At 47.7% G+C, this 288,358-nt stretch overlaps 2 protein-coding genes across 14 annotated transcripts; one reads left to right on the top strand and one right to left on the bottom strand.

The window, feature by feature from the left end:
- The first annotated feature begins 16,139 nt into the window (after positions 1-16,139).
- Positions 16,140-59,761, top strand: fam168b (family with sequence similarity 168 member B). 3 transcript variants are annotated; one of them, XM_038817168.1, is made up of 7 exons: positions 16,140-16,258; positions 36,593-36,677; positions 37,572-37,652; positions 40,667-40,809; positions 47,818-47,995; positions 51,108-51,236; positions 54,437-59,761. In XM_038817168.1, the coding sequence occupies exons 2-6, from the start codon at positions 36,608-36,610 to the stop codon at positions 51,215-51,217; spliced, it is 582 nt and encodes a 193-aa protein (XP_038673096.1). In that variant the 5' UTR covers positions 16,140-16,258; positions 36,593-36,607; the 3' UTR covers positions 51,218-51,236; positions 54,437-59,761. The 3 variants fall into 3 exon arrangements, with proteins under 3 accessions (XP_038673096.1, XP_038673094.1, XP_038673093.1); XM_038817166.1 differs by having other exon boundaries at positions 37,569-37,652; XM_038817165.1 differs by lacking the exons at positions 16,140-16,258; positions 51,108-51,236 and adding an exon at positions 16,978-16,996 and having other exon boundaries at positions 37,569-37,652.
- Positions 59,762-107,323: 47,562 nt separating this feature from the next.
- Positions 107,324-287,881, bottom strand: LOC119976388 (rho guanine nucleotide exchange factor 9-like). 11 transcript variants are annotated; one of them, XM_038816897.1, is made up of 16 exons: positions 283,793-283,869; positions 283,537-283,620; positions 281,592-281,684; positions 274,824-274,937; positions 264,720-264,818; positions 263,238-263,330; positions 253,862-254,072; positions 253,596-253,816; positions 198,799-198,987; positions 186,571-186,750; positions 178,281-178,513; positions 168,804-168,933; positions 163,426-163,557; positions 155,274-155,520; positions 141,350-141,451; positions 107,324-107,575 (listed from the first exon to the last, which is right to left on the bottom strand). In XM_038816897.1, exons 1-16 carry the CDS (start codon positions 283,826-283,828, stop codon positions 107,361-107,363), a joined length of 2,379 nt encoding a protein of 792 aa, XP_038672825.1. In that variant the 5' UTR covers positions 283,829-283,869; the 3' UTR covers positions 107,324-107,360. The 11 variants fall into 11 exon arrangements, 9 of the variants coding, with proteins under 9 accessions (XP_038672825.1, XP_038672824.1, XP_038672826.1 ...); XM_038816896.1 differs by having other exon boundaries at positions 253,596-253,900; positions 253,943-254,072; XR_005462922.1 differs by adding an exon at positions 107,792-108,014 and having other exon boundaries at positions 107,470-107,575; positions 141,380-141,451; positions 155,416-155,520; positions 253,596-254,072; positions 283,793-283,870.
- Positions 287,882-288,358: the final 477 nt, after the last annotated feature.

Genomic DNA, 288,358 nt, shown 5'->3' with positions numbered 1-288,358 from the left:
TGGGAGGAAACCCGAGCACCCGGAGGAAACCCACGCACACATGGGGAGGATGCGCAGACTCCGCACAGACAGTGACCCAAGCCGGAATCGAACCTGGGACCCTGGAGCTGTGAAGCAATTGTGCTATCCACAATGCTACCATGCTGCCCTTACCGAGATGCCCTGGCATTAATGACACCAATGCCCTCCTAACCCTGGCATCCCTTAGTGCACACAATGTAAGCCACAAAAATCCCAAATCATTGTTTAACTGCTTTAGTGCTCTTTAACAAGCCTGTAATTGATTAATTGAAATCCAAGCCGGGTGGCACGGTAGCGCAGTGGTTAGCAGACGATAGCGGCCCCGGGTCATTCTGTGTGGAGTTTGCACATTCTCCCCATGTCTGCATGGGTCTCACCCAAAGTTGGGCAGGGTAGGTGGATTGGCCACACAAAATTGCCCCTTAATTGGAAAACAAAATTAAAATCCAAGCCTACCTCTTGTCAGCATGATGATAGAGATGGTCATGTGTGTCATGCGGCATGTGTGTCTTGAGGTGAGCAAACAGGAACTGGCTGATCAGAAAGGGGATAGAGAAATGAGTCAATGATATGACTGCAGCACAGCTCTGGCTAGTGCAGGCTGGAATTAGCCAGAAAAAGTTGAATATAGCAGAAAATACTCCAGTGAAGAAGAGTGTCCAGTTCAAGTCTAATATCTACAACTCTTCGCACCCTACACCCTGTAAGGACTGCACCCCTTTCTCTCAGCTCCTTCGCCTCACTTGCATTTGTTCCGATGATTTCACTTTCCAAAGTGGTGCTTCGAAAATGTGTTCCTTCTTTCTCAACCGTGATTTCCCACCTGCAGTTGTTGACAGGGCCCTCAGGCTGCACCGGGGTACGAGACAGGGATGTCCACTCTCCCCACTGTTGTTTGCCTTGGCTATAGAGCAACTGGCGATGGCGTTGTGAGCATCTAAGGACTTGCAGGAGATAGTACGGAGGAGTGCGTGTGTGGAGCATCGGGATCCTAGAGGAATTCGGCCAGTTTTTGGGCTATAAATTGAATATGGGTAAGAGTGAGGTCTTTCCAATTCAAACAAGGGGACAGGAGGAGATTGGGAGAGATGCCATTCAAGGTGGGAGGGAGGTTTTGATGCTTGGACATTCAGGGAGCAGCTGCAAAGGCTGAATGTGGGCCAGTTGGTGGAGCAGATGAAGGGGGACTTTAGAAGGTGGGATATGGTCTCACTGTCACTGGTGGGGAGGGTGCAGACGGTAAAAATGACAGTTTTCCCGATGTTTTTGTTTGTATTTCAGTGACTGCCATCTTTTCCCCCAGGGTTTGATAATTATAAAACATCAAATAAAGTTGTTTCAATATTTTGGAGCGATTTGCTGACAGCATTAATTCTTTGAAGTAAACGGTTCCATAAAACAGTAAAAACTGCAATATTGTACTTTTCATACTTTTCTGCTAATGATTTTGCTTCAGCTTTCACATGTGCTTTCTCAGATTTTGATGTGGCTACGTCTGATAAGCATTCCTTTATATCACCAAAGTTCAGTCTCAAAGCCAAAACAGCATCTGCACCAGCAGACCACCTGATGTCACAAATTCTTTTGACCATCAAATGTTTTCCATGTGCCTGCTCCAAGCTTGATTGCAGCATCTTCCAATGATGCTTGGAAACCGAAAAAAAAAGGCACACGGATTTTGAACAAAGTCAGAAAAATGTACGCCTATCTCACACGATTCAGCTGCTGTGTTGCAGATTAAATTCAAAGAGTGACTGGAACATGGGATGCACAATGCACAGGGGCTTGCATTATTCAGTCTTGTAGACCTGAATATTTCCCTGCCAAATATCCAGCATAACTGAATCTCTGCCACAACTATTTTTTATTTCCAAACTGTTGAGTTCTAGGAGCGACCACACAGGAACTGTAAGGAACGAAAGATTTATTAACAACAAAGCAAAAACTGTCCCAGAAAGACTACCCGCGTCCAGCCCACACTCGGGCAAAGGTTTTGATATCCTGATTTGCTCTCCCGCTGATGAGGGAGCTCTGCATTCTCAGCGGGAAGCTCATATTCCACGAGGCTCAAGATAGCATAATCAGCCTTCTCCGTGGATCTCGTGTAGGTTACAACACTCCTCACCGCCAAAGTCTTAAAATGCATTTACCAATAGAGGCAGCGGCGGGGGAACCCCACACCTCTTTGCCTTTGGTTGCCACTTGGGCGTCATCGGGACAGCGCCAAGTGGTGTAGAGCGGTCAGGTGATGACATTTCCTCTTCGACCATTGTGGTGGTACTGCCATTGGCGGCTGGTCATCAGGAGACTCGTCACTGGCGATATCCAGCAGTGGCAGCGCCACTCGGAGTCCGAATCCTCAGCATCCGAAATCAAGACCCCCTTGGGATGGTGTTAATGGCGATGGCAGCGTTGAGATGTCCAGGGCTCTGCCGGGCCCTCCAAAAGGGCATCGCACAATGTGGAGCTCCTACTGCAGAGATGATCAAGGTGTCTATTAGATTCACAAACACAGTACGGTACCAGCCCAGTCTGCTAATGATAGTGCCCGGAATCCACTTGTCCTCGTCACCGTAATTGCACACATGGACTCTGTCAGCCAGCAAGAACCGTCTAGACGGGGCACACTCGGCAGGGCAATGTCCCAGCTGGTCCTGTCTGTGTTGTATCCTCCCACAAATATCGGGCAATGCTACGCTGAGGTGAGTCCAAAGCTGATTACCCATAAGACGTTCTGCCAACACCACACCGGTAGTTGCATGTGGTGTGGCAGCAGAAAAGGAAGTGCTCCAACCCTGTGTTGAGGGGCACTATGGCCTAATTGCTTAATCCACGCTTGAATGTCTGTACCGACTGCTCAACCAAACATTGGACACTGGGTGCTTCAATTGTGTATGCCACTGATCCTCATGAAATTGCCTAACTCCACACTAGCAAATGGCATCCCATTGTCAGGGGTCGGTCCCTCTGGAATGCCGTGAATACTAAACAGGAGCCAAAGCTTCTCGGCCGTTGCTCGCAAAGTTGTTTGTCGATTCCTGTGGATCTCCAACCACTTTGAGTGGCCATTGATAAGAAAGAGGATCATGGACCCCTGAAAAGAACCAGCAAAATCGGCATACCTACGGGCGACCCGGCTACTCCCAGGGGTGAAGTGGTGCTGCACGCAGGAGTTTCTGATGCTCCTGGCGTACTCCCATTGCTGGGTGAGCCTCTCAATCTCCAAGTCCAAACCTGACTACCACACTTAACTGCAGGCGAGTATCTTCATCTTTGACATGCCAAAGGTCCATTGTGGAGGTCCGCTAAGGTACTTGCCCTTCCTGTGGAATTGCCACCCGTGTCCCCCAAAGGAGTCTACTGTCTCCCACTGTGAACTCGGCGATCTTTGTTATAAATGCCTTAAGTTCCCTGGGAAGGGCACGATGCTGAGCTCCATACAGGACAATATGACGAACCCTGGATAACATGGGGGTCAGTCTGGGTCCACGCACGTATCCGGGCTGCCATAAGCGGAAATGTGTTCATGAAATGTATCGTCGGCCCTTTGTTGGTGTCGGGAGCCTCGTTGGGAATGAGGCCTTCTCAAAGTGTCTGCGTGCGCTGTCTGCATCCCCGGGTAGTGTTCCAGCATGTGTTCATACTCCACAAGGATGATGGCCCACCATTGAATTCTGGCCGTAGTGATGGGAACGGCCCTGTCTTCCTTGAACAACCCCAGCAACGGCTTGTGATTGGTCAATGCTGTGAATCTAGGCTCCTAGACGTACTGGTGGAAGATTTTGCTGGCGAAGGCCACAGCCAGACCTTCCTTCTCTATTTAGCCATTGTTGCACTCAGCTGTGGCAAGTATCCTTGAGGCAAAAGCGATTGGGCGCTCCACACCGTCGTTCTCTGATCGGACAATACTGCAGCGATGCCATATGGTGAGGCATCACAGGTCACCAAAAGCAGCTTTGCGGAGTTGAAATACGTCAGCAGCTGAGAAGAAGGGAGTTGGCATTTCACTTCAGTGAACGCCGCCTCTTGCAGCTGTTCCCATTACTGTACATGCTCGAAAATGGCGTGGTTGACGATGCGCGGAAAGGTAATCTGGTGCACTCAAACAGCCCACTGATGCGTGTTCACCGTTATATATATATATATTTATTTTAAAAAAAATTTAGAGTACGCAATTATTTTTTTTTCCAATTAAGGGGCAATTTAGCGTGGCCAATCCACCTATCCTGCACATCTTTTTGGGTTATGGGGGTGAAACCCACGCAGACAGGGGAAGAATGTGCAAACTCCTCACGGACAGTGACCCAGAGCCGGGATTCGAACCCGGGTCCTCAGCGCCGTAGGCAGCAATGCTAACCACAGTGCCACCGTGCTGCCCCTACTGTTATATATTTACGAGACTTCGGGTCCAACATCAACTGAAGGTATGCATGGCTCATGTTGAGTATGGTGAACCGGTCAACTTGGCATACAGCTCCTTGATCCACAGAATGAGATATCTTCGAGGCCCTCACTTTATAGTCACCACAGAGGTGGACAGTGCCATCGGGGTTCATTATGGGGATGACGGTGCTGCCCAATCCGCAAATTGCGCTGGTCGGATGTTCACCAAACCGAGCCAATCGAGCTCTGCTTCCCCTTTAGACAGCAGTGCGTAAGGGACTGGGCGAGCACGAAAATATATTGATTGTGCCGCAGGGTCCACGTGGATATCTTTGCCAAGGCCCGCAGATTGTCCCCAGTCCGGTCCTAAAAGGTTTGGGGATCTTTGCCAATATTGTGTTGAGGCCAACCGAACCCATCTGGAACATCTGTTGCCAGTCTATGCAGAGGAATTGTAACCAGTCACAGTTGTGCAAACTGGAGCCATCACCTCTCACCACGACCAGGGCTAGGCAAGCGGGCTGTTGCCTGTAGATCACCGGGACCATGGCGGTTCAAGCAATAGCCAGCACCTCCCCAGTGTATGTGGCCAACCAAGCCTCAGTGTCCCTCAATAACGTACGGCACCCCTGTCTAGAGTTTCTCAAAAGTGCACCTAACAACAACCGAAATGGCGGAAGCAGTGTCCAACTCCATCAGTAATGGGTGATCATTAACATAATCTTAGAACATAGAACATTACAGCGCAGTACAGGCCCTTCGGCCCACAATGTTGCGCCGTCCTGTGAAACCCCTCTAAAGTCCCTCTACACTATTCCCTTATCGTCCATATGCCTATCCAATGACCATTTGAATGCGTTTAGTGTTGGCGAGTCCAATACTGTTGCAGGCAGGGCATTCCACGCCCTTACTACTCTCTGAGTAAAGAACCTACCTCTGACATCTGTCCTATATCTATCTCCCCTCAATTTAAAGCTATGTCCCCTCGTGCTGGACATCACCATCCGAGGAAAAAGGCTCCCACTGTCCACCCTATCTAATCCTCTGATCATCTTGTATGCCTCAATTAAGTCACCTCTTAACCTTCTTCTCTCTAACGAAAACAGCCTCAAGTCCTTCAGCCTTTCCTCATATGATCTTCCCTCCATACCAGGCAACATTCTTGTAAATCTCCTCTGTACCCTTTCCAATGCTTCCACATCCTTCCTATAATGTGGCAACCAGAACTGCACACAATACTCCAAATGCGGCCGCACCAGAGTTTTGTACAACTGCAACATGACCTCATGGCTCCGAAACTCAATTCCTCTACCAATAAAAGCTAACACACCGTACGCCTTCTTAACAACCCTCTCAACCTGGGTGGCAACTTTCAGGGATCTATGGACATGGACACCGAGATCTCTCTGCTCGTCCACACTACCAAGAATCTTACCATTAGCCCAGTACTCTGCCTTTCTGTTATTCCTTCCAAAATGAATCACCTCACACTTTTCTGCATTAAACTCCATTTGCCACCTGTCAGCCCAGCTCTGCAGCTTATCTATGTCCCTCTGTAACTTGTAACATCCTTCTGCACTGTCCACAACTCCACCGACTTTAGTGTCATCTGCAAATTTACTCACCCATCCTTCTACGCCCTCCTCCAGGTCATTTATAAAAATGACAAACAGCAACGGCCCAAAACAGATCCTTGTGGCACACCACTAGTAACTGGACACCAGTCAGAGCATTTCCCATCAACCACCACTCTTTGTCTTCTATCAGCTAGCCAATTTCTGATCCAAACTGCTAAATCACCCTGAATCCCAAGCCTCTGTATTTTCTGCAATAGCCTACCGTGGGGAACCTTATCAAACACTTTACTGAAATCCATATACACCATATCAACTGCTTTACCCTCATTCACCCGTTTAGTCACCTTCTCGAAGAACTCAATGAGGTTTGTGAGGCACGACCTACCCTTCACAAAACCATGTTGACTATCTCTAATCAAATTATTCCTTTCCAGATGATTATACATCCTATCCCTTATAAACCTTTCCAAGACTTTTCCCACAACAGAAGTAAGGCTCACTGGGCTATAGTTACCGGGGTTATCTCTACTCCCCTTCTTGTACAAGGGGACAACATTTGCTATCCTCCAGTCCTCTGGCACTATTCCTGTAGACAAAGATGACTTAAAAATCAAAGCCAAAGGCTCAGCAATCTCCTCCCTAGCTTCCCAGAGAATCCTAGGATAGATCCCATCCGGCCCAGGGGACTTATCTATTTTCACACTTTCCAGAATCGCTAACACCTCCTCCTTATGAACCTCAAGCCCTTCTAGTCTAGTAGCCTGTATCTCAGTATTCTCCTCGACAACTTTGTCTTTTTCCTGTGTGAATACTGACGAAAAATACTCATTTAGCACCTCTCCTATCTCCTCGGACTCTACGCACAACTTCCCACTACTGTCCTTGACTGGCCCTACTCTTACCTTAGTCATTCTTTTATTCCTGACATACCTATAGAAAGCTTTAGGGTTATCCTTGATCCTACCTGCCAAAGACTTCTCATGTCCTCGCTTGGCTCTTCTTAGCTCTCTCTTTAGAGCCTTCCTAGCTAACTTGTAACTCTCAAGCGACCCAACTGAACCATCACGTCTCATCTTCACATAAGCCTCCTTCTTCCTCTTGACAAGTGATTCAACTGCTTTAGTAACCCATGGTTCCCTCACTCGACCACTTCCTCCCTGCCTAACAGGTACATACTTATCAAGGACACGCAGTAGCTGTTCCTTGAACATGCTCCACATTTCCATTGTGTCCATCCCCTGCAGTTTTACTCTCCAGGCGATGCATCCTAAGTCTTGCCTCATCGCATCATAATTGCCTTTCCCCCAGCAAAAACTCTTGCCCTGCGGTTTATACCTATCCCTTTCCATCGCTAAAGTAAACGTAATCGAATTGTGGTCACTATCACCAAAATGCTCACCTACCTCCAAATCTAACACCTGTCCTGGTTCATTACCCAGTACCAAATTCAATATGGCCTCGCCTCTTGTTGGCCTATCTACATACTGCATCAGGAAACGCTCCTGCACACATTGGACAAAAACGGATCCATCTAAAGTACTCGAACTATAGTGTTGCCAGTCAATATTTGGAAAGTTAAAGTCCCCCATAACAACTACCCTGTTATTTTCGCTCCTATCCAGAATCATCTTTGCAATCCTTTCCTCTACATCTCTGGAACTTTTCGGAGGCCTATAGGGGGGGGGGTGTTTGCTAGAGCTGTTGGGGAGGGTTTAAACTAATGTGGCAGGGGGATGGGAACCAATGCTGGAAGTTGGAAGGTAGTAAAACAGGGACAGAAACAAAAGGAAGTAAGGGGAAAAGTGCAAGGCAGAGAAGACATAGTCAGAAATCCATAAGGGCGACAGTACAAGGTACAGTGACTGAGGGGAGCACAGTGAATAGGCCCAGTAATAACAAAAGGAATAAAACTGGAGATGTTAAGATTCAAAACAGAGGTAAAAAAACCAACATAAGTGTACTTTACCTGAATGCTCGTAGTATTCGGAATAAAGTAAATGAGTTGGTGGCACAAATCATCGTAAATGACTATGATTTAGTGGCCATTACTGAAACATGGTTAAAGGATGGTCACGACTCGGAGTTAAATATCCGAGGGTATCAAACTATTCGGAAGGACAGAGTGGATGGTAAGGGAGGTGGTGTTGCTCTGTTATTTAAGGATGACATCCGGGCAATAGTAAGGGATGACATCGGTGCTATGGAGGATAAGGTTGAATCCATTTGGGTGGAAATCAGGAATAGTAAGGCGAAAAAGTCACTGATAGGAGTAGTCTATCGGCCACCAAATAGTAACGATATGGTGGGGCAGGCAATAAACAAAGAAATAACTGATGCATGTAGAAATGGTACAGCAGTTATCATTGGGGATTTCAATCTACATGTCAATTGGTTTAACCAGGTCGGTCAAGGCAACCGTGAGGAGGAGTTTATAGAATGTATCCGCGATAGTTTCCTAGGACAGTATGTAATGGAACCTACGAGGGAACAAGCGGTCCTAGATCTTGTCCTGTGTAATGAGACAGGATTGATTCATGATCTCATAGTTAGGGATCCTCTCGGAAGGAGCGATCACAATATGGTGGAATTTAAAATACAGATGGAGGGTGAGAAAGTAAAATCAAATACTAGTGTTTTGTGTTTAAACAAAGGAGATTACAAGGGGATGAGAGAAGAACTAGCTAAGGTAGACTGGGAGCTAAGACTTTATGGTGGAACAGTTGAGGAACAGTGGAGAACCTTCCAAGCGATTTTTCACAGTGCTCAGCAAAGGTTTATACCAACAAAAAGGAAGGACGGAAGAAAGAGGGAAAATCGACCGTGGATATCTAAGGAAATAAGGGAGAGTATCAAATTGAAGGAAAAAGCATATAAAGTGGCAAAGAGTGCTGGGAGATTAGAGGACTGGGAAATCTTTAGGGGGCAACAGAAAGCTACTAAAAAAGCTATAAAGAAGAGTAAGATAGAGTATGAGAGTAAACTTGCTCAGAATATAAAAACAGATAGTAAAAGTTTTTACAAATATATAAGACAAAAAAGAGTGGCTAAGGTAAATATTGGTCCTTTAGAGGATGAGAAGGGAGTTTTAATAATGGGAAATGAGGAAATGGCTGAGGAACTGAACAGGTTTTTTGGGTCGGTCTTCACAGTGGAAGACACAAATAACATGCCAGCGACTGATAGAAATGAGGCTATGACAGGTGAGGACCTTGAGAGGATTGTTATCACTAAGGAGGGAGTGATGGGCAAGCTAATGGGGCTAAAGGTAGACAAGTCTCCTGGCCCTGATGGAATGCATCCCAGAGTGCTAAAAGAGATGGCTAGAGAAATTGCAGATGCACTAGTGATAATTTACCGAAATTCACTAGACTCTGGGGTGGTCCCGGTGGATTGGAAATTAGCAAACGTGACGCCACTGTTTAAAAAAGGAGGTAGGCAGAAAGCAGGAAATTATAGGCCAGTGAGTTTAACTTCGGTAATAGGGAAGATGCTGGAATCTATCATCAAGGAAGAAATTGCGAGGCATCTGGATAGAAATTGTCCCATTGGGCAGACGCAGCATGGGTTCGTTAAAGGCAGGTCGTGCCTAACAAATTTAGTGGAATTTTTTGAGGACATTACCAGTGCAGTAGATAACGGGGAGCCGATGGATGTGGTATATCTGGATTTCCAGAAAGCCTTTGACAAGGTGCCACACAAAAGGTTGCTGCATAAGATAAAGATGCATGGCATTAAGGGTAAAGTAGTAGCATGGATAGAGGATTGGTTAATTAATAGAAAGCAAAGAGTTGGGATAAATGGGTGTTTCTCTGGTTGGCAATTTGGAGTTGGGGACCAAGGGCAATGTGTCCAAGTTTGCAGATGACACGAAGATGAGTGGTAAAGCGAAAAGTGCACAGGATACTGGAAGTCTGCAGAGGGATTTGGATAGGTTAAGTGAATGGGCTAGGATCTGGCAAATGGAATACAATGTTGACAAATGTGAGGTTATCCATTTTGGTAGGAATAACAGCAAACGGGATTATTATTTAAACGATAAAATATTAAAGCATGCCGCTGTTCAGAGAGACTTGGGTGTGCTAGTGCATGAGTCACAGAAGGTTGGTTTACAAGTGCAACAGGTGATTAAGAAGGCAAATGGAATTTTGTCCTTCATTGCTAGAGGGATGGAGTTTAAGATGGAGTTTAAGACTAGGGAGTTTATGTTGCAATTGTATAAGGTGTTAGTGCGGCCACACCTGGAGTATTGTGTTCAGTTTTGGTCTCCTTACTTGAGAAAGGACGTACTGGCACTGGAGGGTGTGCAGAGGAGATTCACTAGGTTAATCCCAGAGCTGAAGGGGTTGGATTATGAGGAGAGGTTGAGTAGACTGGGACTGTACTCGTTGGAATTTAGAAGGATGAGGGGGGATCTTATAGAAACATTTAAAATTATGAAGGGAATAGATAGGATAGATGCGGGCAAGTTGTTTCCACTGGCGGGTGACAGCAGAACTAGGGGGCATAGCCTCAAAATAAGGGGAAGTAGATTTAGGACTGAGTTTAGGAGGAACTTCTTCACCCAAAGGGTTGTGAATCTATGGAATTCCTTGCCCAGTGAAGCAGTTGAGGCTCCTTCATTACATGTTTTTAAGGTAAAGATAGATAGTTTTTTGAAGAATAAAGGGATTAAGGGTTATGGTGTTCGGGCCGGAAAGTGGAGCTGAGTCCACAAAAGATCAGCCATGATCTAATTGAATGGCGGAGCAGGCTCGAGGGGCCAGATGGCCTACTCCTGCTCCTAGTTCTTATGTTCTTATAGAAAAGCCCTAACAGGGTGACCTCTCCTTTCCTGTTTCTTAACTCAGCCCATACTGCCTCAGTATTCGAGTCCTCATCAAATGTCCTCTCAGCCACCGTAATACTGTCCTTGACTAACAATGCCACCCCTCCCCCTCTCTTACCACTTTCCCTGAACTTACTGAAATATCTAAACCCCGGCACCTGCAACAACCATTCCTTGGCCTGCTCTATCCATGTCTCCGAAATGGCCACAACATCGAAGTCCCAGGTACTAACCCATGCCGCAAGCTCACCCACCTTATTCCGGATGCTCCTGGCATTGAAGTAGACGCACTTTAGGCCACCTTCCTTCCTGCCGGTACACTCCTGCAACTTTGAAACCTTACTCATGGCCTCACTACTCTCAGCTTCTTGTGTACTGGAGCTACAATTCAGGTTCCCAATCCCCTGCTGAACTAGTTTAAACCCTCCCGAAGAGCATTAGCAAACCTCCCCCCGAGGATATTAGTACCCCTCTGGTCCAGGTGTAGACCATCCCGTTTGTAGAGGTCCCACCTACTCCAGAATGAGCCCCAATTGTCCAGGAATCTGAAACCCTCCATCCTGCACCATCCCTGCAGCCACGTGTTCAACTGCTCTCTCTCCCTATTCCTCGACTCGCTAGCACGTGGCACGGGTAACAACCCAGAGATAATAACTCTGTTTGATCTAGCTCTAAGTTTCCACCCTAGCTCCCTGAATTCCTGCCTTACATCCCTATCCCTTTTCCTACCTATGTCGTTGGTACCTATGTGGACCACGACTTGGGGCTGCTCCCCCTCCCCCTTAAGGATCCAGAAAACACGATCTGATACATTGCGGACCCTGGCACCTGGGAGGCAACACACCAACCGCATGGAGGGCAGCATGGTGTTGCAGTGGGTTAGCCCTGCTGCCTCACGGCGCCGAGGTCCCAGGTTTGATCCCGGCTCTGGGTCACTCTCCGTGTGGAGTTTGCACATTCTCTACATGTTTGTGTGGGTTTCGCCCCCCACAACCCAAAGATGTGCAGGTTAGGTGGATTGGCCACGACAAAGTACCCCTTAATTGGAAAAAAATGAATTGGGTACTCTAAATTTATAATTTAAAAAATTACCTTAATGGGGCCGACTTTGAGTGCGGAAATGCAGTTCAGTTGCAGATAATCATCTGCAGGCTCTTCCAAAGATGGTGAGGGATCGGGGCGGGCGGCCAGGCCTAGCGGGACAAGGGAGGACAGACCATCCCGCAGACGCCGCTCTCTGCAACCTCACATTCCACAGTCACCGGAGTCGTCCTCGGCTGGATCGGGGGAGGGGTCCCGGTGATGAGTTGTCTCCGGAAAACAGCAGGTCAAAGTCATTCGTCAAATTACTAAAACCTTTGGTGGATGTTGTTGTTGAGGATGAATGTGCAGTTAGACCACTGATCAATACTCCAAATTTTTAAAGTAAAGTTCCAAACTCTTTTTGCCTCGCTTCATCCTCTTGCCTGACCTTCAATTTTCTGCCTTTTTGACTGCCAGATTCGTAGTGTCCCTTCATATTGACTGATGTCTTGATTTCGACTTCTTTGCCCTCCTCAGCCTTGCCTTGGGGGGGTCGAGTTGCCCCTCCAGCTACTCTCCTTGAAACTCTAAGCTCGTATGTGCGCTCGTGGCTGCCTGCCTGGCTATCTGGTCTGGCCTTTGCTCTCGCCCGCACCAGTCCGGTTGCCGCCCAGCCCTTTCACTTTCCACCCTGGCCTCTGGTCAAGTCGTCCTGCTGCTCCCTGAAAACTACAATGCTGCCGTCTGCCTGGCCCTCGCCCCTCCAGACTGCTCACCTCTCAGTCGGATGTCCGGGTCTTGATGACTGAATGTCCTCCTGGCTACCTGCTTGGTTTCTGTTGCTTGCTGGCTTATCTGGCCTGCCCTCTGTTCTCTTTGGTTGGATGCCCACCTGCCTTCTTCAGCCCTGGCCTGGAGGTCGACAGTAGCCATGAGGCTACCCTCGACAGCCATTGGTCAGCGCTTCCTCTTTGCGTCGCTGAAGACTTCACAGGTTCGCACCACAATGTAAGGTCGGTGACCTTACTTTTGCCTCAGGCTGCTGGGTTGAATGTCAGAAACCTTGCTGCTGCTTCACTCAAATGAATGTTCAGGAACTTCACACCGGACAATCAGGAGATCTGTTTGAACTGCTCTAATTCTCCACCACCTGTCAACGTCTGGCACACTGTTTTCCCCACTCTAAAGAGGTGAGCAGGAATCAGAACCTGATTTAATCTGTATTGCCTGCTGATAGGCTCATGAGCCTATCAGTAAATTTTGAGTGGCAGGAAAACATGAAATGGGTGTTAAGAAAGCATATTGAATTATTAATACAAGCATAAGCGTAGAAAAGAAAGGAGAATACACTGGACCTGATTAGGCATCAGGTCAGTATGGTGTTCAGTTCTGGGCACCATATTTTAGGAAGTATGTCAAGAGGGTGCAGAGATTTACTGGAATGGTACCAGTGACTTCAGTTATGTGGAGAGACTGGAGGAGCTGGGGTTGTTCTCCTTAATGTAGTTGAAGGATAAGTGGTGACTTGAATGAGGTGTTTAAAATCATGAATGGTCTTGAGTAAGTGAAGAAGGAGAAGCAGATTACAGAGGACAAAGATTTACAATCAAAAGAACCAATGGCAAAATGAGTAAACTTTGATTTACATGTGAATTGTTGTGCTCTGGATCACATTAGCTGAAAGAGTGGTGGAGGCAGATTAATGGTGACATTCATTCAAGAATGGATATTTTTAGACACAAATCTTAATGTTGATGGAGAAAGAGCAGGGGAGTTGGATTAATTGGACAGCTGTACCAAAAGTCTGGCACAGAAATTATGGTCCAAATGGCCCATTTCTGCACTTTACCATTCTATAATCTTGGTGCAGGCTTTTTTTTCCTGAAGGCTCTGAAACATCCGATGTTAAATCTACTTTTTGCAATTCATCAAGAACACTTCTATTCATTATAAAAATTATATAAGTGAAAACCATTCGGGAACAGGATACTCATTGGCTATGTGCATTCATGCTGAGGAACACATAATTGTGACAGGTTTCGAGAATGTAGACAAAGAAAAACTATTCCCATTAGCTGATGATACAATGACTAGGGAACATATATATATCATAGAATCCCTAAAGTACAGAAGAGTCCATTCAGCCCATCGAGTCTACATTGACCCTCTGAAAGAACATCCCACCCAGGCCCAAACCCCACACCATCTCCACAATTCCACTGAAGGCTAGTTTAGCATGGTCAATCCAACTAACCTGCACATCTTTGAACTGTGGGAGGAAACCAGACCACCCGGAGGAAACCCACGCAGACGCAGGGAAAACATGTAAACTCAACACAGACAGTCACCCAAGGCTGTAATTAAACTCGGGTCCCTGGTGCTGAGAGGCAGCAGTGCTAAAGAGTTGCAGGGGGACTATGAGGAAAACCCTTTTTACACAGCGAGCGGTAATGACCTGGAACATGCTGTCCGTGAGACAATAACTTACCAGCTCTCGATAGACATAGTTCAGAAGCTGTCGGTGGTAGTAATGTTACAGAAAGCCAGTGAATGGAGCGAGTAGTTCCCAAAGGACCGCAAGAGAGAAAGATAAGCTATCTTCAATTGCACAAACGGGACACATTTGCAGCAATGATACATTTAGAGGGAAAAAAAGCTTTACTTGGTCTTAATGCAAGAGGTTTCAAACAGGGATATTAAAAGCTGGTAAAACTAATGAGAATTTTCTTTTTGATCTTTCTCTATCTCTGTGCTTTCAATGAAATGAAATGATTGAACTCCCGCTGATGTCCATTACACTCAGACTATACCTGCTGCTCATGCATAATCCTCCAATGAAATTCAAACACCAGCAAGCCACGCACAGTGGTTAGCACTGCTGCTTCACAGCGCCAGGGTCCCGGGTTGGGCCACTGTCTGTGCATGTTCTCCCCGTGTCTGCATGGGTTTTCTCCGGGCGCTCTGGTTTCCTCCCACAAGTCCCGAAAGACGTGCTTGTTAGGTGAATTGGACATTCTGAATTCTTCCTCTGTGTACCTGAGCTGGAATGTGACGACTCAGGAATTTTCACAGTAACTTCATTGCAGTGTTAGTGTAAGCCTAGTTGCGACAATAATAAAGAATATTATTATTAAATCCCATTGCAGCCACCAAGCTCTCAGCCAATCAGAATCCTCTTGTTTTTTTTCAGTTTGAATTTGATTGGGCAGCACTGTGCTGGAGGTGTCACCTTGTGGCAATGCTACATAATAATGGGAGCTGTAGTTTCTTTCCCTTCTTGATGGTTGCTGATGACGAATTATGGGGTTGAATTGTTAAAAATATTGTTTTCAAATATCCAGGATTGATGCCATTCTGGGAGGGTTGGAAATCATCGGAGACGATCTATGATTTCAAAAGGAATTCGGATGTGGACATGATGGAAACAAACTTGCAAGGTTGCAGGGATTCCATAGTAACTTCATTGCCATGTTAATGTAAGCCTATCTGTGGCAATAAAGATTATTATTATCAAGCGGAATAATGGGATTGGAAGGATTACACCATGGAAAGATAGCACATACTCAAAGAGCCAAATCTCCTTGAGTGCCATAAATAATTTAATAACTCCGCAAATTATCAGACTGCCCATTGAGCCTAAGTTCTACAATGGGCTACCACCCTCAAGTTCCCCTCCAAACCACACAAAGCCATCCCAACTTGGAATGTATCCTTCATTATCGCTGAGTCAAAATGCTGGAACTCCCTTCCTAACAACAGCACTCTGGGTGTTGCTGCACCACATGGACTGCAGACAGTTCAGGAAGACAGCTATCACCTAAAAGGCAATTAACAATTGGCAATAAATGCTGGCATCGTCAGCAACACCCGCAGCTCGTGGCCGAATAAGCAAAAAAAACATAACCTGAAAATATTTAGCATCTTCCGCTGAATACTCCCGCACGGAACCTACGGGGTAGGAATGACTGTCTTCCCAGTTGCCCTTGAGGAGTACAAGCTCCCCCGCTGGGAGCCGGGGATCTCTAACTGCATAAAAGATCGGCCAGTAAGGCACCCACCAGAGAGGAAGCCAGTAGGGCTCTACTGGGCTGTGTATATATCATGTTGTAAATAAAACCTATTTACTTCACTCAGTGTGGACTCCTCGTGTCTTTATTTAATCCACACACCCTCCCCATTTTGGATCCATCAGATCCAGGTTCAGCCATGAGGAGGCCCAGACAGAGTTGTTGTTATTTGTTGTTATTATCCCTGCTGACCTCACCCTCCTGACGTCACCACGCCACTTGCGTGGCGATGCTGCAGTGGGACCGGACGTGAGGTGCGGCCTGCCGGCCGGAAGTGGCAGTGCGGGGTTCTGGCAGTTGCTGCGCAGCGTCGCTGATGTGAGGCAGAACGGAGGGTGCATCGCTGGAATCGCTCAGTCAGGGTGGGTGCTGTCCCCCAAAATCCCGCACCTCTCCCCGCCCCCGAATAAACCCGTCACCTCCCATCCCCACTCCATCCCCGATGGCCATTGTTGGGCTCGGGCTTTATTATTGCTATCATCATTTGACGCCGAGGCCTGGCGAGCCCGCGCCCTCACCCCTTTCCCCTCCCTAGGAAGAAGCCGCTCGGGCTCTCCGCATCGCTGCACTCCCATCCCCGGGGAAGTGGCGCTTGCTCGCTCCCCCCTCGTCCCCCTCGCTCCTTGTTTTGGGAGTGGGTGGTTGTGTCGGCCCCGGTGGGGTGTTTCCTTGCAATGTCCGCGGTGCCGCTCGGTCTCTGCAGACATTGACAATTGGCTGACTCCTACTTGTCACCCGCAGACCCAGAGCAGCATCGGCCTCGCAAACTGAGGCCCGGCTGACGGGTGAACGAGGATCGATGAATATTGGAAGGGGCATTTGCCAAGGGTTTACAGCTTGAATATTGGCCCCTGCGTTTTGTGTGCGCTTGGCTTTGTTATTGTCAACACTTCCATATGCCCAGTGAATTTGAGATCTTGAGCCTCGCATCCGAGGTTTTAATTACACCGTTGGCTATTTTGATCCCCTCCCATTTTTATTTCGAAGGAACACCGCTCCTTATTACAACGAGGGAAACACAATTTAATGTCGCCCGGGGGATTCGGAAGCCCAGGCGCAAATTTGGAATGAGAACAGAAAGTGCTGGAAGCACTCAGCAGGTTTGGTTTGGCAGCATTGTGTGGATAGGGAAATAAGAGTTAGCGTTTCAGGCCAATAGTCTTTCATCCGGATATTCAGAAGTGTTTCACTTTCTATTAGGAGGCTTTCTTGAGTTTTGTAAACCATTTATTTTCACTGTGATGCATTCTTGCGTCAGGTAAAGATATGGATTTACTGTTTTATAGCAACGATACTCTTGTTTAGTAATTGTGTGACTGACCGTTTGTACCTGCCACTGATACGTTTGTGAGGTGAAAAAGGTGTGAACAACAGTGAAATAAATAAATGCAGAATGTGCTCCACCTGAAAACTCTTCACAAAATTGAAGGTACCCCAACATAATTTAAAAATGAAGTTCTCAATTTAGTGACTCCTTGACAAAGAGTCATCCAGACTAAAGGTGAGTTCCTGTTTCTCTCCACAGATGCTTTTTGACTTCCCATGTCGGTGCAACATCGTGGGCCGAAGGGCCTGTACTGCGCTGTATCGTTCTATGTTCTCTGCTGTCAGACCTACTGAGATTATCCAGTATTTTCTGTTTTTGTTTCAGTTTCCAGCAATGATTTGCTTTTATTCTCAATTTAGTGTTGCCCTGAATCCTCTTTATATACAGGGGCTGCAACCCTATTCGGTTTGATCCTGGCTGATCTGTACCTCCACTCCCATTTACCAATTAGCTCCATATTCATTGTTTTTTTTCTTTTCTTTTCATGTACTATATGATCTGTTTGAGCTGCTTGCAGAAAAATACCTTTCACTGTACCTCAGTACACGTGACAATAAACCAATCCAAATCTTTAGCCAACACAAATCTCTTGATCTCAGTCTTGGACTTAGCCAATCATCCACAGTCTGAAGACTTTGAGAATGTAGCTTGAACCCAATAGTTTCATATTGTGTTGCTAATTTGTTCTTAATTTATCCCTCATTTCTGCTGCAACTGGAGACAGAATTGAAACCATCAATATTTTGCTTTAATCTTCTATGATTCTTGTTTGCTATCTTCAAACAAGTTCTAAGTTTTTCTATGGTTCAAGTAGACATAATGCCACACATCTATGTGCATCACCAAAATCTCAGTGGCAATGCATATAATTCATGGTCAATTTTAAATTTAAGTGCTCCCTCATCATCATAGTTCGCAAGCTTATGTGGTCAGAAAATAGGAACTCATGTTTGTGTGTCTGTGATTTGACTGCCAAACCATATTTCTGATGTAATTTGGAAGGCAAAGTGAGGGGGTAGTTGTCTTTGTGATATGATTTTGTTCCGTGTGCTGTCATGTGAGAGCACCTTTAAGAAATGAGTGTTTATATATGGGCGTGTATATAAATATCTGTAGTGAGAGTACCTTTAAGAAATGGGTGTTTACTACTGCAGTGATGTCAGGGAGTGGGTGGAGCTGGGCTGTTTGTCAGCTTTTTACATTCATTTTAGGCTGTTTGCTGCAGGGTGTGCTTTACATTTGTTTTCAGTGTTGGAGCTGAAGCCAAACAGAGCAGGTGTACTGTTGACCTCTGCCATGAAAAGACTATCTCTTGATCATTTGGTGAATTCAGTATTATAAATGTTCTCAGTAGTCAATGTAAACCTAATGTGTTTCTTTTGTCTTCTGGATGTTGTTTGGGAAGTTATTAAGGATTACTTAGTGTTGTATTCTTTGGGGGTTGTATTTGAATTGATGGTTAAGATGTTGACTGTTTTAAAAAGGTTAGCTTGAGTTCATAGAATAAACATTGTTTTGTTTTAAAAAATACTTTTCCATTTCTGTTTACCACACCTGTAGAGTATGCTGGGTGCTCCCCATACCACAATCTATTAAAAGTTGTGGATCAGGTGAACTCCATGATATACTTTGGGGTTCTCTGAACCTTGGCCCATAACAAATTGGGGGCTCGTCCAGGATAAAAGTCTATCTATTGGATTGGCTTACTGAACTTAAAACCAGTGGGGGGTGAGCATATTGTCGTTGTTTTTCAGGTGTGGTATTCTAGTTTAAGTAGGGAGTGTGTTGTGGACAATGGCCCTTTCAGAGGCTCTGAAGTTCTTGGGGGTGGAGACGGTCACACACTTGCGTACAGAGACTATAATCAGACTGTTAGATTTGGCAAAAACATTACAGTTAACATTACCTGACAAAATGCGAAAATATGAGGTAATTATGGTGGTGGCTAAGCATTTAAAGTTGCCTGAGATACAGTTTGACTCATTGGAAGTGGCAAAATTTAAGTTATAAATTAAACACATGGAACATGAGAAAGAATTAAAGCAGCTTGAATACGAGAGGGAGGGAAAAGCGAGAGGGAGGGAAAAGCGAGAGGGAGGGAAAAGCGAGAGGGAGGGGGAGGGAAGGAAAAGAGAGCGAGGGAGAGAGAGGGAGGGAAAAGAGATAGAGAGAGAGAGGGAGGGAAAAGAGATAGAGAGAGAGCGAGAGGGAGGGAAAGAGAGAGGGAAAAGAGAAAGAGAGAGAGAGGGAGGGAAGAAAGGAGACAAGAAAGAATAGCCCTAGCAGAACAAAAAGAAAGAGAAAGGGAGATACAGATCAGGGAAAAGATAGAGAGAGTGTTTGAACTTCAAAAAATGGCCATGAAACATGACAGTCAGTTAAAATTGGCAGACGTAAAGGGAAACATACAGTTGGATGATAGTGATGAGGGCAGTGAGAAAGAGCATCAAAGTTGAAGGTTGGTGGGAATCTATTTAAATATGTCCAAGCATTGCCAAGGTTTGACGAGAAGGAGGTGGAAGCCTTTTTCATTTCATTTGAGAAGGTGGCTAAACAAATGAAATGGCCACAGGACATGTGGATATTGCTGATTCAAACAAAGCTGGTAGGTAGAGCTAGTCAAGTGTTTGCATCACTACTGGAGGAGGTTTCTGGGATGTATGAGGAGGTGAAAAAAGCCATCTTAGGTGCATATGAACCAGTGCCTGAAGCTGACAGACAAAAGTTTAGAAATTTAAAGAAAGAATTTGGTCAAACATAGATGGAGTTTGAAAGGCTCAAACAAAGTAATTTTGATAGGTGGATAAGGGCTTTGAAAATAGACCAAACCTATGAAGCTCTCAGAGAAATTATACTGTTGGAGGAGTTTAAAAATTCAATTCCTGATGTAGCACACTGGGCTAAATTGCTGGCTTTGAAAGCAGATCAAGGCACGCCAGCAGCACGGTTCGATTCCCGTAACAGCCTCCCCGGACAGGCGCCGGAATGTGGTGACTAGGGGCTTTTCACAGAACTTCATTGAAGCCTACTCGTGACAATAAGCGATTTTCATTCATTTCATTTTCATGTGGAAGAACAGAGTGTTAAAACTGCGAGAATGGCAGCTGATTATGAATTATTTCATAAATCAAAGCTTGGTTTCCGACATCAGTTTCAGCCTGTGAGGGATAGAAACTGGGGACATGAGAAATACTCAAGTGGCAGAGGCAAAGGTGATCTGATGGGAGATAATAAGGGAGTGTACCTCAGATTAAAAACAAAATCCAGGAGGGTGGAAAAGAAATGAAAAGTTTCAAATGTTTTCACTAATAAACTAGGTTGAAGAAAAGCACTGGGAAGGCTGATGTGGTAAAACAGGATAAGACAGTAGGGTTTGTTAAAGTGGTAAAGGAAAGCCCAAGTGAAGCGAAGGAGGTGCAAAAGATTATACAGCCTGATCAAGAGGTGATTGATAAGAAGGTGCGGGATCTCTTTAAAGATTTTACCTATGTGGGTAAAGTTTACTCATGTGTATCAGGATATTTAGCAGAAATGTGATAAAATGTTTTTTTTTTAAGAATTGTGTTATTGCCTTGTACCTGATGTAATTTCATCAATCATAACCTGTCAATTATGTGGAAGGCTACAGTTAAACTAGTATTGACCTTTGGGGAATTATATTTTGTACTGCATTACTGTTAAGTGTGACCATAGGCTTCACATCATAGTTGAAATGTGTTTGTTATGCAAGTGGCTGGCACTGAAACTGGAAAAAACATGGATAATGCTGGTAGTCCAATCAGGTATTTTTTTCTATCACGGGAAATTTCATTGCTCATGAAGGCTGCTGAGAAATGCCCAACGAATAGCTTGAGGTTGTGTGCATTGAGTTCTGATTCTTCTCAACAGCAATATTAATAATATGTAGCTTTATTTGCCTGCTTTTATTGTTTCTGAAGAAGCTGAAGACCATGAATTGGTGAAGTACCTGACTACATACCATCCCGTACCAGCCTCCCCGGACAGGCGCCGGAATGTGGCGACTAGGGGCTTTTCACAGTAACTTCATTGAAGCCTACTCGTGACAATAAGCGATTTTTATTTTTTTTATTTTTTATTTTTTACATGCGTTATCGACCCACTGTAAGATGCAAAATTGCAATACTACACCCATGTCCCATTTGTATGTACTCCGTTGCAGCTCATACAGTAAAAAGCCATGCCCTTGAGTTTGCACAGTTTTAGATAGTGACTTAACCTACCCAATAGCTGAGATTCAAATTTTAATATGATTGTACATGGCTGAGTGTCCCAGTGCCATAAAAGGTGGCTGGCATTGATGCTGTATTTACATTGCAGTTAGAGGGGTATCTACTATTTTTGGAGTTGTCGGCAAATTGCCTCCCCTGTCCATCCCATTGAGTATTGATGCTGCTTAAAGTGCCAGTGTAACTTTGATCTATCATGCACTTTGCATTTGATTAATTACAGCATGGCGCTGGTATTGCCTTATCGTACCAATGACTTTGTATTAACAAAGATCTTAGTGGTTTCCTTTTTCACATTAAAAAATATACTGAAAGGTGTTGCAGCGTAATGAAACAAGGAGTAACATGGGTTGTGCATGAATGATTGCAGCCCAGATTTGTTAAAGTGGCCAAATTCTCAAAATCACAAGCTGCAGCAATTAATTCTTTTGTTTTCCGCTGGTATACCATCCCATAAATCTACAAAACAATTCTCTTACTAGAAAATACCAGTCATTGCTGAGCATGCATTTGGTCTGTTCTGCACAATGTAATTGTCAGGAGTAAAGCAAAAATGCATGTCTTGCTGAGGGAGAGGAGTGAAACCTTTATTATTACAGTTGGCAGAAATGTGTATGTAATTTCCATTTGTAGTATCTGGTGTGAAGTGGACAGTTATATCAGGAATGCTGTTTTCTTTCAAATGCAGTTGACCGGCTTGAATTCACTGTTGATCATTCTTATTCGTCTTCATAAAAGGTGGAAGTTACTTAATTGTGTTCTTTTGTCATTGTACCTGTCAGTCATGTGGAAGGGTTTCAGTTGTTACTTCCTGCTGTAGTGGTGGATATGTGGCACCAGTTCCCAACATTTGAAGTGTGCTGGATTATGGTGTGTTTAAGAGTTGATCATTTAATGTACAAGCATGAAATACCAAAGTTTATGATTGTTATAATTCTAGCTTTCTGGACATTTCCCAACCATGGTCTTTCTGTTGTAGCCATCTGGGATGGCCACTTACAAAGGGAAACATGGCCACTTGCAAAGAATCACGGGAAATATGACCAATGCAGGATCCGGACGAACTCTGAGCTTAAGTGTATATTTGCCACTAGATAACCAGACACTATCGAAACACCCAGCCGATTTGCATTCTAATGGCCCATTTCCCAGAATAAAAGACTTGTACTCGGGTATCAGATACAGATCCAGACACATCGGCGCTACTCCCTTAACCAGTAAGCCCGAACAGCCAAGGTCAATGACCGCTCAGGAAACACCCAGCCATCGAGGCACCCGCCACTTTATTGGCTAAAAGCGAAGGCAGTAATCGAAGCCTGCCGAATTATTGGGTCCAAAGCTAAGGACCGCCCCCGAAGGATAAAAAGAGACACTGACATTTGTTCGGTCTCGTTTGGCCCCGGTGTACCGGCACTCTCTTGGCCCGGTCTACGCCTGGTACCAATTGCAGCACCACAACCTGAAGCAAGTTCAAGACCAACAATCGCTACCAGACAGATGAGCCCAGCAGAAACAAAGTCACTTCTCCAGACCCAGCCACGCAAGATCCGAACAAAGTCCTTGTTCCTATGAATAAAGTCGGGTGCCTGAAGTTAAGTACAGGTTGTTGTATTGTTAGGTGTAATTTAGCTTGTGGTGTTTTATGTTGCATGTCCAAGTAATTCTTGTGTGTAAATAAACTATCATTGAACTTGAACTAACTAACTGGTTGTTGGGTCTTTGGTTAAACCTTGTGGTGGTATCATCTGATACCTGGCTACTCTGAAAGAAATATCATCATTAATAACTGTCATATCAGTAACCAGTTAAAAAGAGCAACATTATTGGCATCTCCGAGCCGAATTGGCAACGTTATTGGCGACGTCTGACGGGACTCGACCTAAAAGTGATTTTGTCACTCCGAGAAAACACACAAAACTTTGCATTAGAAACCCAATTGAGAAAAGTGAAAGAAGCCACAAGTGTAAGGCCCATTTCGATCAAAACTCCAAGATTCGGAAGTATGTATTACTTGCATGCGTACTAACAGGGATATAAGGTAAACTCGTTAGATTGTGTTGCGCAAAACTATCGGGAGTATTGTGAAACTGAAAATAGCCTAGGCCATACCTGCTGTTCGAATCGCCGCCTTATTCCTCCTGTCCCAAATTAACAGTAGGAAAAGAGATAATGGAAGCAATGGCAGCAAAGGCAATGGAACGCCTAATGAACCTGCAGGAACTCGAGGTCGCAGCAACCAGTAGAGCAGAGCAGTGCCTCATATGGGAAGAGGAATTGAGAAAGTATTTGAAGGGGAAAGGATGGCCCCTCTGGTCTGAGTTCTGTTTGAATGAAGAGTCAGGTCCAGGTAGTATAGGACAAACCAGGTGGGATAACCTAATCGAGATGCATAAAAAGAATGTAGGAAAAGTTTGTAAGCCGATGGCAATCGTGTCTTCTCTGGCACAATTGCGAGCCACAGAGGTCGTGAGGACGCTCCGCAGACTGCTTGTAGAGAAAGAGGAGAAGAGTGAGGGGAATGTTAGAAAGTTAATGAGCAACTCTGAGAGCAGCTAGAGTCAAGGAAATGGCTGATGTCAAACGGGCACTCCAATCTTGTTTAGTTCACCGTAGCAGCTTTCAGACCCAGTACGATAAGGCCTACCAAGATACACAACACGCAATTTTGGTACGAGAAGAGACAGAACAACAGGTAGAACAGTTAACAATGCGCAGATTTGAAGGCAAAATTACGAGCACTCCATAGTTCCACAACGGAACAAAGGCAGAGTTCAGTAGATCGCGCCAAATGTAGGCAACAAATAGCCAGGTTACAGTCACTGCTCACAGTGCACAACGGATTCAGAGACACCTTTGGACCAAATTTAGATCAGGAAAATGGCCCCGATTGGCAGGAACTCAATGAAACTGCCCATAGATATGTGGAAGACACTGACAAAGAGTAATCGGACTCGAAACGTTATCTCTTTTCTCTCCCTACAGATGCTGCCAAACGTGCTGAGATTTTCCAGCATTTTCTCTTTCGTCGTAGAAGACACTGAGAATCGGAATAGAGTCCCCCAGGCCCCAAAAAAGAAAGCACCCGCACCACCGACTGCACAGGCAACACACACCCCCAAGAATCCAGTTACCACACAGTGCACGTCACTGGATCGCGAGGAGCCCGATTTCGTTTACACCACCCCACTAACCATCATACAACTGAGATGCGTGTGACAAAATAGAACCATTCCAACCCAGAGCAGACCCGCATAATTTCAATGAGCAAGTAAGACAGCAAACGGTTATGTACGGTCGAAATGAAAGGGAGGAAGTTAAGCTTATAGTCATGAGCCTTGACCCATCCGTTAGCTCAGCATTATCAGATCCACAGAATGTAGGAGGAGGAAGCCTCCAGGAGATGAAGGCAGCTATTTTAGACGCGATTGGTTACAACAGAGGAGACCCCGTAGAAGGTCTAAACCGATGTAGATAAAAGAAGGGAGAGCATCCGACTGCATACGCAGGATGCCTTTGGATACACTTTAAAGCGGTCTTTGGGGATTTAGTCCGCGCACGCTTAGATGATGACAACACACCCAAATGGGCCCGCACTTTCGTCTCCCACGCCACAGAGCAGGTCAAAAAGCCTGTGTGAATTATGACCCCGCAGACGGCACACATAATGAAGTGTGGGTTTTGAAGCAACTCTTCAGAGCTTGGGAACAATCCCTACACAGACAGGCAGATCAGGAAGAGATAGAGGCAAATATGCACCCAGTTAGAACTAACCAGGGACCCGCATGGATAAACAAGGGTAGAGGAGAAGTCCAATATCCCAAGGAACCATATCCAAAGGAGCAATACACCAGAGAGCCTGCTCTACCTTGTATTCCCCGGGGGTCATGTTACAACTGTGGGCAGTCAGGACACTTCGCCTGAGATTGCAGGACACCCCCACCACCAGCTAGACTAGCCCCCAGATATGAAAGAACACCACACAAAGCAGCTTCAGATCCTAGCTGCTCCATGCAAACTGTGAGCGCTTAGCCACCACTTCTCATGGCAGGGACACCTCAGCAATGCCACTTCATTTTTGTTTCTCTCCTCCTTCCTCTCTTCTTCAGTCACTACACCGACTCCATATGCTAGTTACAACCCAGCCCAAATGTGATTGCGGCTAACAAATATATTAGACTGGCCGCCCCGAAATTCGGCTGGTTAAGATAAGCCTCAACCTCCCATGGTTGTGATTTAAGAAAGACTGGTTGGAGAAATTGTCTACCCACTCCAAGGATCGACCACAAGCTGCGAGAGTCTCTGTACTTTAAAAATTTGCATTTCTTGTCTCCAAAATGGTATTTTAAAAAAAAATGAGGGAGCCACACATGGTGATGATCAGAATGGGTAATTGAAGTAAAGAGAGAAAGACTAATAAAACAAGATATTAACCGAAGATAATAACAGATACTATGCTTGCACCCTCAGGAATATACGAAGAACAAAAAGACACGATGAAGACAGAACTGATGACCACCATTATGATCATTGCTGGATCCCTACAGTTGCGCGCATTGACAGCCTTTGTACCCCATACCACACCGACCCCGAACAGAACCACACAACATGATACCCTTAGCCCAGACACCACACCACACATAGAGATACACACTGATACTCCCACGTGGTGAGAAAAGATTGAAAAATGGCAGTCCCTCCTATACAGTAGAAGCCCTCTTGGTAATAGCAATACTCTGCAGTATCGTTCAGACACTTAGACTCCGCAAATAGCAAAGGGGAGCCTTCTGCTCCCCGATATATACATTCCGCGCCCCTTTTCTTGGAATTCAACAGACCCCACAAACATTTTGAACCTTTTTTTGATGAATAAAGTTTGCGTTTTCTGTAAATGTAATGAGGTAAGTAGAAATGCGATGCTGCTGTTGTTTAAATTTTTTGTATTGTAATATAAGTTACGTTTTGTTATTTGACAGCAGCATGAGTGTAGTTTAGGTAATGACAGTTAGATGTTTCCCTTGTGTAAAGAAGTTAAATGTATGATTAAATGTTTATAGTGGCCCCTTAGTGTTTATGAATGTGTGATGCATCAAAGACTTGGGTAAATGCTCCAAAAACATAGGACAGAGTAGTGTAGAACCTGTCCTTAACCAAGGGTAACCGGCACACCGAAGACGAATGAAGGACCAATAGTGCGATCCACCACGCTTCGCGTTTGGGATCAAAAGGACGGGATGTAGCCATCCGGGATGGCCACTTACAAAGGGAAACATAGCCACTTTCAAAGAATCATGGGAAATATGACCAATGCAGGATCCAGACAAACTCAGAGCTGAAGTGTATATTTGCCACTAGATAACCAGACACTATCGAAACACCCAGCCGATTTGCATTCTAATGGCCCATTACCCCAGAACAAAAGACTTGTACTTGGGTATCAAATACAGATCCAGACTCGTCAGCGCCACTCCCTCCACCCAGGAAGCCCAAACAGCCAAGGTCAATGACCGCTCAGGACACGCCCAGCCATCGAGGCACCTGCCACTTTATTGGCTAAAAGCGAAGGCAGTCATCGAAGCCTGTCGAATTATTGGGTCCAAAGCTAAGGACCACCCAAAAGAGCACGAAACCACTGAAGGATACAAATAGACAGTCATGTGTTCGGTCTCTTTTGGCCCCGGCGCACCGGCACTCTCTTGGCCCGGCCTACACCTGATACCGATTGCAGCACCACGACCAGGAGCAAGTTCAAGACCAACAATCGCTACCAGACGGATGAGCACAGCAGAAACAAAGTCACTTCTCCAGACCCAGCCACGCAAGATCTGAACAAAGGCCTTGTTCCTCTGCATAAAGCCGGGTGCCTGAAGTTAAGTACAGGTTGTTGTAGTGTTAGGTGTAATTTAGCTTGCAGTATTTTATGTTGCATGTCCAAGTAATTCTTGTGTGTAAATAAACTATCATTGAACTTGAACTAACTAACTGGTTGTTCGGTCTTTTATCGATATCTGGTTAAACCTTGCGGTGATATCATCTGATACTTGGCTACTCTGAAAGCAATATCATCATTAATAACTGTCATATCAGTATCCAGTTAAAAAGAGGAACATTATTGGCGTCTCCGAGCTGAATTGGCAACATTATATAATCATAATAATAGCTTGTCAAAAGTAGGCTTCAATGAAGTTACTGTGAAAAGCCCCTAGTCGCCACATTCCAGCACCTGTTCGGGGAGGCCGGTATGGGAATTGAAACTGCGCTGCTGGCATTGTTATGCATGACAAGTCAGCTGTTTAGCCCACTGTGCTAAACCAGCCCCTGTAGTATGTACTATCTGGGTTTGTGTGCAAATGGGTCACTGTGAAAACTAATAGCCATATGAAGATTAAACTATATGAATTTTCTTGGATCCCTTTTATGGGCATGGGGCCTTAAGTGAACCAGTTTAACTGGGTCACCACAGACACAGTTGTACTACGCAAGTGGTGCTGTTTTAATTCGGAGATGTTAAAAGCCTATTAAATTCAAAAATTATAGGTTTTCTTGCCTTCCTGTGTTAAACTGCTTTTGAGTGGGAGTTCTGGCGCTGAATTTCCAATTAATGATTTTTTTAAAAATTCAAATCAAAATCAACAGACGGAAACAACTTGCGATGCAAAGAGTGAAAGGATGACCAAACAAATCAGTATTTTAATTGCAAAAATCTTTCTGAAGACACTTTACCTAGTTAGCTGCTATTGTTAATACAGTTTAATTGCAAGAATAATGCATTAAGTTGGCTTCAGGCCAGATAGGTTCGGACAGTGATTGTGCTCCTTGCCTCCCAGCACTGCCAAACCACAAAAGCCTTCTGACCTCTGTTGTTTTAGTGCTGCCAAGTTCTACAGCTTCCCTATTTTTGCCATGTGGTCTGTGACCTCATTTATTTTCTCTACATCGGTTCTGCAAAACCAAGAACCTTTCTTGAAATCCTGCCAAATCCTAGAACCTTCTCTCGAATAGCATTAACCCAAGCGGCACCAATCTTCCCTCCCAGTATTTAAAATTTCCATTTCTCTGGACTGTAATGTACATAGCAATAAGGTAAGGAATGAAACAATTCAAGGCACAGATTCAGCTCAAAGGACTAACACCACTGAGACCTGGGTACAAGCTGAGCCTGGCCCATGATAAATAGATCAGTTTCTAAGTGTTTTGATAATATACAGAATATTGAATTGGGAAAGACAATACCAGAGTAACAGTTTTGATTACGGATATTATTATCGCGTTAGGCAGTGAAGGATATCAGAACTGGCTATATATCCCCTCAAGGTAGAATTGAGTTTGGTGGGACAGACCTGCTCGTAATGATAGAACAGCAGGATGTATGTTTGTGGAGATCAGAGAAGCTTGTTACTAAAGCAGTGGTTTCAATGGGAATTTAAATTTTCACAGTCTAGATTTTAGTGAGTCGGAATAATCAACAGTCTGATGATGGGGGAACTGCGAAATCTCACACTAACCATGACATGATTGAATTTGACAGAAGATATAAGGGTGAGTCACTAATTAAGGAGTTTTCCATTTAAGCCCTTCTAGCCTGTTCCACCGTTCGGAAATGATGCCTGATTTGTGACTGAACTCCATATACCCAGTGTTGCCCATTATTCTTGATACCTTTGGTTAATGTAAATCCAGATTTACAATTTGTAATTGATCTAGCATCAGTTGTAGTTTACAAAAGAGACCTCTCAACTTCTGTCACTAATAATACATTAAAATGTTTCTGAATTTCATTGCTAAAAGTCCTGGCTCTAACTTTTAAGTAATGCCTCATAATCTTAGACTCCTAACCAATGTCAATTCACTTCTAATTTGTCTAATCTCTCTTTGTAATTTGGTCCTTGTAATTGTTATTTTGTTTATATTGAATTTGGTGATCTTTGATTCAATAATAGTTTATTTGGCTTTTCTGGCATGCTGACCATCTTCTTGACTGTTAATATTGTGCAAAATGATAACTCTGCATGTCCCCCACTTCCTTGTTTTCACTGATAACATCACCATTGTCAGTTTTCAAAGGGTCCACATTGCTGCTGACCTGTTCTTAATAAAAATTGTTGTTTTTTGACAACCCTTGCAAATTCCTTTTATTCACCTTTTGAAGCTCTTACATTTGTTTTCCATCCTTTTCTATTCTGTCTTTCCCATTATCCAGTGTCTGCACAGCGCTTTGCATTTTTGTAGACTTTCTCTTTTAGTACTATGTTGTTTCTTACTTTTTAGTAAGTAAAGCTCTTGCCTTTGTGGTAGGGGGTCGATGCATCAGACCAGACATGGATAATGCATGGCATGGCAATGTTTGAAGGAATTTTGTTAGAGGCTGAGAAGCTGATAAATAAAGAGCTTCTGGCTTATTCCCCCCACCCGAGGGGAGAAAAATAATAGGGGAGAATTATCTGTGTAGAAAAATGCATTGTGATTGCATTTACTTGGATAAACTGGGCTACGATAGTACAGTGGTTAACACTTTTGTATCACAGCACCAGTTTCCCAGGTTTGATTCTTGCTTGGGTCACTGTCTGTGCGGAGTTTGCACATTCTCCCGTGCCTGCGTGGGTTTCCTTTGGGTGCTCCAGTTTCCTCCACTAGTCCCAAAAGATGTGCTTGTTAGGTGAATTGGACATTCTGAATTCTCCCTGTGTACCCGAACAGGCGCGGAGTGTGGCGACTACGGGCTTTTCACAGTAACTGTATTGCAGTGTTAATGTAAGCCTACTTGTGCCAATAATAAAGATTATTATTATATTAGATTCATAATTTGGTATTCCTTGCACCGCTATATACAAACAGTGGTATTTAAAATGTACTCCAAATTGCCAAATTCACTGTAGCTTGCATTAAATTTCTATATTTAATTATATTCAATTGCAATTAACCCTAGGACATGCCTGTAAACTCAGTTAAATCAATGAAGTCTTCTTTGATCATGTGCTGCAATGATCGTTCCAAAATTGCTTCTGATTTATTTCTCCAAAATGATTGGAAATGGCACTTGTAAATCTTCTGACCAATCATTCTGATCAGACAGTTGATTGCCCAACAGCACAGTTTTGAGTAATGGTTGAGTGGCACACAGTAAATAGAACATACAGTGCAGAAGGAGGCCATTCAGCCCATCGAGTCTGCACCGACCCACTTAAGCCCTCGCTTCCACCCAACCTCTTTAACCCAATAGCCACTCCTAACCTTTTTTTTTGTTCACTAAGGGCAATTTAGCATGGCCAATCCACCTAACCAGCACGTCGTTGGACTGTGGGAGGAAACCGGAGCACCCGGAGGAAACCCACGCAGACACGGAGAGAACGTGCAGACTCCGCACAGACAGTGACTCCCATGCCGGGAATCGAACCTGGGACCCTGGCACTGTGAAGCCACTGTGTTAGCCACATGTGCTACCTACTGTGCTGCCCAACTGCTACCGTGCTGCCCAACAGCAGTACAGCAATGGGAATAAATGTCACATATTTTAAAAATCGTAATGTATATCATGGGTTAGATTTTAATTTTTGTGGAATATTGACAGATAGTTCATGAAGTTTTCCGTAGAATTTTTTGAGTAGACTTCTTTTCTGGAGAACAAATAAGATGCACAGCGAATTTGGAGAGACAAGTAATGGTAAACTGTTGAATGTCAAAGGAAGTGATTGGACACCAGGGGCGGAATTCTCCGAACCCCCCGCAGGGTTGGGGAATCGCCCGGGGCCAGCGTAAATCCCGTCCCCGCCGTGGCCGGAATTCTCCGCCACCCGGGAATCATCGGGAGCACGAATTGCGCCCCGCCGATCGGTGTGCCCCCCGCGGCAATTCTCCGGCCCGCAATAGGCCGAAGTCACGCCGCTGTCAGGCCTCCCCCGCCGACGTGGTTTAAACCACCTCTGTGCCGGCGGGATTGGCGGCGCGGGCGGGGCCGAGGCGATTGAACCCCGGGGGGGTGCCCCCACGGTGGCCTGGCCCGCGATCGGGCCAGTGCCGTGTGGGTACTCTTTTTCTTCCGCCACGGCCTCCACCATGGCGGAGGCGGAGGAGACCCCCTCCACCGTGCATGCTCAGGTGGTGACATCAGCGGCCGCTGACACTCCGGCACATGCTCGGACTCGCGCCGACCGGTGAAGGCCTTTCGGCCAGCCCCGACGCCGATCGGCGTAGCGCCAAAGGCCGTTGGCGCCAGTTTTGGCGCCAGTCGGGGGAGCCGGAGCCACTCGGGCGCGGGCCTAGCCCCTAAAGATGCGGAAAATTCTTGACCTTTGGGGAGGCCTGACGCCGAAGTGGTTGGCGCCATTCAGCTACGCCGGGACCCCTCGCCCCGCCGTGTAGGGGAGAATTTTGCCCCTTATTGGGAATGTTTATTGGATGGCACTTGTGATATGCAAATGTTACTTGCCGCTTAGTGGCCCAAGCTTGGCTGTCCAATCTTGCTGCGTGTAGGCATGGTCTGTTACAGCATCTGGAGTTGCCAATGGATCTCAACGCTCCCACTTCTGCATTATAATGGAAAGAAAGTCATGATGAACAGCTAAATGCGGTTGGATCTTGGATATTACCCTAATGGACTCCTTTGATATCTCGGGGCTCCGATGACTGACTGTTCTCCAACAATCACAACTACCTTTCTTTTCACTAGCTATAACCAGTGAAGCGTTTAGCCCCAATTCCAATGATTTAAAATTTACTCTGGCTCCTTTGTATCACTCTGTCAAATGCTACCTTGATGTCAAGGATAGTCTCTCACTTTACATCTGGAATTCAAGCCCTTTTTTCTTCTTTTGACCAAAACAGTTGTCTTCTGACTGTTCGGCAGTTGCTCTGTGTACACTCTGTTCACAAATGGCGATGTATTTTCAATCATTGCTATGTGTGGTGCAGTACAAAAACATACCGACCAGGAAGGACTTGGGTGATGTCTAATTTTTGCAAAACAGTTGACCTTGGTCATGATAACAGTGCAAGAGCTTAATTAACCTCTGTCTGGGCTAGCAGGGGGAATAATCAGTCGGGGTCAGTATTCCTGATAATCCAGTAATGCTGGAAGAAACACATCTGTGTGATTGTTAGATGACAATCAGAACCTTTGGTTCTGTCAAAGTTGTACTGACATGAATGGTTTGTGAGGAAAATATTAGACAGCTGGAGATCACAGTTCCTGGGAGAAATCACACATATAAACTGGTGCCGTTAGTGCAAATTTTGTGACCACTCCTACCTCCCCTTTCTTGTTTTCCCCACCCAACTAGCTACTCTTTAAAACAATGAGAGAAAATAAACAATTAAGCAGTCTAAAGATGTGCAGGTTAGGTGAATTGGTGATGCTGAATTGCCCCTTAGTGTTCAAAGATGTGCAGGTTAAGGGGACGTTACACCAATCGGGCGCGGGAGTGAGCCTTGGTAGGGTTCTCTTTCAGAGGGTCAGTGCAGACTTGATGGGCCGAATGGTCGGCTGCACCGAAGGAATTCTAAGGTTCTATTCTATTATTTTAATTTCAACCAAATCATGTTTGCTCCAAATTGCAAGTGATTAGCTGGTATTAACCTGTAGTTTTAAATGCTACTCAAAAAGCAATGGCGCCTACTGTTCCATCCCCCGACCGCACTTTGGAAAATCAGACCATAAGACGGTGCTCCTTCTCCCGGCATACAAGCAGAAACTCAAGGGAGAGAATCCAGCTAAGAGGGTCATGCAGTGCTGGTCCGAGGAAACAGAAGAGCTTAGAGACAGTGGATTGGTCCATATTTAAGAACTCAGCGGCCAACTTAAGTGAGTATGCCACCATCGTCACAGGCTTCATCAGCAAACGTGTAGACGACTACGTGCCAAAGAAAGCAGTACGCATGTTCCCCAACCGGAAGCCCTGGCTCAATCACGAGATTGACTCCCTACTGAAGGACAATTCTGAGGCCTAAACAACATAACAGGCTATAAAGCGAAGCTGACAGTATCTCCAGCAGCAGCGCACCCCTCCCCAATTAACCCAATGCGTTATGTGCTCGGTATGAGCCGGAAACCAACGATCCGCGTGTTGAGTGCCCCAGCAGCCCATACCACACCATCATAGCTTCCGAAGTCGGATCAGCCTTCCTGAAAGTGAACCCTGAGAAGACGACAGGTCCGGATGGGGTTCCTGGACGTGCACTCAGAACCTGTGCGGACTAGCTGGCAGAGGTGTTCGCGGACATCTTTAACTTGTCCCTACACCACTCCGAGGTCCCCACCTGCTTCAAGAAGACCACCATCATACCGGTGCCAAAGAACAACCAGGCAACGTGCTTCAATGACTACTGTCCGGTGGCCCTGACTTCAGTCCTAATGAAGTGCTTTGAGAGGTTAATCATGAAGCGCATCACTCCGTACTCCCAGAACACCTTGATCCACTGTAATTTGCATTCCGCCACAACCGGTCCACAGCAGATGCCATCTCCCTGGCCCTACACTCATCCCTAGAGCATCTTGTCAACAAGGACTCCTACATCAGACTCTTATTTATTGACTACAGCTCCGCCTTTAACACCATAATCCCAGCTAAGCTCATATCTAAGCTTCAAAACCTAGGACTTGGCTCCTTACTCTGCAACTGGATCCTCAACGTTCTGACTCACAGACCACTATCAGTAAGAATAAACAACACGTCCACAATAGCCCTCAATACCAGGGCCCTGCAAAGCTGCGTACTTAGCATCCTACTCTACTCCCTGTACACACACGACTGCGAGGCAAAATTTGGTTCCAACTCTACAAATTTGCTGACAATACGACCATAGTGGGCCGGATCTCTAATAACGACAAGTCAGAATACAGGAGGGAGATAGAATAGAGTGGTGCAGTGACAACAATCTATCTCTCAATGCCAGCAAAACTAAAGAGCTGGTCAATGACTTCAGGCAGCAAAATACTGTACACACCCCTGTCAGCATCAACGGGGCCAAGGTGGAGATGGTTAGCAGCTTCAAATTCCATGGGGTACACGTCTCCAAAAGTCTGTCCTGGTCCACCCACGTCGACGCTGTCACCAAGAAAGTGCCTATACTTCCTCAGGGAACAAAGGAAATTCGGCATGTCCACATTAAGTCGTACCAACTTTTACAGATGTATCCTATCTAGCTACATCACAGCCTGGTATGGCAACTGCTCGGCCCAAGATCGCAAGAAACTTCAGAGTCGTGAATACAGCCCACACAAACCTGCCTCCCATCCATTGACTCCATCTACACCTCCCGCTGCCTGGGGAAAGTGAGCAGCATAATCAAAGACCCCCGCCACCCGGCTTACTCACTCTTCCAACTTCCATCGAGCAGGAGATACAAAAGTCTGAGAACACGCGCGAACCGATTGGAAAACAGCTTCTTCCCCGCTGTTACCAGACTCTTCAACCACCTTCTTATGGACCTGATTCGCTTCACCCGATGTCGGTGTTTATGTAGTTACATTGTATACCTTGTGTTGCCCTATTATGTATTTTATTATATTATGTACATTATGATCTGTTGAGCTGCTCGCAGAAAAATACTTTTCATTGTACCTTGGTACACGTGACAATAAACCAATCCAAATGTAAAATTAACTAAGAGATACACAGAATAGAGACTTCAATTGTACTCCAGCAGAATTTTGCTGTCCTAGTAAAGAAAATGTTGTAAAATCCAATTATTTATAATGGGAAAATAATTTATTTGCTGGTCAAGGTTATCTCAAGAAAATTTGGCATGCAGTCTGTTTCATTTTTAATGCCTCTTCCTCCAAGACTACTGTTGACAGTGTAGTTTTTGATTGGATGTAATCAGTCCAGACTTGACTAAACGTCAAAACAAAAATATCAAAAACCTGTTTTTTGCCAAGTGTTGTTACAGTCCTGTTGTGATTATCCACCTTCTGATTAAAAGGATAAAGCATAATTTCCATTGCAACTTGCAAATCTGAGTTTGTTAAATCTGGCGTTGTTTTCTCTCTATTCCTCAGCCGATCACTCTCCTTGAGGATAGCACAGTTAAATGAACTTTTAGATTTTTGAATTTACCGGCCCATGCAGTAATACACAAGGATGTAGAAATTTTAAATGAGTTGAACCTCAATCTATAATTTTGCTCACTACAATATTGAAATTTGACTTCAATTTTACTTGATTTGGCTGAAAGCATGTGGTAGCTATTGGTGCAAGTTGGAAGTGATTTGTTAACTATTGGCAGAATTATATGCTTTATGGAATCTGTCTTTTGTTAACACGTTTTGTTAACAAGTTTTATGTATAACTTTAACCCCCTTAGTTTATTGAATTAAAATATTTTGGTTAAGTTGCTGACTTAATTGTTGTCACATTAGTTCTTGAATTGATGGGTGATTTTTATAGTTGATGTCCTTGCTGCTGCTGACCCTCACCATTTATTCAGGCTATGAACTGACATTGATGCAAGTTGGCTTGCCTGCACCAATGGCTGAAAAGTCCCAGAGCGGATCTGTGAACCTGTGGCCTTCGGGCCCAGAAGCAGAAGAGCTATCTGTCCCACTCACGGAAAATTGTCAGAAATCCAAAAAGAAAGCATGGCAGCAAGTAACATTTTGGCATACAGCAGCAAAAGTAGCATCCTTGTTTAACAACAAAGGTATATGAACACTTCACAGATCCTTAGTGTTTGAGGAATCTCAGTTTCCAAACATGATTCGAAACTGCTTTAAGTCTGGCATTCTGCTTAATTTGAAGACTAACCCATCATCATTTTATTTGTTACTTGAAAGTTTTTTAAAAAGTTGGTCAGTGTATTCTAATGAGCCAGTCATTGTTTGCTCTAGATAAGTGGTTCGAACAATTGCCTCTTCGTTATGCCAGTTTCAACTAGTACAGTGGAATTTACTATCAACCATTTGGTTTTACCACTATTGCTCATTGAAAATTGTTTCAAATTGTCTGATGCTTTGCTTATAGCGAAACAACTCGCAGGAAACAGTATCAGGAGCACGGGAATTTTTTTTCCCAAATAGGCCTTGTTTTGACCAGAAGTTTGTTGCGGTATTTTAAAACATGGCTATTTGACTAAGTGGAATTTTACAGCAGGAACAGAAAGGTGCTGAATATGTATTTGTTTTTCTTACGCAGCTTCTGAGAAACACCATGAACCCAGTATACAGTTCAGCTGCCTCAGGGGTTCCATACGCAAATCCAAAAGGAATTGGATACCCAGGTAAATTGGCAAATTAATGTTTGAAATATGACTTGTTAAGAAGAAATATGGTTGATTATTGTTGGGACATCAGGGAGACTAACGGAGAAGATTAGGTGAAGTACTGAGTGCTCATGGCTTTATCTCAGGGAATACATTGGGCAAATTAGAGATACCTGACTGCAGGAACACCAAATTCATGTGCCCTAGATAATGTGTGGCTACTGACATTTCAGGGACTATATTTGAAACAGGCTATTACTGAGTAACGTTTCATTGTTGTGACATTAATCTTTTCATAATCATGTTCATCGCTGATATTCAAGTTACTTTTAGTTCAATGATTTCGCCAACCTCACTTCACTTTTTTTTAAAGAAAAAATTTTATTGAAGCATTTGTAATTTTCACAGTTTAACACATTGACATTCCTTAAACGACCGCGCTGGCCGACACACGCAAAACACCTAATTACCTGTATATGAAGTTCCCTGTCCTTATCTAACATTGCCATGCCTCCTGTTCTCCCCCCCCCCCCCCCCCCCCTCCTCCTCCCCCCCCCCTCCCCTCCCCCCTCCTCCTCACTTCACTCTTGTCCACTCTGTCATCAGCACTTGGCATTTAAAGAAATATGTTTGAAAACCAGGATATTAATTGATGATCATTGAAATGTTTATAAAGAGGAATTGATATTAATTTCTGAAGCTTTGTTACTTCTATCAGTAGGCAGTGATTCTGAAACTAAACTGTTGGGTTATAGTAACTGGGATAGTCTAGGTTAATAGTGAACAGTATTTAAATTTTAGTTTTGTGGGCAATCAATTTCTGTGTAATGTACTTGTGCATAGCTGTTGCCTCTGTAATCAATCTAATTCTTTTGGCTAATTTTAAATTTGATCTCTTTTCAAACAAAGCAGGTTTTCCAATGGGTTATGCAGCGGCTGCTCCTGCCTTTTCTCCAACTATGTATGCTGGTACAAACCCAGCCTTCCCTACAGGTATCAGTCTTGTTAATAATTACATTACACATAAGTGGTCACGCACTGCAGAAATACCTGTTTAACATTACAGCACTAACTGATTTACAAGATAGGCAATCATTTCCTTGATGTCTTAGTGTGGACTGGATTGGAGCAGAGTAATTTGAAGTATTCTGCCGCTATGTAGATTTAATCTTTAAAGGTAAAAAGTAATGAGTAAATGGTCATGTTTCTCCAAATCATTAAAGGCCACATTGTTTGCGAATTTAATTTGTACCAGTTTAGTTGAGGGATATCAGAGCTCCATTTGTTCTGCTTTAGAACATAGAACAGTACAGCACAGAACAGGCCCTTCGGCCCTCGATGTTGACATGCAGTTTACCCCCAAATGCAGGAAACTTCTACCTCATGAGTGAGATTAAAACCTTGCATCCAAAACATTCCAAATTATTTGAAGTGCATTAACTGTTGCAGGTTAAGGCATCAACTGTTTAACATAACCATATGCCATAAATAGCAATATGTGATCATGGCCAATAATTTTGATTTTTGAAAATTATGGTTGGGCCAGTAATGTTAACCAGTGGTAGAACCCTCTGTTCCTCTTCAAATGGCTGTGCTGCTTCTTTCCTACTTTGCCAAAATGTAAGTCTTGATTATGTGCTGAAAATGAATCCACAAGTCACTGAATCAGACGCAGAGAGCAACCAGTGAGCCACATTCACACTCTTCAAAGTTTTTAATTTCTTACATCCTTATGACTTATCAGATCATTGGTAACTGCAACCATTGCTCTGTAGAAACTGGGTTGAAAGTGCTCCCAGTCAGCTTGACAGACGTTTTCAGGAAATGCAGATACCTGCGATCAGGGCAATATTAACATAACTTAAATATTGAGGGTAAAACAACTGTGGTTTTATGGAGTTAAAATGTAAGATTCACTAGAGACATTAGATATTTCTTCATCTCAGTATTCATTTGGATGGATGAAATGAGAGGTGCCAACTTTTGAGTGCAAGTCAATAACATATGGCCATGTATCAGTCTGCAGACCTACAACTATGTTGTTTGCTTCAGAAGAGGTAAATTAGCGGATCACAGTATCTCCACAGAAGAGGGAATGATGCAGACATTGTGGTTGAAGAGTAGTGTGAAATATCAGATAATTGAACATAGTGAAAAAATAAATATTTAGGTCTTCAGTGTCTTTAGAAGTGAATATATCACTGGCCTGGTTGAATTATATCCCGAAATTCTAAGAGATGCAAAGCCTCTGAGTATAATTTCCCAATTCTTTTAGGCTACATGCATGATGATGGAGGACTGTTAACCTTGTGACATTGTTTAAAAAGAGAGGAAGGGATTGATCAAGTAATTACAGGCTGGTCAGCCTAACCTCGGTGATGGGAGAATTATTGGGGAAATAAATTGAGGAACACCTATAAAACATTTAGAAAGACGAGCATTAATTAAGATGGTCGTGTGTTTGTCTAACTTGGTTGAATTTCTTTTAGATGGCTGGCAAGGAAGGTCAATGAGAGGGAGCGTGTTTGTCCGGATGCCTGGATTTTAGCAAGAATTTTAATAATCTTTATTAGCGTCACAAGTAGGCTTGCATTAAAACTGCAATTAAGTTACTTTGAAAATCCCCTGCTCGCCATACTCCGGCGCCTGCTCAGGTACACTGAGGGAGCAGAATGTCTAATTCACCTAACAAGCACGTCTTTCAGGACTTGTGGGAGGAAACCGGAGCACCTGACGGAAACCCACACAGACATTAGGAGAACGTGCAAAGTCTGCACAGATTGTGACCCAAGGTGGGAATCAAACCCGGGTCTTTGGGGCTGTGAAGCAGCAGTGCCAACCAGTGGACTATCGTACTCCCCAGAGTCTCAGATGGCAGCTTGATCAGAAAAGTAAGAATCTCGTAATTCCCTTGAACAACTGATGGTTGGATCCAAAATGAGCTCAGTTAACGAAAACAATCAATTTTGGTTGGTTGGTGTTGTGATTAGAAGGTTCTTTCTTGTAGGGTTATGCAGGGATCAGTACTGCTTGCTTTTTGTGGTTTCTAGCAGTGTTTTAGACTTGAATGTAGGCAGCATGATTCAGAAAATGTCAGCAGATATGAAAATTGGTTGATAGTGAGAAAGAATGTTGTAGAATGTGGGAAGATATCAATGGATGGGTTAGATTGACAGAAAATTGGCAAATGGAAGTCATTCTGGAGAATTGAGAGTTTGGGAAACCCCAATAAATTATAATGTCCTGAGAAGTGTGGAGAAGTGGAGTGAGTGCCTGTCCACAAGGTAACAAAGCAAGTAGATAAGGTGATTAAGATGGCACACTTGCCTTTGTTTGCTGAGGCTTTGTGCACAAGAATAGACTCGTTGTGCTAGAACTACATAAAACACTAGATCAGTACCAGAGCACCACTTACCATTCTGGTCTTGACATTACAGAAAGGATGTGATTGATTGCACTGGAGAGTGTACAGAGGAGATTTATAAGGATGTTGCGAGAAATTGAGAAATTTGGCAGTGGGATAAAATTGGATAAGCTGGACAGGTTTTCTTTTGGAACAGAGGAGGTTGAGGTGATATTTAACAAAATTAGATGAGCCTAAAGTAGATAGGAAGGACCTATTTCTTTCAGAGGCGAGGTCAATAGCTAAACTTAAAGTAATTGGCAGAAAGATTGAGCAGAATTGAGATTCCTTTTTCACAGAGGTGGTGGGTATTTGGAGCACACTGGCTGAATGGGAAGTAGAACCAGATTCTCTCATTGTATTAAAAAAAATGTAAAGGTGTACATCAATTGCTGTAACCTACAGTGCTATGGACCAAGGGCTGGAAAATTTAATTAGGCTTGATAGCTCTAGTTAGCTGCAAAGTTACAATGGACCAGATGGCACTTTTGTGCTGTAAATGTTTCATGTTTCTATCTTCACTACATGCTTTGCTTCTTAAGAGTGACTTGTGAACCTCTGGTTGGTAATTATTTTAACATTATTGGATTATGTTTTGTTTCAGGTTATACACCAGGAACACAGTATAAAGTCTCATGTTCTCCAACCAGTGGAGCGGTGCCACCTTACTCCTCCTCTCCCAACCCATACCAGACAGCTGTGTACCCGGTTCGAAGTGCCTATCCACAACAGAACCCTTATGCACAGGTCAGCAGTAAGGCATTTGCTTAACAAATCTATTTGAATTGACAGAACTTTCAAAGTCAACTAATTAGGCTTTGCTATTCAACAAAGCATGACTAAGATCTCTGCTAAAGAATGGAACAGTTATTTTGCTGTCACACTCCAAATAGAAATTGGTTTGTGAAGGCCATCTATCACTGTAATACAAATATTTTTGACCTGTAGTTTGTTAGGAAATGCATACTGGCTTAAATATATAACTGTTTTCAACTGTACAGATTTCCAATGGGTTATTGCTATTCCTGAACACTTCATTTGTACATTTAGTGCCAGTGCATTACTGAAGTTTGCATTAGGTGCTTCTTAAATATCAATATGGGGCTGGTTTAGCACAGGGCTAAAGAGCTGGCTTTTAAAGCAGACCAAGGCAGGCCAGCAGCACGGTTCAATTCCCGTACCAGCCTCCCTAAACAGGTGCCGGAATGTGGCGACTAGGGGCTTTTCACAGTAACTTCATTTGAAGCCTACTTGTGACAATAAGCAATTTTCATATCATTTTCATTTCACGTTTTGAGGGGAATAAATAACCATTCATCAGCCAAGTTTATTACTAAAGACTGACAGAATGGTTGCCTGTAATGGTGTTATTGCATTATTCACTAGGTCTTGAGTTCCCATCAAACATTTGCTAATCAGGAAAGTAGCTGATTAACCAGTATATTATTTTAAAATGCTTCAAGGTAGACCCGAGAATGGACCACATGATGTATAATATAGAATGTATTTAGTTTGTAAATAACCATATGCAGATTAATATGAGGTGGCTGGGATGTATAGATGTGAGCAGTTTCAGACTTTCTATTTATTAAGATTCTTAACCTCTGGAAACAGGAATTCAGAAATATCCTAATGTTTTGTTAAAATAGAAAAGTAGCTGACGTGTGTTCCAACAAATAATTTAAGCTGAGACTTTGGGCATTTCTATTTTGGGTTGAACGGAGTTTTCTGAATCTTGGAGTAGCTTCAATCCACTAGCATTGAACACTCGGTAAATATTTTTTTTTTGCATAAGCTTGGGTGGGAAAAATACCAGGCATTGTCTGCAGCTCAACAACGTTGCTGTACAAGGTCAAAATTGACATTGTTGGCTGTGTAGTCATTGTACTTGGGAATTAGTACTGTTTCTGTCCTGGTTCTTAAATTGTCTAATGCTGAACTGATGCTTTAAGAGTTGGCAAAAATATTCTGGATGTGCTTCCACAATTAACTACCTCTCAGTGGTATAGACAAAGGCATAGCATATTCATAACTTACACATGGACTGGGCTCATAGGAAGATTTTTGGAACTGTCTTTTATTTCTTTAAAGTGGCACTGAAGAACTGTTAAAATGACTGCTAATGGATCCGGTGACCGTTGTTTGTTCAACACACACTATCAAACTTCTGGAAAGTTCAAGTTGAATAACCATGAATTGAATGGACATACCAAGACAAATAAGAATAATCTTTATTGTCACAAGTAGGCTTACATTAACACTGCAGTGAAGTCACTGTGAAAAACCCCTATTCACCACATTCTGATGCCTGTTCGGGTATTCAGAGGGAGAACTCAGAATGTCCAAATTACCTAACCAGCACTGCTTTCGGGACTTGTGGGAGGAAACCGGAGCACCCAGAGGAAACCCACACAGGCACAGGGAGAACGTGCAGACTCCGCATAGACACTGACCCAAGCTGGGAATCGAACGTGGGACCCTGATGCTGTGAAGCAACAGTGCTAACCGCTGTCCTACTGTGCCGCCCATTATGTGGGTAACTTGACATTGTTCGATTTTTAAAAATATAAATTTAGCGTACCAAATTATTTTTTTCCAATTAAGGGGCAATTTAGCGTGGCTAATCCACCTAACCTGCACATCTTTGGGTTGTGGGAGTGAAACCCACGCAGGCAAGGGGAGAACGTGCAAACTCCACACGGACAGTGACCGAGGGCCGGGATTCGAACCCGGGTCCTCAGCAACATTGTTCGAATCTTGCTCAAAACACAGAATCTAGGAGTCTATTGACACCGTCTCCAGATAAAAGCATATTACTGCGGATGCTGGAATCTGAAACAAAAAAAACTGCAAATGCTGGAAAATCTCAACACGTCTGACTGCACCTGTGGAGAGCAAACAGAGCAAACGCTCTGTGTCAGCGTGAATTTCGGTCAGAGCTCTTGACGAGTCATTCTGATTTGAAATGTTACCTCTATTCTGCCTCCACAGCTGCTGACAGACCTGCTGAGATATTCCAGCATTTTATGTTTTTGACTCTGTCTCCAGGTTTGTTCAGAAAAAGAAAGGTGGCGAAAGCATCAGTTAAGTGTGAAAGACCACCATCCAACTCTTATTGTATATCAGCTTTGACAAAGCGTCATCTGGACTCTAAACGTTAAGTTTTTTTCTCTCCCTACAGATGTTGCCAGACCTGCTGGGAATTTCCAGCCTTTTCTCTTTTGGTTTCTATTGTATATCAATGGACTTTGAGCTTTAAGCCATTCTGGGTAGGCAATGGTTATTAATTGATCCCATAATTGGATCCTGATACTTAGATCCCTTATCCCAACACCTAGAAGAGAGCTAGGCAGACTGCAGACAAACAGCAACACGATGACAACTGCAGAAAAAGTCTTTGCAATCTTTGCCTTTTAAGAGCAATCATCAGCCAGTTTGCGAATCAGACTCAGACTTGCTGCCAGGGCACAGGGTGGAGAGGTTGCTCTCCAACCTATCAGGATTCGCCTTTGGGTGATCAACAAGACGAAGGCTACAACCTCTGCCTCTGCACCCGTTTCCAACCCTGGCTGGTCCGACACCCCAAATATGGCCTCCCGGGGGCCCGGGTCCAGTTTCACGTGCACCACTTTAGAAATTACCCAAAAATTCTCCTTCCAGTAACCCTCTATCTTTGGACAGGACCAAAACACATGAATGTGATTAGCGGGGCCCCCACCTGCAATGTTCACACACATCTTATACTCCTTCAAAGAATCGGCTCATCCTCGCCCTCTTGAGGTGTACTCTGTATACCACATTCAGCTGTATCAGCCCAACCTCGCACACGAGGTGGAGGCATTCACTCTCTGAAGCACCTCACACCAGAACCCCTCCTCCATATCCTCTCCTAACTCTTCCTCCCACTTTGCTTTGATCCCTTCCAGTGGTGCCTTCTCCTCTTCCAAAATAGCTCCGTAAACTGCTGACACTATCCCCTTCTCCAATCCCCCTGTCGTCAGCACCTGCACCAGCAATGTGGAGGCCGGCTCCACCAGGAAGCTCTATCTGCTTTCTGGCAAAATCGTGAACCTGCATGTATCTAAACATTTGAAATGAAATGAAAATCGCTTATTGTCACGAGTAGGCTTCAATGAAGTTACTGTGAAAAGCCCCTAGTCACCACATTCCGGCGCCTGTTCGGGGAGGCTGACCTGCCTTGGTCTGCTTTAAAAGCCAGCGATTTAGCCCAGTATGCTAAACCAGCCCTTGTAAACATTTCCCCCTGCTCCAGCCCATACTTCGCTTCCAGCTCCTTCAATCCTGCAAACCGACCCCTAAGAAACAAATCTCTTAGTGTCTTAATCCCCTTCCCCTCCCATTTCCGAAAATTTCCATCCCACATCCCTGGCTCAAATCTGTGGTTCCCCCGAATCGGCATTTCCTTTCACCCTGCCCCTAACCCGAAGTGTTGGCGAAACTGACTCCAAATTCTCAATGAAGGTATTATTGCCGGGACTCCTGAGAACCAACCTCATAGTATTTGACAAGAAACTGAGAACCAACCTCATAGTATTTGACAAGAAACTTCACAACCTGCTGTGACCCATTTGCTTTATAATACCCTCACTTCAACTTTAAATCATTTGATCCATTCAAGATACCATAGTCTGCAACGTGGGAGATCAGTTTTAAATAAGAGACTGAATTAACTGTAGTCTATAAAAGTGCACTATTTATCTGTATCTATTCTTTGTGTATGTGTTTGCAAGCTTGAGACTGAGCGTTTGATGTGTTAGACCATAAGACATAGGAGAAGAATTAGGGCACTCGGCCCATCGAATGCTCCGCCATTCAATCATGGCTGATATTTTTCTCATCCCCATTCTCCTGCCTTTTCCCCACAACCCCTGATCCCCTTATTAATCAAAAACCTATCTATCTATGTCTTAAAGACACTCAGCTATTTGGCCTCCACAGCCTTGTGCGGCAAAGAGTTCCACAGATTCACCACCCTCTGGCTGAAGAAATTGCTCATCTCTGCTTTAAAGGATCGTCCCTTTAGTCTGAGATTGTGTCCTCTGCTTCTAGTTTTTCCTTCAAGTGAAAACATCCTCTCCACGTCCACTCTATCCAGGCCACGCGGTATCCTGTAAGTTTCAATAAGATCCCTCCCTCATCCTTGTTAACTCTAATGAGTACAGACAGAGTCCTCAACCGTTACTCATACGACAAGCTCTTCATTCCAGGGATCATTCTTGTGAACCTCCACCGGACCCTTTCCAAGGTCAGCACATCCTTCCTTAGCTACGGGGCCCCAAACTGCTCTCAATACTCCAAATAGGGTCTGACCAGAGCCTTATATAGCTTCAGAAGTACATCCCTGGTCTTGTATTCTAGCCCGCTCGACATGAATGCTAACATTGCATTTGCCTTCCGAACTGTCAACTGAACCTTAAGAGAATCGTGAAATAGGACTCCTATGTCCCTTTGTGCTTCTGATTTCCTAAGCATCTTTCCATTTAGAAAATAATCCATGCCTCCATTTCTCCTTCCAAAGTGCATAACCTCACACTTTTCCACATTGTATTCCAATATGCCACTTCTTTGCCCACTCTCCTACCCTTTCCAAGTCCTTCTGCAGCCCGCCTGCTTCCTCAATACTACCTGCCCCTCTACAGATCTTTGTAGCATCTGCAAACTTAGCAACAGTGCCTTCAGTTCCTTCGTCCAGATCATTAATGTATATTGTGAAAAGTTATGGTCCCAGCACCAACCTTTGAGGTACACCACTAGTCACTGGCTGCCATCCTGAAAAAGACCCTTTTATTTCCACACACCGCCTTCTACCAGTCAGCCAGTCCTCTATCCATGCCAGGATCATACCCGTAACACCATGAGCTCTTAACTACCTTGTCAAAGGCCTTCTGGAAATCTAAATATAACACGTCCACTGGTTCTCCTTTGTCTAACTTCCTTATTACTTCCTCAAAGAACTCCCAACAGATTTGTCAGACATGACCTCCCCTTGCCGACGCTGTGCTGACTCAGCCCTATTTTATCATGCACTTCCAAGTACTCCGCGATCTCATCTTTAATAATGGACTCTAAAATGTTATCAATGACCGATGTCAGTCTAACCGGCGTATAATTTCCCATCCCTGCCTCACTCCCTTCTTAAACAGGGGTGTTACATTAGCCACTTTCCAATCCTCTGGGACCCTTCGTGCCTCCAGTGATTCCTGAAAGATCATCACCAATGCCTCTACAATCTCCTGAGCTATCTCTTTTAGAACCCTGGGGCGTAGTCTATCCAGTCCAGGTGATTTATCCCCCTTCAGACCTTTCAGTTTCCCCAGAACCTTCTCCTTAGTAACGGTCACTGCACTCACCTCTGCACCCTGGTTCTCCTGGAGCACTGGCATCCCACTGGTGTCTTCCACTGTGAAGACTGATGCAAAGTAACTATTCAGTTTCTCTGCCATTTCTTTGTTTCCTATTAGTACTTCTCCAGCCACATTTCCCAGTGGTCCAATGTCTATTTTTGCCTCTCTTATCTTTTATATATTGAAAAAAACTTGTGCTATCTTCCTTTTCTATTACCATGTAGCTTTCAGTCATACTTCATCTCCCCCCCCCCATTGCTTTTTTAGTTGTCCTCTGCTCGTTTTTAAAGGCCTCCTAATCCTCGGTCTTCCCACTAATCCTCACCACTTTGTATGCTCTTTCTTTAGCTTTTATGCTGTCCTTAACTTCCCTCGTCAGCCATGGATGCCTTGACTTCCCCTGAGCATGTGTTAATTTGTGGGAATAAATAACCTTTTATTTTAAACTCGAGGAAGCTTGCTGTTGGAGTTGGAATACATACTGCAAGGGTAGGCAAAAGCACGCCTCTTTCTGTGCAAGACACACTAAATTGGGATAATAGAGCAAATTCTGCTCGTGACACCTGCCGTGATCAGGAATTCATGCTGCTGTTCATGGACCTAAAAGGATAGTGAACATAAAATGGCAAGAAATCAAGTTAAATAACTCATAGTAAATGACTTTACTTGGAACCAAGTGCAGTTACCCTCCTGACCTAGAGGATTATATCAATCCCTCGATCTGAAAAGTACTGAAGAATGCCGAATCTTGAAACCATTAGGCGAATTAAGCCATTTAAATCCTGAAATCCAATTTTGCAAAGACAGGTCAAATTTAGAATGTATGATTAATAAAGCAGGATTTAAAATTGTACCTACTGTATTTACCATTGCAAATGGTTCTGATAAGAAAGGAACATATTGGGAAATATCTGTTCTCACTTCCTTCCTGCTGCTGAAGAAGAATTGGTCCACATACCTGCAGATTAAGACTCAAAAGCATCTCAAAGAATTTGTAAAATTAAAAATGTTTGCTGAGAAATAAGATAAACAAGAGCAGCATTATTGAAACAAAATAAAATATCCAGGTACAGTTCATTTTGTACTTCCCAGCTTTTGTAGTTTACCAGAATTGGTTAATTCTCCCTTCTTCTCAAACTGTTCAAATCGAATGCGAGGAAGTGTATGAGGAATTTACTTACAAATTAGAGGCACCTCTTAATACAAACATTCCTACTTTCAAAAACACCCATGTGTTCCAGTGTATAGGTTTTTTTAGCTATTTCTTTTTTAAGTGGCAAGATATTTGAAAGAGAATTGTGTAGTTTTGGATGCAATTTAAAGTTTTTAAATATATCATGAATTCCACCAGTTGTGCTAATTTGTTTACTTTTTTTCCTCCTTTTAACAGCAAGGCACTTACTACACACAGCCACTATATGCAGCACCACCTCATGTAATTCATCACACCACAGTTGTTCAGCCGAATGGAATGCCCGCTGCCATGTACCCACAACCAATTCCATCACCCAGAGCAAATGGTGTTGCCATGGGAATGGTAGCTGGGACCACTATGGCAATGTCTGCAGGTGAGTATCCGCATAAGCCAGACTCGTATACCGCGGCCTTCAATTCTCTCGATGCCAGTGTTTTGGATTTGGCAGTCAACTGTGTGTTATGTACAATGTGCTACATATGGAACAACCTGGAAATGTAAGTGTGAAAAGGTTGAATAAGATCCAAGCATAAAAAAATTGTTGGATATCTCAAGTTATCCAACAATAGGCATGTTTTCTTAAAAAAAAGGCAGTAGCTTGATGTTCCAGTTGTGGAATGTTAACTCTTGGCAGAAGACTTCAGCAAAACTTTTGATAAGGTGCCGCATGGAACACTGATGACGAAGGTAAGAGCCCATGGGATCCAAGGACATATGGCAAATTGGATCGAGAATTAGCTGAGTGGCAGGAAGCAGAGGGTGATGGTTGAGGAATATTTTTCTGGCTGGAAGCCTGCTGTCCAGTGGGTTCTTGCAGAAGTGTTCAGTGTTGGAGCCCTTGTTGTTTATGGTTTATATAAATGATTTAGACATGTGTAGGAGGGTTGATCAGTAAATTTGCAGATTAAACAAAAATTGGTGGGGTGGTAAACAGTGAGGATAACCTTAGATTACAGGAGAATATAAATGGGCTGATCAGTGGCAAATGAAATTCAATTCCGATAAGCATGAACTGATGCACTTGGGTAGGACAAACAAGGCAAGGGAATACAGGATAAACGACTGTACCCTGGGAAGCACCAAGGATCAGAGAGACCTTGATGTGCATGGACACTGGACCCTTAAGGTAGCAGAATAGGTGGGACAGTGGTTAAGAAGAAATATTGCATACTTTCCTTTTATTAGCTGAGTCATAGAGTTTAAGAGCAGGGAGGTTACCCTGGAACATTGGTTAGGTCACAGCTAGTGTATTGTGCGCAGTTCTGGAATCCACATTATAGGAGGGATGTGACAGCACTGGAAAGGGTGCAAAGATGATTTGCCAGGATATTGCCTGGGCTGGAGAGTTTTAGCTGTGTAGATAGGCTGTGGTTTTCCTTGGAGCAGGGGAGACTGAGGGGAGACATGATTGCAATGTATAAAATTGAGGGGCATAGATAGAATAGACATGAAGAAACATTTCCCCATTGATGGAGTGATTTAAGTAAAGGGGCATGAGGATTAGAGAGGATGTGAAGAAAAGCTTTTTCACCCAGAGGATGGTGGGAGCCTGGAACTCCCTGCCTGAATGGGTAGTGGAGGCAGTGACCTTCATAACATTTAATAAGTAAATGTGCACTTGCAATGACAAAGCATACAAGGCTATGAACCAAGTGCTGGAAAGTGAGATTAGAATAGTTAGGTGATTGTTTTTGACTGGTGCAGACACGATGGGCTGTAGGACCTTTTCTGTGCGACTAAAGATTGAATTTCTACTTTAACATTGCCAGCACTGTTTACAGCTTTTACAATTGTATGAAGATCAGTTATAAATTCATAGCATTCTTGAGTGCAAATTACACACTCCTCTTTCCCACAACTCTCTGTTAAGGTCCTCCAGTCATAATTTCAGCTCCAGCCACACTACTGAAATGCCTCTGGGCAAAGTCACAAATGAGGTTCTATGTGACTGATCTCAGTAAACTATCCCCCCTCATCCTTCTTGAATTGGCTGTGACCATATCATTTTCCTCCAGTGCTGCTGCTCTGTTGTGCAACTGGTTGCAACTGGTGAATCACATGCAATGGTTTCTGATCCAGCTCATGTACTGTAACCCCTAGAGTCCCAAGAATCTTTCCTTAACCTTTTCCTGTTTCTCATCGATATGTTGTCCATATCATCTGTAAATACAAATGCAGTTTCCACTTGTGTACTGAATGTTAACATGTACTAGATGCTGTGGTATGAAGAGGCAAGCGTTCAGCTCCTTTTTCACCAACACACCTTTAATGGTTCAAACTCACTCTGCACAGAACTCTACAGATCATCACAAGCTCGAGTCCACCTGAAGCCCCTTTACATATCAGTGTCAATCATTGAACACTTAACATAAATGAGACAATCATTGAACACTTAACATAAATGAGACAACTAATTGCAATGTCTCTTAACCCATTACTTAACTCTGAAGCATTCGGCTCAACCTCATTACCACCCATCTTGACCCCTCCACTGATATCCTCTGACATGACCACATTGCTGTACCATCAACAAAATGGCTCACTTCCGTTTAATTAACCTTGCCTTAGTTTACTCATTTCACCTCATCTGTTGAAATTGTCATCCATGTTCATGATAGCTCCAGATTTGACTGTTCGAATGCTTTCTTAGCCAGCTTCCGCTCTACGTAGATCTGAGCTAATCCATTTCTCTGCTGCTCATACTTTGTATCACTCCATCCTATTCACTCATCACCACCTACATTGATTCATCATTTGGAAAGGCCTCCGTTTTTTTTTCAAATGCCTCCATGGCCTTTCTCCTCTGTCTCTAAGCTCCTCCAGCCCTACAATTCTCTGAGGCCTTGTGCTGCTTCACTTCTGGAATTTTGGATTCCAGCATCGTTGTATTGTTTGTGGCAGTGCTTCCAATTGCTTTACCCACAAACTTTGGAATTCCCTCCCTGATCCTCTCACCCTGCCTGATCCAGCAAAGTGGTTAGTACTGCTGCCTCACAGTGCCAGGTTGACCCGCTGTTGTAATTGGAATCCATCATAAATATGTATGAACTGCTTAAGTTTTGCTTCTGGCCCTGTAAGGAGTGTTTATAATCTGGTAGGTTAGACTTGCTTCCATGTCCAAACTTATTTCTGGAAGCTGAATCAGCGTGATTTCCTGTCTGTTTGAAAAATTGTGGTCAAAGACAGAGAATTTGGGCCTTCAGCTTCAGCTCTTGATCACATTGAAAAGCAGGATTTGACTTGAATCTATTTTACCCACACTCAACAGTGTCAATATATCTATGTTATAAGTTTATGGAGGGAAGAAAAATGTAGAAATAAGTATTCATTTTGTCTTATAATTATTTTCTTCAATTTATCCATCCCTTCAGTTTTTCTGAAGGTATAATTTTTTTGTAACTCATGCCTTTCGAGCACTTATGGTGCTTGAATTGAATCTGGCATTGAGATTAAATTTCATTAAAAATATATATATTTTCTTGCAGGCACTTTGTTGACTCACTCTCCAACTCCAGTAGCTTCGCATCCTGTTTCCTTGCCTGCTTATAGAACTCCAGGAACGCCTACCTACAACTATGTACCTTCGCAGTGGTGATCAACTAGTCACTGGAAATGCAAGTCTGCCTATCTTAATTGTAAAATAGTTAACTTTTAGAATTTGAGTAACAACAACAACTGATGAGAAATCTAATATTTATGGTTATACTAGATATCAGATTTGGATTTAAGTTCAGCTAAAATTTGACTTCAAGACCAGCTCGTCTAGTCAGATTTGTACTAGGTTGCTAAACACATTATTCCTGGAATTTTACACTTCCAGAATTGCCATTGTACCTGGATGTTGAATTAACAGATTCAATTCAGTTGTTGCTATGGCTCTTTTAATCTCACTCCAATAAAATGGGAATGAACACTGGTCTCTCCATTGTCCCTGCACCTGAATTGATGCCAAGTGTGGTTGCACACAGAGAATCTCAACCAAGTATAGTCATCAAGTAAAATGGGATAGAGGGTAGGGGATAAGTGGAAAGGACATCCTCGTAACATTCAGTCTTCCATTTTTAAGTCTTGCATTCTGAGAACTGGAAATTGCTGAAAGCACATGCCATAGTACTGGTACATCTATGGCTGTCAGCACAGCATAACTATGACATGGATTTTCCAAAACATTGGGGAATGAGTGATTCATGTTGCTGAGAATTGTGCCTGTTACACCAATATTTTTTGCGTCCTGTTTCCCCCATGGATCTAGTGAGAGTGCGAAGAAAATTTCCCTAACTCCACCTTAAAATCATTGGTGATGCCCAATTTGCTGGATGAACACACTTTTGGCCACAGCTGCCACTTCAACAGCAGCCTTCGGGTTCAGTTCACCGAGCAGATGCACATTTTATTGTTCCAAGACCGCTTGCTCTTGAACATAGTTGGCTTTTTATCAAGTTTTGCTGATTTATTAAGCCAACACAAAAGAATTGACTTTTGCACATGCTGTCTGAAATGCATTCATCAAAATGAAATTTAATTTTTAATAGCTCTGGCATTTATGTCCATTCACTGATCCTTAGTGTTCCTTCATATTGTCAATCACTAATTTAGAATAATATATTCAGAGTTAAGATGACAAGAGAACATACGGCTGCTCTGTAGTTAAACGCAGCGATATCTGAGAAATGAACTATTAAATAATTACTCCCTTCAGAGACTGCATTCAGTTTTTAATATAATTTGCCTGCAAATCGCAGGACATGAGTTTTGAAATGAATGTCTCTACCAACATCTGGAACAATTACAGTTTAGAAACCTTAAGTTACCTCAGGTACGTGCAGCTGCATATGCTGCCCATGTTACACCCAGAAATTGCACTTACACAGCTTCAGAAAACAACATAAATGACCCATCAAATTTGCAGTAACTTCATACGACGGGGCCCACCAGTCAAACATTAATTTATAAATCAGAATAAAAATTGGACAAGTACTGCACTGCTGCTCACGAGGTCAAAATCTTAATTGATGGTGAACAGTCTCAATTTCTCACTTCTGGATTGCCACTATCCTCACTGTAGCATATTCTGATGAGGTCAGCGGCAAATCCTGCCGCAAATTTACAACTATAGAATTGGGGTCTCAACACTGCAACAGCATTCAGGGCCTATTTAGCATGCTTCTGTCTTTTATAATGTTTGGATTTTACATTATTTAAACGGTAGATTTTAAAGCATTAGAGTTTCTCTCAGGCATAATATGAAGATCTGGGAGGTATAAAACTGAAGCAGCACTACCACTGGTACAAGCTTACAATTCCAGGAAGACAAGTTTACATTAGCACTTGCCAGTATAAATGTGGAAATCAAATTTATACTGGGAGAAATTTTATACCAAAGGGTGGCAAGTATGTGACAACATATAGGCGGCACACGTATGGTTAGCACTGCCTACTCCACCAGGGGTTTGATTCCAGCTTTGGGTGACTGTGGAGTTTACACATCCACGTGTCAGATCCGGTTTCCTCCCACAATCCAAAGATGTGCAGGTTAGGTGGGCTTACGGGGATAGGATGGGGGAGTGGCGCCAGGTGGGGTGCTCTTTTGGAGAGTTGGTGCAGACATGGCGGGCCGAATGGCCTCGTACACCAGGAATTCTGTGGATTCTTCTGTGGGTAAAGGAAGGGCTTGTGAGACAAGAAATATGCACGCATACAATTTTATTAGAGCTCTCACACGGTACCTCTTTCTCCCCAAGACCCGGGCTTCATTGTTTAGAGGCATTAGCTGAAGTGAATGCAATCTTCAGAGCAATTCTGTTGTTCAACAGAGTAGGCGAAGAGCAGTTTCCAAACGTTACTTAAGCACTACCCCTCTTCAATATGATATTTGCACAATGCATAGGAAAACCTTTAGTTTATCTCAGTAAATTATGCAATGGTACCACCCACTATGATAGCCAATTCAGCATAGACCTGAATTCTGCTGATCTGTAAAGAACAAAGAAAAGTACAGCACAGGAACAGGCCCTTCGGCCCTCCAAGCCTGTGCCGACCATGCTGCCCATCTAAACTTAAAATCTTCTACACTTCCTGGGTCCGTATCCCTCTATTTCCATCCTATTCATGGATTTGTCAAGATACCCCTTAAATGTCACTATCGTCCCTGCTTCCACCACCTCCTCCGGCAGCGAGTTCTAGGCACCCACTACCCTCTGTGTAAAAAAAAAAAAACCTGCCTCTCACATCTCCTCTCAGTTATAGCTCAGTTGCTTGTTGCTCAGTTAAACTATTTGACTGTACACCAATTTTAGTAGTCTAAGTTTTAAATGGGAGAGATCAATCGCTATAGAAAAAAATGTCAATGAGAGACAAAGATTTATGTATGCAGCAAATATATTTTGCAGTTGGTAACTTGCCTTGTATTTGCTGACAACTCTCGCTTCACTGGCTGACACTTCCAACACTTAAGATACTGGTAATGATTACTGAGCGGCTTAGATAACTATTGAATCCCTATGGTTTAGTATTATGAGCTGCTTTGTGAGAAGCTCTACAGTGAGAAGTTCAAATTACAACTTATATTGATGCTTTTAATCTTGCAGCATATGTGAGAATAATGTGAAAAGATATGGTCTTGTATAGAATTTTTACATGCTGGGAATTAACTGTATGTGACATAAATCAAGCGTTGAAAAATTTTCAATAAGAACTTAAATTTTCATGTTATACGTTATACTTGCTGAAGGGCGGCTTCTTTGGTTGCTTCACTTTTGCCTTTTGCACGGGAAGAAAATTATGAACTAAGTAATTAAAACACTCTTTTTCACAGGTTGAAAGGTGGGAGATATGCAATCAAACAAGTCTTAACACTTGGTGCTGATTCCCACATGCCTCCAACCAGGAATCTTCCTTCCAGTACATCAATGCTCTCAACACTTGCCAAACACTACCAAAAAAAATCTCAAGATTATCATGGCTGCATATCTTGCATCTTGGAACTCAGCAGTACTCAAGTCTTATGGCAAAACCTGTTTTGTGGATTGTCTTGCAATTTTATAGATTACACAAAAGGGAGTATAAGCATATTTGGATTCATATCTAGTTCAATGCATGTTACAAAATGCTTGCTCAAATCTACCTGCAGTGACTAATGCAAACCATCATATGCAAAATCCAAAGGAACTGAGGTTCAAAAAATATTTTGCAACTTAATTTCAATAATACGGAATCTTATTGTATGTAATGTTTTAAAAAAGAGTTGTGCAAGTGAATTTCTATAACTCACCAGAAAAAAAAAACTGTCGGACTTGATGTTTTTTATCGGGAACAGTTACCTTTCTTTAGCCAGATTATTCATTTACATTCTTGGGTAGCAGATGCATTTACAGTACAGCGCCTGGAGGTGGTGTTCAGGTAGGCATGAAATCAAGCCTGCAGGCATTGACTTGACAGTCCTTTTTTTCCATTTTAAAATGCATTAGAGTCAGTGTAATAGAGAAAAGGCAGCAGTATAAATTAAAGTGAGATGAATGGAGGAAATGTGGGGCATTTTTTAAATGAATTTGGAACAGCCGGTAGTCGTGGGAAAATAGAGGTATTTTTATATTCTTTGATTTAATATTGCAGTAACATGTTATGAATGCCTCTGACTTAAAATCATGACATTTGATGATTTGTAGGCTTTTAGTTTGGAAACCATTATATATACACATTTTTCCCATATCTCAGAATTTTCCATGGGTTTTTGTGGTGTCCAAATCACTGATTATCATTTTGGATCATAGTATAAAATATAATTTTTTTTTTTCTCAAATTGATGTATTCTTCACAGAATAAGCCTCATTGGATGTGTGATTGGATGCTGTCCAGTAGTGGACATATGTAATATAGGTGACATTGTTTTTAAAATCCACATATAATTTTCATCGTTGTCTCATTTGATTTGTTCCAGGTTGTGTATTACATAGGATGACTTCATTGGTCAAGCAAGATTGAATAACATTTTTGAAGGCATTTATGATTAATGCTTCTGAATATTCAAACTGTAGTACAAAACCAAAGGAGGTAAATTTCTTAAGATTGATTTAAGGAATCTGTCCATTACATAATCCCATAATTTTCATAGGACTTGCTGGTTCCTATAGCAGTCATGTTTGAGTTGTGCAATGGAATGCTAGTCCGGTAACCTCTGCTAATTAAATGGGAGAAATGGCAGATCTCCTTTATTCAGCATATGTTAGAAGCTTTCTCCCCAATCTCTACTTGCAATTCACTGAGCAATAGCTGTTCTTAGTTCCCAGCTCCTGGGAAATTCCAATCTTGAGCTTGTAGTTGGAAGATGCAAGTGAATAGTGGAGCTTGACTTGTGCTTCAGCTTTTCTTATTTGGGCTAAATTGCCGTATCCAGGTGGCTTGGCTAAACTCCGATTAGGGATTGCAGGGAAACTAATTTGAGAAGCTTGAGTTATGGTATCCAATGTAAAAACCCCAAGTCCTTCTTGCATTCTCTTTTGAATTGTTCATTGTTGTAAAAATAAAACAATAATGCAGATCTAAAAAGCCAAGTGGACAAATTGGCTGTTTTTTGTTCAGCATGGCCAGGTTATTTTGGTTCGCCATTTTTTTAGTTTTTCTTTTCATGATACCCAAACACTGCACAACAATTTCAATGTATAGGATGCTTATTCTTTTGCAACAATAGGAAACATGTTGATTCAAGCGGGTAATACACAGCCTATCTTGAGTTCCAGTCCCATTTAGAGATTGGTAATCACATCTTTCAGTTATTGTGAAGTTAATTGCAGAAATGACCCTAATCTGTGGTAAACTGGCTATGCCTGTAGATTGGGATTGCCTAGCAGTGCAGTTGAGAGCATTCAGCTGTCTTCCTGGCTGTACTTGTGATATGAGTAATGCAGGGAGTATTTTGGATTGCTGCTGGCACCATACATGATGCAAGAGGATCCAAATTCTAAGTTACCTTTTTTCTAGTCTGTTAAATTTTACCTGAATTAGCACCAATTGAAGACAATAGTTGTGGAAACCATTGAACAGCTTAATTTAATGTTCAGGAATTAGTCAGTTTAATGAATTAGAATTGTTTTTGATAGTAGCTAGCAAAGAAATATTCAAGGGGAACCAAGCACACAACTTTTAAAATCTTATCTTTCCTATTCCATTTTTCTATATTGAACTTTTATAATGAATTTGGCATGTATGTTAACTTCATTTTAAAATACTCCCATGACCAATTATTTACCCATTTATGATAGCCAGCAGAAGACTGCTGGGAATAGTGATGGTCAAGACATTTAACGTTAAAAATTGAGCAATCTGATATTTACTCTGTCGTTTACTGAACATAAACTCAATTTTGAAGGTATCAGATTGCAATTAACTGCAACTTGTATGTCTAATGCTGTGGTTTTGCAAAAGCTTTCATAGATAGTGGTGTCCTGCAGGCCTATGGAGAAGTTCCTTTTCAGAATAACTCTTGACTGGTTCTGCTGAGGTTGTCTTTTGCAAACTCTGCGTTAAAATAGCATGAGCAAGGAAGGAGTTCTAAAATTGAACATGCGTGTGTTCATTATCTTCTGATTTCTCTTCAGTTTGAACTGAGTTAGATTGTGAATTAATCACTCATTTTCAAAGAAAATTGTGTCCAATGTTATCATCTGGAGGGGGTTTTCTGACTTGGCATTTACAGGGCGTGGAAAATTTCAGATGCTTCACTGTAATATGGTTTTTCAATCTTTAAACATACACTGTGGCAGACTGCATTGACATTGTAAAAGATTCCCAGAAAAGACAGGTTGCAATTTTAACACAAGTTATAAACATGACTACAAGAGTAAAAGTTTAAAGAAGCGTATTTGTTGATAGTTTCTTTAAAGAGTTACAAGTTGCAAATCAGGGTTTTGAATGAAATGAAAATTGCACCTAAAGCGAATAACCCATGATCAACAGTGTACACTGGACTAATCCTGATTGTTTCAATTTCCCTTTGTTAAAACTTCATCTTTTTACATTCTTCTCCCTGCTTCAGCTCACCTGTTATGCTGTGATGTATGCTGAAATAGTTTCAATACTGGCAGCAGTGAAACTTCAGTGCAGCATGGAAATTTTATTAATCTGTGGTTTTTCAAATATGCAGCCCCTATTCTCATCATTTGGAATCAGTTGTTCTTCTGCAGTACTGTTGCATTACGAACGTTAGTGGGAGATCCAAGGAGTGAAGGCTAAATCAACAGTGTGAAGTTGCTGATATAGCATTTGTAGGCAGCTTGCACAATTCCTTTTCTTTAACGTATGCTTTAAGGAGAAAATAATGGGTACTGAGATATAGAAAAATCAACCATGGAAGCCTGGCATAGGCAATGTTCACTGTTTAAATCTGGGAGTTTCTTCATGTTACACTGTTGTACATGCACTCATTTGAAATACATCAATTTATATTGCGTTTAAAATTTAGTAGCATTTTGTATTTTTAAAAGAGTTGGTAGACCAAATTATGCTTTGTTGCACAAATTATGACAAATCACTCATTTGGTGCTTTCGCCACTTTGTGTTCATACTGATTACTGTTTGCATTTTTCGTGGCTACTTGGGATAATTATAGTTTTGTTTCTTAAAGTGGGTGAAAGAGAATCCAAAATGTCAGTCTCTCAGCATCCAGAAACGTGTGGGTGCCCAGGTTTTAAATTCACAAATGGCGATCCAACTTTCTGCACTTTGCAATGGAGGGGGGGGGGGGGGGGGGGGGGGAGAGAGAGAGAGAGTATATTCAGTCTGGTCTGGTGTTGCATTTTTAAAGGAACATGCAAGCTTGGCATACTAATTCTATTTGTGTTCTCTTCCAAAAGCTCTATTTGGAGAAGGTAATTTGCTGATCTGCAGAGTTACATAGGGGTAAAATGTACTGCAAAATCTGTAGCCTCATGCAATTTTGACAGTTGGTTTGGAAAATTTCCAGGCCGCTTCGGGGGCAACGCATGCCATATGCTCAGGGACTGATTGAGAATGACCACCTTGTGTTGAGCTAAAGATTGTGTATTTCACCATGGTTCATGATTGAAGTGTACTTTCTATTTAACCTAACTCCTGAACAATTCTTGCACTCAAATTGGATGTGTTCCTTCAATGAAATTCAGTGTTCAACAAAAGTAACAAAAGCAGTTGTCAATATCTGTTTTAAATATTGGGTTCAGGCAAAAAAGAGCCGTACAATAAACATGTATCTATGGCGGAAATGACTCTTTCTACATTGTGTATGTTTGCATGTTCTTTTAAAGCAGTTAACAGGGTTGACTAACGTTGCAAACGTTGGATTCCTGCCAAGCAATTAAGTGCTGTTTTTCCAATTCTTTTTATAGGGGTGTAAGGGGTTCTGCCCCCTCTCTCTCTCTCTCTCTCTCTCTCTCTCTCTCTACCTCCCCCCCCTCCCCTTCCTTTACATTGAACATTTATTGGGAAGCAAACAACATTTGAATTGAAGAACCATTAAGGCACCAAACATGAAAGAGCTACCCATCTGTTTTCAGAATCTTCAACTACCTTTCCCAATTTACATTCTCATCAGACCCAGTGTGAGTCCATGTACTCAGTCAGCTGCTCAGCAGTAGTCTAGGTGGATGTGATCTGAGCTGTTTCCCTGTTTAATAAAAAAAAAGGACTTTGAATTGCAGAATCTTACAGGATGAGTAGATTGTGTTTGTTGGTGTGCAGTGTAGTGCTGTATGACAGCTTTTCCGTTCAAAATAAAATGAGCATATGCAACACATAGGCACAGCAGAATCACCCCAGTGAAAGTTAGGTATGTTTTTGTTATAGGCACACTTTTTAAACAATTTGACTTTTGAACACTATGCTTAATAAAAATATAATTTTGGTACTTATTTAGTCTCGGTCAGTGTCGTCTTCCGGAAATCAGTTTTAATGCACCATTTACATTGGACAACATAAACCAGAAATTCTGACAATTCCTTTCTGAGCCAGTTCAATTATGTGTAAATTCATACATCGTTATTTTTTTAAAAGCAATTTGACAAGTAGATGAGCTCAGATTTAAAAAGAAACTTCAAGGCATGTTTATTGTAACAAGAATTGTTATGTATTAATACTTAAGTTTTCAATAAAGATTGACTTGTGTTGCTTATCATGTCTTGTGAACTTATTTATGCTTTTGGTTACAGAACTGATTTACAGTCCATTGGGTGGGTTTCAGAGTTTGAAAACAACATAATTCATTGCCAGTCATGAAATAAAACTGATTAATCCACATTGTAGGTATAGGGGAGGTCTTGTGACGCAGTGGGTTGATCCCTGCCTTTGAGCCAGAAGCTCCGGGTTAGAGTCCCACCACGTATTTGATGGCCAAGGAAGGTGCATTTATAACGTGGTCGAGTGTGAACCGCAAATCATTCCCACATGCCAATTACCAGTGGTAAGAGTGGGAGAGACTCCTGCTCAGGATTGCTTGGTGCAGAGTAGAATGGGAATAGAGGGAGACGGACACCAGAAGTGTGGAAGATTTTAGTTTAGACGGGCAGCGTGGTCGGCACAGGCTTGAAGGGCCTGTTCCTGTGCTGTACTTTTCTTTGTTCTAGTTGCATCCCTCAAGCTATATAAGCATCTGGTAACAGACTAGCAACCTATTCCAGGAAACGGACAAAGGTATGCGCAAGAGCACTGCTAGTTGTAGGAAGAGAATCGCAATGCAGGTATAGAGAAATCAATTTATTGGTCTTACTGATAAGGACAAAGTATGAACAATTACCAGTACACTTGGTATAATATGGTATCCATTGGAATCTGTGCCCAAATCAATCCAGTAAAGTTGTTGGCTTGGAATACCATGTGCATTAATGGAGAACTGAGAAGCCCATTCCATATCTCTATGGTTAAATTTGTCATGCCAATTTGAAACTTTTCCTCCTTAGTTTGCTGCATAATTTAGATGGATATTGTTCCAGATTAACCTTTCCATTACATGACCTCCTGAGTTCAATCTTGCAATAAGACAAGAAGGTAAAGATTTTCCCCCTCCTTCATCTTTGGGTCCTCTGAGAAAAATGAGTGCAGAATCAAGTTGTGGTTCAATTAGGGCACTATGGTAGTGACTAGTGAGCATTATATTTTCTCCTTTGCTGTTTTCAGTTCTGAACATTGGCAAGAGTAATGGTTCTGTTGGGGAGTTCAGGCAAAGTCACAGATGGCTCAGCTGTACAGGGGAGCAGGAGGAAGAATGGGAAAGCAGCAGTAAGAATGCTGTAGCTAGATGAACAGGAGTGTTTCTGGTGCTGAAAAAGTGAATCCAAGATGGTATTTTGTGAGTACGAAAGGAGGCTAAGGAGCTGGGAAGAAGACAGGAAGACATGATTTCAAAAGTCGGAAGTTCTAGATTATCATGTGGTAATGAGTATAGTGATAAGGGGATCGAACAAATGAGTGTTTGGCTTGTGAGATTATATAGGAAGGAGGACTTTAGATTCCTGGAACTTTCAGATTCAGGGAGAGTTGGGTCTGATACAGACAAGGCAGGTTGCACCTCAACTTGGCCGGAACCAATTTCCTCACGGGAGTAGAGGGTTTAAACTAACTTGTCATAGAAATGAGAACCAGGATGTAATATTAGAAAGGAAAACCTAAATGCACAAAGATCTGGGGAGGTAGGTAACACTAGATAAATCAGAGCCAAAGATTTGCAGGCAAATCTGTAATTACTGCCTTTAAAGAGATGGTTCAGGCACCATAAGGTAGAATCCCATGAGGAGAAAATTAGGACAATGAAAGCTGGATGAGGAAAGAGCGAGAAAAAGATGAAGCAGAAAATGCGTTTGTACCACAATGTCAGATTGATGAGAAACAGGCAGAATATGAATTTCAGAAGAGGTGAATAAATTGTAATGAGCAAAGAGCAAATATGACGGTGAGACTGAGATCTAATATAAAGGGAATCCAAAACTCTTCAGTAGATCATAGAATTTACAGTGCAGAAGGTAAGTAGGCATATAAATAGTAAAATGTTAGTGAAAGGAGGGATGGAGTTAGGGTCCAAAAGGGGATCCGAGTACAGAGGTAGAGGGCATGGCTGAAGTACTAAATTAGTGCATCTGACTTTACCCAGGAACAAGATGCTTTAAAAGTCAGAGTGAAAAACGAGATAGCTGAGACACTGCTTGAGCTAAAAAGTGTTCAGAAATTATTAGGAAGGCTGAGTGTACTTATACCAGGATAGAAAGAGATTGAGGGAAGGATGGAGATTGCAGAAACACGCAATAATCTTTCAATACTCCTCTGGTACAGGGGTGGTACTAAATGATTGAGAATTACAAATATTATACACCTGTTCAAAAAATGTATTGAGAAGAAGCCCAGCAACTACATGACAGCTAATTTAACCTTGTGGTGGGAAAGCTTTTCAAAACAATCTGGGATAATGTTTGCAGTCTAGATTCCTGGAACTTTCAGATTCAGGGAGAGTTGGGTCTGATACAGACAAGGCAGGTTGCACCTCAACTTGGCCGGAACCAATTTCCTCACGGGAGTAGAGGGTTTAAACTAACTTGGACAAAATGTGGATTAATTAACGATTTGTTACAGGCAATCATGTTCAACTAGCTTGAGTTTTTTTGTCATGAGCGAACAGGGTTGATGAGAGTAATGCAGATCTGGTTTACAAGGACCTCTAAAAGATGTTTGATCAAGTTTCCACATAACGGGCTTGTCAACAAAGTCCAAGCCCATGGACTAAAGGGGATACTGGTAGCACTTAGGTAAACGAGTGGTGGTGAAGAGTTTTTAATTGGAGAAAGGCATATACTGTAGTGGGGTTGTTCAAGTGTCAGTCAGCAATAGGATCACTGTTTTTCTTGATTGGTATTAATGACCAAGCCTAGGTCAAAGTTTCAAAAATTTGTGGATGACTCAACTTGGATATAGATAAACATCAAGAGAACATAGACCTGCTGTTTGAATGGGTGGTCATGTGGCAGATTAAATTTAAATGCAGAGAAATGAGGTGAGGCAAAATAATGTAAAGCGTACAATTGGAAAAGAGGTGCAGATGGTACCTTGGTTTGTATGTGCACAAATCATTGAATGAGGCAGGTTGAGAAAGTGGTTCTTAAGGCATTTGACTCAGCTTTATAAATAGAGGCATATTATACAAAAGTAAGAATGTGATCATGAATCTTTACAAAACTATGATTGGGTTCAATTGGAGTGTTTTGTCCAATCCAGGGCATTGTTACAATCCCAGATCAGACTCCTAACATTTTCTAGGTACCAGACAGGAACCCTCCTATGTTTTTAAAAATTTGTTTTTGCTCCAGGAGTGATTCCAAAAAAAAGGGATATGGTACAGTAAAATAAACCTTATTATTAACACAGCAGCAAACTATCTTGACATCATAAATATTGCTATATTATAAAATATAAATATAAGTTTATGAGATCTCGGGGGCAGAATTAGCCCATTTGGCTCATCGAGTCTGCTCTGCTATTTGATCGTGGCTGATCTCATCCTGGTCTTATCTCCACGATCCTGCCTGTTCTCCATAACCCTTCAACCCATTACCAATTAAAAATCTGTTTAACTCCTCCTTAAATTTACTCACTTTTCCAACATCCACTGCCCTCTGGAGTAGCACATTCCATAACCTTTTGGGAGACATAGATTAATCTCAACTCTGTTTTAAATTTGCTACCTCTATCCTAAAATGACAATTACTAGCTAAACAATGCTTAACAAAAAAATAAACTCTTTAACTTCAAACTGATATTTCCTTTATTTCCAACAGGTCAAAAACACTTTTAAATAAAGTCAGCAAACATGGGTGTACTTGCCAATCTTTGGATAGAGAGATCTTTTGAGACTGCTTGAAGAGAGAGATCCTGTCAGATTATCCTGTCGGATTAATGCTGAATCTCTGACAGCATCAACAGATGCTGCTGTTCTGCTCACAGCCAAACGAAAACTCAAAAACTGACTCCGCAAATCTACGACACCTTTATCCCACTCAAATCTCGTGACCTAATTCACAATGTCTGTAATTATCTACTCCTATGGTGTCCCCAGAAACCTTAACAAAAACCCATTAGACCTCTCTTTGTAAACATATACAGGTTGGACAGAAGAATGATCTCACTTTTATGACATTTTGATTGTACAATTTGCAGCCACCGAGTCTGGCTGTCTTTCAAACCAGGATGGGTTTTTAAAATCCTGCAGCATTTCCATACATGTCCTAACTCAGGCTTTTAAAAACATTTCTACACCAGGTCTTTATTTCAATTTCTTACATTCACCGATGAAGCAGGATGTAAGGGCATTGATGAGGGTGCCAAAACGATTTGAGTGTGGTTCCCGGATGAGGAGCGTTAGTTGCATGGATAGATTTGAGAAGCTGCGACTGTTCTCAGAAGAAAAGGTCGAAAGGAGATTTGATAGAGGTGCTCAAAATCATGAAGGGTATGTAGCAAGTGAATAGGGAGAATCTTGCCATTGGAGGAGTATCGAAAACTAGAGGGTATGGATTTAAGGTGAATGACAAAAGAATGATAGACAATATGAGGAAAAAACATTTTTTAAGCACTTCCTTTAGGATCTGGAATACATTGCTTGAGAATGGTGGACAATGATTCCATTTTCTCTCAAAAAGGAATTGGATAATAATCTAAAGAAAATGCCAGGCCATGGGGAAAAGGCAGGGGGCGGGACCAGCTAAGTTGCTCTTGCAGAAACTTCACTATGTTCATCTGTGCTGTAACCATTATGAGATTCTATGAATCATATTCATCTATCCCTATTTTCATCTGCTTTGCCTGTCTGCAGTTACCTGAACTTGTTTTGTAAGTTATTTATTGCCTATTCTAGTTCATTTTTTTCCCCATCCTAGTTTTGTATCATCTGCAAATGCAACCACTTGGCAATGACTTTCTAAAATCTAGGTTGCTCATCTGATCTCAAAATGCTTGGGTGTAATTGACCAAAGGTATCCTTGTAATAAAATATTTCCATGTGAGATAAATTAACAAGTGTATTGGGAGAAAATCTCACATTATTTATGGAGCAGTCAGGTGAGGAAAGAAGGGAAACTTCAATTGTTTCAATTTCAATTCAAACAATTTCAATTTTTACACATTTCTAAACTGAATTGGATGTACAGCAGCTTGCCTTGATAGAATGAAAATGGGATGTACTTTTTTCTGTACGTAAGAGGTCTCGCTCTTTTGCTCCTTGATGCAATGTAATGAGTCTATTTCCAGCTTTTACTCCCAACTCCAATAACGTCTGAAGTCGTGAGCTGAAAACTGCCATCTGGAACTGAATATTAACTGGCTATGTTGTGGAAGGATATAATTAATCTCATGGGATTCTTGTGAATGGTGCCAGATGCCTGGTAACACTCATAATTACTGCAGCCTTGAAATATTTTAAAGATGCTATATAAATGCAAGTTATTGCATCTCTAGGTTTAAGTCTTTACTTTAAACGTAGTGTCAGATGATTAACAGTCAGGGATTATTGTTTAATTTCTTGTGCTTTTATTTGCATTTATGTTTTAGCTACCATTCCAGCTCCTGCCTTTCCACTCTCTTGGGCCTTCTTTCCCATCTCCTACCCTTATCACAATTATGTCACATTTTCTTACCTAATCCGTACCCTAAGCCCTTCACTACTTCCTATTCTGTTGCCACTATTCCTGCTTGAATCCCTTTTGGATATGTCCACATCTACTCTCTGTTCCTCTCAGTTTTCTCTAAAGGTCACAGTAAACAAGTAACTACCCCAGCTGTGCCTTGCACATCTCCCAATATGCATACTGAAGACTACTATTGGCAACTTTCTTGACCCACAGCCCAACACTCATTGCCCTTGGACCTCTGTTCGCAGACTGACAGTCACTACCCCACCCCTCCTGACAGAATGATCATTCACCAGAAGGCCCTTGCCAACTACAATCTTAAATATGGATGATTGCGTTGCCAAACTAAGTTTGGCAAACTTGAGTCACAAATGGCAAAATCATGATGCTTTCTAAAGCATCTCCATCTAGCAATACCAATTCCCAAATCACTACTGCACTGGTGTGACCATTTCACCAAATCACTGTCCTTACTGCTCTGTTATAACTTCCTCTTTCCATTATTATCTCTTAACTATTTCTCCTCCTCCTTCATACTATCCCGCAATTTGAAAACTGCTGTTACTAGCTCCCGCATCCCCTCCATGCTCCCTCTCTAAACCAATTATCTCGCATGCCTCTTCAACTTCTGGACTCCACTCGCATATGTTTGAATCCTTTGTCAGGTTTTCTACCCTGCCACAGGATTTAAATATCCTCAATCAATATCACAAATGGCATGCTTTGACAATGCTACATTACTCTCCTCAAACGTGCAAAAAATGATGGGTTGATAAAGATTAACTGGTCCGAAACCCAAGGTGATTCAAGTATTAAGACTAGACACAGCCTCCTTTCTTCTCCATCCCTTTCCTCTATCTATTCTCCTCAACTTCCTTTCCCGCATGACTTTATATTATCAGCATTGCTTTTATTATATTTATATTAAATATAGAATCACTACAGTGCAGAAGGAGGCCATTTGGCCCATCGAATCCACACCAACCCCATAAAGGGCACCCTACCCCAGTGCCCCACCCTATCCGTAATATCCTTGCCCCACCTAATCTGCACATCCCTGGACACTAAGGGACAAATTAGCATTACCAATCCACCTAACCTGCATATTTTTGGATTGTGAGAGGAAACCGGAGCACCCGGTGGAAACCCACACAGATATGGGGAGAACGTGCAAACTCCACACACTCAGTCAAGGCCAGAGTTGAACCCGGGTCTCTGGTGCTGTGAGGCAGCAGTGCTAACCACTCTGCTACCGTGACGCCAATATAAAAAATTTTACTTTTTTTTCTAACTTAATTGTCACCAGAACCTTCAGTATTCAGGGTCTGTGTAGTTTAGAGATAAGAGCTCTGTTTCTTAAATTCAGTGAAAGCATTGCTCCTGTATTTTTACACCTTTAGAGTAGAAAAATATCTCAAGGCGAGGTGTAAGCAGAAAAAAATGGATATTGACCAAGGATGAGATGCTGAGATCATTAAATGCTCAGTCAAAGAAATGGGTTTGGAAAAGGAGGTGGGGAGGCACAGGGTTTGAGGGAGACAATTAAGCGAGTGGCACCTAGGCAGTGAAGGCAATGAGGGGACTGGGAAGAGTGGATAATGCACAAGAGACCAGAGTTGAAGGAACAAAATTTGGATAAGGCTAGAGAGGTTATGGAGATCTGGAAGAGTGAAGGCTATGAACGATTTAACCACACTGATATTTTTATATTTGAGTTACTGGCTGGAACTGCTGTAAGTCAGTTATCACTGGGGTGATGTGTGAGTGGGTTAGATGATAGGAAGATTGCTCCCTCTAATTTCTCTTTGCCTTGCGCAGCCTGCTGGTTGTGCTGTATTGTCCCTTTTTAGATTGCCATGTGGCTGCACATGTCCGCAGCTTAGAGGGGGGACAGATGGGTAGCATGATTTTCCATGAGCTGATGTTCACAGAGGCCGGATGATGGGAAGCTAGCCAGGAGGCTATTGAAGTCATTGAGTTTGAAGGTGGCAAAGTTATGAATGAGTGATTGCGCAGGGGATTTGAGTGTTGATGTCACGGAGAAGGTATCATCAGAAACTCAGTTTAGAGTGTAAAAGGATGGCACGGTTGTGAAGGCTGGTTCGGCCAGAGACAATGATCACAGGCGAGTGGTTTCAATGGGTATGGAAGAAAAGATGATAGTTTCAATCTTCCCAATATTTAAGTGAAGAAATTTGTGGCCATCAGACCCTGGATGTTGCATGAATAGTCTAATAACGTTGAGACAGTAGAGAGGCCAACAGAAGTGTTGGAAATAGAGCTGGGTGTTGCATACATGAAGAAGAAAAGTCCATGTCTAGGGATGATATCACAAAATGACTGCTTGTTGAGGGAAAGGAAAGGGTTGGGGTATGCTGAGGCAACTCTGGGGGTATCCTTGCTCTTGTTATGATTGCTATGGAGAGAGTGCAGCAAAGGTTTACCAGGCGAATTCCTGGGATGGTGGGACTGTCATATGAGGAGAGACTAAGTGGGTTATGATTATATTCATTGTGGAGTTTAGAAGAGTGAGAGGGGATCTCACAGAAATTTACAAAATTCGAACAGGATTAGACTGGGTAGATTCAGAAAGAATGTTCCTGGAGGTAGGGGAATCCAGAACTAGGAGTCATAACCTGAGGATAGGAGTAAACCTTTTAGGATTGAGGTGAGGAGACATTTCTTCACCCATCGAGTGGTGAATCTGTGGAATTCACGACCACAAAAAGTAGTTGAGGTGAAAACATTATGTAATTTCAAGAAGGAATTAGATATAGCTTTTAAGGGATCAAGGGATATTGGGGGAGGTGGGGGGGAAGGAGGAATCAGGGTATTGAACTTGATGATCAGCCATGATCATAATAAATGGTGGAGCAGGCTCGAAAGGCCAAATGGCCTCCTCCTGCTTCTATTTTCTATGTATGCTTTTATGTAATAGGGTAGTCCCAATGAGGTTGACCGTGGAGTTGCGATAGAGGTTGAAGTCGCCTAGTATGACTGAGGAGGAAGTACACCTTGGAGCGAAATTAGTGGACAAGCAGATACCAATGGTTTTACGAGGACTAGAACAATATAAAAGGGGATAAGGATTCAGAGGAATAAACGGAAACTTGTGTTGCTCAAAGGTGAAGTCCACATCACTGCAGCGGTTTGAGTGGGGCAGCTGATCGAAGATTTTACCAGGCTGGTAGATTTTAACAATGTGTTAAGGTGTTGCCACAGATGAACCATGGGCGGGATTCTTCCGTAGCCGGCGGGGCGGGGGGTCCCAGCGGGACAGAGTGGCGTGAACCACTCTGGCGTCGGGCCGCCCCAAAGGTGCGGAATCCTCCGCACCTTCAGGGTCTAGGCCTGCCCCGGAGTGGTTTGCACCCCGGCGGGATAGGGGCTTGGCGCCACACTAACCGGCGGCCAAGGGCCTCCGCCGACCGGCGCGAGTCGGTGCATGCGCGCTAGCGCGTGCTGGTGTCATCCCCGCGCATGCGCGGGAAGGTTTGTCTCCGCATCGGCCATCGTGGAGGACCACAGCGGCCGATGCGGAGCAATAGAGTGCCCCAACAGCACAGGCCCGCCCGTGGATCGGTGGGCCCCGACCGCAGGCCAGGCCACCGTGGGGGCACCTCCGGGGCCAGATGTCCCCGCATCCCCCACAGGAACCCCGGAGCCCGCCAGCGCCGCCAGGTCCTGCAGGTAAGGGACCTACTCTGATTTACGCCGGTGGGACCGGCTGCAGGCGGGAGGGACTTCGGCCCATCGCGGGCCAGAGAGTTTGGGCGGCCCTGACGCCCATTGAGTCACGCCAGACCCTGCCATTCTATGAGGTGGGCGGCGCAACTCACGCCGGGCCGGTTTTTGGGGGCGGGAGAATTGGGAGGACGGCGGGGGCGGGATTGACGCCTTCCCCCGCCGATTCTCCCACCCGGCGGGGGGTCGGAGAATCCCTCCCCATGTTTCAATCAAATCCAAAATACTAATACAACTGTCCACACTTAAGATCAAGAATAGCAAAAGCCTTTTATGTGAGTTCAGAGACATTCTGGAGTTAAACATATCGAAGGACAATTGAGCCAATCCAGGATGACTGACTGGACCTGGATGATCTAGCCATAATAATCAACTCATCAAATGCAGTCAACATCTGAAACAACTCTCCAGAATATCTAATGTTGCTGGGCTGCCATTTCTTCATAGGATCTTTTTTATAAATTTTTAAAATTTAGAGAACCCAATTTTTTGTTTTCCCAATTAAGGGGCAATTTAGCGTGGCCAATTTACCTATCTTACACATCCTTTTGTGTTGTGGGGGTGAGACAGACGCAGACACGGAGAGAATGTTTCACAGGATCTTTAAATTTGCAGCATCATTAGCCTCTGAATACCAACACCTTTCGCAGTTATGAAGAAAAGATCTGTAATTCAACAAATGATAAAGGCAGCAGAAGCTCAGCCACACTGATTCTCTTGTATGTGAAATTCTCTGGGTCTTAGTTTGAATATATTTTGCCACTTGCTGGATGATAGATGGGGGCATGAAAGATGAGAATTGTGTGTTGGTTGTCTAATATGTCTGCTTTGAGCAATGATTGGGCCTCCAATTCAATAGACTTCAACTATGGTCTCTGGGATTACTATCATGCAATTAAACGTACACAATGTAAAATTGTCAATTTATTTTACATAGGTGCAAAAGCAAAATGCAGCCAGCGCTGGTAATCGGAAATAAAACGCATAATAGTCCTGGTTCTGATGAAGAATCATCGATCAGAAACATTAACTGTTTCCCTCCATAAATGCTGCTGACTATTGCAGCATTTTCAGTCCTTATATCTTTCACACAGCTTCAGCTGCGGTATCTCTGCTGTGCTGTGGGTGTCAGCAAAGAGTTGGCTGACTGGTCACATACAGGATAGAGATACTGTGCTGAGATATAAGCAGTCATCTTGAATGCATCATCACATCCACTAGCAAATGATGGCTGCAGAAACACATACTGAGGAAAAATAACCTGCTGAGAGTTTTCTAATTCATGGAGTTGCACCAATCCCCTCACAGCAATCCTCATTCAGTTGGACAAATATTACTAATTGGCATTGTAGCTGTGGAACTGACTGCCAAACTAAACAATGACAACTCCCACTTATAATAATAATCTTTACTAGTGTCACAAGTAGGCTTACATTAACACTGCAATGAAGTTACTGTGAAAATCCCCTAGTCGCCACATTCTGGCGCCTGTTTGGGTACACTGAGGGAGCATTCAGAATGTCAAATTCACCCAACAAGCACAACTTTTGGGACTTGTGGGAGGAAACTGGAGCACCCGGAGGAAACCCATGCAGACACGGAAAAGATGCAGACTCCACACAGACAGTGAGCCAAGCTGGGAATCGAACCCGGGTCCCTGGCACTGTGAAGCAACAGTGCTAACCACTTTGCTACAGAGCTGCCCATCATATAAACTGAAAGCCGCTTTAACCTGGAGCGGAGTTACCTTCCTAATTCCGAACCAAAGGGATGTATTGAGAGGCAGTCTGCTTGAGTTGATGTGCAAGAAGACGACCTGCCTTCTCCCCATGTTCATAGAAGATATCTCTAGAACGTCGTAACTGATGCATGCCTTTATCCTTAAATATCAATTCAAATTGGAGCTATAAATTTTTTCTGTGCATCAGAGAATCTGACGTTGGGGCAAATAAGTATTGGCGGTCAACTTCCAAAATGGAGTCCACCAGCCTTTGTCGTTGTACTCTGCATTTTCATGACGTGAGCTTTATAGGAGATCATTTCCCCCCTTCTTATGGCCTTTAGAGTTTCTCAGTGTCGAAGGAGATACTGACTGATTTGTCTAGCTTAATAAAGACTGCTATGGCAGCAGACAAATGATCACAAAATTTGTCACCAGACATCAGAGTGGTGTCTCGTCTCCAAGGTGGACATTTGGAATGGCCAAAATCAAAACGAAAATCAACAAAATGAGGTGCTTGGTCAGAGCTGACAATTGCCGAGTATTTGGCTGCCACTACTGAAGGGTGGAGTGACTTATAAACAACTAAACAAAACTATTTGGGAATAGGCATGGTGAGCATGTGAAAAAAAAGAAAATACTTTACTGTTTGGATGCAGAAAAAGCCACAGATCTACCCCACCAATCCATTCCATGAACAATGTCAGTACCCCGGACATTCCCGATTGGGGCAGTGATCTTGTTATGTGATGGTACTATTTAGAGTCGAAGACATACTTCAGGTCACTTCCTAGAATCATTCGTTGTAAGTTTAAGTCAGGAAGGAGATTTACCAGTGTGTTTAGAAAATTCGGATCATTCCAGTTGGAAGCATAAATGCTTACTAAAATAACTGGACCGGAGTGTTTTCTAGTGGCCACAGACAATAATAGAGCGACCATTGGGATCGTTCATAATCCGAGAGGGGTTAAATTGTATTTTTTATGGATTAGTATTGCTGTGCCTCAAGCCCCACCGTTAAAGCCTGAATGAAAGACTTGTCTCATCCAATCTTTGTGAAGCCTTAACAGGTCCGTCACCCGCAGATGGGTTTCGTGTAAAAATACGACACCTGAGTTTAAGATGAGCAAAAACCCTTGCCCGCTTCACTCGGCCATTTAGACCTCTAACATTCCAGGTTGCAAGGTGAAGTGGAGATCTTCCACCGTCTCTGACACCAGGGTCAGCCATAACCTCTGAAGAATAGCAGGTAAGGAATCTTGACAAGCCAAGGTGAGGAGATTCATCCAGGATGGAACCAAGCCCTGTCCAATGATCAGACCAACACAGAGTACTGGACAACTAACTTTAACGCCCACTCCCTATCCCTCCCAAAGCCAACAATATCCATTCCTAATAGTACCCAACAATCCGTTATTTCTAAATCTCCCACCAAAACTATATTCTAAGCTCCTATTCGCAAAGTGTTTGTGACTAGGAGCTGCAGCACACCCATTCTTGTAGCTCCCATCTGCTAACCCCATCCTTGGCTGGGAGGCTCTCCACACAACCATATACTTAAAGAATATATACACTTATAAAATACATGATGCAACGATAACACAAAGTGAAGAAAAAATACAACACATGTAAAATCCAACAATAACTTCATATCCTACATTTTATGCACACCAACAATGTAATAACTTCTGAACCTCAAAATACATAGGGCACGATCGAACGGCCATGCCGCACCCGAAAAGCAGTGCACCGCTGCGCAATGTGGGCGATAGAAGCCAGATACGGCACAAGGAAGTGCTGAGGGTTTTGGCCAAGGTTAGTATCATAACTGCTACAGGCTTGGATGGCCTGTGCTGTATTGTTCTTTGAGACCCCACTTCAGGATGCACCCAGCTCGCAGTGCCTCACAAGGTATAACGCAATCATGTGAGACATTGCGATGTATGGATGGGATCATCACTTTTTGGCAAATCTACATGGTAGAGTGAGGCAGCTAGCCTCACTTTAAAATGCAGTTTCCTGAGGCACCCAAGGTGTTGGGATCTATCCCCTTCGCCTCGGAGACCTTGGGCGACTGCCTTTCAGTACTGGTCTTCACCCATGGGGACCAGATGGAACAGCACTCCTGGTGGTCTCCAGGGGATAGGAGGCCTCCAGGTGCATGACCTTGGGACAGAATGGCAATGTGGCAGTGCCACCTGGATGCCAACCTGGCACTGCCAAGGTGCTCAGGTCACACTACCAGTTGACAGGGGCACTCCCAGAGTACAGGTTGGCCCTGCCAAGGTGGCAAGCTTGCATTTTTTACGCGGTGATGTAAGAGCCGGGAGTGCACTGCGCAGGTGTTAGGGGGTGGGGGGCTCACCTGGGGACCCGCTAATAGTGAGTTGAGGCTTTGGGGGGGTTTGTGTCAAGGCTCGTGAGATTGAGATATCATTTTAAAATGGAGTCCCGATCTCCCGCTACACTGAGAAGTTCCGGTGAGCAGAAAACGGGGCTATGTGTGGCCTCGGCTGCACGTTCCCCACTGAGGCCCCCTATCTAACTCGAGTGCTGTTCAATAACATTGAGTTTCTCGGCGCTACGAGCACCAGGAAAGAGGTGGCTAAACCCGCTCGCCATGGGGCTTTGTTCCCATTTAGTTCAATCGTGCCCATTGTAACTCCAGTAGAAAGAATAATTAAACAGAGTTCAAATTGAGTTTCTGAGCAAATTAGTTTGGCTCTACAGGAGAGTCCAGAAAATTATCCTTCTCCCCGATAGAAGGGGCTGGTTTAGCACACTGGGCTAAATCGTTGGCTTTTAAAGCAGACCAAGGCAGGCCAGCAGCACAGTTCAATTCCCCTACCAGCCTCCCGAACAGGCACCGGAATGTGGCGACTAGGGGCTTTTCACAGTAACTTAATTGAAGCCTACTCGTGACAATAAGCGATTTTCATTTCATTTCGATAGGCATAGGAGGCGAGCTGCATAAATCAAACCGAACCAGAGATCCTTTTTATACATAAGGAATTTCACCCCATTGAAGGCTGCTGTCTTCTTCGCCAGGTCAGCACTGAGGTCCTGGTATAACCAAACAAAGTGGCCTTCCATTTCATCTCCCGGTGTGCCCTGGTCCAGCGAAGAACCTGCGCCTTCTTAAAGTAATGAAAGTTGATAATAACCGCACGTTGGGGTTCTCCAGCAGGAGGTCTCGGTCACAATGAGCATTGAGCATGGTCTAGCTCCGGGGGGTAAACATACCTTCACCCACCATTTTGGATAACATGTTGGTAAAATATTCCGCAAGGATGCTTCCCTCCATCTCCTTCGGCAAATCTGCCTTCACAACCTGTTTTCCAAGTCACTCAATTTGGCCCTCAAAGTTTTATTTGTTTCCATCATCGATGGCAGGCTATTTTCAGATTGCTGTGGTCAGATAGGTCTTCTTCCATATTTTTTACAGTAGCCCTATGTGTTTCATTATTTTACTCATGTTTTCCAGTTTCACACATACATGGGTTAAGGCTTCATCCACTGACCTTTTTACCTTCTCTGCTAGATTCTGGTGGGTTTTTTAAATTCAGCTGCCACACTGCGGCTGATGTCGGCTGTCAGTGGCGTGGTTGGCTAAGCGGAAGTGGAGCCCGCCATCACCATTTTGCAGCACTCCGAATCCTGCGATGCTTGCAGATCGAGGAGTAAGTGCGGCCGTTTCTTTTTTATTTGTGTCCTTTCTGAGCATTTTCCGGGGGGGATATGCGTTTGTCGGTCAAACCGTAATTATTTTTAAAAATCTTTAAAAAACGATTTTCAAGAGGAGAGCCTCCCGGCCACATGTGTCACCAGAAATCTGCCAATGCCAATCATTGTTACAGAGCTTTGTGCCAGTGTCGCACTCTAGCACTTCACTACTATTGGAGGAGCAAGAAAAACAAAGGCAGCTACAATGAATCTTACTAATCGGAGAACTGAAGATTGTGCACAGAAACATAGAAACTTACCTGTGACCACTCCGTAGATGTGGTTCAAATATTTTCTTGTTTTTGCTTCAGGTTGCCACTATTTTGCAGTTATTTACTTACTGTAATTTTCCATATATGATACATCCCCAAATACAATACTGATATAGAATTTCATCCAAAGTTATTCTATTGAAATGAAAATCGCTTATTGTCACAAGTAGGCTTCAAATGAAGTTACTGTGAAAAGCCCCTAGTCGCCACACTCCGGCGCCTGTTTGGGAAGGCTGGTACAGGAATTGAACTGTGCTGCTGGCCTGCCTTGGTCTGCTTTCAAAGCCAGCGATTCAGCTACTCATCTAGATCTTTGTTATACTGGAGTCAAATGTGTCATTATTCCTGAGGCCATGACAAGCCAGTTACAAGTGGTGAACGCCAACTGCCGTGGGCTGTGGGGCTTGTTTGTGAGATCGAATCTCCCTGAGGTTTCCTGCACTGCCTATCTTTGTACCTGTGCCATTATACAATATACCAACCAACAGAGCTGGAACGTGAGTTTCAATATTGTCATTCCATAAAAAGTTTTGGATGACATCCTACTCATTATGATGCCAGATGAGTCCTTTGGTGGAAGCCTGGCAATCCTCAAAGGATGGTTATCTCAAAGGAGACCGGTAACCAAGGTGATGACAAAAAACAAAGAACAAAGAAAAGTACAGCACAGGAACAGGCCCTTTGGCCCTCCAAGCCTGTGCCGACCATGCTATCCATCTAACCTAATTCCTTCAACACTTATGGGGTTTGTATCCTTCTATTCCCATCCTATTTGTGTATTTGTCAACACTCCCCTGAAACGTGATAATCGTACCTGCTTCCACTACCTCCTCCGGCAGCGAGTTCCAGGCACCCACTACCCTCTGGAAAACATGTCCCTCGCAGATCTCCTCTAAACTTTGCCTTCAACCTATGTCCCCAATAATTGACTCTTCCACCGTGGGAAAAAGCTTCTGACTATCCAGCTTCTGACTGATCTTGAAAGAAATACTACAGGCTGCACTGTTCAATCATTTTGCAGGCTGCATTTTTGTTTGTACTATAGCCATCCTGTTTCCTTGTGGGATTTCTTCTGCCCTCAGAGAGTCTCCGGCAGAGAGGTTACACTCTGGTGAGGTGCTCTGGATCCCCCCAAAAAACCCGACCTTTTTCTCGGGAAAGACAGTTGATCCCAAACAACAATTACTGAATTCTCCGTGAGGCCCACTTACCGGCTATAAAGATAAAGCGCAACTTGACTTGTCACCTAACATCTAGGTCAATTTTTAGGTAAAAATATGTATTATGTTTGGAAAATTATGATACTACTGCTACCCAGTGTGTGTTCCTTTTTTAAGGTTTTATTTGTGCTGCAACACTTGGGGGAGAGTATCCTGAACATGTGCAACACCAGCATCATTGCCTGGGACCTCACTGCCAGTGACAAACTAGGCAGCTCCATGAATTAGAACAAAGGCACAAGAAAACCCAGTCATATCCTGGATTTCCCCCTTGACCAACAACACTCGCCCCCGCCTCTTCGATCCACCTCTCTTCCTCAGCCCCCCGCAGTCTTTTGCCACTTCCTGCATTTCCCCACGGCCTTTCAATACCCCCTCTCACCCTCCACCCCCGCCCGCTTTCCCTGCACAACCTCGCTGCTGTCCTCACTGCTTCCTTGCACCCCTCCATAAAGCTGAGGATTTATTTAACTGGAAAGATGAAAAGGTATCTGTTTGCAACTTAAATTTTAGGGAGTATTACTACAGCATGTTGTTTCTTTTCGTGAATTGCATAATCCTTTATCTGGGTTGTATATCTCACATTGCATGGCTCAGACATTCATGTGACATCACAGAAGGAGTCTTGGTTACCATTCTGCCTCCATCAATAGTCAATGGCTATAATTTTATTGTTGTGCACAGAATAGGCCAAGCTTTTTTCAATGTGTTCATCAGCAGGACTAGCAAATGGATATTTGATCAAAGACTTTTTTTTTTAACAGCAAAATTGACCCTTGTCAATAATCGAGCTGAAAGGTAAGATGACAAAGCTGTAGCTGTATTCATTGATGGAATGTCAAATCATGAAGTCTTCAAATACTGGGAAAAATCACATTTTCCCCAAAGGAAAATGAGCATGTTTTAAAGGACAATTTGATATTTGAATTGAAGTAGAATGCCCATGAGCACAAATAAAGAATTGCTCAATAGTACAGTCACATGGAAAGAATATGGAAGAGTACAAATATTAATGCTCGTTAAAATGAGTAATTTTAATATATTAAAAAATATGGTGCTATGAAGGGGGAACATTTCCTTTGTGCACAAGGTCTAGCTAAGTTATAAACACACCAATGGAGAACACATTTATAAACTCACTGCACATAGATCACAAAATTGAACTCTGCAGCGTCCACCTTGTGTGTACCATTTGCCTGTCCTAGTGCACCTATGCAGTGCAACCACGTGGCTACACTATGGCTGTTGGAAGACTGTTGATTTTATTGAAGGAGAGTGCAGATGGTCTCTGGCAGCTGACCAAACTTCAGACTGCACTATCTTGCCATTGGCAGCAACGGCCTGTGTTGGCTTGCTCACAGACAACAAAAGAGGGTGTGAGCAGCGTGGTGGTGGTTGGCTCGTGAATGCTGTCATCCTGAAAGAGGACAATGGGTTCTTGCTACACAGAGCCGTTCCCCGGGGCAATGTCTCAGCGATCTTAGTCATCTGCTGGAGCACTGATTGCTGGACTGTTATGAGAGTCTGCATGTGCCTTTGAGCATATCAGGCGTCTACAGCACTGATGGCAGCTGCCTAAGCCTAATGGCAGCAAGCATGGATCACCCAACCTCAGCCTGGGCTTCCACAGTGGCACTGGAATGTTGGGTGATTTCTAAGTGTGCTGCAATGGAATAGGAGCTGTTGGCCAGTAAAAGCTGCATCATAGTTGGGTCTGGAAATGCTGTCACAGAGTTGGCTGTCACCTCGGTGATTGAAAGCTCTGTGAAACTGCGCCATATTACAACCAAACTCCTCCATGCTTCTTGACATTGACAAGAGGCTCTGTGGCAGGTCTTGCTAATACATCAACCATCTCAGTGTAGATGACACAATATTGTTGTCATCCCGAGAGAGGACAGACAGCAGGTTTGTGTTTATTAGAGCCACTGCCACTCTCCTGGGACAATGCCTCAGAGATCCAAACAATGTGTGGGATATTGTGGCCTTCCTGCCATCAGGATCTCCTGGTCCTGTCAACGGTGACTCCCTGTGGTGAGTTGCCCGTAGATGGGACGGGTGAGACATGGAAACGGCGCAGACATGGGCAGGACCGGAAGATCCAACTGGTGGCCAATGATGAGCCGCCTCTGCCAATGGAAAGCACGCCAATAAGGGGGGGGGGGGGCGGAGAAATCCATCCAATGTGTTTAGAGGACAGATCGCTGGACTGCTGTGGACACTGACATCTGCAGCCGTGATGGGAGTACTCCGAGCTGGTATATCAGCAAAATGTGTCCCTCATTACAGCTTCCACTGCTGTACCCACAAATTGGGTAACTTCTCCTAGTGCTGCAATAAAAGCTGAGACATTAGCCTGTAGATGTTTGTTGGGTCTGCCAGTATGCTAAAAAATTGGCCATTAGTTGCACACTAGAAATGATGGACTCCAAGCTCTGCACAGAACCCTGTGCCAAATTGCTACTATTCTCTCAAAGCTCCTTAAACTGTTCCACCATAAAGTCTTAGCTCCCAGTCTACCTTAGCTAGTTCTTCTCTCATCCCCTTGTAATCGCCTTTGTTTAAACACAAAACACTAGTATTTGATTTTACTTTCTCACACTCCATCTGTATTTTAAATTCCACCATATTGTGATCGCTCCTTCCGAGAGGATCCCTAACTATGAGATCATGAATCAATCCTGTCTCATTACACAGGACAAGATCTAGGACCGCTTGTTCCCTCGTAGGTTCCATTACATACTGTTCTAGGAAACTATCGCGGATACATTCTATAAACTCCTCCACACGGTTGCCTTGACCGACCTGGTTAAACCAATCGACATGTAGATTAAAATCCCCCATGATAACTGCTGTACCATTTCTACATGCATCAGTTATTTCTTTGTTTATTGCCTGCCCCACCATCTCGTTACTATTTGGTGGCCGATAGACTACTCCTATCAGTGACTTTTTCGCCTTACTATTCCTGATTTCCACCTAAATGGATTCAACCTTATCCTCCATAGCACCGATGTCATCCCTTACTATTGCCCGGATGTCATCCTTAAATAACAGAGCAACACCACCTCCCTTACCATCCACTCTGTCCTTCCGAATAGTTTGATACCCTCGGATATTTAACTCCCAGTCGTGACCATCCTTTAACCATGTTTCAGTAATGGCCACTAAATCATAGTCATTTACGATGATTTGTGCCACCAACTCATTTACTTTATTCCGAATACTACGAGCATTCAGGTAAAGTACACTTATGTTGGTTTTTTTTACCTCTGTTTTGAATCTTAACATCTCCAGTTTTATTCCTTTTGTTATTACTGGGCCTATTCACTGTGCTCCCCTCAGTCACTGTACCTTGTACTGTCGCCCTTATGTATTTCTGACTATGTCTTCTCTGCCTTGCACTTTTCCCCTTACTTCCTTTTGTTTCTGTCCCTGTTTTACTACCTTCCAACTTCCTGCATTGGTTCCCATCCCCCTGCCACATTAGTTTAAACCCTCCCCAACAGCTCTAGAAAACACCCCCCCTAGGACATCGGTTCCAGTCCTGCCCAAGTGCAGACCGTCCGGTTTGTACTGGTCCCACCTCCCCCAGAAACGGTCCCAATGCCCCAGGAATTTGAATCCAATGCCCCAGGAATTTGAATCCCTCCCTCTTGCACCATCTCTCGAGCCACGCATTCATCCTATCTATCCTGACATTCCTACTCTGACTAGCTCGTGGCACTGGTAGCAATCCTGAGACTACTACCTTTGAGGTCCTACTTTTTAGTTTAACTCCTAACTCCCTGAATTCCGCTTGTAGGACCTCATCCCGTTTTTTACCTATATCGTTGGTGCCTATGTGCACCACGACAGCTGGCTGTTCACCCTCCCCCCCCCCCCCCAGAATGTCCTGCAGCCGCTCCGAGACATCCTTGACCCTTGCACCAGGGAGGCAACATACCATCCTGGAGTCTCGATTGCGTCCACAGAACCGCCTGTCTATTCCCCTTACGATCGAGTCCCCTATCACTATAGCCCTGCCATTTTTCTTCCTGCCCTGCTGTGCAGCAGAGCCAGCCACGGTGCCATGAACCTGGCTGCTGCTGCCTTCCCCTGGTGAGCCATCTCCCTCAACAGTATCCAAAGCGGTATATCTGTTTTGCAGGGAGATGACCGCAGGGGACACCTGCACTGCCTTCCTACTCTTGCTCTTTCTTTTGGTCACCCATTTTCTATCTCCCTCAGTAACCTTCACCTGCGGTGTGACCAACTCGCTAAACGTGCTATCCACGACCTCCTCAGCATCGCGGATGCTCCAAAGTGAGTCCATCCGCAGCTCCAGAGCCGTCAAGCGGTCTAACAAGAGCTGCAACTGAACACACTTCTTGCACGTGAAGGAGCCAGGGACAGTGGACGTGTCCCTGAGCTCCCACATCGCACACGAGGAGCATGACACGGGTCTGGGATCTCCTGCCATGTCTTAAACCCTTGGTAAACTTAAACAACTAGAATTTTAAAAAAAAAATTAAAAAAAATTAGACAATGAAAAGAAAAAGAGAGACTACTTACCAGTCACTTACCAGGGTTAAAGAGCACCTCCTCACACTCTGCACCGAATTACCACACTGCACCAAATTACCAAGTTTCAATCTCCCACTCTGTATGAGTCTCACTCCGGATGAGTCTCCTGGAAAAGTGCTCGCTTCAACGGTGACTCCCTGTGGTGAGTTGCCCGTAGATGGGACGGGTGAGACATGGAAACGGCGCAGACATGGGCGGGACCGGAAGATCCAACTGGTGGCCAATGATGAGCCGCCTCTGCCAATGGAAAGCACGCCAATAGGGGGGGGGGGGGGGGGGGGGCACCTGGAAAGTGCTCGCTTCAACGGTGACTCCCTGTGGTGAGTTGCCAGTGGAGAACCTTCCAAGCGATTTTTCACAGTGCTCAGCAAAGGTTTATACCAACAAAAAGGAAGGACGGAAGAAAGAGGGAAAATCGACCGTGGATATCTAAGGAAATAAGGGAGAGTATCAAATTGAAGGAAAAAGCATATAAAGTGGCAAAGATTGCTGGGAGATTAGAGGACTGGGAAATCTTTAGGGGGCAACAGAAAGCTACTAAAAAAGCTATAAAGAAGAGTAAGATAGAGTATGAGAGTAAACTTGCTCAGAATATAAAAACAGACAGTAAAAGTTTTTACAAATATATAAGACAAAAAAGAGTGGCTAAGGTAAATAATGGTCCTTTAGAGGATGAGAAGGGAGTTTTAATAATGGGAAATGAGGAAATGGCTGAGGAACTGAACAGGTTTTTTGTGTCGGTCTTCACAGTGGAAGACACAAATAACATGCCAGCGACTGATAGAAATGAGGCTATGACAGGTGAGGACCTTGAGAGGATTGTTATCACTAAGGAGGGAGTGATGGGCAAGCTAATGGGGCTAAAGGTAGACAAGTCTCCTGGCCCTGATGGAATGCATCCCAGAGTGCTAAAAGAGATGGCTAGGGAAATTGCAGATGCACTAGTGATAATTTACCGAAATTCACTAGAATCTGGGGTGGTCCCGGTGGATTGGAAATTAGCAAACGTGACGCCACTGTTTTAAAAAGGAGGTAGGCAGAAAGCAGGAAATTATAGGCCAGTGATCTTAACTTCGGTAATAGGGAAGATGCTGGAATCTATCATCAAGGAAGAAATAGCGAGGCATCTGGATAGAAATTGTCCCATTGGGCAGACGCAGCATGGGTTCGTAAAAGGCAGGTCATGCCTAACTAATTTAGTGGAATTTTTTGAGGACATTACCAGTGCAGTAGATAACGGGGAGCCGATGGATGTGGTATATCTGGATTTCCAGAAAGCCTTTGACAAGGTGCCACACAAAAGGTTGCTGCATAAGATAAAGATGCATGGCATTAAGGGTAAAGTAGTAGCATGGATAGAGGATTGGTTAATTAATAGAAAGCAAAGAGTTGGGATAAATGGGTGTTTCTCTAGTTGGCAATCAGTAGCTAGTGGTGTCCCTCAGAGATCCGTGTTGGGCCCACAATTGTTCACAATTTACATAGATGATTTGGAGTTGGGGACCAAGGGCAATGTGTCCAAGTTTGCAGATGACACTAAGATGAGTGGTAAAGCGAAAAGTGCAGAGGATACTGGAAGTCTGCAGAGGGATTTGGATAGGTTAAGTGAATGGGCTCGGGTCTGGCAGATGGAATACAATGTTGACAAATGTGAGGTTATCCATTTTGGTAGGAATAACAGCAAACGGGATTATTATTTAAACAATAAAATATTAAAGCATGCCGCTGTTCAGAGAGACTTGGGTGTGCTAGTGCATGAGTCACAGAAGGTTGGTTTACAAGTGCAACAGGTGATTAAGAAGGCAAATGGAATTTTGTCCTTCATTGCTAGAGGGATGGAGTTTAAGACTAGGGAGGTTATGTTGCAATTGTATAAGGTGTTAGTGCGGCCACACCTGGAGTATTGTGTTCAGTTTTGGTCTCCTTACTTGAGAAAGGACGTACTGGCGCTGGAGGGTGTGCAGAGGAGATTCACTAGGTTAATCCCAGAGCTGAAGGGTTGGATTATGAGGAGAGGTTGAGTAGACTGGGACTGTACTCGTTGGAATTTAGAAGGATGAGGGGGGATCTTATAGAAACATTTAAAATTATGAAGGGAATAGATAGGATAGATGCGGGCAGGTTGTTTCCACTGGCGGGTGACAGCAGAACTAGGGGACATAGCCTCAAAATAAGGGGAAGTAGATTTAGGACTGAGTTTAGGAGGAACTTCTTCACCCAAAGGGTTGTGAATCTATGGAATTCCTTGCCCAGTGAAGCAGTTGAGGCTCCTTCATTACATGTTTTTAAGGTAAAGATAGATAGTTTTTTGAAGAATAAAGGGATTAAGGGTTATGGTGTTCGGGCCGGAAAGTGGAACTGAGTCCACAAAAGATCAGCCATGATCTAATTGAATGGCGGAGCAGGCTCGAGGGGCCAGATGGCCTACTCCTGCTCCTAGTTCTTATGTTCTTATGTTCTAATGTAGGCTTTATGACAGACGGGCCAAGTATTTTATTGTACCAACCTATTGGCCCATGTTGTCATCTCATTCAAGTGCTCATCTGCAGCAAAACCTTTTCTCGCAACTTTGCCCTATAGTGACCTCTGCTTATCCTCTGCCCTGGTCACTCGTGCCCAGTGACTCACCATGTGCGGAAACCATCCTCTAAAATCAGGCACAATTTCAGTTTCAAAGTTGGTGACTCTGAACGTGAAGTCAAGTGATAGTGTTTCTTCTTCATCACTGTCTACCTGCTCTTTCAACACTTCCTGGCCAAGTTTCAGTTTTTGTATAACTGAAAGGTAGAAGGCCCAAGGATAGAGTTGCGGGGAATAGAGCGGCAATAGAAAGAGGTGCCTGTTTCCAACATCTGCAGCTTGTAAATCAGAAGAGGTATCAGTATGAGGTGGAAGTGGGATGTGAGCCAGGAGGATTAGGAATGAAGATACAGTCATCTTTAATGGTTTCAGCCCCATTGCTGCCCACCGTCTCAGCAATAACTACTCAAACAATGGTGCTTATTGTATCCTCCACCTTTGGGTCCTGCAATGGAAGCTGTAATGAAAGGATATAAATTTCTGTCATACAAGCCAGAGTGCTACTCTCATGGCTTCAGATACCAGTGTTCAAAGGACATGCAGTTGTCCCTGTCCCCTCCAGTTAGCTCCTCTTGCCTCCAGTTATGAGCCAACTTGCCCTACAAGAGAGATGGAAGTGTTTCAGTACACCTCCCCACTACACCTCAAAGCATCATCAGGGAACATGCTTTCTTCCCTGTTGCACCATAATTCACTTCCCCCTTCCTGAACTCTCTTCCACAATGAACTCAAGTGCCTGTTTCAGCCATAATGCACCTCCCACTTTTGAGGGCTGTCATTCTGATACCAATCTTGCACCAACTTGGCCACCCTGCTCAACAGCACATCTAGCACTGGCTGCACACAGCAAATTGTACAACATGACAGCAACATTTGGGCCTTTTTGAAGAATCCGTAAATACAGCATTGTTGCTAATTGGAAGACTTTTCAAGATTCTACATGTTTGAAGATCATCACATATGGCACAATAGCAGCACATTGAGTAAGAAAACACGCACCTTTTCCAAGTTGGGACCTTCAAAGGAGTGGTCTGTGACATTGCCCGTTGTTGGGCTGGCAAACAAACCATCCTTTACCCCAGGCCTGGTTGAAGGGCTTGGACCTGGTAACTCACCATGTCCAACCCTAATACAATTTCCAGGGAATGTGCAATGCCAGTATCTGAGTTGCTGCAAGTGACAATTGATGGTGCCTCTTCAGTAGTGCTGTGACTGTTGCTTTCTCTGCTTCTCCTGGGGCACCTGCAGCTGGACAGGCAGCCATTTTGGCATGCCTGAAAGGAGGAAAACAGATAGGAAGGTTGGTGTGATGGAAGTATGTTTGGAGCGGGAAGCAAGAGTTCCACGATCACACCATGTCCAATGTGCCAGATGATAGGATAAGAGTGAAATGGGAGTTCAGAAGCGACAAAATGGTTGCTGGTATGGTAAGCAGGAGATATGAAAATGCTTTAACTTAACTTGGTCATCACCCGTGTGCAGAAATTACACTGCTTGTAACACTGCCGGGTCCTGAGCTAGACTCTAGAATTTGACCTTTCTGTTCACCTGTTCCTCTACCTCCTGAGAATGGTCCTTGAGGGACTCATAGAACATAGAACAGTACAGCACAGAACAGGCCCTTCGGCCCTCAATGTTGTGCCGAGCCATGATCACCCTACTCAAACCCACGTATCCACCCTATACCCGTAACCCAACAACCCCCGCCCCCCCTTAACCTTACTTTTATTAGGACACTACGGGCAATTTAGCATGGCCAATCCACCTAACCCGCACATCTTTGGACTGTGGGAGGAAACCGGAGCACCCGGAGGAAACCCACGCACACAGGGGGAGGACGTGCAGACTCCACACAGACAGTGACCCAGCCGGGAATCGAACCTGGGACCCTGGAGCTGTGAAGCATTTATGCTAACCACCATGCTACCCTGCTGCCCCAACAGCAGGGTACTTGTGTACCCTGTTTCCAACATCTGCAGCTTGTAAATCAGAAGAGGTATCAGTATGAGGTGGAAGTGGGATGTGGGATGGATACTCCTGGCCACTTGTGTGACCATGGCATTCCCCATGAACATATTCTCCATCCTGCAGCATCTACTGTTCACTATTCTTAAGTGATGCAGGCTGGCTTTAAAAGCAGAAGGTTGGCTATACCTTGTGCAATCCGCACAACACATTTCAGCCCCCTGCTGAAGGCAGGGGCAGCCAGCAGTGTGGAAGTCTGTCAGCCTAATGTCACCCTCGGGCAAATGAGCCATCAGCTCTTGATGTATTATTACTGGGCGGCGAATGTGGAGAAGGTGCGGAGCTGGGTCAGAGGGGTTGATTCCCAGTGGGTCAGAATAGAGGAGAGTTTGTGCAGGGAGTTGGGATTGAAAGCACTAGCAACAGCGCCACTCCCGATAGCCCTGGGGAAATCCTCAGGGAGTCCGGTAATAATAGCTTCATTGAGAATTTGGAGGCAGTTTCGCCAACACTTCGGGTTCGGGGCAGTGTCAAGGGAAATGCCAATTCGGGGGAACCACAGATTTGAGCCAGGGTTGTGGCATGGACATTTTTGGAAATGGGAGGAGAAGGGGATTAAGACACTAAAAGATTTGTTTCTTCGGGGTCGCTTTGCAGGATTGAAAGATCTGGAAGCGAAGTATGGGCTGGAGCAGGAGGAAATGTTTAGATACATGCAGGTTCGAGATTTTGCCAGAAAGGAGATACAGAGCTTCCTGGTGGAGCCGGCCTCCACATTGCTGGAGCAGGTGCTGACGACAGGGGGACTGGAGAAGGAGGTAGTGTCAGCGGTTTACGGAGCTATTTTGGAAGAGGAGAAGGCACCACTGGAAGGGATCAAAGCAAAGTGGGAGGAAGAGTTGGGAGAGGATATGGAGGAGGGGTTCTGGTGTGAGGTGCTCCGGAGAGTGAATGCCTCCACCTCGTGTGCGAGGTTGGGGCTGATACAGCTGAAGGTGGTATACAGAGCACACTTCACGACGGCGAGGATGAGCTGATTCTTTGAAGGAGTAGAAGATGTGTGTGAATGTTGCGGCGGGGGCCCTGCTAATCATGTTCATATGTTTTGGTCCTGTCCAAAGCTAGAGGACTACTGGAAGGAGGTTTTTAAGGTAATTTCTAAAGTGGTGCATGTGAAACTGGACCCGGGCCCCCGGGAGGCCATATTCGGGGTGTCGGACCAGCCAGGGTTTGAAACGGGTGCGGAGGCAGATGTTGTAGCCTTCGCCTCATTGATCGCCCGAAGGCGGATCTTGATAGGTTGGAGAGCATCCCCTCCACCCTGTGTCCTGGTCTGGTGGGGGGACCTGTTGGAATTCTTGACTCTTGAGAAGGTTAAGTTTGAACTGAGGGTAAGGATGGAAGGGTTCTACAATTCATGGGCATTATTCATTATGTACTTTCAAGAACTGGATAACAGCGAACATTAGTTGGGGCATGTGGGAGGGTTGGGGGGGAGGGGGGCTGTGTGTGTTAATGGCGACTATGGGCGATCCCTAATTCCTTTTTGTCATTTGTTTGTGTGAACATGCGGGCTAATATTTGGGGTTTGTTGGGAGGATGGAATCGTTGTTATTGATATGGGGATTGACATATTTGTTACTGATTATTGTTTATTGTTGGTGGGTGTAAAGTTGGGAGAAAATGTGAAAAAGGAGATTAAAAAAATATATTTTTTTTAAAATGAGCCGTCAGCTCCAAATGCATCTCCTACCAAGCTCAGCTGGAAGCAAAGTGGGCAGGTCATGGAACATGAGTCCCATCCCAAATAAATTAGGCAGTCCAATCTTAGACCACAATATTATTAAATCAATTAAAAATAGAAGTGCATCAGTTTTTTTAAAGTCCAGATTAATTAAGTTCTGTAATGTAAACCTGAGGTATCTATTTTTTCTTAACATTGATTTGATTTGATTCGACTTCCGGTCGGCGAGCGAAGTGGTCGCAGTGAGAGGGGCTCCCACACGCGGCAGAAAGCAGGGAAGGGACCCCCCGGGCAGGCCGGTCGGCGGAGGAGCATCGGCGGCGGCGGCGACGGGGCTCGGCGGCGGCGGCAGAGGGGCTCGGAGGCGGCGGCGACGGGGCTCGGCGGCGGCGGCAACGGGGCTCGGCGGCGGCGGCAGAGGGGCTCGACGGCGGCGGCAGAGGGGCTCGGAGGCGGCGACAGAGGGACTCGGCGCCGGCGGCAGCGGGTCTTAGCGGCAGGGCTTGACGGCAGCGGCGGCAGCAGAGGGGCTCAGCAGCGGCAGGTCCAACCCCCCCCCCCCCCCCAACGCAGGCCAGGAGCGGTGCGGCAGCGGCAGGCCCTCCCCCCCCCCCCCCCCACCCAACGCAGGCCAGGAGCGGTGCGGCAGCGGCAGGCCCTCCCCCCCCCAAACGCAGGCCAGGAGCGGTGCGGGACCGAAGGGGGGGCCAGGCCGGAGGCAGCGACCAGGAGGTCGCGAAGTGCAGCAGCGGGGACCCCCACCCCCCCCAACCGGCAGCGAACACCCCCCCCAACCGGCAGCGGACACCGGCCCACCCAAACGGCAGCGACCACCACGTGGCAAGAACGAAGGGACTGGGCAAAAGCCTCTCTCTCTCTCTCTCTCTCTCTCCTGGGTGAGTGAGGAGAAAGGAAGGGGGAGAGAAAACCAAAAAAAAAAGACTTATATTTCTGTTTTAAAAAAAAACCCCAAAAGAAAACTGGTAAAGAGAAAGGGGGGAGTATATACTATTTTCTCTCTTTTTACACTCGCTTCCAGCAAAAGTAAGCCCATCGGAGAGGAGTTGCATAAAAGCGGGGAGGAGGAGAGAAAATAATTAAGAAATAAATAAATAAAATAAAGGGGTAAAGGAAAGAAGGGGGGGAAAAATAAATTTTTTAAAAAAATAAATAAAATAAAAATAGGGTGCGGAAAAGGGGGGGAAAGAAAAACAAGGGGAGAAGAAAAGATGAAAGGGAAGGGGGAGAAAAAAATGCCAGAAGGGAGCCAAGAGAAAGGGGGCACCGGAAGTAGACGGGGCAAAGGGCAAGCCAGCTCGGGCGAACGAATCAGCACACGAAGCGGCGGGAAGGATGTATCGCCGCATCAAAAAGAGCTGGACAGACAGGTACCCTCTCCCCTGGGGTTAGAGGGGGGCGTGAATTGGAAGGCAGCCTTTGCCGAGGTGGTGAGGGAGCAGCTGCAGGCAATCAAGGCAGAGTTGAAAGCAGACGCAGAGGCCGCAGTACAGGCAGCAGTGACCAGGGCCATGTCAGGGGTGCAGCAGGCTCTGACCAGATTGGAGGAGAAAGTGGATGCCCAAGGGGAGAAACTGGAAGCCCATGAGGCAACCATTAAAGAGCTGGAGAAAGCAGCGACCGACATGAGCGACCGGGTCACGGCCCTGGAGAGGGAAGTGGCGAGACTGGGTGCAACACAGGAGAGCCTGAAGGGCAGGGTAGACGACCAGGAGAACAGCTCGAGAAGGCAAAATGTTAGGATAGTGGGCCTGCCAGAGGGGATCGAGGGCAGAAATCCCACAACATTCGTGGCTGCGATGCTGGGCTCCTTAGTGGGGGGGGGACACTTTTCCCACCCCACCGGAAATGGACAGAGCTCATCGGTCACTGCGCCCGAAGCCCAAGACAGGGGAACAACCGAGAGCAGTCATAGCCAAACTGCACCGGTACCGGGATAGGGAGACAATCCTGCGCTGGGCCAAGGAAAATAGAGCCTGCAAATGGAACGGGCACGCCATCCGAGTCTACGAGGATCTTGGAGCGGACATAGCTAAGAGACGGGCTGAGTTCAACAGAGCGAAAGCAGCTCTCTACAAGAACAAAGTGCGTTTTGGTATGCTATACCCAGCAAAACTCTGGGTCACATACCAAAACAAGGAACATTTCTTTACAGCCCCTGCTGAGGCGAATAGGTTCGTCGAGGAGCACGGGCTGGAAAAACGCCATGGGAGGTAGGGACGAGGGGCCCATGGCAAGGAGAAACGACATGCCGACGGGGGGGGGGGGAGGGGCGAGGCAAAGCCAGCACCCTCCCCCCCGGCAGGAACACCCAGAACAAAAAACAACCCACTGCCCAAGGGCCCGCTCCAGGTGGGAGGCCAGGCCCCAGCACGAGGGAACGGGAGTATTGGAGAAGGGAGAGGAGAAGCGGGACAGCAACCTCCAAGAGGGGAGCCACTGTGCTAGCAGGAAAGCTAGCGACGGGGGCACGCAACAAAGCAGGGCCGCAGCGCACCCCCAACAGGGGGGAAGGCGCCAGGCAGGGGAGGGGGAGGATCACCCATCAAAGTCGGGAGAGCAAATGGGGACAGGAATAGGGGATAGAGGGGCAAAGGAGGGGTATACAGGGGAGGGGGGAAAAGGGAGAGAGCGGGGGGGGGGGGGGGGGCACTCGGGGTGCGAGAGACCAGGGAGGGGAAATGCAGGGACAAAGGGACAAAAGAGGCCAGAAAAGGAACAGGGCCACAAAGTGCCACAAACAAGGGCTCGAAACAGGGAACCGCTGCAAGCACCCACCCAGTACGGTCTGTGGGCGAAGGGGCCCCCCGGAGTGCAGAGGACTACCCGCGTGGCGGACACACAGTGGACGGCCATGGCGGGTGCCCCCGGGACAAGGGGAAACCCCGGAGCGCAGAGACCCGACCGCATGGGGAGAGCAGTGATAGTGGTCATCCTGGACGGCCCCCTAACAAAGGGAAACCCCAGAGGGCAGGGGCGCGTCCACCGGACAAATACGGTTAATCCCACAGGAGCGAGGGGGCAGAAGCCCCCCACCAGGATAGTCACCTGGAACGTAAGGGGACTTAACGGCCCAGTGAAGAGATCTAGAGTCCTCACCCACCTCAGAAACATGAGGGCCGACATAGTCTTCCTCCAAGAGACGCACCTGAGGGAGCAGGACCAACTGCGGGTAAGAAAGGGCTGGGTGGGACAAACCTATCATTCCTGTTATGGGACAAGGGCCAGGGGGGTGGCGATCCTGATTGGCAAGAGGACAATGTTTAGGGCGACAAAGACGGTTACAGACCCAGGGGGGCGGTATGTCATGGTCAGCGGGGCCCTGGATGGGGCGCCGGTTGTTCTAGTCAACGTGTACGCGCCCAACTGGGACGACACGAGCTTCATCCAAAAGACCATGGCAGAAATCCCGGACATAGCGACGCACCGACTAATCATGGGGGGGGACTTCAACTGTGTACAGGACCCAAAGACGGACAGATCAAACCCCAGAACGGGGAAAACCTCAAACATGGCAAGGGAACTCAGTCACTATATGGAGCAGATGGGAGCAGTAGACCCCTGGAGATTCGCCCACCCGGGGGAGAAAGAATTCTCTTTCTTCTCCCCAGTACACAACGTGTACACCAGAATTGACTTCTTTGTGGTGGGGAAAACGGTGCTTCCAGGGATAGACAAGGTGGAATACTCCGCAATTGTGATATCAGACCACGCTCCACACTACATGGACGTGCGGCTAGAGACGGGAAGGGCCCAGCGCCCCACATGGAGGTTGGACGGTGCCTTACTAGCTGACAAGGCCTTCAGCGAAAGGATAGCGCGGGCCATAGCGGAGTACACGGAGAACAACCAAAACGGGGAGGTCTCACCCTCCACGTTCTGGGAAGCGCTTAAGGCCGTACTAAGAGGGGAAATCATTGCCTACAAAGCGCAAAGAGATAGGGGGGAAAGGGTGGCTGGGCAGAAGCTGGTCGACTCCATACTGGAGGTAGACCGTAAATACTCCGAGGCCCCGACCGTAGAGCTCCTGGCGGAGAGAAAAGAATTACAAAGGAACTTTGACCTGCTCTCCACCAGGAAAGCAGTACACCAACTCCGCCAGGCACGCGGGGCCCTGTACGAACACGGAGACAAAGCCAGCCGCCTGTTGGCACACCAGCTGAGAAAGCAGGCAGCCAGCAGAGAAATTGCACAAATCAGAGGTACCAGAGGCACGTGGGAAACAGAACCAGAGAGGATCAACGCAACCTTCAAGGCCTTCTACCAAGAGCTGTACACCTCAGAGCTCCCAACGGGGAAGGCTGGGATGAACCGGTTTCTTGATGGACTGGACATACCAGTCGTGGGAGAGGGCAGAAAACGGGATCTGGAAGCACCACTAGCACTGGGAGAGATCATGGAGAGCATTAGCTCCATGCAGACGGGGAAGGCGCCGGGACCGGATGGATTCCCGGCGGACTTCTACAAAAAACTCGCGACAGCGCTGGCCCCGCACCTGCGGGAGATGTTCACAGACTCGCTAGCTAGGGGCACACTGCCACCCACGTTAGCACAGGCCTCAATCTCGCTGATACCTAAGAAAGACAAGGACCTAATGGAATGTGGGTCATACAGACCCATATCTCTGCTGAACACAGACGCCAAAATACTGGCCAAAATCCTAGCCAAAAGGCTAGAAGACTGTGTACCTCAGGTGGTCACAGAGGACCAGACGGGCTTCATCAAAGGTAGACAGCTTACCGCGAACATCAGGCGCCTGCTGAACGTGATAATGACCCCCTCCGGGGAGAGAACATAAGAGGTGATCGTCTCCCTGGACGCAGAAAAGGCCTTCGACAGAGTCGAATGGAAATACCTCATAGAGGTACTGGAGCGGTTCGGGCTTGGAACAGGGTTCACCGCTTGGGTAAAGCTCCTATACAACGCTCCCATGGCGAGTGTACGGACCAACAATACCAACTCCCAATACTTCCAGCTGCACAGGGGCACCAGACAAGGATGCCCATTGTCCCCGCTGCTGTTCGCACTAGCAATCGAACCGCTAGCAATCGCGCTCAGGGCAGCAAAAAATTGGAGGGGGATCCGAAGGGGAGGTAGAGAGCACAGAGTCTCACTCTATGCGGATGATCTGCTCCTCTATATCTCGAACCCACAAAGCAGCATGGACGGAATCATCACGCTCCTGAAAGAGTTTGGAGCCTTCTCGGGCTACAAACTCAACATGAGCAAAAGTGAGATCTTCCCAGTACACCCGCAAGGGGGGGGGGGGGGGGGGGGGGGGGGGGGGAGCACTAAAGGGGCTGCCGTTCAAACAAGCCCAACATAAATTCCGCTACCTGGGGATCCAAATAGCCCATGACTGGAAAGGGATCCACAAATGGAACCTCACCAGCCTGACGGAGGAAGTTAAAAAGGACCTGCAAAGATGGAACACACTCCCACTCCCCCTCGCGGGGAGAGTCCAGACGATCAAAATGAACGTACTGCCCAGGTTCCTCTTCCTGTTTAGATCCATTCCGATCTACATCCCCAAGGCCTTTTTCAAAGCGCTGGACAAGCTTATCATGGCGTTCGTATGGGGGGGTAAAAATGCTAGGATCCCAAAGAAGGTCCTACAAAAAACAAAAACCGGGGGGGGGGGGGGGGGGCTAGCCCTCCCGAATCTACAATTCTACCACTGGGCGGCAACAGCCGAGCGAGTAAGGGGATGGATCCAGGAGCCAGAAGCCGAGTGGGTGCGTGCGGAGGAGTCCTCCTGCATGGGAACCTCCCTCCGGGCCCTCGCCAAGGCAGAACTCCCATCCCCACCCAAAAAACACTCCAGCAGCCCAGTGGTGACAGCCACCCTCCAATCCTGGAACCAACTGCGGCAGCAATTTGGCCTGTACAAAATGTCGGACAAGGCTCCCATCTGCAACAACCATAGGTTCAAACCAGCACTGACTGACGCCACCTTCAAAAGGTGGAGACAGGACGGGGGGACACTGACAGTCAGGGACCTATACACGGACGACAGGATCGCAACACTGGACGAACTGGCAGAGAAATTTCAGCTAGCTGGGGGGAACGAGCTACGGTACCTGCAGCTCAAAAACTTCCTACGAAAGGAGACAAGGACGTACCCACAACCGCCACGACAGACACTACTGGAAGACCTACTGGACGCAAGTATCCTAGAGAAAGGGAACTGTAGTGACATGTATGGCCGACTGGTAGATAGGGACGACACCGTACTGGACGCAACAAGAAGGAAATTGGAGGACGACCTGGGGATGGAGATAGGGTGGGGACTCTGGAGCGAAGCACTGCATAGGGTCAACTCCACCTCCACGTGCGCAAGGCTCAGCCTGACGCAACTAAAAGTGGTACATAGAGCCCACTTAACGAGAAACCGTATGAGTAGGTTCTTCCCGGAGGTGGAGGACAGATGTGAGCGGTGCCAAAGAGGCCCGGCCAACCACGCCCACATGTTCTGGTCTTGCCCCAGACTTGTGGAGTACTGGACAGCCTTCTTCGAGGCTATGTCCAAAGTGGTGGGGGTGAGGGTGGAGCCATGCCCGATAGTGGCGGTCTTCGGGGTTTCAGACCAGCCAGATCTATTCCTGGGGAGGAGGGCGGACGTCCTTGCCTTTGCCTCCCTGATCGCCCGCCGTAGAATCCTGTTACGGGCTCGTTATGGGGGTTTGATGGCAAGCCAAGGCCCAAAACCAACTATAAATGAATGCCTATAAACATGTGCCTCGGCCATACTGGGGAATGTAAAATATGTATGCTGGCTAAAGGGGGCGGCCACAATTGTTATGAAGATGCTTACCTGTAAATATTCATGCTAAATTTTTGTGTTTTCTTTTTTTTTTCCTCTCTAATAATTTGTAATCTGTCATATATAAATATGAAAACTCAATAAAAAACATTTATAAAAAAAAACATTGATTTGATTTGATTTATTGTCACGTACAGTGAAAAATATTGTTCTGCATATTGTCTAGACAGTTCGTTCCATACATAAAAAAAACATAGGACATAGTGTTACTGTTAGAATTAAGATTGAAAAGGTTAGTACGGTTATAAGAGATGTAGGAAGAGGATCTGTGGGAGAGAGCTTGCAGAGAGTCGCTACACTCTGGTGTCATCTTGGAACCATCTCCGGGCAGTTATCCAACAGAAAAGATTGCCCGTTTACCCTTTGTTAGAGAGTGTGGTTAGAATATGTCACAGGCTGCCTTATGGGGCGGTTAAGATGAATAGCATGGTTGCAGATGAACCAACGAACATACAAATTAGGAGCAGGATTTGGCACCTCAAGCTTGCTCTGCCATTCAATAGGATCATGGCTGATCTGATTGTAACCTCAACTGCACATTCCTACCTACCCCCGATAACCTTTCATTGCAGTGTTAATGTAAGCCTAATTGTGACACTAATAAAAGATTATTATTAAAAGATTATTATTAAGAATCTATCCAGCACTACCTTAAAAAGATTCAAAGGTTCTTCTTCCACTGCCTCTAGAGGAAGAGAGTTCGAGAGACTCAAGATCTTCTGTGAGAAAGAAATTCTCCTCTGTCTTAAATAAGTAACCTTTTATTTTAAACAGTGACATCTAGTTCTCAATTCTCCCTCAATAGGAAACATCCACTCCACGTCCATCCTGTCAATACCCCTCAGGATCTTAAACATTTTGATCAAGTCGCCTCTCTCACTTCAAAATTTTAGGGGATACAAACCTGACCTCTCCAACCTTTCCTCATAAGGCAACCCGCCTTACAATACCTTCCTGGTATTAATCTAATAAACCTTCTCTGAACTGTTTCTAATACATTTACATATTTTCTTAAGTCAGGAGACCAATACTGTACATGATGGGGCGTGATTCAACTGAAACATTTCTATGTCCAGTTTCGGCCGCTGTTTTTCTTTACCTCAGCGAGGAACTGCCCATCGAGGCCGCACTTACTGATGCGACCATTAATTCACACAAAACAAGGAGTAGAAGTAAACTGTGGCTTTAATCAACTAGAACAGTGCCTGCCTGCAACTTCTCTGCTACTGAGAGCCGCCTACAGGGCTACTGCTCTTTATACCTCCCCTCAAGGGGTGGAGCCAGGGGCGGAGCCCACAAAGGCACCAATATGATACATCACAGGTAATACCTTACAATGGTCCATAGGTGGAGCCCTCATGGGCAACAGCGTGGTACAGTTACCTATATGGTGAATGGTTACTGCAATACGTTCGCCACATTCACCCCCTGTTAAAAAAATTAAGTCCGGCCGGGTGAAGGGTTCACAAGTTCAGCCTGTCAGGTGCCCGGATGGTGTGCCGTGAATGCTGAAGCTCTGGTATCGCAGCTGGCCCGGGTGTCGAACTCGTCCGTGCGGGCATGGGTAGTGAAGTTGCCGGTGCGGGTACAGGCGCGGACTCCGGGAACGTGTCTTCTGGAGCTTCGTTCCTGTGGGTCGATGAAGGGGGAATGGGGGGTGGGAGGGGGATGCGGGTGCCATGTAGGGGCGGGGGCGCAGGTCAGCGTAGGTTGGGCGGGTAAAGTTGGGGTGGCGGTGGTAGTGGAACCTGCGGGCGCTAGGTCCCGGAGGGAAACCGTATCCTGTCCGCCGTCGGGGTGTTCTACGTATGCGTACTGGAGGTTGGTGTGAAGGAGCTGGACCCTCTCAACCAGGGGGTCGGACCTATGGCTCCTGACGTGTTTGCGGAGTAGGACGGGCCCTGATGTCTTCAGCCAGGACGGAAGCGAGGCTTTCCAGGTGGATTTCCTCGGGAAAACAAACAGGCGGTCATGAGGGGTCTCATTTGTGGCCATGCAAAGGAGGGACCTAATAGAGTGGAGCGCGTTGGGGAGGACCTCCTGTCAGTGGGAGACTGGGAGATTCCTAGACCATAGGGCCAGGAGGACGGCCTTCCATACTGTCATGTTCTCCCTCTCCACCTGCCCATTTTCCCGGGGGTTATAACTGGTAGTCCTGCTCGAGGCGATGCCCTTACTGAGCAACTACTGACGCAGTTCGTCGCTCATGAACGAGGAGCCCCGGTCACTGTGAACATACGTTGGGAAACCAAACAGGGTGAAGACACTATGTAGGGCTTTAATGACGTTGGCGGCGGTCATATCGGGGCAGGGGTTTGCAAAGGGAAAGCGGGAGAATTCGTCAATGACGTTGAGGAAATATCTGTTGCGGTTGCTGGAGGGGAGGGGCCCTTTGAAATCGATACTGAGGTGCTCAAAGGGCCAGGATGCCTTTACCAGATGGGCCTTATCCGGACGATAGAAGTGCGGCTTGCACTCTGTGCAAATCGGGCAGTCCCTGGTCATGGCTCTGACCTCCTCAGTGGAGTAGGGCAGGTTGCGGGCCTTGATGTAGTGGAGAAGCCGGGTGACCTCTGGGTAGCAGAGGTCAGCGTGGATAGCCCGGAGTCGGTCATCTTGCGCGCTGGCACACGTGCCTCGGGACAGTGCATCTGGGGGCTCGTTTTGCTTCCCAGGGCGATATACTACATCCTAATTATAGGTGGAGAGTTCGATCCTCCACCTCAAGATCTTATCGTTCTTGATTTTGTCACGCTGCGTATTATCGGACATGAAGGCTACCGATTGTTGGTCGGTGACGAGGGTAGACCTTCGACCAGCGAGGTAGTGCCTCCAGTGCCGCACGGCTTCCACGATGGCTTGGGCTTCTTTTTCGACCAAGGAGTGTCGAATTTCAGAGGCGTTGAGGGTGCGTGAAAAAAATGCTACTGGCCTGCCTGCCTGATAGAGGGTAGCGGCGAGGGTGACCTCTGGCTCATCACTCGTCCACCGCACGCATTGCGGCTTTGGCGATGTCCGCCTTGATGCAGCAGAAGGCCTGGCGTTCCTCGGCCGCCAGTGGGAAGATGGTGGCCTTGATTAGTGGGCGGACTTTGTTCACATAGTTGGGGAACCACTGGGCGTAATAGGAAAAGAAGTCGAGGCATCTTTTCAGGGCCGTGGGGCAGTGGGGAAGGGGGAGTTGCAGGAGGGGACGCATACAGTCAGGGTCGGGTCCTAGAACCCTGTTTTCCACGATGTAGCTGAGGATGGCTAGCCTGGTTGTGCGGAAAACTTGTTGTGAGGTTAAAGGTTTGGGCGGTGTGGTGAATTATAAACCGAGTAATTCACACTGTGTTCCACTATATGTATTGTGTCCTGTATATGAGCCGTTGCGCGGCTCTGCCCGTAGGGGGAGATGAGGAGTTTGTACTGGGTTCCACCCTTGGCTCCGCCCATGGCTCCACCATGGCTCCTCCCACTAACCGCAAGTATAAAGCTCTGCATTCGTGAGCCTGCTGCCAGTTCATCTCGTCGCAGGCAGGCTCTGTTGTAAGATTATTAAAAACACTGTTCACTTCCAATCACGTGTCTTGTGAATTGATGGTCACATCAGGCGGTCTGGAGAAATTTCTGGAGGTTGGCATCGTGGTCCTACTGATCATGGCCGCAGATGGTGACGTTGTCCAAGTACGGAAATGTGGCCAGCAGCCCGTACTGGTCCACCATTTGGTCCATGGTTCTTTGAAAGACCGAGACCCTGTTTGTGATGCCGAAGGGGACCCGGAGGAAGTGGAAGAGGTGGCCGTCTGCCTTAAAGGCTGTGTAGTGGCGGTCCCCTGGGCGGATTGGAAGCTGGTGGTACGCAGACGTCAGATCCACCGTGAAGAACATCCGGTAGTGCGCGATCTGATTAACCATGTCTGTGATCCGGGGGAGGGGGTACGCATCGAGACGCGTGTACCGGTTTATGGTTTGGCTGTAGTCTACAACCATCCGGTTCTTTTCCCGGTCCTGACGACCACAACCTGGGCTCTCCAGGGGCTATTGCTGGCCTCTATGATCCCCTCCCGCAAGAGTCGTTGGACCTCGGACCTGATAAAAGTCCTGTCCTGAATGCTATACCGCCTGCTTCTGGTGGCGACTGGCTTACAGTCAGCGGTGAGATTTGGAAAGAGCGGGGGAGGGTCGACCTTCAGGGTCGTGAGGCTACATACAGTGAGTGGGGGTAGGGGCCCGCCGAACTTCAGAGTTAGGCTCTTGAGGTTACACTGGAAATCCAGTCCCAACAGGAGAGGAGCACAGAGGTCAGGGAGTATATATAGCTCAAAATCGGCATACTCGACACCCTGTGTTGCTAGGGTTGCGGTAGTGCACCCCCGCATCTGCACTGAGTGCGACGCAGAAGCGAGGGAGATGGTTTGGTGCGCCGGGAAGATTGGAAGCGAGCAGCGTCTTACCATGCCTGGGTAAATAAAGCTCTCCGTGCTCCCGAAGTCGAACAGGCAAGGTGTTTCGTGTCCATTTACCAGGACGGTCATCATGGAGCTCCGGAGGTGTTTGGGTTGCGACTGGACCGCGCTGAGTTGCGGGTAGCCGGCGTGGTCGGAGGTGCTGGGGTGGTCCCAAGATGGCTGCCCCCGTCGGTCGCACGTGTCGGGTGGCGAGAAAGATGGCGTCCAAGATGGCGGCCCCCACAAGTCGCACGTGGAAGGCCGTGTGGGCAAGTATGACCAAGATGGCTGCCCCCGTGAGTCGCACGCCTTGTGCGGGCTTGAAGATGGCTGCCCCCACGGACAGCATGATGTGTCCGGGGGCGGAGCCGGCAGGCAAGCTGCTACACTGCGGGATCTGCGGACCTGTGAGTCTGAGGTCGGGCCTGCTATTTTGAGGGTTTGGGCCTGGCCAGGCAAACCTTAGCAAAATGTCCTTTTTTCCCCACAGTCGCTGCAGTTCGCGTTCCGGGCCGGACAGCGCTGCCTGGGGTGCTGATGCTGGCCACAGAAATAGCAGGGTAGCCCCCTGTGTTGGGTGGACAGCCGTGTGGCACAGGCCTGGGGTACTCTCTGGTCGGGAGTCCACGAGGGAGTTGCGTGATCCGACGGGAACACGTTGAGGCTTTGGAACGCTACTTCTCGGGAGGAGGCTAGTTTTACCGTCTCTTCCAGGTCGAGGGCACCTTTCTCGAGCAGGCGCTGTCTCACGTAGTTGGAGCTGACTCCAGCCACATAGGCGTCCCGGACCGTGAGGTCTATATGTTGAGTGGCTGTAACGGCCTGGTAGTTGCAACTTTGCGCAAGGATTTTGAGGTCACGTAGGTACTCCTCCAGCAATTCCCCGGGGCATTGGTGGCGCATAGTGAGGAGATGCCGCGCTTACATCTCGTTCACTAGCCTTACATATAGGCGCTTCAACATTGCGAGCGCGTCTGCGTAGGTGGAAATTTCCTCGATTTGAACAGAGATTCGATGGGAAAGGAGGAGGCTCAGCTTCTGATTGTCGGAGACGGTAGGCGAGGAGGAGGCTGCGAGGTACGCCTCGAAACAGCGGAGGCAGTGCGGAAAAATCACTTTCACCTCCGCGGCTTGCAGGTCGAGTTCCAGTCGGTCAGGTTTGAGGGCCGATTCCATTGTGGCGTTGTAGTTGATTAAATTGATGCGACCATCAATTGACACGAAACAAGGAGTAGAATTAAACTGTGGCTTTAATCGACCAGAACAGTGCCTGCCTGCGACTGCTCTGCTACTGAGAGCCGCCCACTGCGCTACTGCTCTTTATACCTCCCCTCAAGGGTAGGAGCCGGGGGCGGAGCCCACAAAGGCACCAATATGATACATCACAGGTAATACCTTACAATGGTCCATACATGGAGCCTTCATGGGCAACAGCGTGGTACAGTTACATATATGGTGAATGGTTAATGCAACAGGTTCACCACATTTACATCATTTCTGAGCTCACCAGTGCAGGAAGACCACTTGTAGATTGGGGGGGCCATTTTTAAATGCACCCCGATCTTTTGACTGCCCCCTCAGCAGCCTCTTCCCTTCCTGTCATGGTCTGTTTATCATTTCCCATATTAGTACCGTCCTCTTTTGCCTTGTCTTCACTCTTTAGTATGCCACATCTTCCCAAATTTGATACCTTGCTCCCAATATTTAGTTGCCCTTAAAGTTCAAGTTTATTCATTATCTAGAGCAGCAACTACATTTTTGCAGACTGGGTATTTTCTTTAAAAATCATTCTATTCCCAAGCCATATACTCAATTAATTTCTCAAAGACACCAAACAATTAATGCGTCTGTCAATCCCCCTCACTAGACTCTTACCTGCTACCAGGGGCTGGTTTAGCTCACTGGGCTAAATCGCTGGCTTTTAAAGCAGACCAAGCAGGCCAGCAGCACGGTTCGATTCCCGTACCAGCCTCCCCGGACAGGCGCCGGAATGTGGCGACTAGGGGCTTTTCACAGTAACTTCATTGAAGCCAACTCGTGACAATAAGTGATTTCATTTTTTTTATTTCAATGCATTCTTATTTGCTTCCCCTGGTCGGTTAGCTCAGTCGGCTGGACAACTGGCTCGTGATGCAGAGAGATGACAACGGCATGGGTTCAATTCCCGTACTAGCTGAGGTGATCCGTGAAAGCCCTGCATTCTACACCTTGCCCTCGCCTAATGTGTGGAGACCCTCAGGTCGAGTCCGTCAGGTCAAATCACCACCAGTCTGCTCTCTCTCAAATTGGGAGCACAGTAAGAAGTCTTACAACACTAGGTGAAAGTCTAACAGGTTTGTTTCGAATCACTAGCTTTCGGAGCACAGCTCCTTTCTCAGAGGAATGAAGAGGTGGGTTCCAGAAATATATTGAGACAAAGTCAACGATGCCAGACGATACTTTGATTGCGCATCTTTGCAAGTAATTAAGTCTTTACAGATCCAGACCGAGAAACTGGAGAGAGAGATAATCACAGGTTAAAGAGGTGTGAATTGTCTCAAGCTAGGACAGTTGATCGGGTTTCGCACGTCCAGTCCAGATGGTGGGGGGGGGGTGAATGTAATGCGACAGGAATCCAAGGTCCCGGAGGAGGCTGTACTCATGTATGTGAAACTTGGCGATAAGTTTCTGCTCGACGATTCTGCGTTGTCGCGCATCCTGAAGGCCGCCTTGGAGAACACTGACCCGAAGATCAGAGACTGAATGGCCTTGACTGCTGAAGTGTTCCCCGACTTGAAGGGAACATTTCTGCCTGGTGATTGTCGCACGATGTCCGTTCATCCATTGTCGCAGCGTCTGCATGGTCTCGCCAATGGACCACGCTTTGAGACATCCTTTCCTGCAGCATATGGTTTCCTTCAAAACCATAAGATTCTATCCTAGAGAGTGTGACCCCGTCCTGAAACAAAACATCTGGGTAACTCTCTCCCTCCCTGATATGTCGCAGTTTCTGCAGCTCAGCCTCCAGCTCAATGAATCTGAGCCAGAGTTCCTCAAGACGCTTATTCAGATATACTTTATCTGGTTAACAACAGTATCCATGAGCTCCCACATGCTGCAGCCTTGACACATCGCCTGCCCTGCCATACTTATGAGCTTTAATTCATTACTTATTTATTTTAATTATTTATTTTTCTTTAGATATTTATAAATCTTATCACAAACTCCAGTACTATTTTAAACCTCGGAAAATAGACCTTGGCCACTTACCGGATATTCACCAGATACTCACCGACAGCTCACTTTGCCTCCTGCAGAGCAGAAACCAATTCCTGCAGAGTGGAAAAAGTTAGAAAAAGCTAAGGAGTGCCTCCCTCCCCTCCTCATCGAACTCCTGCCTATCACCAAACCTCCACACTTAGTGCTGGTAACACAGAGAATGTCAGAATTTATATGTTCTGAAAAAAGGGACTTAGCTGAGCCCAGGTATAGCAGAGATTAGTTCAAGCCGGTCTTCTCAATCAACTCTTTCAGCCAGTGGATAGCTTCCATCCTGCTACTGAGGCCTCTGGATGAGACACAGAGGTTAAGCAGTGCTTGCAGTTAAATGTTAAACACAAATACAAACAATATTAGATTTTCTGAAAGATATTTAAAATTTCCCTCTGCTCACCAAACTTCCACACTCTGTCCAAGGCTGCACTCAGTGCCCTTAAGGGAGTGCTGAATTAGTACATCGGTAAAGAAATGGAAGAGTGTGTTGATGGGTGAAATGAAATAATGTAGGAGGTGGCTTCGGAGGCACCAAGCTCTGCCACTGCCCAGTTGGACTGAATGGCCTGTTTCTGTGTTGCAAAATTCTAAGTGGTTTCCTCTCTTAAGTAAATCTCCTGAGGGCTTTGAATCTAGCCTTAAGCATATCGTATGTGAGCCATCTGGTTCTGGAACATGCTTCATTCTTCAGAAGGTCAAGCTCAGTGACTTGCATAATGGAAGAACGGCATGTAGCAGCCTGAGAAAAGTAGGAAAGTTAAAATTGTGGGAGACCATAGGTTGAAGGGAAACCATATGAGGTCATGCCAAATCCTTTGGCAGCATTACTGATAATTCTCTCTATTTATGTAGCGTCCTTGCTGTCAGAGCTTTGCTCATCATGGCACACTTCTCGTGCCATGATATCACAATGAGGCAAGTAAGAGAAGCAGGGCCAAGAACTACCTCTGCTGGCATAGAGACTCAAGCTACGTTACTGGCGTTTATTAAGCATCACTCTCTAGGCAGCTGATCTAATCAGTCCTCCAGCTGCCTATTTATATTTCATAGAATTTACATAGAATTTACAGTGCAGAAGGAGGCCATTCGGCCCATCGAGTCTGCACAGGCTCTTGGAATGAGCACCCTACCCAAGCCCATACCTCCACCCTATCCCCATAACCCAGTAACCCCACCTAACACTAATAGCAATTTGGACCCTGAGGGCAATTTAGCCTGGCCAATTCACCTAACCTGCACATCTTTGGACTGTGGGAGGAAACCGGAGCACCCGGAGGAAACCCATGCGCACACGGGGAGAACGTGCAGACTCCACACAGACAATGACCCAAGCCGGGATTCGAACCTGGGACCCTGGAGCTGTGAAGCATTTGTGCTAACCACTATGCTACCATGCTATGGGTTAACTTTGCGGCTGCTTTGTTGAAATAATAATAATCTTTATTGTCACAAGTAGGCAATGAAAATCCCCTAGTCGCTAAATTGTGGCAACTGTTCGGTTACACTGAGGGAGAATTCAGAATGTCCAAATTACCTAACAGCGCATCTTTCGGGGCTTGTGGGAGAAAATCAGAGCACCCGGAGGAAGCTCACGCATACACGGGAAGAACGTGTAGACTCTGCACAGACAATGGCCCAAGCTGGAATCGAACCCGGGACCCTGGCGCTGTGAAGCAATAGTGCTAACCACTGTGCTACTGTGCCGCTGAATGTCACTTGAAGTTGCCAAAGCAGTTTCTGACCTTCAGTTAATGACAGTCTGCAACAGCTGCCTTACCTCACTAAATGGATTGATTTTTCTTGAATAAGCAAAAATAATGCTGTTTTGTTTTGTCCTGAGACCTGCACTTTATTATTAGGTACAGTATCTTACCATTTCCAAGTTATGGGCATTAACTAATTTGAAATGTTCTATTGCCGTCTCCCTGGTAACAGAATGAGGAGAATCACTAAATTTAAGTATGTGCAGTGAATGTTTAGTTGTGGGCATGAAGTTTGTTATGATCCTTGGCAAGATCTCAGGCTGTAGGGTTAGATCTGGTTAGGGATCAATAATGTTTAGTTTAAAGTGGATAAAATTTGAGACTCAAAATGTTTACTAAATGAATAAAACCATGAGATTTCACAAATTTGGAACTTTACCAGTTCAGGAAGAAAAATAATTTACAATATCTATTTATATTCTGAGATCAAGGTTATGTATGAGGTACATGTAAATTAACAGGTCAACTGTTGCCGCAGACACCTCACTACACAATAAATACAAGGTGTGACCAAACCTGATTCCATGGATTTCTCTACAATCCACGCAGATACTAGTCTCATTGAGTCAACCAATCTCACTGAAACGTCAACTTTCTCATGATGGACTCCAATATCCATCAGGGCTTATCTTGTGCCCACTTCACTTAAATTCCTCTCCCTGCAACTATCTTTTTAAGTTGGAATTTTTTCTCCGCTCACTTCTCTTAATTTGACACAAGGTTCCTAATCTGTTCTGTCATTTTCCCTTACTTGGGACTTCCCTTTGGGACCTCTCCCTTTTCCACTCCCTGGTTTGGTACCTACCTCTGTCCCTTGTTCTGTGTCTCCCTCCCTGGGACACTCTCAACAATGGTACGCCATACCAGGTAATAAGAACTGCTCCTTTCACACTGTTCTTCTTTCTTCTTTCTGCATGGGCACACAGGACCAGTCCTTGGCCTGAAGAATGTAAAATGCCCAGACTTAGCATTTGCAGCCAGTTCCTGGCTGGTGCATGTGTGAAAGGCCCAAGGATTGTCGGCAATTCTAAACTCAGCAAGGTTTCATCACAAGGTGGCAGTTATGAATTTGTAAGTTGCCTTGGCACTATCTCAAAGGGCACATATAAAAAGGAACAAACTGGAAGGAACTTTTGATTTTGAAGATAAATCTCTTGCAGGAGGCCAAATCGCTGGCTCCTGCAGCCCATAATAGATATGAGAAGAATGGAAGCTGAACATGCAGAAGTTGTTTATGGAATATATTTAATAATATAATGGTCCTTCCTGTTTATTCCCTTATTTCTCCTCTTTTTTTTTGCCACTATTATTTTTGACCCATGGATGATTAATGGACATGTATCTTTAAGTCAAGTAGCAGAATTCAGAAGTTACAGGAGAGAACAATCTGCTAGTCTCTGCTGGTTGGAACAGGAGTTTCTTATCAGCACCAGAGAGAAAGAGATGGGTGGGACTTGGTTTGATTGATTGGCTGGTGGCCAATGAATTGCCCCAAAAAGCTGTATTCTGCCCGGTGACAGGTGGTATCGGATGTAATCCCAGTGGAATGATTTTCAGAGTCTCAAGGTGTTTCATTTTGTCTCCTGAAAGTACAGGCAAGAAGCCTCTCTCTCTATCTTTCTCTCCTCCGTGTCCTTCCAGAAAGGCTGTATTTAGAACATAAGAACTAGGAGCAGGAATAGGCCATCTGGCCCTTCAGGCCTCCTCCACCATTCAATAAGAGAATGTCTGATCTTTTTGAAGGCTTAACTCCCCTTACCCGCTCACTCACCATAACCCCAAATTCCTTTACTGTTCAAAAGTCTATCCATCTTTGCCTTAAAAACACCCAACAAGGTAGCCTCAACTGATTCACTGGGTAGGGAATTCCACAGATTTACAATTTTTTGGTGAAGAAGTTCCTCCTCAAATCAGTCCTAAATCTGCTCCCCTTATTTTGAGGCTGTGCCCCCTAGTTCGAGTTTCACCTGCCAGTGGAAACAACTTTCCTGTATTCCGGGGGCTGTAGAAAACCCGAATGAATGAATCTAGAGGAAAACCATTGCAGGCTGCAGACAAAGGCAAGAACCTTTTGTCTCTCTCTCTCTCCAGAAAGGCTGTAGGTACTGCATTTCTGAAATCACAGAGGTCTGACTGAATCTACAAGAAGGACTTCAACCTGAGAGTGAGGCTTGAAGAGGAGTAAGGTGCTGGAAACCACCATCTGAAACAAAGATTTTTTTTTTCCTTTTACTTATGGCTTTTTACCCATTTCTTCCCCTGTGTTTTGTCTGACTTATGTGTGTGTAGAGGATGGGGGAGGATGCAAGTTGAAGTGGGGAATTAGGAATTATATAATAGTTAACCAGTTTTATTTGCTACATATTTCATTATAGTTCTTGTTATAAATAAATGTTTACATTTACAAACCTGGTGACTGTAATTATTGGGCGGCCAAGGGCCAAAGACTTTGGGTATTTTTCTGAGAATTATTAATGAATTCACTTATGTTGTGATTCCGAGTCAAGTGGGGTGGGAATCGTGTTGGAATAGTATATGGATGGAAACCTTATGTAGTTTTCCCAATCAAGGCAACGGATAATAGAATTTTTAACATAAAGATAAAATGTAATTACAAATTTATTAAATTGTTCAATTTGTGTAATACTTTTAAAACTTTACAGAAAAAGTATTATCAGAACAGAAAATGCTGAAGAAGTCCCAGCAAATCAAGTTAACAACCAAGAGTAATGTAGGTATTTAACTTAGCACTTGATAATAAGAAGGTTGCGTAGAATGGAAGCATTTTTGAGAGCACCTTGGAAAAAACAGGTAAAGAGATGCAAAGTGATTATTGAAGAGACTTCCCAACAGTAGGGATGCAATAATTTGAAGATCTCCCTCCCCCCTTATGTGTCGAGGTTTAGTAACAGCTCAGAGTTAGAGGAATGGTGGGTGCAGATGTAATAATTGGAATTTGAGAAACAAGGATAGGGATTTTTGAAATGGGCAACTACACAAGGGTATGGGTGAAAATGTGAAAGGTTTTGTGCATGACAATACTTGGCATCAGAGAACGAAAGTTTTACATTTCACCAGGGACTGTTCATTTGATATGTCTGATTACCTTACTGTGCATGTCTAGTGTTTTCTAATGCTGAAGGAGGACTTGGATACCATGGGCGGAGTTGGCCAATTTGCAGTTTGAATAGTGAAGTGTCTGATAAATGTGCCTTGTGCTTGCCCCACTTCGTTCGCTCCACCATTGGCAGCCCAACCGTCAGTCCCCAGACTCAGGAACTCCTTCTGCAAATCTTTCCCCCTTTCTCCTCCTTCAAGACTCTCCTTGTAATTTAGCCCTTCAGCCTAGCGCTTTGGTCTAATGTCTGATGTTCAGTTTGCTTCTTTCATTTTATGATTATGGTTGCTGCTACGTTGGGCTGTGGACAATTTGCTCCCATGAAATAGCTTAACTGTCAGAAATGAGACATTTGAACATAGACAATCAACCAGACTTGATTTTTATTGGTGTTAACAGATGGAGAATTGCATTCATAAGACCTTTAAAGCATGAGCTTAAATTGGAAATGTACCATACTGAATTATCACATGATAATAAATGTTATGAGAGAGATTGTGCTGAATTCATAAATGAGCCCTCAGTTATGAGAAACACTTCAATTTCTTAATAAAGCTGGAATTTCAGGAAGGCACAGGATAGCTGCTCTTGGGCTGCTTTTACACAGTAAAGCAAAATAAGTATACAGGTATCTCTCTGAAGCATTTGTTATGGATGTTTCATTAGAGTACATTTCTTTTTAAAAATTTGTGAAGAAGTTGTGGAACTGAAAGGGACAGATGTCAGCTCATCATAAAACCTCCGTAAAGTGGAAGTCAGAATTATAGAGTAAAAATTGCCTAAAACAATAAATAGACTGTGTGTATCAAGATGGATGCAGTATTCTTACTTTTGGAAGTAATATTAATAAGGGGCCACAAGAAAGGGGATGGACCACAGTTAATATATTTGAGCAGGACAAAGATAAATGGTGCACTGTGCAAAACCTACCAGGAGAGGGTAAAGTGGATGAATGACTCCACCTGATGAACAAGGAATGGAGAGCACATGCATGCAATTCTGGCGTGGTTCAATAACCTTCTACCTTGCATGCATTTGCGTTATTGATAATTCCCATGTATTGTATTAATTTGCCCCTTTTATCTGCATTCAGTCAAGCTCTAGAGGCAGACATTCAATACAAAGTATTATGGTGTAAATTATTTTAAGCAAAGCAAAACTTCCTCATAATTGAAAGCTGCGGTTTGAAATCGCATCTGATTCTGTTTCCAGATCTAACGATGTTGACGAATCTGTGGTGCTTGTACTTGATGAGGAGCTGGAGGAAGTCATCGGGGGCATTGTTGGATTATTGTGTTGATGAGGACATGTTGGAGCTTTTATTGGCAGTCTCTCACATTCGGAAACCATTGGGCATCTGTTGCGCTGTTTGTATATTCCTGTTTATGAATGACACAGGCAAAAAGATTCATCACAGTGGTCAAAAGATACTTCCTCACTATTTTTGTTATCCCATTACCCATTCTAAATATATGGATTGTGAGATAGAAGATCAGGGAGTATGTCAAGCTTCTCACCTTCAATTTCTTCGATACAAATTCTTTTAACCAAGGGTAAAAATAAATGTTCTTCCTGATTTTCCTTCTCATTCCTACCTTATAAGTTTGTAAATCCTAAATGTCTGTTCACCATGGCAAAGACTTCAATTTGCCCGAAAAGCTCCTCAAAATGTTGAAAACGTCAATTAGGTCACTTGCAATTCTCCACTTTTCCAAAAACAATAAGCTCAACTTTATCTTTCATCCAAACCAATTCCTTGTAACTCAGATCACCTTTGTTATTTGCCTCTGAACGCTCTTGATAGCAATGATAACGGCCCTATATACGAAGAACAGAATGACACACAGTGCCCTAAGATGGGGTCTGACCAGTACCTTATATAGCAATAATATGATGCTGTTTCGATTAATAAATTGTGTCACTCACTAAAGTAACCAAGTCTTATTTGTTCTTTTTTAAAAATATTGCAGCCAAACAATGATTTGTTCCTTGTGGAAATAAATATTCTAACACCACAAAAACAATTACATTTAAGTAAACAATATCCCATGTAGTTTTGTTAATTCAAATAATTCCATTGATACAATAATTCAACAATGTAGGTTATTGGTCATGTAGCATGCAAACGTCACATGGAAATTGGCTTTACAGGCAACGTTCATGATATTTGTGATGGGAATGTATATTCTTTGTATGGTGATTATAATTGTGGTTCTGGCTAGATTACGTTTCTTCAACATTGACTTCATTGGTATGATTGGTGACACAATTTGTGATCGGACAATCAGCAGGGATAAAGATCACAATGTAAGTTAGGTTTTTACACAGTGAGGAATGTAACTGACCTGAATTAAATCAGAATGGGTTTGCTTATTTCTCCAATTTGAAGAATGCTTTATTTTATAAAGCCTGGCTTTGAAAATAGAGTGCAGAATGCGATTTTAAAAAATAAATTGAGTACGTTCATAGGATATGGTTATTAACTAAGAACTGCAGATTATGTGCAAATTGTTCTAAGATATGGTTGTTAATAATTTATCACCGGCAGACTTTCTTAGTCTTTCAGATTTCGTCACTCCATGATGAGTGGGTCAACCACCACGACAATACTTAAAATTGGAGGATACTGGCTCAGTAATTCTAATGGATAAATAATCATGTCAATGAATAGTACACATGTGGAAACAAATGTGAAGACAGGGTGCACTTGACTCTTCAAGACCAGCTTGGTAAGTGAGAACTAGTTCTAATTAACTTAGTCTGGTGTAGAATTATAGTTACAAGCTTAGTAATGCTATAGGAATCAGGTAAAAGTTATTTACATTACGTACAATGTATACATATATAATATGTATGATGAATACCTAATATAGGTCAGTGAGTTGTGTTGGAGAAAGAGGAGCATTTGGTCACAGTCCGTCACATATTAGAACAGGAAAAAGATTCTAGAAGACAAGTTTCAGAAAGATGGAAGAATGACATACGTTTTGGCATTACTTACTGGCTACCCTGTTCAAGAAAAATTCCGACCTATGATATCCTAACTCTTCCATCTATGAGAAAGATCAGGGACTGGATTCTCTGCTGGCTGGATACTCCACTTTGGCAGCAGCCCAGGGTTTTTCCGACGGCGTGGACTGCCCCACAAGGGGAAACCTCATTGACTAGCCGGTGTAATGAAGCATCCCAACGGCAGGGTGAAACAGAAATGTGGTACAGCGGGGCGGAGAATCCTGCCTCAGGGGCGGGAATCTCCGTCCCTCGGCGTGCCGCCACCGGCAGCGGGATTCTCCGTCACGCTAGCCGGTCAATTGGATTTCCCATTGTGGGCAGCCATACGCCATCGGGAAATCCCCGGGCGTGGGTGCGCTGCTGATGTAATGGAGACTCCTGACAGCGGAGAATGCAATCCCAGATGTATTAACTTGAGTGGCTTAGTTTAGTCAATGAAGGTTTGTTTGGAAACAAACAGTGAACTCCTTGCTATTAGTCAGAACCACGATCAAAATCAAAGTTTGATTGTTCGAAGTGGGTGGGTCTTTATCTAATTATTACCATCAGCATTTGGATGATGACATGCAAAATATCTTATTTTAATTTATTGAAATTGAACATATAATTGAAAATTAGGAAATGTACTGAAATATTGGCGAGGGTTTTCCCATAGAACATCTGGATGAAATTCCAATAAGCTTATGCCAATATGAATATCAGGTTAAATAATGGTTAAGATTCAAAGAGAGGGTTGGAAGAGTACCAACAAGAAACAGCATAAAACTAGATTTTGTTTGACAAGTAGTTCATATTCCCTTAGGTATTTTAAATAAAGTAAATGGTGGAGCTTTGTGGTCATGTGGTTTATTTGCACTTGCAGGAGTTCAAATAAACTAAAAGTTATAGTAATCATTGATGGAAGACTTGAGTTAGTGACCACGTTGCACCCACGTGCATCCCAGAGAGATATTAACTTGATGTTAACTTAATCGCGCAAGAGTCCCAAATCAGACTCCACACCAGGCGCCGGGCCGATTGCGAGTCACCCAACTTGCACAGCCCAGCATGATTTGGATCTCACCCTCTGAATATTTAAATGAGCTCAATGACACCTTGAGGGGTCACGCAGTCCATTGGAAGCCCTAAGGTGATCGGGGACAGGGAAGGGTGGTACTTGGTTGTACAGCTCAATAATTTTCGTTCTTCTTTTGTACATTTCTCTTTAGGTATGGATTTCCAAAGCATTTGCATATCTCTGTACTGACCATGGTTTAGACAGTATATTATGAGACTGGGACTCAAAGGCAGACAGCAGAAGGTGGTGCTGCAATGTGAGGTGCCAGATTCACTAGCCAAGCTCCACATTGGTTGATTTGGGGGTTGCTATTATTTAAGTGGGGCTTGGAGATGGGAATATTGCTGAAGATAGCTAAGTTTGCGGATGACATAAAATAGAGCAACGGTCAATCGCATTAGCTGTACTCCAGAGATTGGCTAGGCCGATTGGCAGAGGTGGCAAATGGAAATCAACAGATAAGCCTAAAGTGGTGACATTGGAGGGAAGAGGAGTCCGAAATATACTTTAAATAAGATTTTAACCAAAAATCACGGTATTCTCCGATCTGCCAGCCATGTTTTCCGGCATGCCACACCACTGCCGGGAGCAGGATTCTCTATTCCCGCAACCGGCTAATAGGGTTTCCCATTGTGGTCACTCCACGCTGTTGGGAAACCCATGGGCGTGGGTGCGTGATGGCGCATGGGAGGATCCTGGCGATGGAGAATTAGTTTTGAGAGTTTTGTTAGCATGATTATTAAATGCCAGTTCAGTGCTCACGGGCTGTCAGAAAAGCAAATAAAATGTTAAAATTTACAACAAAGGCTGAGATTTATAATTCACAAGGAGCGATCTTGAAATTTTGTACCATCTTGAGGAGAGTTTTTTTGTCTCCATAATATAGAATGGTTTTAGAATTAGTGTGGAGAGTTGAGAGATGAGCAATGAGGTTGGTTGCTGAACTTAGAGAGCTGACTTGTCAGGGAAGATTATCCACTTCAAAAGAGAATGGTTGGGGTGAGGCGGAGTGGGTGGGGGGGGGGGGGGGGGGGGGGGGGGGGGCGGGCAGGGAGGTGCGATTCTTGATATTAAACTTCCATTTTCAGTTGCAACAGGGAATTAGACCCAAGAAAGTACTTTAAAGTATGAGGCACCGTTGAAATTTCACTGTTGAAATTTACAGTTCCATGCACATTTTCCCTTCGGTTGTGTCAAATAAAGACAAATTAAATAGATCAACTGATTTGTGACATGCAATTCTCAGATGTAAATCTCTGTTAAGTTAGGTTTCCACCAGTTTAGTGTTATATCCACCTTTTCCAACAGGTTTTGGATTAGTATCAAAAGTGTCCCATCAGACTGTAGTTAATAAAATTAAAATTATTCACAGTAACTTTATTTAAACATGCATAACAAGTCCTGATCCTCGGTAAATAGTTTGCTCTAACTTGCCTATCAATTGCAAAATGGTGCTCCAGACTGATAAAATGTGCTGTTCACGGGAATGCATTCAAAATGTCACAGAAAAATTTGTAAGAGCACTTTGGAACTATTTACTTTGTTTTGTTTCCTGCCTACTTCCATTTAACTGATTAAGAAATATGGTGATAGGTCTGTGAGTAAGATTGTATGAAGATTGCACTGCGACCTCCAACCAGCTGGTGGTGTCAGACCTTGGTTACGTGGTGGGGCGGACTCATCAGCTGGTAGTAAGGCAAGGCCGGTTGCACATTGGGTAGTTCCAGAGCAACCTAGTCTATATAGTATTCTGTATGTTATCCTTCCATGTGTTAAATAATAAACCATCATTCTAAGTAACTCATCAACAGTTCTGTGAGTATCATTGCTATAGCAAGGTCGCCAACCACAACATGGTACCAGGAGTGTTGAACATTTCAGGAAACAGGAGAAACGTCAAAGGAAAACCGTCCGAAGAATAAAACAGAAAAAAAGATTCTTCAACTGACCTGGTAGCTACGGCCTGTGGCGACTCAGTGCAATAAAAAACGGTGAAGCGTGAGATGGAGAGTTTAAAAGCACCCCACCAGCTTGAAGTATTTGATAACGTAGGTGAAAACTGGCGCATTTTTAAACAGCAATTCAAGCTCTATGTTTCAGCCCTTGGCCTGCAGGCACAGTCTGACGAGAAGAGCATTGTGTAGCTGCTATGGTGGCAAGTCCGCAAGCTATTGAAATTTACAATAGATTTGCCATTTGCTTTCAATAGCGAAGAGGACAGCGAGAGATGATCAAGTGACAGCATACTTCGATCGACATTGCTCACTCAAAAAAGAATAAGACATTTGAGAGATATATTTTCCATTCACGTACCCAGAAACCTGGCGAATATTTTGACACTGACTTGAGGCTGAAGGCCCAGTCCTGCAATATCAGAAATTTAAAACCCTCAATGATCCACGACCAAATAGTATTTGGAATTTCAAATGACAAGTTCCGTGAGAGATTGCAGCGGGAGGAAGATTTGGGATTGGAAAAATCAATTAAGATTTGTCATGTGAGTGAGTTGGCTGCACATTAAATCAGTACACTCAGCTCAAAACATTTTGGCGCCAACATGGAGGAAGACACCAGCGCCATCAGCACTGTGACGTAGGTCAATAAGAAACGTGGTCTAAGTGCGGGTGGCCATTTTAAGTGGCTGACAGTATCCGCCACCCTATGCCATAGTGTGGTAACCGACATGGCCCACGACAATGTCCAGTATATGTAGAAAAGTATGCCCAAGGTGCGACCAAACGAATCACTTTACGAAAAAATGTTTTTTGCGTCCTTCAATGGACTAATTCAGAGCAGTGAATACAGTGGAGGAGATGCTTCTGAAAGAGCTGTTCATTATTGATTTAATTTCAGAAAAGAGCCAGAGCGGTCCAACCGAAATGAGTGAAGGAATCCTTCAGAATGGTCGCGAGCGGCTGTTCGGGCCAGTCAGCAAGTGGCCAGACAGTTACTGTGGCTCGCAACGTGATGTGCCGGTATACTCACTAGATGAGAAGCAAGCGAAAGTCCAGGCAAAAGACGACAAATGCAATGAGGCCCTGGAAGAGCCAAAGGGAATTGCAGGCTTCTGGTTAACAGTTTTCAAGTAGGCGTATACACTCAGTGGTATGATTCAGGAGCATGATGAGCCCATATTAAAGCATCTACAGGCTGAATGTTCAGAGCATACACAGCCAAGGATATTCACTCTGGAGTTTACATTTGAGCCAAATGATTATTTTACGAATGAGGTAATTACGAAAGCATACCAGCTGGAATCGCCGCCTGATAAGCAAGAATTCGAATTCTGCGACAAACCAGAAATCACGGATGCACTGGGTGACCGATTGAATGGAAGAAAAGAGAGAAATTTCACATTGGAAACCATTAAAATGAAGTGGTCGGAGCACTCGCAAAACGGTCACAAAAACAGTACCAAATGATTCATTCTTCAATTTCTTCAGTCCTCCAGAAGCTCAACAGCACGGAATGTTAAATAAATATTACCGGACACCGCGAAATGAAACTACATTGAGGTAGTGCATGTAGAAATAGACAGCAAGATTGCAATAGCTGACACCTCAGACGAAACCAATATAGCTCCGGCCCAACTGAAAACTGAGGACATTATACCAATTCTGGAAAAGCTAGCTCCAGAAGCATAGGGGGAGCCATCGAGGCCCCGCAAAGAAGTTCAGATAATGGACCCCTTGAGACCCGAAGCCATTCCACCGCAGGAGGAATTCAAAGAGCAGATGAAGGCATCCGTTTGCAGCTCTACGGCGCTGAATGTTCCTTGTGATCACCTCGTCATTCCCACCAAACCACCAACGTAGCGCTGCACAGGCTTCCTCGCTGAGTTGACCATCTATGCCGTGAAACAGCTTCACTAGCGTTTCATATTCGTCCAACTCCGGCTCATCATCCAATTGTTGGCTTACTCCTTCATAATGTTCAGGGGATTCGACGGGGTACTTATACTCAGAGTCAGTGTCATCTGCAAATATTTCTCCTGTAAAATACAGCATTGCATACAGAATTGCATGTTCACACAGGGTGACGGATGATACTTATATCATAATCCTTGGCAAGGGTGAACCATGGCTTGCATCCCTGTGCAGAGCCACGTCGACAGTTGATACAGCATCGGAATGCAGTTCCACAGCCCTGAATGATACATATATACAGTCACTTGAGGAGGATGAGTCCCCACCTGGGCTATCGGCAAAACATGAGGTGTGCACAGTGCTCTCGGGTAACGAGAAGTCATCACATGTGCCTCAACACAAGGCAAAGGGGCAGTGCCCAGCGATGTGGATGCCAATCCTACCCAGACACCAGGAAGTGAAGCAATCCAGACACTAGAGGTTGAAGGTACTGACTTGCCTACCACCACACAGTCCCTCGGAGGCATGCCGACACAAGATGTCTTTCCAGACGACCCCAAAACACATTGAATCCGTGGTGCAGTTCAGCAACAAGGTGGGGGCTACCAGAGCCAAAAGGAGCACGAAAAGCCCTGAAAAAACAGCTCGCAAAATAGACCAGAGAAGCGGTCACAAGCTAACCATCAAACCAAACCAGAGGAAAAGAAGCAGAGTGGGGGATACTGTGAGTCCCACCAAGGAGAGTAAGAAGGAAGATGTTGGCAATGTGGCCAACAGGCCAGAGACCACACAGCAGAGTAGGGGCAACAAGGAGCACTCGAGAGCACACAGTAACGCAGCATTCAACAGTATTGGACAAAGAAACGGAAGAAGCTGAAAACATCTTGTAGGATGACCAACAACAAAATCAGAGTTCACAGCACATCGACTAAAAAGGTTTAAAAACAAAAACAAGGCATGAAAACCAGTTTTCCAGAAAGCTGACAAGACTTCAGATGATCCTATTGGAGATGCAAAATGAGCTGTGCACAATAGGGCCAGTATGACTCTGAGGAAGAGCAGACAGGGAGATGTTGCTGAAAACAGTGGGCTGGTGACCTGAAGTGCATATGTTTTAATGCAAGAGGTAACAGGTAAGATAACAGGTAAGGCAGATGAACTTAGAGCTTGGATTCGTACTTGGAACACTGATGTTGTTGCCATTACAGACACCTGGTTGAGGGAAGGACAGGATTGGCAGCTAAACGTTCCAGGATTTAGATGTTTCAGGCGGGATAGAGGGGGATGTAAAAGGGGTGGCGGAGTTGCGCAACTGGTTCGGGAGAATATCATAGCTGTACCGCTATGAGGACACCTCAGCGGGCAGAGAGGCTATATGGGTAGAGATCAGGAAGAAGAAGGGCACAGTCACAATGTTGGGAGTTTACTACAGGCCTCCCAACAGCCAGCGGGAGATAGAGGAACAGATAGGTCGACAGATTTTGGAAAGGAGTAAAAGCAACAGGATTGTTGTGATGGGAGACTGTAACTTCCCCAATATTGACTGAACTCACTTAGTGATTGGGGCAGAGTTTGTAAGGAGCATCCAGGAGGGCTTCTTAAAACAATATGCAGATAGTCCAACAAGGGAAGGGGCTGTATTGGACCTGGTATTAGGGAATGAGCTCGGCCAGATGGTAGAAGTTTCAGTTGGGGAGCATTTCGGGAACAGTGACCATAATTCAGTAAGTTTTTAAAGTGCTCGTGGACAAGGATAAGAGTGGTCCTAGGTTGAATGTGCTAAATTGGGGGAAGGCTAATTATAACAATATTGGGCGGGATCTAAAGAACCTAGATTGGGGGCGGATGTTTGAGGGTAAATCAACATCTAACATGTGGGAGGCTTTCAAATGTCAGTTGAAAGGAATTCAGGACCGGCATGTTCCTGTGAGGAAGAAGGATAAATATGGCAAATTTCGGGAATCTTGGGTAACAAGAGATATTGTAGGCCGCGTCAAAAAGAAAAAGGAGGCATTTGTCAGGGCTCGAAGGCTGGGAACAGACGAAGCCTGTGTGGAATATAAGGAAAGTAGGAAGGAACTTAAGCAAGGAGTCAGGAGGGTTAAAAGGGGTCACAAAATGTCATTGGCAAATAGGGTTAAGGAAGGTCCCAAGGCTTTTTACACGTACATAAAAAGCACGATGGTAGGCAGGGAAAGGGTTGGCCCACTGAAGGACAGGGGAGGGAATCTATGTGTGGAGCCACAGGAAATGAGTGAGGTACTAAATGAATACTTTGCATCAGTATTAACCAAAGAGAAGGAATTGGTGGATGTTGAGTCTGGAGAAGGGTGTGTAGATAGCCTGGGTCACATTGAGATCCAAAAAGACAAGGTGTTGGGCGTCTTGAAAAATATTAAGGTGGATGTCCCCAGGGCCTGATGGGATTTACCCCAGAATACTGAAGGAGGCAAGAGAGGAAATTGTTGAGGCCTTGACAGAAATCTTTGGATCCTCACTGTCTTCAGGTGATGTCCCGGAGAATAGCCAATGTTGTTCCTTTGTTTAAGAAGGGTAACAAGGATAATCTAGGTAACTACAGGCCAGTGAGCCTTATGTCAGTGGTAGGGAAATTACTGGAGAGAATTCTTCGAGACAGGATCTACTCCCATTTGGAAGCAAGTGGACATATTAGCGACAGGCAGCACAGTTTTGTGAAGGGAGGTTGTGTCTCACTACCTTGATAGAGTTTTTCAAGGAGGTCACAAAGATGATTGATGCAGGTAGGGCAATGGATGTTGTCTATATGGACTTCAGTAAGGCCTTTGACACGGTCCCTCATGGCAGACTGGTACAAAAGGTGAAGTCACACGTGATCAGAATTGAGCTGGCAGGATGGATACAGAACTGGCTAGGTCATAGAAGGCAGAGAGTAGCAATGGAAGGGTGCTTTTCTGATTGGACGGCTGTGACAAGTGGTGTTCCTCAGGGGTCAGTGCTGGGACCTTTGCTGTTCGTAGTACATGTAAGGAATTGGAGGAAAATGTAACTGGTCTGATTAGTAAGTTTGTGGACGACATAAAGGTTGATGGAATTGCGGATAGCGATGAGGACTATCAGAGGTACAGCAGGATTTAGATCGTTTGGAGACTTGGGCGGAGAGATGGCAGATGGAGTTTAATCCAGACAAATGTGAGGTAATGCATGTTGGACGATCTAATACAGGTAGGGAATATACAGTGAATGGTAGAACCCCCAAGAGTCAGAAAGATCTAGGTGTGCAGGTCCACAGGTCACTGAAAGGGGCACCACAGGTGGAGAAGGTAGTCAAGAAGGCATGCGGCATGCTTGCCTTCATTGGCCGTGGCATTGAGTATAAAAATCGGCAAGTCATGTTGCAGCTGTGTAGAACCTTAGTTCGGCCACACTTGGGGCGGAATTCTCCGCTCCCGCGATAAATCGGGAAGGCCGTTATGAACTCGGCCGAGTTTCACGACGGCCTCAGAGGCCTCTCCTCGCACCTTATTCACCCCCACCGGAGGGCTAGGAGAGGCGGCGCGCCGAGAATGACGTGACGGCGGCGCCTAAGTGACGTCAGCCGCGCATGCGCGTCTGACGTCACGACGGCTGACGGCTCCAACCCGCGCATGCGCAGTTGCCGTCTTCCCCTCCGCTGCCCCGCAAGACGTGGCGGTTTGATCTTGCGGGGCGGCGGAGGGGAAAGAGTGCGTCGCTTTGAGACGCCGGCCCGAAGATTGGTGGGCACCGATTGCGGGCCAGTCCCCTCCCGAGCACGGTCGTGATGCTCACTTCCCTCTCCGCCCCCCACAAGCTTCAAACGAGCATTTGGCGCCCATGTTCATGACGGCAGCGACCAGGTGTGGTTGCCGTCGTCGTGAACCAGTCGGGAACGGCAGGCCGCTTGGCCCATTCGGGCCGGAGAATCGCCGCTCGCCGTAACAAACGGCGAGCAGCGATTCTTCCGAGCGGGGGGTGGGAGAATCGTGGGGAGGGGGGGTGGGGGGGGGGGGGGGTGTTGTGAGTCACCCGGCCCACCCGCGATTCTCCCACCCGGCATGGGGAGCGGAGAATCGCCCCCTTGGAGTATCGTGTTCAATTCTGGTCGCCACACTACCAGAAAGATGGGGAGGCTTTGGAGAGGGTGCAGAAGAGATTTGCCAGGATGCTGCCTGATATAGAGGGCATTAGCTATGAGGAGAGGTTGAATAAACTTGGTTTGTTCTTACTGGACCGTCGGAGATTGGTAGAGGTCCACAGAATTTTGAGGGACATAGATAGAGTGGATAGTCAAGGACTTTTTCCCAGAGTAGAGGGGTCAATTACTAGGGAGCATAGGTTTGAGGTGTGAGGGGCAAGGTTTAGAGAAGAGGTACGAGGCAATTTTTTTACTCAGAGGGTAGTGGGTGCCTGGAACTCGCTGCTGGAGGAGGTGGTGGAAGCAGGGACAATATTGATGTTTAAGGGTTTCTTGGCAAATACATGAATAGGATGGGAAAAGAGGGATACGGACCCCAGAAGTGTCGAAGATTTTAGTTTAGACGGGCAGCATGGTTGGCGCAGGCTTGGAGGGCCGAAGGGCCTGTTCCTGTGCTGTACTTTTCTTTGTTATTTGTTCTTTGACACTTGTAACAGAATTTCATGTAAATTAAAGCAGTTAAATTGACATATTATGTAAATTGCAACTCAGGTAAACTCTGTAAAGATCCCTACTACATGTGTTGAAAGATAATATAAATAATGATTCTATGTATGACAAAGGATGTCTCTATGTATAAATGTCACATTTCCAAAGGTAGGGGAATGTGGTGATATGTCTGTGAGTAAGATTGTATGCAGATAGCAATGCAAACTCCAACCAGATGGTGCCGCGGACTCATCAGTTGGCAGTAAGGCGTAAACAAGGATATCGGGTAGTTCCAAAGCAACCTCATTTGTATCGCATTCTGCATGTTATTCTTCAACATGTTAAACAGTAAATCACCATTCTCACTTTCGGTGGCGGCAATGTTTGAGTGAGCCGCACATTCGGCGGGCACTCACTCCGGCGGGGCTTTAGGGCTGATTCCCCGCGATAGCGGGACCACGGAGCGGCAAAAAGGCGGCCGCGAAAGGGCTGGAGAGCGGGCTGCAATCGATGGAACCGTGGGAGTCCAGGAAGTAGAGGAAGAGAGAGAGAAAGGGACAGAGGCAAGGAGCAGAGGAAGCTGACCTGGAACTTAAGATGGCGGACACACGGACCTTCCTTGCTCCAGGAGAAGAAAAACAGTTTTGGAGTTGCTGAAGCAGGACAACTTGGACCCACTTCAGATGCTCAAGAGGTAAAAGTTAAGGAGCTGGGAGAAGGAAGGCGGCAGCGAAAGTGCTGAGGAGCGGGCTGCGGCACATGGAACAGCGGGAGTCCAGAAGGCAGAAGAAAAAGGAGAAAAAGGGACAGAGACAAGGACCTGAAGAAACTTACCTGGAACCTAAGATGGCGGACACACGGACCATGTACTGAGCAATCCAGCAGGCGCTGGATAACATGCTCCAGGTAATGAAGTCCAGTTTTGAAGCGCTGAAGCGGGACAGTTTGGACCCAATCCAGAAAGCGGTGGATCAGCTGACCCAGAGGCTGGATGCGCAAGATGTTAAAGTTAAGGAGCTGGGAGAGGCGGTGGAGGAGCAGGTGGATGCGCAGACGGTTGCGGCGCTAGAAGTTGACGGGCTGAAAGAGCGACAGAGAAGACTGCTGGACAGAGTGGAGGAGCTGGAGAATAGAGTCCGCAGGAACAACCTGAGGATGGTCGGCCTCCCGGAGGGGGCTGAGGGAGCTGATGCCGCAGCGTTTGTAGACCTATTGACGCAGCTGATGGGGGCCGAAGCCTTTCCGCGACCACCGGAGCTGGAGGGGGCACACAGAGTGCAGGCGAGGCAGGGGCGGCCGGACGGACCCCCCCCCCGCCCCCCCGATGGTGATTAGGTTCCACAGGTTCGTGGACAAGGAGCTGGTGCTGCGGTGGGCAAAGAGCGCCAGGAGCAGCAAGCGGAACAACAGTGTTCTCCGCATTTACCAGGACCTAAGCCAGGGGGTGGCTTGGCGGCGAGCAGTCTTTAAGAATGTCAAGGAGGTGCTGTTCAAGAAGCACGTGAAGTTTGGTATGCTGTTCCCGGCTCACCTATGGGTCACGCACCAGGGTCAACACCACTACTTCTCCGAGCCTGAAGAAGTGATGGATTTTGCAAGGGATCAGGGGCTGGTCCCGAAAAGAAGCCCCACGGACGCGAACTAGGGCCCGAGGATTACTGTGGGAAGGTACGCCGAATGGGCCTGGACTGCTGTTCAACAGTTTGCTGGGACAAAGGTGCCAAGCGGAACATTTGGGACTCTTTCCTTTGTTCATGGACATTGGTTTGGGGGGTTTTCTTTTTTTTTCTCTTTTTTCTCATGTTTCTTCCTTTTTGGGCGGATTTGTACTTTTTGTGCAGCTCGCGGAGGACACTGGAGCCGGCTTGCTCCAGTGGGTTGGAGAGGGGGATGGGGCGCCGGGCCGGGGAGTGGGGAGGAGGACGGGGAAACAATGGGAATGAGACAGGAAGGCGCTGGAGTGTTGAGTCACCGGGCTAGCAGATTGGCTAGTCAAGGGAGTCAGGTGGGGGGGGGGGAGATCACAGCCAGTGGATGGCAGGGGTGTGGGTATCCGGGGGGGGGGGGGGGGGGGGTGTTGTTCTGCTGACGTGGGAGGGACTTGAAATAGGCACTGGAAAGGAGGTCGAGGGTGGAGGCAGCCAACGGGCGGGTCAAGAATGGCGCGACGCACGGGCCGGGGGCCAGCCCGAGAAAGGCTATGGCTGACCGGCATGGTGGGGGGGGGGGGGGGGGGGGGTTGGGCTGATCACCTGGAATGTCAAGGGACTGAATGGGCCGGTTAAGAGGGTGCGGGTGTTCGCGCACTTGCGGGCTCTGAGGGCGGACGTAATTATGTTGCAGGAGACACATCTGAAAGTGTCTGACCAGACTAGGCTAAGGAAGGGCTGGATTAGCCAGTTCTTCCACTCGGACTTGGACTCGAAGTCCAGGGGGGATGGCAATCATGATCAACAAGTGGGTGCAATTTGAGGCGGAGGCCATAGCCGCAGACAGGGGGGGGGCAGATACCTGATGATACGGGGCAGACTGGAGGGGAGAAGAGTGGTGCTGGTGAATATATATGCCCCGAAGTGGGATGACGTGGACTTCATTAAAAGAGTGCTGGGGAAGATCCCGGACCTGGACACTCGCAGGCTAATAATGTGGGGGGACTTCAACATGGTCCTTGACCCGGCTTTGGATCGGTCGTGTCCCAGAACGGGTAAACTCCCAGCAATGGCAAGGGAGCTGAAAGGGTTTATGGAGCAAATGGGGCAGTGGACCCCTGGAGAGATAGACAGCCGACAGGAAGGGGCTACACGTTTTACTCGCACGTCAATAAAGTATGTTCTAGGATAAATTTCTTCGTACTAAGCAGGGATTGTATAGGGGAGGTAAAGAACACGGAATACTCAGCAATTACTATCTCAGACCATGCACCGCACTGGGTAGACCTGCAGATCTGGGGAGCGAGCTACCAGCACCCGCAATGGAGGCTAGACGTGGGACTGCTGTCGGAGGAGGGGATCTGTGAGAGGCTTCGGAGGTGTATGCAAAATTACTTGCAGGTGAATGACTCGGGGGAGGTCTCAGCAGCGACCCTGTGGGAGGCGCTAAAGGCAGTAGTGCGGGGGGAGCTGATTTCAATTGGGGCCCACAGAGCCAAGGCAGACAGGGCAGAGATGGATAGATTGGTCAGGGAAATGGGTCGGATAGATGAAGAGCACGCGGAGTCCCCGGGGGACGTTTTACTCAGGGAGAGGCAGAGACTACAGGCGGAACTGGGGGCACTATCCATGAGTAGGGCTGTGGAACAGCTTAGGAAGGTGAGGGGCGTGGTGTACGAGCATGGGGAAAAGGCTAGCAGACTGTTAGCGCAGCAACTCAGGAGGAGGGAGGCGGCCAGGGAAATAGGTAGAGTGAGAGATGGGGAGGGGCGCAAAGTGGAGGACCCGGCAGGATTGAATAAGGTATTCCGGGACTTCTATCGCAAGCTGTACACTTCGGAGCCGGTGGAAGAACCGGAGGAGATGAAAAGGTTTCTGGACGGGTTAACCTTCCCAACAGTAGGTTGGGGGCGAGTGGATGAGCTGGGGGCCCCGATTAGAGTGGAGGAGGTATTGGGGGGCCTAAAGGCCATGCAGTCGGGGAAAGCCCCGGGGCCGGATGGATACCCAGTAGAGTTCTATAGGAAGTTCTCTGAGCTGGTGGGGCCCGGTCTTGGCGAGGGTTTTCAATGAGGCAAGGGACAGAGGGACCCTGCTGCCGACAATGTCGCAAGCCACTATATCATTGATATTGAAGCGGGGTAAAGACCCGGAGGCGTGCGGGTCCTACAGGCCAATCTCCCTGATTAATGTTGACGCCAAGCTCCTGGCAAAGGTACTGCCGGTTAGAATGGAGGACTGCGTACCGGAGGTGATTGGGGAGGACCAAACTGGGTTCATGAAAGGTAGGCAGCTGGCGGCCAACCTGAGAAGATTACTTAATGTGATAATGATGCCCCCGGTGGGTAGGGAGATGGAGGTAGTGGTGGCAATGGACGCCGAGAAGGCCTTTGACCGGGTGGAGTGGGACTATCTATGGGAGGTGCTCGGACGGTTTGGGTTCGGGGAGGGATTGGTGGATTGGATCAAATTATTATATCAGGCCCCGAGGGCCAGTGTCAGGACTAACAGAGAAGTGTCGGAGTACTTTAGGTTGTACCGAGGGACCAGACAGGGCTGCCCACTCTCCCTGCTGCTGTTTGCCCTGGCCATAGAGCCGCTGGCGATTGCGCTGAGAGCCGCAGAGGGATGGAAGGGGATGGTGAGGGGCGGGGTAGAACATAGGGTCTCTCTTTACGCAGATGACCTGCTCCTATACATGTCGGACCCAGTGGCCGGGATGGGAAGTATACTGGGAATGCTGAGGAAGTTCGGCCAGTTCTCAGGATACAAATTAAGTACGGCCAAGAGTGAAATGATTGTGGTACAGGCAAGGGGCCAGGAGAACAGATTGAGAGGGCTACCGTTTAGGCTGGTTGAAGAAAATTTCCGGTATTTGGGAATCCAGGTGGCACGAGACTGGGGCAGGCTGCACAAGTTAAATTTGGCCAGGATGGTGGAGCAAATGAAGGGAGAGTTTCGGAGATGGGATGCACTCCCGCTGGCAGGGAGGGTGCAGACTGTAAAGATGACAATCCTCCCTAGATTTCTGTTTGTTTTTCAGTGCCTCCCGATCTTTGTCCCACAGTCCTTCTTCAAAAGAGTTAACAGGATGAACATGAGCTTTGTTTGGGCGGGAAAATCCCCGCGGGTGAAGAAGGCGATGTTGGAGAGGAGCCGCAGCGAGGGAGGGCTGGCTTTGCCGAGTCTGGTCAATTATTACTGGGCGGCCAACATCGCTATGATAAGGAAGTGGATGGTGGGTATGGGGTCTATTTGGGAGCGGGTGGAGGCGACTTCGTGCAGGGGCTCCAGCTTGGCAGCCCTGGTCACGGCTCCTCTACCGCTGCCGCCGGCCAAGTACACCACCAGCCCGGTAGTGGTGGCGACCCTGCGGATATGGAGCCAGTGGAGGAGGCATGTAGGGGAGACGGGGGCGTCGGTTTGGGCGCCAATCTGCGACAACCATCGGTTTGCCCCCGGGAGTATGGTTGGGGGGTTCCGAGTATGGTGGCGGGCGGGGGTGGGAAGGGTGGGCGATAGGTTCCTGGAAGGGAGCTTTGCGAGTTTGAGGAGCTTGGAGGAGAAATTTGGGCTGGTAAGGGGAAATGATTTTAGGTACCTACAGTTGCGGGACTTTGTTCGTAGACATGTCCCATCTTTCCCATGCCTCCCGCCAATGGGGATCCTAGACAGAATTGTCTCTAGGGGGAAAGAAGGGGAGGGTAGAGTCTCGGGTATTTATAAGGTGCTCATGAGGGAGGAAGGGTCCCAGACAGAGGAACTGAAACTTAAATGGGAGGAGGAACTAGGCGGGGAAATGGAGGACAGGCTGTGGACAGAGGCCCTGAGTAGGGTAAATTCGACCGCGACATGTGCTAGGCTCGGGCTGATTCAATTTAAGGTCGTTCACCGACCCATATGACGGTGGCTCGGATGAGCAAATTTTTTGGGATAGAGGATAAATGCGCTAGGTGCGCGGGAGGACCAGCGAACCACGTTCACATGTTTTGGGAATGCCCAAAGCTGAGGGGGTACTGGGAGGGATTTGCGGGGATCATGTCCCGGGTGCTAAAAACAGCCGGTGATGAGGGGTGGCAATTTTTGGGGTTTTGGGAGACCCGGGAGTCCAGGGGGAGAAAGAGGCCGATGTTTTGGCCTTTGCTTCCCTGATAGCCGGGCGACGAATGCTATTGGCGTGGAGGGACTCAAAGCCCCCGAAGACTGAGTTGTGGCTTGCGGACATGTCGAGTTTCCTGGGTATGGAAAAAATTAAGTTTGCCTTGAGGGGATCTGTACAGGGGTTCGCCCGGAGGTGGCAACCATTTATTGACTTCTTTGCGGGAGAGTGAGCGTCAGCAGGGGATGGGGGGGGGGGGGGGGGGGGGGGGGGTAGAGTAGAGTAGAGTTGGAGGGAAAAAATGGCGGGTAGTACCGGTGGGAGAGGAGCGGGCTTGTGCAGTATGTTACGATTGAAGTATTGAATGCACGTGGAGGTTTGCACATTTTTGCCTTTTTTGCTTTCTTTCTGTTGATGTCTGTAACTGTTTACAAAGCCAAAAACTACCTCAATAAAATTGTTTATTAAAAAAAAATTTTAAAAAATCATCATTCTAAGTAATTCATCAACAGTTCTGTGAGTATCATTGCTACGCGACAGAACACAATGGGTGGGATCCTCTGTTGCCCGACGCCGATATCGTAATTGGCGATCGGGTGGAGAATTCCGACGTCGGAATCGGGGCGGCCGCCGGTTTGACGCCAGTTTGCGAGATCCCGCCCCCTCCAAACCGGCATCATCATGACGCACACTGTGCGCAGTCACAATGCATTTGACACCTCATCGGCCACCCACTCGCGATCCTTCGCCCCGATAGGCCGAGTTCCCAATGGCATGACGCACGTGTTCTCACAGAAATTGTGAATCCAGCGTGGTGTACTGTGCCCAGCGCTGCCACACCCGGCCGGGATCCGTGCTGCTGGCCGGGGAGGCTTCTGCGAGGGCTGGGGGGGACTGGTGTGGGGTGGTCAGGGGGTAGGCTATGGGGTCGCAGTTTGCGGGTCGGGTCAGCGTAAGGCCCTGCCATGTTGTACGGCACAACCGCTGCAGGTTGTCAGCCGTGCACATGCACGACCCATTATCCGGCCATTCTCCAATTGTTTTCGGCGAGGGAGGGCACGGGTTTGGTCGGCACCAGTGCTCGCCCCTCACTGGTACTGGAATTGGTGAGAGGTTTCGCACCAATTTTCTTTGTGTAGACCTCCCGTGGATTCTCCGTTCGAGCCAGCACTTAGCCGCAGCTACGGAGAATTCCGCCCATGAGGAAATAATGACAAATGTTATTTTCGGACAAACACAATATTTAAACCATGGATTTTCCAGTGGAAGTTAATATTTACTCCCATATGCAAAGACCGTCTGACACCTGGCTAGTTTTCTGCAAAGAATCTTCGACGAACAATTATCCCGAGATTTCTACAAAGTATCTGGGAAAGTATCTTACTAGAATCCAAATGGTATTACATCTGAATTCATATCCCGATCCGTACCTTGGGTTCTCTCTATACAATATTATTTTAAACACTTCAGGCGGGATTCTCCGTTTAGGAGACTAAGTACTCTTAGTCCAGCACGGTAGCATGGTGGTTAGCATAAATGCTTCACAGCTCCAGGGTCCCAGGTTCGGTTCCCGGTTGGGTCACTGTCTGTGCGGAGTCTGCACGTCCTCCCCCTGTGTGCGTGGGTTTCCTCCGGGTGCTCCGGTTTCCTCCCACAGTCCAAAGATGTGCGGGTTAGGTGGATTGGCCATGCTAAATTGCCCGTAGTGTCCTTAAAAGTAAGGTTAAGGGTGTGGGGGGTTGTTGGGTTACGGGTATAGGGTGGATACGTGGGTTTGAGTAGGGTGATCATTGCTCGGCACAACATCGAGGGCCGAAGGGCCTGTTCTGTGCTGTACTGTTCTATGTTCTATGTACTGATGCCGGGAATGAATGGCGGGTGTTCTACTGTCCCTATGGCTGCGCCGGTCCCGGATCAATTCAGGACATGCTAATGGACACGTACTCACAGTGGAACTAGTGTAATTCCACTCACGCCGCCGTTGGATTAATCGGGGCCAGGATTGGCAGGGGAGAGCATGACAAGCCCAAGCTGCACATATGAACTGCACTCCCCACACACTCTCATTCCAGCCAAGAAGATGGCATCACAAAGAGCTGTCACAGATGCCGAGCTAGAGATACTGCTGGATGTCGTGGAGGAGACAGGGCACCCTGTTCTCTGGGCGAAATTCTCCGACCCCACGCAGGGTCGGAGAATCGCACGGGGCCACCGAAAATCCCGCCCCCGCCGTGGCAGAAAATCTCCGCCAGCCGGGAATTGGCGGGGGCGGGAATCGTGCCATGTCGAGCGGCGAGCCCCCTGCGGCGATTCTCCGGCCCGCGATGGGCCGAAGTCCCGCCGCTGGGAGGCCTCTCCCGTCGCTGCGTTTTGAACCACCTCTGGTGGCGGCGGGATCGGCGGCGCGAACGGGCCCCTGGGGTCCTGGGGGGTGCGCGGGGCGATCGGACCACGGGAGGTGCCCCCACGGTGACCAGGCCCGCGATCGGGGCCCACCAATCGGTGGGTGGGCCAGTGCCATGGGGGCACTCTTTCTCTTCCGCCGCTGCCATGGCCTCCGCCATGGCGGAGGCAGAAGAGAATCCTCCAGCGCGCATGCGCCGGTGGTGACGGCAGCTGCCGCTGACGTCACTACCGGCGCATGCGCGAACCGGCGAAGGCCTTTCGGCCAGCCCCGGCGCCGGGCGGCGGGCCTGAAAGGCCACTGGTGCCGGTTTTCGTGCCAGTCAACGTGGTGCCAACCGCTCCGGCGCGGGCCTAGGCCCCAAAGGTGCAGAGAATTCCGCACTTTTGGGAAGGCCCGAACCGGAGTGGTTGGCGCCACTCCCCTACGCCGGGACCCCCTGCCCTGCCGGGTAGGGGAGAATGCCGCCCTCTGGGTGGGAAGAAGGCCGACATTAGCTGGGGCTGGGCACAGGTGGCAGAGGTTCTGAGCGTGTGGGCCCCACCGTGAGTACTGGGCAGCAGTGCCGCAAAAAGCTGCACAGTCTACTCAGGGCAGCTCAGGTGAGTCACCACATCCGTGCCCCCCATTCCCACACACAGGCTAGCAGCTGTGCACCCCTGTGCTCCCTGCGTCTGATTGTCTAACACAGTGCATTATCTGACCCCCCCCCCCCCCCCCCGGACTGGAGGGGGCATCAACATTGCGCAGCATAGGGAGTTAGACTTGGTCGTTGGCATGGCAGAGCGAGCAGTCACCAAGATGGAGGTCAGCATGGGACAATCAAGTGAGCCTCCGATGTGCTGCAATGTGCCTGTGGTACATGAGTCACCCCTCCCCCCTCCAATCACGCCTACCCGTGATCTCACCATGCATCTTGGATTGTGCCTTGGGTCACCACCAGATGTGACGGGTCTGTCCAGGGCCCCTCACCTCCCTACAACACCCCAGAGCATATATCTGGGGATGACACCAATGTCTCGCCATTGCTGTCACCGGCACCAACAACCATCTCAGAGACCACTCACCTCGGTTGGGCATTTTAGTGAAAAAGGTCCTGGGGCACTATCTGGTGCGCACCACCCATGTGCTGTGGTATATCAGGTGGAGGTCGGAACCCCTGAGGGGGTGGACAGTGGGAGGGCACCCTGACCCCAGGGACTGGCTGCCTTCCAGACAGGTTGAGAGTTCAGGAAATGGCAGTCCCATCAATGCCTGAGGTGCGGCGCAGAGCCAGGGACTACAGGAAGGGGTGTCAGCAACCATTGCATGGCGCTGTGTGATGTGGCCCAATGCCAGATGGATATGGCACAGTCCCAGAGAGAGGTGGCAGGCATTTTTTTTGATAGGCATACTATTCCTTGCTCTTGGAAATCAGCCATCATTATTCTGGTTGCTAAGAAGTTTTGGGCTGCAGAGCTGTTGTAAGTTATTGTCCTGACATCGATAGTGTAAGAGTCCTTCTTGTTTATCTCCTTTATTCCCATTTATTTTATTTTATTATTTTGGTCCGTGGGCCCATAATCAGGATATGCCTTTAAGCGGAAGGCTCAATTTTAAACGGCCTGCTTGCCAGGACACTGTGTTCCCAGGTTTTGTATTTTGGAGAGGAGAAACCAGACTCCTTGGTACTGAGTGGACTTTACGAACCAGGAGAGTCAGTTCAATTGGTTAACTGCCAACCGGTGGACAGTGTTCTGCCTGTAAAACAGTCAGCGATAGGTTCATGCGTGATGCTTTCAAAGAGTACTTGGCAGACGTTTTTAACCTTCTTTCTTCTCGGCTTGAGATGATTTCCTGGCAAGGTACACCGCCTCTCTATTTTCTCTGCAGACTCAGCATCATTTCAGGTTCATAGCAAAGAATATACCAGGCACTTGCTGCTTTCAGAATAATAGAGTAGTTCTTTCACTTCAGAAAGTAGGGGAGAGATGTGGTGATATGCGTACAGGCATATCTATCTATAATTGTACATAGTTGTATCAATGTATATATTTGTATATAACAGTGACCAACAAATGTAGGGACAGCTATAACCTCCCACCAGCAGGTGGAACCAGACCAGATAGATGTATCTCCATATTAGAGGACGGATGGGAGCTAGGCACTTGGAAGCAGGACAGGCAAGACAACAACTATCAGTAACGGAGACGGAATCGTTTGTATATAGTAATGCATGGTTACCACTCAGAATAAATACTTGTAGCAACTACATCTTTGTATTCTATGTGTACCTTCATCATGAAGAAAGTAACAGAACACAACAAGAGAGAGCGAGTTCCTTTCACTTCCATCAATAAAAGTGTTCTGAGTGCATGGGATTCCAGCGGTTCAAGTAAGCAGCTCACCACCACCGTCTCAAGGGCAACTAGGGATGGATAATAAACACTAGCCTCGTCAGCGATGCCCTCATCCCAAAAATGAATTTTTAAAAGTGTGCCACAACATCTTTTAGATCCATTTGTTCCACTTATTGATTACGTAGTTTCCCTATCAAACTCGTGTCAGTCGATGATACTTTTTTGACCTGGTTCATTTGATCCAAAACTGCACAGATAGATGAGGCAATTATGCTGGTGCTGTTTTATCTGTTTCCTCTTTGGCTTTTAATAGCATGTAACCATTCAAGCTTTTTGAAAATTTGAAAAAGCTTGATGCCAATCCTCCTCTACTTTTGATCAGCGATCAAAACTGGACCCATCGGGTATTAGTTCCCAGGATTCACTCAGACCCCATGTCAATGAATACTGGATCTCCTCAGAGTTGTGAACTGTCACCTTTGCTTCTCATCCTCGACATGCATGACTGTCCATCAGAGCATTATTCTGAACCTTTGTTCATATAGAATCATAGAATTTACAGTGCAGAAGGAGGCCATTCGACCCATCGAGTCTGCACCAGCTCCTGGAAAGAGCACCCTACCCAAGATTAACACCTCCACCCTATCCCCATAACCCAGTAACCCCACCCAACACTGAGGGAAATTTTAGACACTAAGGGCAATTTATCACATCCAATCCACCTAACTTGCACATCTTTGGACTGTGGGAGGAAACCAGAGCACCCGGAGGAAACCCACGCACACACGGGGAGGATGTGCAGACTCCGCACAGACTGTGACCCAAGCCGGAATCGAACCTGGGACCCTGGAGCTGTGAAGCGATTGTGCTATCCACAATGCTACCGTGCTGCCCTATGTTTGACCTTGTTCGCTCATTCCTACATTCTTTAAGAACCTATGAGTGTATCCTATTATTTAAGGTGCCTTAGTTGAAACTCACTCAAATATCGAGCAATCAGCTTAACTATGTGTCAGGAATATTGCATTGCTCATTTCATCCCTCTGGGAACATCTATCTTGTTACTGCCCCAGAATTACCTTTGAACTTGTACACATCAAGCTGAAGAATTTGTGCTAACTGGCTATGTCCATAACTTCACCACTTGTGATTCCAATATTTGCAATCAGTAGTTGAATTATCTATTATATATATTCATTTTTCTTCATTCTGTAATGAATTTCCTTAGAATTTTAATTCCAGGTCCTCGCATTGCACTAACAGTCTTTTTGTACTTTGAATTTCTTGTTATACTTATTTTTACTACACTTTGTCAAAGACAATTTCAATACCTAAATCTCTTTGCCATCTCCCTTAATGGTTTCTATCTTTCCTACCTTCACTATCTTCACTATTCTTCCCCCAACTCATCAGTTGCTGCATTCTCATCATTTTAAGATAATTGAATCTAATTGTTTTAGCTTCATTCTCTTCTTTTACATATTATTAAAAGATGAATTCCTACATTTCAGTGACCTACTCTTACGACTATTATTTTCCATTCTCCACTTAGTCACAGTATTTAACTCTATGATCACTGTTCCCCAGCAACAATGACCTCATTGCTGGTCAATATTAGGTTGACGTCAACACCTCCAAAGTGTTTTGACTCTCTTACCATAAAACTACCCAAACACCATGATATATTTGAATAGTTATCTTTTCCAATATTAGCTGGATTTACCTCACTGAAAATTAACAGGTTAATGTCAGTTGTTTAATCGGTGCGCAGGGGCGGGGGAGGAGGTCTAAAAGCATATAATCCCACCAGTAACTTACTTGTTTGTCTCATTGTAATTATCATGGGGAATACACAAAAGATTGATTGATTGATTGATATTTATTGTCACATGTACAGTGAAAAGTATTTTTCTGTGGCCAAGGGAACGTACACAGTATATACATAGTAGACAAAAGAGTAATCAATAGAGTACATTGACAAATGGTACATCAACAAAAAGTGATTGGTTACATTGCGGAACAAGGGCCAAACAAGAGCAGCATAGGGCGTCGTGAATAGTGTTCTTACAGGGAACAGATCAGTCCAAGGGAGAGTCATTGAGGAGTCTAGTAGTTGTGGGGAAGAAAATCTCGCCCCCGCCGTGGCAGAGATTCTCCGCCACCCAGGAAGTGGCGGTGGCGGGAATCTCGCCACTCCGATCGGAGAGGCCCCTGCGGTGATTCTCCGGCCCGGATGGGCCGAAGTCCCGCCGCTGGGAGGCCTCTCCCGCCGCCGAGGTTTGAACCACCTCTGGAACGGCGAGATCAGCGGCGTGAGCGGGCCCTGGGGTCCTGGGGGGGGGGGGCGATTGAACCCCGGGGGGTGCCCCCACGGTGGCCTGGCCCACAATCAGGGCCCCCCGCTCAGACTCCGGGCCAGTGCCCTGGGTGCACTATTTTCCTCCGCGGCCGCCACGGCCTTCGCCATGGCGGAAGCGGAAGAGAACCCCACATCACGCATGCGCCAGCAGTGACGTCAGCGGCCAGCTGCCGCTGACGTCACTGCCGGTGCATGCGCCGACCGGCGAAAGCCTTTCGGCCAGCCCCGCTGCCGGGGGCGCCGGTTTTTTGCGCCAGTCTTCTGGTGCAAACCGCTCCAGCGCGGGGCTGGCCCCCAAAGGTGGGGAGTATTCCCCACCTTTGGGGAGGCCCGACCCCTGAGTGGTTGGCGCTACTCCCCTACGCCGGCACCCTCCGTCACGCCGGGTAGGGGAGAATGCCGCCCCCTATGTCTGGATGTGCGGGTCTTCAGACTTCTGTACATTCTGCTGATGGAAGGGTCTGGAAGAGAGCAAAGCCTGGGTGTGAGGGGTCTCTGCCAATGTTCACTGCCCTCCTGAGGCAGCGGGAGGTGTAGACAGAATCAATGGGAGGATGGCAAGATTGTGTGATGCGTTGGACTGAGTTCACCACACTCTGCAGTCTCTTGCGATCTTGGGCTGAGCAGTTGCCATACCGAGCTGTATTGCAGCTGGATAGGATGCTCTCCATGGCAAAAGAGTCCAAATTGGGAGGAGCACAACTATCTTGGAGGGCTATGAGACTGGAGATTACAGAAAAAGGAAGGAACAAGACAATGAAAGGATTTGAATCCAAGAATGAGAAGTTTAAAGTCAGTGAGCACAGGGCTGAAGGGTGAAAATGACTTGCTGCAAATTAATCCAGCTAAACAGGACTTTAATAATAATGAGGTTAATTTTGTTTTAAAATATTTTGAATGCAGAGTACCCACCATGTTGATGGAAAAGCTACTGGAGGAAAATAAAGAAAACCCACCATGGGCACTCAAGATTTGGATGACTCCAGTTTATGGAGGGTGGAACGTAAGAGAGCAGCCAGGGGTGCAGTGGAGCAATGGAGTTAGAGAGGCGACCAAGGCATGTTGGAAGATTTCATCAACAGGTGAGCAGAGATAAATACATCCTTTTTTTGTTTATTGCTTAATTTGGAAGAGAACTTTCATGGTTTTTCATTGTCTTCCTGTATTATGTGACTCTTCTTCCCATCTCAACATTTCAAGCTGTTTTGTACATCTGTACTATTGTTCTTTGCCCTTCGTAGCTGAAGTATTCTGCAATCAGGGCTAAATCGCTGGCTTTGAAAGCAGACCAAGCAGGCCAGCAGCATGGTTCGATTCCCGCATCAGCCTCCCCGAACAGGCGCAGGAATGTGGCGACTAGGGGCTTTTCACAGTAACTTCATTTGAAGCCTACTCGTGACAATAAGCGATTTTCCTTTCATTTCATTTCATTTCAATCAGCCACCAATTTATCCTGCTTGACAACCTTATCATCTCTTATCTGTTCATTTGGGATCACAGCCCATCTGATTGGTACACGCTTTCCCTCTTTCAGAGGTTTCCGCTTCCTGAAAATTCTAAATAATTCTTCCTACTCTGTGCTCTTAGCTAGATGTTCGGTCTTGCGGTTATAGTACTGGACTGGAAATCCAGAGGTGATAGCAAGTTGTGAAATTCAACTAAAATTGGTAATCTGAAATTCACTCCGCCAAAAAATTATTGGTGTGAGTCAATTTCAATATTGAGATTGACAGATTTTTATTCAATAAATTTATCAATCTTGATTGAATAAAATAGTGAAACAGGTTTGAAATGCTGACTGAAAAAATTAATTCATGGGATGAGGGCATCAGTGGCTCGGCAGCATTTATTGCCCATCCCGAATTTCCCTTGCGAAGATAGTGGTGAGCGGTATTCTTGAACTGCTGCAGTCCATGTGGAGTAGGTACTCCCACTGTGTTGTTAGGAAGGGAGTTCCAGGATTTTGATCCAGTGACAGTGAAGGAACGGTGATACATTTCCAAGTCAGAATGGTGAGTGGCTTGGAGGGGAAATTCGAGCTGTTCCCTTGTTTCTACCGCCTTTGACCTTCTGGTTGGTAGTCCATGGGTTTGCAAGGTGTTGTCTAAGATTTGCTGAGTTTCTGCAGTGCATCTTGAAAATGGTACATGCTGACTTCCGGTTGCAGCTATGACCAGCTAAGTCGCACGTTTGGCTGCTCCTGTTAGGAAGGTGTTTTCGGGCCGATTGGAGGGCCCCTAACGGCGCTGGAACGGCAATTCCCGGTGGGGGAAGGTTCCCAGAGGAGAACCCCGAATAATTTATGGTCGTCACCCGAGGTGGGGCAGGTAAAAAAGTGGCAGCAGCTCCCCGAAAAAAGCGGGGGAAGAAATCCAAAATGGCGGCCGGCGGCGCACCCGAGGACTGGAGGAAATGGGCGGAGGAGCAGCAGGCCGTTCTCCTGCGCTTCTTCACGGAGCTGAAAGTGGAGCTGCTGGAGTCGATGAACGCGACGACCACCAGGCTGATGGGGGCACAGGCGACCCAAGAGGCGTCAATTCGGGAGCTGCAGCAGGAGATGACTGTGAGGGAGGAGGAGGCCACGGTCCTCGTGGGAAAGGTGGAGGTGCACGAGGCACTCCACCTGAGATGGCAAAACCGATTGGAGGAGATGGATACCCGCATGAGGCGGAAAAACCTGAGGATCCTGGGCCTGGCAGAAGGGCTGGAGGGGTCGGACCTCCAGGGGTATGTGGCAGAAATGCTGGGCTCACTGATGGGGGCAGGGGCCGTCCCTTCGCCCCTGGAATTGGAGGAGGCCTACAGAGTAATGGCCAGGAAGCCGAGAGCAAACGAACCCCCGAGGGCGGTGCTGGTTCGGTTCCAGCGATTCAGTGACCGGGAGAGGGTGCTGAGGTGGGCCAAGAGAGAGAGGAGCAGCAAATGGGAGAACTCGACGGTGAGGATCTTTCAGGACTGGAGTGCGGAGGTGGCAAAGCGGCGGGCCCGGTTCAACCGGACGAAGGCGGTGCTGCATGCCAAGAGAATCAGATTCGGGATGCTGCAGCCAGCGCGCTTGTGGGTGACCTATAAGGACCAGCACCACTATTTCGAGTCCCCGGAGGAGGCGTGGGCCTTTGTCCAGGAAGAAAAGCTGGACTCGAACTAGAACCAGGGGATACTTGGCGGTAGTTGCCGCTCTGGTACTTTAAGCTGGACACGTGGCTTTCTTTTGGTTGGATTTTCACTTGGCCGTATCTTTTGGACCCTTTTTGTTCTCTATACCAGTTTTTTCTCTCTTTTTTCTGTTATTTATAATGTTATGTTGGGAGGGCGGGGTGGAGGGGGAGTGCCGGGGGTATGTGTTTCTTGTGGGTTTTTTGGGTGTTTTGTATGTATCGGTGTGAGATTGGGGACTGGGGTGGAACTGAAGGTGGAGGGGCGGGGAGGGGCAGGGCGAAAGCGCGGGCTTTCCTCTGGTTTCCCGCGCACGGGGCAGAGGAGGGTGGGGGGTGGGAGTAAGGGGCGTGGTCAGCAATGGCTCCCTTTCCCGCGCTGGAGCGAGGTCAAGGAGGGGTGGTAAGGGGGGGGACGTCCCCCATGCCGGGAGGAGCCGGAGTGTGGCAGGGGCAGCCGGGTCAGCGTAAACCAGCTGACTTACGGAAGTACTATGGAGGGTGCATCGCGGCTAGGAAGGGTCCTAGCCTGGGGGGGGAGGGGGGTGGGGGGGGGGGGAGGGGGAGGGGGGAAGGGGGGAGCCACCGGGTTGCTGCTGAAAAGGCCAGGGAGGAGAAGTTGGGGACTGGAGAGGGGGGGGGGGGGGGGGGGGGGGGGGGGGCGCCATCGCCATGGGGAGCGGGTCAGAAAGGGAGGGCTGACTCGGGGCGAACAGGTGACAGGATATGGCTAGTCGGCAGGGGAGAGGGGCGGGCTGCCCTTCGACCCAGCTGATCACTTGGAATGTGAGGGGGCTGAATGGGCCGGTCAAGAGAACGAGAGTAATCTCGCATTTGAAGGGACTGAAGGCGGATGTAGCAATGCTACAAGAGACCCATTTGAAGGTGGCGGACCAGGTCCGCCTGAGAAGGGGGTGGGTGGGACAGGTGTTCCACTCAGGACTGGACGTAAAGAACCGAGGGGTGGCGATCCTGGTAGGGAAGAGGGTGTCGTTCGTGGCGGCGGAGGTGGTGGCGGATAAAGAGGGTAGATATGTCATGGTGAAGGGTAGGCTGCAGGGGGAGAAAGTGGTGATGGTTAACGTGTATGCCCCGAACTGGGACGACGCTGGCTTCATGAGGCGCCTACTGGGCCTCATTCCGGACCTGGAGGCAGGGGGCCTGATCATGGGGGGGGACTTCAACACAGTGCTGAACCCCGTGTTGGACAGATCGAGTTCAAGGACGAGTAGGAGGCCGGCAGCGGCAGAAGTGTTAAAGGGGTTTATGGAGCAGATGGGAGGGGTGGACCCCTGGAGGTTTGGGAGGCCGAGGGCGAGGGAGTATTCCTTTTTCTCCCATGTCCACAGAGTCTATTCTAGAATTGACTTTTTTGTATTGAGCAGGGGGCTGATCCCGAAAGTACGGGAAGTGGAGTACTCGGCCATAGCGGTCTCAGACCACGCGCCACACTGGGTAGATTTGGAAATGGGGGAGGTGCGAGACCAGCGTCCGCTGTGGCGCCTGGATGTGGGGTTGCTGGCGGATGAGGAGGTGTATAAGAGGGTCCGGAAGAGCATTGTAAGATATCTGGACATTAATGACACGGGGGAGGTGCAGGTGGGGATGGTATGGGAGGCCCTGAAGGCGGTGATCCGGGGGGAGCTGATCTCCATACGGGCACATAGGGAAAGGAAGGAGAGACAGGAGAGGGAGAGGCTGGTGGGGGAGCTTCTGGACGTGGATAGGAAATATGCGGAGGCACCAGAGGAGGGGCTGCTGGGGGAACGGCGTAGTTTGCAGGCTAAGTTTGACCTGTTGACCACCAGAAAGGCGGAGACACAGTGGAGAAGGGCGCAGGGCGCGATTTATGAGTATGGGGAGAAGGCGAGTAGGATGCTGGCGCATCAGCTCCGAAAGCGGGATGCGGCTAGAGAAATTGGGGGAGTGAGGGAGAGGGGTGGGAACATAGTGCAGAAGGGGCCAGAAGTAAATGGGGTTTTCAGAGACTTTTATAAGGAGCTGTATCGGTCAGAGCCGCCGACGAGGGGAGGGGGGATGGAGGGCTTCCTGAACAAACTGAGGTTCCCCAAGGTCCAAGAGGAGCTGGTAGAGGGACTGGGGGTGCAGATAGGGTTAGAGGAGCTAGTCAAGGGGATTGGGCATATGCAGTCGGGGAAGGCGCCGGGGCCAGACGGGTTCCCGGTGGAATTTTACAAAAAATATGCGGATCTGGTGGGCCCTGTGTTGGTGCGAGCCTTCAACGAGGCATGGGAGGGGGGGGCTCTGCCCCCGACAATGTCGCAGGCACTGATCTCTCTGATCCTGAAGCGGGACAAGGACCCCGTGCAGTGTGGGTCATATAGGCCCATCTCGCTCCTGAATGTGGACGCCAAGCTGCTGGCAAAGATCCTGGCTACCAGGATAGAGGATTGTGTGCCAGGGGTGATACACGAGGACCAGACGGGTTTTGTGAAAGGGCGGCAGCTTAATACGAACGTGCGGAGACTGCTAAACGTCATCATGATGCCGGCAGTGGAGGGGGAGGCGGAGATAGTGGTGGCATTGGACGCGGAGAAAGCATTCGATAGGGTGGAGTGGAAGTACCTGTGGGAGACGCTGGAACGGTTTGGATTTGGGGAGGGATTTATTAAATGGGTGAAGCTGCTCTATTCGGCCCCGACGGCAAGTGTAGTGACGAATGGTAGGAGATCGGAGTATTTTGGGCTCCACCGGGGGACCAGACAGGGGTGCCCCTTGTCCCCCCTGCTCTTCGCACTGGCAATTGAACCGTTGGCGATGGCACTGAGGGGCTCAGGGGGGTGGAGAGGGCTGACAAGGGGCGGGGAGGAGCACCGGGTATCGCTATACGCGGACGACCTGCTGCTATACGTGGCAGACCCAGAAGGGGGAATGCCGGAGGTGATGGAACTGCTAGCAGAATTCGGGGACTTTTCGGGGTACAAGCTAAACTTGGGTAAGAGTGAGGTATTTGTGATACACCCAGGGGACCAGGAAGAGGGAATCGGGAGACTCCCGTTGAAGAGCAGGAAAGAGCTTTAGATATTTAGGGGTGCAGGTGGCAAGGAACTGGGGGACTCTCCACAAGTTGAACTTCTCTAGGCTGGTGGAACAGATGGAGGAGGAATTTAAAAGGTGGGACATGGTGCCGCTGTCGTTGGCGGGCAGAGTGCAGTCCGTTAAAATGACGGTCCTCCCGAGGTTTTTGTTTCTATTTCAGTGCTTGCCCATCTTCCTCCCTAGGGCCTTCTTCAAAAAGGTGACGAGCAGCATCATGAGCTACGTGTGGGCGCACGGCACCCAAGGGTGAGGAGGGTCTTCTTGGAGCGGAGTAGGGAGAGTGGAGGGCTGGCATTACCCAACCTTTCGTTGTATTACTGGGCGGCTAATGTATCAATGGTGCGCAAGTGGATGATGGAAGGGGAGGGGGCAGCTTGGAAACGAATGGAGAGGGCGTCCTGTGGCAACATAAGCCTGGGGGCCCTAGTAACGGCGCCATGGCCGCTCCCTCCCACGAGGTATACCACGAGCCCGGTGGTGGCGGCCACCCTCAAGATCTGGGGGCAGTGGAGGCGACACAGGGGGGAAGTGGGAGGTCTGATGGAGGCACCGTTAAGAGGGAACCATAGATTCATCCCGGGGAACATGGACGGGGGATTCCAGAGCTGGCACAGGGTGGGCATCAGGCAGCTGAAGGATCTGTTTGTAGATGGGAGGTTTGCGAGCCTGAGAGAGCTGGAGGAGAAATTCGGGCTCCCCCCGGGAAACGTGTTTAGACATTTGCAGGTGAAGGCATTTGCTAGACGCCAGGTGGAAGGGTTCCCCTTGCTCCCCAGCAGGGGGGCGAGCGACAGGGTGCTCTCGGGGGTTTGGGTCGGAGGGGGGAGGATATCGGACATATACAAAGTAATGCAGGAGGCTGAGGAGGCATCAGTAGAGGAGCTGAAAGCCAAATGGGAGGGGGAGCTGGGAGAGCAGATAGAGGATGGGACATGGGCCGATGCCCTGGAGAGGGTTAACTCTTCCTCCTCGTGTGCGAGGCTTAGCCTCATTCAATTTAAGGTGCTATACAGAGCCCATATGACGGGGACAAGGATGAGTCGGTTCTTTGGGGGTGAGGACAGATGTGTCAGGTGTTCGGGAAGTCCAGCGAACCATGTCCATATGTTTTGGGCATGTCCGGCACTGGTGGAGTTCTGGAAGGGGGTGGCAAGGACGGTGTCGAGGGTGGTGGGATCCAGGGTCAAACCAGGATGGGGACTAGCGATTTTTGGGGTTGGGGTGGAGCCGGGGGTACAGGAGGCGAGAGAGGCCGGAGTACTGGCCTTTGCGTCCCTAGTTGCGCAAAGAAGGATACTGATACAGTGGAAGGACGCGAGGCCTCCAAGCGTGGAAACTTGGATTAATGACATGGCAAGCTTTATCCAGTTGGAAAGAGTCAAATTCGCCCTGAGAGGGTCGATACAAGGGTTTTTCAGGCGGTGGCAGCCTTTCCTCGACTTTTTGGATCAAAGATAGGGTGCAGAGGTCGTAGCAGCAGCAACCCGGGGGGGGGGGGGGGGGGGGGGGAGGGGGGGTGGCAACAACGGGTGTGGTGGGTTGTAATGCGGGCAAATTTGTTCGCAGTTCATGTTTGATGTTAATTGTTGCTTTGTTTGTTTTTTGGGGGGGAGGGAGGGGGGAGGGACAGCGCGCGCGGGGGGCCGGGCGGGGGGGGGGGATTTGTTAAGTGGGAATATTTTGTAATAGTCTACGGTTAGGTGGGGTAAATATTTTATGTAAAAAAATCTCTTCAATAAAAATTATTTAAAAAAAAAAAGAAAATGGTACATGCTGCTGCCCCAGTGCATCTTTGGTGGAGGGAGTGAATATTTGTGGATGGTGTGCCAATCAAGTGAACTGTTTTATTCTAGATGATGGCAACCTTCTTGGGTGCTACTGGAGCATCATTCACCCAGGCAAATGGAGCGTATTCCACAACACTCTTAACTTGTGCCTTGGAGATAGTGGACAAGCTTTGGGGAGGGAGGAGGTGAGTTACTCGCCATAGGAATCCTAGCCTCTGACTGGCTCTTATAGCCATGGTATTTATCTGGCTAGTCCAGTTCAGTTTCTGGTCAATATTAACCCCCAGGATGTTGGAAGTGGGGGATTCAACAATCGCAATGTCAAGGGGAAATTATTATGTTCTCTCTGGTACTTGCTGTCCTGCCACTTGTCAGCCCAAGTTGAATACTGGATTTGTCTTGTCTTGTAATAATTGTGACACCCTCCCAAGAACTTTGAAATTAGCAAACTATGTAGCCAAAGTTGATGCAATTAATATAATCAAATTTTAAACTCTATAGAATCCATACCATGCAGAAGGAAGCCATATCGCCCATCAAATCTGCACCGACCCTCCAAAAGAGCACTGTGGCTTGGTCCACAGTCACGTCCACCCTGCCCTACCCCCATAACTGAACCTACACATCTTTGGACACTAAGAGGCAATTTAGCATGGCCAATCCACCCAACCAGCACATCTTTGGACTTTGGGAGGAAACTGGAGCATCCGGAGGAAACCCACACAGACACAGGGAGAATATGCAAACTCCAAACAGTCACCCAAGGCTGTAATCGAACCCAGGTCCCTCGCTCTGTGAGGCAGCAGTGTTAAGCACTGTGTCACCCTGACATTTTGAGTCTGACATGGACAACAGCAGGGCATTGGAGTATAACATGTGCCAATTTGGCTCTCCCCATCCCCACCCAAATCTTTTAACCATAGGTCCAACTTAAGCATACGTTTGCCACAATGTCCACATCTACAATTGAAACTTTCTTTTTGAACCAGTCACACTGCAATTACACCCTCTAACCAATGGTGGCATTGTTGTGCTCAGCTTTGCATCTTTCAGCTCACTCTTCTGTATAGCACCTGTAAGCTCCAGCCAATTGCACCTCTCTCTGCTTCCCAAATTACGGTAAGACTTGCTTTTTAACCATAACGAGGTAAAATCAAAGCATTATATAAAAATAAAGAACTGGATGTATGGTTTTAAAATGGTTACCAAATTATACTGCACAACCAAGTCTCTCAACTGACTTCAACTGCAGACCACATTGATCTTGACTTCTCAAGTACAATTCTATGGGAGATGGACTTGATACAATGTAAACGTAGTTATGGTCATACTCCTTTGTTCTAAGCTGTGATTTTTAAAAACTATTCTTGCTCAGTTTCAAAAGAGTATGCGTGACCTATGTGATAATAGGACCTTTAGAAGAACAAACCTGAACATAGGAGTAAATCATTGTTTTGCCTTTTCTACTATTTTCAATAGACTTTAAACATTAAAACTCTGACAATGTAGCATTAAAGGAATAACTCACAATTTTTCGGAAACAACTTCCCTCAAAGCAGAGAAACCATTTCCTTTTGTGCGTGTGCAACAAAATCATGAATCTATTCTTCAAAACATGTTTACAATTTAATTAGACATGACACATGGAGGAAATCTTTCCCACATGGTCCATAATGAAAATTGTAAAATAGAAATGTGGTGGCTGTTTCATTTCTTGAATATTTTCCAGAATGGATGCTTACGATTTATATATTTAATATCAGCAAAATCACCTCTTTTCTTCTTCATTGGCTTTTTTGAAAGTATTTTTGCCTTCTGCTTTTGGGCTTCCGTGATGACAAAACCTTTAAAAGTAGCATAATGCAATATATTAACTTTTGTAGGCCACAGACCGGGTCCGAATCGAGTGGGTGAAAGAAAATCATATTTACTGCAAAGCAATTATATTTACAATATACATCAGTTCCCAGCCGTGTCTGCTCTGTTGGTTGCATACCTGGCAGACTTTATATAGAATTCAATCATGAATGTTGTCGGACTCCCTGCCCCCTTAGCAGGGGAGCTTGTACTTGGCGAGACTCCTGGGATACAGATTACTCCAACCGCGTATGTCTTGTGCAGATTATAACATGAACACAACTCAAAAGAGATGGAACTCGGTTTCAATTATCTTTAGTTTTAATAATTACAAAGAAATCATATTCAAGCTGTACTATTATATCTGAGTATTTAATATTTGAACTTAATGGGGAGAAAGCAGAAAGCCTCATTAATAACAATTTAATGGTCTACTAAACTTGTAACTGGCAAATTTACTGTAATTGCTAGATTGGGTTATTTACCATGACAAGATATATTTTGTTTTATTTTCTTGTGCGTGACAATTTGGAGAAACAAGTAATTAGCAGCGTGCTTATATACATCTTCTAATTGAAGAATAATGATGAATAATTGATGATTGTTAACTTACAGGGTGGAGATGTATTCATCATCACTGAATTCTACTGTTAAACAAGACATATTTTACACGGAACACTCAATATGTAACAAAATTATTAATTTAATAACTGTGTTCCAGAACTACCAAAAGCATTAACACTTTCCCTAAAGTAACATGATATCAAAGAGCTATCAATGATTGGAATATCTTCCTACATTAGATGCCAGGAGATTGAGATCAGCTCTTATGCCACCACCACCACCACCCTATTTCCTGTTCTGACTCTGCTTCACCACTTCATTTCATAGAATTTACAGTGCAGAAGGAGGCCATTTGGCCCATCGAGTCTGCACCAGCTCCTGGAAAGAGCACCCTACCCAAGATTAACACCTCCACCCTATCCCCATAACTCAGTAACCCCACCCAACACTAAAGGCAATTTTGGACACTAAGGGCAATTTCTCATGGCCAATCCACCTAACCTGCACATCTTTGACCCACGTGGCACGCCTAGCATGTTCTCACTGCTTGTTAGATGGCTTCCCCAATTAACAAGATCAGCCTGCGACTTTCACATTTTGTTCTATTTCAATTAGCTGGTGTCACTCCATTTATATGGCAACTTTAACACTCTAGGATTAGGCTGACACCCAGTGTTATGCAAAACAAAGTAGCTGTTCTGGTAGCCACGAAGGACATGAGGGATCATTAGTAGATTTCCCCGTGGGTTTTGTGGAATATGAATTCCCCTATTAAGTGGGCGGTAGCTTGCACAACAGGAAATGTGTTGCGGAAGCTTAAAAGCGACCTTTCTCATTACTTCAATAAAGTGTTTGGTGTTAGAATACTGGCCTGGAGACTTTATTACATTGGTGACGAGGAGTAAAAACAGGTTTTTCCGAGCAACCTTCAGAGTCGAAAATGAACGGCTTCTCCAGTAAGGAAGAAAAGGCTTCTCTTCAGTAAACTCGAACCCTGTGACGTTAGCGGAGTAGACTGAGCCCAATACAAGGAGTGCATGCGTTACTTCTTATGGGCTATTAACATTGTGGGAGATGAGAAGCAGAAAGTGATTCTGCTAACAGCACGTGGAGCCCCATCATTCAACATAAATGGGGCTGGTTTAGGGCTGGTTTAGCTCTGTGGGCTAGATAGCAGGTTTGTGATGCAGAGCAAGGCCAGCAGAGTGGGTTCAATTCCCATACCAGTCTACCGTCCAGGCGCCGGAATGTGGCGACTAGGGCTTTTCAAAGTAACTTCATACTTGTGACAATAAAAGATTATTATTATAGGGGCTGGTTTAGCACGCTGGGCTAAATAGTTGGCTTTTAAAGCAGACCAAGGCAGGCCAGCAGCACAGTTCAATTCCCGTCAGCCTTCCCGAACTGGCGCTGGAATGTGGCGACTAGGGGCTTTTCACAGTAACTTCATTGTAGCCTACTTGTGACAATAAGGGATTTTCATTTCATGACAAAAATCCTGACTGACCCAGGTGCTCCGATTCAAAAACATTTGACTCGCTAGTAGACCTAATGCAAAATCCCTATGACTCGATGCCCTCTATCATCCTCCAGAGATATCACTTTAATATGGCAGGGATATTCCCGGGGAAACCTATCACTGAGGTTTTGACCAGATTGTGAAAACTGGCAGAACATTGTGAATTTGGCAGAAATGACAGAAATGTTACGAAACAGATTGGTGAGTGGAATAAACTGTGATAACCTTAAAAAAGGTTATTGGCAGAACCCAATCTGGATTTTTTTTAAAAACATTGAAATAGCTCTATCACTGGAAAATGCAGGAAAAGGGGCTCAAGAGCTGCATGGGGCATTATTCAGCAATGTCCTCTGTTTGGACAGAGGGGCCTCATGTAAGAGTGGCCATTGCTCAACTGAGTAAGTTACCCATTGCCAAATCGGAGCTCAGCATGCATCCCCCGGCAGTCAAGGGAATATTACGACCGTCCTAAGGGTGCAAGGAAATTTGCTCCATAAAGATTCAGATGCAAGCACTGTAAAAGGGAACAGCCAAGACAAAGCTCTTGGAATAGGCAATATGCGTGCTACTCAGGGAAGATGCCAACGGCAGCACAAGGTCATACCATGTAGGTTTTCCCACTCCCAGAAGCAGAGACAAAGCAACTAACCTGTATCACCATGATGAAGGTCATCCCAATAATGGCGGAACACTTGGTAAATGGTCATCCATTAAAAATGGAGGTGGACACAGGTCCTGCAGTCTCTGTCATTGGGGAGCAGACACTTGATCGTCTCCAAACTCCAACTCAAGTTCAGAAGACATAAGGACCAGGCTAGCCATCTACTTGGGGAAAACTTTGGTGATTAAGGGCACCACAATTACCCCAGTGACCTACATGCAGCAATCAGCCTGGCTTTCACTCATTGTATGGGGACAGGGACCAAGTCTTATAGGGAGAGATTGGCTCCAGCAGATCAGGCTGAACAGGCTAGAGATTTTCAGGGCTGGGTGTGGGGAAAATGTATGAAGCCATCAACAAATATCCAGAAGTCTTCCAGGAGGGCCTTGGAAAAATAAAAGGAACTAAAGCTAAAATTTCTGTTGATTCTGATGCTACGCCTAAATATCTTAAAGCAAGACCCGTTCCATGTTCCCTGTTGGAGAAGTTGGGGACTGAGCTTGAGTGCCTGGAAAACGAGGTATAATACAACCTGTGCAATTTGGAGAGTGAGCAGCACCTGTCGTCCCTTAACTTGGACAAATCGGTCCGCCTCTGTGGAGGTTATGGGCGCAATCATGAGGCCACCCTCGCTACTCATTGGATCTGCGTTGCAGGTGAAAAATCTCGAATCGGGAAACGCGATTCTCGCCAGTGAGATCATATTTCCCGATTTTCTCCGCCCCTCGGCGGCAGTGGCATGAGATTTACACCCACGTAAGATGTCAACCTCATTTGAATAAATTTCACTTCATTTGAATGTCATTAATGCTCCCCCCCCCCCCCCCCCCCCCCACCCCCCAGCAGAGATGCCCCTCGCGTGACCTTCAACACTCACCAACATGATGTTGTGTTGGCTAGGTTTACAATAGGTTGGGTTAGGTGTGAGGCTATCAGAGGGATCCCTTTGGGGGCATAGCGGTAGTTATAGCCCCGGGGAGGTAGAGGGACATGTCCAACCAATGCCCTGGCACTGCCCCCTGGCAGGAATAAACAACTGTTCCGGTTTCCCCATGCGCTCCTTGAATGTTTGCCATGCCGATCCACTGTCATCCCTTTAAGTAATGTTCCCCAATCGATCAAAGCCAACTCACACCTCATATCATCGTAGCTTCCTTTAAAATTCAGGACCTTAGTCTCGGAATCAGCTACTTCACTCTCCATCTTGATGAAAAATTGTATCATATTATGGTCACTCAGCCTCAAGGGGTCTCGAACAACTAGACTGGCAATGATTCCTTTCTCATTACACAGGGGCTGGTTTAGCACAGGGCTAAATCACTGGCTTTGAAAGCAGACCAAGGCAGGCCAGTAGCACGTTTCAATTCCCATACCAGCCTCCCCAAACAGGCACCGGAATGTGGCGACTAGGGGCTTTTCACAGTAATTTCATTTGAAGTCGACTTGTGACAATAAGTGATTTTCATCTTTCATCTTTCAGTACCCAGTCTAGGATGACCTGTTCGCCAGTTGGTTCTTCAATGTATTGGTCCAGAACATCATCCTGTATACACTTCAGAAATTCCTCCTCTACGGTATTGTGGCCAATTGATTTGCCCAATCTATATGCCGTAATCTATGTTCCCGTAACAGCCTCCCCGAACAGGCGCCGGAATGTGGCGACTAGGGGCTTTTCACAGTAACTTCATTTGAAACCCACTTGTGACAATAAGCGATTTTCATTTCATTTCATTTTCATATGCAAATTAAAATTGCCCATAATTTCAGATATTCCCTTATTGTGTGCATCTTTAATTACCACTTTAATGCCATTCCCAATGCACTGCAGTTTGGGAGGTGGGGGGGGGGGGGGGGGGGGGGGGGGGCAATAATGACTCCAACTAACATTTTTTGCCCCTTGGCGTTTCTCAGCTCACATACAGATTTCACATTGTCAGAACTAATATTCTTTCTCACTATTGTGTTAATTTCCTCTTTAAGTAGCAATGCAACACCACCGTCTTTTTGTTTTTGTCTGTCCTTCCTAAATACTGAACATTCAGTTCACATCCCTGGTCACCCTGCAGCCATGTCTCAGTAATCCCGTCTATTTGTGCGATTAGTTCATCTGCTTTAGTGCGAATGCTCTGCGCATTAAGGCACAAAGCCTTTAAGCTTGTCTTTTTAACATTACTCCCGATATTTTTCACTGTGGCACTGCATGAATCTTGTCTTTGCTTTCTCTGCCTATCACTTTTCTGTCTTTTATTCTTGTCCTTGATTCCTGCTCCTCTGACTCTTTGCATAGATTCCCATCCTCCTGCCATTTTAGTTTAAACCCTCCCCAACCACTCCAGCAAACAGTCCCCATCGGGCATCAGTACCGGTCCTGCCCAGGTGTAACCAGTTTGTACTGGTACCAGCTCCCCCAGAACCTGCCCCAATGCCCCAGGAATCTGAAACTCTCCCCCTCACACCAATACTTCAGCTACATATTCATCTGATACATCCTGTTATTTCTACTCTGATTAGCGCATGGCACTGGTAGCAATCCTGAGATCAACACCTTTGAGTGGTTTCCTAACTCCTAACTCAACTTTCTTCCTAACTCCCTATTTTCTGATTTTAGGCCCTCGTCCCTTTTAATGCCCATGTCGTTGGTACTGATATGCTCCCCCTCCAGAATGTCGTGTAACTGTTCCGAGATATCCTTGACCCTAGCACCAAGGAAGCAACATATCATCCTGGAGTCTCATTTGCAGCAACAGAAATGCCTATCTATTCCCTTTAGAATTGGATCCCTATAACTATTGCATTTCTGCACATTTTGCTCCTCCCCTCTGCAGCAGAGCCACCATGTTTCAACAAATTTGGCTGTTGTTGATTTCCCCTGAGAGGTCATTCCTCTCAATGGTACCCAAAGTGGTATATCTGTTTTAGGAAAATGACCAGAGGAGATTCCTGCACTGCCGACCAGCTTTCTTGCTCTGCCTGGTGGTCACTCATTCTTTTCCTGCCTGTGGCGTCGGACTACCTCTCCATCCATGCTATTCACAGGATTCTCCACCTCATGGATGCTCTACAGCCATCGCTGCAGCTCTGAAACCCAGGCTTCCAGGAGCTGTAGCTGGAGACACTTCTTGCACACATGCTGGTTCTGGGAACTGGAAATGTTTGCGGCTTCCCACATGAAGCAAGAGAAGCAAACTGAGGTGGAGGTGGTACTCTCAGACCATAGTGACTACATTGTCTCACTGGAGGCAGAGATGGTGTTGCTAGCTGGAGAGTGTAAAGCATTGAAGACTAAGGTGGACGATCTGGAGAACCGCTCCAGATCGCTCCAGAATCGTTGGGCTACTAAAAGGTCTGGAGGGCATAAACTATGACCTTTATGTCCAAGATATTTGGAAAGTTGGGGAGAGGGGAATTTATTGTCCTCTCACAAATTGGACCAGGTCCATCAGTCACTGAGGTAGAAGCCCAGATCTGAGGAGCCACCAGAGACCATCATCATCAGGTTTGACAGATACCAAGACAAGGAACGGGCTGGGATTGTTATGGGACTTTGTTATTGGGTGATTTCCTTGGCGAAGTTGGGGTTTGTCTATTGTACTGTTAGAGTTGTTTGATGGGTGGGGATTGGGTGTTTATTTTCGTCTGCTGTTATGTGTTAAAATGTGATATCGGCAGGTAGCTGATTGCTGGTATTCTGTTTAGTTGCCTTTGATTTTACCCTGTGTGGGGGTCATCCTGTTAGCTGTAAAGCTAATTAATGGGAATGGAGATGGAGAATATCTACAGTCCTTCCTTTTCACTGGTATATACTTTTGCTGAGCATTGTGAAAAATCGCTTTGAAAGTCTTCCATTGTTCCTCAATTGTTTACCATGAAGTATTTGCTCCCAATCTACCTCACCATCATCCCATTGTAGTCTCCGTTGTTTAAACACAAGACACTGGTATTGGATTTTACCTTCTCACCCTCTATCTGTATTTTAAATTCAGCCATACTGTGATCACTCCGTCCAAGAGGATCGTTAACTATGAGATCATTAATTATTCCTGTATCATTACTCAGGACCAGATCTAGGATAGCTTGCTTCCTTATAGGTTCCATTACATACTGTTCCTCCTCAAGGCTGCCTTGACTGACCTAGTTTGACCAATCAACATGTAGATTAAAATCAACATGATAATTTCTGTACCATTTTTACATGAATCAGTTATTTCTGTGTTTATTACCTGCCCCACCGTGGTGTCATTATTTGGTAGCCTATAGACTATACCTATCAGTGACCCTTTCCTTACTATTTCTAATTTCCGTTTACCTTGTTTCAAATGCTACGAGCATTCAGGTAAAGTGCCCTTATGCTAGTTTTAATACCTTTTTGAATCCTAACACCTCCATTAATAATATCGCCTAAGTTCTTCATCCCTTTAACTTTAGTCACAGTTTTCCATGTACTTGACCCCATCTCTCCACAATCTAACCTGCTGCTTTGCTTCCCATTAACCATTATACTTCCCATAGCTTTACCCTTACCTTCCCCGCCCCACTTGCTAGTTAAAGCCTTTGTAACCACCCTATTTATCCATTCCACTGGAACATTGGTCCCAGACTGGTTCAGGTGTAGACTGTCCCAACAGTACAGACCCCTCCTGTTCCAATACTGCAGCCAATGCCCCGTGAAATGGAGTATGTTGAGTTTAACACATATAAGGCTATCTCACCTTCCTCACCCTGAAGGCAGTCATTAGCAGGGGTGGGGGGGGGGGGGGGGGGGGGGGGATGACCTCTTACAAAGTGCATACAGATACACCTGGAAGGATGGAGAGGCAGGGGCTGGTGGATTCAATTCTCGAGATCGCACAATACCGAAGTTGTTGACGAGCAGAAGGAAATTGCAGATGAAATTTGAGATGTTGTCAACAGGTAAGGCAGTGAACCAACTGCGACGTTCAAGGGGAACCTTTTATGAGTATGGGGATAGGCCAGCTGTCTGTTAGCTCACCAGCAGAGATGCCAGACTGCCTCCTGGGAGATCAGGGACTTGGATGGCGGGTTGGTTTCTGCCCAGAGAAGGTTACTGATATGTTTGAAGCTTTTTACTAAGAGCTGTATAAGTCAGAGCTCCCACAGGAGAGATCATCAATGATGCAGTTTTTAAGAGCAGCACGGTGGCGCAGTGGTAGCACTGCAGTCTCACGGCGTTGAGGTCCCAGGTTCAATCCTGGCTCTGGGTCACTGTCCGTGTGGAGTTTGCATATTCTCCTCGTGTTTGCATGGGTTTCGCCCCCACAACCCAAAGATGTGCAAGGTCGGTGGATTGAACACGCTAAATTGCCCCTTAATTGGAAAAAATGAATTTGGTACTCTAAACTTAAAAAACAAATGATGTAGTTTTTGGATGGGTTGACTTTCCTGGAGGTGGGACAGGAGAGAAGGCAAGAGTTGGAGACATTGATAGGGCCAAAGGATGTCATGAACTGTATTAGGTTAATGTAGACAGGCAAAGCACCAGATGCAAATGGATTCCCTCCATTGAATTTTGCAAACAGTTTGCTGGTCCATTGGTCCCACTTCTGCTGGATATGTTTAATGATTCAGTATCCCGGGAGGTGTTGCCGGCTTCATTGATACAGGCATCAATTTCCTTGATCCCGAAGAAGGACAAGGATCCCACAAAATGTGGGCTATAGCGACCTATTTCATTGTTAAACACTGACGTTAAGGTGTTGGCAACATGTTTGGAGTCCTGCCTAATGAGGGTGATTTCGGAGAAGCAGGCAAGTTTTATTAGGGGTCAGCAGTTGTTGGCCAACATTTGTGAATTGTTAAACGTTGGGCCCGAACGAGAGGGGATTATTTTAATGCACACAGAGAAAGTGTTTAACAGCGTTGAGTGGGGGTACCTCTTAGAAATCCTTGGAGGTTTTGACTTTGGGTCAAAATTTCATGGATTCGGCTTTTGTAAGGGCCCCAACTCCTAGTTTTTGTACTAATGTCCTGAGCTTGACTGAATAGGGGTACAATTCAGAGGTGTCCATTGTCAATGCTTTTGTTTGCCTCAACGATTGAGCCGCTGACCATTGTGTTATCAACCTTCTGGAAGGGGATAGAGGGTGGGCGGAGGTAGCATGGAGTATCCTTAAATGTGGAAGATTTGCCGCTGTATGTCATCGACCCACTCTCCAATATGGCGGAGATAATGAAGCTGTTCAAGGGTTTTGGCTCCCCTCGGGGTACAAGCTGAATCTGGACAAAAGTGAATATTCGGTGAGCCCCCCGGGGAGGGGAGCTGATCTGAGGAGTTTGCTGTTTCGCCCTGCCAGGACTAGCTACCATTATCTGGAAATCCGGGTGGCCCATGATTGGGCCTCGCTCGATAAACTTAACTTTGCTAGCATATGCAGGGGCACCAGCAAGGTAGCCAGGTTCAGGATAAACTTTGCTAATAGTTGACAAGCCCTAGGAACGACCTCAGCTCTTCGCGTTCTCAGATGTCAGGGCTCCCTTGATGACCCGGACATTTTCCTCCACCAGGTGCAATCCGTCCTTATTGAAACAAAATTTCAAATATATGACCTCTTTCATCTGGAAGATGTACTTGCCCATTTTCAGGAGGACACCCATGACAGAAAACCGTCAGAGAACCTCTGATAGGTTTCCCAGATGTTCCTCCTTGGTACCTTCTGAAATAAATACCTTGCCCAGGTAGACGACACCCTGGGAGCCCTTGGAGGATGTTTTCCATCACTCGCTGGAAAAATGCACACACGGATGATACCCTGAATGGAAGCTGTGTATACAAGTACAAACCCCTGTGAGTGTATACGGTTATGTACTTTCTAAATGCCGCTTCTAACTCCAGCTGGAGGTACACATGCCTCATATCCAGCTTTAAGACATGAAGGTGTCAGATTCAGGATAAACTTTGCCTCATAGTTGAGAAGCCCCAGGAATGACCTCAGCTCTGTCGCGTTCTCAGATGTCAGGGCTCCCTTGATGACCCGGACATTTTCCTCCACCATGTGGCATCTTTGTAACCAGTCATGGCCAAGGAGCCTGGGTCCGGGTTCTTGCACCACTACCAGTGGTAGCCGGACCGAGTGCTGTCCGTGTGTAGCCGGGGTCACCGAGGTCCCAAGGATAGTCAATGGTTCTCTGGTGTGTGTTTCCAGCTGGGCCTTGATATCCTTTAAGCCCAGGTTCTGGATCCCCAAATGGAGCTTATGGGACGTTTAACAAAGAGCCATCCAGACTCAAAACGTTAGCTCCCCTCTCTCTCCACAGATACTGTCAGACATGCTGAGATTGTCCAGTATTTTCTTTTTTTTGTGGCTTATGAAACGTTTGTTGTCCAATAATTGAATCAGATATCCCCATATCGATTTCCATGTCCAGGAGGTGAGCGTTACCTTGGAGCTTTATTCTTATTGTGGCTACTTTGGGGGGCGGTGGTGCAGTTTTGCTGCCTGAAGTGGTCTTCCTTGGGTGGGGCAATGTGTAAAGCTCTGGCTTGGGCTCTTGTGTCCCCTGGCCAGGGCGCCGTGTTCTCTGTTGATTCTGGTAGCCTTGACTGCCACGGTTACTGCGACTGGAAGTGCACCACTGTTGTGGATACTCCTCTCTTCACTGTCCTCTGGGGAGATGTCCCTGTGGTGGCCCTTGGCCTGTGGGTCTGACCATGATGCTATTTTGGTGGCGACTGGGTCACATAAGTCCTATACTTGGGAAGCTTCGCTCTTCAGAATGGGGGCTGACCAACATTGTGCACCTCATAGTAAATGGAACCCTAAAGTTCCTGAACCCCCTTTTACACTTTCTTGGAGGAGAGTGACAGTTTTATGGCCCTTTATAGGTCCAAGGCCGGTTCCGCTGACAGTTTTCTTCAGGTCGCCATATTGTTTATGTCACACGCCAAACGATATCTCAGCATCTCAGGGAGGGATGAGCCAAAATCACAATGCTTGGTTAACTTGGAAAGGTGATTCAGAAATTCCATAACCAATTTCCCAGGGCTCGCCTGGCTGTATTGAAACAGTATTTCTGCATTATTACTGACAGTTTAATGTCACAATGATTCGCAACGAGCTCCACGAGTTCGCTTAAGGTTCTCCAGTCCGGGTCCGGCGTTTAGGTGAGGCTCCTGATTACACTGAATGCCGGGGCCCACAGCCTGTCCTGAGTATTACCTTTTTCCATTCACTTCCAACAATACCATTTGCCTGGAAGAAACAACGCATCCATTCGGTATATTGTAGTATTTCATGTCTTCTTCAAAGGCCTCTAGCCTTCTGAAAAGTGGCATTTTCAAAGTCTCGCTTACCTTGTCCATGCCACTGAACATGAAAATCGCTTATTGTCACAAGTAGGCTTGAAATGAAGTTACTGTGAAAAGCCCCTAGTGGCCACATTCTGGCGCCTGTTTGGGGAAGCTGGTATGATGCTCGTTTAACTCGGTTAACTAGGGAGGCTGAGGAATTCTACTGTGGTCAGGACATCCAAGATCGCAGCCATTGTTTTCCTCGTCACCAATATGAAAGCTCAGAAGGCCCAAGAAGGTAAATCTAAAACAAGTTTAATTCATCAACTAGAGTAAAGGGCACAATGCAGCTTACAGCTCCTCGGCCCCAATCGGGACTACTGCTGTCGCTGGTTTCAATCCAGGTCGAATTTTATGAGGTGATTTCTACGAGCCCCAGCTGACGATACTCCACCCACTAGCAGGAGAGATCAATTGGAGTACCCTATGGGTCTCTTGAGGGTTATCACAGATGTGGATGACCCTGGCAAGGTATACCTTGCCCGGTTGCCCATCTCTTTCTTCCCGTGAACTGAATGGGTTTGGTACGTTTCGGCGTGGCCAGTTCGGCGTGGCCGATTCGGCGTGGCCAGTTCGGCGTAGCCGATTCGACGGAGGAATTTTTCGGCGGAGGGACATTTCGGCGTCAAATTAGTTATAGTCGCAAAATGTTATGCTTATGGACCCCAACTGTCAGTTGTGTCAATTTCAGCGGCCGGCTCACTTTGATCCGGAGAGGGAAGCTGCTCTCTCACTGAAGCAATCAGCCGGCCGCTGAAATTGACACTGCCGGCTGCTCTCTCCCTCCAATCAGAAACATTAAAACTTAAAAGTTGGATTGGAGAGAGAGAGCAGCGGGCAGTGTCAATTTCAGCGGCCGCTGATTGCTTCAGTGAGAGAGCAGCTTCCCTCTCCGGCCGCTGAAATTTAGGGGGTTTTAAATTTATTTAAAAATCTATGCTAGCGCTTCCCATTGAGAGTCTACGGGGGTCTGACCTCTCCCCCCGCCCCCAGTAGACTCTCAATGGGAAGCGCTAGCATAGATTTTTAAATAAATTTCCGTCCCTCCGCCGAAAAACTCCTCCGCCGAAACGTCCCATTCCAATCGGCTACGCCGAACTGGCCCCGCCGAATCGGCCACGCCGAACTGGCCACGCCGAAACGTCCCATCCCCGAACTGAATGGCTTGTTAGGCCATTTCAGAGGGCACTTAGGAGTCAAGATTTGGTCATATGTAGGCTAGATCAGGTAAGGACAGCCGATTGCCTTCCCTGAAGGACATTAGTTAACTAGATGGGTTTTTATGGCAATGGCCACATAGTTATAATAATTAGACTATTTTCACCACCTGCTGTGGTGGACCCCTGGATCTCTGGATTACTACTCCAGCAACGATACTACTGTGCCGCTATCTCCTTGCATGTATATTTAGCTTTAACTTCTGATGAGATCAGCCATTTCTGTTTTGAATAAATAAATTTGAACTACAGCCAGGAATCAGAGAGAAGCAATCCCTTCAAAGAACAGTAACTGATGGAAGAGAATTTCGTCCCTCCTTTCTATTGTATTTCAATATATTGTTAAGAACCACCAATTTAACTCATTGACCATAAGGGAGGACTGGTGCCTGAGAAAACCAGCAGACAGAACTACTATAATAATAAAACAAAGAGTCTCCAATTAAAACTTTTCTGATCTTATTGAGCCTCGAAAAGTGAATCATAGAATTTACAGTGCATAAGGAGGCCATTTGGCCCATCGAGTCTGCACTGGCTCTTGGAAAGAGCACCCTACTTAAGCCCATGATTCCACTCTATCCCCGTAACCCAGTAACATCACCTAACCTTTTTGGACACTAAGGGAAATTTATCATGGCCAATCCACCTAACCTGCACATCTTTGGACTGTGGGAGGAAACCGGAGCACCCGGAGAAAACCCACGCAGACACGGTGTCACCGCAATTTTACACCCGCTTTTGCTGTGAGTGCAAATGGCAGCAAGGGTGCAAAATATCACGAGTGACGGAAAATTAGAATCTTGCCAGCAAGAACTAATTTTCCGATTCCCCCCCCGACAGAGACATAATGAGGCCATTTAACTAAATTATAATCTAATTAAAGGGCACACTCTGGCCCTATGTTTCCCCCACATTGGGATTTCATCCCTTACTGATGTGTCCAGGCTGAGGGAACCCATAGGTAAATATTGCCCCCGAGCAGAAAAGGGTATGGTCAGGCAAAACCCTGGCACACCTCCTGGCACTGACCCCTGGGCAGTGGGCAATGTTAAGGGAGCCCTTTGGATGGGTCCATTGTGTGGGTTCCCAATATTCATAGGAGGGGTACCCCGTGTCCGCGTGTGGGTGGTGGTCTCTGTGCACATGTGGGGGTGTGGGGGGGGGCTAGTTCCTGGTTCTCCCAACCGGTATCAAGGCGCCCTTTCAAAACCGCACTTCAAACTCAGGATTCCCGTGTTGCCAGCTTGAGGGCTCTGTCCCGCCAACGTGGCGGCTTTGGACTATCTCCACATTTTTTCTGCACAGACTGGTGCATGCTGTGGAGAGAAAACCGGCTGTGCAGCCAGTGAGCTGCACACCAGTTTTCCTGCCTCAGGCAGTAAGTTGAAACTGGGCTTTCTTCACTTCATCATAAAATGTAACCTTCATAAAACGTCAAAGGGTCTTGGACGCTGCTTGGCCTAAATCAACGAATCAATAGATCTTGGTTTACCTCAACCCAACCTGCAGGTATTATGAAATCAAGTATAAAGCATGTTTTTACCTGAATCCTCATCATTTCTAACTAGTTTTCTTTCATCGTCAAAGGCATGAAGCCACAACAGCTTCTCTGAGGATTTCTTTGCACAGAACAGCTGCACGTCATCATCTACAAGCCTGTTCTGAAATTTGAAAGCATTTTTAACCTTGACATTGAATTCCCAGTCTTTGCCATCGTTTACGTCTATCACGAGCACGTTGTCCATGTCTATTCTGTTCTTGTAGTATAACATGTCACGACGTAGAAGATCCTGTGAATTATGGCACACAACGCAATGGATTATTTACAATATCATCTATCGATCTGTTAAATTGGTCTGGCATCAGGAACCATTATCTAACACCATATTACAGCATCAGGAGGCTGGTTTATACCCTGGGGGTGGGTGGATACCTGAACCTCACTGTAAATTTGATGGGGTGGAGGGGGGCAGCAAGCCCACCTCCGTTTGGCCAACAACCTATTTGGACCCATTCCAAAGATGTGCAGGTTACGTGGATTGGCCATGCTAAATTTCCCCTTAGTTTGCAAAATTGTGCAGATTAGCTGGATTAGCCATGCTAAATTTTTCCTTAATGTCCAACGTTGTGCAGGTTAGGTGGGATTACGGGTATAGGGCAGCGGGAGTGGGCCTAGGTAGGGTGTTCTTTCAGAGAGTCGGTGCAGACTCGATGGGCCAAATGGCCCCCTTCTGCACTGCAGAAATTCTATGGTTCTATAGTTCTAATTTTTCAGGCAGTGGTCCATTAATTACTGTGAAGGAGGCACCCCAACTTCCTTTTTACTTCCCAGTAGCTTGCAGGATTAAACCCACCAGGCTACATGTTGGGTGCAGGTCTTTCCCACCACCTCTTACATCAAGAGTAGCCGTGGGATGAGGCGCTTAATTTGGATTCGTTACCCATTTAAACACCTAAATTGGGCCATGCACTGGCGGTGAATTCAACGTCTTCTATGTCACTGTTAAATTGTGGCAGGAATGGATGTGGTGGCGTTGGGCATGTCGGTGAAGACATGTTTCCCAAATCTACAGGTCACCCACCTGTTTCCTGCCCGGTGTGGCCCTTAAAATTCAGCCCATAGAATCTTACAACACAGGAGTCCATTTGGCCCATTCTACCTCTGCTGGCACTTTGGAAAAGCTAGCCAATTGGCCCCACTTTTCTGATCTTTCCCCACAGCACTGCAAACCTTTGACTTTTTATACATCTCCCTTTTAAAAATTTCTATTGAATCTACTTCTGCCATCCATTCAGGCAGTAAGTTCCAGGTCATCATAACTTGTTGCACATTTGTTTCCTATTTTTCTCCCTCGTTCTCTTTCCAATGATTTTATTTCTGTGTAGGCAGGTTACTAACCCAGCCACCAATGGAAACAATTTCTCCCTATTCCTGCTATGAAAACCCTTTACTGAAATTGCAGCAGTGTAATATTGTACAGTTAATCTTGCATTAAAAATCATTTTTTTTCTCTCCTGTGTCAATTGTGTGTAGATTTTGCAGAAATATTCATATCCATGTTGTTAATCCAATCCCAACACGTGTTGCAAAGTATGAAATTCGGCTCTAATACATTCCTTATTAACAGTTTTATTCACAGAATGCAGCAACTTTCATGTCTGCTTCTCACCAGACGTGTCCCAGAAGTTTCTCTTCAAAATGTTTGATAATGTCAATTAAATAAAAACAATTAACCAATTAAACAAACCAATTCAGACAAGGTGACAACTGTTAAAGGGGAACTATAACAAAAGCCCAGAAGTTCAAAGGAACCTTATCTGACTAAATTAAAATGTTGCTTTGGGGACTAATAAAGTGCTCTAGATGCAGTGGTGCCCATTCATGAGGTAGACCTCAAGCATATCAGCGGACACCACATGCTCCCTCTCCTGGGTGTGAATGCAGCTACAGAAGAGGATCAGGCAGTCAGGCCAGATTACGCCCAGTGTCTTGGTCTCTCTTTATACTCATTTGTTTAAACAAAAATGAAATAGACTAATGAACCAACGACCCAGTTAAAAAAAAGGGGATGGGAGATAGCGGGCATAATGACCTCTTCGACCACCTGCTGGTTCAGTCTCTCTTTATACTCTTTTGATTGAACAAATTAGACTAATTAGCCAATTACCAAATTAAACTAAAGCCCACTAAAAGGCACTGTAACAAAGGAGAGAATTTAAGGTAGCCAAATCAAACTAAATCAAAATATAATTTTATGGGGTGAACAAAAACTCCAGCAGTGCCCACCAGTCATTGAAAGCTTTTTGTGTTTATGTCTGTCTAATTGTCCACAAAACATTATTCTCGGTGATAATTGATATCCAGGTTAACCTGGGAAAAATCAATTCAGCTTAACTTCCACCAGGGTAATAATTTTCCGATAACTTACACTAAAATGGGAATTTTAAACTAGAGATTAGGAAAACTCTCCTGATCCTCTCCATTTTGAAGCAACTTTCTCAAATTTCCTGCTCTTCTCTTTTACATGATTACATTATCTGAATCTATTGGTGACCCTGGAGCAGCAAGCCCTAGCTGTGATTCCTAATGGCCCATCCAATTGGGCAAAAGGGCAAAATTGGGATTCTCACGGGGCATCAAACCCTTTGCGACTTGCGAGTCTCCCAGCCCATTGAACCTGGCAAAGTCCGGTTGACTTCGTGAAATGGGATGAATCTGATCAGAACTCATTAGCATTCATTTCAATCTCATTAGCGAGATTGAAGTGGGATGCTGTGGCCTCCCATGCTTCTTCCACTCACCCAGCTAGAGGTTCCACAGGCGCCAAGCAGTACTGTTCCTTGAAAGTGGGAACCAGGCACTGTGGAGTCTGAGGGAATGAAGGAGATGAGTATCCTCTCTACACTGACCTCCATCTTAGATGCCGAGGAGGGATGGATCCTTCAGGAGAGTTGGGGGGTCGGGGGGCTTGCGCTGGGCTGGAGGAGCCCAGGTCAGAGGTAGTTCCCGTGATGGGCTTGTGTGGCACGTCTTCCCTCTGTATCGTTGAAAACCTTTAAACTCCTTCCCAGCATGTCAATATGAAAGATCTATCAGATGAAGATAAAAGAATGCCCTCTCTGTAGCCTTCAAACCAGATGTCTCTCCTAGCATGTCAGTATCAAAGATTTGTCAGATGAAGGTAAAAGTCTTTCCTTTGATGTGTTGGAAATGTTTGAAGTCCGTTGTTCACATTCAATTTCATTCTCTTTTAATTTTCTCAAATGTCTGGGTGTGCTGAGAAGCCTAAAAGCTTTGAACTGCATTGTTTACATTCAATTTTACTGTTCATTACCTTTTACATGCTTCTTGATTGACAAGTCCAGGATATTTCAAAGAAGAATAGGCTTTGAATGTTTTTATGGCTCTTCAAGGTCCATTGACTTCTACAAACCTCTTGATTGAGAGGCCCTGCCTATTTCAAAGGAGGGTATGCTTTTTTGGTTTGCATAGATCTTCACGGTCCATTAACTCTGAAGTGCTTCCTTTTTTGAGCCGGTGTGTTCTAACTACTTCTTTATTTTGAAGTGCTTCCTCTTTTCAGTATGCGTTCTGTCTGGCCCCATTTTTTTTTAGTCTGCTTTTTTTCTCCTAGTCTCTGAACCTTCCTGGAAAGCAGATATGCTTTCCAATACCACTTTTTATAACAGTGATTTTCTTTTCTTGTCTGCAAAGCCTATTCCAAACCAATAAACTTTATATAACTTCTTTTTTTCTCTATTTCTAAAAACATGTTTCGTAAAATGTCAGATAACCTTTATATGAAATCGATCTTTTGGCAGTGGCATCACTGCAATCACTTATGAAAGAGCCTCTTGTTTTGACAGTTGTTACATCTCCTCCACACGAGCATTTGCCACAGCTCAGGCAAGAAGGCTCAAGAGTCCCTCCATGACGATCTCTTATCAGAGTCTTTAGAAATCTCTGCACTGAGCTAAGATCAATCAGCTTGGTGCTTCTGCCATTGGCTCATGAAATGGGCAGTGGGCAGCGTGAAGCTTGAAGTTTTCCATCAAAAGGGCTGGCTGCATGTCACTCATGGAGACAGGGCTGGACAGTCAACATAATGGCCAGGGAGGTTTTGGGGTTCCTGTAGTAAAAGGTTCTACACTGGTTGCCCTGCTGCATGCAGTGTGGCTACTTGCCATGGATAAGGTGGCATGATGTTTAAACCTGAGCATCTACGGTGCCTCCAGCCTCGCCTCTGAGAGCACCTGTGCCCTTTCACATTCCTGCTAGTTACGTACCTCCTTTCCAAAGCCCCTCTCCATTTATCATTCATCTATCGCAGCTGCCTCAATCTCCAAGTAACAATCAGGGGAAGAACTAGTCAGAGGCAGGGCCTGAGGGATGCGGGCCAGGCATAGTGAGGGATGGCTTTGCTCCTCATACCATCGAACACATGACTGCACCTTTGGATCCAGGAGCCATGAAACCACAGAGGGGCGTCCATTCTCAGCAGCAAATGAGGGACACCATTTCTGATGAGGTGAAAGGAGGGATCAGGCATTGGGAGGTCATGGACAAATATGTGGGTGCAAGTGGCATTGTCCGTGACCATGTAGGCAAGGTGTTATGGGCAGTAAGTGTTCAAGGCTGCATTGGGTGAGGGAATATTGATGGGTTGGTCAGGCTCAGGAGGAGTAGGGGTGTCGGGGTGTGGAGGGTCCAGAGATGAAAGGCCTTGCTTACTGTCTCTCTTCTCCACTTCCTCACAGAATTATGAATTTTTGGATAGAGCCTGTCAAGCTGGCTATAATCCCAGTCACTGCTGTCATGGAGGACAGCCGGCAGCCAGGGGATGGCAGGACAGGAGGAGTAGGGAGGCCCTCATAGCCTCCAGATTTACGCAGTAGGAGGCTTCGGGTCCAGCAGACCAAAACACTCCACCCCCTTTAACCTCAAACCCAGCCTTGCCCGATCCCTTGTTTCCCCTTTCTCACTACCCTGTTTTCCCCTCTTCCCCTAAACCTTGCCACCCGTTCCCTTCAACCTTTCCTCCCTTTCCATGACCAGTATTCCCTCGCTACCACCGACCAGGGGGTCAACTTAACATCATACCAGGGTGACATGCCTGGGTTGGCAGTGTCAGCGGGTCTCTTCTCAAGGCCAGAGAGTGATGATGACTCGCTGTGAGAAAGCTGTGGTGCTCCTCAGATTCTGCTTAAGTTTGTTCCCTGTCACTCACTTCTGAATGAGCCTGGAGGGGCTGTGGATGGTTCAGAGGTCCGATGGCGAGATGTGGGAAAGCAGTGAGAGTGAGAGGTATGTCAGTTTAGAGGTGCAACATTCGTTAATTCTGATTTACAGTGTGTCTCCTTTTCCCCCTAACGAAAGCTATGTGACTGCACCCAAGCCAACAATGTGCCCCTATAATTTCTTAATCTTACATGGCCATGTGCTCCTTCTCAATGTCTCCCAGGATGCACATCAGAAGTGGAGGTGGCCTGCTTCATTCTACACCCTCTGGCCTGCGATGTCCTTGGCGGGGGTTATCCGGAAGGCCTGGTCCTGGATCGACTCGGCCGACCTTTTTGGGTCACAGGTGTCCCCTGTCCTGCCTGTTACCCAGGAGATGTGCCTGTTTCAGGAGGGGAGTCCTAAAGGCTGGAGACTACCCCAGTCTCCATGGTGTAAGGCCTTGGGATGGGGTCCAAGGCTTTAACGTCGTCAGACATGGCTCAGACATCTTGCCCCAGGCTTTACACTGAGGATGCCATCCTTGCAGTGTTGGTCTAGGTCCCACCCAATGCTGGCACCATCTCCTGCAACAGAAGGCTTCAAGGCTCCTCCAGTTGCTGGAATGTCCCTGACACCCCTTCCTGTAATGCCTGGCTCTGTATTTGCATTTTGAGAAGTGTTGGGAGAACCTTTTCCAAAGGCCCGGCATCTGGCTTGGGGACAGCTGTTTCCTGGGATCCAGAACACCTTCGACTGCCCAGTCCCTTGGAAGTTCGTGCCTCCATCTAATGTGCTTCAGCAGCTGTGTGGTGGGCAGCAGAGAGTGACCCAGAACTGTGTCCGCCAACATGTCCCACTGAGATGTGTGTCTCAGCGTTGGTGGATGGTGCTTGTTAAAGCAGTGCCTGAAGTTTGGTGTTTTGTGAGGTTGGTCAGAGGGCAGCGACTCCGGAAGGCCCATCCTCATCTGATGTAGATTCTGGAAGACAAAGGACATGGGTCAGCATTTGGGAATAACAAGATTGTGGGAGATGGGAAACTCACTTGAGGCAGGTCATTTGGATAAAGGTGCAGTGGACTCCCATTTCTTTGGTGCAGGCCAACCCGTTGTCTGCCACTGCTCACTCGGGTTTATGAAAAGAGGTTGGATGGGCCTGGATCAGCAGCGGGAAAAACATGGATTTTTCACTGGTGGCAGCACTTAGATTTTTATCGAGAGAATCGTCTCCTATATTTTCCATTTTCAATTTGACTGACGGTTTTACTGAGGCATTCAGTGTGATCTTACCAGGTTAAACATGTCTTGTCACAATCACTGGGAGCACCGTAGCTCAGGAGCATGTTACATGATTTGAACAGTGGGCTGGATTCTCCGTTTTCGGAACTATGACCCATGCCGTCGTGAAAACTGTGGTCTTTTTCACCAGCAAAACTGGAGACAAAAGGCCACAGATTCCTGTCTTGCAGGGGGCTAGCAGGCAGCTGTCCTGGAGCTCGCAGCTCCCGTACTTCCGGGTCAGAGGCCGCGCATGCGCGCAGTGGTGGCCACCAGCGACTGCGCCGTGCTCCATGGCGGACTCAGCCCGCGGACCAAAATAGTACCCCGCATTGGTCGCTCGCCCGACCTAGACCTTCCACACACATGACCTCACTCAGAGCCCACAGTCCCAAATGAGGTCCCCCCTGCCCTCCGATCGGCCCACCCTCGACTGTGGTGGCCCCGGACTGAGTCCGCAGCCTTCACGTGAGGTTCCTGAATGGCAGGACCAGATTAGAACCAGACCATTGGGAATTAGGCCGGTCAGGGATTGAGAACAGCTGGGCTGGCCTCAGGCAATGGCCTGAGGCGATGGATACTCGGGGAGTACGCCGCTTTTCAGGGGGCAGCGAATAGCGCAAGTGGCACCTGTCTCGATTTTGTGCGGGAAAACGGATTATTTGCCCCGTTGCCGAATGCGATTTCGGAATCGGAGTGTGGAGAATTCAGCCCAGGATTTCCCAACTGAAATTCAAAGCATTGTTCCAGATTTTGTTTTGGAGTAAACTGACCTATGGACTGTGGCGACTACCTGAGTTTGAATCTCACCCCAAAAAGATTGCTGTTCCTCACTTTAGAATAGTCCACTTGAACAGACGCAACTAATTCTCCGAGCCTCTCGGAAATTCAGCACTCCTACCCCAACCACCTCCCCCACCCACATCAATAAATATTCCTGATGTGCTGGTGTGCAATTGGATCCTTCAGTTGGTAGAGCTGGTTGTGAGTTGCGAACTTATTTATGAAATGGGTGTTACAACAGAAAAGGAATCACTCACGTCAGCCACAATCTCATTGAATGGCAGATCAGGCTCGAAGGGCCGAGTGGCCTACTCATAATTTGTATGTATGTATGTTCTGCCTGCGCAGGATATGGTAATTGTCCCATGTAGAAGGACAGCAGTCTTCTTGTCTCAAGTGAGAGGCTTTATTAAATCGATCTTAAATGGCCGCTTACAGACAGCCTGTCTCGTGGCAGAGTCACGTGACTACGGCAAGACGTTAGTACACCTAGCAAGATTGCATTCCCGAAACCCAAACAGTAATGAGGCCAGAGGATTAATTTCCATCATTCCTCGGGCCTCTAGCTTCGAGCATAACCTACCCCCTTATATTTAATGACAACTGAATGGGTGATCAACTAACCTTAATGTTAATCCAGTTCCTTTGCAACCTCTTTTCAACTAATCGCATTGATGTTTAAATTACCTCAATGGGGATCTCTTACAAATATTACCACATACAGCATGGCCCCGTATTCTAATTTCAGTAATAAAAATAATTTGCAAACCAAAAACAAACAGAAAATATTACAGAATTCCTTGCTCCTGGCTGTGCACTTTACTTGTGGCCCCACAAAAGCAAACACACAACCTTGTCAGCATTTTTGTGCTGTGACTGTTTTTATAAGAGAAGCAAAGTTGGCTGTGAATTTACCTTCTTACATAAGATTGCTTGGTGGTCAAAGAGGAAAAGTATCATGTCTTTGCTCTTGCCTTGTGGCTTCATGATCACAATTAATTCACCACTTTGGATTAGTTCTGAGCTACGGTCCATAACATCTTCTCCCTACCAAAAAGAAACCTATGAGGAACAATTTACCATAATGGTTGACATACAACACGTCATTTTGCACTGAGAGGGAGGGACAGAAGCAGCTGAATGTTTCAACCTCATGGATATTATAGAGGGGAAGGTTCATAAACATGGCTTTGAATTATTTGTGTGAATGAGAAGCCCAATGTTGGAGGATTACAGGATCTAAACCCAGGGAGATGTTATGAGAAGACATTGTGAGGCTCCACTGCTGATGCATAATCTTGCCAGTCACAAATATGAGCATTGCATTGCAGCCCCATTTCTCCCTCTTGTGCTTTTAGCTAAAAAGGCTCTGCTCGTGGAGCATCTCATCTTCCTTTCTGTTGTGGAACAATTTACATATAAATAATCATAGAATTTACAGTGCAGAAGGAGGCCATTCGGCCCATCGAGTCTGCATCGGCCCTTGGAAAGATCACCCTAGATAAACCCACACCTCCACCCTATCCCTGAACCCCACCTCAGCTTTTTTGGACACCGGGGGCTATTTAGCATAGCCAATCCACCTAACCGCCACATCTTTGGACTGTGGGAGGAAGCTGGAGCACCCGGAGGAAACCTACGCAGACATGGGGAGAATGTGCAGATTCCGGGAGGACAGTGACCCAAGCCGGGAATCGAACCTGGGAGCCTGGAGCTGTGAAGCAACCGTGCTAGCCACTGTGCTACTGTGCCTGCCTGTAATGCGTGGGATCTTCTGGCTGTTCATGCTGGAGGGTTCTTCCGGTCCTGTCGATGGCGCACCCCTTCCGCAGGTTTCCCAGCATGGGGTGTATTCAGTGAGAAATCTCATTGACTGCGGCGCTAACAGAAGATCCCTCTGCCGGACAATTGCGGGGACACCTCCCAGACCGAGAGACGGGCCGCAGGGAGACCAGAAAATGTCACCTAATATGCTTAACATAAGAAATTTGCTGGCTGGTGGGACAAGACCTACCCAGAGCTGGTGATGGTGGTGTCTGGGATATTATAAGATATAATGCTGTGAGTATGATTATGTCAGACGATTGCTTGCCTAGTCTGTGCAACAGCTCGCTCCCAATTTTGGCAGAAAGCCCCAGAGGTTGGTAAGGAAGACTTTGCAGGGTCGACATGGCTGGTTGTACCTTTGTCATTTCCAGTACCTTGGTTGATGCTTGGTGCCCCATACGAGCATGTAAACATACGAATTATGAGCAGGAGTAGGCCACTCGGCCCGTCAAGCCTGCTCTGCCATTCAGTAAGATCATGGCTGATCTGATTGTCACCTCAACTCCACCACATTCCCCCCTACCCAATAACCTTTCATCCCCTTGACAATCAAGAATCCATTTAGCTCTGCCTTAAAAATATTCAAAGACTCTGCTTCCACCGTCTTTTGAGGAAAAGAGTTTCAGAGACACACAATCCTTTAAGATAAATAATTTCTCCTCACCTCTGTCTTAGATGGGGGATCGCTTATTTTTAAACAATGACCTCTAGTTCTAGATTTTCCCACAAGTGGAAACAACCTTTCCACATCAACCCTGCCAACAACCTTCAGAATTTTATATGTTTCAATCAAGTCGCCTCTTACTCTTCCAAATTCCAGTGGGGACAAGCCTAGTCTGTTCATCCTCTCCCCTTAAGACAACCTACTCATTCCAGGTATTAATCTGGTAAACCTTCGCTGAGCTGCTTGCATCGTACTTGCATTGTTCCTCAACTAAGGAGACCAATACAATACACAGTACTCCAGATTTGGTCTCACCAAGGCCCTGGATAACTAAAGTGTGACCCCTCTACATTTGTATTTAATTCCCCTCACAATAAATTATACATTTTACTAGCTTTCCTAATTACTTGCTGTACCTGCAGACAAACATTTTTGTAATTCTTGCATTAGGGCATCCAGTTCCCTCTAAATCTCAGAGCTCTGCAGTCTCTCACCATTTAGATAATTTGCTTCAACTTTATTCTTTCTGCCAAAAATGGACAATTTCATACTTTCTGTTTACTCCATTTGTCAGATCTTTACCCACTCAGTTAACCTTTATCTCCCTCCTTTTGACGCCTCCTTATGTCTTTTTCACAACTTACTTTTCTACCTATCTTTGTGCCATCAGCAAACTTAGCGCAAATTCAACTTTTAAATTTCCACCTTTTTCTGTTGATGTCCGTTTCAGTGGCGTCATGACTGACCATTGAGAATTTCACCGTCATTACCAGAGCAAAAACATGAGCATTAGTTGGAGGATAAAGAGCCTTGAGAGGGAGGACGGGAGTGATGGTTGAGTAGGATAAAGATGGCTGTGCCTCAGTTGAGGTGTTTATGCAGGATGGAGATAATGGGTGGTATTTACCAGCTGTTAATGCAGGCCAGAAATTCCGGTCCCATGCCACGCACTGGTTTCCCAGCATCGAAGGTTGCTGTCAACAGGAAATCTTGTTGACAGTGATGGGACCGGTAGATCCCGCTGGCGGGCCGCCTCCCCAGCCAAAAACCATGTGGCGGGGTGGTTGGTAAATTCCTCCCATTCTGTTATTTAAGTACAGAAGGGCCAAAAGTGTGGGTAAGAGTTTCAGTGGCAGAGTGAGCAAGATGGCTAATGTTTGATGGAGCTGGGTAGCCTTGGTGCTGTAGGTTTTAAAGCTCAGTTCAGGGTCCAATGGGGCACCAAGATTTTTTCATTCTGAAGAAGTAGCAGTGGCAGGGGTTGGAAAAGGGATTGGACAAAGAGCGGAATTAATGGTGATGGTCGGAAACAAAGCTGTGGTTTGCCTAATGTTAAATTTGAGGGTGCTGTGGCACTCACTGACTTAATTTCGAGAGGACAGCCTCACTGCATGGAGTCAGACACTCGATCAAGAGAGATAGTGGAAGGATAGAACTGGGTGACATTCGACCCCGTATGGATGATGCTACTGAGGGAAAGCAAGTAGATGGGAAAGAAGTGGGAGGTCAATGATGGGAGCTGCAGAAGTGACAGGGTTGGTGCAGACCACACCATTGTTGACATTGTGTCGGCTATGTCCATATGGGTTAGGATTGAAGCCATTTCAGACTTGTCCTATATATTGAGCAATGGAGAAGAGGTGACAGGAAGGGAAGGTAAGTTTCAATGCTTCAAATGCTACAGCAGGGTTGCAGTGGAGAGTGTGGGTTCACGCCCTGCAGTCATAATGGGCAATCACAGACTTTCAGGTTTGAGCAGAGAGGAAGTTTGAAAGAATTGAGGTAAGGAGTTTTGAGGAGATGGGCACAAATCTTGGAGGTGAGAATTTGATTGAGTTTTGATAGGGGTGGGAGGGTTGGATGATATCTGAAGGAGGGAACCCATTTACAAGCAGCATTGTAACCGGGTGGGCTGGTTAAATGATCAGAAATTGCATGTCGAAGAGATTGGGTGGAGGGAAAAGTGTCTCTTGGTGGGAATTAGTGATGCATGATGGAAGAGAAAAAGCAAAGGACTGGGCATCAAAAGAAGAATGGGCGGGGAACTCCAGGGATATTGGAAGTGGAGGGAAAGCCGGATTACAGGTAGGAGTGGAGGGAACTGATTGAACCTTGTCAATAAAAGAGGTCAATGATTTCTGTACACTTGGAATTACAGCCAAGGACCTGAGTAAGCAGACAGAAGTTATTTGAGGAGGAGGTTTGATGTAGAGGAGAGGAGGATCCTAATGTCTTAACTGAAATTTGTGAGCTACAACAATACTTGTTGTGGTCAGCCTAATTTTTTCATCAACGTAAAATCTATCACATTTTGACCTCTTTCCAGTTGCAAAGAAGAGTCATATTGGACTCAAAATTTTAACTCTGTTCTTTCTCCAGCATTTTCATTTTTTATTTCTTCGTATTATTAAAGGCTGATTGAATGATGGATGTGTCTCAATTGCCTTTACATTTACAGTCTATTGATTTGAGGGAATGTTAGTGATTATACCAGCGGCAATGGCAGAGGTGAGAGATGGTGAGTATGCAGTGGGAACATGACATCGAAGACAGAGGTGTGAGGACAAAAAAGTAGCTACATGTGTGACACACGGGGAGCTATAAAAATGAATTGCAAATTTGAAAGTATTTTTTATGAGTATAGGAGGAGTAAAATAATGTGGCTGGTGTATGCTGATTTCAGTGACCAAAATCTTGTGTGAACCACCGAGCTTATTGGCAAGGGACTTTATACAAAGATGGGATTGGTGGCAGAAGGGAAAAGAAATAAGAGGGAAGGGACTAAGTTGAAATCAACAAAAATGAGAAGACAATTGGCAGAGTCAAAATAGAGGAACTCATGGTAACTGAGTTGACATGAGTCTTCACAGGAATATGGAAAGGATTTTAAAAGATTGACCGAACGGATAGTCGGGTTGAGTTGTTTGAAGGTGTGATTTGGTGATAAGGGTTATAATATCACTGTGATGCCTGGAGTCGGGTAAGTGTTGGAAGTTACAGTCAGGTGGGGAGGCTTCAGGGAGGGAGAAAGAATTGATACTATGAGCCAGGTTTTGTTTATTATCAGGCTGTCAATGGATTTGTCAATGGTAAGCTTGTGGGTTGAATAAGTTTTGTTGGCAAGGTAGAAAAAAATGTTCTGGTTGGAAATAAATGGAAGGAAACAGTCAAGCAAGATCAGAGGTGGAGGCTGTGAGAGACATGAGTAGGCTGGGGAGGAGATAGAGATGACTCTGCTCAACAAAATTCTCACTGAGAGTGACAGGTGAGATTGTTTGTGCTGCTGCATTGGGAAGGTCAAGTGTGGCGTGCTGAAGAGAATGATGAAGGATGCCAAGAGAGGCTGTGGGATTATTAGAACATAGAACATAGAACAGGGGAAGAGCTAAATTCTATGGTGGTGATAAAACAGAAGCAAGCCTGGGAGGAATAGTGAGTGTAAAGAGTAATTGAGGGAAGCAAGACAACTTGAGAAAAGGCAGCGATTGATGATGAACAACTGGCAAGTCATTGGATAAAGAAATATAGCAAGATTAGACTTGTATTTGTTATTGATTCAGTCAGGAATAATAAAAAAAGATTTTGAAAAGGCATTGCAGGTTACTTAAGTTTACATTGAAATAGCTTGATATATTAAACTAATTAATGCCATTTCAATTAAAATGAACATAAATGCATCCCGACAGTGTTAGTTATGTATAAATTATAAAAGATAATTGAGAAAATTAATCTTACTCAAATGAGGAGACAGAGGGTAGAGAGAAGGAGGAACAGGGTTTTAATAAATTGTCTCAGTTAATACCTTCCAATTCACAACTGTATTCTGCCACCGAGGGAGTTTATCAAGGTTTTCAATTCGTCTCTTGCGTTCGTTAATCACATTGGCAACATTCTTCATTGCTGTTATGGCAGCTTCCAGGGCTTTGTAATCCCTTAATTGACGAAGAAGTGACAATTAGTACATTAGGTGGAATTATCCCAAAATGTCATCTCCGGCAGGAAGCATGGTAACGATTCTTGCTGGGTGAGTGAGTGCGATCCCGATTGTAATCCACACGCCCTGAGGGGAGTGAGGTTTACATAGACTCGGAGCGGGGAAGGGCCAAAACACACTGGCGCAATTGGTACCTCAGAGAGCAGGGTGCCGTTATAAGAAGGCACCCGCGATGTCAGAGTAAACTGCCAGACCCACCCCACCCCCCAAAGACACCGCAATGCCTTGCAGACAAGTGGACAACTCCCAACCCTTCACCACAGAGCGTTTACCCCCACCGCAAAATAATTGGGTAATTTCCCTCCCCCACACCATGCAGGCATGAGGGTGAAACAACTACCCCTTAGACAAAGGCATCATTGTGTCCCCCCTCCATAAGAGGCATAATTTCCCACCCAGCAAGTCAGAGGCATCTTTGCACCCCCCCCCCCCAGTCAGAGACATCCTTCTCCTCCCCCCCCCCCCCCCCCACACACACACACACACACACACACATGAGAGACACACAACACTATGGAGTCACAAGAGGCTCCGCCCCCTTCAGGATCCCTTTCAGGCCCACCACTTGGCATTGGCAAACAAGACCCTGGCACACTGATAGTTGCAACCTGGCAGTGCAGGGTGCCAGGGCACTGTCCAGCCATATCCCTAACCACCTGGGACTCCAAAGGCCTCTGAGTACCTCAGTGTGGGCATAACATCTATCCAGAGAATTAAATTGTGGCTGTGAGAAGATCCTCATTGAGGAACCCTTGGACTTTAATTTCTGAATTGTACCAGCTTCTTCAGTAGCTGAATACAACTTCCAGTACAAGCACGCTGTTCCAACATAAGAGATCTAAAAAGACTCAGCATGAACGAAAAGCAGCCAGAGAACCAGTTCTTTAAAGGAAGCAATTCAGAAGAAAGAAAACGCCTCTATGAAAAAACTTCAGTTAGAAACAACACCTGCTCAATAGAGAAAGCACTTCAGAGTTAATGGACCATGAAGAGCCATAAAAACAAACAAAGCTAATCCCTCCTTTGAAATAGCCTGGACCTGTCTATCAAGGGGCTAGTAAAAGGTAATGGATTGTAAAATTGAATGTAAGCTATGCACGACAAAGCTTTTAGGCTTCTCAGCATGCCCACAGGCTTAAAAAAGTTAAAGGGGAATAAATTGACTGTGAAAAAAGCAGTTCAAACACATAAATGGGAACATTTTAACCTTCATCTGACAGATCTTTGAAATTGACATGCTGGGAGAGACATCAAAAGTTTTCAAGTCTACAGAGGGAAGACTTGCTATACAACCCCTATCCTGGGAAAGACCCCTGAACTGAGCCCCTCCAGCCCATCCCAAGCTTCCCCCAACCCTCATCTCCCCTGAAGGTAAGTGTAGACAGCGTACTCCCCGCTGTGCTCCTTTCAGTGTCTATGGAGCCTGGTCCCTACTTTTACGGACCAGTATTGATTTGCACCCAGCCAAAACCCAAATGGGGTGTTGGACGAGTACTGAGAAGCCGCTGTATTAAACTTTATTCTCGCTAATGAGATTAAAATTTATGCGAATGAGTTGTGATCAGATTCCCACCCTTTTTGGGTGAGATCCTGATCATGACAGGTGGAGTGGACTGGAAGAATCAGAAAGCAATTTACAGCAGGTGCAAATCCCGTTAGAGAGCTCTCCTGCTATTTTCTCAACCCACCTGGAGGACCATTGCATAGCTCAGAAAAGAATTGAAAGCAAAGGCTGTATTTTAACATAAAGATTAAACTAGAAATTTGATGGTTCACTTACTTTTGGGGGTGCATAAGCCTCCATTATGGCAAGCAGGAGCGTGTTCTCCCACACACCATATAAATAGAGGCCAGCAAATACGTGTCAAGGATCCATGCCTATAACAGGCATTAAGCAATCGGTATAAACAAATGAAAGGTACAATGCCTATTTGTGGATCCCTGTGCAAAACTGCATAATCTTAAATGCAGCTACCATTCAGGTAAAGTAGGTCTATATAATAATAATAATTGCTTATTGTCACAAGTACGCTTCAATGAAGTTACGGTGAAAAGCCCCTAGTTGCCACATTCCAGCGCTTGTTCGGGGAGGCCGGTACAGGAATTGAACCCACGCTGCTGGTCTTGTTCTGCATTACAAGCCAGCTGTTTAGCCCACTGTACTAAACCAGCCCCTCCTTATAGCCTTAATAGATTGCTAGAGGCCTCATAGAAAAGTTAAAATTGTTAAAAAATGAATGTAGAGTTGGGAGGTACTGGAATGCTTTTCCTGACCCCAGACTGAAACCATGCAACCCAGGGGCCTGAAATATCAATTTGTAGGCCAGAAGTTTGAAGTAAAATTGCCCATAATTGCCCTCTTTCTTCTGTCCGTTAAACAACTTGAGCGACAATATAGATTATCTGCTTCTCAAGCATTACACAAAAATGCTCATCCAGTATAGAAAGGTGCTGATTTTCCTTTCCACAGAATTGGACTGAATGGTTACATGTTTACATGATGACGCAGCTACATAAGGGGTCACATGGTGGGAGCGTCAGAGCTGGTTATTCCCAAGGGCATGGGCAAAGCACAATTGTTGAAGTAGCTGCTAAACTCGAGAATAAATTACTCACCGTTATAAATCCTTGTTGTCTGTCGTTTGGAACCCAACACATTTACATGGTGTCAGGATTGGCAGTATGGCACAACGATTCCATTATGCCGATCCACTTGCCTTTGATGAAAATATTGCATATAATTGGGAAAAGTTCAAGAAGGAGTGGGGTAATTACTGCGGTGCTGAATTGTCTGACATCTCAAAACTTAATGGGCCCCAATGCCGTCGAAAAATTTGAGGTTATTTTCCAAGCGGAGGAGGAAAAAGAGGACCCGCTTAATACTAAAAACTATCTGTCTTCCAGTCAAAAAATATAAGCCTCGATAGACATGTGTTCAATTCAACAAATCAAAGAGCAAATGGATCAATACACGGCCACCCTAAATATCTTGGCAAAGAATTGTGCATTTAAAACTCTCATTGGTGAACTATTCAGGGATCAAATACTTTGTAGAATTCACAACAATTTATTCTGAAAGCAGCTATTGCAAGAAAAAGATCTAGGCCGGGATTCACCGCTGCTGTGAACGGCAAGAGAATTGTCGCCCTAATGTTAAAGGCAGCCATTATTAGCTGCATGGCTAAATGAACAATCAGAAAAGAGAAGCAGAGATTTTAGGCAGGAAACAGATGTACTTGCAATAGAGGGCATGCCCTGCTCCAACTGCAGTGGCCAGCACACTCAGAACAGAACAGCTTGTTTTGCATATAGTAAAAGATGCAACAAATGTGGAAAATTGAATCACTTCTCTTAATGCTGAAGAATGCAGCTGCTTTACTCTGCCATCAGCAATAGGGCAGCTCGTTGGTCCTTCAAGGGTAGGAGCATCAGTGAGGTGAATGAACTGGAGCTCAACCAAAGCAGTAAAACTACAGAGCCTCCAACACTCCATTGGAAACTTTTTAACACTGTCAGAGAAAGGGCAGCATGGTGGCGCAGTGGGTTAGCCCTGCTGCCTCACGGCGCCGAGGTCCCAGGTTCGATCCTGCCTCTGGGTCACTGTCCGTGTGGAGTTTGAACATTCTCCCCCTGTTTGCGTGGGTTTCTCCCCCACAACCCAAAGATGTGCAGGCTCGGTGGATTGGCCATGCTAAATTGCCCCTTAATTGGAAAAAATGAATTGGGTACTCTCAATTTATTTTTAAAAAAAACACTGTCAGAGAAAAGGGTGAGATCTTCACCACCCTCAATGTAATTCAGAGTAACTCAAGACTAAAGGTAAAGTTGACACTGGAGCAAAATGTAACAAAGGTGAATGTTATGGGAACTAGACACATACGTAGCACCAAACCCCAGCACTCAGAGGGACTTTGTGGCTTATGGCGGACAAACTATCCACACCAAAGATGTAGCTACTCTCCACTGCAAGCAGGGCAGTTTCAAGTTTCATATAGTTGAGCAGAATGTAAGGCCACTATTCGGTCTTCAGGACACCATTTCACTGGCGCTCATTCAACTTGGTCCAGAAGGGCAAGCTCTACAACACCAGGCACCAGAGATGACATCATACAAAGACCTCTTCAACTGTAACATCATTGATAAGTTACCAGTTGTGTACCACGTGAGACGCGATGATTCGGTGCCACTAAGAGGACAGTACTGGTAGACATGAAGCAGAAGATAGTTCGTGAGCTGCATCAGATGACAGCATGAAGTATCATACCTCCTATAGATGAGACCACAGAATGGGTTTCAACAATGGAGGCCAAAGTAAAGAAAGATGGTGTGGTCAGTATATGTATTGACCCAGCGCACTTGAACAAGGTGCTGCTCAGACCTCATCACTCTATGAAGACAGTGGAACAGTTGATAGCAGATATGCCAAATGCTAAGGTATTCAGCATTCTCGATGCAAAATGCAGGTTCTGGCTGATCCTGTTAGATGAGGAACCCTCAAAACTAGCCACAGTCAAGTCTTCGGTAGGCAGATATAATTTTATTCATATGGCCTATGGGATCTCCACTGGCAGCAAGGCTTTCCAGCTGTGCATGGAGCAACTCTTTGCAGGCCCACCTTGCAAGCTCATTGTTGATTACATCCTGGTTTGGGGTAGTACTATACAAGAACATGATGTACGTCTTTGTCTCGTCCTCGACAGAATCAGGACCCTAAGCTGAAGCTTAACCCTGGGAAAAACAGATTCAAGGTCAACCAGGTTCCTTACATGGGTCATCGACTCACAGCTGATGGTGTAAAGGCCGATCTAGACAATGGTTATATGACAGATGTCCATTCCTGTGGATAAGCAGTGTTTTTTTGCTGTGACAACATAGAACATAGAACATAGAACAGTACAGCACAGAACAGGCCCTTCGGCCCTCAATGTTGTGCCGAGCCATGATCACCCTACTCAAACCCACGTATCCACCCTATCCCTGTAACCCAACAATCCCCCCCTTAACCTTACTTTTATTAGGACACTACGGGCAATTTAGCATGGCCAATCCACCTAACCCGCACATCTTTGGACTGTGGGAGGAAACCGGAGCACCCGGAGGAAACCCACGCACACAGGGGGAGGACGTGCAGACTCCACACAGACAGTGACCCAGCCGGGAATCGAACCTGAGACCCTGGAGCTGTGAAGCATTTATGCTAACCACCATGCTACCCTGCTGCCCTTAAATTATCTTTCTAAGTTCATTCCATATTACTAGACCTCCTTGTCAACCTCTCCAGCTGAATGTCGAACGGTGCTGGCACGAGCACCACACAGAAGGCTTCAACAGACTCAACAGGCACCCACAGCCCCACTGGTGTTACAAATACTTTGATGTTCGAGCACCTGCACCTATATCAGCAGACACCTCTCTGTATGGACTTGGCACAGTCTGCATCTAGAATGGAAGACCAATAGTCTTTGCTGCAAGGGTCCTCATTGACTCAGACACACTATGCACAAATTGAAAAGGAGCACCTCGCTTTAGTCTTCGCCCGTCAGAAATTTCATGACTTCATATATGGTCATCATGCAACTCATAACTATCTGAAAGAAGCCTCTCCACCTGTCTGTATGACTGCAATGCATGATGCTAAAGCTGCAATGTTACAAACTCAGCATCATCGACAGATGTGGTAAGAAGCTGTACTTGGCTGAAACCTTCCACAGAGTCTCCTTACCCACTACAGACCAGGCAGATTGTGAGGAAGACTTAGACATCATAACAATAGAGGTGCTTTCTTTTTGTTGAATTCAAGAACACAAAGATGCCTTACATAGAGAAATCTCATGCAGGCAATTACAAGACGTCATAGAACATAGAACAGTACAGCACAGAACAGGCCCTTCGGCCCTCAATGTTGTGCCGAGCCATGATCACCCTACTCAAACCCACGTATCCACCCTATACCCGTAACCCAACAACCCCCCTTTACCTTACTTTTATTAGGACACTACGGGCAATTTAGCATGGCCAATCCACCTAACCCGCACATCTTTGGACTGTGGGAGGAAACCGGAGCACCCGGAGGAAACCCACGCACACAGGGGGAGGACGTGCAGACTCCACACAGACAGTGGACCCAGCCGGGAATCGAACCTGGGACCCTGGAGCTGTGAAGCATTTATGCTAACCACCATGCTACCTTGCTGCCTCATCATGAGAGGCTAGGCGGGGTCCTCAAGGAATATTCCCCACAACTGCTGCATATTTTTCGCCAACTAAACGAGGGTGCTGTAGATTGATTGGCCACATGCTGAGGTGACAACCGGGTACATAAGAGGTCACATGCCTGGAGCACGGGAGTTGGTTATCTCCGGGGGTGTGGGCAGGGCACAAGTGTTGAGGTGGCTGCTAAACTGGAGAATAAACTACTCTTTGTTGTAAGACCTTGTTGTCTTTGATTCAGGAACCCAACACATTTACAGATTTCAATGACTTACGTGGTAAATCTCATGAAAAGCTCTGGTAGAGATGTTGAGAACGACTTAATTTCTGGATCACAAAGCAGTCACAATCTGACCAATTTGTACTGAAGTTACATTGGCAAAGCAAGACAATTGGCATTGCTAGCAATACAACCCCCAGAATTTGGGCTGATGGAAAAGAAATTGTGCAGTACAGTAAAGATTTTTGCCAATTGTAATATTTCCTGTTCAACGCTTAGGTAAATAACTGCACTGTTTATTTACATACACCCACAATGCAGAGGCTCAGAGCCTCGTGGCTGTAAGTCAGCCTCCAGGATCGAACTGGTACAGAAACCCACACTCGTTAGGGTGATCCTCCACCCTGGTCCTGATTGGTTACCCAAGTCATGTGATCCTCTCAGCAGATCACCCCATAAAGTGGACAAACACCACACCAACGTATAGCCATTTGTTGTTTTGAATCGCTTAGTAATCGGCAAGTAACATTCAAGCCATACAAGTACCAACCAGGCAATGACTATCTCCAGTAAGAGAGAATCAAACAATCTTGACATTCAATAGCATTACCATCACTGAATCCCCCACGATCAACATCCTGGGGGTTACCATTGATCACAAACTGAACTACATTAGCCATATAAATACTGTGGTTATAAGAGTAGGTCAGAGGCCAGGGCCTCCTGTGGCTAGTAACTCACCTCCTGACCCCCAAAGCCTGTCCGCAACCTATAAAGCACAAGTTAAGAGTGTGATGGAATGCTTTCCACTTACCTGGATGAGGGCAAGTCCAATAACACTCAAGAGGCTCAACACCATCAAGGACAAAGCAACCCACTTGATTGGTATTCACTCCCTCCACGACTGACGCACAGTAGCAGCAATGTGTACCATCTTCAAGATGCACTGCAGGAACTCACCAAGGCACCTTAAGCAACACCTTCCCAACCCACGACTACCACCTTCTCGAAGGACAAGATACATGGGAGTACCACAGCCTGGAGATCCCCCTTCAAGTCACTAACCACGCTGACTTGGAAATATATTGTCGTTCTTTCACTGTCGCTGGGTCAAAATCCTGGAACTCATTCCCTAACAACACTGTACATGTACCTCCACCACATGAATGGCAGCAGTTAAAGAAAGAAAGAAACTCACCACCACCTACTCAATTGGGGATGACAGCAAATGTTGGCCGAGCCAGCGAAGCACACTTCCCTTAAAAATTGAATTAAAAGGAGGTACAATCTGTTTGATTTGATTTGATTAAGATAACATCAATTATCTTTTTGCACAACAACATGCTTTACTGCTTTCAAATTACTGATCAAACATTGCTTGATTGAAATTAAAAGTGATCAGAAATACCAATTTTGTTTCGCTGAGTATATTTTGATGATTATTCTCACTCCAGGCCTATTCAGATGGGAAACCAGCTGTATGAGATGATCCCTCACTTCACAGCATGTGACAAGGCATTCTGTTACTTTACATTTCCTAATTAATTATCAAGGTAACAACTGAAACCACTGATCCAGAGAATCTTCATTGATCACTTAAGCTATAGACCTCCAAGTTGTGAAACCACCAAAGCCACATCTAATTCTGAGGCGATTGCTTGGTGATTAAAAGAATGGCTTGCGGCAAATCTCTCCCATTCGTTCTTTGTAGCTCCTTGACAGTGAGGCTGATTGCAGTAAATCATAGAAAACCTTTGTACTCCCTTTTTAGAAGTGTAATATCCTGTTAGACGGGCAACCTGATGGATTAACAAATGAACCATTTATTAAAGTAAGAAACTATGTACAGAGAGTGAGATAAAAGCTACCGGCGGTATTCTCCACTCCCGATAAGAATCGGGATGGCCGTCGTGAAATCGGCCGAGGTTCATGACGGCCTCGGGGCCCGCTCCCCGCACCTAATTCACCCCCACCCGGGGGGCTAGGAACGGGATGACGCGGAAACGGCGCTTTTCTGATGTCATCCGCACATGCGCGGGTTGCCGGTTCCAACCCGCGCATGCGCGGATGACATCAGCGCGCAGATGGCACGAAACCGCGCATGCGCGGTGCCGTCTTTCTCCACCGCCGCCTGGCAAGACGTGGCGGCTTAATCTTGCCGGGCGGCGGAGGGGAAAGAGTGCGTCCGTTTTGGACGCTGGCCCGACGATCAGTGGGCACCGATCGCGGGCCTGTCCCCTCCCGAGCACAGTCGCGGTGCTCCCGTCCAAATCGGGCCCCTAGATGCCCCAAACGGGCATCTGGCGCCCGTTTCACGAATGCAACAACCAGGTGTGGTTTCTGCCGTGGTGAAACAGGCGTGAAGGGCCGGCCGCTCGGCCCATCGGGCTCGGAGAATCGCCGTTCGCCGTGAAAAACGGCGAGCACCGATTTTTCTGAGCGGGGGAGGGAGAATCGCTGGGGGCGCCAGGGGGGCGTAAAAAATGTCGGGAGGCCCTCCCACGATTCTCCCACGCCATGTGGGGAGCGGAGAATTCCGCCCAACATGTTTCAAGGCTCCAAACTCCTAACTGAATGGTAATCCGCGCTCCGCTCCCAGAGCTCACGCGCCCTGGGCCCCATTGACCAATAGGGTCACGTGGCCCTCTGGGGAGTTGCCCCCTTAAAGGGGCACCCTACGACAAGAAGTTTCAGCAATTGTTGTGAAAATAAGCAAATCAGTCGGAGAACCGGAAAAGATTGTTTACAGAAGTGGAAGGGGGAATCCAAAGGTCTCGCCTTTAGACGGAATATTGATCGATTACATTTTATTCCCTCTGCTGTGATGACAGATTGCTTAGCATTCTAGTGCTTACGTGTGACAGGGTGTGGTGGACTTCAGCAGGTCCATCAGCTGCAAAGGGTATTTACAGATCTTCTGAACTGGCATTATCATAAATGCATCAATGGAGAGGTTCAACATACGCTGGTGCAATCGGCAGGTCTCAAAAAATAACGCATAATCTTGTATCTTCATGAGTTTGGAGATTTCAGAATAAGCACTGGGGTAATTGCTGCAGTACTCAGAGTAGATCAGGAAACTTTCATGCTGCAAAGGGGAAAAGAATGTAGCAAGTAGAGTTAAGGCATCATTAAAGGACAAAACTGGTAGCTGTTTTACAATTGATCCTGAGACAAATGAAACAAGAGGAAAATATAATCTTGTTGTACACTACAAAGCTGACTACTACCCAGTGTGGTACAGCCCTGACCTGATCTATTTTATCCTTTCTTCCTCTGTAAATGACTGCATTAAGATTGGTGTACTATTTTCTATTTGGTCAAATTGAAGAAGTAAGAGCAGTCTATGTTTAATGTTTTCTGCTGTTCTATTAAACGTATTGAGATAAAAATATAATAATAATAATCTTCATTGTCACAAGTAGGCTTACATTAACACTGCAATGAAGTTACTGTGAAAAGCCCCTAGTCGCCACACTCTGGCGCCTGTACACGGGGGAGAATTTAGAATGTCCGAATTACCTAACAAGTCTTTCGGGACTTGTGGGAGGAAACCGGAGCACCCAGAGGAAACCCACGCAGACACAGGGAGAACATGCAGACTCCACACAGACAGTGACCTAAGCTGGGAATCGAACCTGGAACCCTGGAGCTGTGAAGCGCCTGCTTTCAGCTGCATCTCACGTCACCCCAAATTGAGCTCAGCCATAAAAATGAAAAAAGCAGAAAATGAACAGCATAGCTCTGACTCATGCACGATTTACATTTTCCACTGTTCTGAAGAAAATATTGCACTTGAGACGTTAACACTGTTTCTCTCTCCACAGATGCTGCCGGACATGTTGAGTTTTGGTTTTCATTTTATATCTTCCTAATGCTTCATTTGAGAGAAAGAAAAATCAGCCCCACTATTCTTTCGATGTTGAGAAAAGATGGAATTATTGATGAATAATCTTAAAGCCAGTCTGTCAGATCACTGACACAAAGATACAACTGACTGGACACTTTCAATGACTTGTCAATAGTCACATTCATTCCTGTCTGTTTTGCAGGCTTAAACTTAAAAGGCTTTGAATTACAGCGCAAAAGGAGGCCATTCGGCCCATCAAATCTACACTCACCGATCCAATGAAAGAGCACCCTACCTAGGCACATGCCCCCACCCAATCGCCGAACATTTTGGACACTAAGGGGCAATTTAGCATGTCCAATCCATCTAACCTGCACATCTTTGGACTGTGGGAAGAAACCAGTGTACCCTGGGGAAACACATGCAGGAACAGAGAGAACGTGCAAACTCAGAACAGACAGTGACGGAATTGAACACAGGTCTCCGACGCTGAAAGGAAGCAGTGCCACTGTGCCCGCTCCATCATCATATTCATGTTTCCTGTTCTAGTATCTATTATTTTACATTTACCACAAGAACAGGGTCCAACAGACAACTTCTCAATGAGACATGGCGCAGAATTTTACTTTTCAACTCAGGACATGAATCCAGGTCTCAAAGGCCAGGAGTGATTGGCTGCGGGGGTGGAAGGGTGCAGGGGACCTAGAACCGACACAAGGTAGGTTGGGGAAACATGTTATAAAACTTTTGAAATATAATCATGGAGGAGAAGCCTGCGGTATTTTTAAAGGTTAGGCTTGCAGATCATGAAGGTACAAACAAGAGCTTTATTGGAAAGGTGTTTTCTCACAGACTGCATAGAATGGACTGAATGTTCGCCCACCCAAACTGCCGATGATGTCATCAGTGCATCATGTGATCAGACTCTTAAAAGGACCTTTTTCCACTAGGAACAAAAATGAATACACAACTCTTTCCTCACCCTTTACATCAGAGGTTCCTGCAATGAAACACGATATAACGTTAACAATCAAAGTTTACAATATGAACAATGAACAGACACAACAGTCAGTAAGTTAGATGTTTTGGAGGACATTGATTTTTGTCTGATTGTCAGTGAACCTCAGACAGCTGCTTTTTGTGTTGACTGTAACCTCTGGTGTTTTTGGTGTAGTTTGATGTCATCCGTTGTTGCCTCAACCAGATGCGATGTAGGATTTGGAGGTAGACTCGGTGTTGAAATGTCCTGAACTGTCTTCCACAGTTGTTTCTTGAATTGTCAGGTTCTCAGGTATGCACAACTCTTCACTTGGCACAATTTGTTACAGACTCTCGGTTGACTCTTGTCTCTGGCAACCTTGTTCTAGCTGCCAAATGTTGATCAGCATTTCTTCTCCACACAGCATCGTTCTGAGTTTGGGTGGTGTAGACCATTCCCATCCATGTTAATGTGATGGCAGGTATCCACTTCTATCTGATGGTATAGTTCTTTGCCAATACTTCTTGACCTTTACGAAAAACACGGGCTGGGATTCTTCAAAACGGTGGCTGAGCGATGACCCCGGTGTAAACACCGGAGTGTTTCATGCCGCCGTCAACGGTTTCAGCGTCAACGATTCCATGGCCCACAGGGGGCAAGCACAGTGCTGGAGTGCTCTTCGCACCTCCGGCTGCCGATACGGGGCCCTGCACTTCCGGCCGCAGGCCCACGGATGCACGCAGCGGCCACTTCCATGGTGGACCCACACAGCGGGCCGGCACAGAAGAAGGTAGCCCCCCCCCCCCCGCAGATCGCCTGCGTCCACCGATCGGTGGCCCCCGATCGTGGGCCTGGCCATCGTGGAGGCCTCCCCCAGAGACTGATCCCCCCACCAGAACGGCCACCGCAGCCATGGCGCCGAGCACCCGCCAGGTGGAACCATATGTGAACCATCCCGGCGAAAACTCGGCCGGTCGACCATGGGGCCTCTTTCAACGGCCCCCGACCGGCGCCGCATCGACCATACGCGACTGGTGCCGATTCTCCGGTCACCGAAGGTTCGCATCCCGGCGTCGGACCTGATCACGGGTCTGACACTCCATTCTCCGTCCCTGCACCGAGCGCGATTTCGGCGCAGAGGCTTGGAGAATCCTGGCCACGGTGTTTAGCCCTGTTCTTACATTGCAAAACCTGATTCAGCTGCCTTTGCAGAGCTTTCACTTCAGAGGCTCTTCTTCTTCTGCTTCTTCTTCTTCTCTTCCTCTAGATTGTATTTCCTTTGCAGTTCATTCCATTTCACACTTTGATTCGCACTGTTGATAGGTCTTATCCAGGATAGATCTTAACTGGAGTAAGGTGGAGCTGGTGTTCGGCTGGTGTTGGAATTTTCCGACTTTGCTCAAGCTCCATTTACAGCCTCTTCAGTTTTTACCCCAGGATGTTGACCTGTTTTTTTTGTTGCCAACCGCTGCCCCTCCAGCCTGTAGAGCAGGGTCTCATTTGCCTAAATCCTGTGGCATCACTCTTTGTGATGCCGTATCCAGATTGTAAAGTACCTCTAGTCCTTGCTTCGAGGTTTCATTCTCGCTACATTAACCCTCATATTTTAGGTCTTGTTTATGGAATGCAACTTCTAAACTCTCCAGTTGAAGCTGTTGCTCCTGAGGATTTCCAAAAGGATTCTCACTCTTTAAGAACATATCAAATTTAGCCTTTCGGGTTGGCTTGTTAAGCAAAGTCATGTATGATGAATGTAGGATTTTCGATATATTGGAGTATAAGTATTTGCTGAAGTAAGGGTTAAACACGAGAATTAGAGAGTGCTTGACTGCCAAAGTCACATTGAAAAGAATCTTGATTTGAAAGACAACAAAGGTTTTAGGAGCCAGAGGTACAATTAACCATCAGTTTAGGCTAATGCAATTTTGTTCAGATTAAGGGAATCCCCAAATGGAGTTCATTCGTTTCAGCTTGGTGAGATTATGTCATTGCTGGGAGGATCTAAGGCATCAGGATTTTTTTGAGAAATAATTTTTAGTTGTGTTTTGATCTGGCTGAAGCTGAGACCATGTAAGGTAGTTTGTTCTCACTGTAAGTTAGTTAAAATAGATTAACTGTATTTAAAGCAGTGCAGATTTGTCTGAAGACAAAGAGCAGTGAAAACAATCCAGTTGAAACAGCTTTTGAAGACATTCGGCCCGACTTTCAAGCCGGAGTCAGATCTGTTCTCTAAAGCAGTGTCAAGAGATTTTTTTCTCAAAGAATATCTCTGTAAAGCAAGTATTAGTCAGTGCTATTGATAGTTCGGTTGGTAATAAAGTTCTGTTTTAAAACACCATGGGCAGAATTCTCCGCTCCCGTGATGAATCAGGAAGGCCGCCGTGAACTCGGCCGAGTTTTACGAGGGCCTCGGAGGCTGCTCCTCGCACCTTACTCACCCCCACCCAGGAGCGCTCCGTAAATCTCAGCCGCCGGGCCTTGACGCTTGCGTCAAGGCGGCGCGCCGAGAATGACGCGACGGCGGCGCCTAAGTGACATCAGCCGCACAAGACGTGGCGGCTTGATCTTGCAGGGTGGCGGAGGGGAAAGAGTGCGTCCCTTTGAGACGCCGGCCGACGATCGGTGGGCACCGATCGCGGGCCAGTCCCCTCCCGAGCAAGGCCGTGGTGCTCACTCCCCTCTCCGCCCCCCACAAGCCACAAACGAGCATTTGGCGCCCTTGTTCACGACGGCAGCGACCAGGTGTGGTTGCCACCATCGTGAACCGGTCAGGAATGGCAGGCCGCTTGGCCCATCCGGGCCGGAGAAACAGCGGTCGCCATGAAAACGGCGAGCGGCGATTCTTCTGAGCGGGTGTGGGAGAATCGCGGGGGGCACCAGGGAGGGTGTCATGAGTCATCCGGCCCTCCCGCAATTCTCCCACCCGGCGTGGGGAGCGGAGAATCGCGCCCCATATTCTTTGCCCAATAACTCTTTTGTGAAGTATCCTTTTCTCACAGTCTTACAAAAGCCAGTTTAGCTCACTTAACTGGACAGCTGCTTCATGGTGCAGAGTGAAACCAATAGCATGAGTTTAATTCCTATGCCGCCTGAGGTTCTTCATGAAGACTTTGCCTTCTCAACCTTGCCCCTCGGCTGAGGTGCGGTGGCCCTCAGGTTAAATCACCATCAGTCAGCTCTCCCCCTCAAAGGGGAAAGAAGCCTCTGGTCATCTGGGACTATGGCCACTTTACACAATTAAAACAAAATATTACAGTTACCGTCCAGTATCCTAGCCACTGTTGGGATCTGATCTGGGATCATCGTAAAGGTTATGGTAATTCTTCTTGCTGCTGGTATGTTCATCGGTCTTCAGATGCTGCTGTGCAGAGTGAAACAGGAAAAGAATATTGGTGTTGCAGACTGCACTCTGAGCAGCTCCAACTCTTCATTTGGTCATTTGGAGCAACTCCCAACCAATCATCCTTCCTGAGTTTCTGTGCTGGCTACTTTTCCTGCTGTTGCTGCTGTTGTTTACAATCAGCAATCTTTTCATTCTTGTTGACCATTGAAGGGAGTCAGCAGCTCCTTTCCCAAACTGAATGTTCTTTCCAATGAACTTGAGAGTTTCCTTATGGCAAGGAATTTTGAGATGCACCTCAATTTCTTGTTCCTCTATGGTTACGAATTTAAAAAGAGAGGACGGGATGCATTCTGATCATCCTCGGCTTTTTTTCAGTATACTTTTGACCTTAATTTTTGCCAAAGCATTCATCTGCATCATCTGTAAGCTCTTCACCCTTTGTTTCTCGATCCTGAAACACATCTGTTGCAGTTTGTTGAGCCATTGTTGTCTTGGTCCCTGCACTGCTAGCCTGAGCCTTGATCACAGCTGCTTTCAGAGCTCTTTCAGTAGCTGCTACTTTCTGTTCCTTTAGGCTTTTGGTTGGGTCTGGTTCGGACTCCAACATCAGATTCACCTCGGCCCAGTTTAGTTTGATTCTCTCCAGCCAGGTTCTTCCCATTAGGGCTGGCTAATTACCTGTAACAATGTACAGGGACAAGTCTGCAGTCTGTCTGTTTAGCTGCACATTTATATCAATACGGCCCCTCAATGGCATTACTTCCACAGTATAGGTTTTTGGTATATTCTTCAAGGGTTTTAGGCAATATGTCATAGTTTGTCTTGGTAAACAGTTTCTGCGAACAATGAAATGTCTGAGCCAGTGTCCACCTCCGTTTTCACCAGTTTCTGTCTGTTGCCTTCTCTATTTTGCTTTACCTGGATGGCTTGGATGCATAGTATTGAATAAAGAACACAAAGCTTTGTTAACGAACAAAACTATAAATTTATTACACTACTCACTAAGATTCATTCACATTCCTAAAGTAGAAGATTTCTATATTAAACTATGCTATTTCTAACTAACAGACTTTCTCAAGTACAACTGCTCTCTATGCCTGACACTCTTCTAACTCCTGCTTCACAACCTTCTCACAGAATCCCCAAGTCACATGATATATATCTGACTGTTCTGTGGTTCCCTCTAGTGATAAGAAGCATCATCATGAACATGTTAACTCTTTACATCCCAGGCAATATACATATCATTACACTGTCCTGTAAAGAAATAACCCAGTAATGGTTGGTTGCACCCGCAATGGTCAGTATGTTTAAAGGCAGTTCATCAGCTGACTATGATTCTGGTCCTTTTTTGTTACCTTTTCATATCACGTAGATACTCTTCCCTCTGTTTGATTTTTCACTTGATGTATTTGGTTCTTATTTTTTATAATTTTTGTTTAAAACCGGCTGTTTCGTTCTCCAACACGAATGTCCAATGTGTCCTTTTTAATCGCAATTCTTGCATTTTGCATCTTTACTCCAGCAATCAGTTGCTGTGTACCCAGTTTTTTCACATCAGTGGCAAATTTGAACCTGTGTCTGTGTTTTATGAATTTTAGTGCTCAAGCTTAATTATTAGGTTTCCTTAGTTGCTAATTCCATAGGGATCGCAATTTCTAAAACTTTCTTTAGATATCTGTTCACAGCCTTTTTTGGATAGCTTCACTTCTTAACCGGCACACTCGTCTGTCTCTCCTGATGTTGTTCAAATTCACAGTATTCAGCTAACTTCTTCAAAGCCGCTACAAATTGTGTGATTGATTCACCATCTTGTTGGTTATGTTTAAGGAATGTGAACCTTTTGGCATTGACCAAAGATTTAGGTGAGACGTGGCCCTGCAATATCTCCACAATTTCACCATTCGTTTCCGAGGCTGTTTTTTCTGGTTACACCAGACTTCGCAGGAGGTTCTCCCCTTGCTACTTAAAACAGAGGGAGCAGTGTTCCAGAACTCTCCAGGCAGAACACATGGCAAGCTTCTTTGTATCCTGTTTTCACCAAAACCTTTTTTTAAATTTTGGTTCCTTTACTGGTTACTGCTATTATTTGACATCCCTCCATCGCCAGCTTTGGTTGGTGTAATGAAGTTTTTATCTTCTTCATCCCTCTTTGAATGTGCAGCGTGGATAGACGTTTTTAATGCTTTTTTTGGTGCTTCTCCAGGAGTCTGCCAATGTGTTTCTTACCTCCTCGCCACCAGGTTCTTTGTGGTGTTGATAAAGGATTTTAATGGGTTCCAGACCACAAAAGTACAAATAAGCCAGTATGGAGGCCAGAGACCAAAGCGGAGATCCGATTCAACGAGGCCCATGTGACCCCCCAGGCTGTCATTGACCAGTGCATCAAAATGCGGTTCCAATGCCTCAATTACTCCTGTGGTTTCGTAGGGAGGGTCGCCCGCTTTGTGGTGGCCTGCTGTGTCCACCATAGCCTGGCACAGCAGCTGGGCAAAGTGCTGGAGGTGGGGGATGAGGAGCATGTGGTCACCGAGGAGGAGGAGGGGGACAAGGATGAGGACGAGGATGGTGAGGAGGTGCCGGACCAGAAGGGGTTGATTGGAGGATGAACCCAGGGATGGACCAGAGGACCAACTAGAGGTTGCAGGTCAAGTGGCAGAGGTGAGGGACCAGCCAGCCCGGAGGGCCATGGAGACCCTCATAGTCGCCCGCTTCACTAAGGGCTTGGCCTGGTCCATCATAGCTACCTTTCACAGCCCCCTCCCCCTCCCTTTTCCCACCTCCCAGGGTATGTGTTATATCACTCCTGGGTGTTATATCATGGTTTCTACGATTAATGCGTTTTGTCCAACCTGGCTGCCGGAGCCTACCATCAACCGCAGTGTGAGGCATTCTCCATGTAATTTTAAAAAGAAAATCCCAAATTAAACGAGCAGGCATGTCATTAGCAGGAAGTACCAAATTACTACTCACATGATCGAGGAAGCAGCGGCCAAAGTCAGTCAAGAATGGTTGTACTGAATTGTATGCATTGTCCATACATTTCAGGAACTTCTTCTGGAATCTGTAAATTTGCTCGATGTTTGAAAAGATGGTGAACAGCCGTTCCTGTGAGAACATTTGAGGTTTTTTCCGACATTGTTTGTAGAAACCCTGAAGGAAAAGATAGCAAGAATTCATCTTGAGGCTTCATTTACAGCTTATGCTTTTTGAAGCAGAACTGACTGAAACAACAAAAACATTTTTTTTTTTTTGCTGAAACAGACACAATGTGTGCACATGATCTAACTGTCAGCAAAGGACAGAGGCCATTGTGCTAATATCTGTGGCTGAAGCTTTTCGTCTTGCACTCATCAGGACAAGTGTAACAATACCAATGTCAGGGGAAACAGCAACTTTGTACTGCATGACAAGAGCTCGCTGATTGGTTGACAAGAGCTCTGATTGGTAAAGGCACTGCCATGGAGAAATTATTTCTTGAATGGTTCTGTAACACGCAACGTTTTGAACTCAACTAATGTAACTGAATTATTATGATCACTCAAGCACCAAATTGTTTATTTATTTATTTATCACTGCAGTTGGCACATTACGTAGAAAGGCAATTATGCTGAAAATTTTGTGTAAAAAGACAATGGCCTGTAACTTCCTGTCTCCCCAGCGGTGGATCCGAGGAAGCTATGGCTCAATATTCTGCATTATTTAAGAAACAAAATGAGCAACCTTGGAATCTCCTCTGCTAATTTATTTTTGGGGCATTAATGTTCTTGCTTGTGCAAGAATATTGCAGTTGGGAAATTCCCTGTCCGCACAAACTCGAGGAGATCTGATATGCCTCAGAATCAATTCTTGCCAAAAATAATATAAATCTAATCTTAAAAGAACACTGGTAATACATTGCTGTCACATTTCCTTGTGCCTGCCAGATGTCATTGAGTGCGTGTGTTATGATCCACAATAGTGTGGTGATTGTCCCTTTAAGGGCAACACAGCAGAGTAAAGGTCACCTGACGACCTAGAGTGGGGAATCACCCCTTACTATTTCCTTTTATAATTTTTCATGTTCCCTTTTAATCTCCATTATGACTTCCTGAGCATGCATTCTATTTTTCTCATTATTGTCTTCAGTATTGTTACCTTTTCAAGGGCCTTGGTTATACATTTCTATTTAACTTTAATCCACAGATCTCTATGATTTGATGCACTCCTTTTTCACCTTATTGGTATATATTTAATTTATCACTGTGTCTCCTGTTAGTGCTTCACTGTGTGCTTTGACCTTGTTGGAGTGGTGGGGCATATGAGCCCGAGAGATCCTGGCAGCTATACTGGTGTGATTTTAGGTCCCTGACAGGTTTAACCATGCCAGACAGATTTCAGGTGGGGGGCAGAATAACACAGTGCCTGATCCTCCAGATTGCGGTTTGAGCATGGGGTCAACAACTCCACCCCGTAAAACAACATCAATCTCTAGAAATGGTGACGAATTCCACAACAACATCGAGGGTCCCAATAAAGGAGCTCCAGCCAATACAAAGGCACAATGGCAACTCCAGGTGAAAGCCCAGCCAGGGAGGTCAGGAGCTCGATGAGTAGTTTTCTGGAGACCAAATCAGCAGTCCCTCTTGCAGGATGGAACATCCTCACCATGTATGAAGCTTCAAAGAGAGGACAGAGGTTACCAGAGAGATGCAGAGGTACAAATTGGATATTCTTGTTACCAGTGAGTGTAGATAGACTGGCTCACAACACAAAGTGACAGCAAAGGCTCAAATCTTTTTCTCAAGTAGGGATTATACCCATTTAATGGTGTAGCCACCGTGATGAGCAAGGACAAAATAAGGGGCTGGATCCTCCGTTTCAGCGGCTAAGTGCTGGCGCAAACGGAACATGTGTGGTCTTTTCCCGAACCGGCCTCCCTGGACAGGTGCCAGAATGTGGTGACTAGGGGCTTTTCACAATAACTTCATTGAAGCCTACTTGTGACAATAAGCGATAATTATTATTACGACCGAAAAATTGGCGTGCAACCCTCACCATTTCCAGCATCGGTGAGGGGATATCAGTGGCGCTGACTGAAACCCCCGCCTTCTGCACTGAAAATGGCTGGTGAATGGCCGGGTCCGGGCCAGGCATGCTCACGGCTAATGACCTGCACCGGTCGCGCTGTACAACATGTGCCTGTCGGGCGCGACCCCAACCCACCAACTGCGACCCCACAGCCAACCCCCTCGCCACCCCCCACCAGTCCCCCAAGCGCTTGCAGAAGCCTCCCTTGGCCAGCGGCACGGATCCATGCCGAGTGTGGCGGCACTGGACACAGTCTGTAGCCGTCACAGCGGGTTCCCGCATGGTTGGGAGCCACACGTATCCCGTACTGTCGGAAACTCGGCCCATCGGGTGCGGAGCACCGTGGGTCGGCTGGCCGATTTCCGCGTCGGGCTCTGTGGGTGGGCTGCCCACATCATCATGACTCCAGTTTGGATGGGCGGAGCATGGCGGATTGGCGTCAAACCAACACCGATCCCGATTTTGGCGTCAGGCTACGGAGAATACAGCCCAAAGTTCAGCCCAAGAAAACAGCTTACAATTACAATGCTAATCAATACAGTGACACAAGAACCCATAACTGTCACCTCTATTTCCACTCAAACAGATCCCAATCTACTTTTAAATGCAGTTAGCACTTAGGGATACTTGCTGTACAGAGAGGGGGGTGGCATGGTGGCACAGCGGTTAGCACTGTTGTCTCACCACCCAGGCACCCGGATTCGATTCCGGCCTCGGGTGACTGTGTGGTGTTTGCATTTTCTCACCGTGTCTAGGTGTTCCTCCGGTTTCTTCCCACAGTCCAAAGATGTGCAGGTTAGGTGGATTGGCCATGCTAAATTGCCGTTTAGTGTCCAAAGGTTAGGTGGGGTTATGGGTTGGCATGCTCTTTTAAGGGCCAGTGTCAACTCGATGGGCCGAATAGCCTCCCTCTGCACTGTAAATTCAATAATTCTCTGAGACTGTTTGAAAAGAGACCTGAGCCCTGTCAGAACCATACAGAACCTTTGGCTGTGTTTCTCAGAAACTTCTCATCTTGCCTTCCAGTCACAAACTAAAACTGAACCTCAACACCTGATTGCTTAAACCCCTGGCTCCTCTCATTAACTACATCAGCTCACTGAACTGAACACAATGTCTTTAATTAACTACTCCGCAGGGATCTCTCTTAATATAAACAAAAAACCATCAGCCAAAACTTTTATGACCCTTTAATTGCACCTCTGGCTCCTAAAAATCCTAGCTGTCTTGCAAACCAGGATTTTTAAATGCACTACTGCACCAAATACATATAATGTAATATATCTGAAATTCCTACATTCATCACAATGCCAAATGGCCATGGATTTACAGGGCCAATATCTTTCGTAAACGTCAACGTTCCCCATGGTTTGCACAGACTGTCTATTTTGTTGGAACTTTGGCACAAATTTTTAGGTGAACCAGCTTCAAAAGGCTTGTGCAATCAAAAGGAAATCTGGCAAAACTCAGAAATGTGATAGCAGCAAAATCACAAATAAAACAAGCATGCTTGTGCTCCAGGGGCCTTTTATCCTCCCCTTGAAAGAAAAATAGGTTAACAATCTAACGCCCGCCTGCCCTTTTTTCCTGGGTAATGAGCTTAAAATCTCTGGGGCAATGTGGATCCTGTCGATGGCCTTCTTCCTGGCTTTAAATGGGCCTTTCATTGTTGGCGGACGCAGCTCTGACACCTGGACGCGCCTGCCGACTGCAATTTTGTACTTGTGTGCACTGACGTCAGGACACATGCCCAACATCATCTGGCGCAATTTTACGCTCATTCGGGTTGGGTGGAACCGGCAGGGCACCATAAAATTCCTTCCCAATCTTTTTGTCATCTGTTAAAATATCTCCTGCTGTACATCACTGTTAAATTTGATTTTCTTTTTTATTTATTTTTTATTTTATTTTTTTATAAATTTAGATTACCCAATTATTTTTTCCAATTAAGGGGCAATTTAGCATGGCCAATCCACCTACTCTGCACATTTTTGGGTTGTGGGGGCGAAACCCACGCCAACACGGGGGGAATGTGCAAACTCCACACGGACAGTGACCCAGAGCCGGGATCGAACCTGGGACCTCAGCGCCGTGAGGCAGTTGTGCTAACCACTAGGCCACCGTGCTGCCTAAATTTGATTTTCTAATGAACCTGTTGAGCATTTTACTTAGTCTATTGCAGTATTAAATTGCAAATTTGATGTTATTTTCAATGACGTTTGCTGTGTGTTGTAAAATATTTGCTCTACAAAGATGACACACGGGGGCCACTATTGGAGGAAGGGCTGTCATGAGGTGGGAGAGGAATGTAAAGAGATGAGAGGAGTTGGTTTCCTGCAACTGGAGCTCTTTGGTAGCATTTCGCTGAAATGAACTGAAGCTGAAGAATAAAAAAAAAATAATTTTAACTCACGTTTTCACAAATTATCAACAATAAAAATAACACAAAGAAATAAGAACAAACCACCCCCCCCCCCCATATACACAAAGAATAAATTAGCAAAGATAAACGATATAAACGCAAATATACACACCCAATCAAAAAACAAACAAACCCTCATGAACCCTCCACCCACCCCAAACTCCCCCCAACCCCCCCCCCCCATTTGCTGCTGTTGCTGACCATCGCCTACCGCTCCGCCAGAAAGTCTAGAAACGGTTGCCACCGCCTGAAGAACCCTTGTACCGATCCCCTTAAGGCAAACTTGACCCTCTCCAATTTAATAAATCCTGCCATGTCATTAATCCAGGACTCCACGCCTGGGGCTCTTGCATCCTTCCACTGAAGAAAAATCCTTCGCCGGGCTACCAGGGATGCAAAGGCCAGCATACCGGCCTCTTTCGCGTCCTACACTCCCGGCTCCTCTGCCACCCCAAATATTGCGAGCCGCCAGCTCGGCTCAACCCTGGATCCAACCACCCTTGACATTGTCTCTGCTATGCCCCTCCAAAAGACCTCTAGCGCTGGGCACACCCAGAACATGTGGGTATGGTTTGCTGGGCTCCCTGAACATCTAACACAATGTCCTCTCTCCCAAAGAACCGGCTCAACCTTGCCCCGGTCATATGCGCCCTATGCAGCACCTTGAATTGTATTAAGCTGAGCCTCGCGCAAGTGGAGGAGGAATTTACCCTCCCCAGGGCATCCGCCCACGTCCCATCGTCAATCTCCTCACGCAACTCCTCCTCCCACTTACCCTTCAGCTCCTCCACCGAGGCCTCCTCCTCCTCCTTCATCACCTGATACGTTGCCGAGATCCTCCCCTCTCCAACCCATGTCCCCGAAAGCACCCTGTCCTGGACCTCTCGTGGTGGCAGCAGTGGGAACTGCTCCACCTGCCACCTAACAAATGCCCTTACCTGCATATATCTGAAGGTGTTCCCCAGGGGGAGGCCGAACTTCCCCTCCAGCTCACCCAGACTCGCAAATTTCCCGTCCACAAACAGGTCCCCCATCCTTTTAATGCCTGCCCTGTGCCAACTCAGGAACCCTCCATCCATTCTCCCCAGGATGAACTGGTGGTCCCCCGCATCGAGGACCACACTGAGGCCCCCACCTCCCCCCTGTGCCGTCTCCATTGTCCCCAACTTTTGAGGGTAGCCGTCACCACCGGACACGTGGTGTATCTCGTTGGAGGAAGCGGCAGCGGCGCCGCCTCCAGCACCTCCAGGCTCATGCCGACACAGGACGCCATCTACAACCTCTTCCATGCCGCCCCCTCCCCCTCCATACCCACTTGCGTATCATCGCCACGTTGGCGGCCCAATAATACCCACAGAGGAACACCCTTCTCACCGTCGGGGTCTTCTGCGCCCACACGAACCCCATAACGCTCCTGTTGACCCGCCTGAAAAAGGCCTTAGGGATCAGGATAGGGAGGCATTGGAACAAGAACAAAACCTTCGGGAGCACCGTCATTTTGACTGACTGCACCCTGCCCGCCAGGTAGAGTGGCAGCACGTCCCACCTCTTAAATTCCTCCTCCATCTGCCCCACCAGCCTCATAAAGTTAAGCCTATGTAAGGCCCCCCAGCTCCTAGCTACCTGTACTCCCAGGTACCTAAAACTTCTCTCCGCCTTTTTCAGCGGGTGCTTACCAATCCCCCTCTCCTGGTCCCCTGGGTGCACTACAAACAGCTCGCTCTTCCCCATATTGAGCTTATACCCGGAGAAATCCCCAAACTCCCTAAGAATCCTCATCACCTCCGGCATTCCCCCCACTGGGTCCGCCACATACAACAGCAGGTCATCCGCATTAAGCGACACCCGATGCTCCCCCCCCCCCCCCCCCCCCCCCAGCACTATCCCCCTCCAGTTCCTCGACTCCCTCAGCACCATGGCCAGAGGTTCAATCGCCAGCGCAAAGAGCAGGGGGGACAGGGGACACCCCTGCCTCATCCGCCGGTGCAATCAGAAATACTTTGACCTCCTTCTGTTCATAGCCACATTCACCACCGGGGCCTCATATAGCAGCCTCACCCACCTGACGAACCCCTCCCCAAACCCGAACCTTTTCAACACCTCCCACATGTATCCCCATTCCACCCTATCAAAGGACTTCTCCGCATCCATCACCGCCACTATCTCCGCCTCTCCTTCTACTGCCAGCATCATTATAACATTCAAAAGCCTCTGTACATTAGCATTGAACTGCCTCTCTGTCACAAACCCCGTTTGATCCTCATGTATGACCTGTGGCACACAGTCCTCTATCCTCATGGCCAGTATCTTTGCCAGCAACTTTGCATTTACATTTAAGAGTGAGATCGGCCTATATGACCCACACTGTAGGGGATCCTTGTCCAGCTTCAGGATCAAGGAGATCAGCGCCCTAGATATCGTTGGGGGCAGAGCCCCCCCCTTCCCTTGCCTCGTTGAAGGTCCTTACCAACAGCGGGCCCAGCAGGTCCAAATACTTCTTGTAGAATTCAACCGGGAACCCATCTGACCCCGGTGCCTTCCCCGTCTGCATGTTCCCAATCGCTTTGACCAGCTCCTCCAGTCCAACCGGCGCCCCCAACCCCGCCACCTGCTCCTCCACTCTCGGAAACCTCAGCTTGTCCAGGAAGCGATCCATCCCTCCCTCCTCCACTGGGGGCTCTGACCGGTACAGTTCCTCGTAAAAGCTCCTAAAGACCCCATTGATACCCACCGCACTTCGTACCGTGTTCCCTCTTCTCTCCCTAACTCCCCCAATCTCCCTAGCTGCCTCCCGCGTCCGGAGCTAGTGCGCCAGCATCCGACTCGCCTTTTCTCTATATTCATATACCACCCCCGCGCCCTCCTCCACTGCGCCTCCGCTTTCCTGATGGTCAGTAAATCAAGCTCAGCCTGGAAGCTACGTCGCTTCCCCAGCAATCCCTCCTCCAGGGCCTCCGCTACCTCCTGTCCACCCTCACCATCTCCCCCACCAACCTCTCTCCTTCTCTCTGCTCTCCCCCTCTCCTTCTGTGCCCTAATAGAGATTAGCTCTCCTCTGACCACCGCCTTCAGCGCCTCCCAGACCACCCCAACTTGCACCTCCCCATTATCATTAGTCTCCAGGTACCTCTCTATACACCTCCGGACCCACCTGCTCACCTCCTCATCCGCTAACAACCCCACCTCCAGATGACACAGCGGACGTTGGTCCCTCTCCTCCCCCAATCCGAGGTCCACCCAATGCGGAGCGTGATCAGAAATGGCTATCGCCAAATATTCCATGTCCGCCACCCTCAGAATCAGCGCCCAGCTCATGACAAAAAAGTCAATCTGGGAGTAGGCCTTGTGGACATGGGAGAAGAATTAAAATTCCCTGGCCCCCAGCCTCGTAAATTTCCATGGGTCCATCCCTCCCATCTGGTTCCTAAACCCCCTCAGCACCTTGGCCGCCACCGGCCTCCTGCCCGTCCTGGACCTGGAGCGATCAAGTGCCGGGTCCAGCACCGTGTTGAAATCCCCCCCCCATTATTAGGCCTCCTGTCTCAAGATCCAGAATCCGGCCCAACATACGCCGCATGAACCTCGCATCGTCCCAATCCAGGGCGTACACATTGACCAGCACCACCCGCTCCCCCTGGAGCTTGCCACTTACCATCACATACCGACCGCCATTGTCCGCCACAATGCTCGACGCCACGAACGATACTCTCTTCCCCACCAAAATCGCCATCCCCCGGTTTTTTGCATCTAAGCCCGAATGGAACACTTGCCCAACCCACCCCTTTCTTAACCTTACCTGATCCGCCACCCTTAGGTGCGTCTCCTGGAGCATGGCCACATCCGCCTTCAGCCCCTTCAGGTGCGCGAACACCCAGGCCCACTTGACCGACCCATTCAGTCCCCTTACATCAACCCCTACCGACCATCAATCCCCCAAGCTGTTTGCCTATCCCCCCTTCACGAGCCCATCCGTCGGGCCGAATCAAAACAATGCCCTATCAACCCCCAGAAAACAAAGAAAGAACCCCTCCCTCGGAACACAACACAACAATCCCCAATCATCCCCCGACCCTCAGTCTGAGTCCAGTTTTTCGGCCTGAACAAAGGCCCAGGCCTCCTCCAAGGACTCAAAATAATGATGTAGGTCCTTGTGGGTGACCCACAGATGCGCTGGCCGTAGCATGCCGAACTTCACCCCTCTCCTGTGCAGCACTGCCTTCGCCCGATTGTAACCGGCACTCTTCTTTGCCACCTCCGCACTCCAATCCTGATAGATCTGGACCTCCGCGTTCTCCCACCTGCTGCTCTGCTCCTTCTTGGCCCACCTTAATACATACTCTCGATCAGCAAACCGATGGAACCGGACCAGCACCCCCGCGGCGGCTCGCTGGGCCTGGGCTTCCTCGCCAGCACTCGGTGGGCCCCCTCCAACTCCAAGGGCCCCTGGAAGGCCCCCGCTCCCATCAACTAATTCAACATGGTGACCACATAGGCCCCCATGACCGATCCCTCCAGCCCCTCCGGGAGGCCCAGGATCTGCAGGTTCTTCCGCCTCGACCGGTTGTCCATCTCCTCAAACCTCGCCTGCCATTTCTGGTGGAGCGCCTCGTGCGCTTCCACCTTCACTACCAGGCCTAAGATCTCGTCCTCGTTCACCGAGACCTTTTGCCGGACCTCCCGGATCGTTGCCCCCTGGCCGTTTGGGTCTCCAGCAGCTTGTCGAGTGAGGCCTTCATCGGCTCCAGCAGCTCTGCTTTTAGCTCCTTAAAACAGCGCTGGAGCAGCTCCTGCTGCTCCTGCGCCCATTGCGTCCACACTGCCTGGTCTCCGCCTGCCGCCATCTTGGTCCTCCTCCCTCGCACCTTTCTTTGCTGCAATGCAGCTTTTTTAATCGCCCAGCTCCTGATCCAATCCATACACCAGCAGGGGAATGTTGCTGTCCCCTTCCCACACCGGGAAACGTCCAACAAGCGCCGTTGCGGGCCCTAAAAAGAGCCCAAAGGTCCTTTGCCAGCGGGAGCTGCCAAACGTGCAACTTAGCTCCGCATAGCCACAACCGGAAGTCCGAAGCTGAAGAATTTGTGTTCCACTAAAGTAACAGACATGTTCAATATCTATCCCAGAACGTCGCGACCCAATAAACAGCATCTGCCCAAATATCAAAACTGAGATTCACATTATTTAAAGATGCAAGGTTACAAGGAATGCTCTGCATGCAAAAATTTAAAATCACATTTTGTGTTAAAGCATCACCGAAGGAGCTACACGCAATTTAGCACCTAGATTCAGGCAACCTAATTGAGACGCTCTTTTAGCTTCCATGAGGAAGTCCTGTACTGCAGGACTTACATCCTGCCCCAAAGTTCTGTGTTTATATCCCACTCTGGGACTTTTGGCCCAAAAGGTGCAATTAAAACATGGCTAAACAGGGTGATCATCAGCCTGTAAGTCCTTCTGACATGTCTGAAGGCAGCAGGCAATGGCAAACCACTGCAATACTTTGCCAAACATAATCATGGATCAATCCAATGGACGTCTGTGGTCACTTTCTTAGGGAATGGGGGAGCAGATCCTCAGGGCTGGAAAATGGGATGAAAGAGGCTGCCATTGATTGTTCAAGAGCCTGTGAGGTGCTCTTATTCCAGGAGTTGAGGGCTGAGAGTGTCCAGAAGCATTGTGCAGGGATTTTGTGTCTTCTGCCCATGCTATCACCTGTGGCTCAGCATTTTAATAGATCTGAGGTACAGTGGAATTTCAGAGATCATTGATCCAAGCTGGTGGGGAGAGACGAGTGCATAGGAATGGAGGAGGAATGAGTGGAGGAATGACCAAGCCTTCAAGACAATGACTGGATTCTTCAGGACCAATTAGTGTTAAGCGCATTCCAATCACACCCCTTCATGCTTGAGTGATTCTGAAGTGGTGAGCTGGAAATTGACAGCACTTAGCTCACTTTGATGTAGTTGATGTTTGTAAACATTGTGGTTTGAGAGTTACACATCCATGAAGGGAAATGAATGAAGCAAGGCTCATAGCTGGTTTGTGGAAGTTGTCAATCACAGCCTACTACCAGGAATGAACGAATGAATGAATGGTTTGCAGCTAAAATATCTGAGGGGTTTAAACACAGATCGCAGCTGTTCTCTTCCCAGGAATTCACACATAATGCTACCAGATGAGTGCTATAATTGTAATTTTTTTCACTGCCCTGTCTGGACAGCGCTCTAGCTTCTTGACAGGGGTCTATTTTCTGGGGAAGAGGTGGGTCTGTGGGGGGATGCCTTTAGTTTTGGTGTCCCTGTGGGGTGCCCCTTTAGTTAGGGGGCCTCTGGGGAAGGGAAGGGTTTCTTTGATTAGGGGAGAATTGTGGAGGGGTTCCTTTATTTAGGGGGTCTCGTGGAGGTCTCCTTTTAATAGGTGGTCCTGTGGGGGGAGCTGGTTTACAGTGTGGGGCGGCCTGATTTGAGGTGTGGTGCGGTGTGGGGAGGGGGTGGCCAGTGTGCAGCTTTGCTGATGGGCCAGCTGCTCAAAATGGTGGCCCGACAGCAGGATCCCTCAGGAATCCCTCGTATTCCTCACCATGCATAAATTTGCATATGAAGGTATACTGAATTGCTTTGTGATTTCGGGAGCGCAAATTAGCAGCAATTCTCTGATGGGAGAATTCAGGGCAGGAATTACCGTCATCCGATGCCAAAATCGCGAAATGTGATTGGACAGAGAAAAGCCTCCGTTGCTAAAATGGCGGTAGGTGCACATTTGACGCTAAATTAGGATCAATTGGAATCCTGAAAGTGCCGTAAATGCATCGCTCGCCACGCAGTGTTTAAGCACTGTTGGCATATCATTAGCGGGCCTGACTCTCTATTCTCTGGGGACTCTGCGATTCACCGCTGCCGATGAGCCGAGTTGCCGATGGTGCGACTCACTTGTGGTCCCAGCGGTTGAGAACCCGGCATGGAGGCTGCGGACTGTGTCCAGCGCCGCCACAGTCGGCCGGGAGTGGACAGTCGGCCGTGGTTCACGGGGCCCTGCTGCTAGCCCCGACCGGGGAGCAGAATTGGGTCCCGGGAGGGGGCGCGGAGGCTGCCGTGAAACACGGCCAGTTTCACGGCAGCCTTCACAACTCTCCACATTTGCAGAGAATCGTGCCCGGTGAATCCAGCCCATAGCCTCTCAAACAGAGAATCCTGTCCAATATGTTTTTGAATGAGGAGAGTTGTGAAACATGACGTGCGCTCCCTTATAGGCGGCTCGCTGATTGGTAGATGAGAAATTGGTCAATTCTGCAGTTTCTGCTTGGCTTGCAGGCACTTGAAGAGGAGTAAATGGTTTCCTTGTCAAAGCCAGGGCAGCAGCATTGTGAATCTGCCGAATGGTATCTGGGAGTAAGAAGAATCCTGTCAGCACTCTGGTAGTTTATAAATTTAGCCAGGGAGCGAGGTGAGGTTTGATTAATCTTGGATGACCAGCACCTGCCAAGTTAAGTTGGTGAATGGACATGGTGGGACATTTCACAACATGCGAATGTGAGCAGCACTATTTTCAGGACAGGAGCTAACTAATGAGGTGAATGTAATAACCTTGCCAGCCGCCAGACTCCCCTACAATCCAGAATTTGCACCTATTGTGGTGAGGGAGGAAAGGAGGAAACATAATCCACATTTGTGCCATCCCAAACATGAAAGACACTGCCAAATGCACCTTACCTCACAGATGTCTTTTAAGTTCTTGACATAGTTTCTCTCTACGTTTATGATCTCGTTGACAACATGGTTTCTGTAGTTGTTTTTCTTTTCCTCCGCTGGACAAATTGCCTGAGGTTGCATTGGGACAGACTGGCTCTCACTGTATTCGCCATAGAAAACATAATCATTCTTATCTTCATCGTACCCTAACTTCAAGAACAGAAGATAAGGCTATTTAACATCCATAATAAATAGAATCTTCTCAAACCAGGTTCATAATGAGACTAGAGAATGAGAACCTCATTGATTTTCATAATAATTTATGAAATCGAAGCATAGAAACAGAGCAAATAGGGGCAGTAAACACGTTCAGTTACTTGGCCTCCACAGCCTTCTGTCGCGAATTCCATAGGTTCACCCTCAGAGTGAAGACGTTTCTCCTCCTCTCAGTCCTAAATGGCCTAACCCATATCCTGAGACTGACATCTTGTTCTAGATCCCCTCCCCCAAGCCAGAAGAAAAAACATCCCCTCATCCAGTCTGTCCAACCCTGTCAGAATTTTATACGTTTCAATTAGGTTACCTCTCATTCTTCGAAATTCCAGTGAATACAGGCATAGTTGACAATCCTGTCATCAGTCTAGTGAACCGTTACTTCACTCCCTCTCTGGCAAGTATATCCTTTCTGAGATAAAGCAACCAATACTGCACACAATACTTTAGGTGTGGTCTCACCAAGGACCTCTATAGCTGCATTAAGACATCTGTGCTCCTGTACTCAGCTGTTTAGCTCACTGGGCTAATCGCTGGCTTTGAAGGCAGACCAAGGCAAGCTAGCAGCACCGTTCAATTCCCGTAACAGCCTCCGGAATGTGGCGACTAGGGACTTTTCACAGTAACTTCATTTGAAGCCTACTCGTGACAAGCTATTTTCATTTCAAGTGCTCTTGCAATGAAGTCAACATACCATTTGTATTCCTAACTGCTTGCTGTTACCTGCATGCTTGCTTTCAGTGACCGATGTACATTTTAAATTAATTTTTAAATTTGTTCATGGGACTTGGGCATTGCAGGCTGGGTCAGTGTTTATTGCCTATCCCTAATTGCCCTTCAAGAGGCAGTTAAGTGTCAACCAATGTTAAGTGTGGATCTGAAGTGACATGTAGGCCAGGACGATAGATTTCCTTCCATGAGTGAACGAGATGGATTTTTACAATAATCGATAATGGTCATCATTAGTGGGGTTTGAACCTTGGTCCCCAGAGCATTACTCTGGGTCTCTGGTTTACTAGTCCAGTGACAATACCACTTTGCCACCGCCTCCTCTGGGACACTCGGATCCCTTTGGATGTCAACATTTTACAATCTGTCACCATTTAGACAATATTCTGCCATTCTGTTTTTCCTTCCGAAGTGAATAACTTTACGTTTATCTATATTATGCTGCATCTGCCATCTATTTGCCAACTGACTCAAGTTATCTCATTGGAAGCCTTTCAATATCTTCCTCTCCCTCACCCTCTCACCAGGTTTTGTGTCAACAGCAAACTTTGAAATATTAATTTGGTTCCCTCATCCAAATGATTGATGTATATTGTGAATAATTGGGGCTCAAGCACTGATCCCCATGGAACCCCATGAGTCAGAGTCACCAACTTCCGCTCTGTAATGACTCATTTATTCCGACTCACCGTTTCTTATCTGCGGACCAATTTTCAATCTATGCCAATATATTACCCCCAAGCCCGTATGCTTTAACTTTATGTACTAACCTCTTAGTTGGGAAGCTGTCTGTAAATCCAATTACAGCCAGACTACTGGTTTTCCCTTATCTATTTTACTAGTTACATCCTCAAAAACAACGGTAGGTTTGTCAGACATGATTTCCTTTTCATAAAGTAATCTTGACTTTGTTTAATCCTGGTGATATTTTCAAAGTATGTGGGCGGCAGGGTGGCATACGGGTGGTACAGTGGCACAGTGGTTAGCACTGTTGCACAGTGCCGGGGACCCGGGTTTAATTCAAGCCTTAGGTGACTCTGTGGAATTTTCACTTTCTTTCTGTGTCTGTGTGGCTTTCCTCCCACAGTCCAAAGCTGTGTAGGTTCGGTGGATTGGTCATGTTAAAAATTGCCCCATAGTGTCCAAGGATGTGTAGATTAGTTGGGTTATGGGGATAGGGCAGGAGGGAGTGGACATAGGTGGGGTGGTGATTTGGAGGGTCAGTGCAGACTTGATGGGCCGAATGGCCTCCTTTTGCATGATGCTCAACACAATTTAATCACTCTGCTGTGCCCGGCGCAGATCTGGGTACGTTGGTTAAATAGCGGGAAAGGCCAAAACCAAGATTCGAATTGGGCATGAATCAGATTGTTATCTAATTGCCATTTCCATTTTCAGGCATGCAGCTCAAGGACACTCGAGGTACTGCAGGTTTGGGTGGAGGCCCCTCAGAGTGATTGGACTTTGTTGGGACGCTGAAGCGTTCCAGGTCGGGGGTCACATTTCCACTGGGGGAGGGGGTGGTGGTGGTGGTGGTGGTGGTCGAGCGGGTGCTATAGGTGAGGGTTTTTTTCATTTGTGAGGCCTTCAAGTCATCTTTTAACATTGTGGATACCCATATCACGGGCAACTAAGCTGCTGCCTGTGAGTTTACCAAACACTTCCAGGACATGGCCCTGTACTTGGTGCTATGCTGAACATAATTTTTGCTCCCTTTGGCTGTGAGCTGCCCCTAGCTTCACAACTGAAGGGTATTGTTAATAAGGAATTAGCCTTGTTAGTTGTGAGAGCACTTCACAGCTGCAGGTTGCATTTGCTACTTGCTGGTGGCTGCAGATGCCTGGTGGCTACTGTTGCTGTTTCCTTCCTTTTCTGCAGCCAGAAAAAACAACTTTTTCCTCAGATATCTATGTCCTGGAACACCAGGTTCAGGGGTGATGTATAAATTTGGAAGGCAATCCGATTTGAAGCATGAAGATGCTGCAGGACCTGGTGCACAACATTGATCCAAATGGGCCACCTGGTGATGGGGTTGAAGAAATGCTTTTGCAGATTGCTGATGCATTTGTTGCTGGTATGGTGAGTGTTTCATGTAACTAGAACATCACCACGGGTTAAACACTTTGGAAGTCAAGATGTTCAACTGCACCTTGAGCACCAGTGGATTATGTGGATGCCAGGATTTGGTTCCGGAGAGATTGGGCCGCATGGAACGGCCTGCACAGCTGCGGTTCCTGGACAGAGAATGGCACTGATATGTGGAACAAGTCAGACATTGATGGACAGACTATTTCTATGACAAAGGTCTGGACATGATAACACATTCTCAAGCTTATCCTCCATTTCTGTTCAGGAACCTATCAGGGGTGACACCGTGTGTTTATTTTGTGTGTGCAAATGAGCTGATATCGCTTTGTATTGGTACCAATATGGAACCGTGATGTTTCCTTGGTTATTAGTTAGTGTGATATGTGGAATGTTACCGAGTTGATTTTAAAATCTTTGTAATGTTGACCGTTTAATGGGCAGCACAGTGGCATAATGGTTAGTACTGCTGCCTCACTGGATGGTAAGTGGCGCCACGGATAGCACTGCTGCCAACAGCTCTGAGGACCCGGGTTTCATCCCGGCCCCAGGTCACTGTCCGTGTGGGGTTTGCACATTCTCCCCGTGTGTGCATGGGTCTCGCCCCCACAACCCAAAAAGAGTGCAGGGTAGGTGAATTGGCCTCACTAAATTGCCCCTTAATTGGATAAAAAAAAGAATTGAATACTCTAACATTTTTTAAAAATGTTGACCATTTAATGAACAAGATATTCTCAAGTGGTGCTGCAGGTTGTGTTTGCTGCTTGCTACTGCGTGTAGCTGCAAATGCCTGGAGGCTGATGCTGCTGTTTCCCCTATTTTCTGTAGCCTGAAAGAAGGACAATGTTTTTGAAGATACCTGGAACCTGGAACACCGGGCTCAGGGAGATGTATAAGTCCAGAAGGCAATCCGGTTTAAAGCAAGAAGACGCAGCAAGACCTGGTGCACAACATTGATCCAAATGGGCCACCTGAGGTCACTGCTGAAGAAATGTTTTTGTAGTTTGCTGATGCTTTTCTTGCTGGTGTGGTGAGTGCTTTATGTAACTGCCACCTTATCGCGGGTCAAAGCACATTGGAAGTCAAGGATGTTCAACTGTACCTTGAGCGCCAGTGGAATGTGTGAATGCCAGGATTTGATTCCAGTGAAATTGGGCCATGTGGGAGGGCCTGCACAGCTGTGGGTCCTGGACAGACATTGGCACTGATACATCTAACAACCAACAAGTAATGCATTGATGGACAGATCATTTCTACGACAATGTGCTGGACATGATAAAACATTCTCAGGCTTATTCTCCATTTCTGTTGAGGAAGGTACGAGGGGTGATACCTTGTGTTGGCATTTTAGGAGTGAAAAGGAGATGGTATAGTGCTGTATTCATACCAATATGGAACAATGACGTTTCCTTCTTGATTAATGATTAGTGTGATATGTGGAATGTGATTTTCAAATCTTTGTTAACGTTGACTGATCCTAGCAGTAAAATATTACTCAAGTAGCTTCTTGTGTGTACACGTGCCAAGTCTCAGACAATGATTACTGCATCACATTTCAATCAAACTTTGAAGCCTGAACGCTTTGCCTGAACTCGAGAACAATCAGCATCATAGAGACAGCAGCCAACAATCAAACACTAAAGAACAGGGCTTCAGCATTGGTGATATCTTTGCGACCAAAGGGTGATTGTTTAGATCAGGGGAGGGCACCTGATCACAATCTCCCTGATGTTCCCGGCAGGGGTCTGGGATTTGGGGCTTATGATGTGGCTGGGGGTGAGTGTGCAGAGCGAGGTTCTTCAGCACAACTGGCTCGCTGGTGGCACGCTGAGAGAAGGTGGGACACGTAAAGGTGGGGAGGCTGGGGGTTTTGAGGTTCCCGGGGTGGAAGCCTTAACGTATTGTCGGTCTCTCTCCTTCTTCAATTCCTCACAGATACCAGAACGGATGGTAGTGTCGGTCCTGCAGAGGATGCCCTCGAAATGCTGGTGGCAGCCCAGGAATCAGATGCTGGAGAAGGCGGCAGCATTGACGTAGGCTGGAGGGGGCACCCCTTGTTCAGGGGGTTGCCGCACACCCTGAAGACTGGGCCACCCATCAGGCATCGGAGGAACCCAGAGTGGGATGCCAGCATTGTCCCAAGGTAGCCTTGGTCTTTCAAGGAGATGATAGACAGTATAGGATGGAAGATACACCAGGCGTGATCTAACGGGATAAACACTAAGTGTGGTTGCAAGTGACAATTGTCAGGTGCTTCCCAACAACCGACCTGGAGAGACCGTCACTGGTATCTAATGCCAATTAGGAATGGTAATGATGCCCCATGGGCTTCACATCGGAAATGGGTATACTGCACTGCAGCACTAGAATGGTCAAGGCATCAAAACTGCATTTCCAGCAGTCCCGACGCACCGCTCCATGACCATCCAGGGGCCTCATTATATCAGGTCTCTGCAATGGTCTCTGGCCTCTGTACTGGCATCATTAGTCAGGACCTCACCACATACCCCATATCCCCCAAGAGCAAACCGGTCACCCTGGGGTGTCCCTCGAAGATGCCAGGGATGTCCGACTGCCCCAGGATGTAGCTGTCGTGCACACTCCCGGGGAACCATACACACACTTGCATGATCTTGAGGTGGTGGTGGCACACGAGTTGAACATTCAGGAGGTGAAACTCCTTCCCGTTAATGAAATGCACTCATGGATCGTTCAATACGTGTAAGATGACATACATGCCATCCATTACCCCTGGACCTGGGGCATCCTTGCAATGGTGGAGAATCCTGCTGCCGGGGCATCTTGATGGGCTTGGTGCAGGTCAAAGTTTGTATTGTCAGCTGCTGGGTATACAGGGCATCTGATGGTCAGGGTGTGGAATAAGGTGATGAGGTACTTTAAATTGGAAGTGATGTCGACGTTGACGCCATTTTGTGGGAACCATGGGCAGGATTCTCCGATCCCGCGCCGGGTCGGAAAATCGCCGGGGGGGGGGGGGGCGCAAATCTCGTGACGCCGCTCCGATACCGGGCCACCGATTCTCCAGTCACCAATTCTCCGGCCGCTCAACGTGGCACCCCGGCGTTTCTCAACGCTTAACAGGCCGTAAGCCCGTCAAGTTCGGCGTTGTTCAAGTGTGGTCCTACCCGGCTAGACCTCGGCGTTCTGGCTGCGGGGGCTGTCCTTGTAGGGGGGAGGGGGATCCGACTAAGGGGGGGCCTCCATGGTGGCCATCCCGCGATCGGGGCCAACTGATCGGCGGGCGGGCTAATTGCGGGGTGGGGGCCTATGTTCATCCGCGCTGGACCCCTGTCGGGCTCTGCCATTTGGCCCAGGGGCCGGCGCGTAGACGGCAACCTATGCACATGCGCGGACCCGCACCACTTGTGCTGGCAGCTGTATCGGCAGCTGGAGCTGTGTGAGGAGCTCCAGTGCCGTGCTATGCAGGATCGCTGCTCCTCGGGGCCAGATGACGCCGCCATAAAACGCTCCAGCTTTTATGATAGCGTCGACATTTAGCCTCATTATCGGAGAATCACGCCCGATAGGTTTAAGCCAGGGGAGATGGATGGGATGTACGGGAAGCGGAGGGAGGCGGCACTGGAGAGGGTGAGGGACTTGTATCTGGAGGGGCAGTTTGCGGAATTGGACGAATTGCGGGAGAGGTTTGAGTTGCCGAGGGGGAGTTTAGTGAATTTAGGTATATGCAGATGCCGGAATTCGCAAGAAAGGAGTGGAGGGCTTTTCCCAGGTTGTCGGGATATATCCTATTGGACCTGTGACATTATAGAAATGTTTAGTGTACAAAGAGTTAATGTCATGTTACAATTAAAAACAAATGGAGCTAGATGCAGTACTATATAAAGTACTAACTCTCCGGCTGCTGGGAGATAGTGTCTGGAGTAGAGTTCTTAGGAGAGATCGAGAGAGGATAGAGCACAGTTAGAGTGTAAAGGCTAGTGTTAGTAGAGTGTAGATTACTATAATTATTGTTTCCTATAGGAGTAAGTGGTCAAACTTTATTTAAGTAGTGTAAATAAAAGTTAGCTTTGTGTGGTAGTCGGTATTAGGATAATTACGGTACCCAGGTTGATGCTGTAAGACCATTGGTGTGGGAGGTACCTGAGGCAGCAAGATCATTGGTGAAGCCTACCTGCTAGTTCTGCCCATTAAGGCGGAGTATAAGAGTCTGTGTCTCCCCAGCTGGTGCATTCTGTACCTGCGCTGCTGGGGGAAACATTTAGTCCAATAAAGCCTCCAATTGTCATCCAATCTCGCTTCTGGAGTCATTGATCGAGGATCAATTTATTGGACTAGATTTTAAAGAATGGAGCTCCGAATCAAGCCGGAGTGTCTGCAAATAAGCCCGCACGCGGCAAACCCAGCGACAACTTTCAAACACTGGCTGGCGTGCTTCAACGGGTACCTCTGGACGGCCACGACTGCACCCACGGAGGACCAGAAGATGCAAGTTCTCCGATCGAGGGTGAGCTCAGAGATCTACACCCTCATCGAGGATGCAGATAATTTCGAGGCCGCGATGGCCCTGATGAAAGGACACTACATTCGCCCAGTAAACCAGGTCTACACCCGACATCTGCGAGCGACAAGGCAACAAATCCCGGGGGAATCGCTGGATAAATTCTACCGTGCGCTTCTGGTACTAGGTAGGAACTGTGATTGCCCACAAGTTTCAGCCAGCGACCACACAGAACTTTTAATCCGGGACGCATTCGTTGCAGGTATCCTTATCCTTCCAAATCTGCCAGCGGCTGCTAGAGAAAGAGACACTAGGCCTCAAGGGGGCACGGGCCCTTGCTAGCTCCCTGGATGTGACCTCCCGAAACGTCCGCGCGTATGTCCCCGACCGCGTGGCAGCCCCTTGGGCGTAGTAGAACACCCCCCCGCGGCCGACCCCGATGCACCCCCCATCCCACCACAAGCTTGTGCTGCACGGCTACCAGGCAACCCTGGGGGGCCCCACTGTTATTTTTGCGGGCAAGCCAAGCACCCCCGGCGGCTCTGCCTGGTCCGCTCCTCCACCTGCAAAGGGTGCGTCAAAAAGGGCCATTTCATTTCGGTATGCCAGGCCCGGGCGGTCGCCGCCGTCTCCGGGGGCGAACCCGGACTGCCACCACAGCTCCCGCCACGGGCCAGGTGCGGCAGCGGGCGCTGCCATCTTCATTTTCCCGAGCCACGTGTGTGCCCCGGGCGCTGCCATCTTCTTCCCCAGGGACCACGTGAGACACGTGGGAGCCGCCATCTTGCACCCCCCCAGCCATGTGCGATCCGCGGGCGCTGCCATCTTGGCTGGAGTCTCAGGACCCCGATTCGGTTGACCACACACCGCCCGAGGAAAATCTCCAACTTTTACCACGACTCGCCTCGGTGACCCTGGAGCAATCTCGGCCCCGAACGCTCTTGACCGCGACGACGACCGTGCTCATCAATGGACACAAAACATCCTGCCTGATCGACTCTGGGAGCACAGAGAGCTTCATACACCCCAACACGGTAAGGCGCTGTTCTCTTCCCATACACCCAGTTAACCAAAGAATCTCCCTGGCCTCCGGGTCTCACTCTGTAGAGATCAAAGGGTTCTGTGTAGCAAACCTCACGGTCCAGGGAAGGGAATTAAAACATTTCCGACTCTATCTCATTCCTCACCTCTGCGCAGCCACGCTCCTAGGGTTAGACTTCCAATGCAACCTCCAGAGCTTAACCTTTAAATTCGGCAGCCCTGTACCCCCCTCACTGTCTGCAGCCTCGCGACCCTCAAGGTCGACCCGCCTTCCCATTTTGCGAACCTCACCCCGGATTGCAAACCCGTCGCCACCAGGAGCAGATGGTACAGTGCCCAGGACCGGACGATCATTAGGTCGGAAGTCCAGCGGTTACTGAAGGAAGGTATTATCGAGGCTAACAACAGTCCCTGGAGAGCTCAAGTAGTGGTTGTAAAGACCGGGGAGAAGCATAGGATGGTCAAAGATTATAGTCAGACCATCAACAGGTATACGCAGCTCGACGGGTACCCTCTCCGCCGCATATCTGATTTGGTCAACCAGATTGCACAATACAAGATCTTTTCCAAGGTAGACCTCAAATCCACCTACCACCAGCTCCCCATCTACCCAGACAACCGCAAATACACTGCATTCGAAGCAGATGAGCGGCTCTACCACTTCCTAAGGGTTCCCTTCGGTGTCACAAATGGAGTCTCGCTCTTCCAACGGGAGATGGACCAAATGGTTGACCGGTACGGTTTGCGGGCCACGTTTCCATACCTCGAAAATGTCACCATCTGCAGTCACGACCAGCGGGACCACGACACCAACCTCCAAAAATTCCTCCATACCACAAAAATTCTTAATCTCACCTACAACAAGGCCAAATGCGTGTTCAGCACCGACCGTCTCGCCATCCTCAGCTACGTAGTGCATGATGGAGTTATCGGCCCAGATCCCGAACGCATGTGCCCACTCATGGAGTTCCCTCTCCCACATTGCTCCAAGGCCCTGAAACTCTGCCTGGGATTTTTTTCATATTAACCCCAGTGGGTCTCCAATAATGCGGACAAAGCCCGCCCACTAATCCTATCCACGGTTTTTCCCCTGTCCGCAGAGGCCCGCCAGGCCTTCAGCCGCATAAAAGCGGACATCGCAAAGGCCACGATGCACGCAATTGACGAATCCCTTCCATTCCAAGTCGAGAGCGACGCTTCCGACGTAGCTCTGGCGGCCACCCTCAACCAACCAGGCAGGCCCGTGGCCTTCTCACACACCCTCCATGCTTCAGAAATCCGTCATTCCTCCGTTGAAAAGGAGGCCCAGGCCATAGTAGAAGCTGTGCGGCACTGGAGGCATTAACTGACCAGCAGGAGATTCACGCTCCACACTGACCAACCTCGGTTGCTTTCATGTTCGATAATGCACAGCGGGGCAAGATAAAGAACGATAAGATCTTCCGGTGGAGGATCGAGCTCTCCACCGACAACTATGAGATCTTGTATCGTCCCGGGAAGCTAAACTTGCCTCCTGATGCCCTATCCTGCAGCACATGTGCCAACGCACAAGTGGACCGACTCCGGGCCCTCCATGATGACCTCTGACACCTGGGGGGTCACTCGATTCTTCCATTTTATCAAGACCCGCAACCTGCCCTACTCCATCAAGGAGGTCAGGACCGCCACCAGGAACTGCCAAATCTGCGCAGAGTGGAAGCCGCGCTACAGGCCAGAGAAAGCGCACCTGGTAAAGGCTTCCCGTCCCTTTGAACGCCTCAATATGGACTTCAAGGGGCCCTTCCCATCCACCGACCGCAACACGTGCTTCCTGAACGTGATTAACGAGTACTCCCGGTTCCCATTCGCCATCCCCTGCCCCGACATGACCGCAGCCACCGTCATAAAAGCCCTCCACAGTATCTCTACACGGTTCGGTTTCCCCCCCTACATACGCAGCGATAGGGGGTCCTCCTTTATGAGCGACGAACTGCGTCAATTCCTGCTCAGCAAAGGCATTGCCTCAAGCAGGACGACCAGTTATAACCCCCGGGGAAACGGGCAGGTAGAGAAGGAGAATGGAATAGCCTGGAAGACCGTCCTACTGGCCCTGCGGTCCAGAAATGTCCCAATCTCCCGCTGGCAGGAGGTCCTCCCCGATGCACTCCACGCCATCCGATCACTGCTGTGTACGACGACAAACAAAACACCTCATGAACGTCTCCTTGTCTTCCCTAGGAAGTTCTCCTCCGGGACCTCGCTCCCAACCTGGCTGGCAATCCCTGGACCCATCCCACTCCGCAAACACGTGCGGGCGCACAAGTCGGACCCATTGGTCGAGAGGGTCCACCTCCTTTACACTAACCCTCAGTATGCGTATGTGGCGTACGCCGATGGCCGAAAGGATACGGTCTCCCTACGGGACCTGGCGCCCGCTGTATCCCCCCCCCCCACCTACCCCACCCTCCTTCCCACCAACGCACACCACGACCGCCCCCTACCCAGATGGATCAGTTCTCCCACTGGTCCCATCTAGGGGCGATGAAGCTACCGAAGAAACCAAAGTCATGCTCCCGGAGTCACGGATGCCCGAGCCGGCGCCTGCATCACCGCCGAAACTGCGACATTCACAGAGGACAACCAGGGCTCCCGATCGACGGATTGCTTCATTTTGATATGTACATGTAAATAAATACTGTAAATAGTTGTGACATGTAACAAGACAAAATACTGTACCACCGACAGGTACCACTATAATCCCAACCTCTACCACTGTATAAAGCAAGACCACCACCCCCGCCGGACTCTTTTTTTAACGGGGTGAATGTGGTAGTCGGTACTAGGGGTATTACGGTACCCAGGTTGAGGCTGTTAGACCATTGGTGTGGGAGGTACCTGAGGCAGCAAGATCATTGGTGAAGCCTGCCTGCTGGTTCCGCCCAGTAAGGGGGAGTATAAGAGTCTGTGTCTCCCCAGAAGCTGCATTCTGCACCTGCGTTGCTAGGGGAAACATCTAGTCCAATAAAGCCTTCAATTGTCATCCAATCTCGCTTCTGGAGTCATTGATCGAGCATCACTTTGCTAATAAACTTAGCTTCTGGGGTCTTTGTGAACACGACATTCATCCTGACATCAGAATCACAAAGACCACCACAGGAGAAATTGCTGCTCCTGGTTGAGTCGGGGGAGGGTAGGATTGGGGATATATTGGGTAGGGTTGGGGGAACGGGGCAAGTGGTGAGGATCAAGTGCAAATAGGAAGAGGAGTTGGGGGGTAAATAGACTGGGGTCTGTGATGTGAGGCGATGCGCAGGGTGAATTCAACATCCTCCGGCGCGCGGATGAGCTAGGGTGCATATGACGTGAGCAAGGCTGAGTGGGTTCTTTCAAGGGGTGGCCGACAAGTGCAAGAAGTGTGGGCGAGGGCCAATGAACCATGTGCACATGTTCTGGGGGAGTGAGAAGTTGGAGAGTTACTGGGAGGCGGTGTTTGGTTTGCTGTCCAAAATTGTGGGGCTGGAGGTCAGTCCGAACCCAATGGTGGCCACCTTTGGGGTATCGGAAAAGCCGGAGCTGATGGAGGGGAAGGGGGCTGATGTTGTGGTCTTCACCTCTCTAATTACCCAGCAAAGGACCTTGTGAATTGGAGGGTGGATACGTCATTGGGGTTGGCAGCTTGGCTGGGGGACCTGTTTGACTTTTTATGGTCGGAAAAGATCAAATTTGAGTTGAGGGTGGCGGAGGAGGGCTTTGAGAGACAGCTTGTGCTTTGGATTGACCCCGAGGCACAAAGATTCAAGGCTGCGGTGACCTTGACTACAACTGGGAACGGGAAGCCTCCTCCTCCACATGGTGCCAAGACTGCAAGAATACCGCCCAGTTGTTGAGGTGGAGTCTCCTGCAGCACATGGAGTCCGACAACTCATCGAACGACCAATGACGCCTGTACACCTTGGGCCATCACTGGCCTGCCTATCTGGGTCCCTCCCCGACCTGATGGGCAGCTGCGGCCTTAGGGTGTGGGGCGGGCCCCTGCACGTGGGCTGCCACCTCGGGCCTGCATCGATGCACTGCCTCCCACCGCCTTCTCCGCAACTGGCTGCCTGGATTGCCACCAGCGCTGCGAGATATCTGTAAGGAATTGGAGAGGGTGAGAGACCAGTTATGGCTTTCACCCCGGGACCCTCGAGACCCCAAGTCTCCTCCACGCTTACATTATCCGACATCTCTCAGGGGTACATCCAACAAGCTGCTTGTGCTGGGGAACCCCAATCTGCGCGTGCACTCCCAGCCACAGCACGGGCCGCTGGGCACCGGACCCCAGACCCCAGACCCAGAGGCCCGCCGGGAAGATTACTTGGAGGACCGGGTGCAAGTTCCCCCCCGATCCACACACCCACACTCTAGTCACCGGGATATTCCTAGTGCTAAGGCCCAGGTCTTGGCATTTGATTGTCGGCTGCTGCCTCTGTTGTGGACCCCTCGAACGTTCAGGGAAAAGTATCCAGGCTTCGCAGTTTGATCAGGATGCCAGACAGTAACGCTCGCCTGTGACATGGCACATTTACCACAGACGGGGCTCCATCCTGGGGGTATTTGGTGGGTCGAACAAGCAGCAGGTGATGTTTCCCCTGTTACGGGCATACACTATCTGGGGGGGGGGGGGGGGAGGGGATATTGGATCAACGGACACTGAGCCTCTCACACTCAGCCAAGGGGTGACCACCCCACCCACCCACCCTACTGATGGCCCCACCTTTCGACCAGACTCGTCCCCCTCAGGCGCTGATCCACGTGTCCCAACCTGCACTGGGGCAGCAGTTTAAGTGCCCCTGGGCTGATTGCCTTGTTTCAAAGGTGGCTGCTCATCTCAGCCAACCCCCACAGCATTTGTGCGGCTTTACATTTTTTAATAGTTGTGCTAAAAGGCGCCTCCATGATCACTCATTGGGAAGTGGGTTAAATCACAGGAGACAGTTAGACAGGGGGTACTTCCTGTTAATTATATAAAGATTGGCCATAATTGGTGATTATTGGTTACGCGCCATGTCTTGGTGGGATATGGATCTTGCCACTGGGATAGGGCCATTTAGATTGGAAACCATTTGGCACCCTGCATGGATCCCGATTTCGGCCTATCCCGCAAGTTAACTGGCTCACTTGCATCCGTGCCGGCGCGACGCTGCCATTAGATTGCACCCTCTGCGTCAACAAAGAGAAATTGTGGCAGCTGTAGCCATCTGGGATGGCCACTTACAAAGTAAACATGGCTACTGGCAAAGACTTAAGGGAAATATGGCCAATGCAGGATTCAGGCAAACCCAGAGCCAAAATGTATATTTGCTGACAGAGAATCAGACAGTATCGAAACCCCTAGCCGATTTGCATTCTAATGGTCCATTTTCCCAGGATAAAGGACTGGTGCGCAGGTATCAGATACAATTCCAGTCACATTGACACCACTCCCTTCACTCAGGAAGCCCAAACAGCGAAGGTCAATGACCGCTCAGGACAAGCCAGCCATTAAGGCACCTGCCCTTTATTGGCTCAAATCGAAGGCAATGACCGAAGCCGGCCAAATTATTGGGTCCAAAGTGAAGGACCGGCAAAAGTGCGCGAAACCCCAAAGGATAAAGAGAGACACTGCCATGTGTTTGACCTCTTTTGGCCCTGGCACTCTTCGGCCCGGCCTATACCTGAAGCCAACTGCAGCACCACGACCAGAAGCAAGCTCAAGATCAACAAACGCTACCAGATGGATGAGTCCAGAGGAACCAAAGTTACGTCTACAGACCCAGCCACTCCAGATCCGAACAAAGGCCTTGGGCGGGATTCTTCGATCCCCCCGCTGGGTGGGAGAAGCACCAGGGGCGGCGTGAATCCCACCCCCACTATCCTCCCAATTCTCCCGCCCCCCCCAAAAACCGGCCCGGCGTGAGTTGTGCTGCTCGCTTCGGAGAATGGCGGGGTCCGGCACGACTCAATGGGCGCTGGGGCCGCCCGAATTCTCGCAATGGGCTGACGTCCCGCCCGCCTGTAGCCTGTCCCTACCGGCGAGACCTGGTGGCGCGGATGGGCTCCAGGGTTCCTGGGGGGTCGCAGGGGGGATCTGGCCCCGGGGGGGAGCGGGCCGCCAACCACTCCAGGGTGGGCCTAGCCCCTGAAGATGCAAAGGTTTCTGCACCTTTGGGGCGGCCTGACGCCAGAGTGGTTCATGCCACTCCGTCCAACTGGGATCCCCGCCCCGCCAGTTACGGGAGAATTTCGCCCCTTGTTCCTCTGCCAAATCCGACTGCCTGAAAGTTAAGTACAGGTTGTTGTAGTGTTAGGTGTAGTTTAGTTTGTAGTGTTTTTATGTTGCATGTGTGAGTGTAAATTAACCATTATTGAACTTGAACTAACTGACTGGTTGTTGGGTCTTTGGTCAATGTCTGGTTGAACCTTGTGGTGGTATCATCTGTTACCTGGCGACTCTGAAGAGCAATATTATTCAATATTAAGAAGGGCAACATTATTGGCGTCTCCGGTGCAGAATTGGCAACAGTTATTAGTGATGCTAGTGGGATAGTATTGCACTCCTCAAAATTGGCAACAGTAATTGGTGACCTCTGACGGGATTCGACCTCAAAGTGATTTTGTCACTCCGAGAAAAGCCACAAACCGTTGAATTCGAAACCCAATTGGATGAGCAAAATAAACCACAAGTGTAAGACCCATATTTATCAAACCTCCAAGATTCGGAAGTGTGTAGTAATTTGCATGCGTACTAACATGGGTATAAGGTAAACTCGGTCGATTTTTTGCATAAAACTATAGGGAGTTTTGTGAACTGGAAAATAGCTGAGGCCATACCCGCTGTTTGCGTCGCCACCCTATTCTCCTCTGTCCCAAATTTAGGATACAGAAAAGAGATACCAGTAGAAATGGCAGCAAAGACAATGGAACAGCTTATGAACCCACAGGAACCTGAGGTCGCAGCGACCAACAGAGCAGAGTAGTGTCCCATATGGGAAGAAGAGTTGAGGAAATACTTAAAGGGGAAAGGATGATCCCTTTGGTCTGGGTTTTATGCGAATGAAGAGTCAGGTCCTGGTAGTATAGGACAAATTTGGAGGGACAACCCAACTGTGATACACAAGAAGAGTTTAGGGAAAGTTCGTAAGCCGATGGCAATCGTGTCCTGTCTGGCACAATTGCGAGGCACAGAGAGAGATCGTGAGGACGCTCCGCAGACAGCTTATAGAGAAAGAGGAGAAGAGTGAGGGAAACGTTAGCAAGTATGAGAAGATTAATGAGCAACTCCGAGAGCAGCTAGCAGCAAAAGCCAAGGAGATGGCTGATGTCAAACAGGGACATCAATCTTGTCTAGTTCACCTAAGCAGCTTTCAGATACAATATGATAAGGCCTACCAAGATACACAAAGCGCAATCTTGGTAAGAGAAGAGACGGAACAACAGGTAGAACAGCTAAAGAAGCACTCCACAGTTCCACAACGGAAAAAGGCAGAGTTCGGTAGACCACGCCAAATGCAGGCAGCAAATTTCACGGTTACAGTCACTGCTCTCAGTGCAAAATAGTTTCAGAGACACCTTTGGACCAAATTTAGACCAGGAAGGTGGCCCAATTGACAGGAACTCAATGAAACTGCATATAGGTATGTAGAAACTACAGAAAGTCAGAATAGAGCCCCCCCAGGCCCCGAAAAGGAAAGCACCCGCACCACCGACTGCACAGGCAGCACACACCCCCATGAATCCAGTCACCATGCAGTGCAATTGACAACAAACCTGATTTTGTGTACACCACCCCATTATCCACCAAACAATTGAGAGATGCCTGCGCCAAAATTGAACCATTCCAACACACAGCAGACTCACACCATTTCTTTGAGCGAGTAAGACAACAGACAGTTATGTACAGTCTGGACGAACCGGAGGAAGTGAAACTTATGAGCCTTGACCCATCCGTTAGTTCAGCATTACCCGATCCACAGAATGAGGGAGGAGGAAGCCTCCAGGAAATGAAGGCAGCTATTTTAGATGCAATTGGTTATAACAGAGGAGATCCTGTACGTCTAAATCGCTGCAGACAAAAGAAGGGAGAGCATCCCACTGAATATGCAGGTCGCCTTTGGCTCCATTTCAAAGCAGTATTCGGAGATTTAGTCCACGCACACTTAAATGTCGAAAACACAATCAAATGGACGCGTATTTTAGTCTACCACGCCACAGAAACAGGTCAAAAGGCCTGTGCGAATTATGACCCCTCAGATGCCACACATAATGAAGTGTGGGTTCTGAAGAGACTCTCCAGAGCTTGGGAACAATTCCTACATAAAAAGGCTGAGCAGGAGAAAGTAGAAGCAAACATGAATTCAGTAAGGACGTACCAGGACCCTGCATGGGTAAACGGGGGTAGACATGACGGACAGCACCACAGAACACAGGGATGCTATAATTGCGGACAAAAGGGACATTATGCCCGTGAATGTAATGCCCCCCTGAACCAGCAACGGAATCAGCAAACGAACGCTAATACACAGTATTAGCGCCCGCCAAGCCAATTCTGCCATAAATAGCACAGATTGACGGTGTTCGGACTCCCAACTTGGGTCTGCGACACACTCTGGGACAAGTCAGGTGGACCAGTAGTCACAGGCACAATCCGGGGACACCCCGTAGAGTTCCTTTGGGACACAGGAGGGTCCCGCACCACTTTAAACTCATCCGCAATGTTTCACCGAGATAAATGGCCCACGACAGACACTATCACTCATAGCAGTTTTACAGGATATATCCAGCAGGGATATATTACGGCCCCCCGTAGATATCCAAATCGGAAACGTTAATGCCAAGCACCCCGTTGTCTTAGTAGATTTGCCCCGAACAGCAGAACACATTTTAGGGATCGACATCATAACCTTTCACACAACCTTTCCTTTGACCCCATGAATAAGTGTGTTTGGAAAAGGACTAGAACAGCGAGAGCACCTGCCACGCTCATAGTAGGAGACTTCGAACACAGAATCTGCTCAGTAGGCGACTATTGGTTTGATCCGCAAGCCATTAGTACAAATAGGACAATTAGAGAGGTCCTAAGGAAACACAAAGCATCCTTCGCCCAGCACAAGCATGACTGTGGAAAAATTCCGGGAACAGTCGCCATTACAGGTCTCGATCCCAAGCCCCAGAAACAATACAGCTTCCCACAGCAAGCCGAGGGAGAAATTGCAAAGGTAATTCAAAGTTTGCTAGACCAAGGTGTAATTCGGCCTGCAGCCTCAACAAACAATGCCCCATTTGGCCCATAAGGATACCAGACGGTTCATGGAGACTGACCATCAATTACAGAGAACTCAATAAAGTAACTCCATTAGCAGCCCCCCACTGTTGCCACAAGTCCTGAGGCAATGCTAAAGCAGGGACTACAGTCAAGGTATTTTACAGTACTGGACATTAGTAATGGCTTCTGGTCCATTCCATTAGAAAAGGAATGCCAATATAAATTTGCCTTCATGCTCCAAGAACAGCAATACACGTGGACATGCCTTCTGCAAGGTTTCCACAACTCCCCCTCCATTTTCCACCAACAATTGGCAAATGGACTATCCAAATTTTCCTGACCCAAATGCCTCATTCAGTATGTGAACGACTTGCTCCTACAAACTGATACAAAAGAAGAGCACATTTCGCTTCTTTCCGAACTATTAGGTCTCCTACACTCAACTGGATGTAAAGTCAACCCAAAAAAGGCCCAAATCCTAAAAGAAAAGATATTTTATTTAGGCACAGTCATCACGCATGGAAAGAGAGAGACAGAGCAAAAATGGATTGATTTGATTGTTAAATTGTCCTTGCCCCATGTTGTCACTGCACTCCACCCATTTTTAGGAGTGGTTGGTTACTATAGGAACCATATAGACAGTTTTGCCACAAAGGCAGCCCCACTTTCCGAGCTCCTTCAGAAGAACGGCCCTTGGGAATGGCTTCCACAGCATACGGATGCCATTGATACATTAAAATGCGCCTTAGGTACAGCCCCCACTTTGCCGGTACCAGACCCACACTTCCCATACGTTATAGAAGTAGCGAACACCGACCGAACCCTATTGGCCGTACTACTCCAAGAAAGGCACAATCGTTTAGGACCCGTAGCCTATGCCTCACGAGTTTTGGACCCAGTGGAGCAAGGATTTTCAGCCTGCGAAAGGCACGCTCGCTGTTTTTTTGGGCTGTTTGGTACTTCGCATACATCACAGACCTCAACCCCATAACGATTTTAACCGAGCACAGCCCAACGCAACTACTGTTAGATGGTAGGTTAAAGGATGGTTCAGTTAGCCAGATTAGAGCAGCGCACTGGACCCTATTCTTACAAGGAAGAGACATCACAGTAAAAAGGACAAAGACACACATTTTTAGCAGAACCCCACATGAGTGTGAAATCATCGCAACCAGGCACAACACAGGACCCTTTATTCCTAAATCACTACCCACAAAAACAGGCATCGGACCACAGAGAACCCAGTCCATGGATAAATCTTTAAAAATTTACATGGGTGGCTCCTCCACCATTCATAATGGAAAGAGGATTACAGGATGTGGAAGACACACAGGGACGCTCATTAGAGGAGATATCACTGAAATTACCAGGACATCTTGGATCACAGGCAGCCGACTTAACAGCATACATAGTGCAGCACCCAGATTCTTTCCTGGCCCCCACAGATATACATTCAGACAGTTTATATGTCTGCAACAGTTTGATGGAATTCCTGCCCCTGTGGGAATCTAGAGGATTCATATCCGCCAACGGTAAACCCCCTACCCTCTGCACCATTACTGAAGCACATTCTGGAAACAGCTAAAGACTGCAAATATGGCATAATAAAAGTCAGAAGCCACCATCGTTCGTCCCCACCCGGTAACGTAAAAGCAGACGCCCTAGCAAAGAAAGGATCACGGTCACTTTTGGCAATCCCCCGAGAGTGCCCCAGTACACGCAGTCCAGGTCTCACAGATGAATATCTAAGATTTAGCACAGGCCCAAAAGGCAGACGACACTCTTCAACAAATTTTAAACGGTAACTTCCCAGCCCCCTACGACAAATTCAAGGACATACTGACGGTACAGGACGGAATTGTATTAAAGAATGGAATTTATGTGGTCCCCACCCAGGTCAGGAACCAGATTATTTGTCAATTTCATGACGGACACGGACATCAGGGGATGGAAACCACCATTGCCCACTTAAGACCTTTGTGCTGGTGGCCCGATTTAAAAGCGGACGTCACTCATTATATTGAAAATTGTTTAATCTGCGCACAAAATAACCCAGACAGATATGCCAGGAAAGATCAGTTAAGACATACCCGCCCTGTTAATGGCCCATGGACCAATTTGCAGCTAGATTATATTGGTGTCTCTCCCCCCCCCCCCCCCCCCCCCCCCCCCCCCACCGCCGCCCCTCTGCAGAAATGATTTTAAATATGTGTTGGTGGTGACAAACACGGCGAAGGCAACAGCCAAGATTCTAACACAGCAAATATTTACACGCTGGGGACTTCCCCGCAGCATTGAATCGGACAAAGGTTCGCATTTTACAGGAAGAGTAATGGGGAACGTTTTGACAATTTTTGGGATAAAACAAAAACTGCATATTACCTATCACCCACAATCTAGCTGCATTGTGGAACGTATGAACAGAACCCTAAAAACGACTATCAGGAAAATGGTGCAACAGCACAATACTACATGTGACACACTTCACCCCTTTGAACTTATGTTTATGAGGGACACGGTATCAAGTTCCACAGGATTCACCCCCCCCCCCCCCCCACACCCTTATGACCGGACGACCCATGAAAGGAACTGAATATTTATTAGGACTTAATTTGGCCAGCCCCACAGTCACCGCCCTCACCCACGAAAATGTTAAGGCAGCCCACCTCGCTGCAGCTGTCCGACTAGGCGCTAGGAAAAAGCAGAGTAAAGCCTGCTTTGATAGAACAGTACACCCAGTAGAGAATACAGTCAATCAGCAGGTGATGGTTTCCCTATATAACCCCAGTTCATTCCTCTCCCCTAAATTTGCAGGACCCTACTCAATTCCAGATAAAGTAAGCCCCTCGATATATAAAATAACATATCCTATTGGAAATTGAGGATGGTTTCACATCAACCAACTTAAGGTTTACATAACCCAGTGCAGCCACTCACACCACATTTCCCTGGCAATAGCAGATGACTACACCCGCCTACTGACAACCTAGCCCGACCCTCCCCCAGCCAGGACAGCACATCCACAGACCCGACCTTGTCCCCGCCCCCAGGAACGATTTTCCACCTTAAACTTGATCCAGGCAATAGCAACAGCGCTCCAGACCTGTTTGACATCAATGACCAATGGCACAACATCCCAGGCCCCAGTCACTCCAGCCCCAGGAACCCCGACCAAGATACGTTTGGACCCTCATACCCCCTTTCATTGCCACAATCAGAGCCACTGCCCGATGATAGAAATTGCCCTTTGCAGCTACCGCCCCACAGGACAAGAAACAATGGCAACGCGATAACTCTTGTCGGTTGACAAGGAATGATGATGTGGAACCCACGGCGGCCCACGCAGCCACGGCACGAAAACGCCAGACACGGGTTTGGCAACCAGGAGATGGTGATGACTCAGAGTCTGACTCCCGTTATGGTAACCCCTTTACGCAGCTTTTTGAAATAGAACGCTGAGGTGTCCAGATGATGAGAAAAAGGAACCGATTGAGATTTATGGTGAGCTATTTTCGGATGGAGCCTGCCCGTCTTTATTTCTTGAATTTCTTGATATAGTTTCTTCTTTCGGGCTCAGATATTTTACTAATGCCCCCCTTCCGTTAAATTTCTTGATGCAGTCATGATTACTCGTCTGCACATTCTCGGAGTCCATACGTTACAAACTCTTTCCGCTTGTGTAAGGTCACCCAGGCAGTGGAGTAACTGCACTAATCCCCGCCCTGCCTGAGGAACCCCTATATAATCGGTCTGCCAAGCTCGGGTAGTGGGGCAACGGCACTGATCACCACCCTACCCGGGGATTCCACCCATTGTTTCCCTGCCGCGGCTCATACGCACCCCATGTTCCCATCACTGATCTGGAAAAGTTTTAAAAACTCTTTACTGTCTCTGGCAGGTCTTTGTTTCCCCTGATCTGTACTTTTTTGCATGTGGTTTAAAGAATGTTCTTTGCCACAGTCTCTGCACTCAACTTTGGTTTCTGGCGACTCTTCGGTCGCAAACCCCAACTGCTATTTACATGTTCAACACACTTGGTTGAAACAAAATTTGCTGCCATTAAACAACACATCGACCACAAGCTGCACTTTATCAGAATGTTCTTCTCGGATGTCTTGTCTCCAAAACTGTTGGTTTAAAGAAATAAAATGAGGGAGTCACATATGGTTACAATTCTAATGGGAAATTGATATTAAGGAGAAACGGACCGACAAACGAGATATTAAGCAAAGGTAATAACAGATATTAGGCTTGCACCCCCAGGGATATACGAGAATACAAGGAACAAAAGACAAGATGAAGACAGAACTGATGACCTCCATCATGATCATCATTGGATCACTACAGTTGCGTGCGTCGGCGGCCTCTATAACTCACACCACACTGGCTCCAAACACAACCATACCACACAATACCCCTAGCCCGGACACCACACCTCCCCTGAAAATAAACATTGATACCTCTGCGATAACATCGTAAAATGGTATTCTCTCTCATACACGGTAGAAGCCCTATTAGTTATTGCAATACTCTGCAGTGTCATTCAGACACTGAGACTTCGAAAATGGCAAAGGAGAGCCTTCCGCTCCCCGATATAAACACTCCGAGCCCCCTTTGTTGGACTTCAACAGACCCCACACTCTTTTTGAACTCTTTCTGATGAATAAATTTTGGGTTTTCGGTAAATGTAATAAGTTAAGTAGGAATGTGATGCTGCTATCGTTTAAAATTTTTGTACTTAATTTAATATGAGTTCTTCTTGGTTATTAGCTTGAAGCATAAGTGTAGTTTAGGTAAGGACAGTTAGAGGTTCCCCTTTTGTGTAAATAAGTTAACTGCAATAATGAAATGTTATAGTGCCCCTTTAGAATTTATGAATGTGTGATGTATTAAAAACTTAGGTAAATGCCCCAATACATAGGACAGAGTAGTGTAGAACCTGTCCTTGATTAAGGGTACCCGACACACTAAAGAATAGATGAAGGATCAGTATTGTGATCCACCACGCTTTGCATATAGGATCAAGAGGACAGACTGTAGCCATCTGGGATGGTCACTTACAAAGTAAACTTGCAAAAACTGAAGGGAAATATGGCCATTACAGGATTCAGGCAAACCCAGAGCCTCAATGTATATTTGCTGACAGAGAACCAGACAGTATCGAAACCCCTAGCCGATTTGCATTCTAATGGCCCATTTCCCCAGGACAAAGGACTGGTACTCAGGTATCAGATACAATTCCAGTCACATTGACACCACTCCCTTCACCCAGGAATCCCAAACAGCCACGGTCAATGACCGCTCAGGACACGCCCAGCCACCAAGGCACCTGCCCTTTATTGTCTCAAATCGTGGGCAGTGACCGAAGCCGGCCAAATTATTGAGTCCAAAGTGAAGGACCGCGCAAAAGAACGCAAAACCCCAAAGGATAAAGAGAGACACTGCCATGTGTTTGACCTCTTTTGGCCCTGGCACTCTTTGGCCTGGCCTATACCTGAAGCCAACTGCAGCACCATGACCAGAAGCAAGTTCAAGATCAACAATCGCTACCAGACGGATGAGCCCAGCAGAACCAAAGCTACTTCTCCAGACCCAGGCATTCCAGATCCGAACAAAGGGCTTGTTCCTCTGCCAAAGACAGATTCCTGAAAGTTAAGTACAAGTTGTTGTAGTGTTAGGTGTAGTTTAGTTTGTAGTGTTTTTATGTTGCATGTGTGAGTTAATCTTGTGTGTAAATAAACCATTATGGAACTTGAACTAACTGACTGGTTGTTGGGTCTTTGATCAATATCTGGTTGAACCTTGTGGTGGTATCATCTGATACCTGGCGACTCTGAAAAGCAATATTACTCGATAATTAAGAAGGGCAAAATTATTGCCGCCTCCGGTGCAGAATTGGCACCAGTTATTAGTGACGATAGTGGGATAGTATTCCACTCATCAAAATTGGCAACACAGCTGTGACATGTCCTCGTGGGATAAGCACCCAGTGGAGGAGGAGCACACCCATTCCCGCTGGCCTTGAAGTTTACTGAAGCACTGAACCTTTATACCACTGGTTCTTTCCAGGCCTTGTGTGGCACACCACAATCTACAGCCCACAAGTGCATCCACAAGGTCATGGGTGGCCTGTATGCCCGGGCATCAAGTTTTATCAACTTTGAGCTGGACCAAGCCCACTAAGATGCCTGGGCTGCAGAATCCTGCACCATTACCGAGATACCCAGGTCCAATGGGTAATTGATGGCACACATGTGGCCTTGCGCACACCAGAGAACTAGGGAGTGCCTTTCTCTAACAGTGTTCCATTATAATGGTGGTAAACGAGTAAGCACCAACATAATGGTGTTCCATTTCCGGAATATTCAACTCGTATGCAACCACCACCTCCGGATCATGCATGAACGCTTCACAGGACTGTGCATGTCAGCTATCCTGGGACACTCCAAAATCCCTGGTGTTTTTCGACGACGACCCCAGGATGACAAGTTGGCTCTCAGCGGGTGAGGGGCACCTGCTGAGGTTCTGGCTGATGATGCTAGTGCAGAGGCAGGAGACCACGGCGGAGATACAATATAACGAGGCCCATGTTGCCACTAATGCTGAAATTAAGCGATGCATCAGACTGCTCAAAATGCGGTTCCAATGCCTGGGCCTCTCTGGTGGTGTAGTGCAGTACACTCCCCAGAAGGCCTCCACTTTGTGGTGGTCTGTTGTGCAATCACAACCGGGCACAGCAGCAGGGCAATATGCTGGAGGAGGACGGAAATGAAGTCTCGGAGGAGGCAGTGGAGGTGGACCAGGAGGGGATGGATGATGAGTACAAGGAGGACCCACAGGAACAGCTGGAAGATGGAGGACAGCGGTGGCAAGGGTCCGGCTTGCCCGGAGGACCAGGAACGCCCTCATCCTCACCCTATTCTCATGGGACAAGGCTTTGTCCATCAGCTCATCAGCTGCCCCCCCCCCTCCTTTGCCCCCACCACCACCACTATCCTGTTCCAATCTCCCAGGGTCTGTGTAACATCACCCAAAGATGGGCCTATGTCGGCACTGTCAGTGGGTCAATGTGCAAGGCAGGAGAGTGATGATTACTCGTGAGGTAAGGTCTGCTTCTCCTCAATTTATGCCAAAGTCTGACTCTTGGCTTTCTGTTGACAGCTCGCTCACACCCATCCTCTGGGCGGGGTCCGCATCAGGGGGCATTTGATTTTGGACCACTGTGCCCAGGGGGCAGGGATTAATGGAGGGCAACAGAGGGTGGGTGTTCAGGCAGGGCCGCTGTGAAGATTAACGTGACAGACGTCACATGTATCAGGTACACTCCTATGCCGGTTCCTAGGTATTTACATTGTGTACCGTGTGTTGCCCTATTATGTATTTTATTTTCATGTACTCAATGATCTGTTTGAGCTGTATGCAGAAAAATACTTTTCACTGAACCTCGGTACACGTGACAATAAACAAATCCAATCCCACACGTTTGTGTTAAGTGAGAATCAAATTGCCTTCACTGGACTATAATGCGCACTAGAGTAGTGAACATTGAATATTTCCAATTCCCCTACCTACACAGCCCCTACCCGCTTCTCCCCTTCCCCACTCAGTGCTACTCAAACTTCTTAGTCATACGTGGCCTTGTGCGATGTCTAGGTGTGACCATCAAAGATGGAGCCACCCTGCTTACTTTCGTGCCCTGTGACCTTTGATGCCACTGTCCCTTGAGGGTCTGGAGCCAGTTTCACTGGTTTCACTGCACCATGCTGTTTTGCCTGCTGCCATTTTGATGTGTCGGCGTCAGGAATGGGAGTGGGGGGGGGGATTTCGGAAGAATTGGAGACCACCGTTGTCCCCTTCGTGGCAGGCCCTGGGTTAGCGTCCATCTCTTACTTCTCGCTGACAGTGACCGTAGGCCCCTGGGGTTCTCCATGGGTGTTAAGAAATAACCCGCAATCACGCTCAAATTGGCACTTAGAAATGTTTCAGTTAAATCGGGCCCAGTAAAGTAAGTAAGTAAAGTCGGCAAAGCCCCAGATGACCATGGGCTGCTTTCCACTTTGAGGGGGAGGGCTAACTGGTGGTGATTTAACCTGAGGATAACCACACCTCAGGCGAGAGGCAGGTTTGAGCACACGGGGCTCAATAAATAACCTCCCAATATGAGTCTATGAAAATGTCTGGTTATCACATAATTTATAATAGATTCCAGCATTTTCCCTGCTGATGTTCGGCTAACTGGTCTGTAATTCCTTGTTTATTCCTCACTCTTTTTTTTAAAGCAAGAGGCTGGAGCTGGAAGTTTGGAAGATAATTTCCTGTTTAGTGTTATTTGTAGTACAGTGATGACAATTTGATTCTCACTTAACACAAATAGTAACTCTATGGGTATATGATATTAATGGAAAATTTAACTATTTTATTGGGATTTATCCTACTGATAGCTCAAAAGGGCCATGGCTGGAATTCTCCAGCCATTGGGATTCTCTGTTCCTGCCAGCAGTGCACCCTGGACCTTGGGTTTCCCAGTGGCTTGGGGTGGCTTCAATGGGAAATCCCATTGACAAGTGGTGGGAATAGAAAGACAAGCTGCCAGCGGCTGCCGAGAAAGATGCTGCTGGGGTACCGGTGAATTCTACCACATGGCTATAAAATATTCCTGTGTCGGAATTCTCTGGTCGCGGGATTTACTTTTCCTGCTGGCAGCGCACCCCCGACAGAGGATTTCACAGCGGAGTGGGATGGTTTCAATGGGGTCCGATTGACAAGAGACAGGAGGGTAGAATCCCGCTTTCAGCGAATACCGTGCGGCTGAGAAACATACGGCTGGGGGATCGGAGAATCCAGCCATGCTTTACATTTACACACTTTTCCTATTGCACAAAATAACTTGCTGTTGCCAAATGATTCCATATTGTTATAATGGTTGACAGGAAGAATGAGAGGTCAGAGTTCTTTTTTATATTATGCTAAGGGTTATTAAGGAATCATTATAAATAATGTTTCATACAACCTCATTAATACTGTGGTGTATATCAGGTTACCACGATATTAAGAGGCTTTTTGGTTAACTTAATCGTTGAGTCTCCTTTCACTCATGTGTCATTCATTGTTACATTATGTTTAAAAACTTAAGCCCACTCATGGGCTTCCCTTGTCTTCCTCCACCAGCTTTCACACTATTTGACTTCAACTCCTAGGCCCTTCCCCTCTCCATCTGGGCCCTCCACCTCCCCCGCTCCTCCAGGTCTGCCCTCGACACTCATCTAACCCCGGTGTTTCCTGACCATTCACAGCCTCCAGCATCGCGTTTTCAGCCTCACCCAACTCTTCATGCTTTCCACACATTAACTGTAATTACCATGCTTGGGTCTCAGCTCTACGTGAACTTTTTCCCACAGTGGGAACTTTCACCCTTCACCACTGCACACCCATCACGTCAACACCAATTGCTCAACTTTAATCTTACAACACCAGCTTAAAGTCCAACAGGTTTGTTTCAAATCACTAGCTTTCGGACACTGGCTCCTTCCTCAGGTTTGGGTACTTGAGGAAGAATGTAAAGACTGTGGAGTGAGTGTAAAAGATTTACTGGGTGCCCTTAACTATAAAGAGGAACAAATTCTTGGGCTCTTCTAATTAGAATGAAGACGGTTGAGATGAGGGGCGGGATTCTCTGAGGCTGCGCCGGTTGGGAGAATAGCGGGCCGGGCCAGTTTTTCACGCGACGCCAGTCCGATGCGCTCCCGCGATTCTCCCTACCGGCGAAATCGGTCCCATCGTGTTCCACGCGGCGTAATCTGGAGAATCGCTCGAGTCACCCAAAATGGCGATTCTCCGGTACCCCCGCTATTCTCCAGCCCGGATGGGCCGAAGTCTCGACGGCGTGACCCCAGTTCACGCCATCGCCGTTCACACCTGCTTTTTATAGTCGTGAGCCAGTCGTGCTGGCTAACGCTGAGAAGTGTGGAGGTAAGCGGACCGTCCCGGAGTTTCCGCAGACTGGGGAAGGCTTCCCCGAGAACGCTGCGGCCAAGGGGGGGGGGGGGGGGGGGGGAGAGGGGGGGGGAGAGTTGGGAGGGGGGAGAGGGAGTGAGTGGATGTGGGAGGGGGGAGAGGGAGGGAGTGGAGTTGGGGAGGGGGAGAGGGAGGGAGTGGAGTTGGGGAGGGGGAGAGGGAGGGAGTAGAGCTGGGGGGGAGGGAGGGAGTGGAGGTGGGGAGAGGGAGGGAGTGGAAGCGGGAGGGGGGAGAGGGAGTGAGTGGAGGTGGGAGGGGGAGAGGGAGTGAGTGGAGGTGGGAGGGGGAGAGGGAGTGAGTGGAGGTGGGAGGGGGAGAGGGAGGGAGTGGAGGTGGGAGGGGGAGAGGGAGTGGAGTTGGGAGGGGGAGGGAGTGGAGGTGGGGGGAGAGGGAGTGAGTGGAGGTGGGGGAGAGGGAGTGAGTGGAGGTGGGAGGGGGTGGGGGAGGGAGTGGAGTTGGGAGGGGGAGAGGGAGTGAGTGGAGGTGGGGGGCGAGAGGGAGTGAGTGGAGGTGGGAGGGGGAGAGGGAGTGAGTGGAGGTGGGGAGAGGGAGTGAGCGGAGGTGGGAGGAGGTGGGGGAGGGAGTGGAGTTGGGAGGGGGAGAGGGAGTGAGTGGAGGTGGAGGGGGAGAGGGAGGGAGTGGAGTTGGGGAGGGGGGAGAGGGAGGGAGAAGAGCTGGGGGGGAGAGGGAAGGTGTGGAGTTGGGGAGGGGAGGGGAGAGGGAGTGAGTGGAGGTGGGAGGGGGGAGAGGGAGTGAGTGGAGGTGGGGGAGAGGGAGTGAGTCGAGGTGGGAGGGGGTGGGGGTGGGAGTGGAGTTGGGAGGGGGAGAGGGAGTGAGTGGAGGTGGGGATACCGGTATCCGTCAAGGTGACCGTGGCCCTAAACTTTTACGCTACCGTGCTCCAAGGCTCCAAGTGGGGACCTATCCGGGATATCACAGGCATCGATCCACAGGTGCATCCGGGATGTGACCGACGCCCTGTTCGCCATTGCGGACTGTTACATTACATTTCCCGAGGACCGAGCACATCAGGAAGCACGAGCCCGTGGATTTGCCATGGTGGCCGGGATACCGATGGTCCAGGGAGTGATCGATGGTGTTCACGCCCCCATGCGCCCGCCTGTAGGCAACAGAAAGGCACATACTCGATGAACATCCAGGTGGTCTCGACCCCCACATGAGCATCATGCACGTGTGTGCAAGGTTCCCAGGGAGTGTGCATGATGCCTACATTCTTGCGCAGTTGTTCATCCCTGCAATATTTGAGGGATGCCCCCCCCCCGGCTGAGGGGCTGGTTTCTGGGTGACAGGGGTTATCCATTGAGGTCTTGGCTCATGAGGCCGATACGGAGGCCTCAGACCAACGCGGAGACCCTATACAACGAGGCCCATGCAGCAACCAGGGGTGTGGTGGAGCGATGCTTCGGACTGCTGAAGATGAGATTCAGATGCCTGGATCGCTCCGGAGGGGCCCTGCAGTACCGGCCCGACAGGGTCTGCACAACATTGCTATGCAGAGGGGAGATGCCCTGGTGGAGTCTAGTCAGAGCCTGCTGCACCCCTGACATGGCCCTGGCCACTGCTGCCTGCACTGCGGCCTCTATTTCTGCTTTCACCTCTGCCTTGATTACCTGCAGCTGCTCCCTCAGTGCCTCGGTAAAGGCTGCCTTCCAATTCCAGCCCCCCTCTGGCCCCAGGGGAGAGGGCACCTGTCTGTCCAGCTCCTTTTGATGCGGCGATACATCCGTTCAGCCGCTTCATGCGCTGATTCGCTCGCCTGAGCTGGCTCGCCCATTGTCCCGTCTGCCTCTGGTGTCACTTCTCCCTCTGCCTTGGCTCCCTTCTGGCATTTTCTCCTCCCCCTTCCCTTTCATCTTTTCTTCTGCCCTTGTTTTCCTTTTCCCCCCTTTTCCGCACCCTATTTTTATTTATTTTTTTGTCTCTTCCCTTTTTCTTCTCTCTACCCTTCTTTCCTTTGCCACTTTATTTTTTCCCTCCTCTTTTATACAACTCCTCTCAGGTGGGCTTGTTTTGGATGGGAGAGGAGTGTGTAAAAAGAGAGAAAATAATATATTTCCCCCTTTCCCCCCCCCCCCCTCTCTTTAACAGTTTTCCTTTGGGTTTTGTTTTTGTAAAAGTCCTTTTTTCTTCCTTTCCCCTCACTCACCCAGGATAGAGAGAGAGAGAGAGAGAGAGAGGCTTTTGTCCAGAGTCTCTTTGTCCTTGCCTCATGGTGGTCACTGCCGGTTGGGGGGGGGGGGTTGGGTCGGGCCCCGCTGCTCTGCCCCGCTGCTCCGTTCGGGCTGCCGCACGTCGCACCCCGCGCCCTCCCGGTGGGGGTGGTTAGGTTTCTGGTCGCTCCTCCGCGCCCTCCGTATCGCCGGCTGGGCCCCGCTTCGGTCCTGGCCGCTGCCGCTCCACTCCTGGCCTGCGTTGGGGGGGGGGGGGGGGCGGAGAACAACCAAAATGGGGAGGCCTCTCCCTCCACGTTCTGGGCAGCGCTAAAGGCTGTACTAAGAGGGGAAATCATCGCTTTCAAAGCACAAAGAGATAGGGAGGAAAGGGTGGCTAGGCAGCGGCTGGTCGACTCCATACTGGAGGTAGACCGTAAATACTCCGAGGCCCCGACCGTCGAGCTCCTTGCGGAGAGGAAAGAACTACAAAGGAACTTTGACCTGCTCTCCACCAGGAAAGCAGTGCACCAACTCCGCCAGGCGCGCGGGACCCTGTACGAACACGGAGACAAAGCCAGCCGTCTGTTGGCACCCCAGCTGAGAAAGCAGGCAGCCACCAGAGAAATTGCACAAATCAGGGTTACCGGAGGCACGTTGGAAACGGAACCAGAAAAGATTAACAAAACCTTCATGGCCTTCTACCAAGAGATGTACACCTCAGAGCCCCCAAGGAGGGAGTCTGGGATGAAACGGTTCCTTGATGGACTGGACATTCCAGTCGTGGGGAGGGCAGAAAACGGGGCCTGGAAGCACCACTAGCACTGGGAGAGATCATGGGGGGGACCGGACGGATTCCCGGCGGACTTCTACAAAACATTCGCGACAGCGCTGGCCCCGCACCTGCGGGAGATGTTCACAGATGTGGTGATAACCACTGTAGATATGCATACTTGCAGTAGGGGGTATGGCTGTACCTGTAATACAGGTTCCTCCAGTAAGCCCCTGCCGGCTAGCTCCGCCCACAGGGAGCTTGTGTATAAATATGTGTGTGAGTCACTCAGACTCTAGTCTTCAGTTGCAGCCGGAGGAATAGCATCACACAGCAATAAAGCCTCTATTGTACTTGTCTCTCGTCTTTGAGAATAATTGTTAGCGCCACAATAGACTCGCCAGTTAGGGGCACACTGCCACCCATGCTAGCACAGGCCTCAATCTCGCTGATACCTAAGAAAGACAAAGACCCAACGGAATGTGGGTCATACAGACCCATCTCACTGCTAAACGCAGACGCCAAAATACTGGCCAAAATCCTAGCCAAAAGGCTAGAAGACTGTGTACCTGAGGTGGTCACAGAGGACCAGACAGGCTTTGTCAAAGGTAGACAGCTTACCTCGAACATCAGGCACCTGCTGAACGTGATAATGACCCCCTCCAGGGAGAGAACACAAGAGGTGATCGTCTCCCTGGACGCAGAAAAGGCCTTCGACAGAGTTGAATGGAAATACCTCATAGAGGTACTGGAGCGGTTCGGGCTTGGAACAGGTTTCACCTCTTGGATAAAGCTCCTATACAACGCTCCCATGGCGAGTGTACGGACCAACAATACCAACTCCCAATACTTCCAGCTGCACAGGGGCACCAGACAAGGATGCCCACTGTCCCCGCTGCTGTTCGCCCTAGCGATCGAACCACTAGCAATCGCGCTCAGGGCAGCAAAATGTTGGAGGGGGATCCGAAGGGGAGGCAGAGAGCACAGAGTCTCACTCTATGCAGATGACCTGCTCCTCTACATTTCGGACCCACAGAGCAGCTTGGACAGGATCATTGCGCTCCTGAAAGAGTTTGGAGCCTTCTCGGGCTACAAACTCAACATGAGTAAAAGCGAGATCTTCCCAGTACACCAGCAAGGGTGGGGGGGGGGCAGCACTAATGGGACTGCCGTTTAAACAAGCCCGACACAAATTCCGCTACCTGGGGATCCAAATAGCCCATGACTGGAAAGGGATCCGCAAATGGAACCTCACCAGTTGACGGAGGAAGTAAAAAAGGACCTGCAAAGATGGAACACACTCCCACTCCCCCTCACGGGGAGAGTCCAGACGATCAAAATGAACGTACTGCCCAGGTTCCTCTCCCTGTTTAGATCCATCCCGATCTACATCCCCAAGGCCTTTTTCAAAGCACTGGACAAACTAATCATGGCGTTCATATGGGGGGTAAAAATGCTAGGATCCCAAAGAAGATCCTACAAAAAACAAAATCCAGGGGGGGGCTAGCCCTCCCAAACTTACAATTCTACCACTGAGTGGCAACAGCCGAGCGAGTAAGGGGATGGATACAGGAGCCAGAGGCCGAGTGGGTGCGCGCGGAGGAGGCCTTATGCGTGGGGACCTCCCTCCGGGCCCTCACCACGGCAGCACTCCCATCCCCACTCAAAAAACACTCCAGCAGCCCGGTGGTGACAGCCACCCTCCAATCCTGGAACCAACTGCGGCAGCAATTTGGCCTGACCAAAATGTCTGACAAAGCTCCCATCTGCAACAACCATAGGTTCACACCAGCACTGACTGACGCCAACTTCAAAAGGTGGAGGCAGGACGGAGGGACACTGACAGTCAGGGACCTATACACGGACGGCAGGATCGCAACACTGGATGAACTGACAGAGCAATTTCGGCTAGCCAGGGGGAACGAGCTACGGTATGTGCAGCTCAAAAACATCTTACGAAAGGAGACAAGGACGTACTCACAACCGCCATGACAGGCACTACTGGAAGACCTACTGGACGCAAGTATCCGAGAGAAAGGGAACTCTAGTGACATGTACGACCGACTGACAGAAAGGGCCGACACCGTACTGGACGCAACAAGAAAGAAATGGGAGGAGGACCTGGGGATTGAGATAGGATGGGGACTCTGGAGCGAAGCACTGCATAGGGTCAACTCCACCTCCACGTGCGCAAGGCTCAGCCTGACGCAGCTAAAAGTGGTACAGAGAGCCCACTTAACAAGAACTCTTACGAGTAGCTTCTTCTCGGAGGTGGAGGATAGATGTGAACGGTGCCAAGTAGGCCCGGCCAACCACGCCCACATGTTCTGGTCTTGCCCCAAACTGGTGGAGTACTGGACAGCCTTCTTCGAGGCAATGTCCAAAGTGGTGGGAGTGAGGGTGGAGCCATGCCCGAAAGTGGCAGTCTTCGGGGTTTCAGACCAGCCAGATCTATTCCTGGGGAGGAGGGCGGACGCCCTTGCCTTTGCCTCCCTGATCGCCCGCCTGTTCGCCTGGTGGTCAGCAGCACCACACAGAGCTGCAGACTGGCTGTGCGACCTCTCGGAATCTCTCCAAATGGAGAAAATCAAATTCGCCATCCGAGGGTCAGACGACAGCTTCCACAGAACGTGGGAGCCATTCACGCGACTGTTCCGGGACCTTTTTGTGGCCAACGAACAAGAGGAAGAATAGCCAGCTGCCAAGAATCAGGGGAACTTAGTCAAGAATCAGGGGAGGGTAGCCAAGGCATGAAAGGGAGAGAGGGACTGGGAGGGAGGGAGGGAGGGTGGCGGCTAAACCTGAAGAAAGAAAGGCGAACCACGGGGGGGGGGGGGGGGGGGGGGGGAGAGACAGCTGAACTTGAGGAGGGAGGGGCGAACCGTGGAGGGAGGGGGGACAGGAGAGGAGAACCAGCGGGATGGGGCGGGGGGGGGGGCAGGGAAACGGGAGCCGGAAGGAAGGCATGGGTGCCAAAACGTGCATGACATCTCCAGGAGCGGGGAACGAGGAGGTTGGGGATGGAGGACGGGAGGAGCAGTGGAGGCGAGTGGGGGATGGAGGTGAGTGGGGGACGGCGGCGAGAGCCGTCCGGGAGAGGCGGGCAACAGCGGCACATGACCCGGCCAGGTGTCGCACAGTGTGGTTATCTCCCCGGCACCCAAATGTATATTTGCCCCCCCCAAGTCCCCGCCACCCCTGCCCCCCCCCCCCCCCCCCCCCCGCAAACAGTCGCGTACTTACGTGGTGTCAATAATTCGGCCAGATGCACAGAGCTGCCGCTGTCGAGCTGGTGCACAATACCCCACCGGTTAGTCTATTTCATATTTTATTGTATTCTATGTTGGGGTGTGCCCTTCTCTTCTAAATATGTGTATATATATAGATATATGTTTTCTATTCTGTGTACATAACGGTAATTATACCTTGTTCAAAATCCCAATAAAAACATTTATTTAAAAAAAATGAAATGGCCTGGCTGCAGGGACACAATGGTTCTTATACCCCGCCTCGTATGCAGAGCTACCTTCCTCTTAGCCAATAGGAATACAGAGAACACGATACTTGGGCCAATGGGCAGCAAGCCCTCTGCACCAATGGCAGCTGACATTCCCAGGTACCATAATACCCCTAGTCATACTACCACATTCACCCCTTGTTGAGAAAGGAACCGGGAGGGGGGCGTGTACGGGGATTGTGGACATGGAGAGAGGGGGGCGTGTCCCGTTGTTGTATTGAACACCGTGCGAGTGGGTAAGAGACTGGTAGTATGACTAGTGATGTTGGATTGTTCCTCTTCAACGGTGGCTGCACACTGGCCCGCAACTTTGTACAGGGTCGAGTCAGAACACAGTAACTATATACAGGTTTGAGAGAAGAAAAAAATGAGAGAACAAGCAAGAACAAGGGTCCATCAACAGTTCACATTGACTCGATCAGCTGATTGGGTGCCTTGGACGCCCTGTGCGACCTGCGGAGCTTCGCTGGAGACATTGGAGTTGTGGGCGTCCGTGACTCCGGGAGCGATGTTCTGGTCCTTGTGGCTGTGTCCGTACCCCTAGTCGGAGCTGGTGAGGGCCGGGCTGGGGGAGGGTCGTCCAGTCCTCGAGGCAGCGCGTGTAAGGGTGTTGGCAGGGCAGGGAGGGGAGCGCCTGCCGGGAGCAGTTGCGGTTGGGGGGTGGTTGGCAGGGCTGGCGCCGGAGGCGGCTGGGGGATGGTTGGGGGGGCTGGCCCCGGGGACGATGGCGGGGATCCGGCGGGTGCCAGGTCCCGTAGGGAGACCGTGTCCTGTCGGCCGTCGCGATACTCCACATACGCGTACTGCGGGTTTGCGTGGAGCAGCTGGATCCTCTCGACCAACGGGTCCGACTTGTGCACCCGCACGTGTTTCCGGAGCAGGATAGGCCCGGGGGCAGCCAGCCAGGTTGGGAGCGGGGTCCCTGAGGAAGTCTTCCTGGGAAAAACAAGAAGGCGTTCGTGAGCCGTTTGGTTAGTGGATGTGCAAAGAAGTGACCGGATTGAGTGGAGGGCGTCTGGGAGGACCTCTTGCCAGCGGGAGACTGGGAGATTTCTGGACCGTAGGGCCAGCAGGACGGTCCTCCAGACCGTATCATTCTCCCTCTCGACCTGTCCGTTACCCCGGGGGTTGTAACTGGTCGTCCTGCTTGAGGCAGTGCCCTTGCTGAGCAGGAATTGACGCAGTTCGTCACTCATAAAGAAGGACTCCCTATCACTATGACTGTAAGCAGGGTATCCGAACAGGGAGAAAATGGTGCGCGGGGCTTTAATGATGGTGGGTGTGGTCATGTCGGGGCAGGGGATGGCGAACGGGAAGTGGGAGTACTCGTCAATCACGTTGAGGAAGTACGTGTTGTGGTTGGTAGAGGAGAGGGGACCTTTGAAGTCCATGCTGAGACGTTCAAAGGGGCGGGAAGCCTTTATCAGATGCGCTTGTTCGGGGCGGTAGAAGTGCGGCTTGCACTCCGCACAGATGTGGCATTCCCTAGTCACTGTCCTGACCTCCTCGATGGAGTAAGGCAGGTTGCGGGTCTTTACAAAATGAAAGAAGCGGGTGACCCCGGGTGGCAGAGGTCCGCGTGGAGGGTTCGAAGGCGGTCCACTTGTGCGTTGGCACAGGTGCTGTGGGACAGGGCATCAGGAGGCTCGTTCAGCTTCCCAGGACGATACAAGATGTCGTAGTTGTAGGTGGACATTTCAATCCTCCACCGCAAGATCTTGTTGTTCTTTATCTTGCCCCTCTGTGCGTTGTCAAACATGAAGGCCACTGACCGTTAGTCTGTGAGGAGGGTGAACCTCCTGCCGGCCAGGTAGTCCCTCCAGTGTCGCAGTTTCTACTATGGCCTGTGCTTCCTTCTCGACCGAGGAGTGGCAGATTTCGGAAGTGTGGAGGGTATGGGAGAAGAAGGCCACGGGTCTGCCAGCTTGGTTGAGGGTGGCCGCCAGAGCTACATCGGACGCGTCGCTCTCGACCTGGAAGGGGAGGGACTCGTCAATAGCTCGCATCACGGCCTTTGCAACATCTGCTTTGATGCGGCTGAAGGAATGGTGGGCCTCCATCGACAAGGGGAACGTGGCTGATTGGATGATGGGACAGGCCTTGTCGGCGTAATTGGGGATCCACTGGGCGTAATATGAAAAGAAACCAAGACAGCGCTTGAGGGCTTTGGGGGGGTGGGGAAGGGGGAGCTCCATCAAGGGGCGCATGCGTTCCGGGTCGGGGCCTTTCACTCCGTTACACACTACATAGCCGAGGATGGCTAGACGATCGGTGCTAAACATGCATTTGTCTTTGTTGTAGGTCAGGTTCAGGAGTTTTGCGGTTCGGAGGAATTTACGGAGATTGGTGTCGTGGTCATGCTGATCATGGCTGCAGATGGTGACATTATCGAGATACGGGAAGGTTGCCCGTAAACCGTGTTGGTTGACCATTCAAAATCTCCCTTTGGAAGACCGAGACCTCGTTTGTGACACCGAAGGGAACCCTTAAAATGTGGTAGAGCCGCCCATCCGCTTCGAACGCAGTGAACTTGCGATCACTCGCGTGGATGGGGAGCTGATGGTAGGCGGACTTGAGGTCCACAGTGGAGAAGACCTTGTACTGCGCGATCCTGTTGACCAGGTCGGAGATACGTGGGAGAGGGTACGCGTCCAGCTGTGTAAACCTGTTGATGGTTTGACTGTAGTCTATGACCATCCTATTCTTCTCCCCGGTCTTTACCACCAGAACATGTGCTCACAAGGGGCTGTTGCTAGCCTCGATGACCCCTTCCTTCAGGAGCCATTGGACCTCGGACCTGATGAAGGTCCGGTCCTGGGCACTGTACGGTCGACTCCTGGTGGCGACAGGTTTGCAATCCGGGGTGAGTTCTGCAAACAAGGAGGGGGGATCGACCTTGAAGGTCGCAAGGCTGCAGACAGTGAGGGGGGCATAGGGCCGCCGAATTTGAATGTTACGCTCTGGAGGATACACTGGAAGTCTAACCGCAGGAGTGCTGCCGCGCAGAGGTGAGGGAGGACGAATAGCCTGTAGTTTTTAAACTCCCTCCCCTGGACCGTGAGATCCACTATGCAGCACCCCGTGACCTGTACTGAGTGAGAGCCGGAGGCCAGGGCGATTTTTTGCTTAACCGGGTAGACAGGGAGAGCGCAGCGTCTTACCATGGTGGGGTGGATGAAACTCTCCGTGCTCCCTCCCGGAGTCCAGCAGGCAGTTCGTCTCGAGGCCATTGAGTAAAATCTTCTTGGTCGCTGTGGAGAGGGTACGGGGCCGAGACTGATCCAGTGTGATTGAAGCGAGTCGTGGCATATAGTCGGAGTCTTCATCATGCAGGGAATAGTCACCCGCGCAGTCCTCAGAGCCGATCCAAAATGGCGGCATCCGTCGGCCGCACATGTTGGGAGGTGGACAAAATCGCTGTGCCCGTTCCCCGCACGTGGAGTCGGAGGTCCAAAATGGCGGCGCCCGGGGATCGCACATGGCGTCGGGGGCGTAAAATGGCGGCGCCCGGGGATCGCACGTGGCGTTGGAGGATGGGGGCAGCGAGGTCTGCGGGGCGCATGGGGCCCCTGAAGAGAGCGAGGGGGGAGTCCCGCAGTCGCTGCTTGGGACTGCAGCGACCGCCTTTGCTGGCAAACGGACACAAAGTGGCCCTTCTTCCCACAGCCCTTGCAGTTTGCAGAACGGGCCGGGCAGCGCTGACGGGGGTGCTTCGCCTGGCCGCAGAAATAGCAACGGGGCCCCGCGGGTTTTTCGGGGTGCCCTGCAGTGCAGGCCTGGGGGGGGTCCAAGTCCGTGGGGGAGAGAGAGATCGAGTTCCACGCTGCTCAGGGGGCCGCCGCGCGGTCAGGTGCGTACGAGCGTGCGTTTGGGTTTGCGACGTCTAGGGAGGAGGGCCCGTGCCTCCGTGAGGCTTAAAGTTTCTCTCTCCAACAGTCTGCGAGGACTGCATGCCTGCAAAAAAGGCGTCTCAAATCAGGAGTTCGGTATGCTCAGCAGCAGACACCTGTGGGCAGCCGCAGTTCCTCCCCAGCACGAGGAGGGCACGGTAAAAATCGTCCAGTGACTCACCAGGTATCTGCTGCCTTGTGGCTAGTAAGTGCCGAGCGTAGACTTGGTTCACCAGCCGTATGCAAGACCATAGCCGTGTCGTAATCTGTCGTGTCCTCTATGAGCGTGTATATGGCGGTGCCGATGCACGAGTGGAGGATGTGTATTTTCTGCTCCCTCATCGGGATGCTTTCCACCGTGTTAAGGTAGCTGTTGAAACAAGCCAGCCAGTCCTTTAATGCGGCTGTTGCATTCGCTGCGTGGGGGCTGAGTCGAAGACACTCCGGCTGGATGAGGAGCTCCATCTTTTAAAATCTTGCTGATTAAATTGATGCGCAATCAATGGACACGAAACGTAGGTGAAGTCCGAAACGAAAGGCTTTAATCAGTGTGGTGAATTATAAACACTTATAATCCACACTGTATTGTACAACATGTGTTGAGCCTGTACCTTGTACTCGATCATGTGTAGTTGCGCGGCTCTACCCATAGGGGGAGATGAGGAGCTTGTACTGGGCTCCACCCTTGGCTCAGCCCATGGTTCTGCCCATGGCTCCTCCCCCTAACCGGAAGTATAAAGGTTGCTGTTGTGAGCCTGCCTGCCAGTTCATCTAGAGTTCATCTCGTCACAGGCAGGCTCTGTTGTAAGACGATTAAAACCACTGTTCGCTTCTAACCACATGTCGCGTGAATTGATGGTCTCATCAATTTAATCGTCTTAAGAAACAGTAAGGAACGACCATGGAATCAGCCTTCAAACCTGATCGACTGGAACTCGACCCACAGGATGCAGAGGCGAAAGAAATCTTTTCACACTGGCTCCGATGTTTTAAGGCCTACCTGGCTGAAGCAAGCACTACAGAAACTACGGAGGAGCAGAAACTCAGCCTACTGCACGCAAGGTTGAGCCATCGTATATCTACTCAGTTAAATTGTACCGGCTCATATACAGAGGCCCTGGCCCTACTCGATAGAATGTACGTGAGGCCCGTCAATGAGGTCTACGCGCGCCACGTTTTTACTACTCGCCGCCAGCGCCCCACAGAATCGCTAGAAGAAGTCCGAAGAGACTTAAAAACCTTATCCCGGGACTGTAATTACCAAGCTGCAAATGCTGCAGAACATAGGGAACTCGCTGTCCGCGATGGATTTGTTGCATGCCTCAGATCCAATTACGTGCGCCAGCGGTTGCTTGAGAAGGGGGCCCAAAACATAGAAGACACTGTAGAACTCGCCACTACTATGGAGGTCTCGTTCCGCAGCCTCACCTCGTTCCCCGCGACTCAGTCATCGGCCCCCGACCAGGCCTGCGCCGCGCGCCCACCCAGCCACTATGCTACTCCAGCCTGCCAGTTTTGTGGCCAGCCCCGGCACCCGCGGCAGCACTGCCCGGCCTGCAACGCAACCTGCAGCAGCTGCGGGCGCAAAAGGTCACTATGCCAGAGTATGTCTGTCGAAGAAAGCTCCAGCCTCAAACCCTCCCGGAGCCCAGAGCACTCGCTCCCTGAATTTGCAGGCCCCGTAACGCCGTGGATTGTACTCCGACTCCGCCCCCACCCATCACGTGCGACCCATGGGGGCCGCCATCTTGGCAAACCCCCACCACGCGGCCGGCCACATGTGACTCATGGGGGCCGCCATCTTGGACGCCATCTTCCTCACCGCCCGCCACGTGCGTTCCACGGGGGCGACCATCTTGGGCTCCATCCTCTCCAAACTCAGCAACCCAGATCGAAGACTGCGACCTCAGCGGGCATTCATCACGGGGCCACTGCAGCACAGCTGATCGAGCCGCCGACTACCCACAACTCAGCGCGGTCACGTTGGACCAGTCGCATCCGAAACACCTCCGCAACTCCATGATGACCGTTAAAATCAATGGGTACAGTACACCGTGCCTCTTCGACTCCGGGAGCACCAAGACCTTCGTACACCCAGATCTGGTAAGACGCTGTTCGCTCCCTGTTTTTCCTGCACGGCAAACTATCTCCCTCGCTTCAGGCTCCCACTCTGTTCACCTCCAAGGGCGCACCGTCGCGATCCTAACGATCCAAGGCGCTAGCTACTCTAATTTTCAACTATACGTCCTGCCCGAACTCTGAGCCCCACTCTTACTGGGACTCGACTTCCAGTGTAACCTCAAAGGTCTCACCATCAGCTTCGGCGGACCCCTACCCCCCCTCACCATCTGCAGCCTAGCCACGCTGCGAATCTCCCCCCTCCTCCACTCTTTGCCAATCTCACTCCGGACTGTAAACCTGTAGCCACTCGCAGCAGGCGGTACGGCCTGCAGGACAGGGTGTTTATCAGAACCGAGGTCCGGAGGCTCCTACGTGAGGGGATCATAGAGGCCAGTAACAGCCCCTGGAGAGCTCAGGTGGTGGTCGTCAAGACCAGGGAAAAATTCCGCATGGTCGTGGACTATAGTCAGACCATTAACCGGTTTACGCTCCTCGATGCGTACCCCCTCCCCAGGATTGCAGACATGGTGAATCAGATCGCCCAGTATTGTATTTTCTCCACGGTGGATCTGAAGTCTGCTTACCACCAGCTCCCAATCCGCCGGAGGACCGCCGCTACACGGCGTTCGAGGCCGATGGCCGCCTCTTCCATTTCCTCCGGGTTCCCTTTGGCGTCACAAATGGGGTCTCGGTGTTCCAATGAGCAATAGACCGAATGGTGGACCAGTACGGGCTGCGGACCACGTTTCCGTATCTGGATAATGTTACCATCTGCGGCTATGACCAGCAGGACTACGATGCCAACCTCCATTGATTTCTCCAGATGGCCCAGAAACTCAACCTCACTTACAACATGGAGAAATGCGTTTTCTGCACGACCAGGCTAACCATCCTCGGCTATGTCGTGGAAAACGGAGTCCTGGGCCCCGAACCGGGTCGTATGCACCCCCTCTTAGAATTCCCTCTCCCTCATTGGGGCTGGTTTAGCTCACTCAGCTAAATCGCTGGCTTTTAAAGCAGACCAAGCAGGCCAGCAGCACGGTTCGATTCCCGTACCAGCCTTCCCGGACAGGCGCCGGAATGTGGCGACTAGGGGCTTTTCACAGTAACTTTATTGAAGCCTACTTGTGACAATAAGCGATTTTCATTTTTCATAAGCGATTTTCATTGTCCCAGGGCCCTCAAACGGTGCCTGGGATTCTTTTCATACTATGCCCAGTGGGTCCCTCAATATGCGGACAAAGCCCGCCCACTATTTAAGGCCACACTTTTCCCCCTGTTGGCTGAGGCTCGCCAGGCCTTCAACTGCATCAAGGAGGACATCGCCAAAGCAGGGATGCGGGCGGTGGATGAATCCGTCCCTTTTCAGGTTGAGAGCAATGCCTCAGAGATCGCTCTTGCAGCCACATTGAATCAGGCTGGGAGACCAGTCGCATTTTTCTCCCGAACCGTCTCCGCTTCAGAACTTCGATACTCCTCGGTCGAAAAGGAAGCACAAGCCATTGTGGAGGCTGTACATCACTGGAGGCACTACCTCGCAGGTAGAAGGTTCACCCTCATCACCGACCAAAGATCGGTTGCCTTCATGTTTGACAACTCGCAAAGGGGCAAAATTAAAAATGATAAAATCCTGAGGTGGAGGATCGAACTCTCCACCTACAAATACGATATCATGTATCGACCGGGGAAGCTCAACGAGCCCCCAGATGCCCTGTCCCACGGCACGTGCGGCAGCACGCAGAGCGACCACCTGAAAGCTATCCACAATGACCTCTGCCACCCTGGAGTCACCCGGCTCGCCCACTACGTCAAAGCCCTAAATCTACCTTTCTCCACTGAGGAGGTAAAAGCCATCACCAGGGATTGCCCAATCTGTGCCTAGTACAAACCGCATTTCTATAGACCAGACAGGGCCCACCTGGTCAAGGCTTCTCAGCCCTTTGAACGCCTCGCCATCAATTTCAAAGGGCCACTTCCCTCGAATATTCGGAATGTGTACTTTCTGAATGTCATCGACGAGTTCTCCCGCTTCCCTTTTGCTATCCCATGCCCCGATATGACCTCCCACACAGTCATTAGGGCCCTGCATAGTATCTTCACCCTGTTTGGTTTCCCCAGCTACGTACACAGCGACCGGGGTTCGTCCTTCATGAGCGACAATCTGCGTCAGTACCTGCTCGACAAGGGCATCACCTCGAGCAGGTCTACCAGCTATAACCCCAGGGGCAGCGGGCAGATGAAGAGGGAGAATGCGACGGTCTGAAAGACCGTCCTATTGACCCTCCGGTCCAGGAATCTCCCAGTTTCCCATTGGCAGGAAGTCCTCCCCGATGCGCCTCACGCTATTAGGTCCCTCCTATGTACCTCCACCAACCAGACCCCTCACGAGTGGCTCTTTCTTTTTTCCAGGGGCACTACCACGGGGGCTTCGCTCCCAGCATGGTTGAAGACACCGGGCCCAGTACACCTCCAGAAGCACGTCAGGGCGCACAAAACTGACCCACTCGTAGAGAAAGTGCTTCTACTACACTCAAACCCCCAATACGCCTTCATAGAGTTGCCTGACGGCCGTCAGGACACTGTATCCCTCCGGGACCTAGCGCCGGCATAATCGAATCCCACCACTACCACCGCCGAGGTACCCCTCACACTACACCCCACCCAACTCGTCGCGCCCCACGCCCCCGCACCTACCGGGTCGCTACACATGTTCCGCGCACCCGCGCCCACAAGCTTCCAGCGCCCCCAGTCCCTAGTCGAACCAGACGGGTACGAAGCTCGGACAGAATCACCCCCGGAGTCCGCCATCGTACCCCAACCAACCGTGATCGTCCAGCCACCAGAAGAGGCTGCAGCCCCGGTGCTCCGTCAATCACAACGGACAACTCGACCACCGGACAGACTCAATTTGTAAGCCATCGCCCCCGCCGGACTTGATTTTTTCACAGGGGGTGAATGTGGTGAATTATAAACACTAATAATCCACACTGTATTGTACAACATGTGTTGAGCCTGTACCTTGTACTCGATCATGTGTAGTTGCGCGGCTCTATCCATAGGGGGAGATGAGGAGCTTGTACTGGGCTCCACCCTTGGCTCTGCCCATGGCTCCGCCCATGGCTCCTCCCCCTAACCGGAAGTATAAAGGTTGCTGTTGTCAGCCTGCCTGCCAGTTCATCTAGAGTTCATCTTCGTCACAGGCCGGCTCTGTTGTAAGACGATTAAAACCACTGTTCGCTTCTAACCACATGTCGCGTGAATTGATGGTCTCATCAATCAGCAAGAAGTGATCCCGGCAGCAGATGTACAGAAGTGGCCTGGCTGCAGGGGGGCACTGGTTCTTATACCCCGCCTCGTATGCAGAGCTACCTTCCTCTTAGCCAATAGGAATACAGAGAATATGATACTTGGGCCAATGGGCAGCAAGCCCTCTGCACCAAGGGCAGCTCACACTCCCAGGTACCGTAATACCCCTAGTCATACTACCACAGACACCCCACTTTAGAATGTAGGACTGTGAAATGTGCAGAAGGAACTCACTATGGAGTGAGAGAGATAGATGTTGTAAGTATGATAAATCAGAGAGGGGAGAAGATAACTGTAATGAAAAATGGAGAAGGAAGCAGATTGATCATTGGTTGAAGAAGAATATCAAGGATAAGTATGGATAATTAATGCGGAGATGGGGGACTATAATAATAATCACTTATTGTCACAAGTAGGCTTCAATGACGTTACTGTGAAAAGCCCCTAGTTGCCACATTCCAGCGCCTGTTCGAGGAGGCAGATACGGGAATTGAACCCGCACTGCTGGCATTGTTCTGCATTGGAAGTCAGCTATTTGGCCCACTGTGCTAAACCACCCCTCAGATTAGGAGTGGAACTCAGGAACAATTAAGCCTCAAGGCTTCCATCATAGTTCCTTTCAAACACATATATCTGCCACTGTTTTCTCCTACACATGTGTCAAAGTATCACAAAACTTATTTCCCTCTGCCCCCATACCTGCCCTGTCACTATCTAACTACTCTGCAGCCCATAAATAGTAACCCATTTGTTTCTTGGACGAGCTGCCATAGATGAATAGTGTGGGCAGATTATGATGGCTCTGGGAGGTTGGAGGGGAGCAGTATTTCTCTGCCGATTCACTATTTGAGCAACTGCCTGGGAGAGTGGTATCCTGTAATATCTGTAGCACGCAAAAAACGTTCAAATTTCCTAAGAAGCAAACATTTTGAAGCTTCACTGTCTTCGAGAACATCACTTCTAAAACGCGATTCTCCGACCCCCACGCCGAGTGGGAGAATTGCGGGAGTGCCGGGCGATTCCCGCCATGCCGCCCTGGCACCCGCACGCGATTCTCCCACCCCCCCCCCCCCAACGGCGTGCCGCGTTTTACGACAAGCCGCTCGGAGAATCGCCGCTCACCATTTCTAACGGTCAAGCGGCGATTCGCCGGCCCAGATGGGTCGAGTGGCCTGCCCAATACGACCGGTTCACACCGGCACCAACCACACCTGGTCGCTGCTGGCGTGAACAGCGCGCGAACGCTGCGTGTGTGGCCTGTGAGGGGGGGGGGGGAGGGAGGATCGAGCACCAGGGGGGTGCTCAGTGGGGGTCTGGCTCGCGATCGGTGCCCACCGATCGTCGGGCTGGCATCTCTAAAAGACGCACTCTTTTCCCTCCGCCGGCCCGCAAGATCACTCCGACATGTCTTGCGGGGCGCCCGCAGGGAGGACGGCAACCGAGCATGCGTGGGTGACGTCATTTAAGCTCCACCAGCCGCGTCATTTATGCGGCGCCGCTTTGACGTGGGCGCCAACGCCCGGCGCGCGTAATTGACGCTCCCTGGGGGTGGGAGAATAGGGGGCGAGGAGCGGCCTCCAACGCCGGAGTGAAACACTCCTGTTTTCACTCCGGCGTCGGCACTTTGTCTCCCTTTGGGAGAATTTCGCCCAGGGTGCGTCTGAATGCTGTCGGTAGCGAAATTTTCATCCTTTGACTCCTGGAAATCCATACATTATATTCATAAAGATAGTAATGTCGACATGATCTACAGTGGCAGTACTCACAAATGAATTTAGCCTTGACTTAACAAAGCCTATTGGTCCATCCATTCGAAGTGGTAGTCAGAATTGATACTGGAAAGGCTCCAATTCCCCACATTAGGCTTCCAATTGTGCATCAAATTACAAATTGTTGTTATGAGCAAACCAGCTTTGGTTCAGTTTTGCTTAGTGCCAGCTTTGACTGATATTATGCAGTGTATCAGTCAGCCATTCACTCAGGGTTGTAGCTGTACAATAGATGTGTCATAATTGTATCATACAATGGCTGATAGGTAGGTCACTTCTGTACTTGAGGTAAAAGGTTTACCTATATAACATGAAAACCTCAGCAACAGTGTATTTTCTTAAATACCCAAACAGGACTGATTTTTAAAAAAGAATCAATTTTACTTGCTTTGGTTCTGAATTTCATTTTGTATCATGAAACCCGTATTGTTTTATCTGCTGAAAGCTTTTGCTCAAATGGTGAAACCTTACTGAAAATGGTTTCCTGGTTTGAGCTGGTGTGAAGTTAAGTGCAGCATATTCCATGAAGACCAGAAAGAGCAGAACACAAGACAGCATTCTTACGAGCACGTTCCAATGATGTCACATATGACAGGGAATGATGATCTGTCATCTCTCTGGCCTTTTGCATACCCTAGCAATTGGAAAGTTTTTAAACCACAGTGTCTGATATTTCTTTGTTTCTAACAGATAACTCTTTGAGTTGAGGTATAGATGAGTCATGGTCAAATTGAATGGGGGAAGAGTTCGAGGGGCTAAATGAGCTGCGTCTGTTTCTCTGTTGTCTAATCGGAATGAATAGTAAGTAGGTTGCAAACTAAAACAGGTTCACTTTGTCCTTTACTTGCACCGTTGTTCACAGGATGGTAGAAAATACAATACTACATAAACCTGCGTGGACACCAGACTGATGAAGTACCTTCCAAAATATTGGAGCCACAAATTAACGCCCAAAGAACAGAGTCCTTTTTTGGGAGCCTTTCTCAGTGCCTGCAGCGCCGAGAATGACCCCGCTATCAAACGGAACTCTTGTTTTTTCTATCCTTGGTCAGGAATGCTCATCAATGCAGGAACAGATTGGGGTGCCATTTTTAAATTCCGCCCACTCTCTCTACCCACCTCAGTCACCCCATCACGACCTCTGGACCCCCCCCCCCCCCTCCCCACTGCCCAAACTTACTACTTAGGGGGTCCTCAAACCCCCCTCATCCCACCTCTTAAAGGCAGGGTACCCCCATGCCCGATCCCTGGCATGTGCAACCTAGCACTTCGGACTTTTACACTGCCAGCTTGACACCCTGCCAGTGCACCTGGGCATCCTGGCAGTGCTGGAGTGGCACTGTCTGAGGGAGAAGAACTTTGAGTGTTATAAAAATTTATGTTTGTGTTTAAATTGCAGGGACTCAGCCCTCCCCCATTGAGAACATCTTTTAAACCAAATTTGGCACCCACTCGAATCAAGCCCTAAGTGATGTCAAATCTTCAACTACAAGAATTGTAACAATTCTCCTGTACAGAACCATAGAATCCATAAAGTGCAGAAGGAGGCCAATTAGCCTGTCACCTCAGCATCAGTTAAAGTGGAAAGTGGTTTACAGCTTCACGCGAACTGCAATGCAACTGTATCCTTGAGCCTTAAATATAAATTAAGACAGCACCGATTTTGTCCCAACTGTGACACAATCCCAGGATTTTATACGTATGACAGTCAGATAAACCATTGAATGTAGCTACGTGTCACTCATCTACTCACTCACTGGGCGAAATTCTCCGACACCCAGCAGGAGTGGGGTGGCGAGATTCCTGCCTCCGCCACTTCCCGGCAGAGATTCTCCGCCACCCGGGAAGTGGCGGAGGCAGGAATCTCGCCACTCCGATCGGAGAGGCCCCTGCGGTGATTCTCCGTCCCGGATGGGCCGAAGTCCCCCCGCTGGGAGGCCTCTCCCGCCGCCGAGGTTTAAACCACCTCTGGAACGGCGGGATCAGCGGCGCGAGCGGGCCCCCGGGGTCCTGGGGGGGAACGGGGGGGCGATCGAACCCCGGAGGGTGCCCCCACGGTGGCCTGGCCCGCGATCGGGGCCCCCACCTCAGAGTCCGGGCCAGTGCCCTGGCTGCACTAGTGGCGGAAGCGGAAGAGAACCCCACATCGCGCATGCGCCGGCAGTGACGTCAGCAGCCAGCTGCCGCTGATGTCACTGCCGGCGCATGCGCGGACCGGCGAAAGCCTTTCGGCCAGCCCCGCTGCCGGGGGCGCCGGTTTTTTGCGCCGGTCTTCTGGTGGCAACCGCTCCGGCGCGGGGCTGGCCCCCAAAGGTGGGGAGAATTCCCCACCTTTGGGGAGGCGCGACTCCTGAGTGGTTGGCGCCACTCCCCTACTCCGGGACCCTCCGTCATGCCGGGTAGGGGAGAATGCCGCCCACTGTTTGTCGTTCTGATTTTAGAATTTTTAGTGCATTGTTTGTTCAAGTTTGATAAATTACTTTCTCCTCTATATAATTGTAATCCAAATGCTACTAATTGTCTCAATGGAACATAGGAAGTAGGAGCAGGAATAGGTCTTTCAGTCCATCAAACGTGCTCCACCAATCAAAAATATCAAGGCTGACCGTCTAACAGCAGGGTGGCATGGTGGTTAGCACTCTCGGTGTCTTCCTCCATCCCTCCTAGACTTCCTCTGCAACATAGTAGAGCTCCATTCCTCCAGGTAGTCATCATCAAGGATATTGCCCCGTTGCTGTTGCAGGTTATGTAGGGCATAGCCTGTCATAATATACATCTATGTATAGAATGGAGTGCAGACAGGCAGTGATTGACACACAGGATGACCAGTAAGCACACAGAACAGAGCAGCCAATCACCAGACAGGCACGACCACTATAAAGCCAGAAGGCACCAGTTTTCCCACTCTCTCGGGATCCAGCCTCTGAGACAGTCGGAGCTCGTGAGCTAGCCAGTGCAAACACCATGCGGTAGCTAGTAAGTCTGGTCAGGCTAGCATCAGGTCTACAGTCAAGTCAGCAGAGTGCCAACCCACAGTTGAACATGTATAATAGTTAGATGTTAAATAAAATCGTGTTGCGTCTCATCAAGTGTTGGAAGTCTGTCTCTTGCTACACTGCATCAAGCGCAGTCCACATTGACCCAGCCAGCCCAACACATCATGGTACCAGGTAGTGATGCTGAATATTATCAGACCTACCTTGAGTGAATCAGCGTTGACCAGCAAGCAGCCATCTGGTGACATGGAAAACGTCCGCCCTCCTCCGCAGTTCCGCATCGCCGGGAACCTCAGTGCAAATTGGAAGATCTTCAAACAAAAGTTCCAACTCTATCTCGAAGCCACCGACCTCGAGGCCGCATTGGTTGACAGGAAGATCGTACTATTCCTCTCCACAGCCGGGGACCACGCCATCCACATCTACAACTCCCTTACATTCGCTGAAGGCGAAGACAAGACGAAATTTAAAACAGTCCTGCTGAAGTTTAACAGCCACTGCGACATTGAGGTGAACGAGAGCTTTGAACGGTACGTTTTCCAGCAGAAGGTTCAGGGTAAGGATAAACTTTTCTAATCCTTTTTGACCCATCTCCGCATCCTCGCGCAGTCATGTCACTATGATTCGACAACTGATTCCATGATCCAGGATCAGATCATTTTCGGGGTCCACTCCGAGTCCCTTCGCCAGCAGCTCCTGAAAGTCAAGCAGCTCACCCTGACCATTGCCATCGAAACGTGCGTTCTCCACGAACATGCTAACAATCGGTACTCCCACATCAGGGCGGCAGAAACGGCAAAGCTAACCTCCCACGAGGCGAAACGGGTGCAGGCTATCGCACAAATGCAGGGCCTAAGTCTCGATGAGAGTGGCCATTTTGCGCGCTTTTCCCGGGCTCCAGCGCATGCACGCCACGACCAAGGGGAGGGCGAGACCGACGACTAGCCTGCGCAGGTGCATACGTTGTTTGACCGCACTGCACATGTGCATTGGCGCATGGAACGCGCTGACGTTGGCGTCATGACGTGTCTGAATTGTGGCTCCGCCCATTTAAAGCGGCAATGTCTGGCAAAATCACGACTGTGTCTACAGTGTGGCAAGCTTGGCCACTACGCAGCCCTTTGCAGATCTGCTCCACTGTCCAGCATTCAGTGATCCCAGCCACGGCGCAGAAGCGTCCGTTCAATACAGCAGGCCATGCCAGACTCCGACCCCGACAGCCCAACAGATCCTGATGCCGAGTGCCTCAAATCCCCATTCCGGGTGGGCATCATTACAAAGCATGCGCTGCCTTTCTCCAAGATAGTGAAGCACCTCCCAATCCTAAGCGTGGATCCTGACAATGAGTGGTGTGCTGTCCTCACAGTCAACAAGGCTCGCATCCACTTCAAGCTGGACACCGGCGCATTGGCGAACCTAATCTCAAAACCCGATCTCGACACCATCCGCGTCAGACCAAGAATTCTTCCACCGGCCTGCCAGCTCTTTGACTACAATGGCAATGCCATTGCTGCCAGTGGCTCATGCCAACTCGGAGTTTCCAATAAGTCATTTAAAGCGACGCTGCAATTTGAGATCGTAGGACCTGACAGAAACTCCCTGCTCGGTGCTCGGGCCTACAAACTCCTGAACCTGGTTCAGCGAGTCCACACCATGTCATCCTCACAGGTGACCGCCTCACCTGATGAAAACTTCCAGGCTCAAATTAATGACATTATCGCGTAGTACCATAGCCTGTTCGACAGTATGGGCACACTCCCATACCGATACAAAATCCTGCTCAAACCAAACCCCACCCCTGTGGTTCACGCACCGCGTCGGGTGCCGGCATCCCTCAAGGACCGCCTCAAGCAGCAGTTGCAGGACTTCCAGGACCAGGGCATCATATCAAAGGTCACGGAACCCACGGACTGGGTCAGCTCCATGGTCTGCGTCAAGAAGCCGTCAGGGGAGCTTCAAATCTGCATCGACCCCAAGTATCTAAACCGCAACATCATGAGGGAACATTACCCGATACCAAAACAAGAAGAGTTGACCAGCGAGGTGACTCATGCCAAATTCTTTACGAAGCTGGGCGCCTCCAAGGGGTTCTGGCAAATACAGCTGGATGCATCCAGTCGCAAGCTGTGCACATTCAATACCCCGTTTGTCGCTACTGCTACAACCGAATGCCTTTTGGCATCATCTCTGCCTCAGAGGTATTTCACTGCATAATGGAACAGATGATGGAGGGTATCGAGGGGGTGTGTGTGTATGTTGACGATGTCATAATCTGGTCCACAACTCCTCAAGAACACATCGATCGCCTCAAGCAGGTATTCCACAGAATCTACAAGCATGGCCTCCCACTCAACAGGGCCAAGTGCTCGTTCGGTCAACCAGAATTCGTCACCCGCCACAGAGACTAAACTTATAGACTGAACGTTTGCACAATTTTGTTACCTCATCGTTTTGACCTTGGTAAATATTGTTTTTTTACCGTTTCATCTGCCCTATATCTGCACTAGCGACACCTTCCTATGAATATAAGTCCATTTTAGCACATTCTGTATATAGTCACGCACATATACACATCCTTACGCACATGCACCTTAATATTTATTATCTGAACACAAACTACAAAAAGAAAGGGGAGGAGATGTCATAATATACATCCATGTATATGATGGTGTGCAGACAGGCAGTGATTGACACACAGGATGACCAGTAAGCACACAGAACAGAGCAGCCAATCACCAGACGGACACGACCACCATAAAGCCAGAGGGCACCTGTTTTCCCGCTCTCTCGAGATCCAGCCTCTGAGACAGTCTGTGCTCGTGAGTATTAGCCAGTGCAAACACAATGTGGTAGTCAGTTAGTCTGGTCAGGCTAGCACCAGGTCTACAGTCAAGTCAGCATAGTGTCAACCCACAGTTGAACATGTATAATAGTTAGATGTTAAATAAAATTGTGTTGCATCTCATCAAGTGTTGGAAGTCTGTCTCTCGCTACACTGCATCAAGCGCAGTCCACATTGACCCAGCCTGCCCAGCACATCATAGCCGACCACAACGATGCAGGAGACCCTTTGGAGACTGTACTGCAGGGCCCCACCAGACCTCTCAAGTCAGCGGAAGCACATCTTAGGCAGCCCAATGCAGCATTCAATCACAGACCGGGTGGTACAGGCCTCTGCATCTGTCTCAGGCCTCCGCACTGCCACATCAGCCAAGATCTTAGAAGGTAGCCCTTGTCCCCAACAAGCTATCCCTGCAGCCTGGGCTGATGCTCGGATACCTCAGGGATTTGAAATTGCCCAAGGATGAAGCTGTTGTGATGCTCCCTGGAAACGTGCACACACATGCACGATCCTCATCTGGTGCTCACAGACCATCTGGACATTAAGGGAGTAGAACCCCTTCCTGTGAATAAATAGGAAGGACTCTCTGATGCCACAGGGTGTGTAGAGCCACATGACTGTCATCGATGGCACCCTGGACCTGTGGCATGCCAGCTATGGTCCTGAATCCCACAGACCTCTCATCCTGATGGGCATGATCAAGGTTGAAACTATTTAGTCCGAATCCCTGGCAGAGAGTGCATCCAAGACCTCAAGGATACATTTATGAGCACGTGACTGTGAGATGCCACACAGATCATCCAATGAGCTCTGAAATGATCCGGTGGCATAGATTTGGGGCTGCCATGACCTTCTCGTCCACAGGGAACAGATGCCCTCCTTTCTGCACTGTAAATTCTATGATTCTATGATTCTTCCATGTGTTGTTGGTAAGAATGTTGCACAGGTACCACACTGTTTCCCTCTTGAGGTGAAGGCTCCCTTGTTGTCCGACAACTATATGAAGGCTTAAGTCCTGTAAACCTCAGGTCTCTGTTCGCTTTCGAACCCCCTGTTTGGCTTGTGCTGCCTCCTGCCCTTGAGCCTGCCCTACGACCCTCTGGCTTCCAGGTGCTAGCTTCTTCCTGGGTGCAGCCAATCATTGCCGCCGGAGTCTGTGCTCCTCCAATGCTTTTATTACCAGCTCCACTGGCTCCAACCTGACATCTCTCTGAAAGCTGTGAGGGATGACAGAGAGAGAGAGACAGAGAGACAGAGAGAGAGACAATCAGGTTGGTGTCCCAGCCAGTTCCTGCCCTCAACCTTTGTCCTCCCAGTGCTGGAAGCAGCCATTCCTTCCCCTTATCCAGTGGCTAGCACTCACTCACATGTCTGGTGCCCTTCCAACTTCATCGCTTGACCGGCCCCAGTCAATGCCCTCGATCCTTCAGAGTTGCTGTCAGACCTTTACACCTCAGACTACTGGACAACCACTCCATGAATGTTAAATTCACACCCATTCTGGGCATGAAGCTGACTGTGTCATCGGTGAGGACCTGGGAACATCACATTCCAAAATCTCGCCGTGTATATCTAGTTTTTGGCTTCTTGTGGCATTTTGCAGCCATTATGGGGTTTTCACCAATGACTAACGGACCGCAAAGTTGTGCCCAAGATCTAAAATCCTCCTTTATTACTATAACACCAGTAACATTATAATTAATCCATGCTGGGATTTGACCATTTATTTTTATAAACCTTAAGTGTCAGCTTGAGTGAGTATTACTTACCCCTCGGAATCAGGAGGGTGAGAATATTTTTTTGTGTCTTATCTACATTTGGCAGATGGTGAGTGAAATAGCTGATCCCCTTGATTTTCATTATGTGGAGATGCCGGTGTTGGACTGGGGTGGGCACAGAGTAGCCACCTGGGTTGGCCACTTCCCAATTCTAAAATGGAGGTCCGCTATAAATGCAGGGAGATTCAGCCAGATACAGGGAAACAAGCAGGTACAAGGTTTCCTGTGTATTAAGACTTGCAAAGACCCAGACAGAACCGAAACCAGCAACTATCTGCATATTAATGAGTGATCCCCGGGAGCAATTGGAAACATTAAGAGTAATCGAGACCAAACCAGACTCCCCGGCGCCAGCAGGAGCCAGGACAAAGAAAGGTCAACGGACACATAGGAACCACCCAGCGATCAGGGAACAGCTCCAGTATTGGAGAAATCGATTCAATTGATTGGGACTTAGTCCAATCAATTAGAACCAAGTCCGGGGTCCGCCCAAAAGGGCGTGAAACCCATGGGGGCTATAAATTAGAGCCCCCAAGTTTAGTTTGTCTTTCCTGGCAGGTCTTCTTGGCAGGGTCTCTCAGCAGCTCGAAACAACTCTTGACTGTGACTCTCAACAACGAGAGACCTGCCTAGCAGCTGCACCAACCAAGTAAGTCTCCAGTCAATGCACGCTACGAGATAGACGCTCCTTGCTACTAGTCCATACCAGCTTGAAGCCTGCAGACTCAGAATCGAACGAAAGGCCATTGTTCCCCTGACCTGGTGGGCCATTTCCAAAGCTAAGTATAGGCCTTTTAGTGTTAGAGATAGTCTAGTAAGTTGGGTTTTATGCATGAGTAGTGATTGACTGTGTACATAATAAATGTGTTTTGATTTGAAACTTACTAACTGGTGTATTGAGTTATTGATCAGCACTTGAACTTGAACCTCGTGGTGGTATCATTAAGTTACCTGGCGACTCTAGAGCAAGGTGATTAAACAGAGCAAATTAAGTAAAGCACAATTAGCAACAACAGTAAGAAGTCTTACAACACCAGGTTAAAGTCCAACAGGTGTATTTGGAATGACTGGCTTTCGGAGCGCTGAAGAAGGAGCTGCGCTCCGACAGCTAGTGATTCCAAATAAACCTGTTGGACTTTAACCTGGTGTTGTAAGACTTCTTACCTTGTCCTTGATTTTCAGCATTGTGTAATATACAGGAGGCTCATTGCCAATGACCAATGCCAATGTTTATAGATAGCTTACGAATTTTGGAGGTGAGAAATCTGCCAGTGCAGGAACCAAAATGGGTCTTCAGGAATATTGTTAAAGGATGGAAAGATTCGGTGTGAAAATGAATAGCAGATGTGAGGAGAATCAGAAAAAATCTGAGGAACACACCAAGCGAGCTCTTACACTTAATCACAAATCATTGTCACATCAATTTCCAGTATTATCTGATGACATAATTCCTTTAAGTAGCATTGAAGATCGGTACCTCTCAACTTGCATCATGAATTCTGGTGGTTTGAGGAACCAAATAGTGGTATTAATTATTGTGAAAATGGCATCTGAGTCCTAAAGATAGCATCAGACCCTCATTCTAGTACACTCAGAGCACATGCACATCTTGCAATCCACACCCCTCCCAATCTCTTTCGTACCTGCACACCCCATCCATCGCCTCCCTATAACACTTCAAATGTAATTCATTCAACTTTTACCTGAGGATGTAATGTGGTGCTATATCAATGCAACTTCTTCATTATGGTTCTCAGCTGCTTTCTCTTTACCTGCTTCTTCACTGTTGATTTCTTCCCGGTGTGACTGTGTGCTCCGATTGTTTCATATATGTCTTCTTCTGACCGTTTTGAGTCTCCTGCCACTGTGTCATAAATGTGTTCTTCTGACCAATTCGAGTCTCCTGCCACTGTGTCATAAATGTGTTCTTCTGACAAATTCGAGTCTCCTGCCACTGTGTCATAAATGTGTTCTTCTGACAAATTCGAGTCTCCTGCCACTGTGTCATAAATGTGTTCTTCTGACCAATTCGAGTCACCTGCTACTGTGTCATAAATGTGTTCTTGTCGCTTTGGACCTCCTGCCACTGTGTCATAAATGTGTTCTTGTCGCTTTGGACCTCCTGCCACTGTGTCATAAATGTGTTCTTTTTGCTGTTTTGGACCTCCTGCCACAGTGTCATAAATGTGTTCTTCTTCCCATTTTGGACTTCCTGCCACTGTGTCATAAATGTTTTCTTCAGGATTCAGCTTCAAAAACAAAAGAAAAACAAGTATTTAAAAGTCTGAAATTACTTTAATTCCCCTCACCCCAGTTCTTGTTTTCACAGTGAGATATTTAGGTGCCTTTAATGAAGGTCACACATTTAAGCAGGAGTCATAAAATAATAATCAGTAATGAAAGAGGAGGGAGAGGGTGGCATGGTGGTAATGTCATTGGACCAGTGAAACGCCCATACTCTGGGGACATGGGTTAAAATCCCATCACAACAGCGGATATTATTTAAATTCAATCAGTTATTAATCTGCAACTGAAAACGTGTCTCAATAATGGTGACCATAAAATTATCATTGATTAACATAGAAACCTATCTAGTTCGCTCATGTTCCTTAAAGAAGGATCTTCCCTCCTTAACTGGTCTGGCCTACATGTGACGCCAGACCCACAGCAATTTGGTTGAGTCTTAACTGCCCTCTGAAAAGGTCTGAGAAAACACTCAGCTCACGGGCAATTAGGAATGGGCAATAAATGTTGACCCAGCCAGTGACGCACACATCACATGAAAGAGTAAAGTTATTCTGTTTTATATAACACTGTTCGATTACAGGTGCTATGGTGCCTGTATTGCTATTGCTTCAAATGGAATTAGCTCAGTTTATACAAACCGTACTAGAATCTGACCCAAATTGTAAAACATATGTTTCAAAACACATAAAAAATAATGATCTGCAATTAAGTATGTACTTTCCATAAGTCCTATCACTGAAGTAAATGCTTCTTTGACAAAAAGGTGGCGTCACGAAGATCTGTTGTGAGCAATTACTATTAATCTATAATTTTATTGGCCGATTTGATATGGATTGAACTTCTTTAAAAGGGCTTTTGTCAAGCAAAGACATTGACTTTAAAATGGCTGCAGAAGTCATCTGACCTACAAATTGGCCGTGTGGAAACTACTGAATATGGATTTGTAAGAAAACATGGTTATAGGCTTGATGGACTTCAGGTCTGCCATTGCCTAAACTCTCTCAAAAACCTAAGGGCAAAGGACCTCTAGACTTACTGACAACGGAAGCTATCGGAAATTTGAAAGACTAAAAAAGATTTGCTGCATGGAGGATATTAAGGACCCCTCTTTGTTTTGATGGTAATTTGATAAGCTGAGACATTAATATTATATCATCTCTGGCTTTCACAATGGCTAACAGGATATACAGAATTAACTGTCTGACCTGTTCTATAGAGATTCTAACAACAGGTGAGAGAGAACCCACTTCCAGAGGGAACAATGACTGTGCTCTGAATGCCATTCACATGATACAGCAGCCATCTTGCCTGCTGCCAGAGATGAAGAAAATGAGAGAGTCCGTGGAACAAGCAGAAGACAAAGTTTGTAGAATAGAACGGTAAAACCAGCTCACTCCCGGTTGTTCTCAGGTTTAGAGACCTATCTCTGTTTGAGTTTGGAATCCATCACAGAGATAGAGAATTTCAACTGAAAGGGAATTCATGTGCCATAGCCTCCACTTTGGGAAAAGACAGATTACAGTTTAAAGGAGACTGACTCCAGAAATTATAGCTTCCATCAACCATACCCCACTGCAATTTCAAGCCCACCAGAGACATCAGAATGTATGTTTCATTACGTTCCAACAAACTGTAACTCTTCTAAATTCCACCTCCTCCACAACTTTTTTCACAGTGAGTATTGAGACACGTGTTTAGATTTTAAAATTTATTTTGTATCTTTAGTGGTTTATCATGCGTGGGCTTTTAACTACCCTTTTTCTGCTTAAATTTAAGAAAGTCTATCGGACTGAGTTCTTTATAACCAGCATGCAATGGTTTGGTACACAGACTGAATTGACACACATACCCTTCTATGAATTGAAGAATGGGAAAGGAAGGGAAAGTCATAACACCCATCCTCACTTGATCACAATGATGGTTATAAAATATAGAATCATGGACTTCCGGTTGCGGCTATGACCAGCTAAGTCGCACACTTGGAAGCTCCTGCGACAAAGGTGTTTTCGGGCCAACTGGAGGGCCCCAAAGGTGCAGTAAAGACGAATCCCGGTGGGGGAAGGTCCCCTGAGGAGAACTAGACCGATTTTATGGTCGGTACCCGGAGTGGAGCGGCAAGAAAAACGGCAGCAGCTCCCCAAAAAAAGCGGGGGAAGAAAATCAAAATGGCGGCCGGCGGCGCACCGGAGGACTGGAGGAAATGGGCGGAGGAGCAGCAGGCCGCTCTCCTCCGTTTTTTCACGGAGCTGAAAGTGGAGCTCTTAGAGTCCATGAACGCGACGACCACCAGGTTGGTGGGAGCCCAGGCGACCCAAGAGGCGTCGATCAGAGAGCTGCAGCAGGAGATGATCGCGAGGGAGGAGGAGGCCATAGTCATCGGGGCAAAGGTGGAGGTGCACGAGGCACTCCACATGAAGTGGCAGAGCCGCTTCGAGGAGCTGGACACTCGGATGAGGAGGAAAAATTTGAGGATCCTGGGCCTGGAAGAAGGCCTGGAGGGGTCGGATCTCCCGAGATATGTGGCGGAGATGCTGAGCTCCCTGATGGGGGAAGGGGCCGGTCCGGCGCCCCTGGAACTGGAAGAGGCATACCGGGTCATGGCCAGGAAGCCTAGGGCAAACGAGCCCCCGAGGGCGGTGCTGGTGCGGTTCCAGCGGCTAAGTGATCGAGAGAAAGTCCTGAGGTGGGCAAAAAGGGAGAAAAGCAGCAAGTGGCAGAACTCGACGGTAAGGGTGTACCAGGACTGGAGTGCGGAGGTGGCAAAGCGGCGGGCCCGGTTCAACCGGACAAAGGCGGTGCTACACGCGAAAAAGATCAAATTTGGAATGCTGCAGCCGGCGCGCTTGTGGGTCACCTACAAGGACCAACATCATTATTTTGAGTCCCCAGAGGAGGCCTGGACCTTTGTACAAGAGGAAAAGTTGGACACGAACTAAAACCTGGGAGCACCGGCGGTCGTAGCCGCCTGGGGACTCTTGATTGAGCAAGGGGCCCTTTTCTTTTTCAGGCCAGGTCGGAACTGGGTAACAGTTTCGTGGATTGTTTGGGGTGTTTTTTCTCGAACGTTTGACTTTTCTGAATATCTTGAAGGTTTCGAGTTGTTGGGTGTTTCTGTATGTTTGAACTGTTGAAATCTCTATTGTGGGTCGTTGGCTTCTTATGGGGTGTTTCTTCCCGTTTCCAATTTCCCTTAGTTATTTACCCCTTTTACCCTTTTCCTTCGGGTGCTTGTTTTTTGTTCTTTCTTTCTTCTCTGGTTATGGTTATCTGTGGTTATTTATACTGTTTGATGGAGGGTGATGGTTGAGCACACTGTTAGTTGATAGCTAGTTAATTATTTTGTTATTTAAGTATGTAGTTAAGTATTTATGTATTTATTTGCCATTGGGTATTTATATCGTTAAGTTGGGGAGACGGGACGGGGGGGGAGTGGGCTGATCATGCGGGTCTTTCTCTGGGGTTTTAAGGGGATCTTTCACGGGCGTAGATGGGGATGGGGGGGAGTGGAAGATGGCGGGGCGGGGTGTGGCCGGGAGAAAGCGCGGGCTTTTCTCTGTTTTTCCCGCGCGCGGGACGGAGGAGAGGGGAGGGGAGAAGAGTGGGGCGGGGCCAGTAATGGCGGCCTTTCCCGCGCTGGAGCGGGGTCAGAGTGGAATGGCGGGGGGGGGGGAGGCCCCTCCCCCCCACTTGAACCGGGAGGAGTCGGAATGTGGCAGGAGCAGCCGGGTCAGCGGAGACCAGCTGACTCTCGGGAGTACGATGTTGGGTACATCGCGGCTAGGAGGGGTCCTAGCCAGGGGGGGGGGGGGGGGGGGGGGGGGGGGGGAAAGGGGGGGGGGAAGGGGGGGGGGGGTTAGGGGGGGACACCGGGTTGCTGCTGGTAAGACCAGGGACGAGAAGGGGAGAGCTGTGGGGCGGGGGGGGGGGGGGGGGGGCCATCGCTATGGGAAGCGGGTCAGAAAAGGAGGGATGACCCGGGGCGAGCAAGGGACAAGACATGGCTAATCGACAGGGAGTAGGGACGGGTCGCTCAGCGATCCGATTGATCACGTGGAACGTAAGGGGGCTGAATGGGCCGGTTAAAAGATCAAGGGTCTTCTCACACCTGAAGGGACTGAAGGCTGATGTAGCAATGCTGCAGGAGACTCATTTGAGGGTAGCAGATCAGGTCCGCCTGAGAAGGGGGTGGGTGGGACAGGTGTTCCACTCAGGCTTGGATATCAAGAACCGGGGGGTGGCGATTTTGGTGGGAAAGAGGGTGTCGTTTGTGGCAGATAAGGAGGGCAGGTATGTGATGGTGAGGGGTAGGTTGCAGGGAGAGAATGTGGTACTGGTAAATGTGTATGCCCCGAACTGGGACGACGCGGGTTTTATGAGGCGCCTGCTGGGCCTCATCCCGGGACTGGAGGCAGGGGGCCTGATCATGGGAGGGGACTTTAATACGGTGTTAGACCCTGGGCTGGATAGATTGAGTTCCAGGACGAATAGGAGGCCGGCAGCGGCAGAGGTGTTAAGGGGGTTCATTGAGCAGATGGGAGGGGTAGACCCATGGAGATTTGGTAGGCCTAGGGCGAGGGAGTATTCTTTTTTCTCCCACGTCCACAGAGTGTACTCTAGGATAGATTTTTTCGTATGGAACAGCGGGCTGATACCGAGAGTGCAGGACACGGAGTACTCGGCCATTGCGATATCGGACCATGCACCACATTGGGTGGACGTGGAAATGGGGGAGGCGTGGGATCAACGCCCGTTGTGGCGCCTGGATGTAGGGCTGTTGGCGGACGAAGAGGTGTGCAGAAGGGTGAGAACGGGCATTGAGAACTATCTGGGTACGAATGACACAGGTGAGGTGCAGGTGGGGACGGTCTGGGAGGCCTTGAAAGCAGTGATTAGAGGAGAGCTGATCTCCATAAGGGCACACAGAGAGAGGAAGGAGAGGCAGGAAAGGGAGAGGCTGGTGGGGGAGCTCCTAGAAGTAGATAGGAAATATGCGGCGGCACCAGAGGAGGGGCTATTAAGGGAGCGGCGTAGCTTGCAGGCCAGGTTCGACCTACTGACCACTAGGAAGGCGGAAACGCAGTGGAGAAGGGCGCAGGGTGCGGCGTATGAGTACGGGGAAAAGGCGAGCAGGATGCTGGCACACCAGCTTCGTAAGCGAGATGCAGCCAGAGAGATTGGGGGAGTGAGAGAGAGGGGTGGGGACGTAGTGCAGAAGGGGCAAGAGGTGAATAGGGTCTTTAGGGACTTCTATAGGGAATTGTATAGGTCTGAACCGCCGAAGAGGAGAGGGGGAATGAAGAACTTTCTCGACAAATTGAGGTTCCCAAAGGTACAGGAGGAGCTGGTAGAAGGGTTGGGGGCGCCGATAGAGCTGCAGGAGCTAATTAAAGGGATAGGCCAGATGCAGGCGGGGAAGACGCCGGGGCCGGATGGGTTCCCGGTGGAGTTTTACAGGAAATTTGTGGACTTGGTGGGCCCAGTGCTGGTGAGAGCCTTTAATGAGGCGCGCGAGGGGGGGGGTTCTGCCCCCAACAATGTCGCAGGCCCTGATCTCCTTGATTTTGAAGCGGGACAAGGACCCGGTCCAGTGCGGGTCCTACAGGCCCATCTCCCTCCTAAATGTTGACGCCAAGCTGTTAGCAAAGGTCCTGGCAACCAGGATAGAGGACTGTGTGCCAGGGGTAATCCATGAAGACCAGACGGGGTTCGTGAAGGGACGCCAACTTAACACAAATGTCCGGAGATTGTTAAACGTGATCATGATGCCAGCAGTGGAGGGGGAGGCGGAGATAGTGGTAGCGCTGGACGCGGAGAAGGCATTTGACAGGGTGGAGTGGGAATACTTGTGGGAGGCGTTGGAAAGGTTTGGGGAGGGATTTATCAAGTGGGTAAAACTGCTCTATTCAGCTCCGATGGCGAGTGTGGTAACAAACGGGAGGAGGTCAGAATATTTTGGGCTCCATCGAGGTACTAGGCAGGGATGTCCCCTATCCCCCTTACTCTTTGCATTAGCGATTGAGCCGTTGGTGATGGCACTGAGGGGTTCAGGGGGGTGGAGAGGACTGACAAGGGGAGGGGAGGAACATCGGGTCTCGCTCTATGCGGATGATTTGTTGTTGTATGTGGCAGACCCGGAGGGGGGATGCCGGAGGTAATGGGGATACTAGCGGAGTTCGGGGACTTTTCGGGGTATAAATTAAATCTGGGGAAAAGTGAGGTCTTTGTAATACACCCGGGAGACCAGGGGGAGGGAATTGGGAGGCTCCCCTTCAAAAGAGCAGTTAAAAGTTTTAGGTACTTGGGGGTGCAGGTGGCAAAGAACTGGGGGACCCTCCACAAGTTGAACTTTTCTAGACTGGTGGAACAGATGGAGGAGGAGTTTAAGAGGTGGGACATGGTGCCGCTGTCGCTGGCAGGGAGGGTGCAGTCAGTTAAAATGACGGTCCTCCCGAGGTTCTTGTTTTTGTTCCAGTGTCTGCCCATCTTCCTCCCCAGGGCCTTTTTCAAGAAGGTAACGAGTAGTATCATGGGGTATGTGTGGGCACATGGCACCCCTAGAGTTAGAAGGGTCTTTTTGGAGCGGAGTAGGGATAGTGGAGGGCTGGCATTACCCAACCTCTCAGGATATTACTGGGCGGCAAATACATCGATGGTACGAAAGTGGATGATGGAAGGAGAGGGGGCAGCCTGGAAGCGCATGGAGAGGGCGTCCTGCGGCAACATAAGCTTAGGGGCACTGGTAACGGCACCATGGCCGCTCCCTCCCACGAGGTATACCACGAGCCCGGTGGTGGCGGCCACCCTCAAGATCTGGGGGCAGTGGAGGCGACACAGGGGGGAAGTGGGAGGTCTGATAGGGGCACCATTAAGAGGGAACCACAGATTTGCACCGGGAAATACAGGAGGGGGATTCCAGAGCTGGCAGAGGGTGGGTATTAGACAACTGAGGGACTTGTTTATAGAGGGGAGGTTTGCGAGCTTGGGAGAGCTGGAGGAGAAATTGGGCTCCCCCCGGGGAACACGTTCAGGTACCTCCAAGTGAAGGCATTTGCCAGACGACAGGTAGAGGGGTTCCCCGCGCTTCCCGACAGGGGGGCGAGTGATAGGGTGCTATCAGGGGTCTGGGTCGGGGAGGGGAAGATCTCGGACATCTATAAGATTATGCAGGAGGTGGAGGAGGTACCAGTAGTGGAGCTGAAAGATAAGTTGGAGTTAGAGCTGGGGGAACAGATAGAGGACGGGACATGGGCAGACGCCCTGGAGAGGGTCAACTCGTCGTCGTCATGTGCGAGACTAAGTCTCATTCAATTTAAGGTACTGCATAGAGCCCACATGACGGGGACAAGGATGAGTCGGTTTTTTCGGGGGTGAAGACAGGTGTATTAGATGTTCGGGAAGCCCTGCGAATCATGCACATATGTTTTGGGCATGTCCGGCACTGGAGGAGTTCTGGAAGGGGGTGGCAGGGACGGTGTCGAGAGTGGTGGGGTCCAGGGTCAAGCCAGGATGGGGACTTGCGATCTTCGGGGTTGGGGTGGAGCCGGGGGTACAGGAGGCGAGGGAGGCTGGAATATTAGCCTTTGCGTCCTTGGTGGCTCGGAGGAGGATCTTGATTCAGTGGAGGGACGTAAGGCCTCCAAGTGTTAACACCTGGTTAACGACATGGCAAACTTCATCCAATTGGAAAGGATCAAATTCGCCCTGAGAGGGTCGGTGCAGGGGTTTCTCAGGCGATGGCAACCCTTCCTGGACCTCTTAGATCAGAGATAGAAACTGAGGTCGTGACAGCAGCAACCCGGGAGGGGAGGGGAGGGTGGGAGGGAGGGGGGGGAGGGCGGGGGGGAAGGGAGGGGGGGGGGAGGGGGGACAACAACGAAGGAAGTACGGTAGCGGTGGTGGCACGGGCAAGGCCTGCCCGAGGACACTGCCAGAAATGATAAGTTGGTCTGACTGTCGGTTCGCCGGGGGGGGGGGGGGGGGGGGACGGGGGGGGGGGGGGGGGGGGGGGACGCGCGAGTAGGGGGTGGGGGGGACTTTGTGTTAAGTAGGGGGGTTTGACTTTGTTTTGAGATAATTTAAATTTAAATGTAGGGGGGGTTAAAATGTTTGTATTTTGAAAAATTTCTTCAATAAAAATTATTTAAAAAAAAATAAAATATAGAATCATACAGGGCAGAAGGAGGCCATTCATCCCTCTGTGTTTGTGCCAGAGTTTTGGTGAGTTTATATTCAACTAGTCCCACTCCCCTGCTCCTTCCCTATCATCCTTTGCATTGTGTTTCCTCTTCAAGTCTACATGTTCTGTTGACACATTAAATAATTCAATCAAGTTAGCCAAACTTGATTTGTCTTTTGACAAATTAATGCTGATTTCATTTATCAGCACATATCTTTCCAAATGACAATTAATTTTGTCCTAATCAATTCTGTTCCTGAATGTTACACCACTACTGATGTTGAGCTTGTCTGACTTATTCCCTTCCCCTGTTCAGCACAGCACACAAAAGAATCCAACTACCCACATTAGGGGCTGCATTTTAACAGGAGGGCAGACTGCTCACACCCCCTTATCCCACCAGTCAACCACTCTTGAAATAAAGTTGACTTTTGCTCCACGCTATCTATAATACGCTGCCAGCAGGCTAAAGTACCAGCAGTGCCAGAGTTGAGTCGTGGGCATTGCCAGCTTTGCAAGAAGAAGGCCAAGAGGGAGCATTGCTGCACCAAGTTGTTACGTTCTAGGGTGAGGAGTGGGGGGCATGGTGGACGACCACGTTCTGTCAGGCAAGGAAAGGTGAGTGACATCTTGGAGGGTGGAGGCGTGACCCTGATGTGTGTAGGGCACCCCCGGATGAGGTGCCTCCCCTTCCTCCCGACTTTCTTCATATTGGCCTTAAAAAAAGGCATCTGTTGTGGGATATTTGCATGTGTTTTTAAATTGACAATGTGTAAAGCAGCTCATCTTACGGTTAAAAAATAATACACCTATGTTTGTTGACCCAAATTTAAAAAAACAAAATGGTTGAGAAGTTGATGACAAGCAAATAATATGTGCAAAAAAAAAAAAATAGGAGCAGGCGAGTGCTGTGTACTGTGTATTTGGCTTGCCAACTGTATCTTACTATCATTTAATGCTTTCATTTATCTCTGGTTAAGATGACCTTTACCTTGCCTTTCGATGGTTCAGGTTGCTTTGGTAAATTATGTCTGGTCTTTGCTTTTTTCTTAATGTTTTCATTTTGCTTGTGCTCATCTTCCTGCTTCAAGAACAGAAGGAAAGGTTATTTTAATAACCCAAGTAAAAATAATTCCCTCATTAAAATCATGTTGTGTCAGTTCAGAGAGAGAGCTTGAAATTCATCCCTTTTCAAATTCTTTCAAAGGATGTGAATGCTGTTGGCAAGGCCTTAATCTGTTGGCCATCCCTGATTGCCCTTGAGAAGGCGGTGGTTCACGCCAGCGCCAACCACACATCATCGAGCCTTCTTGAACTATCTGGTGCAGTTTATCTTGTCAGTACTTTAAATGACTTAATCAGCGGTTCAAAGGCTTTACCGACTCCAGGGTGGGGGTGGGGATTGGAAATGTGTACAATTTTCTTTCAGGAGAGAAGAACTGGGGAAATGCAGAGAATAATTGTCAAAACACCATGGGCGCAATTCTCCGCACCCCACGCCGGGGGGGGAAAAATCGCAGGAGGGCCGGGCGAATCACGCCAAGCCACCCTGGCACCCCCCGCAATTCTCCCACCCCTCCCCCCCCCAAAATGGCGTGTCGCGTTTTGCGACAGGCCGCTCGGAGAATCGGCGCTCGCCGTTTCTCACGGCGACCGGCGATTCTCCGGCCTGGATGGGCCGAGCTGCCTGCTGAACCCGACCGATTAACGCCGGCGCCAACCACACCTGGTCGCTGCCAGCGTCAACAGAGCGCGACCGGTGAGTGTGGGCCTGTGAGGGGTGGAGGGAGGATCGAGCACCACGGGCGTGCTCAGCAGATGTCTGGCCCGCGATCGGTGCCCACCGATCGTTGGGCCGGTGCCTCTAAAAGACGCACTCTTTTCCCTCCGCCACCCCGCAAGATCAAGCCGCCATGTCTTGCAGGGCAGCGGAGGGGAAGACGGCAACTGCGCATGCGCGGCTGAAGTCACTTTGGCGCCACTGGCCGCGTCATTCCCGGTGCACCACTTTGACGCAAGCGTCAAGGCCCGGCGCACGGAATTCACGCGCCGCCGCTCCTAGCCCCCCGGGAGGGGGAGAATAGGGGGCGAGGAGCGGCCTCCGACGCCGGAGTGAAACACTCCGGGTTTCACTCCGGCGTCGGCTGTTTGTCTCCCGATAGGAGAATTCCGCCTCACGTCTAAACAGATTTGCATTTGGTGTTGCTGGAACTGGTGAGACGAGGCTGGTTTCAGTCATGACAGTTGAACAACAACATACACCAACTTGCACAAATCAAGCCAGCCAAGAGGCTTAGAGGTAACCTTGTTCCCTCGTTATGTGACTGGAGCTATTGAGTCTCGCTAGCCTTAATGAAGCATCAACATGGAACACAAACTTTGACGTGGACTTACCTTCTCCCTCACTTTGCAAGGTCAATTGACATAGGTGCATGTATTTTGACTTCACAAAAGCATAAACGCTATCACAGACCTGTTGGGCCAAATGGCCTGTTTCTCCTGATCTGGGTTTTTGTGTTGGACTACGCTTAATTTTTCCAATCGATTTAGGTTGCTCATCTGCATGATCAATCTTCAAAAAAGAAGCAAAGGTTATTTTAGTATCTGAAATAAACATGATTCTCTCATATTATTTTCAATAAAATAATTATTATTTTATTTTATTATTTTCAGCAAAAGGACAGGTAATGCATTGTCACTCACCTATTAACCCAATGTTTTTTTGGTTATCAGTAGGATGTTTACTAAATATTACAGCCTTTTGCCATTTGTTTTTGGCTGTCAGGACATCCCGTAGCATTGTCAACAGCGAGTCTGAATTGAGGGGTGGACATACCCTTTGGAAAGATGTCTCTGGGAGATATGCTCACAAAGGATGAAAAATGATCATTAAATAATGTTCTCCATATTCAGTCCCAGATTTTGAAGAAAAACACCTCTTACATGGTGGGCAGGCTTTACTTCACTTCTTCATGGTGAGTTTGATGGTGGGATGGCATTTAATCAGACCGGAGGGTGCCAGGTGTGGATCCCACCGCCTTTCTACCACATCACAAGTTGAGGTCCTTACGTGTGCGGTTAATGCCTCATCCCACCATCGCAAGCATTCACCATGCAGGAAGCCCTAACAGCAAACCCTGTTTAGGCTCCTGGAGGTACTGGTTGGAGCCTCTTTTTCAAGGATACTCAATGCCTGGTCAAGCACCCAGCATGGGAGAGCATGGATCAGCTGAAAACCACTACCTGCATTTGCCGTTGACATCCATACCCAGTTTCACTGGTGACTCTGCTGATCAATGAAGAACTACCAGTCTCTGATTGACTGGAAGCTCTCGGTGGGTCTGACTTCCACCCTCGGGGATCCTTGATCCCAGGCAAGGCCAGGTTAAATCAGCCCAGTTAGATGCTTGGCTGGAATTTAATATGGTGAACCTTCCGTAAAGGAGGCACCATGGGGATCTCACCGGCTCTCCAGCGGGCAACCAAGACCCTGGTCACCTCCATTAAATACCACCCAATGTATGATTGAATGTAGCGCAGTACGTTTAGGTGATATGGCTATCATGCTGAAATAGCTTGAAGTGTGTTCAAGCAATGATATGTTGCTCTAAGGCTGGGAGTAGTGCTATGTGTGTGAGGCTGATGTGAAACTATGAAGATTAGGCATGATGTCTGATTATAGAAATTGTTGGTAGCTGAGTAATAGAGTGTGTTGCATTGAGCAGTGTGCTCTATTGGTTCAGTTGCTTTTTTATTCATGAGATATGAGCTTCACTGACTAGGCCAGCATTTATTGTCCATCCCTAATTGTCCTTGAGAAGGTGGTGGTGAGCCACCTTAATGAAATGCTGCAGTCCTACTGTAGTAGGAACACCCACGGTGATTTTAGGAGGGGAATTCAAAGAGTTTGATGCAGCATCGGCGAAAGAATGACGATATAGTTCCAAGTCAGGATGGTGTCTTACTTGGAAAGGAACTTACAGGTTTAGCGCAGTGGGCTAAATCGCTGGCTTGTCATGCAGAACAATGCCAGCAGCGTGGGTTAAATTCCCGTACCAGCCGCCCCGAACAGGTGCAGGAGTGGTGACTAGGGGCTTTTCACAGTAACTTCATTGAAGCCTACTGTGGTGAATATGCTCACCTAATGCATGTATGATACTGTAACCTATGACCTATGACCAGGAAGTGGTGATACGAGCTGCTTCCAGATACTGTACTGTAACCCCGATAGGGCTCCGCCTCTGGATCCACCCTCACCGGGGCCATATATAGACCGGACTCCTGTCGGCGGCATTCATCGGTACAACCGACTCTGGCGAGGCAAGTTCATGACTAATAAAGCCTAATGTTCACTCGCTCTTTCTGCCTCTCGGTGAATTGAAGGTATATTAATTTATTAGTTGCATAGAACATAGTCATCGACAGAACTATGGAAGCTGCTCGAAAGCCAGACAGGCTTGAACTCAACACCTGCACGTCCGAAGCCAAGGAAATATTCGAACATGGCTTCGATGCTTCGAGGCCTACCTCGACTCCTCCACAACGCCTCCCACAGAGATCCTCAAGCTGCAACCCCATCACGTTCGGGTGAGCCATCGAATGTCAGTAATGATCGAGAAAGTGGCCACGTACGAGGAGACGGTCGCAACCCTCAAGGCACACTTCGTGAAGCCCGCAAATGAGGTGTTCGCCAGACAGTTAGAACATAGAACATAGAACAGTACAGCACAGAACAGGCCCTTCGGCCCTCGATGTTGTGCCGAGCAATGATCACCCTACTCAAACCCACGTATCCACCCTATACCCGTAACCCAACAACCCCTCCCTTAATCTTACTTTTTAGGACACTACGGGCAATTTAGCATGGCCAATCCACCTAACCCGCACATCTTTGGACTGTGGGAGGAAACCGGAGCACCCGGAGGAAACCTACGCACACACGGGGAGGACGTGCAGACTCCGCACAGACAGTGACCCAGCCGGGAACCGAACCTGGGACCCTGGAGCTGTGAAGCATTTATGCTAACCACCATGCTACCGTGCTGCCTACTTCCTCACTACTCGCCACCAACGCGCCGAAGAATCGCTGGATGAGTACCTCAAAATCCTGACTCTACGCGCGAGGAACTGCAGCTATTGAGATGTGATGGTGGAGGAACACATAAACTCACAGATCCGGAACACCTATATGGCGGGGATCCACTCGAACTATATATGGCGGGGAACACCTATATAGCGGGGATCCACTCAGGCAGCGCCTGCTGGAAAACGGGACCTCCAACATGTAGGACACAGTAAAGCTAGCTACCTCGCTAGAGGTGGCCTACCAGAACCTCAGTGCGTTCCCCGTGGGCCTGGCGAACCCCTCATGGACACCCTCATCGGGGCTCCCGTTGGACCCGATTACATCGCAGGCCTGTGCCGTGCGTCTGCCAGCCCAGCCCGGGGAACCGCAGTGCTATGTCTGCGGCCAGGGCCAACACCCCGGCAGCATTGCCCAGCCCGCGCAGCGATGTGCAGCGACTGTGGGAATAAAGGGCACTTCGCTAGAGTTTGTCTGGGCCGACCTAAGGCTTAGAAATTGAAAACGCACCAGGCCCGACCCATGGACTCGCAGCCCCACAGACCCCGCAATGTGGCTGCGTGCCTGCCTGGAACGCCCCCGTCAGATGCACCATCAGCATCGTGCGACTCATGGGGGCCACCATCTTGGTCGCCGGCCCCAACACGACCGACACGTGCAACCCGTTGGGGACGCTATCTTGGCCGCTGGCTCTGGCACAGACAAACACATGCGACTCATGGGGGCTGACATCTTGTGACTCCACCGACCACACAGACTACCCGCAGCTGGGCGCAGTCACCCTCGACCAGTCGCAGCCAAAACAGCTGAAGAACTCCACGATGGTCGACCGGGTCAACGGGCATGAGACTCCCTGTCTTTTCGACTCCGGGAGCACGGAGAGCTTTGTCCACCTCGACTCGGTAAGGCGCTGTTCCCTCCACACCCAGCCTCCCAAACAATCTCCCTTGCCTCCAGGTCCCATTCGGTTCAGATCCAGGGATACCGTATCGCCAATCTCACAATGCAGGGCGCAGAGTACACTCGTTTTAAGTTCTACGTCCTCCCCCACCTCTGTGCACCCCTACTGCTCGGATTGGACTTTCAATGCAACCACCGAAGCCTGACCTTACAGTTTGGTGGACCCTTGCCCCCCCTCACGGTGTGCAGCCTCGCGACCCTCAAGGTCGCCTCCCCCCCCCACTTCACTCTTTGCGAACCTCACTCCTGACTGTAAGCCCATCGCCACCAGGAGCAAGGCGTACAGTTCACTAGACATGACGTTTATCAAGTCGGAGGTCCAGCGACTGTTGAGTGAAGGGATCGTCGAGGCCAGCAACAGCCCCTGGAGAGCGCAAGTGGTGGTCGTCCGGTCCGGGGAAAAGAATCGGATGGTGTGGACTACAGCCAGACAATTAACCGGTTCACACAACTGGATGCCTACCCCCTCCCCCACATCGCGGAAATGGTCAGCCAGATCGCGCAGTACCGTGTGTTCTCAACAGTCGATCTGAAGTCGGCCTACCACCAGCTCCAAATCCACCCTGAAGAGCGCCACTACACTGCCTTTGAAGCAGCCGGCCGACTCATCCACTTGCTCAGAGTCCCCATCGGCGTCACTAACGGGGTCTCGGTCTTTCAGAGAATGATGGATTGAACTGGGGACCAGTACGGTTTGTGGACTACCTACCCGTACATGGAGAATGTGACCATCTGCGGCCATGACCAGCAGGACCAAGACACCAACCTCCAGAGGTTCCTCCAGGCCGCCCAATCCCTCAATCTCACATACAACAAAGAAAAGAGCGTCTTCCTTACTACCCGACTAGCCATCCTCGGCTATGTCATGGAGAACGGAGTCCTTGGGCCCAACCCCGGCCGTATGTGCCCCCTCACAGAACTTCCCACTCCCCACAGCCTCAAGGCCCTAAAACAACGCCTGGGGCTGTTCTCCTACTACGCCCAGTGGGTCCCCAACTATGCGGACAAAGCCCGCCCACTTATTCAAGCCACCACTTTTCTCCTGACAGATGAGGCCTGCTCGGCCTTCAGCCGCATCAAAGCCGACATCACCAAGGCCGCAACGGTAGACGAGTCCATCCCTTTTCAGGTGGAGAGCGATGCATCAGGCGTTGCACTGGCCGCCACACTCAACCAGGTGGGCAGGCCAGTAGCATTCTTCCATCGGACCCTCCACGCTTCTGAAATTCAATACCCATCAGTCGAGAAGGAAGCACAAGCCATACTGGAAGCCGTGCGGCACTGGGGGCACTACCTAGCTGGTAGGAGTTTCACCCTCATCACTGACCAGCAATCGGTCGCCTTCATATTTGACAACGCACAATGGGGCAAAATTTAAAAATGACAAAATCTTGAGGTGGAGGAGTATCATACTGGGGAGCTCAACGAGCCCCTAGATGGTCTGTCCCGCTGCACATGCGCCAGCGCGCAAGGTGACCGTCTTCGGGCTATCCACAATGACCTCTGCCACCCAGGGATCACCCGGCTTACCCACTTCATTAAGGACCGCAATCTGCCCTTCTTCACCGAGGAGGTCAAGGCAATGACCAGGGAATGCCAAGCCTGCGTGGAGTGCAAACTGCACTTCTACTGGCCAGACAAGGCCCGTCTGGTAAAGGCCTCCTGGCCCTTTGCGCCCTTTGCGCACCTAAGCATTGACTTCAAAGGGCCCCTACCCTCCACCAACCATAGTATATACTTTCTCACCATTATCAATGAGTACTCCCGCTTCCCCTTTGCTGTCCCCTGCCCCGACATGACCTCAGCCTCCGTAATAAAGGCACTGCATAGCAACTTCACACTGCTCGGTTTCCCTGCCTACATCCACAGCGACTGGGGCACATCATTCCTGAGCGATGAGCTATGTCAGTACCTGCTCAACAAAGGCATCGGCTCGAGCAGGACTATGAGCTATAACCTGCAGGAAAATGGGCACGTGGAGAGGGAGAATGTGACGGTATGGAAGGCCGTTCTTCTGGCCCTTAGGTCTAGAAGTCTCCTGTTCCCCCGCTGGCAGGAGGTCCTCCCCGACGCCCTCCACTCCATCAGATCGCTCCTCTGCACAGCCACGAATGAGACCCCTCACAATCGTTTGTTTATCTTCCCCAGGAAGTCCATCTCCGGGGTCTCAGTTCCATCATGGCTGACAACTCCGGGAACAGTCCTTCCCCGGAGGCACATGAAGAGCCATAAGACCGACCCCTGGTCGAGAGGGTCCAGCTGCTCCACGCCAACCCCTAGTACGCCTACATCACACACCAGAACGGACGGCAATATACGGTCTCCCTATGGGACCTGGCGCTAGCTGGTCCCCCTGCCAACGCACCCCCCTCCCCGCTGCCGCCGCCACCCCCAGCGTCCCGTACGCTCCCCTGGGTCTCCTGTATTGTCCCGCACCGACACTGCTGCCACCTATCACCCCCCTGCCTACCCCCACATTCCAACCGTCTCCGACTGCGGCTCAAGCTCCAGACACAATGCCCCTGGAGTCACCACCTGCAACAACTGTGCCCGCCTCACTGCCAGAGCTGAGGAGGTCTAAGAGAACGATCCGGCCTCCAGATAGACTGAATATGTAATGACCCCACGTCACCCCCGCTGGACTTGATTTTTTTAACAGGGGGTGAATGTGGTGAATGTATTCACCTAATGTATGTATGCTACTGTAACCTATGACCTACGACCAGGGAGTGGTGATACGAGCTGCATCCCGGTACTGTACTATAACCCCGGTAGGGCTCCGCCTCTGGCTACGCCCTCACCGGAGCCTTATATAGACCGGCCGCCTGTGGGCGGCATTCATCTGTACAACCGACTCTGGTTAGGCAAGTTCATGACTAATAAAGCCTAATGTTCACTTCCTTTCTCTGCCTATCTGTGAATTGAAGGTATATCAAATTGAAGGTATATCACCTACTTGTGACAATAAGCAATTATTATTATTGCAGGTGATGGCATTACCATGTATCTGCCACCTTTGATCTTCTAAATGGTAGAGGTTGTGGGTTTGTACTGTTGAGGGCGCCTTCGCAAGTTGCTGAAATGTATCTTGTAGATACAAAGAACAAAGAACAAAGAAACGTACAGCACAGGAACAGGCCCTTTGGCCCTCCAAGCCTGTGCTGACCATGCTGCCCGTCTAAACTAAAATATTCTACGCAAAAAACAAAGCAAAAAAAAGATGGTAAACAGTACTGTCACTGTGTGCTAATTGTAGAGGAAGTGAATGCTTAAAATGGTGGAGGGCATGCCATTCAAGCAGGCTATTTTATTCTTGATGATGTTGAGCTTCTTGAGTGTTGCTGGAAGTGTGGTCATCCATGCAGGTGGTGAGTTGTGCATCACACTCTTGACTTGTGTCTTATGGTTGATGGGCTTCGGGGCGGGCGGTCAGGAAGTGAGTTACTACCCACAGAATTTTCAGTCCCTGATCTGTTTTTCAAGCTACAGAATATCTATGGTCGATCAGGTAAACTTCCAGTCAATGGTAACACCTCCCCAGACCCGACCCCGACCCCAGGATGTTGACAGTAGTGAATCCAGCAGTCCAAACTGCTTCTATATCTGAGGAGTTGTGACTGGTACTAAATATTGTACGATATCAGTGGACATCCCCACATCTGCCCTTATCCTATTTTGGGCAAATCAGTAAAATTAAATTAACAAACTGAACGACAAGGGAAAAGGCAGTCGCTTAAAGGGATGCTGCAACAAAAGAAACAGAATTACAAAGGAAACTTAAAACATCGAACAAAATGTGATTTTCAGAGCACCATAGTCCCTCTGGTTCTCACCGGATATGGAAGACTTTGAGTGAGCCGGCAGACACAGATTTCTGACTTTATGATGGAGGGAAGGTCAAACATAGAAACATAGGAAATAGAAGCCATTCGGCCCTTTGAGCCTGCTCCGCCATTCTTTATGATCATGGCTGATCATCAAATTCAATACCCTGATCCCACCTTCCCCCATATCCCTCGATCCTTTTAGCCCCAAGAGTTATAACTAATTCCTTCTTGATATCACACAATGTTTTGGCCTCAACTACTTTCTGTGCTAGAGAATTCCACGGGTGCATCACTGTCCTGGGTGAAGAAATGTCTCCTCACCTCAGTCCTAAAAGGTTTACCTCCTATCCTCAAACTATGAGGATACATTCTGAATCTACCCTGTCTAACCTTGTCAGAATTTTATACATTTCTATGAGATCCCTTCACTCTTCTAAACTCCACTGAATATAATCCTGACCGACTTAGTGTCTCCTCATATGACTGTCCTGCCATTCCAGTAATCAACATGGTAAACCTTTGCTACACGCCCTCCATTGCAAGAGCATCTTTCCTCAGACAATACTCCAGGTGTGACCTCACCAATGCCCTGTACAATTGCAAGAAAACATCTCTATTCCTATGCTCAAATCCTCTCATTATGAAGGCCAACACACCATTTACCTATTTTAGTTCCCGCTGTACCTATGCGCTTACTTTCAGAGACTGGTGCACGAGGACACCAAGGTCTTGTTGAGTATCAGCCCTCTCAATTTACACCCATTCAAATAATAATTTGCCTTCATATTTTTGCTACCGAAGTGGATAACCTCACAGTGTAGTGTATCTGCCGTGCATATGCCCACTCACTCAGCCTGTCCAAATCCCGCTGAAGCATCTCGGCATCCTCCTCACAGCTCAGCTTCCCACCCAACTTCGTATCATCTGCAAATTTGGAGATAATAAATTTAGTTCCCTCATCCAAATTGTTAATATATAATGTGAATTTATAATGTAAAGGTCAGTAATGAAGCAGCTGAAAATGATTGGGCCTTGGGCACTGCTGAAAGGAACTCCTGCAGTGAAATTTTCGGGGTGAGATAATTGGCCTCCAATAACCACAGCCATCCTTGACGATCCAATATTAACTAGTGGAAAGTATTTCCCTTGATTCCCATTGACTTCAGTTTTGTCAGACTCCCCGATGCCACGCTCGATCAAATGTTGCCTCGATGTCAAGGGCAGTCACTTTCAATTCATCTCTGAAATTCAGCTCTTTTGACCAAGTTTGGAAAAAGGCTGTAATGATGTCAGGAGCTGAATATCATGGCAGAATACATCCTGAACAGTGATGAGCAGATTATTGCTGAGTATTCCCCTATCATTGAGGTTGGAGATAAATGTGGTATTTCCTCTCCCAGTTAGTTTCATCAGCTCATGGACAATGTTTGAACTGATGCAATGAGACTTGATGGGGTCCAAGGTCAGTGTTGAGGACTCCTGAGGCAATACTTTCCTGATTGTGCCACTACCTCAGATGGGTCTGCACTCTCAATGGGAATGGTGATGGAGGCGTTTGGGATATTGGCTGTAAGATGAGTGTGACTGTCAGGCTGTCACTTGACTAAACTGTGGGACAGCTCTCTCAATAATAGTACAAATCTCCATAAGTGAGTGAGGAGGACTTTTCAGGGTCAACTGAGAAGTTTGTGTCTTTATCATTTCCAGTGCCTATTAAAATGTTGGCTTGGCCACCTGATTTTATTCTTGCTCTCGAATGGGATAAGAGATTTGAATATAGGTCATGGACCTTGATCACTCATGCATCCAGGACCTTGGGACTAGATGCCTGGTGTTGACCATCATTGCTATCTGTTCACACAGCCTTTGCAAAGTTTGCCTGGAAGGTTTTCTGACCCACTGTATGTAAAGAACATCCTTTATCCTCTCCCTTTCTTCCACAAGGTATCAAGTGCAGTATCAAGTACCCTGGGGAAAGTTCTCTCCATACTGCATCAGAATTCACTTCCCTTCCTAGCCAGACTTTATTCTACAAACATGCCTAGCATCTCCTTCAGCAAAAATACAACTGGCCTTTATGAGTTGCAGGTTGCCTTTGAAAGTGTAGTTGATGCCAACCTCAGGCAACCTTGGGCATGCTGCCACTCAACAGTAGTTTTATCACTGCTTGCAAGCAGCAATCATATAAATTAGCAGGCAACAGGAGATTGGCTTGTTCGACAGTGCCCAAAGTTATGGGTATAGGCTATTTGCACATTGTATCCAGTTTTGGAGGCTGACCAATTTAGTCCTCAGAGTATTTTGAAGCCATTCTGCAACTTATTGGATTAAGGTGTAGAGTTAGTGCTGATTTTATTATGAATATGTCAGTGTTGTGACTTGTGAATTGACACTGTCATGATAAGAGGGTGATTGAGGTCGTGGACTTATGCTTCGTGGACCTGACCGGAGGGCCAAAGGAGGCCATTCAACCCATTGAGTCTGCACCAGCCCTTGCTCCAATAGAGCACCCTACCTAAACCCAATCCCGCGCTGCTATCCCCATAACCCCACATGTGCATGTAAAAGGAGATTGTAACAAGGCTGCTGATGCCTTGTAATTGTGTGTTCATGTTCTGAAAATGTGTTCGTAATAAATGTAATTTATAGCAATGATATCAGTCATCCTGCAATGTAAAAACATTAAATATTAACAACGACTGTTTACCTTTTGTTCAGATAATTCAGGTTTCTGTACGTCTTTGGCTATGGTTCTAGGTTTAATCAGTTGATATACATGATCCTGATATTTCATCTTATATGGGTCATCCACAGTTGATGGCTTCAGGAACAGAAATAGACATGAGGTTAGATGCAGTAAAAGACATAATTTGACAATCCTAAGATATGATGAAAATGCTATCAGGGAACGCTCACCTCTTGTTTCTTCTTTTGGTGTTTTAGATGAACAGTGACAAATAAAAACAGCAATGCCGATTGGCACTCCTTTAAGGAGATTGGTTGTGGGGTAAGAGCAGTGGACCAGCAATTGTATATTCAACAGTCAATGTCTGTTTCACTACACCTCTCAATTAAATATTGATGAAGACTTCAATTAAAAAACCTGCCCCGTTGATATCCTGATTAAACTATGCTGATTGTTCAGAACCTAAAGGGTGTCCAAAAAGGAAAACTGGAGGATGGGCATTATAGAATGGTATTGCACTGAAGTAGGCCATTAGTCCCAATATGCCTATGCTGGTACTTTGTTTGAGTTCTACAATTAATTCCACGCTCTTGCTCTGAACCAGCAAAAAGACCCAGAGGTGGTAACCACCACCTTAGAAAAGTGGACGAAGAGAAGACCCAGAGGCAGTTAGGAGCACCCAGAAGAGTGGGCAAAAAGAAGGCCTGGAGGCAGTCAGGAGCACCCGGAAGAGTGGGCGAAGAGAAGACCCGGAGGCAGTCAGGAGCATCCGGAAGTGTGGGCGAAAAGAAGACCTGGAGGCAGTCAGGAGCACTTGGGGATGTGGACAATAAGACCTGGAGACATTTAGGAGCACTTGGGGGTGTGAATGAAAAGCAGACCTGGAGGCAGTTAGGAGCATCCGGAAGTGTGGGCAAAAAGAAGACCTGGAGACAGTCAGGAACATCCGGAAGTGTGGGCGAAAAATAGATCTGGAGGCAGTCAGGAGCACTTGGCGGTGGGGGTGAAAAGAAGACCTGGAGGCAGTCTGGAGCATCCGGAAGTGTGGGTGAAAAGAAGACCTGGAGGCAGTCAGGAGCACTTGGGGTGTGGGAAATAAGGAGACCTGAAGGCAGTTAGGAGCACCTGGAGATGTGGGCAAAAAGAAGACCTGAAGGCAGTTAGGAGCACCTGGAGGTTTGAGCGAAAAGAAGACCTGGAGGCAGTCAGGAGCCCTTGGGGTGTGGGAAATAAGGAGACCTGAAGGCAGCTAGGAGCACCTGGAGATGTGGGCAAAAAGAAGACCTGAAGGCAGTTAGGAGCACCTGGAGGTTTGAGCGAAAAGAAGACCTGGAGGCAGTCAGGAGCACTTGGGGGTGTGGGCAATAATAAGACCTGAAGGCAGTTAGGAGCACCCAACAGCGGGACCAGTAGATACCGCTTGCTTGCCGCATCTCCCACTAAAAAGCACGCGGCGGGGTGGTCTAATGCTGTATGGGATTTCTCAGGGCTGGATTCTCCCACCCTTCCCGCGGCAAGAACGCCACGGGTGAGCCGTGTAGAATGGAGAACTCCATTGACCTTGAGAGGGATTCTACGGTCGCCGGACGAACGCGGTCAGAGAATGCCGCCCCAGTGTCTACAGCATTGGCACCTCATTATAGTCCTAGACAAATGTAAAATACATTGAAAAATCTGAATATGAACAAGGTAGTGGAGCCTGTTCATTTGTGATGTCCACACCATATCATCTTGCTATATCTTGCACTCCCAGCTTCCATTTTAGGGCTATTTATTTTCATCGCTGGGCTAGCCTATCGTCATCATGGGCTAGCCTATTGCTTATCAGTGACAATTATCTCTTCTTTCATTGTTCCAGTCTCCCTTTGTATCTTTCTAACTCCAACCTATGCTCCAAGGGAAATGCACATGCTTATTTTCATCCTGATATTACCTCTGCTTGTCTTTGTATCAGCTGATCTTGGCCACCTTTAACTAAATGTATCTCTTCCTCAGCTATTACAAATAATATTCCACCTCGTTTGTTACCTCTATTTGGTAACTCATAGAGCTTTTACACCAGTTCAGCACATCAAGAACCATTTTGCTCTAATCCCATTTTCCAGCCCTTGCCCTGTAGACATTTATGCTATAGTGTTTCAAGTGCTCATGTAAATACTTCTTAAGTATTGTGAGGGCTCCCGTCTCTACCACCCTTTCAGGCAATGAGTTCCAATTCCACCACCCTCTGCGTAAAAAGGCTTTTCCTCAAATTCCTTCTAAATCTTCTGCCCCTTACCTTAAATCTATGCCCCCGAGTTATTGATCCCTCTGCTAAGGGGAAACGTTCCTTCCTAACCACCCTCTCTGTAACTCATTATTTTATACACCTCAATCAGGCACACTGTCAGCCTTCTCTACTGCAAGGAAAACAGCGACAGCCTATCCAGTCTCTTTTGATAGCTGAAACTCTCCAGCTCCAGCCCTGGAACTTCCCTACTTTTTATCAATCACATTCAAATCAAACCGACTCTCATTTTTCCTTTGCCAAACTCAGTGGTCACCACTGAAAATGTCTCTGAATCGCCACTTCCTCACATCAGAATTAATGCGAATGGCCTTCTTTGTAAGTCGATCAGTAGATGGGAGCTGCTCCAGTTTAGTTTTGGTGGGTGGTTTGCTGTGGGAGGACCCTGAAGATCAATTAGGAGAAATGCATTCATGTTTTCATTTACCAAATGATAATGTTGCGAGTGATCCACCACCAATGTCGATTCCATCTAAGAGTTACAATTCCTCAAAATGTTTCAGAAGTTCCACTTATCAAGTCTACTCAAAGATATGTTAAGGAAACCTCCAAATCTTCTGAACTTGTAGCTGCTTTTAGGTGCCGTGGCCCATTTAGACGTGAAGAATAAGGTGGTCATGTACACTGGAGAGTAAGAGTCCAATCGGGATAGAAGAGGAAACAGAGATACAGATATACCAAGTGGTGATGTAGGTGAATACGGCCAATAAAAAAAGTAAACAAATCACTTTGGTTCAGAGAGCAGGAATAAGGGGCGAGATTCTCCGCACTCCCGACGGTGCGGAGAATAGCGTGGCTCATAAAATTTTACGGCCACGCTGTTCCGACGCCCCCCCGCTATTCTCCCCCCCCCACGCCCGACTCCCGATACGAATCGCTGCCGCCGTTTTTTTACGGCCGGCAGCGATTCTCAACTGTTCGATGGGCCGAGTTCCCAGCCCTTTACGGCTGTTTTTACGAACGGCAAACACACCTGGTCTGGCCGTTCGTAAAAACGGCCGTAAACTCTCGATTTTTAAAACCATGGCACCGATTGGCACGGCAGTACCACGGCCGTGCCAAGGGAGCCATGGGCCCACGATCGGTGCCCACCGATCGCGGGCAGCGGGCCCGATTCCCGTGCACTCTTTGTCCCTCCGCCGCCCCGCTGTATCACTTCGCGGGGCGGCTGAGGGGCATCCTGGCCCGCGCATGCGCGGGTTTCACGCAAATGCGCGATGACGTCATCCGCGTATGCGCGGGTTGGAGTCTTCCAATCCGCGCATGCGCGGCTGACGTCATATGACGCGTCAGCCGGCGCTAACTCTGGCAAGCGGGCTTAACGAAATTCGTTAAGCCCGCGATGCCGGAGTTTACGGCGTCGCCATGCTAGTCCCGACCGGGGACCAGAATCGGTTCCCGGTCGGGAAGGGGGGGGCTGGCGTCAAACCCGCCCGGATTTGACGCCAGCCTTACGATTTCTCCCCATATGGGAGAATCGCGCCCAAGAAGTTTATTTTCAGGACACCAGGAATGCTGCTTGGACCTTACCTATATAGACGACTTAGCTGAGGGGATTGAGTGTAATATCCCAAGATTGCTGTTGGTACAAAGCTAGATGGTAAAGTAAGCTGTAAGGAGGACTGTAAAAGGGTGCACAAGGGATATAGGCTGGTTAAGTGATTGGGCAAGGCGATGACATATGGAATATAATGAGGCTGAGTGTGAAATCAGCCAATTTATTAGGGATGAAGTGGAGATGCCGGCGTTGGACTGGGGTGAGCACAGTAAGAAGTCTTACAACACCAGGTTAAGGTCCAACAGGTTTGTTTCAAACACTAGCTTTCGGAGCACTGCTCCTTCCTCAGGTGAAATTTATTAGGGAGAATAGAAAAACAGAATATTGTTTTAAAGGTGAAAAATCATTAAATATTGAGATTCAGGGTGCCACAGAAAGTTCGGTGTAGGCACCGAAAGCAATTAGGAAAACAAATGGTATTTTTGCTTTTATTGCAAAGTGGTTGAATTATAAGACTAAACAAGTCCTGTAGCCATTATATTTTGGTGAGACTGCACCTAGAATGCAACCATAGAATAGATCCTCTACAATGCAGCAGGAAGCCATTTGACATGTTGAGGGTGCACTGACCCCCTAAAGAACAAACTACCTCCCCCACCCACCTCGCCAGATCCCCATAACCAAGCAACCTAACCTGCACGTCCCTGGAGACTGAGGGGCAATTTGGCATGGCCAAACTACATAACCTGCACATCTTTGGACTGTGGGAGGAAATCAGAGCACTCGGAGGAACCCATTATGTACAGTTTGGATCTCCTTACCAATGGAAGGACATGATTACCTTAGAGGGAGCGCAATGAAAGGCTCAAGAATCAATAAGGAAACATTGAGTAGAACTGGACCTATGTTCTCTTGAATTTAGAAACATTAGAGGTGATTGCCTTAAAAATATAAAATGGCATGGTGGCACAGTCATTCACACTACTCCACAGACCCAGGTTTGATTCCAGCATCGGGTGACTGAGCGGAGTTTGCACTTTTTCCCTGTGTCTGCATAGGGTTTCTCCGGATGGTCCGGTTTCCTTCTGTACCCATCTCAGATGGCCACCTGCAAAGGACCATGGGAATTATGGCCAACCCAGGACTCAGACAGACTCCGAGCTTGTGTGTGTATTTGCAACTCAGATAGCTAGACGCGATCGAAACCCCCGCTCGTTTGCCTTCTAATGGCCCTTTTCCCCAGAACAAAAGAACTGTACTCAGGTAACCAATGCACATACAGGCTAATCGGTGCCACTCCCTTTACCCAGGGAGCCCAAACAGCCAAGGTCAATGACCGCTAAGGACATGCCCAGCCATCAAGACACCCACCCCTTTATTGGCCAAAATCAAAGGCAGTGATCAAAGCCTGTCGAACTATTGGGTCCAAGTTAAGGACCGCCCCAAAGAGCATGAAATCCCAGATGGTTAAAAAGAGACACAGCCATGTACTCGGTCTCTCTTGGATCTGGCCAATGCCAACCCAAGTGCAGCATAATGCCCAGACAGACAAGTTCAACGATCGTTACCAGACGGATGAGCCCAGCAGAAGCAGAGCCCCTTCTTCCACCCAGCCACGCAAGATCAGGACAAAGGCCTTGTCCATCTGCATAGAGCCGGTTGTCCTGAAGTTAAGTATTGTAGTTGTTAGGTGTAGTTTAACTTGTAGTGTTTTGTGTTGCATGTCGAAGTAATCCTCGTGTGTAAATAAACCATCTTTGAGCTTGAACTGACTAACTGGTTGTGTGGTCCTTTGATCGCTACCCGGTGAAGCCTTGTGGTGGTATCACTTGATACCTGGCGACACTAAGGGGCATCATTATTAATTGGCAATATTATTGGTGCCGATTGGCAAAACTCCAAAAATCCAAAGATGTGCAGGTTACATGGACTGGCCATGCTAAATTGCCCCTTAGAGTCCAAAAGGTTAGGGCAGGTTACTGAGTTATGGGGATAGGGTGGAGGCATGGGCGTAAGTAGGGTGCTATTTCTAAGAGCCAATGCTGACCCGATGGGCTGAATGGCCTCCTTCTGCACTGTAAATTCTATGATAACTCTTAGAGAGCTTGACAGGGTGGATACCGAGAGGCTGTTTCTTCTGGTGGGAGAACAAAATCGAGGAAACTGTGGGTGGGATTCTCTCAGCCCACGCTGGGTCGGAGAATCGCCTGACCGGGCGCGATTCGTGCGACGCTGCCCTGATGCCGGTCTGCCGAATTGGCGCCAGTCGGGGGCTGCTCTACACAGTGCCCCCCGGCGATTCTCCACATGGGATGGGTCAAGTAGCCGCAAAAAAAATCCGAGTCCTGCTGGCGCCGTCCACGTGTGGACTTACCCGGCGGGACCTCGGCGTGCATCCTTTCAGGGGTGGACTGGTGGGGGAGGAGGGGGGTCCGACCCCGGGGGTGGCCTCCGCTGTGGCCTGGCCCGCGATCGGGGCGCACATTTGACACCGGTATCAGCAGCTGGAGTGGCGTGGGTCACTCCAGTGCCATGCTGGCTGCCTAGCTGCTCCTGAGGGCCTGTTGACACCGTTGTAAAATGCGACGCTGTTTACGACGGCATCAATACTTAGCCTCAGGATCAGAGAATCCCGCCCATTATCTCAAGACAAGAGGGTTTGACATTTAGGAGTGTGATGAGGAGAAATGTTTTGACTCAGTGTTGTGAATATTTGAAATATTTTCCGAGTGACCATTGATTTTTGGGTACTAAGGCGATTAAGGGTCCAGTCATTAACATATTGAATAGTGGAGCAAACTTGAAGGTCATATGACCTACTCCCGAAGCTGTCCCTTATGTTCTTGTGTTTTTATTTCTTGAATTAGAAAGCAGAGTAGTTCTATTAAACATCTATGGAACATCATGCATAGAACACTGTGCACAGTTCTAGTTTCCATTTTACAGAAAGGATACAGTGGATATTTGGATGTTAGATTTATAATTATTTATTATAGCTATTCACCATGCCTATAGGGGATCGAGGTCTTGGTGCTCTCACAGTTTTCATCTTCAATTCTGTCGTCAATACTTGTTCTTTTGGGTTATTATAATCGAGCTTGAGGAACAGAAGAAAATGTTATGTTAGCATCAAAACAAATATAGTCTTCGCAGTTGGAATTGTTTTTCGCACAATGCCAGGGAAAATGTTGAGCATTAGAAATTTTATTAGTCCAATTTTTAGACCTGAAGTAAGCATCATGCGTCATGCATGTGCTGGAATCTGGAGGCCAGGCGTTTATCCCAAATTAAGCCTCAGACCTCATCATAACATGTTTGACAAACTTATGGGCATCATTTGAGTGTCATTTGTGCTCTCGCTCTCTTCAAGGTGTCTTGGTTAAAGAGGACCAATTTAGACCAATTGTTCTAGTAGGTCCTGGGATAGGGAAAGAGAATGACACAGGGAATAGCATGGGCTAGGAATCCTGCTTCCCACCTCATTACTCCACATTATGTTAAGCTCTTAAAAATGCACTTACCTTTTTGTGGGGCATGCTGTCCTTTCAAGGACTGCTTGCTAGGCCATGTTAGGAACCAAACCATTCCACCGAGCACCAACACATTCTGGGAAAGGTCCTTAAACAGGAATTTTGCTGGAGCAGTGTTTTTCAAACTTTTTTTCCACTTTTACCAACTGGACAACCTTCAGGGCCCATACTGGCCAATCTTCATCACCCACGCCAACTCTCCTTTGTGACACACCATGTTCGCTTACCTTTAATGCAACAAGTGAGCCTGCTTGGTCCTCACAACCTCACTTGCTTTAGGTTCTCGCTGCATTCTTTGAAAATAATCAAGAGGTTTGTCCTCAAACTCGCCATGTTTAGTCTTCACATGCCTTTGAAGTTTTGAGAGTTTCAAACTCTCAGTTCTTCCCCACATATAACACTCATGGGGTTTGCATCCTGATTTGCATTGGCACAATTAACAAAGCCATACCTCAAGAAAATGACTTTATACTGCTTTGTTCCTGATTTCTGTTTTTTCTTTGTTGCTTTTTCACTAGGGGCTCTGGAGCTATGTACAGAGCTAACATTAGCGTTACTTTATCCTGCCACTGAGCAGCTCACTCCAGCAGATTCAGTTGTGAGATACTGGCCTGTTTGTGTCTCTGGCCCTTTTTTCCTTATAACAAAATGATCCATTTTTTCACAGTCCTGCTGCCTTGTTTGCTTGCAGATAGTAAATGGAGGAACCTGTCCTCCTTGATTTTGCACTAAAAGCACGGAAAAACAGGGTGTGTGACGTCAGTGGACATGCCGGGCGCGCGACCTGCTCTCTGCCGCCGCTTCTGGCAGGGAGACTGCATCGTTCCATGTAAAAGCCTGTGTTGCAAATCATTCTCAAATTAAAAGCCAGCCCTGGCCATTGGGGGCTTCTCCCACAATCGGGAACACGATGACCCTCTCGATACCTGCCCGTGACTCACCTGTGTATGATTCACTCTATGTCTCCATCGATGTCAAGCCACCAGACATAGCTCCAAGCCAGCATCATCATTTTCAAAGCACCAAGGTGACTGCTGAGTAAATCCTTTAGGAGTGACTCCTGACCCGGCAGTGGGAGGACCACCTGAGCCCTTCACGGGATAATACCAAGATCCATGGTTATTTCTTGATGTTTCTGGGCACAGAGCTGCTAAGGGAAGGGAGCAGGGGGGGAGGGGGGGGGGAAGGGGGGGGGGGGGGGTTGCTGCCTTGTAATCTGCCATTTAATAGCATGTGGCAGAACTTCACCAATTTAGGATCTCTTTGGGCCCATGCTCAAACCTGAACAGCCATCCCCGGCATAGTATCTATAAATTGCTTTTGAGCTAGAAGAAATACATGTCAAAATATGATTTGATCCTGATCAGGTGGTACATTTCCAAGATTTAACCTTGGCATTCTGATTACTATTGTCATTACCTGTTTTCCAGATTGTTGCATATTTGGTAATGGTTCAACCGGGATGTCATTGAATATGACTGAGTCTGCTTCTTCAGAAATTGCCTTAAAAAAAAGAATAAATTGTAATTTAGTTTCTGAAATAAACACTCATCTCCTGTTTTGGAGTGCGTTTGTAGTAAAATCAGAACTTGCATTTTTACGTGCAGCTATCTTATAATTATTTAAATGGTTGTTTGTTCTCAGTATTGTGTGCCACCAGATGCTGTGGTCTTACTTTTTCATTGTAGGAACTTGTAGACTGGGTGTTCATGTGTACATCGTGATGACCTGTCCACAGTAAATTACATGCTGGTAGAGCTTAAGTAGGAGAACAGTGACTAGAAGTCAGGTTTTTGCTACCAAGTCTGCAGCCAAGAAGGATTTTGAATGACCGTTACATGCAACGGAGGCTCCAAGAACCATCATGATATCCTGACAAATGACAGGGATCAAAGGCAGCACGGTGGCTCAGTGGGGTAGCCCTGTTGCCTCACGGCGCTGAGGTCCCAGGTTCGATCCCGGCTCTGGGTCACTGTCCATGTGGAGTTTGCACATTCTCCCCGTGTTTGCGTGGGTTTCGCCCCCACAACCCAAAGATGTGCAGGGTTGGTGAATTGGTCACTCTAAATTGCCCCTTAATTGGAAAAAATGAATTGAGTACACTAAATTTTAAAAAGAAAATGACAGGGATCAGAGCAGAGTCCTATGCTGCCATTAATGACCAAGAGAAATTGGTTTTGCATAATCTCGGATTCGCTAAAAGATACGCTAATGTAAAGATCCTCCTGTTTAAACCCTGTTTATTCACTTAATTTTCCCTTTCTTTTATTTTTTGCCATTTCAATTGTGATGCATGGGTGATTACATAAGAACATAAGAACTAGGAGCAGGAGTAGGCCATCTGGTCCCTTCAGCCTGCTCCGCCATTCAATGAGATCATGGCTGATCTTTTGTGGACTCAGCTCCACTTTCTGGCCCAAACACCATAACCCTTAATCCCTTTATTCTTCAAGAAACTATCTCGGATATTGATTAATGGGCATTTGCCTTTAATTCAAGCTGGAGAGATCAGTGATGACTCATTTTGACCGTCTTGGCTGGCGACGAATGAACTGGCTTGAAATGCTGGGCTTTGCCTGTAATCAGTGGCGATTGGTTCTGATTTCTGTAGAATAATTTTCTCTCCCCAGTAAAGCTAGATTGTTTTAGTCTCACTTTCAGTTCAGAAGCTGGAAGAAGCATCTCTGATATTCTCTCTCTGTTATTATGAAATCTCTCTAAAAATCTAGTGTAAGAACTCTTCTCTCTCTCCAGTAAGACTGAAAGGTATACCCTTGAAGGCCCAGTTTAATAAAGGCTAACATGTCTCTCCAGAATAAATCGCACTGCCTGTGAGTACTGAATGAATGTTTCTGCTAGAGAACCATCACCAACTGGCCACCAGCTGCTTTGATCAATTAGCATGCTGAGAGGAATGCCTACGGCAAAGGATTCAACATTGATAGCAAGGACTATTATCTTTTTGACCTCAATCCTTATTATTTTTACCCTTTTTCACCCTTCTATATTTGTTTGTCATGTATGTGTATGGGTAAAGCATGGAACAGTTAAAGGTTAGCTTGCCATCATACCGTTGCAATTACTGCATATTTCATCTTGATTTCTGTTATAAATAAACAGTAATTGTGTTTCGACGTACAAATTTGGTGACTGTAAGTTATTGGACAGCCAAGGACCAAAGGTTTCAGTAATGTTTATGCAAATTATTGGTTAATTCAATTGTTTTGGGACTCTGGGGCCGTGTGACTGGAATCAACCGCGCACTAGCCCAGGGTCTCATAATACTATCTACATTAAAAGAAAACCCTGCATTTCCACCACATTCATAGAACATAGAACATAGAACAGTACAGCACAGAACAGGCCCTTCGGCCCTCAATGTTGTGCCGAGCCATGATCACCCTACTCAAACCCACGTATCCACCCTATACCCATAACCCAACAACCCCCCCCTTAACCTTACTTTTATTAGGACACTACGGGCAATTTAGCATGGCCAATCCACCTAACCCGCACATCTTTGGACTGTGGGAGGAAACCGGAGCACCCGGAGGAAACCCACGCACACAGGGGGAGGACTCTAAGGTTCCCTCTAAGAATTTCATGTACTTCCAGTTAGGTTCCTGTCACACTATTTCCACTGTTCTATTTTAGTTGTTTCCGTTTGTTATTCTTAAACCTGTGCTTTTGAACCCAGTCTTTGGTAAAACTGCCTCCAATTATTTTTCCCTCTTTACATGATTTTCACTTCCTTACTAAGGTACTGCTACGATTACCTCAGCAGTAACAATAGAGGCCAATCTTAGCTAAGTGGCCAATGCAATTTAAATTGTATTGTATTAATTGATTTCAGTCATGTAACTGTGCAGTTACTTCTTTCACACTAATGAATATAAGTTGGCTGTGGTGGAGTCCTGTGGGCAGAGTTTGTCTCTATTGGTTTTAAGAAGATGGAGTTACAGAGAAGAAATTTTAATCGAAGTCATTGCTGACTCTCAGATTGAACTTTTAAAATTAAAACCAGTTTCAGCTAAACAACCGGACAGACACACACACGCACACACACACACACACACATGTCAGAGCAAATTCCTGCAGTAGTGGTTTGCCACAGATGCTGTGCCCTTCGTTTACAGAAAACCAAGATAAATTAGTCACTCGGGAATGTGTGAATGAACTATTCCTTCCCCAAGGTACTTGATCACATCCATTGTTGGCATGAACCTGCAGACAGGATATGACCAGGTAGAGATGGCCCTGGATGGCCAGGCTATGCTTAATAATTCAATCGGATTGTCTGATTTAGGCAATTACTTTATATGCCAAGGGCCAATAAGGTGTATAAAGACACTGCTCTCAAGTACATTGGTACAGTGGTAGGCAGAAAGATCTAGTCAGCCATTCTGAAATTGCATTGGGAGATCTGTTGAAGAACTAATCACCTGAGACAGACCCTAGTTAGCAGGACTCCAAAGCAACCAGTGTCACTATGCATATGTTTAATTGCTTAGAAAATTAATAATGATGCTGAAATTTAGTGAAACTATCCAATTTTTTGTGTGCGAATGATATCAAGAGTAGAAACAACAACTTTCGGGCCACAAAAATCTTACCTGTGGCACTGTCAAATCTAAAACTTTACCTGAAGAAAGCTTTTCAAATTAATTCTTCAACTTACTTTTATTGTTTTAGTGTTAAATTAAGTTCTTAAATTAAATTAAATCTTAAATTAATGATTTAATCCTGAAAGTATCCACTGCGCAGTCTTGTCCACATCGGGACCTCTCATATTGCTTGCTACAAGTACCTGGCACACACACACACACTCGCACTTGTCCCCACTGTTACTGTTTCTCCATGACCATCTGAACTTTGCCAGTAATGGTCATCCCTGCTCATCTACTGTATATCCATTCTGGCATTGGACTGCCTTCACCAGGTGCTGGTACGGAGCTGGTGAATTGGCTTTTTATAGTTTAAAGTATTATTTTAGATTAAAATGTAGCACATAGGTAAAGGAACAGCTTATTCTCTCACATCATATCAGCAATGTCATGGAATATCACCTGACATTAAATTAAGTCTCCAATATATTATGCATCTGTCATGCAAAATTGCTCCGAACCAACCAATAAACAATTTATTGTCTCCGAATACACCTAACAGAAATCGCTTTTTTAATCATACCAGTGTCCATGTACATTCTAACCCTATTTGCAGTGCTTCCCCTCGCAGCAGCTTAACACTTACGTCCACAATGAGAAAGAACACAGATTTAAAGGGCAAGAAAGAGGTTCATAGTATTTACAGTGCAGAAGGAGGCCATACACCAGCCCCTGAAAGACCACCCTACCTAAGCCCACACCTCCGCCCTAACCTGTAACCCAGCAACCTGACCTAACGTTTGGACACACAGGGTCAATTTAGCATGACCAATCCACCTAACCTGTACATCTTTGGACTGTGGGAGGAAATTGGAGCACCCGGAGGAAACCCACACACACACGGGGAGAACGTGCAGACTCTGCACAGGCAGTGACCCAAGCCGGGAATTGAACCCGGGTCCCTGCCGCTGTGAAGCAACAGTGCTAACCACTGTGCTACCGTGCCGCCACATATTGAACACATGTAGGCCACCTTGTGACTTACCCATAAATTAATCTTACTTAAACCAAGCTAAATCTTTCGTCCACTCAGTTGCAGTCAGCCTGTACAACCAAGAACTCCCAGTTTACACATTGAGTTCTAAAGTGGTCACCTTTGTGGCTGGCGGTGGGGAGGGGGGGGGGGGGGGGGGGGGGGGGGGTGCAAAATTGATTCTTGTAATAAACAAACAGGAAATGATCTCGACAATTGTGGTAAACCATTGTTTCAAGGTTTACAGATGCGAACATTCTATGTCACAATGCCTCACACAAACACTATTGTGGAGGTCACATTTGTAACCTGAGGGGCAATAGTTCAGCAATTGTGGCCTGAAGATGGCGATTAGTGATTGATTTCAGCAAGGCTCAGATGAAGTCAATCTTAAAAAAAAACCCTTTTAGTTGCTTCAAGTCAATGATTTTTAGTCAGAACTGGCCTGGTGAAAGGTGATTGATCTGAAATGTTAACTCTGTTTCTCTCTCCAAAGATGCTGGCTGACATGTTGAGCATTTCCAGCATTTCCTGTTTCTATACCAGACATCCAGCATATGCGGTATTTTGCTTTTATGCCGTTTTAGTTGCCTTTAGATTTTGG

This window comes from Scyliorhinus canicula, chromosome 13 (assembly GCF_902713615.1).
Source record: "Scyliorhinus canicula chromosome 13, sScyCan1.1, whole genome shotgun sequence".
In the NCBI taxonomy this organism is placed as follows: Eukaryota; Metazoa; Chordata; class Chondrichthyes; order Carcharhiniformes; family Scyliorhinidae; genus Scyliorhinus; species Scyliorhinus canicula.
The sequence above is the reverse complement of the archived record's forward strand: the minus strand, read 5'-3'. Positions and strand labels throughout refer to the sequence as shown.

Coding starts and splice junctions, on each gene's coding strand:
- fam168b (XM_038817166.1), top strand. CDS start 36,608: ATGAACCCAGTATACAGTTCAGCTGCCTCAGGGGTTCCATACGCAAAT. Junction 37,653..40,666: donor AAACCCAGCCTTCCCTACAG/GTATCAGTCTTG, acceptor GTTTTGTTTCAG/GTTATACACCAGGAACACAG. Junction 47,996..51,107: donor CACTATGGCAATGTCTGCAG/GTGAGTATCCGC, acceptor ATTTTCTTGCAG/GCACTTTGTTGACTCACTCT.
- LOC119976388 (XM_038816893.1), bottom strand. CDS start 283,828: ATGAACACCCAGTCTACAAGTTCCTACAATGAAAAA. Junction 198,988..253,595: donor AATCAACAGTGAAGAAGCAG/GTAAAGAGAAAG, acceptor CTGTTCTTGAAG/TTAGGGTACGATGAAGATAA. Junction 107,576..141,349: donor TGATATTAAATATATAAATC/GTAAGCATCCAT, acceptor ATTCATAAACAG/GAATATACAAACAGCGCAAC.